This window comes from Equus caballus, chromosome 30 (assembly GCF_041296265.1).
Source record: "Equus caballus isolate H_3958 breed thoroughbred chromosome 30, TB-T2T, whole genome shotgun sequence".
In the NCBI taxonomy this organism is placed as follows: Eukaryota; Metazoa; Chordata; class Mammalia; order Perissodactyla; family Equidae; genus Equus; species Equus caballus.
In genome coordinates this window covers 15,909,588-16,153,380 of record NC_091713.1, presented here as the reverse complement: position 1 = coordinate 16,153,380, position 243,793 = coordinate 15,909,588, and the positions used below count along the sequence as shown (strand labels likewise).

Sequence of the window (243,793 nt, the reverse complement as noted above, 5' to 3'; positions counted from 1 at the left end):
TTACAAAATATGGCAGAATAGATAAGACATGTTCCCAGTGCAGCTTTGGAGAGGGAATGTGCCGGAATGCTGTTCTGGAAACATTTTCTCAAAGATAGGTATGCCTACGAGAGTGTTCCAAAATCTCATTTTTAACACTGATAGTTAATATTCATATCAAATAGTAAAAGCTGTTTATTTGCATTTTAGATGCATTCCAAATACCTTCCCATATTCCTCATTTCAGCCAGTTATAGATACCATCAATATAAAACACATTTTTATTTTTGTGTATCACCAAGAAAGAAAAAACTTCATTGATTGTACAACGCACCCTAATTTCAGAGATATCAAAATGAGAAAAAAATGTGCATCTTGGAATTGATACAATATTGCACTTAGAGGAATCTTATTTTCCTCAGGTTCTTGCCATAAGTTGGAGGACAGCACCTGACCCTCTCTGCAAGGCTGATGTGAGGCCAGCCTGCTCTGTAGCTGATGTCATAGGAGAAAAACCAGGAGAAAGGAAAGGAAGAGAGAAAGATAGATGCACTGTTTATATGGATGAGGAACCATATGGATGAATGTGTCTAGTCATCCCACCTCTGCTTCCCGGGTCTGCCAAACAATTGAGCTCAGTATTAACGGAAAGGGAGCTGGGGAGGCAGAAGGGAGGTGCCTTCTAGATCTGTTTTGTTCAAAAAGAGCGTTGCCTACACCTGTGGGCTGTGCCGCGGGATTGGTTCCGGAAGTAGAGCTGGATGAAGACTTTATGGGGAGGGCATTGGACCTGAGCTTGAAGGTAACAGCATCTCAGAACTGAACTTGCAGGAAGACATGAAAACCCGCAGCATGACCGGGTGGCGGGGCCGCCTCTTTAGTGCGAGCACACGGAGGGTGACAAAGCTGGAGAGAGACGTAGGCGGCAGACTTCGAGGTGGTACACCAATTGTTCCGGATTTTGGATCTTCTTAGGCTGGCAGTGGGCCACCATAAGGTTTTTGAGCTTGGGAAAAATTGATGTAAAACAACATTTCAAGGGGGAAGAAAAACAGCTTTTCAGAAAAAAAAGTCCCCAACTGAATTCCAAGAAGATAAGTTGGCAGTTCTGTGTATGGTGAACTCAGTGGGAAGAGGTAAAAGTTGAAAAGACTAATGAAAATAAAAACTAACATTTACTGAGTGCACTACTGACAGAAACAGGAAATGAAAAGAAAGAGCTGTTGGAGACAGCAGTAGTAGAGACCACCGACTTGAGGGATGAAGTTGAGGTAGAAGAATTAGCCATAAGTGGGTGGAGACCCAGAAACAAAGCCCGAGAGAAAGGATAGAGCGTCAGATTTGGGAATCGTTTCCATAGAGGGGAAGGTTCAGTCGAGGGATTCTGGAGTCCTGGGAAAAGATGAGATTTCGAGAGGAGGAACTTTAGGGCCCCACTCAAGAAACTGTTTTTTAAATTACAAAATATTTGAAATACACAGAGTAATACAGAGACAATATAATAAACACCCTGTACCTACCACCCAGATATTCAAATGTCACTCTTTCGATCTATTTGCTTCAGACTCTATTTTTACATTTTTTCCTAAAGAAAAAACAAACATTACAGGTACAGCTGAGGTCATCCCCATTCCCTTCTCTCCTTCCTGGAGATAAGCACTATTCTCCTATTGCTTTGTGGCCTAATTATTTCTGTATTCTTATGACATAGATAGAAAGAGTCAAAAGTACTACATTAGGTGTGTTAAATTGTTTATCTACGTGGCATAATAACATACATAGCCTTTTGCAATTTTATTTTTCAATTTATTTCATTCAATATTTATATTGTTTTGGAAATTCATTCTTAATTACATATGTATATATATGAAATAAATTCATTTTAACTTCTATGTAGTAGGCCACTATAGGAATATGTCATGGATTATTTCTCCAGTTTTAGCTATCAGAAACAACTCTGCAATGGACATCCAGGTATGTGTTCCAAGCACACGTTGTGCATTTGCCCAAGAGTTTCTGAGGGGTATATATTCAGACGTGGAATCCCGGTGGTAGGATAGACATGTTTCTAACAGATATTGTCAAATTGCTTTCTAAGTATATATTTTAAACTCTACATCTCCACCAGTACTTGATATCGCCAGACTTTCCAATTTTTGCTAATCTTACGGATATAAATTGGTATCTTGTTTTCTAATTTGCATTTTCCTGATCCCCAGTGAGTGTAGACATTGGCCATTCAAGTTTCTCTTTCGGGGAATGGAATTGCTTGTTCTAATCTATGCCCTTTTTTTTCCTCTGGAGTTGATTTTTTGTAAAGTGATTTATAGGAGGTCTTTATATTATTTTAGATAGGAATCCTTTGTTAGTTGCACGTGTTCTAAATATCTTCTCCCAGTCTATGGCTTGTCTTTTGACGCTATTCATAGTGTCTTTAATTTTTTTTATTATAAAAATATTCAACCAACCACAAAAGTTGAGAACAGTATAGCGAAACCACATTATCCATTGCCCAGACTCAACTATTAACAAGGTTTTGTCTTACTTGCTTTATCTCTGTCTTTTCTTTCTTATATTTCTAATAATGGATTTTAAAGCAAATCTCAGACTCTATGTCATTCTACTCCTGCATACTTCAGTAAGCATCTATACAACTATGGACATTTTCTTATGTAGTCATCATGCCATGATAACACCTATCAAAATTAACAATTATTCCTTCATATCACCTAATGTATGGTGATTTTGGATACATGGAAGTTTTTAATTGGGTCTCCATTTTTCTACTGCAAAACGTAGCTGTACTATTGCCTGGCCTGGATCACGATAGCTGTCCTTCCTCTGTGAGGACCACCCAAGGGTGATTCCATTTCTGACCCATCAACAGGTCCTTGAGGAAGTGGACAGTCCTGTCTCCACCTGGGGAAGACATGAGATGCTCGCTTCAGTCTGTACCTCTGGCAGCTGCTGACAAAGCCTGTGCCCACTTGAGTCACTATCTCTCTGACTCTTCTGTTAGAAAGTAGCCATCAACCTCAGAGAGGATGGTCTGCCTGCTGCTTCCCTGGGAGGCCAGGGCGAGTTCACACAGCAAACTCCTCATGTCCCTTAGGGAAGAGGGGAGCCAGAGACACTCGATTAGAGTCAGGATGGTTTGGGGGATGGGCTGGGGTTAATTCCTCTGCCGTGTTCTCAGAATGAGGAAAACAGATGTTTACTGGGGAAAAGAGAAGGCTTGAAGACAAATACAAGATAGGGCTTCTCAAATTTGTGTGTTCTATGAATCCCTCTACTCAGGGAAAACGAGTCTGTGGATTTCTCCCTATACTGCTTAACATGGTGAAAGACCCCGAGTCACTGGAATTAATGGGAAGACTGGAGCAGCTCCGGATAAGACACGAGTGAGGTAATGTCTGGTTTTTGTTAAATATCCCAAATAGATTACTCACTCTTGCTAGATAAAAGGTAAAGACACTGTCATGTTATAAACAAAAATCCTGCTGAAAACAGGGTCCCCGGTGGTCCCTGGACTGGGGACCCTCCGTGCTGTCTCCAAGACCAATGGCTCTGGGGTCACAGGTAAACCTGTCCCAACAAGGAAACCAGTCAGCTCTGTGACCTTGGAGAACTCCCTCTCACTAGGACCCCAGACCACCAATGAGAGCGGGGACGCTCGCATTAGAGGAAGCCAGGAAGAAGGTCCATGTGGAAGGTCCCTCTCTGTGTCTTCAGGAGAAGAGCCAGCCTGGCGTAGCCAGAGAGTCGGGCCCAAAAGGCTCCACTCAGCTCCTCTTACCCTCTGGGCCTTTGATTCCGTGCCTGGAGCAACTCCTTCCTTTAAAGCACTTTACAGTTTGCAAAGAACTTTCCCACGCCTTGTTTCAATTGATCCTCACAAGAACCTTGCAAGATAAGCAGATTATAGTGAGGCTCAGATTGATTAAGTGAACAGGCAGGGCCTCCAACCAGGAACGCGGACGCCAAGCTCATGGTTTGTTTCTCTCCACCCTCTAGAGGGTTGGATAAAGGTTCCTAGGCAGTTTTTATCTTGACCCTACAGTCTAGGTTTCAGAAGCCTGGGAGAGGCAGAGAAGGAGCCAGGGACTCACTTACTGGTTCCTGGGGTTCAGCCCTGGCACTCTTTCACATCAATGCACCCCCGCGCCACCCTCCAGCCAGGGCACCCTCTCTCTTGCCCTCATCCAAGGCCGTGGGCTGCAGTGCAGAGAACAGACCGGCTCGTGGAGCCCACAGCTGCCCAGTGCTGGCCTCGGTGGCAGAGCTTCTGTTCTGCAAAGAGACTAATGGAGTGCCAGGGAAGTGAACCGATCTCCCCAAGGATTCCTGCTCCAGCCAAGTCATCCCACGCTCTCTCTGGCTCTCTGCGGTAGGGTCCTTGAAATTTCATTTCACAACTTCCTGGCAGATAGCGGGGCAGCGGATGGCAATCCCGTTAGTGTTGGCCAGGCTCCCAAACAGGCCGAGTGCAGCTCGCTCAGCTGCAGACATCCTCCTCCCCCACACTGTTGCCAGGCCGGCTGGCCTGCAATCTTGGTGGCGAGCTCTGAAACCTTGCCAAAAAGTCTCTCTGGGACATGTGAAGGCAGCTCTTGATAGTGAGCAAACAGCAAGGCTGACGCTCTCCCTGCACTGCTACCCCCGAGTCTGGCCTCTCCCCTCAGTCAAAGGATGCGAACCCTCCTCACTCACCTCCATCGACGGGCTCGTGCTCTGTGCAGGGCCTGCTCCCAGAAGCCCTGAGACACTGACAGGCTCCCAGGAGCTGGAAGCTCAGCCCCTCCAAGGCCTGGAGGAACCCGGTCTGCGCTGCAGAATGTTCATGCTCAACCCATCAGATCACACCGTCAGTGAAACGTTCCCTCTAAGGAGCTCACTATGCTTCTTGGTGCTCTGAGGTCCTCCTTGTGAGAAAATCACCAGCCTCCTAAGGGGTCACAAGGCTTTAGTGATCAGGAACTAAATAGCAGAGAGATACGGTGAGTCACGTGGAGGCAAAACAGTAGCACAGCAGTACCTGCTGTTATTAAAGTCAGACCTGCTATGATGAAAGTCAGCCTTCTCCACCGTCTCTCAGCTTTCCGTGCTATTGGCCAGGGGGTGGGAGAAAGTAGAGAGAAAAATCACAATTACCCTGTGTGTTGTACTTTACCGTTTGCAATGTATTTTTTGAATATAAACACATTTTAAATATGTTATTTCTCTCAATTGTCAGAATAAAACTGTGTCTGGTTCATAGTAGATTCCAGTGTTGGTTTCTCTTCCTTTCTCCCCATTAGGTTGAAAGGGAAGATATTATGATCTCCACTTTACAAAGGAACAAACCAAGGCCGTAACACTCAAGATTCAAAACATATATTGCAGTGGACCCTACACTCAAATATAGCTTTCCCGGCTGCCATGTCCAGAGGACAAAATCCTGGGGTTTATACACGACCCCTTCCTTCCTCTTAAGTCCTTCACCCAACTAGTCCTGTGGACACTACAGCTTCTAAAATATCTCAAATGTGTACCATCCTCACTATTCCTGGCACAGTTCAAAGCACTGTGAATCTGCTAACTAATCTAATCCTCATAAAACACTAAGGTGATCATTATTCTCACTCTACAGACGAAGAAACTGATGCACGCAGCAGTTACATGATTCACCCAGTCACACGACTTGTAAGCGGCAGAGCAGGAATCCGAGCCCAGGCCCTTGACTTCTGTGTCCCATCAGCTCTCACTTTGTTGTCGGTGCCTGCCTATCTCAGACATTAGTCAGTAAGCCCTTGAAGGCAAGAACTGTCTTTTTATCCTCATTCCTGAGCCCTAAGCACCATGTCTAGTACACAGTGTATGCTCAATAACTATCTACTGAATAAAGGCACGGGTAACTGGAGGGGGGAGAAGCCAGAGGAAGGCCATGCTGTTTAAACCTCTCAGAGCTCAAACTGGTCAAGAATTTTTTCCTCTGCTTTTACTCAAGATATTAAACAGCCACGAAACAGATCATTGATTCCAACCTACTCCATCCTCTGATGGACTTTGAGCAACCAGCCCTCCCAAAGGCAGTCCTAGCTCCGAGGACCTGAGATAGAGCTCCCGGGTACCTGGCCTGAGGTGTGACTTCAGTCTCCCAGGTTCCCCACAAAAACTGGACATCTGACCCGCAGCTTCGAAGCTGATGTGCTGAGGTGGAATCGAACAGTGAGGACTTCCCAGAACATCTGAATCAGCTGCTCAGGTTGGGACAGAGCCAGAACATGCGCCCACAAAGGGTGGCAAGTTGCAAATTGAGGTCTAATAGGAGCCATCTGGTCTGGAGAAATGGCCAACGGGAGGGATGGGGGCCTGGAAACGGCCCAGAGAGCGTACTTATCTGGGGGTAAATGATGAGTCAGCTCTGCCCAGAAATGAAAGTGTTTAATGAAGTCCTTTGCAAGAGGCCCCACAGAATCTCTTCTTGGGGTAGCCAGAGTTGGGTAACGCCATCTAAAGGTTAGCCTTGGCTTCTGAGTTTTAAAATGCCTGGTCCCCAGGGTAGCATGGACGTGGGTGAGCATGGAGATGGGTGTGGCAAACCTCCACTGCTGTCTTGGGGGCAGCATGAGGTGCAGAAAACCATTTCACAGCCAGACAGATGCGCCAGGCAAGACGTGACAGAAGTGCTGGGCTGGCCGGGGGCCAGAATTGTCCCCTAGAATTGAGAGCTTAGCCTTCGTCCTGGAGGGCAACTTTCTTCTGTATCTTCTTCTCTCAGCTGTAGTCACTGTTGCCTGTAAAAAAGCAAAAAGCAAACCAATTACCAGGTCTAATTATCTCCCTTCAGCCTCCTCCTGGCAGCAGCTGCCGAGGCTCTTGCCAAAACGCCGCTTCACCAACACCCTGACACAGAAGCCCCAAGTCAGCGAGGGGGAGGCTCGGCTGGCCCCAGCAGCTGTGAGGCTTCCCAACACCCAGACAGGGCACAGGAGCGCCACGTCGGCAGCTTCCAAGCGGTTCTCTCCCATGAGCCCCCTTGGCCTCCACATCTGGACAGATGGCCACCTGGAATTGCACCAGAAAATGACACAATGGCAATCAACAGCCACTTGCCCTAACTGCCACCCCCATCCCAGGAAGTGAGGAGGCCTTTGAAGGCCTGTCTCTGCTTGTAGAGGGAGCTCCAAGGTCAGGGTGAGCTCCGCGGCCACATCTGTCTGGGCTTGCTTAGAGAGGAGCCAGGGCCTCCCAGAGGAGTGGAGCTGCGAGATGGGCTGGGGGCTCTCAAGGGGACACTGGGAAGCTCTCTGGGCACCCGCAATTCCTGCACTCCCAAAGTCGTTGTCCTACCCCTGTCTACGGGTGAGCCTCAGACCTATTGCTCTCTTCCTGCCTAGGACAAGAGGCCGCTCCCTCCTGAAGGAGGTCCCGAGCTGCCGAGGCTCTCTCTGGACTTGCACAATAGTGAGTCAGCTTCCAGATCCCCAGTAGCCTCAGGGGCCTGGACTCGAGTGAGCCAGGAGTGGGGGAAACCAGGCGGCCATCTCCTCTGCCTCCAACCTTGCAGCCCCAGGGGAAGAAGGACCAGGTGTGTCCGCCGGGCAGTTATGAAACCTGAGAAGCTGGAGTGGCTTTGGGCTGGTGCTTAGAGAACAGGCGGGTATTGTGGGGTTGGGCACAGAGGGGGTATAGAATACCCATCAGTTCACGCACAAACACGATCCCAGCCTGCGCAGAGGGAGGGAGGGCCTTCCAGGAGACTGCTGCTTTCAAACTGGAATGGAAAAAGGAAGGTCGCCCCTATGAGGGTGCTGGTGACCCACACCCAGAAGAAAGGAGGCCCTGGAGCCAAGATGGATGTTTCCCAGCCCTCACCCCTATCATATGACAGTTCCACAGACCTCAACTCACATGCCTGAGACAACATCTCTGGGATACAGAAATTCCATTGGTCAGTGATGAAAGAAGAATGTTTTCCTGAACAGTTTGGTGGGGGTTAGTTTCTCCAAGCGTCGTCATGCTGGTCATCAGCAAATATTTACTGAGCAGGACTGTCAGCATGGTCCTGTCTGAGGTATTTGGTTACAAGGGTCAGGGCCTGCCCTCCCGGCCCCATATCCTGAAGACAGACCAGAACAGGTCGCAAAGCTTAGCAGGAGCTTGAGCAACCAGACACGCCCAGCTGAGACACAGAACACCTTATCTTTGTCCTGAAAACAAAAGCTTTGCATGTTTTACTATTTTTCCCTTTCACAGTGCCTGGAAGGCTGGAGAAGGTGAGAAGGGGACAAGAGCAAAGGAGAGAAACTGGGTGAGAGCACAATGACGCATGGAGAGAGTGACAATGGAGCAAGAGGCTGGTAGAGCTGGGGGACCACGGCTCCCAGAGCTGACTGGGGAAGGAGACAGGGCAGGCACCTCATCAGTCATTCTTTCCCCACCTGTCCTGCCACATTCACCCAGTGCGTTCAGCTGTTTCAGCTTGGTAGGTCTCCCTTTCTCCCTTCACTTACTGCCATGAAGGCTGTGGTTATCAGTGTCCTGGTTCCTGCAGCCCCGGTGGCCACACGAAGCTCCGAGGCCAGTCCCCTCACCCTGTGGCCTCTAGAAGGAATAAAGTCAAGACCTTCCTCACCATGTTTCTAGTCATCACCACCCACTCCAATGCCCTCTGTCCCAGCCAGTCATTCTAGGCCTCTCTGCCACTAAGATCACCATATTCCAGGTACTCCAATCTCCCCAGGGAAAGGGCTGCATCTGCTCCCTAAATGCTTGTCTGTGTCTTTGCTCACGCCCTCACGTAGTATCCGAAAGCCCGACCATGCTGTCTGTCATACTCTGACCTTTATCTTCAAGATCCAGCTCCTCCGTGTGGCTTTTCCTGATTGCTGCCCCCAATTAACCTATCCCTTCTCTGCTCAGCAGAATTTTGTGGCTTGATCGTAAACACCGCTTATTATAGTTAGTCGTGCATGCAGACATTGCCTTCTTCGTGCTATGTCCGCTCCCCCTCCCCTCACAAAACCAGGTGAGTGCCAGGTAGACGCTCAGGATGTGCTGATTGACTTGTTGGACTGAAAAACAGAGGACACGACAGCTGTAATCAATCAGGAATCCACAGTCACCATTTCCCAGGCCACCGGGAGAGTTTCCACAGCAGAGCCTGCAGCTGAGCGGAGATGTCATCTGATTTATTAATTAACGCAAACGCCGTTCATCCAATGCTCTGGGGCATGGTTAAAAAAAATCCAGAACATTTAGAAAATGATAAAAATAACACTTATTAGCCTAGAAATAACTGACTTAGTCTCAGCCTTTTAGTCCCAGCATCGATCCCCTGTCGCCAGCCCCCAGCCCCTTGGTCTCCCCGACCCATGGGGTGTCCCCTTTTCCCACCTTCCCCACAGCGCTGCTTTGGTGATTACCAGAATTCCTGCCAGGGATTGCTAATTGGGTTAATGGAGTGACTGTGTAATTGTTCTCTCTCCCACCACACTGGCTGTTTTCCGACTACCTGCCTCTCATCTGTTCCAGGATCACTAATTTGCAACAACAACTTCCATTGTCGTCCACATCTGGGACTTTGGGGTTTTAAGTGAATCTCCCTAAGGCAGAGAACAGAAGATAGTGCTATTTTGGTTTGTCTCATCTACAAAGGGGCCATTCTCTGGGGTTTATGGGCAGCGTGGGGCTGCCTGGGTGAAGGGGAAATCTAAGCAGTGATGGGACCCAGGCCAGAGAGCAGCGTGCTCAGGAGGAGGGAGGGGAGCAGGAGGGGCTAAAATTCTGACCTTCTCTTCCCAGCTACTTGGGTTTGCATTTCATTTTAATCAGTTTCAGATGAAACTGACAAGCTTGGAGCCTTGGAATGGGTGCCCGCGCCTTTGGCCTCTGGTCTCTCTTAGAGTAGAACAAGGAGCTGCCGGGTTGGGCAGCGTCTGACCTGGCCTGACCCAGCTTCCCCCAGGAGGCAGCATTGAGGGTGGCATGTCCCATCTCCAAGGCTCAATCAGAGCCTGTTCTCTCTCAACACCCTTGGAAAAAAACAAGGCTTTTTTCCTCTCTTGTTTTTTGAGGTGTGTTTATTCTGCTTAAATCTGTTTCAACTTAAAGGGGTCATTACCTGCCCAAAGTATGGCAATGTCAGCATTCTTGAGGTGGGGTGCAACCAGGACAGGGAGAGACAGCCTCCCGCTCTGAGATGCTCCTGGGGGTGTCTTTGTCGTGGGGGTGGCATGAGGGTGCTAATGGGCTTTGATCTCCCAGCCCCCTTCAGTGTGGGTCTGGGAGGGGCTCTGTTTCTTAGGGTGACTTCTATCTCTGCCTTTGCCCCTCCCTCCCCACCTCCCCATCCCCTAGCCTCAAGGTCATCCTTATTGTCTCTAGGCAGCTCCAGGGCTTCTGATCACAGGATCCGGGAGTGCCCAGCGTGGGTCCCAGGGGGTCAGCTCAGGGCTGTTCCCACGGACACACCGGGAAGAACTGTTCTGGGCACTTCATACAGTCCCACCTAATATTGTATTGTCTTTACCTCCTGAGCTCCTGTCCCCCGCCCCCCAAACATCTGGGAGGACACAGCATGCTTAGACCTGCTCCCATCCCCAGTGTGCTGTGCCCTGTTGTGGTAGGTGCTCCATAAATGCTTATTTCTGCCTTCAGTTTTGATCTTTTGTAAACTTGCCTTACCCCTGCACCGTCCTCTGCTCTCGTTAGTGTGTATGCTGCCTGTGCACATCTTTGTTTTCACTGTAGCACTGTAGCGCATTGGTAGAGAGACTAGCTCAGAAGAGGTGCTCGATAAATAATTAATGAATTAACTTGGATGGGAAGTTCCTGCCAATCAAATAAGAGCCAGGCTTTCTCTGGAAGGAAGTGTTGAGACTGAGCAAAAGGTAACCAAATGCACCAACACCTTCCTCAGCTAAGCTAGGGGCGTGTGCTCCGTGGGGGACTGGAAAGGCTGGAGTTGGCCCTCAGGGACACGTCTCCATGTGACTATCTGCACACCACTGCCCTCCACTGGACGCCAGGCCAAAGCTGCCCCAGACCTGCATGTATGTCAGGATGCCCTCAAGTCTCCTTCCCTCCCTACTCTGGACCCAACTACTGGGCAGACCGGTTTCTTGGTTGGCTTCTCTCACCAGCTTTGTTTCACCCTGACTGCTTTGCATTGAATCCACGAAACCTGGGAAGGTAGGAGAGGAACAGCGGCTTCTTTGACTCCTGGCACATAGTGGGTTCCATCAATACTTAATGCATGAAAATCAATGTAAGGACACACAGCTCCTGGCACGTCAGCAGCACTGTGGACCATTATTATGATTATTAACATGAGAATCCATTTAAGAACTTACACCTGTTCTTGGTCTAGAATAGCTACGGCGCTGACCATTTTTACCAGACAACTAAGGAACACAAAGAGGGACAAAAAGCTTCAAGCAGAAGACTCCAGACACAGTTAGTCATTTCTCTATCTTAAAAACAACAACAACAACAACAACAAAACCTTCTTCCACTAAGGAAAGATAAAGGAAGGGGAGAGTAAACACATGTGCTTCCAAATCTTGTGGATTTTTTTTTGTCTGCAAAGATTACGTTTTCTGTCTTCAATTATAGGTATTTGTGAATTTGCCTTATTATCTCTGCCCCTGACCTCATTAGCTTATAAGCACTTGGCCCACTACAATGACTGGCCCTTAAAAGTTCTGCAACACATAATTATTGAATTCCTGGCAGTCAAATATAGTATGAGTGGCTAATAATTTGCCAATGCCAACAGTAAAATAAGTAAAAAAGGAGACATCGCACTTATTGCTTATAAATTGCTTCAATTTGCTGAGAAATTGTTTTCATCTCCCCAAATTGAATTCTGGGGTTAGCCCAGGGCCTGGCAGGCATTTGGATATATGAAGCTGAAGCTCAGGGAAGAAGTCTGGACTAAGCAGAAATCCAGGAGTCACACGGCATGGCGGTGGAAAGGAAAGTCTAGAGTATGGCCCAGGGAGAACTATAAAGGGTGAAACCAAAGGCTGGACCTCAAGACCCAAGCTGAAGGATCAGGGAGGGCAGAGCAGGCCAGGACAGAGTCAGAGCAGGAAAAGCCAGAGCGGTAGAAGGAGGAGCGAGGAAGAATGGGGTCAAAAAGCCAAGGGCCTGTGGAGTTTTAAGGACAAAGGGATGGCCAGTGGCCTCAAATGCAGCTGAATAATCTAGTCGAGAAAGGATGGAGAGCAGTCTGCTGGATTGGGCAATATGAAGGTGAGTAGTGACCTGTGAGAGCAGTTAGTGACCTTGTGAAAGCAACTTCAGCTGGGGGGTGGATTGAGTGGAAGACGCTGGTGGGAATGTAATCGAACGCGAGGCAAGGACAGGAAAACAGTTACAGGAGGCAACCAACCCAGGCAAAAGAACAAAGGCTTTTGGTTTTGACCTTGTACCCAGGCTCTGCTCCACCAGTCCAGCTTCGCCATTGCCACTAGGTACATTTTCTAAAGGTCAAAATTAATCATAGCACTTCCTGTTGTGATTAACATCTGCTGGCTTGCCGCTTGCTGGACAATGGAGAGCAAAGTCCAGTGCCGATCTCTTAAGTAAAATTTCTTTCTCAGACTTGGCTTCTTTATTACCTATAAACGAGAGTGGCACAGGTCCATAATCCCTTATCTGAAATCCTTGGGGCCACATGCGTTTTGGAACTCACAGCTTGTTGGATTCCAAAAGGTAATACGATGTGCATGCCATATATTTCATAATACCACCCGCAGAGGCTGGGCTCCACCCTGTAATCAAACACACCAAGTGGGACAAATGAAGACTACAAACAACTTTACTAAAGGTCAGGTCAAGTTTTCCACCAAAGGAGTTGCCAAGATACTTTTGTTTATCAGATCTTTCAGAATTGTGATAAGGGCTTGTGGACCACCCTGGCAGGGTTGTTTTAATGCTCAAATGAGATATTAAAAATGAAGCCAAAGGATAGCCACAAAGGGTGCAGAGGCCCTGCTTTTCTTGACTGGGAATGAAAGGCATTTTTCTTTTTCGGATGCTGTGCATGTGTGAGCAATTTATAAAGGGTACCCTCTGCCAGCCTTTGGGAAGCCACGTTTCCACGGCTGGAAAGAATAACCTTGTAGCTGGGGACATTTGAATGATCAAGGGTAGTTCCTCTAACTTCTTCCTCATCTTGATTTCTCTCTTTAAGGGCTGGGGCTGGGCTAGGCTCTGGGATGCTAGAACTCAGAGTGATGGGAACCCTTGCAATGGAAATCACTTCTTTACTGTCACCCTCCCTGCTAAGCTGTGATCTCTATGAGGCAGGGACGAGGTCTGTCTTGTTCACTGCTGGGTCTCCAATGCCTGGCACAGCTCATGGTGCTTGCCCACGGTAGGCACTCGATATATGTTTTGCTGAATTGAAATGATTTAATCTCTTAGGTTCCTCATTGTGACAGAAGGCAAAGATAGCATTGTCTTACTGTCCAATGTTTTCACCTTCAGGCAAAAACCCATCCTCCCAGAGGGTCATTCTTCCCAACTCCGCCCTCTCTGCCTCTCACTTCTGTTCTTTATGGCTCCCCAATCCCATTCTCATTAACTAAGGATTTGGGCCCCTGGCTCATAGCCTTCTCCTTCATCCTAGCCCCTTTCTTACTCATAACTGACTTTAATACTAATATGGACAACTCAGCCTCACCAGGAACGATTGCTTCTCCGAAATGTTAAACCCCCACATCTTATCTACCCGTAACTTCAGTTCCTCCTTCCTATTATAGTACCTCCACATTTCCTTGATATCTGACCCTTTAACCTCTCTCTTTTGACCCAATTTATTAGCCACCTATCTAGCCCAGATCCCAGGATTTCCCAGGCTGTTTCCCTGGGAAGCCTCAACAAAGACCTATCTGCTGATGACTCCTGGAGTTTGCGATGGAGATACCCAGCTAAGCTACCAAACATCTCCACCTGGACGTCCCAAAGACACTTCAAGTTCATCAAGTCCAGAACTGAATTCATTGTCTGCCCCAATCTCCCCCCAAGCTGTTCTTCGTCCTTTTCCCATGTATCAGTCAATGGCACCACTATCTCCACTGGTCTGGGAGAAATTCTACCCTTTCCTCTCCTCCACACCCCACGTCACTCGCCAAGTAAATCTCCATCTGGATCCCCTCTCCATTCCTAAGCCAGTGCCTTAATTCAGATCCACGGCTCTTATTCCTCTATTACTGCACAGCGTCTTAAGAGGTCTCCCTGCCCCCAGGCTTGCACCACTTCATTCAGTCTTGGTGCACAGCTAGAGCCCTAAAACGTGCAAATCTGCTTAAAGGCCTTCAACGGACAGGAAAAACTCATCTATAGCAGCAGAAAGCAGGTCAGTGATTGAGGGCAGGGTTGGGGTGGGGGAACTGAATATAAAAAAGCATGAGAGAACTTTCTGGAGATTAAGAAATGTTCTATATCTTGATTGTGGCATAGTGGGTATACCCCATGGGTATATATACACTTATACATTTGTCAAAATGCATCAACCTGTACATTTAAAGCTGGTGTGTTTCATTGTACATAAAATACACCTCAATAAGCTTAATTAAAAATACCCTTCTATGTCACCTCATTGCCTGGAGAACAAAGTTCAAATTTCTTATCCCGGCATCAGGGATGCTATGACTTCTTCTCTTGCTGCTTCTCTTCCCCTACTCCCCAGACGCCCGCCACATTAAATACACCACAGATCAAAAATGGCCTAGATGTCCTGCCCTCCTTGCCCACCTGTTGAACATCCATCATGTTTCTCGAGCTTCCGCTTGTGCCATCACTATTAGCATCCCCCCGACCCACAAGTGATCGTTCTTCCTTCGTGTTCCACTGACCCGACATAAATGTCTATGATATGTCTTCGGTTGCAGTCTTGAATTTATGTCTCCCCTCTCTTTCACTAGGTTGTGTGACTAAGCCCTGTTGTCTCCATTCTTGTATCTCCAGCACTTACCACTGAGCTGCTTCATCTTTATTGAAGGGACTGGGCTTTACCCTTGCAGTCCAGGCCGAAGGACAGCGGGACACAACGCCCCCTGCTCCTCCAGTCCTAGAGGTGGCGCTGTGGCAACCTCCATCTATCGTCCTGCTCTCGACTGCTCTGGGCCCGCTCCCAGAGCCCCACGCTCGGGGCTCCGCCCCCTCCTGGTAACATCCCTCCTTCCCATTGGGCGAAGGCGTTCCGGGCTGTCCAATGGGACGAGGCGTTGGTGCGAGGAGGCGCCACCATCTTTGGGCGGCTGGGGCTCTGTATCGGTTGGTGGCGGTGGGAGGTAGGTAGAGTGGTGCAGGGTCGTGACGCCTGCGGTTCCTGGCCGTGCCTCCCACTCCGTCCCGCCCGGTCCACCATGCCGCAGTACCAGACCTGGGAGGAGTTCAGTCGCGCGGCCGAGAAGCTCTACCTCGCCGACCCCATGAAGGTAAATCGCCGGCGAGGCCGCTGCCTCTGTCCCCAGCTCCGGTTCAGGATGTCTTCCCTTCCGTCCGCTCGGCCTCCGGAGCTTCTGCAGCACCCTGGCGGGGGCGGGGGAGCGATGCTGGGAGTGAGCAGAGACGGACCCCGCCGAGTTTGATTGTTTCTACTGTCTCGTCCCTGATTAACGGCGGGGAGGCTGTGAAATGGGCCAAATCAGGTTCATTTCTGCGTGCTAAGCAGCTCAGCAGTCTGCCGTCCCCCGCCCCCAATCCCTGAACTCCCCTAGCAGTTTTGGTTGGTTTACGTGTCTCTAAGGGCAGGGCTCCTCCCCCTGCAGCTTTGGCCTCCCGTCCCTTAGTCGTCTTGGTGCCCTTTACCCGTACTACCGGGGTAAAGGTATCTTAAAGTGTAAAATAAAACGGTGGTGGTTTTTTACCACCGTCGAGACGTTCTTGTAGGACCCCAATGTGGAGGCATCTGCACCACTTAGCATAGTGGTTCTTAATCTTTTGGAGGTCAGAGCCCTTTTGAGAATAAGAGAATGCCTGCACCCTTTTCTCAGAAAAATGCAATTAGATGTAAATGTTTGCAAGCAATTTTAGGGGGCCCGTGGATCCCTGGGATTCATTCATGGCCTCCACGGAAATTATCAGTGGATGCCAGAGGCTAGCTCATTATTAAAAAGCAAAGAAGTCCAAGTGATGGGAATTTAGCATTCAGGTCTTGATTTTTCTTCCTCTGGAATTTTTGCTTATTGTCATGTGTAAAAATTGTTTGCAGAAGCTCCTTGGTAATTTAAAATGCTGCTAGCTTTTTAGATCTAGATAAGCAACAAGAAGCTGTAAAACATTCTTAGTTCCATTCTTTACAGTAAAATTTGCATAATAATAAATGATGAGATGAGTTAGATGTTTTTGAGATTGAGTACTTTGTTGATGACATGATGTCTGGCTTCTCCATTTAGTTGACTTCCCTTGTTCATAGGGCCATTTTTTTCTTCCTTCAAGCAATGTACCAGGAGAACAATACAGGATTTTTGTCCAGAAGTACCCACAGTGTAAACTAAAAATATTTGAAAATGTTGTAAAGAATATATACATTCACTTCAAGAGTAATCATATTTTAAGAGCGTGGTGGTAATGGTAGGGAAAAGGAAAATAAAATGGTAATGAATAAAAGCATGTCTAGAACAGGCAGGAGAGGGAGAACCTTTCAGCTCTTTACCCAATTAGAAAATTCCAGTGGCCTAAAAACTTCTGCTTCCTCATGATAGTCTTCTGCTGGTTTTGGACTCTGATTTTTTGATAGGGAGGTGAGGGGATGAGTGAGGAAAGGAAGCTTTCCTAACAGTTTTATTGAGTGCCTTCTGTATGACAGACATTTTATGTATATTTACTTTTATAACTTATGCGAACAATTAAGACAACCCCTTAAGGTAGATGAATAAATAGTCTTAGGTACGTTAAATGATTGCCTGGTATCTAAGACATTAAGCTAAAATTTGAACCCAGGTCTGTAAAACCCAAGCCTGTGCTGTTCCTACCAGTCCATACTGCCTGCACTGAAAAAGAAGAGAAATTTTGTCAGAAGTCTTTGGAATCTGTTTCACAGAATTCTCGGTTTTCTCTCCCCTGTCCATTGACCCGTTGATTGTGCCCATCCCCTGTCTGCGTTTGCTGTAATTGAAGGTGATTTTACTGCTGAACCGTCTGTTAACCTCTTAGTTGGTCTGTCTGCCTTTTTAATCCTTCCGTTACTTCCCCCACTATACTCTAAAACATAAGAATTGACTTCTCTCAGTTTTCTGGTTCTTCACTGGTTGCTGGCTGAAGTCCAGGCTCCTGGTCCGCAGTCTGAGCCTCTCCAGTCTTTCTGGCCGTCTCCCACCGTTTCCACTGTTCTCAGCTCCAGTCTCACGAAGCTACGGAATTCACCATCTCTTCCTTCAGACTGCTTCTTCAGCCTTTCTCCTACCTTCTTCCTTCACAGAAAAAAATGTGTTTCCAATGCCACCTCCTTGAAGCCTTTTCACACTTCCCTTCCCCCAATGTAAATTACTCGTTTTCTCTTTTAGTATTTTACCTGTATATACCTTTATAGGACTTAATTCATGCTGTCTTGTGTTTTGGTTATTTTGGTTTGTGGAATTCAAAGTTCCTAAGAGAGCGGGAGCCTTGATTTCTTTTTCTCTCTTTGTGGCATCTGACATGGTGACTTAGGTGCCCCCTGAGTTACAAAATGGACCCTCTTATGGTACCATAGACTTTTTAACTCTCGTTTCTCCTAATGAAGCCAGTCAGTATTCTTTTAACTGAGAGCTAAAACTTTGCATAGTTGTCAAACTTAGTACATTTTAAAGTTTCGGTTTCTTTTTGTTTCTGGAGAACTAAATTTTTTTAACTATGTACAACTGAATTTAATAGCTTAATAACAGAGTTAGGTTGCCTCAAGATAATTAACCTAGTTGTTATTATTTCTATCTACTTAAGTGCTTGCTGAGTTCCCTTTCCTTCCTCACCAACACAAATCTCATAGGTTCGTGTGACTTTTTTTTGCAATCCCAGGAGCGCAGCGAGCATAGTGGGAGAAGCTGGCAGTTACAGCTCTGATAGCCCTTTGTATTTAGTTTTCAGAATTGTCTTGAGGCTTCTGGTGCTACATTGTGACCATTTGAAAATTATGTTCCTGTTTCTTCTGATGCTACATTGTAACCATTTTAAAATTATGTTCCTGTTTTGGCTTATAGATACTTAGCCCTTTTTAAAACAGCTAGCTCAACAAGATTTGTTTATATTAGTTAGCAAAAAGCTGACTCTGCTTCAATGTGCTATTTTCCTCTTCTTCTTCTTCTTCTTCTTCTTCTTCTTCTTCTTTTTGCTGAGGAAGACTCACCCTGAGCTAACATCTGTGCCAGTCTTCCTCTATTTTGTATGTGGATTCCCACCACAGCATGGCTGATGAGTGGTGTAGGTCCGGGCACGGGACGTGAACCCATGAACCTGGGCCGCTGAAGTGAAGCGTGCTGAACCCAACCACTATGCCACTGGGCCAGCCCCTGCGATACACTGTTTTGAATCCATCATTTTAGGAAATAAAAATAATGTTCCTGAAAGTTGTATACTCTATTGGGAGATGTCTTCTTTTACTGGAATATGCTAATATCTAAATCATTTTCTTGGCTACCTAACTCTAGAATACTGAACGACAATAAGTATTGTGTGGCATGGCAGTCAGTATAGGAGTTATTCTAGATTTGGAAAAGTTGGTGACGGAGACTTCTTTTCAAGACAGAATTCTGCTTTTATGTAATAATGCATCATGTTGTGCCATCATGATAAAGACGTGGTTTTGCTTCATAGTCTGAACTCACCTCCTGAGAGCCATGGAGAGTGGAGAGCCTGAACTGCGACTGCAGCACTGTTTCCTGAGGAATGGATTTGGACTTAACTAGCCATTTCGGCTATTTCCCCCCTTCTTTTCCTATCATTGCTCTGTGGCTAGGAGTGTGGGTACTGTAGGGGAGGAAAAACTTTCTCCTGTACCCTCTTAGGTTTAATGGCTGGGGCCCTGCAAATTAAACTGACAAAAGACAGATTAGCAAGAGGGGAAAAAAGCCATTATGCACATATGATTGCGAATTCATAAAGAAATGTGACTTGAGGAGGCTGTTAGAAGTTGGAGTCTATATACCATCTTAACAAAGGGTGATAAAGTGTGGAAAAGAGGCTGGACAAAGGAAAGGGGGTTTTGGGCTTCTGGGAGTGGGTAAGTTGTCGGAAGGTGACTAGGAAATGTGCTATAAATGAGAGTTGTTTATTAAGATTTGTTACACAGATAAGAGCACTTCTCTTACCTCTTGCCAGTGAGGGAGAGGGGAACACCTTTGTAATTGGGAATTTTATACCACCTTTAGAAAGGTTAATTTGTGTCCTACTTTTAGCCAGAAAAGGCAGAGAGCTAATTGCCTTCAGCTCAAACCCGTCCTTTTGCCAAAATGGCATGTTTTGAGGTGGGATGCTCTGATCCTCTTTCGTGTATATTCTTACTGTCGAGAAGCACCAAACCACTTAAAATTAAGTTTGGGGAATTTTCATTATATCTCTTCAGACTGGCTACAAGTGAAATAGCCAACTTTTTCAAAAGTCTTTAAAAAAATAAATTGTAGCAATAGGAATGAACAAAAATGCTGGTTTCTGCCTCATTTAAATAATGATAAGTTTATAGTAAAGGTGCCTTTAGATGTTTTGGCTGTTAATTCTGAAAGAATCCTTTTTAGCCCACCTGGACTAAATTATTTATGAGAAATGTCTCCTGACTTCACTGTTTCTAAATATGTATTTTTATTTCAGGCACGTGTGGTTCTCAAATATAGGCATTCTGATGGGAGTTTGTGTATTAAAGTAACAGATGATTTAGTTGTAAGTATACACTTTTATTTGTTGCATACTTTCAAATTTGTTTGAGTTAATCACTTGTTTGATTTGTTATTTACATAGAATTTATGCAGATCACCCATTAGGATGCTTATTTTGCATTTCATTCCAAAGTCAGGAACCTCATTCTAGAAGCTACTTTTATAGGCCCTTGGGGAAATAATTTAAGTTGCTTCTTTTACGCAGTATGTCTCGTGTGGTTTAAAAATTGCTGTATTCAGACCTTAAGCAAGAGGAATGTAGAGACGACAACTGGATGTAAGGGGTAGTGGTTTCTTTACAGGCGTGTGGAAAGTGAGTGATGGTGTTTGAGCACAGCTTGTAGGCTTTCTAGTTATGTCTCCCTCCCCGTCTGTTCACTCTTGTTGCTTCCTCACATCCCAGTCACTTCTTCACCTTCTGTCGTCTGGGCTCTACATGCAGTATTTCACTGAAACTGCTCTTTGTGAGAGCTCATCCACAGCCCCTTCATTTTGAACCAACAGTCTCATCAGTTCGTATCTTACTTCACCTCCATGCTGTTGTTTTTGTTTGTTTATTTGTTTTGCTTGAGGAAGATTGTTGCTGAGCTAACATCTGTGCTGGTCTTCCTCTATTTTGTGTGTGGGACACTGCCACAGCGTGGCTTGATGAGCCGTGTGTAGGTCCACACTTGGGATCCAAACCTGCAAACCCTGGACCTTCAAAGTGGAGTGTGTGTGTGAACTTAACCACTATGCCACCAGGGCTGTTTTTGATACAGGAAACCACTCTTGTGGAAATTATTGCTTTGGCATCTGTGGCTCCATTTTATCTTGCTTTTCTTTTTCTGTGTTTCTGTTTCATTTTTCTTTGCTTATTATTTCATTGATGTGCCCCTACAAATGTTGGTTTCTCCAGGATTCTCTCCTCGGTCGCCTTTTCACACCACTTCTTCTAGAGCAATCCATTCACTCATTAAGTCCAGTACTGCCCGTATCTATGTCTATTTCCAAATTTGTACATTGGGCTCATATTTTCTTCTTACTTCCTGACCATCTCTAAGTTGAGCATCTTTACCTCACTACTCAAAATTAGCCTGTCTAGAATGGAACTCATCCTCTCTTCTCAAACCGGCTCCTCCTGTTTCCCAGCTGCCATTGTACTGTCGTCTACCCGTGGATTGTGTTTGGCCCCATCCTTTCCTCTCTCTCGTGTCCACTGTACCTTCGTTTGAAAACCTTGGCTTTTGATTCTCTGATACGTTCCATGCACTTTCCCCATCGTTTGGGGGTTATTGAGTGAAGCTCCCTCGTCTCATTTCCTGTCGTGAACTCTCTGTCTTCACTGTTACTCTCTTAGATTTAGGATCTCGTTATCACTTGCCTGGACTATTGGAATAGCCCCCCAACTGTGTCCCTGCTTCCAGTTCACCCTTCAGTCGTCCTGTCCTGCTGCTGGACTGATTTCTAGAAATGCAAATTTGATTGTTACCACCCTGCTTCCAAACCCCTAGGGGCTCCTCGTCACTCATAATGTGAGCTTGCACGCTCACGTGCCCTCTGATCTCGGTCTCTTCTGTGTTGCTGAAGAGCGCTTTTGATCCGCCGTGCTGCCTGAGGCCTCCGCCTCGGCACGTTCTGTTCCCATCTCCGCAGTAGTGAACCCCGCCCCGCCCCCGCGTGGCGTGACCGCTGCTTATCTTTCAACATGCAGCTCACGGGCACCACTGCGGCTCTTGCTTTTCTTTTTGGCTCTTTTTGTGCTGTATCACATTAGGCTTCTTTATAGATTGTGAGCTTCAAGACGATAGAGTAGGTCAGTGATACTCTTACCTGTATTTCCAGGACTAATGTGGTGTCTTACCCAGCAGGTACTTAGTAAACATTTTTTAATAGGTTAATTCTTTTAAAAGTTTCATAGTTCAAAAATCACTTTTTGTCTTTGGTCATGTATTATATTTGTGTTCAAGGATTCATCGTGCGGTTGCATGAAGTTAGATTTCATGCAAAGATTACTGTGTCCTCTAAGAACCGATGAATTTGGTGAAGTAACTGAAAATGTGAAAAAGGAAGACTAAATTGAGCTGTGGTAGGCTAGTCCTAGAGTCAAGAGAGTTGAGTCCTAGCTTAGCCTTTTACTAGTGTTTTGGCCTTGGAAAAGTCCAGGCTAAAAGTGTGGACTTCTGGGCCTCACTCTCCTCATCCGTGAAGTGCCATACTGACAGCGTGCTTCCTTAGTTGGGTTGTGTTGTAAGCGAAACACGAGGGTGAAAGTATTAGAGCTCGCCGCTTAGTAGATGCAGTGAATGTACACTTGAATCTTGAGCATTCACACTGAGAAAAATTGTAATCGTGATCATCACGGAATGGATGAGTGTATTTGCTGAAGAAAATCTGGTATGTCCTGTTTTAAAAGTAGGAAAAAATGGAGAATTGATTTTAATACAAAAGGCTTTCTCTCCAAATGATGACTTTTTGCCCCTGGAATTGATTAAGCATGGTTAAGGATCCATGATAGACAGTATTGGAAAGGACTTCATTTATCATTGATGATTCCTATGAGGGGATCTAAATATGAAAAGTGCTTTTTGTTCTCTTTCTTAAGATTGCTGAGAATTAGTCCATATCTAAAAGGGACCAAAGATGCAATCAAACCCATCCTCCTAAATAGGAGATGAACAAATCAACTCCAACAGTAAAAATCTGTTTTCTGATGACTTGTTTAAAGAAGAGTTTGTATTCTTCCCTCACTGATTCATTTTAATAGCTAATAATTCCTTCAGCAAACTCAGTCTTAGACTTCATTTATTATTATCAGCATATGGCTTTGACTTTTTTATAATCCCACCTATGCATCATTTTTTCTAATGCTGTGACTGATTTGTAATATTGTCTTCTATGGACCTAAAATCTTTTTCTGTCATACTGTAGTGAGAAGGTATGTACCTTCTCCCACAGCACATATACTAAAATTGAAACGATGGAGATTATTGTGGCCTCATTACAAGATTGTTACACAAATGTGTACAATGTGTGGATAAAAAATTTCTTTAAGAGGTGATTTAAAGGCTGAATGAATTCAGATCAGTTGGGCATGATAAGGTCAAACTCCAAATTACTTAAGTTGGTGAATATTATTCATGATCATTAGTTCCTGTTGTTTAAAACTCATATGAACCTTTAAGATGGGTTAAAGAAAAATGGACTTATATTACAAAATGAGGAAAAAAGCTGCCAGCTTAAATGTGATATTTTTGAAGAATCTGGAACAAATGGTTTTATGACCAACCATAGGCAGATCTTAAGGTTCTATCTAATGAAGAATTTAACTTGTAGTAGGGAAGAATTTGGTTTGGTAAAAATTATAAATAACCTTCAGAAAATCAAAGTTGGACAGATTTATCTGGTTTAATTTAGATGGTGACCAGAATCCACCTAAATCCCTTGTAAGCAAGGGATTCTAGATTTTCTTTTTAAATTATCCTCCACCCCCCACCCCCACCCCCACCGTCGACACACAGTTTCACAAATAGAGAAAGGGATCCTAAGATTTCCATGGTTTTCCCAATATAACTCAATTAATTATGACCAGATCCCAGACAGAAATTACCTAATTCCAGGCCTTGAGTTCTTCTCATTAGGTCACAGCAGGATTTAACTGGTCATTTTTGAGAAACTTCTGATAGAGTTCGTTGAGTTTTTGTCCACAGCAGGGGCATTTAAAATACTATGAAATACCATACATAAGGAACGTAGTTGCTGGGGACTTAGAAACTTGAGTGTAGTTTTCTCAGTATGACCTCCAGAGAGAATAGAGCAGAACGATGGTAGCAGAGATCAAATTTTTACTGATCATACATTTGCTGCATTGTCAACAATCTTTACATAGTTAATGTGTACTTTTAAAATTTCTGACAGTGTTTGGTGTATAGAACAGACCAAGCTCAAGATGTAAAGAAGATTGAGAAATTCCACAGTCAACTAATGCGACTTATGGTAGCCAAGGAATCCCGCAGTGTTGCCATGGAAACGGACTGAATGGTTTGAAATGAAGATTGTCATGTTCTTAGGAAGTAAATATCTTTTGAATTTGAAAAAGTGTTGGGACAGAAAATACTTATGTAACAAAGTAGGCTATTCAGAAGCCAAGAGATCCTTTTTTGTACCTTGTTTTTGAATGTTTAGAGAGCTAGGAATGTAAATGCTTTCCATTAGAAAGCCTTTATTTATTTTTGGAAATTGAGCAAGAATTGCATCTATCTTGGAAACTTTTTGCAGATATTTGATGTTGGGCAAAATATATAATTATTTCTCTGGTAAATTTGTATCAGTACTTTGAAAATGAGATGTCAAAAAAAGCCTGTTCTTCCCTAAATTTAATCTGTCTTTAAAGGAACATTAAATGGAACCATTTTGCTGAATTGATATGTTTCTTTTGGAGCATAAAATTTGTGCTCTTGATGACCAACAAATATGAAATGTGGTACCTGGCATGAACTGCACAGCAGTGTATCTGACTGGATGGTGGCATAGTCTCAGTTGTATCTAAAAGTAATAATGAAAATAGGGATGCTTTACCTTAAACTTTGCAAATCTAAACTATATTTTTGAATATAAGTGATTTATAGCATCATTAGGTTGTTGAACAAAGACTTACTTTGAATCTAGTTTTCAGTGCTCAAAACCAACTGCAGTTACTTTAAATGCATGAACAGAATGATCACTGATGGACCGAAACCACCATATTACAGAAATATTTGCCACATAGTTCCCATCTCTAGTTTCTCGGAAGGGCTAAGGATTATTTGAGCTGTTAAATCTGCATACCTCTATGACACACCTGCTCATTCCTCTCTTTACTTAACCAAGGTGTTAAGCATTACTGACCGTCACAGCTTTTATGTTTTCCATTAAACCAGAAGTATGATGTTATTTGATATTTATCTTATATTCATAACCTGATTTTACCACCTAAATGTAATGTTCACATGTTGATTCCTACATTAAAGTGTTTTTTGTTAGGAATTTGTTGGGTTGCACAATGGTTTGCCATGAAAGGTTCCACTAGCCATATGAATTGCGGCATGTTTCAGAGAGGTCAGTAAATAAAATATTACATGTGTATATATTGTTTGTCTTGAATTTTTTAACTTCTCAAGAATTATTGATATAATTCTTCTTGAATTATACATTATATCTTGACTGGGATATACTGTATTCGTTTAGTCCAAAGTGAGCGTAATGATACTGTAAGTAAATTTTGTTTTTCATTTCTTGGTACTTTTTATTTCATGCCTTTCTCTGAGCTGTGCCTTGATGGCAAGGTTGTTTTCTTGATTAAGGAAAGAAACATCAAATAGTGTAGGGCTTTTTGGGTTTGAGTTTTTTCCCACAGAATTAGTGGGATCACTGGGAGGTTTTTTGGCCTTATCCTTTCTCATTTACACTTTTAACACTACTATATAAAGAAAACTAGGAAGGGAGAGACTGGTGTTTGGGTTCTTTGAGTCCTTGTAGCCTATAGCAGAGCGGTTAGGAGCACAGGTTCCAAAGCACACTGCCTGGCTTGCCATCTTGGCTCCACTGCTTCCTGACTCACTGGTCTCAGACAAGACGCTTCTCAGAACCTCCTTGTCTTCTCTGGAAATTGGGCGAACAGAAGTACTTGTAGGGCTTTATGAGGACTAAATGCGTAATCCATTTTAAGCCCTTAGCATGGTGCCTGTAACGTAGTGAAGCTCCATAAATCGTAGCAATTATTGCTATTATTGTTATGATTATTATTTTTCAGGGGAAAAGGTTTAAGTAGGCAGCTGTTAAGTTTTCTCATAATTTTAATTGAATGATTATTTACAGGTAATGTGTGCCTTTTCTCCTGAGCTGTGTCTTTTATTAAATGCCATTTTTGTCACTTGGGAAATAAAATAAGATTGCCAGCATGGAGGGTGTTCTTATGCAAGGGGAAACTGAAATCCTCAAATCTAACACTTGCGTTTACTTGTGTCTGCACAAAATAAAATTGAGAGAACCAGTTGTAGTAAAAGTATTGGCTCTCTTAAAGACCATATAAGTAATAAAACACCAAATCATAGTATATTCTGAAAATTGCAGTGCTGTATACTCTGATTTGTTCTTTAACCTGGAAGTATTTCTGGACCCTGTAGTCACACTTTCACGGATTACTTTTTAGCGAATGGTTTTGTGATGTATTTGCTGCTGCCTCGAGGGCGATCCACATGGAGTCACTGCAGTAACTGGGATTCCAGGGACGGTTACAGGCTCACGTCGTTTCACTTTGCTCTTCTCTTGTACAGGCCCGCACTCTGGAGCACAGATCCAGTAAATGCTGCTGTTAGCACACGTGCTCTCTGCTGGGAAGGGTGGGCTTCTCCCTTTCGGGGTTCCTCGCCTGCCAACTTTGTCTTTAAAAATGTGGAATCCCTTAGTCACAGCTTTGTCATTGATTAGAGGCAGTGTTGGCAGCATTTGATAGTTGGTATCTTTTATTACCCTTAGAAAAATGTAACATTAACAGCAATATGATGGGAATAGTCTTGAAAGTATTCTACAGCTAATTCAGAATGAGTGAAATGTGAAATTAATTGCCCAAGAACAGTAAGCGATCCTATCCTTTCTGCCTGCTAAAAATGGAACAGAAACCCAAATCCCTTGTCATAGTTATTGCACTCCTCTTGTTCCTCTTTTAGTAAATAATGCCTTATTGCAGTAATGGCAGTATCATACTATTTAGTGTTTCTCTTAAAAAACAGGAAAAATGTTCTAGTTTGACAGTTAAAATTTGTGATAATGTGAGGAGAAAGTCAAAATATTTCATTCCTCTCTCTTACATTAGAAGTGCTAATTGGGCTGGTTCCAGATAAGGAGGAGTAAGCACACTGCACCGTGGCTCTGCCACCGTGGCTCTCCCACCGGGGACAGCAGTGAAAAGAAGATGGCACGGGGGTGGGGAAGAAGACTAGAATTTGAAGTCCCACTGAAGCTGTGATGAGTCTGTCTTTTCCCCTCTGGTATCCCTCAGCCTGAACTCAACACATTGGAAACCTGGAAGTGAATACTGGGTGCAGACAGACAGTGCCAGAAGCCCTCTAGTTCCGGCCTAGGGAGTAGAAGGGTAACTTACAATACTCAGAATGTGGAAATCCTTTTGGTTTTTCTTTTCTGTGTTCTCTTACACGTCATCCTCCAAGCAACCCGTGGTGGTGACAGCATCAGCTGCTGGTGGTAGGAACCTATAGGAGCCAAAACTCAGGGAGATGACCCTTCCTCTCCAGTGCAATTGTGTTTCCAAAAGAGTAGAATCAACCCCTGTTTTTTTTTCTCTTTCTTCCACACTGCTTGGCCCTGGATGCAGACACAGTGGCAAAAGTACACAGGGTAACCAAAGCTTCAGCTTCTGGCCAGAGACCCAGTACAAGGAACCAGAAAGTACCAGGAGGTCATGGAGAGGAAGGACCTCAGAAAAGTGACCCCATAAAGTTTATGAACTCCTGGATCTACCCCCAGGCTGTACCTGTGTATGGATCTGATCCTTTTCGTTATACCAAAACATAGAGCAACACCCAAATCCAAGACTGACAGCTGGGAGGCATTCACATGGATTAAGTGCAAAAAGCACTGCAAAAATTTTGAAAGCTCAACTGACATCCTAGCCTTCCTTCTGCAGGCTATGATTCCAGTGTCAGTTCAGTTTTCAAAACCTTTGCCTGATGCTGTACACCTGATATTAAAATAATGTTATATGTTAATTCAACCGCAATTAAATGAAAAACCAACATTGCCTGCAACCTAACCAGATTGATTGCCTGCTGAAACAAACAAAAAAAACCCTCAATATTTCCCGTAGATTTAAACAAGACCCAGAGTTAAATAACAATATTCAGCATGTCAAGTATACAATCCAAAATTACCTGGCATACCACGAAGTCGGAAAAATCTCAGCTCTTAGGGAAGAAGACAGCAGATCCCGGCACTGAGACATCACAGATGTTGAAATATCTGACAAAGACATTAAAGCAGCTATTATAAAAATGCTCCAGCAAGTAATCATGAGCACTTAAAGCCAATGGAAAAAACAAATCTTAGCAAAGAAATAGAAGATTAAAAAAAGAACAAAATGGAAATTTCGGAAGAGAAAAAAACAGTAACCAAAATTTAAAATTCACTGACTAGTCTTTAACAGAGGAGTTAGTGAACTTGAAGATAAACCAAGAGAATTTATCTAATTTGAAGAACAGAGGAAAAAACTGGGAAAATAAAAGCAAAATGATGAGCAGAACTTCAGAGACCTACAAAAGGTCTAACGTTTGTGCCATCAAAATCCCAGAAGGAGAAGAGCAAGTGTGGTGCTGAAAGAAATATTAGAAGAAATATTGGCTAGAAACTTAACCAAATTTGATGAAAAACTTTACAGGTTCAAGAAGCTCAAAAAAATCCACACAATCATAATGAAACTGGACAGTGGTACTGAAAGCAACCAGTGAAAGACAACATGTTACATATAGGGAAACGATTTGAATGAATGGATTTCTCATCAGAAATGATGGAGGCCAGAAGGTAGTGGCACAACATTTCTAAAATGCTAAAAGGAAAGAACTGTCAACCCAGAATTCTGTAGCCGGTGAAAATATCCTTCATGAATGCAAGTGAAATAAAGCCATTGGATGAAGGAAAATGAAGAGAATTCGTTGCCAGTAGACCTTGTCTAAAAAGAATTGCCAAAGGAAGTTCTTCAGCCAGAAAGGAAATGACACCATAAGGAAAACTGAAATATTCAGGAATGAAGGAAAAGCAACAGAAATGGTAATTATCTGGGTTAAAAGAACAAACTATTCTCTTGAGTTCTTAAAATATGTTTGATGATAGAAATAAAATATAACATTAATGGTGTTTTCGTTGTATGTAGGTGTAATACATAAGACATCAATAACATAAGGGAGGAGGATAAAGGGACCATGTGATAATAAGGTTTCTACATTTCACTCAAACTAGTAAAATATTTATTCTAAGTATACTGAAAGGTAAATATGTATATGCTTATTCCTCAAACAACCGCTAAAAGAACTATGCAAAGAAATACCATAAAACACAATAGACAAAATGAAATACTAAAAAACATTTAAATAACAAGAAATGGCAAGAAAAGGGAATCAGGAAAAAAAAGAGGAAACAAACACAAAACAAATAATAAAATGGTAGACCTAGATGCAAACATATCAGTAGTTACGTTAAATGCAAATAGTCTAAGCACGCAGATTGTCAAATGAGGAGACATACAGAATAAAGTCTTGGAGGGTACAAAATGTGAAGCTCTCATGTCCTTAGGACAGGTTACCCTCCCAGCACATTCATGTATGATTACCAACCTGGGAAGCTCACCCAAGCTTTGGCTGTCCATTATGTTTTATTATGTAGGAATGGTTGAGTCATTGGTTATGTGCTAGAGCTCAATGTCCAGCGCCACTTCCCCTCCCCAGGGGATGTGCTGATAACACCTCGCCTAAATCCTCAACCCTGTAGTCATACGGTTGGTCTTTCTGGCATGGCCAGCCCTTATCTTGTCATCTCATGAGAATAAACTCAGATATGGTTCCAGGGGCCCCCCATGAATAACAAAGACTCTTCTGTCACTCAGGAAATTCCAAAGATTTAGAACTTAATTCCCAGGAACCAGGGACAAAGACCAGACAAATTCTTTGTTATGCAACAATTCTGTCAGTAATAGAACTAGTAAATAGAAAATTAGCAAGGATATAGAAGAACTGAAAAGCAACATGGACCAACTGGATCTAACGGGCATTTACAGAACATTCCATTCAACGGCAGAAAACATTTTTTAGTGCACTTGGGACATTCACTAACATCATACTGGAGACTCTAGCCAGTGCAATAAGGCAAGAAAAATTGGAAAGAACTAACTTTCTATATTTGTAGACAACTTGATTGCCTGCATAGAGAATTCTGTGGAATCTACAAAAAAGCTACCAAAACTAGTAAGTGAGTTTATCAAGATTGCAAGTTACAAAATCAATGTATATAATACATAAAATTTTATTTCTATATACTGGCAACAAACATGGAAATTAAAAAGACACATTTTTAATATCAAAAGGTATGCACTGAAAAAACATTGCTGAGAGAAATTAAAAAGACTTAAATAAATGAGTGGTATATCTTATTCATGGATCAGAAGAATCAATATTGTTAAGATGTCATTTTTCCCCAAATTGATCTATAGGTTCAATGCAGTCCTAATTAAAATCCCAGCAAGGTTTTTTGTAGAAATTCATATGCTCATTCTGAAATTCTTATGGAAAAGCAAAGAACCTAGAATAGCTAAAACATCTTTGCAAAAGAAGAATTAAAACGATTTTCTTTCTTTTTTTTAAAGATTTTACTTTTTTCCTTTTTCTCCCCAAAGCCGCCCCCCTCCCCGGTACATAGTTGTATATTTTTAGTTGTGGCTCCTTCTAGTTGTGGCATGTGGGACGCCGCCTCAGCATGGCTTGATGAGCAGTTCCATGTCTGCGCCCAGGATCCGAACCAGAGAAACCCTGGGCTGCCGAAGCAGGACGCACGAACTTAACCACTCGGCCATGGGACCGGTCCCTAAAACCATTTTCTATCATATCTTATTATAAAGCTGCAATTATTCAAGACAGCATCAAGATAAACAACTAGATCAGTGGAACAGAATAGAAAGTCTAGAAACAGACCCACACATATGTGGATAATTGATATTTTAAAAAGGTGCAAAGGCAAGTCAATGGAGAAAGGACAGTCTGTTCAACAAATGGTGCAGGAAAGATTAGATATCCATACGTTTAAAAAACGTAAACTTTGACTTCTACCTTGCACTATATACAAAAAATGGATTGAGATCTAAATATAAAACTTCTGGAAGAAAACAGGAGAAAATCTTTGTGACCTTGGTTAGGCAAAGATTTCTTAAGATACAACACCAAAAACACAGTCTATAAAAGAAAAAAAATTGTACTTCAAAATGCATCTGTTCTTCTAAAGACAGTTAAGGGAAGACAAGCCACATAGAAAAGATTATTTGCAAAGCGTATATCTGGTAAGTGATTTGTATCCATAACATAAAGAACTCCCAAAACTCAGTAAGAAAACAACCCTTCTCCCCCCAAAATACACAAAAATTTGAAGACACTTCACTAAAAAAGATGTACAGATGGCACAATAAGCACATAAAAAGATGTTCAATGTCATTAGTTGTAAAGGAAATGCTAATTAAAATCACGAGATACCACTACACATCTATTAGAATGGCTAAAATTGAAAAGGCTGACCATAGTAAGTGCTGTCAAGGATGTGGAGCAACCAGAAATCTCATATCCTGCTGGTGGGAATGTGAAATGGTACAACCTCTTTGGAAAATAGTTTCTTAAAAAGTTTTGCATACATCTACCATCCATACAAAGACTTGTACTTGTGTGTTCATAGCAGCTTTATTCATTAATAGCCAAAATCCAAAAACAACCCAAAAGTCCATCAACAGGTTTTTGAATAAAGAAATTGTGGTATGTCCTTACATAGCAGTACTTACTCAGCAATGAAAAGGAATGAACTGCTGATACACACAACAGGATGGATGAATCTCAAAATAATTATGCTGAATGTAAGAAGCCGGACATAAGAGTGCATCCTGAATGATTTAATTTACATAAAATTCTAGAAAATGCAAACTAATCTACAGTGACCACAGATCACCGTCTCCTTGGGGAGGAGAGGAGATGTGAATGGAAGGGAATACGATGGGACATGAGGAAACTTTTGGGGGTGATGGATATATTCACTTATCTTGATTAGGGTGACAGTTTCATGGGTGTACACATAACCAAAACTTATGAAATTGTATATTCTAAATATTTGTGGTTTGTCGTATGCCAATTATTCCTCAAAATGTTTTGAAAAAGAAAACAGGGAGAACCTACTACAAAAGCCACAGTCAGCTGACAGCCTCCAGTTGGCACACCTGTGAGATCTGCTGCAGGTGCACCCCAGCGCTACCCTCTTCTTAGGTTGCTTCCCAGGTGTCAGACCTGCGTCATGGCCTGAGGTCCCTACCTGCTCCTGCTCCCTTGCCCCTTCGCAGGCATTTCTGCCAATAAATCTCCACTTCTTCTTCCATCTTGGTGTGTGCTTTCTGGAGGACTTGAGTTGACACAGCATCTCCAAACTTGTGTTATCTGTTTGAATTCTAAATTTTTTGCTAACTCTCTGTTGGGTTGTCATTTCCTTAAGGGTTCTTGGGACCTTGGACAAGTTAGTTAACCTCAATGCCTCAGTTTCCTCAGATGTCAAATGACAATAATAGTAGTATTTACCTCATAGAGTTGTTAGGAAGATTAGATGAATTAACATTTATAAAGCACTTAGAACAGTGCCTGGCACATAGTAATTTCCATGTGTTCATTAAATTTAAAAAAGAGGAATCCTCTTCATATTCAGAAGATCCTTTGTTAACTAGGTTGCAAGCATTTTCACCCGTTCTGTCACTCGTATTTTATCTTTGTGTACGGATACTGTTTTGGTTCCTTGGAAACTTAATTTGTTTCCTATGGCTGCTATAAGAAATTACCACAAGTTTAGCAGCTTACAACTACACAAATGTCTTCTCTTACAGGGCCAGAAGTCCGAAATGCATCTTAAAGGGCTAGAGTCCAGGTGTCTGCAGGGTGCGTTCCTTCCGGAGGCTCTAGGGGAGAACCTGTTTCTTTGCCTTCCCCGCCTCCAGTCGCTGTTCGCATTCCTTGGCTCACGCTCTGCATTGCATCACCTTTTCTGCCCTTACTTCTGTCGTCAGATCTCCTTCTTCCTCCTTTGACCTTCTTGCCTCCCTCTTATAAGGACCCTTGTGATTACATTGTGTGACCACTCAGACAACCCAGCATAAGCTCCCCATCTTAATCATGTCTTCCAAGTCCCTTTTGCCATATAAGGTAACATTCACAGGTTCTGGGCATTAGCTCATGAATATCTTTGGGGGAGCCATTATTCAGCCTACCACAGATGCCCCGTGTCATACAGAAGTTTCAGATGTTGAGAACAGTCGCTTGCTCTCTTAGTCCCTTCCTCTATAGTGTTGGTCTGACATCAGTCTTCTTGATAGTCATGCACGTGCAACCCAGAGATGCAGGGAAGTTAAAGCCTGTGAGGTCACCCTTGACCAATAAGGGATGGGAACTGACACTCTCACTTTTTGTCCCCTGGGTGGACAGTTCTGAGACTCGTTTTGCAAAGCTTCTCAGAAGGTCCCACAGAACCAAACCACCACTTGCCCAGAGCATGGCCGATTGAAAACACACCCTTGCCTTACCTTTTCCTCCTTTACATTTCACCTCCCAGCCCTGACTCCTACCCTGGGGTGACTTCCCAAATAAGCTACTTATATGTAAGCCCTTGTCTCAGGCTCTGCTTTCAGGGGAACCTAGACTAAAAGAACGAAAAAGAGCTCTTGGAAATTAAGAACATGATAGCTGAAATGAAAAAGTAGAGGTATGAAAAGAAAACATTGCAGAGATAGCTCAGAAAGTAGAGCCGAAAAGAAAAAAGAGGTAGAAAAAAAGGAGAGAGAGGATAGGAAAAGCAGTTCAGAATTGGATAGTAGGAATTCCAGAAAAAAGAAAATGCAGTGGAAGAAGTCATCAATAAGATCATTTAAGAAATTTTTGCAAAATTAAAAGACATGAATTTCCAGACTGAAAGGGCCCTCTTAGTACCTTGTACAAAGGATGAAAGTAGACCAGACATCAAGACTGATGATCTCGGAATTTCAGAAAGTGGGGATAAAGAGAAGATCCTATAAGCTTCCAGAAGATCTTTAAAAAGATGTTTAAAAGGATCAGGCATCAGAATAGCTTTGAACTTCTCAGTGGCCATACAGGAAACTAGAAGATCATGGAGCAATGCCTTCAAAATTCCATCCTGGAATTTTTTATTTTTTATTCAGCCAAAACCATTAATTAATGGGGAGCATTGAATAACGACATTTTCGGACACATTTAGGTTAAGTTTACCATTTACAACCTCCCAATCTCAGTACTTTGAAACAAGTTTATTTTTTGCTCCAATTACAGGTGGCTGTGGCTCCACATCCCTGCTCCTGCTCCACTTCTTCCTTCCAGGGTCCACGACGAAAGAGCAGAACCTCACAACAGCTCTTAGAGCTTCTGCTCAGATGTCACATCATAGTCTATTGATCAAAGCAAGTGACCTGTCCAAGCCTGATGTCAGTGACCTGGGGAATTATATTCATCCACAGGGAGGCACTGGACATCACATAGCAAAGAGCAGGATATATAAGCAGTGAATCCCTGGGAACAATAATCTACTACATGATGTCTCAAAAATTTACCTCCCATATACCCTTTTGCAAGAAGCCCATCAGGAATGTGTTCTTCTAAAATGAGGGAGTGAACCAAGGAAGACGAAGAGGTGGGATTTAGGAAGGGGATACCTAACACAGGAGACAGCAGGACGGAGTCCCCAGGATGGTGAAGGGGAACTCAGTGACAGCTGTGCACCAGGGATGGAGAACAGACCAGGTCAGAGGCGGGTCATTAGGCTCCGCAGGCACTTTAAGAAAATGAAATTGAAGAAAATCTGATGTGAATGAATTTGCTATGAACGGTTTAGGTAATTAATAGAGAGGTTAGTGCTGAAGTTGTGGCTGGAAAATTAAGCAAATATTAAATATATTAATTCTAGGGAAAACAAACAGAAAAAGAAAATTAATCATAGTTACTACATTCAGCCCTGAATTACCTTCATAATAATGAAAACACTGAATATTGATATAACTCAAGTTATTTTGGGAATACGGGGAAGGGTGGAAGTCCAAGTAGTGAGGTCCATTGAAGAAAGAACTAATTTCTGTATCTGTTGAGGTCTTCAACAGATAGTGCCAAAGATGAGGTTTAAAAAAAAAACATAAATATAAATAGACCATTATAAAAATAATCAGCTACAAGGGTTAAGCCTGGTTTTTGCGCTTCAGGGAGAATGGGGCATGAGGGTGGCGCAGCAGAAGGACTAAAACTGTTGTCTTGAACACCTTGTAGAGACAGTTGACGCTTCCAACAATTGACTGTGATTAAAATACGGAGTTTAAATAACCATTGCCCCAAGGAGTGATGTCAGCAACATGGCAGAGTGAACTGTTCCTTTTGTCTCTCCCCCTTCAAACTCCAACTAAATGCACCTTCATTGATCAGCAGAGGACACCCACGCAGCACATCAAGATGCCTGAGAGACCTGTGCAGCTATACATCTGAAGGTGGATGGATTAACCCTGGGGAGGTGGTGGACATAGGTGAGCACTATCCGGCCCCCAGGCAGCCCAGTACCTGCATGTGACTGCTCTCCCGGCTGGAGTGCTCATAGCACTGCTGCGGCCCCAAGGGTGGGAGCATGTCTCAGTGTGAGTGTGGGAACAGGTGATGGCAGCCCTGAGCCCCCGTGTGATCACTTCCTCATCCAGTGGGAGAGTCCACAGGGCCATGGTCCACAGAAAGAGGCTCAGGCTCGGATCCAGTGGGGAGGGCCCACCCACCAAGCACAAAGCTGGTGCAACCTAGGAGCAGACAGCGGTGTATCTGTGAGCCTGGGTGAACAAGCTTCTGGCTGCCTCGAATGCACATAGTACCACTGCAGCCCCAAAGTGGGGAGTGTGACTCGGCAGGACTGTGGGAGCGGGCAGCAGCAGCCCTGAGCCCCTGTGTGATCCTCTCTGGTCCAGTGGTAGAGCCCATAGTCCCACCACAGACCCAGGGAGTGGCTCTGGCTTGGACCTAGTGGGGGACCCCGCCCACCAAGCACAACAGCTGGTGAGACCTACGAGAAGATAGCAGTAGATTTACGTGCCCAGGTGAACAAGCTTCCAGCTGCCACCCATAGTACCGCTGCAGCCCCGAATGCGGGAGCACATCTCAGTGGGACTGTGGGAGCAGGTGGCAACAGCCCTGAGCCCCCACGTGATTGCTTTCCCATTTGGTGGGAGACCCCACAGGGCCGCTGCGACCCCAAGGAGTGGCAGACTCAGACAGGCACAGCTGACAGGATTTGCAGTGGGCTCAGATTACACAGCCCCTACCCCCACCCCAGTGTCAGTAGATGGAACCTGTGATCAGATACTATCACTATGCAATGGCACAAATTCACTCCATCAAATGATATAAAGAAATATATTAGTACTCCAGACCAGCAGGAAAAAGACATACGCCCAGAAATCAGTCCTGAAGGCACAGAAATCTACAATCTAAGTGACAGAGAATTCAAAACAGCTATCATAAAAAAGTAGTGAGTTACAAGAGAATTCAGAAAGAGAGTTCAATGAAATCAACAAAATTAATGAACCGAGGTAATTCTTCACGAAAGAGATTGAAACTATAAAGAAAAACCAATGAGAAATGTTGGAGATGAAAAACACAATGGATGAGATAAATAAAAATCTAGAGTCCTTAAATAACAGAGCTGATATGATGGAGGATAGAATTAACATAGAGGATAGGAAGACAGAAATGCTTCAAACGGAAGAGGAGAGAGAACTAGGACTAAAGAGAAATGAAGAAATGCCCTGAGAAATATCCGACTCAATAGGAAATGCAGCATAAGAATTAGAGGTATGAGAGGGAGAAGTGGGAGAGAAAGGAGCAGAGAGCTTGTTCAAAGAAATAGTAGCTGAGAACTTCCCAAACCTGGAGAGGAGCTGGAATTAATGTATATGAAGCCAATACAACCCCTAATTATATCAATATAAAAAGACCTTCCCCAAGGCGTGTAGTGGGAAAGCTGGCAAAAGTCTATGACAAAGAAGAAACTTAAGGGCAGCAAGGCAGAAGAAAATAACCTACGAAGGAACCTCTGTCAGGCTTTCAGTGTATTACTCAGCAGAAATCTTACAAGCTAGGAGAGAGTGGAATGATATATTTAAAATTCTGAAAGACAAAAACATTCGATCAAGAATACTCTATCCAGTGAAAATATCCTTCAGATATGATGGAGAAATAAAAACTTTCCCAGATAAACAAAAGCTGAGGGAGTTCATCACAAGACACCCCCCTACAAGATTGGATCAAGAAGGCCCTCATAGCTGGGGAAAAAAAAAGAAGAAGAAGAAAGAGTTTACAAAGCCTTGAGCAAGGAGATAAATGGGCAGACAAAATCAGAAAGATGCTACTCTTTATCAGAACAACTTAGCAAACAATTATAACTCTAAAGATAAAGGGAAAGAAAACATTAAAAATAAATATAATCACTTAATTTTAACCACAAATTCACAACCCATAGCGGAATAAGTTGTGACGACAACAACAACTTAGAAGGGGAAGAGGAAAGGGATGAAACCTGCTTAGACTAAAGGAATAAGAGGCTATCAGAAAATGGACTATCTCATCTACGAGATCTTTTATACAAACCTCACAGTAACCACTAAACAAATATCAGAATAGAGACACAAATGATACATAAAGAGGAAACTGAGAAAACCATCACAGAGAGTCACCAAACTTAACTGGTAGTCTGAAATATAGGGGATGAGAAACAAGGAAAATACAAACAACTGGAAAACAAGTGATAAAATGGCAGCATTGAGCCCTCATATATCAATAATCACTCTCAATGTAAATGGACTGAATTCCCCAATCAAAAGACAGAGCGGCAGAATGGATTAAAAAAACAAGACCCAAGGGCTGGGCCAGTGGCCTATGGTTAGGTTCATATGCTCTGCTTCAGCAGCCTGGGGTTTGCTGGTTTGGATCCCGGGCGTGGACCTACACACTGCTTATCAAGCCATACTGTGGCAGACATGCCACATATAAAATAGAGGAAAATGGGCACAGATGTTATCTCAGAGCCAATCTTCCTCAGCAAAAAAGAGGAGGATTGGTGGTGGATGTTAGCTCAGGGTTAATATACCTCAAAAAAACAAAGAAAAAAAAACAAGACCCAAAAGTTTGCTGCCTCCAGGAAATACATCTCAGCTCTAAAGACAAACACAGGCTCAGAGTGAAGGGATGGAAGACATACTTCAAGCTACTGGCAAACTAAAGAAAACAGGTATTGCCATACTTGTATCAGACAAAGTAGACTTCAAGGTAAAAAAGACAATGAGAGACAAAGAGGGTCAGTATATAATGATAAAAGGGACATTCCACCAAGAGGACAAACACTTATAAATATATATGCACCCAACACACGAGCACCAAAATACATAAAGCAACTACTAACAGACCTAAAATGAGACATTAACAGCAACACAATAATAGTAGGGGACCTTAACACCCCACTGTCACCTATGGATAGATCAACCAGACAGAAAGTCAACAAGGAAATAGTGGAACTAAACAAAAAACTAGACCAGATGGACTTAATAGACATATATAGAACACTCCATCCAAAATCAGCAGAATGCACATTCTTCTCCAGTGCACATGGAACATTCTCAAAGATAGACAATATGTTGGGAAACAAGGCAAGCCTCAATAAATTTAAGAAGACTGAAATCATATTAAGCATCTTTGCCAACCATAATGCTATGAAACTAGAAATCAACTACAAGAGAAAATCTGGGAAAGTGACAAACTTGGAGACTAAACAACATGCTACTGAACAACCAATGGATCAATTAAGAAATTAAAGGAGAAATCAAAGAATATCTGGAGACAAATGAAAATGAGCATACACCATACGAACTCATATGAGATGCAGCAAAAGCAGTCGTGAGAGGGAAATTCAAAGCAATACAGGCCCACCTTAACAAACAAGAAAAATCTCAAATAAGCAATCTTAAACTACACCTAACTGAACTAGAAAAAGAAGAACAAACAATGCCCAAAATCAGTAGAAGGAGGGAAATAATAAAAATTAGAGCAGAAATAAACAAGATTAAAACAACAGCAACAACAAACAGTAGAAAGGATCAATGAAACTAAGAGCTGGTTCTTTGAGAAGATAGAAAAAACTGACAAATCTTTAGCTAGACTCACTAAGAAAAAAAGAAAGAAGCCTCAAATAAATAAAATTATAAATGAAAGAGGAGAAATTACAACAGACACTACAGAAATACAAAGGATTACAAGAAAATACTATGAAAAACTATATGCCAACAAACTGGACAATCTAGAAGAAATGGATAAATTCTTAGACTCCTTTAACCTCCCAAAACTGAACCAAGAAGAAATAGAGAATCTGAATAGGCCTATCACAAGTAAAGAGATTGAAACAGTAATCAAAAACTTCCCAAAAAACAAAAGTCGAGGACCAGATGACTTCTTTGGAGAATTCTACCAAACATTAAAAGACAATTTAGTACCTATCCTCCTCAAACTATTCCAAAAAATTGAAGAAGACAGAACAGTTCCTAACACATTTTACGAAGCCAACATCACTCTGATCCCAAAGCCGGACAAGGAAAACACAAAGAAGGAAAACTATAGACCAATATCGCTAATGAAGCTAGATGCAAAAATCCTCAACAAAATATTGGCAAACTGAATACAGCAGTACATTAAAAATATCATACACTGTGATCAAGTGGGATTCATACCAGAGACACAGGGATGGTTCAACATCCACAAATCAATCAATGTGATATGACACATTAACAAATGAGGAATAAAAGCCACATGATCATCTCAGTAGATGCAGAGAAAGCATTTGACAAGATCTAACATCCATTTATGATAAAAACTTTCAATAAAATGGGTATAGAAGGAAAGTACCTCAACATAATAAAGGCCATATATGACAAACCCACAGCCAACATCATACTCAACGGGGAAAAATTGAAAGCCATCCCTCTGAGAATAGGAACAAGACAGGGGTGCCCACTGTCACCACTGTTATTCAACACAGCACTGGAGGTTTTGGCCAGAGCAATTCAGCAGGAAAAAGAAATAAAAGGAATCCAAATTGGCAAGGAGGAAATGAAACTCTCGCTGTTTGCAGATGATATGATTTTATATATAGAAAACCCTAAAGGATCCATCAGAAAACTATTAGAAATAATCAACAGCTACAGCAAAGTTGCAGGGTACAAAATCAACTTACAAAAATCAGTTGCATTTCTTTTTCTTTCTTTCTTTTTTTTTTTTTTTAGGAAGATTAGCCCTGAGGTAACATCTGCCACCAATTCTCCTCTTTTTGCTGAGGAAGACTGGCCCTGAGCTAACATCCGTGCCCATCTTCCTCTATTTTATATGTGGGACACCTGCCACAGCATGGCTTGATAAGTGTTGTATAGGTCCATGCCTGGGATCCAAACTGGCAAACCCTGGGCCAGCTAAGCAGAGTGCATGAACTTAACCACTATATCATTGGGCCAGTCCCCTAGTTGCATTTCTATACTCTAATAACAAACTAATGAAAGAGAACTCAAGAATACCATCTCATTTACAATTGCAACAAAAAGAATAAAATATCTAGGAATAAATTTAACCCAGGAGACCTATACAATGAAAACTATAAGACATTATTGAAAGAAATTGATGATGATGTAAAGAAATGGAAAGATATTCCATGCACATGGATTGGAAGAATAAACATAGTTAAAATGTCCATACTGCCCAAAACAATCTACAGATTCAATGAAATCCCAATCAGAATCCCAATGACATTCTTCAGGGAAGTAGAACAAAGAATCTTAATTCATATGGGGCAGCAAAAGACCCTGAATAGCTAAAGCAATCCTGAGAAAAAAGAACAAAGCTGGAGGCATCACAATCCCTGACTTCAGAATATACTACAAAACTAATCAAAACAGCATGGTACTTGTACAAAAACAGACACATAGATCGATGGAACAGAATTGAAAGCCCAGAAATAAATTCACACATCTACGGACAGCTCATCTTTGACAAAGGAGCTAAGAACATACAATGGAGAAAGGATCTCTTCAATAAATGGTGTTGGGAAAACTGGACAGCCACATGGAAAATAATGAAAGTAGACCATTATCTTATACCAGATACAAAAATTAACTCAAAATGGATCAAAGACTTGAAGCTAAGATGTGAAACCATAAAATTCCTAGAAGAAAATTTAGGCAGTAGACTCTTTGACATCAGTCTTAGAAGGATCTTCTCAAATACCGTATCTACTCGGGCAAAGGAAACAAAAGGAAAAATAAACAACTGGGACTTCATCAGACTAAAGAGCTCCTGCCAGGCAAAGGAAACTAGAAACAAAACGAAAAGACAACCTACCAACTGGGAGAAAATATTTGCAAATCATATATCCGACAAGGGGTTAATCTCCAAAATACATAAAGAACTCACACAACTGAACAACAGCAAAAAAACAACCCGATCGAAAAATGGGCAGAGCAAAGGCTTAATATCCATAATATATAAAGAACTCTCACAACTCAACAACAAAAAATCAAACAACCCAATCAAAAAATGGGCTGGAGACATGAACAGACATTTCTCCAAAGAAGATATATGGATGGCCAATAGGCACATGAAAAGATGCTCATCATCGCTGATCATCAGGGAAATGCAAATCAAAACTACACTAAGATATCACCTTACACCCATTAGAATGACAAAAATATCTAAAACTAATAGTAACAAATGTTGGAGAGGGTGTGGAGAAAAAGGAACCCTCATACACTGCTGGTGGGAATGCAAACTGGTGCAGCCACTATGGAAAACAGTATGAAGATTCCTCAAAAAATTAGAAATAGAACTACCATACGATCCAGCCAGCCCACTACTGGGTATTTATCCAAAGAGCTTGAAGTCAGCAATCCCAAAAGTCCTATGCACCCCAATGTTCATTGCAGCATTATTTACAATAGCCAAGACATGGAAGCAACCTAAGTGCCCATCAACAGATGATTGGATAAAGAAGATGTGGTACATATATACAATGGAATACTACTCAGCTGCAAAACAGAACAAAATCATTCCATTTGCAATACCATGGATGGACCTTGAGGGAATTATGTTAAGTGAAATAAGCCAGCGAGAGAAGGACAATCTCTGTATGACTCCACTCTTATGAGGAATTTAAAAATGTGGACTAAGAACAGTTTAGTGGATACCAGGGGAAAGGTGGGGTGGGGGGTGGGCACAAAGGGTGAAGTGGTGCACCTACAACACGAATGACAAACATTAACGTACAACTGAAATTTCACAAGATTGTAACCTATCATTAACTCAATAAAAAAAATTTTAAAAAATGGGCAGAGGATATGAACAGATATTTTCCCAAAGAAGATATACAGATCGCCAACAGGCACATGAGATGTTCAACATCACTAATCATCAGGGAGATGCAAATCAAAACTACACTAAGATACCACCTTACACCCTTTGGAATGGCTATATTCACCAAGACAAAAAATAACAAATGTTGGAGAGGGTGTGGAGAAAAGGGAACACTCATACACTGCTGGTGGGAAGGCCAACTGGTGCAGCCACTATGGAAGACAGTATGGAGACTCCTCAAAAAACTAAAACTAGAAATACCAGCTATTCCACTGCTGAGTATTTATCCAAAGGACTTGAAATCAAGAATTCAAAGAGACTTATGAACCCCTGTGTTCACTGCAGCATTATTCGCAATAGCCAAGATGTGGAAGCAACCCAAGTGCCCATCGACTGATGATTGCATAGAGAAGATGTGGTATATATATACAATGGAATACTTCTCAGCCGTAAAAGCAGAGAAAATTGTCCCATTTGCAACAACATGGATGGACCTCGAGGGTGTTATGTTAATCGAAATAAGCCAGACAGAGAGAGACAAACACCATACAATTTCACTCATATGTGGAAGATCAACAAACACATGGATAAAGAGAACAGATTAGTGGTTACCACAGGCGAAGGGGTTGGGGTGGGCGTAACAGGTGAAGGGGCCCATCTGTATGGTGACTGACAAATCAGAATGTACAACTGAAATTTCACAATGTTTAAACTATTATGACCTCAATAAAAACAAGAAAACAATCCCCCAACTCCTGCAAAACAAGAACAAAGTGATTCTCATACTCAGGCGAGGCATAGTCATAATGCAGTGTCCCTCGCAGGCCCACAGGGGGCCCCAGACGGCCTTTACTGCTTTTGAACTTGGTGTTTACAGACAAGCTGCTGTTGCCCTTTGATCTGCGCCTGATTATGTTGCTGACCGTTGCCCTTGAAGTCCTGAGAATGTTATGTATTCAGAGATTTCAGGAAACTGGGGAGAAGTGGTTGGGGATTCAGTGTGAATTCATTTAAAAGAATTTCCAGGACTGGTGAGTAAAAATCCTTCCTCTCTGTGGACATGGGAAAGTGCTTAAAAATCCAACATTTTGCACCTTTTCTCTTCATTTGCATCTATTTATAAATATGAAATCTATATAAAATCTAAAATTAGTTTCTGTTTGTCATGACTCGGTGCATAGGATTTTGTCATTTCTGATACCTCCTAACAGATAACTTTGTAAATTGTCTTATCCATTATACAGGGGCAAGTTTCTAGAAACTGGGGATTATGCTTGTGTTTTATTTCTTGGTTGGTTTGTTGGTAGCACCATATGCTAACAAATGATTGGTAAGTATACTTGATTATAAAAATGACGAAAAGACACAGATATGAAACAATTCTGTGTGATTAGTATTCCTACAAAATGCTCTCTCTCTAGGACATTTTGTGAAACAGCCTTTTGGGATCCCCACCCCAACTCCTTTAATGTCCCAGTGGATTTATAATCTGTTAATGTTAAAGTAAATAACACTTTTGTAATGAGTAGTGGGTGATATGCCCTTTTGAGAATCTAACTGTAAGTAAATACATACCAGGTCTGGTGCAATCGATAATCTTTCTATTGGCATCTGGTAAAGGAATTTATTGGTAAGTGTGGGTTGCATCCAGAGAGCAGACTGTGCAGGGCAGGAGCCTGTAGTGAATAAGAGTGGAGGGAGGGGCTGGTCCAATGGTTCCGCGGTTAAGTGCGCATGTTCCACTTCAGTGGCCCGGGGTTCACCGGTTCGGATGCCGGGTGTGGACATGGCACTGCTTGGAAAGCCCATGCTGTGGCAGGTGTCCCACATATAAAGTAGAGGAATATGGGCATGGATGTTAGCTCAGGGCCAATCTTCCTCAGCAAAAAAAGGAGGATTGGCAGCAGTTAGCTCAGGGCTAATCTTCCTCAAAAAAAAAAAAAAAAGAAGAAGAAGAGTGGAGGGAAAGCTTGAGGTGGGAGCACAAAGAAACGGCAGTGGGATGGATCTGAGCCTGGCCTTTGGAAACGTGTAAGACATGCTTTAGAATCCAGAGGCAAACACAATGACATTGACATTTTTGAAGAGTCCAGGCCAGTTATTTTGTAGAATGTTACTTAGTTTGGGGTTTGTCTGATGTTTACTCATGACTAGATTCATATTATGCATTTCTGGCATAAAGGATGTTTCCTTCCTGGTGAGTCAGGAATTGATCTGCAATTTTTATCCAAAATTGTCCCCCCCCCCCCCACATTATTTTTCATTCTACCTGATGTACCTGGAGACTCTCCAGAAGTTTGTACAGAGAAACAGTCTTTGTTCTGATTTCTTTTAAATAGAATTCATTCTAAAGATCACATTATACCCATTCTTTTGCTCCTTAAACCTTTCAAGAGCTTTTGACCGAAAGCAGTGGAAAAAATTTGACTGTCTAAACTTTGCCCTGCAGAGTTGGACCCTGTAACTTATTCATTTATTGGCTGTGGATATGTAGGTTGTACTTTGAAATATCTTGCGCTATCTTAGATTTCATATTTAATGCTGGCTGGAGGATCTAACCAAGGAGGGGAAGGATACTAGGATGCATGAGTGAGCAGTGAGGTTACAGTGAGGTTATATTTTTTATATAAAAATAGCAGCTTTAGGGGCCGGCCCAGTGGGGTAGCAATTAAGTTTGCACACTTGGTGGCCAGGTTTCGTGGGTTTGAATCCCAGTCACCAGCCTACAAGCCACTCATCAGGCCATGCTGTGGCAGCATCCCACATACAAAACAGAGGAAGACTGACACGCATGTTAGCGCAGGGCCAATCTTCCTCACACACACACACAAACACACACAAACAAATCCCAAACTCAAACAGCTTTATTGAGATATAACTCACATACCGTAAAAACACACCCTGAAGTGTACAATTCAGTAGTTTTTAGTACATTCACAGAGTTGTGGCGATGCAACCATCACCAGTATCTAATTTTGGAATGTTTTCATTATCACTGCAGTTTTAAGAGTAACAAATTTAAATCCCCTGCTGAAATGGCCAGAGGCAGAGCTTCTGTTTGAAAGATCTGAGGGGTGGGGGGGCTCTCCCCGGCCGCTAGTTGTGAAGGAGCGCGGAGATGCCACAGACTGCAGGGGCCGCAGAGGGCTTCCCCGGAGGGTGCAGCGTTAAAGGGCAGGAGGCCTCCCCGCTGGCTGCAGGGCCGGTGACTGGAGCACTAAGGATGAAGGTCTGGGATTCACGCAGAAGTCACAGAGCCCCAGCACCCACTGGCCTGGGCCCTGAGCCCCTTCTGAACCCCAGCGGATTTACTAAAAAGCTACTCTCCGGGTGCTGGCAGCGCTGTAGTTCTCAGTCCTCATCATGATGACCTCTCTGAGTAGGTCCTACTTTCATCCAGGCTAGTGCTGCTGACTCTTTGTGTTGAAAGACAAATTTGTTTTTAAATTTCCCCATCCATCCGGGACCAATACATGTGGAAAATACAGTAACAGTGAATTGCTAGAAAGATGAAATACAGAAGACGTGCAAGCTTGGGTTTATTGTTTCTAGCTTCAGCTGACAACGTCCCTGTATCAGGTTGCTGTAAGGGTTCCTAGTCTCCTGGGCTCCGTCTCTGTGCTCGGTCTGCGGATGGCACTTTGAGCAGCTCTCCTCCAAAGCAGAGGCGGAGCCTTAGCGGGGCGAAGGGGCTTTGCCAGGCGCTCAGGTAACCGCGGCGGGGCGGGACTGAACCTGGACGGCCCGGGACCGCCCCGCTCGGAGCCTGGGCGGAGTCAGCGCCGGCGGCGATAGACGAGCTGGGCGGGAGTGTGCAGCCGGCAGCCGGAGGGACCGCGCCTGCCGCCGCCGGAGCCGGGAGCCGGGGAGCCGCCGATCGTAAGCGCCCGGGCGGCGGGGAGCGCGCTCCCAGGACGCCGAGGCGGATCGGGATCGCGGGCTGGGGCGCGGCGGCCGCGGCTGGGGGGCGTGCAGGGCAGCCGGGCGACCTGCAGACAGGCTCACGCTTCTGGGGCGCCCCACAGCTCCATCTCCACCCGAGGGACTGCGGATTCGGACCCCCATCGGGGCGCAGCGGGGGCCCCGGGAGGCTCTCCGGGAGCACACTGCTGCCGGGGCTGCGTCTCGTTCCCGCAGTGAATGCACTTGGCCCGGAGTCGTAAGACCCATCTCAGGGCTTTAGGATGAAGTGGGCTTTCCTGCCATCTCTGTCCGCTGCCCCCGTTTTTCCCTCTCTCGGCCCCTTGCCCTTCTCTCCTGCCTTCTCCGCTCGACGCACAGAAGAGGAAACCGGGCCTGGGGTTAATAGCTCACCGTGTGGGAGAAGCCGAGGAGTGTGATCAGGCCGAGGAAAAGCGCGGCGGGGACCCGAGCGTCAGGCAGCCGCCCTCCCTGGCAGGGGCGGATTCACCGGGAGGCGGTGGAACAGAAGCTTCTGGCCCCTCGCTTGCCCTGGCTCTTCTGAAGCCTTCCTGGTGGGTGGTGGGGGGGTGATGGTGGTGGAGTGGCTCTAGCAATGTTATAATCCTGATTTCGACTTATTTTTCTTAAAGCTGCGTGTCCCTCCCCCCCCCCCTCCCCCGCCATAAGCTTCAGGCTCCACAGAGCCTGCGTCTGCACCTGGCTCCTAGATGGGCACACATCGCCCTCCCTTCCCTGACGCCCCTCTCTGCCCTGGCAGCTCCGTGAGGGCTCTGCCCGTGGGGGTGGGCCGGGAGGTAGGGGGACCGTGCATTTGGTCCCTCAGCGCCCAGCACAGCGCCTTGGCCTGGATTTAGGAGCTGTCGTGGGAAATTGTTGAGGACGGTGGGAATCGTGCCTGTTTCCTTCTGCGCCACTCCACTCGGCAGCCTCCCCTGAATTCAGCACAACTGAAAATAAACATTTGCAGGAAGCCACGGTGCTCCAGAAAGTAGCATTGTCCTCTGGGGCTGGGCTTGCTTCTTTGAAGGAGTCGGGCTTCGGGGTCCCCTGGGGAACTTTCACCAGCCCCACCGGGTCTGACTTAGCGCCAGGCTCTGGGAGTGTTCAGCACACAGTTTTTCTTTCTCAAATTTCTGCACCGGGGAGGGCCATGTGAAGAAGTGTGGGTCGTGCTTAGGGACTGCCCTCTGTGGGAGCATGCCCTTCTGGGGGTTGCAGTTTTGTTATTATAAACAAAATAAACTTGTAAAATATAAAGTCTGTTAGAAGATGTGTGCCACGGAGAAAAGTAAAGCATGGAAGAGGGAAAGGGAGTGTCAGGTGACAGACGAAGGCCACACTGAGAGGTGACATTTGAATAATCCTGAGCAGTAAGGGAGGGGCAGGCTGCTGTCTGGGCTGACAGTTCCCCGGGCTGCGGGAAGAGCAGGTGCAGAGGCCCTGTGGCAGACGCATGACCGGCCTGGATGAGCTTTATGTCTGTTTGCTGAGTGTGGACCATGCTGCCACCAGCGTCCTTTGGTGTGAGCGACCTACTAGATAAACTGAACTGGCCCAGCCTGGGAGCGAGAGGACTCCAAACTTTCTGCTGCCTGCCCCCACCTCTCCGCCATCCCAGTTCCAGGAAAGGGAAGACTTCCATCAAAAATAACTGCTCAGCAAGGCAGCCAGGGTGAACCTCAGGACCATCTGCTCCAACCCACATGCTCTGTGCATGCTCCCACCTGCCTCCCAGCTGGGCCTTCAGCACTCTGGCTGGGACCAGGCAAGTGACCAATGAGGGCTCTTTGGGCAGAGGGACCTTTAGAGAAAGGAGGAGGTGGGGTACCACCCCCACTCTCCTCCTGTGGTGTCCTGATTCATGTCTGCTTCTAAATGCGGCAGCAAGCAGAGCTCCCAGGAAGCCCTGGGTCACCAGTGCACAGCCCCTCCAGTCCACGTTCGAGCCCATCATGTCCCAGGCCCGGGCCCCCAGTGCACAGGGCCCCTCCAATCCATGTCAGAGCCCAGCGTGCCCCAGGCCCAGTGAGTGCCCTCCTGGCACCTTAACTTCCCTTCCAGCATGTGAAGATGGGGTCTGCCCAGACTCCATTTCTCCATTCTTGAGCTGAGATACTCAAAGACATGGAACACAGCTGGGCTTACAAAATCCGGGAGGGCCGAGGGTGGGCTGGTCCCTGGGCTGGAGGGGGATGGAGAGAGCGGGCCTGTGGGGACTTGAGGGGCGTCTAGGGTCTGCTCAAAACTCTCCTCGGATAGGGCCCTAAATCCCATCACTGGTGACTCAGTCCTTTGGGAGGTGTACAATGATGTGGAAAGGTTCATGTCCCAGTTCTGCTGTGAATGTGTCCCCTCCGTGGACCCGATCCGTAAAATGAGCTTGGGCTCTCCAATCCGCAAGAGCCCTCGCAGCTCTGACATGGGCTGTTCTGTGGTCGAGAAGCCCAAAGGGAACATGTAGGTGGAGAGCGGTCGGTTTTGACGGGGCCTGGGTGGGCCCTGCAGCTTCTGCGGGGTGTGCTGAGGGCAGCTTCTGGGGGAATGAGGGCCCTGGCCCAGGGCGTGGGGAGCAGGGCCTCAGACAGGTAAGGGCAGAAGAGTCACTGCCCAGCCTTGCTGGCCTCTTGGGGTCCCCTGTGGGGTGCCTGGGGGTGCTTCTTGGCCTAAGCCGGGCAGTTTAGGAGTCTCCAGGGGGCCGTGTGGGGACGGTGGGCAGAGAGAAGGCCCCCAACAGTCCCTCCAAGAGGGAGCAAAGCTCTGCCAAGGCTCCAGCCGCTCCCTGCCCGGAGGAGGGAGGCGTGGCCGGCACTCCAGAAAGAGCGCCTCTGACCAAGGAAACAACTGTGCAATCCTCCCCTGGGTTATAAAATTAAACACACAGTTGTCCAAAGCAAGTTCAAACCAGAACGGCCTCTTCTGCCATCAAAGTTGACTTGCCTTGCCAGAAAAGGTCATAGTTCATCCTTTCTCACCAGAGAGCAGCTGTTTTCACTCTCTGAAGGCTAGCCTAGAGCCGCCCTCCCGGTGGGCTCGAAGACCTGGAGTGGAGTCTTCATGCCCGCAGGACCCCACTGTCTCTCTTTCCTTCTGTGGCCTGGCTGGTGCCCACTGTTCTCATAAGGAGCCAATTTAGTGCACGGTCCAGCCACTGCAAAGCCACACCTGTGAGGCTCTATGAGGCCTAAGCAAAAGTGCTTGCATTAGGGAAAAAAATATTCTTCTCTCTGAGGAATTCAAAGACTTTCCAGAAGATTCTGTAGCTAACCCACAACCGGGGACGACAGGCCTGGTCCTGAGTCAGGATCGAAGGAGTTTTTGCTTCCTTTAGTGTTTAGGAAGATTGATAAACAGACTGAATTAAAATGTCTTCTTGGCACTTACTGGCTGGGTTAACTCGAGCAAACCACTTAGCCTCTCTGAGCTGCTGCTACTGCTTCTTCTTTTTTGGTGAGGAAGATTGGCCCTGAGCTAACATCTATGCCCATCTTCTTCTATTTTGAATGTGGGACGCCAACACCGCATGGCTTGATGAGCGGTATGTAGGTCCACACCCCTGATTGGAACCCTGGGCTGCTGAAGTGGAGCATGTGAGCTTGACCGCTACGCCACTGGGCCAGCCCTTGAGCTCATTTTTAAATCTCTTTAAAACCCTTTGCTTCTCAGGGTTATTGTAGTACCTGAGAGGATGTGTTTAAGAGTCTTCCCACCCTCCTATCACAGCCCCAGCTTCTCTGGGCTTCCTCACGGAGCTCGTGGTGTCCAGACACACGCCCACGCCCTGGGAGGGTTCTGTGCATCCTCACCCTGGGCCCACCCGGCTGTCTCCGGCCGGCTGTAGCCTGTGCCATGAGCCTGAGAGGCTGCGGTCGGCCCAGGTGCCCCTGTGCAGCAGGGAGCCGCACAGTGCTCCTCAGAGAGGCCAGGCAGAGGCCCTCCCCCCTTCCTGAGGGGCCCCCCTCAGGTTGCCCCCGACACTCTGCCTGGGACTTGGCTTGCCCTGTCGGATGAGCCACCTTTGCTGCATGGCGTGGTGACTCTCCAGTTGTATTCCGACTCAGGCCTTTTAGAAAGTAGGAGAGGGGCCAGCCCAGTGGCGTGGGGGTTAGGTTTGCATGCTCCACCTTGGCGGCCCGGGGTTTGCAGGTTCGGATCCCAGATGTAGACATGTGCACCGCTCATCAAGCCAGGCTGTGGCGGCATCCCACATACAAAACAGGAAGATGGGCACTGATGTGAGCTCAGGGCCAGTCTTCCTCACACACACAAAGTAGGAGAAATCCTTTGGTCCCAGTGTCAAGCCCCATGATGGGCCCTGCAGAGACAAGGGCAGTTCAGAGAAGCCTCACTCTCTCACCAACTCTTTGGGGGAAAATGGATGTTCTTTCCTGGTTTGTTGCCTGCGGCAGGACCTGTGTGCTACAGCAAGTTGTCCCTGGGAGGTGGCAGGTGGGCACAGGTGGCGGCAGGCGCCCCTCCCTCAGGACCTGGGGAGACTGTTGAAATGGGGCAGGCTACCTTCAGAGTCGCCCTCAGGGCCTTTGATTGAACTCCAACGGTATTTTTTAGCCTTTTGTGACTTTCTGTTCATTTTTGCAACCTAGACATTGCCACAAGCAAACTCACTCCCACCAAGACACCAACAACCCGGGACGTTCCTCGGAACTCTGACCCACGTTGTTAGGGCTGCCTTGCACAGCACAGGGGCCACTGCCACTGTGTTCCAGAGCCGGCTCAGGTTACCCAGCGGTGGCCAGCTAACAGTGCTATCCTCTTACACGCTCCTGAGGAAGCTTCCAGATGGGGAGGGAGCACATGAGTGAGGAGCAGCAGACTTGGCAGGGGAGGGAGGCCGAGTGTGGCTGTGGTGGGAAGGAAATCGAATCCCTGTGTTAAGTGGCCCACTCCTTTGTCCCCTGAAATAGGAGTGCTCTACACACGAATGGAAAATGCCGAGTGCTGGAATTCCACAGAAGGGAGTGCTTTCCACTTGAGTTTCTTCTCTGGTGACTCAGCACCCAGGGAGAACTCATCGGCTCTTACTGAATTGGCAGAACGTGAGGTGGACCAGGACCTCCTCTGAAACTCCCCAGGCCTGAGCGCGAGCCCCCTGCGGGGTGGAGAGCGTGGTCCCACTTTGAGTTCTGGAACTCAGAGCCTGCATGGAAGGTTGTGGGAACGAGCTTGTGGTGGGCCCCAGCTCAGGGGCATTTAAAATCCGTGGAGGTCGTCAGCCCCTTTCTAAAGGTGCTCAGGGTTGGCCAGCCCCCCAACGTGGGCCTCCCCCTCACCCATCCAGATGCTGCACGGCAGGTCCTGTGGGCCCCTGGCTCAAGGCCATTCCCTCCCACACTTTCTGCTTTCCAGCCCTGCTGGCCTTCGGTGTCATGCTCCCTGCTGGAGCCCTCTGCTCCTCCTCTTCCGAGGAGCCCTCCTTAACTCCCCGTCTCGCTCAGGAAGCACTTCCTCAGGGAAGATGGCTCAGCTCCGGGCTCGGCTGCCGCTTGTGTGCTCAGGATTCACACAAAAAACGCCGCTGCCTGTGACAGCCGCTCTGTGTGCAGCCCCTTCATCCCAGCTACTTCGTACCTCCTCCCCGCCCGGTAAGGGAAGGACTTCATTCTCCCTGTCTTACGGATGGGGAGACTGAGGCCGGAGAAGTAGAGTCCCTGGCCTGAGGTCACGTGGCTGGCACGTGGCAGGGCCGGATTCAGAGCAGGCATTCAGGCGGGCTGGCTCCCGACTCCCTGAAGATGGGGTGGGGCTGGAGCCCAGTGGGAGGGGACAGGTGGGCAGCTCAGAGCACATAGGCCTTGAAGGCCACGCTAACCAGTGTTGCTGTGTCCCCAGGGCAGCAGGAAGCTCTCGAAGGGTTTTAACAGGGGGCATGACATGGTCAGCCTGGCATTTTCAAGAGACCACATCTTGAGGGGGCAAGCAGGTGTGGGGACTGGCAGGGGCTTGGCTGTCATCCGGGGAGAGCTCAGGACCGTGGGCGGGGTGTGGTCCGGGAGAAGGTGCAAGATGATCCCCGGAGGTGGAGCTGCCGGAATGTGCCGGATCGGATGTGGGTGAAATGAACGAGGGGGTTTCAAGGACGTCGCCCCAGTTTTTGACTTGGCATTCGGAAGGTGGGTAGTGCCAGCCACAGTGGGAGGGAACCCCAGAAGAAGACAACATCTCAGGGGACAAGTGAAGTTTCAGATGCCCCGGAGGAGGTTTCGAGATTTTCAGGAACAGTCAGGTTGCAGGTGGGTGTAGGGTCTGGAGCTCGGAGGAGGTCTGGGTTAGAGACACGACGTGTCTGTCATCTGATCAGAGGTGGCCACTAGAGCCACGTTTGCAGAAAGGATGGCCCAGTTCTCTGGCAGCTACTTTCTCTGACAGCCCAGCTGGTTTCACTTCCCCATTTCACATTTCTGCCAGCTCCCCGGCCCTCAGATGCCCATGGGTTTCTGGATTAACCTCGTCCTAGGGCCTTATGGCCAGTAGAAAGTCACGCAGCAGTTGTCCCAGCTGAGGCGGCTTGTTCCTGCAGCTCTGGTGTTGTGAGGGCATCTGACTCACTGTTGAAGTGGAATCACATGGTCTGGCACCCTTATGGGTTTTCAGATTTTTTAAAATGTATAATTATTTTGTTTTTGAGCAAACAGTATATGCATTTGGTAAAAAATGATTTTTTTTCAAGGTGCAAATGCTTATTCAGTGGAAGCATATTCCCTCCTTCCAGGCGGTCGCTGTTGCCAGTATCTGGGTGAACTCCCAGCACCAGTCTTTTCTTTCTTTCTTTTTTTTTTGGTGAGGAAGGTTGGCCCTGAGCTAACACCTGCTGTCAATCTTCCTCTTTTTGCTTGAGGAAGGTTGTTGCTGAGCTAACATCTGTGCTAATCTTCCTCTGTTTTATTGGGATGCAGCCACAGTGTGGCCTGATGAGTGGTGCCATGTCTGCACCTGGGATCTGAACCTGTGAACCCTGGGTTGCCAAGGCCGAGAGCCTGAACTTAACCACTACACCACCAGACCAGGCCCCCAGCATCAGTCTTCAACACAGACACGTGTGACCCTTGGTCCACACAAAAAGCACCTGATAATTCTACACACTTTTCTGCAGCCCGTCTTCTCACTTAACTGTATATCACAGAGATCTCTCTAGATCAGCATATGGATTTACCTCTTTTTTTTCACCTTCTATGTAGTATCCACTGTATGAATATGTCACAGCTTACTTCATCAGTTCCCAGTTGATGAATGTTCAGATTGCTTCCAATCTTCTACTTTTAACAACAACAAAAAAAGCTGCTGTGGCTGTTCTTGTCCATAGGACATTTTACAGAAATGTAAGTTCAGTATTTGGGGAGGTAAATTCCTGGAACTCAAATTGCTGGGTCGAAGGCCATCTGTAGTTTACATTTTGACAGTTATTATAAAATTGCTTTCCATCCAGTTTTTTTATTTAAATAAGTGGTCTGAATACTTGGAGCCCAGTGGGACAGCCTTTTCTGCCTGCAAGAGCGATGGCGCCATCCTTGACAATGTCCTTGAGGGGCCACACGCTGCACTGTACCTGCCCTTGATAACATTCCTTTTATGTGATTGGGACAGCAGGAAAATGTTTATCATATAAATGTCTCAGAGGTGGAGCATTCCGACAGCACAGAAAGTTCCGAAGACTGAGCATTTGTCCTTGAGAGTCTGTCCACTGGGGGACTTGACATATTTTCTTTTCCCCCTGACTTCCTCAATTAGTTAGGATTGCATTATGCTTTATATAATAGAAAACTCAAACTAACAGTGGCTTAAACAATATAGAAGTGTATTTCCCGGTCATACAGAGGAATTTGGGGAGTCAGTAGTCCAGGGCTGGGCTGGTGGCTCATGGTGAATCCAAGCTTCTTTCATCTTTCTCCATCATCATTCTAGCACTGACTTCCATCCTCAAGATCACTTTATGGTCCAAAATGGCTCCCTGAGTCCAGCCATCATGTCTGTGTCCCAGGAAGCCTGAAGAGAAAGGGGAAGGACAAAAGGTTCATGCTTCACAGCTAAGTCAGGGCTCCTTACATCGTCTTCCACATGCGTGCAGGGCCCATATACTCTACGTACGTTGTACACGGGGCAACCGTAGAGGATGCCATTCACATCGCCAACATTGTGGATTTGCATTTTTATTTACAAGCACTTTTCTAGCAGATGGCAATGAGGTGTGTTTTTCTGACAGTATTTTGAGGAATGGGTGTCTTTTCCTAATTCACGCAAAGGCACTGCCTGGGCCACAGATGGCTCTGCCTCAAATACACTTAACAACTCTTTGTCAGCACTGAACCACTCTGTCCTTCTGAGCTGCAAGGGGGACCAAGAAATGGAGTGTTTAGCTTGGCTTCTCCAACTAAAATAAAAATTCCATTGCCAAGAAAGAAGGGGAAAACATAGCTGGCACTCTGCCCCGCTCTCTCCATCTGATGGCGTGTTTGCTGGAGCGACCAGCTCTCTAAAGGAGTCGGGGTGGAGCATTGGGTATTGATTAACCTCCTGTCCGATCACCTGTTTATCACGCAAGCACGAAATGCTCGCATCCCCAAGCGTATTTCCTCACCTCGCTCCTCTCCGCGTGTAATTTACAGCGGGGTCGTCCGAATTGCAAACACGATTTGTAAGTCAAAATTCCTGGGTCGGCTTCATTGTGATGAAATAATTTATCAAAGAGATAAGATAGGGACTCCTTTCAGCTAACACAGAAAGAAATGAAATGACTGCACTTCGACATTCGTGATCGTCAGCTCTTCCACTGAACGTGGACGTCGATTCTTGTGTTTCCTCGCCTACGCCATGCACTTTTTTACTTCCATGCCTTTGTACATCCTCTCTTTTCTCCCTGGATTTGTCCCCATGCCACTGTTATTTTCTGCCTGGTAAACTCCTATTCATCCTTAAAAACCCTGCTCAGTGACCCCTTCTCTGTGAAACCTTTGAGGCAGACTTAACAACTCCTACTTTTGCACACTTCTCTTCCATCTGTGTACATATATTATTGTATCTGGCACTAGAAGGGTGTTGTTTATTCATCTGTTTGTCCATCCTACGACAGCAGGAACTCCTGCAGGTACAGGGCTGTCTGTGTCTTATTCCCTGTGCCTGCAAAGCACGTGACTCATAGTCACATGCAGCGTCTGCTGAACCACTGTCTGGTCCAAAAGCAAATTTATACTTGCTTTTCCAAGACACGAATCCAAATCTCTTATTTACTCCAAAAACAAATGACTTCTTGATACTTTCCAGACCAAATTCAAATTACAGAAAAAGAGTTCACTTGAGTTTTTACTATCAATCTTAAAATGAATCCTAAGTTTTAACACTTGTATTTTTGCCCCAAGCATAACAGAAACACTGCATTTGTTTAAATTATTAGATTGATGTTCCTTTTAACAGTCCCAGAGAACAAAGCACCTACCCTGTTTGACCTCCTATATTTAAAACTGTCCTTTGTGAGTCAGACCCAAGAAAACTAATAAATTGCTCCACTTGCGTCATTTTTCACTTTCAAATAGTTTACATTTAGTCAACCTTTTTTTTTGTGTGTGTGTGAGGAAGGTTGTTGCTGAGCTAACATCAGTGCCCATCTTCCTCTATTTTATGTGGGACGTCACCACAGTGTGGCTGGACAAGCGGTGCTAGGTCCGTACCTGGGATCCGGACCTGCGAACCCCAGGCCACCGAAGCAGAGGCATATGAACTTAACCAGCACACCCCAACCCCATCCCCTCCCTTCAGTCAATCTTTTAAGGATAAAGGTCATCATATTACTCAACTAATTTATTCAACTTGAACTCACTCTTGATTTTTTTTCAAGTTTCAAAAACGTGTGCCCAGAACTTGACCTCCCTCTAGAATTGGGGGAATTACGCTGTATATAATCTGGTTTCTTATCAGAGCAGTCAGTCGTAGAGTCTCAGGTTTCCCTGTAAGCATAGCCTCTTATAACTAAATGACCATTGTCCTCCAGTTATTGTGTTTAAAAAACAAAATCAGGCTTTGCAACAAAAACTACATTTTCCTCCCTGGGCAAGCTAATCTTTTTCTTAGGAAGGGTAGCACGGCTCTGAGACAAAGTGCTCTCATTCAGACAGCCTTCCCCTCCCCACCCAACTCTCCCAGGAGAGTATTTTGTCACTAGTTTGGAAAAGCGCATTCCAAAACAACAGCCTAATCGGATAAAATATATTTCTGGGACTTCTGGGGTAGATCCGTCGAGCTCTAATTCCAGGTGCTAGCAGGACAAAGCTGGCCCTCTCGTTTTGTGTTGTGTCACTTCTGAATTTTTCATAGTGACTCCTAAGCAGTGATGTTTTGAAGAGGTGAGAATATTTTCTACACCAGCAGGAGCCGACCACACAGAAGAGATAAATGGAGCTCTCTTTGGAAATATGAAGGCTTAGCAAAGGGAAGTCAACCCCTAATTTGGAAATGTAATTTTTCCGGACGAATAACAAAGAGGAGCTGACACAACCCCAAGGACCTGTTTTGCAAAACACTGATAGCCAAAGATGTACCTCGCCTTGTGCTTGCCTTCATCCTCCCAAGTCATGTCCTTGGTGAGGCATCCGGGAAGGACAGCAGATGGCCTTGGACCACAGGGGCTGCTTCCAGCCTGTTTGTGCACGTAGGCTGTGGCTGGGCCCTGGGGCGTGGGCTAAAAATCTAATAGGGACAGGGATTCCTCCGGGTTCTCTTCCAGCACAGAGATTCCGTGCAGTAATAGGGGATTTAAGTGAAGGGAAAGGAACAGACTTTGGTGGAGCACATGCTTTGAGCTGGCCAATCCTCACAGACAGCCTGCGGGGTCGGCGTTATTCTCCCCGTTTCACAGCCAAGGCCACAGACGCTCAGAGTGGTTTGGCACCCTGCCCAGAGCCCCTCAACTGGTAAATGGTGGAGCTGGGATTTGAACTACTGGAACGGGGAAGCAAGCTAGAAGCTCCCTTCTTGTAAACTCCGAGATGTTCCAGCTCCTACAGTCAGAGGTAGTCAGAGCTGCTGTCTGCGGGTCCCGTGGAATGGGAGTCCTCCAGGGAAGCCAGCCTGGCTCCTCAAATGCTGACAGCCCCGTGGGCCACCATGCTTCCCCAAACTCACTGAGTATTTGCATTGTACTCCGTGTTTGGTGGAACTGGGAGGCAACACGCTCCCTGGGCGCCCGCTGCCGAGGTCTGCCCGCGTCCAGGACTCAGGCTACGTGGCTGACTTCTGAATCAGCAGGCCTCCCTGAGTCGAGAAGCAGAGCCCAGGCGGGTTGTCACAGTTGAGGGGCAGCATCGGGCTAGGAGAGGGCCTGTGACGTGGCCACCCCGGGCTCATGATGGAGCACCTCCCCCGCAGGGACTGCTCAGTGCACCCCTGAACTGTGTCACTGCACCTGCCCAAGGCCTGCTCCCCAGGTCTCTCCTTTCTGGGGTACGTACGGACCAATCCCTTTTTGCACATTGTAATCACTGGGGAGCTCTGAAAAATATGAGTGCTTGGGCCCAGCTCCCGCCACCAACGGCAAACACCATTCTCACGTATCTCCTTAGAGTTTTGCTCGTCTTTGTCCTTTACGTAAACGGCATCGTGTGATATGTGCTCTTCTGGGGCTGGCCTCTTTGGCTCAGCGCTGGCTGTGGGATTCGTCCTCGTCTCTGTGCGTGGTTGCAGACGCTTTGTTTTCGTTGGATGGTGCTCCATCGTGTGAATGGACCACAATCTATGCACGGGCTTTTGGGTTGTTTCTGGTTTGGGGCCTTGGCAAAAAGTGCTGCCAGGAATGTTCTACTTTGTGACTTTTGGTAAACATGTGGACACATTTGGGTTGAGTCTATGCCCAGAACTGAACTGCTGAGTCATAGAGTTTGCAGTGTCCCATTCTAGTAGATTCTGTCAAATAGTTTTCCAGCTCAATCTTATGAAAGTCTCCTGTTACATTTGGATTTAACTAGCTTCTCCCTGGGACCATTAGCTCGGCTCCAGTGTTAATGGTACCCCCGACATACCTCCTACCTTAAAGGTTAACGTCTTACTTGAGTCCAGTGGCAGGACGGCGGCCCACCAGCCTCCCAGCTTCCGGAGTGTGGTTCCATGGACACTGAGCGCCTCCGGATGCAGAGCGCTGTGCTGGGCAGCCGGGGAGACAGAAGAAATGGAAGATTGCATTCGAGCCAGAGGAGGGGCAAGAAGGGGAAAGGGACAGTGACTCGGAAGCCACAGCAGCCTTCGCCAGCTTCTTGCAGAGCTCTCCAAAGTCCCCTTGCCTCAGCCATCCCACCACGTGCTGGGCAGCGAGCAGCCATCTGTGGGCTGGTGGAGGCCACGACAGCACAGGAAGACGCTCAGGACCCAGCTGGCCAACAACCCCTGGCGACCTTGAGCAGAATCATTTGCCCTCGCTGAGCCTCAGCCCCTTGTGTCGTGATGGGCTCGGCTATGACAGTATTCAGTTCTGTGGTTTATCAGCCACCTTTATAAAGAAGACCTGGTGGGATTTAGGGCTGAGAAGGACCTAATCTCTATCTGTGAGAAGCACACAGTTTCATCGTACGGAAAAATCCTCCCCAGGGAGCAAAGCCCAGGAGCAGAGGAGCTCTGGGGCCGGGTGCGGGCGCGGGCCGGGCATCCGGCTGCTACGTTAGAATCCCACCTCCCCACCTGCTGGCTGTTCCATCTTGCACAGCTTCCTCAATCTCAGTCTTCTCATCTGTCGAATGGGACTGTTGTGGGCAGTGAATGAGTTGAATGATACCAAGAGCTCAGAGCAGTGTCCGAGGAGGCCCTCCCTGTCGTTGCTCGTTCCCCTCAGGCCCTGAGCCCCCAGGGGGAGAAGGCGTGGGGACAGGAGTTGAGGGGAGGGTGGGAGCACGCGCCGCTCCGGGCCAGAGGAGAGACTCGGCTGGCTCCCGAAGAGAAAGAGCAGGGACTTGACAGGGGAGATGGAGGGTGTCCTAGGATTTGGAGAAGCTGCCTAGGGTGGCTTCAGGCTCCAGAGCGGGGCTGCCTCGCGTGTCTGGCTAAGAGTGTAGACTGTAGCTTGCAGGCGGTACGAAAAACAGGTTATGGAATTTCTCTGGTTCCCCTCCCAGGAACAGAGAGCTGGTAACACGTGAGAGGTGGCCTGCTGAGGCTTTCCCAGGCCTGGCTGGGCCCCGGTGCCCCTGGAGCTGCCGCGCTTGCTGCAGGTCTCTGATGGGATCTCGGACACGATGAATGCAGGGCAGTGGGTCCACCTTCCCCAGAGGGTCTTAACCAGGAGGGCAGCTCAGGTACCCGGCTTTCTGCATAGGACCACCCCACCAGTCTGCGGGCAGGGGGCTCAGGGGGCTCCGCTCCCCTGTCAGCTCGGAGACAGCGTTATCTCTCTGCCTTTCCTCTCGGTCCTATGGAAGGGCCACAGCCCCTCTCACCTTGGGCCCAAGTGTTCATTCAACAGCTGTTGGTGGGATCCCTGCACCTGCCACAGCTGGGCTGGGTGTTCACTAGGGTGCCTTGGAAAGCAAGATGCACAACCCAGGGCGGCCCAGTGGTGTAGTGGTTAAGTTCATGTGCTCTGCTTTGGCGGCCTGGGATTCGCAGGTTTGGATCCTGGGCATGGACCTACACACTGTTCATCAGGCCATGCTGTGGTGGCATCCCACACACAAAATGGAGGAAGATTGGCACAGATGTTAGCTCAGCAACAATCTTCCTCAAGCAAAAAGAGGAAGATCGGCAACAGATGTTAGCTCAGGGCCACTCTTCCTCACCAAAAAAGAAAAAAAAATAGCCCAGCCTTCTCAGAGTTTATAATCCAGTGCAGAGCAGGGGTTCTCAAGGTGTGGTCCCCAGACCAGCAACAGCAACAGCACCTAGGAACTTGTTAGAAATGCAAATTCTCCAGCCTCATGCCAGACTGCTTGAATCAGAAACTCCATTTGACTAGCTCCCCAGGTGACTCCAACCCATCCTAAAGATGAACCACTGATCGACAGTTGGGCTCTCAGCTGAGGGCAGTTTTCCCCGCAGGGAACATTTGGCCACGTCTGGGACATGTTTGGTTGTCAGACTGCAGGAGAGAGGTGCTACCGGCATCTAGTGGGTGGAGGCCAGGGATGCTGCTTAACGCCCCACGGTACACAGGACAGCCGTCATAGCAAAGCATCAGCGGGGCCAAAACGTCCAGTGTGCCGCGGTTGAGAAAGCTGCCTAGAGCTGCCCTGTAGAGGGCAGGGAGGGCACCGGTTCTTCACGCCCGTTACCCCAGATGTGTCACTCCCTGGCCACATGACCTGGGGCGAGTTGCTTCCCCACACCCCTGCCTCAGTTTCCCCAGCTATGAAGAGAAGGAGTTGGACTCAAGGCTGCTGAAGTCCTTTCCAGCTTGATGTTCAGTGGTTCCGACCCAGTGACAGGTTGGCCCCATGGAGGTGGGGCCGATGCAGCCTTTCTCTTGCTCCTCCCTGCCACCTGGCCGAGAGAGAGGCCCTGGGGAGGGGGACTCTGTCATCTGCCTGGTGCCACACCCGCCCCAACCCCAGCCGCTGCTGCCAGAGTGCAGCTGGCCTTGGGTTTCCTGGCGCACAGTCCATCTCCCTATTGTGGGCAACATTTGCTCCCGTGGCCCAACCCCAAGGAGCCGGCCCTGGGAGGAAAGGGAGCTGCCAGCTGGCTCCACACCGCTGCCTGCTGCCTCCAGGGGGTTGGGCTGGCAGAGTGGTACCCTCTCTCCTGAGCCTCCAGCCTCAGTTTCCCCATACTCTAAGGAGAGCAGGCGCCCTGGCAAAGGAAGTCCAGAGGCCTGAGGGCAGCTGCAGCACCTGGACCCCCTGGCCTGCTGGGGCCTGCCCTTCCTTGGCCTGCCAGCCCCCTGGGCAGCTCAGTTCTCACGCCCAGGCCAGGAGACTGGTATGGAGCCGAATGGCCAACTCCCTGGCCCACCACCTCCTCCCCCGTTGAACCACAGCTCCTCTAGGCCAGGAAGGGGAGGGTCTTGTTCCTCGTTATTTCATTTTTTTGGAAAAGATGTGCAAGCTTAGGAGACACACTGGGGCGGGTGGTCGCGGCCCCCATGAGCCGTGGTTCACTGTGCTCTGGGGGTCCCAGAGAGCAGGTATGAAGACTTGAGGCTGAAAACAGGTGTGGAGGGGAGGCGAGCTAGGGGAGGGGGCTGTGACACGCCCAGCGACAGGTGGAGAATGAATGCTTTGGCTACAAATTCTAATCCTCACAATTGCAGTGTGACTGGGGGAAGCCCTTGCCTGCTCTGATTCTTGCCTCAAATAGGTGAAAAGGAAAGTCAAGTTCAATGAATTCTGGCTCCTGAGTGGATGGATTTGCATGTATCCTGGTTTAGCACATCCCTGAAGAGCCACCTGCAGACAGTCAGTGCCTGTCGCAGCAGGCTAACCTTGAACACCTTACCTCGTATGCAATTAAGACCCATTGTTAGATAAAGGGAGGGAACTAGGTGAGAGATCAACACACTTCACTAAAGCCTGCTTTGTAATCTGAGATCAGTGGCTGCTCACCATCCTTGAACCAGGTACTGATATTCTTATCTTAATTAGGGTACGCATCAAAGGGCTTTATAATTTCTCTTTGAATCTGTTACTTTGCCCTGGGCGTGCCAGCATGGGCTGTCGCAATACGCCTTGTCCTGATTCTGTGGGTTTAGATGGGACCCTTGGACACTGATCGTTTCAACACACCGTCCCCGGGCCAGCCTGGCTCATTTTGCTGCTTGAAGTCCAGGAGAGATAACCACACTGCACACACATCAGATCTGCTGAGTCGGAATGACCCAGCGATTGTAAAAAGGCAGTGGGGATGGGGGGAACCTGCAGCGGGCCCCTTGGGTGTCGCTGTGTGCAGACCAGGATATAAAAGTTGGGCATTTAGATCCAAGGGAGGTGACAGCGGTGCTCACGGCCTCTCTGTGCTGGAGTCACGGAAGGAGGGCGCTTTGTAAAGCTCTGGTGGGAGGTTGAAGGGGTTCTCATTCTTTGTTGTTTATTACGATTGCAGCTCCCTGACAACATTGTGCAAAAATGTGTCTTATTTACTTCCACTGTGTACACTGATTGCACAAATATTGGCAGAATACAGTGCTGCGCCAGGCAGTATGCTGGGCACTGAGGTCAAGGCAATGACCAGGACAGACACAGACCTTGCCCTCCCGAGCTCCAGACTATTGTATGTGACCGCTTGCCAGGTGAACTTCATCCACCTGCTTCTGCTGCTGGGGGCAGCTCTGCTCTCTGCTTCTGCCTCCTCCCACACGCTCCCCACGTACCCTCCAGACCCGCTGTCCCTTGCCTTGTTTTAGCTATAGGAATGCTGGTTCCAGCCACCTACCTGATCAGCAGACACAGAGAGGGCCAGGCACTGTTGGTGCTTGGGGTTGGAAGATGGAAGCCAGGGCCTGTCTTTAGTCTGGGGATAGTGCCCACGCCCTCACCCCACGTGCCACATCTCGGCTGGGATAGCAGGGGCCTGCTCCCTAGCACAGCTTAGGCTATCAGTACACGTGGAGAGAATGAGACCTTGAACCACTTCAGATTTCACAACCCAAAGCGGGAGATGGAGGTTCAAGGTTGGACAGGCAGGGTGCGGTTCCCAGGAAGAATGCTGCAGTGGATTCTAAGTGCGCCAGTGACCTGAGAGATCGGCCAGGAAAGCTGTCACAGGAGTCTAAGCGTGGGTGACAAGGGCTCTGGGTCAGAAGAGGGGGTTGAATCTGAGCGGCATCAGTGATATCGAACCTGAAGTGAGTTCGCTCACCCGTTGTGCAGCAAGCCAATCTCTGATACCGGGTGTAGGGGAAGAAAGTGGGAATCTTAATGCACAGCGCTGAGCAAGGAGAACAAGTTGCTAACAGTGTCATCCCGAACTCCCCAAAAAGCTTCAAGCAAGGGTTTTTGTTTGGCGTTTTAGGTAGGGCAGGGGGAGCATGTGGCCTTGGGGGCTGAAGAGTCCTCTGCACAGGCGTGACCATCTGTTCTACATGTTGCTCATGGTGGATTTTCAGTCTTTGACGTCTAAAGTTTACAATCAGTCGTTTTAGCTTCTCAATGTTCCTGCAAGATGATTAGAGTCAGGCGGGGCTGTCACAAGCTCCTCTCTTATCAGCGGCCCTCCTGCTGTTCTGCAAGGCGAGCTCACAAACTTTGGTTACTTTGTTTCTCACGTTAACCCTGTGAGTGCGAGGCACAGTTTCACCCTAATCCCGGGAAATTCTAACTCCTTTATCCTTGGTTTCAATCTCTCTTGATCATTCCTCATTCTTGAGGGGTTTGGGGTGACGACAGATCTAGCTACTTCCTGCTGAATTGGGGCATAGGTTGTTTCATCTCATTGAACCAGTTTTTAATAAGGCAGTGATGCAGGTGGGCTCCCAAAGTTAGGCCTGTATCATGTAAGTAAGCAACCAGGTATTTAATAAGAAGTATTTTTAGAGAAAAAAAAAAAAAACAAGGTTAATGGTTGAGTAAAATATAAACCAGTTCCTGACCCCAGGGGGCAGTGAACCAAGAAGATTCAAGTCAGGGTCAAAAGCATCTTTTGCAGTTTGAATGTCTCTGATGGTGTCATCAGATTCTCAGGTATCTTTCTGAGTGGCTTACACAGCAGCCGGCATGAATCTTTCTTAAGTTTATATCAAGATGTTCAGCTTTAGTTTGCAGGGCTTCAGGAAAAACGGCAGGTTTAGTTTTCAAATTCTGAATGAAAATGGTGGAAAACATTAGTTTGGAGATTTGTTATCTCAGATATTTCAGGAGACTAGAAGAAGTTAGAATCTAGTGCAGTTTACGGGTAGAAAATAAACCTCAGAGACAATTGACAGAACTAAAATACAACATCCACAAATGTGTATTATAGTTTTTATTGAAACATAATTTTTCTCTCTAGAATTACCCTCATTTTTATCAAAGATAGCCAAATTAAGACCCACTGGTTTACAAAATAAGTCTAGTTTCGGTAAACGTGGCCCATTCATTTACATAAGTACAGCAAGAATAGCAATTGATCTTTTAATTAGTTCCTGCTTTGCCGGAAGATTTTATAAAGAATCTCAGATTGAACTTTAAAGGCCTCTCAAGGCCAGGAAAGTTAGACCAAGAACTTGTCATCAGACTTTGCCTGTAATACCTACAGATTTGAGTGAGTTCCTCTCTACGTGAGGTCCCCCAAAATATCCTGGGGTTCTTTGCTCCTGTCAGAGGGAGTGACATTTTTTACTCAACCATACCAGGTTACTGAGAACCCTGTGAGCAGGTACCTGGCCAATATTTTTAAGTGGCTTTATTCCAGAAAGTCAATGTTTAGTCCTCAAAAGCTGTCTTGTCATATTCGAGCCTGTATGTTACTCTCAAATGTGACATTCCAGTCAAAGCCTTGGTAATATAACCAGTGTTTCCAATTGTGTCCTGCTGTAAGAACAGATTCTTATTGAACTTATGCAAACAATTATATTCACATGAAAATAACCATACTCACACACTTACTAAGAGTTTTCAGATTCTGGAGGGATCAGGTAGGAGAAAAAAAAATAAATGCTTTAATTTTGTTTACAAATTGTTATAAGTCATAGTTTCTTAAGAGAAAAGAGAAAAAGATTTTCTTAAACCTGAAAAAGACAAAACATTAATCAGCAATATCTTAAACAAAAAAGTCATAAAAATTATAAACATCCTCATTAATTTAGTCTCATATAATTAATTCTTGATCTTGATCTTCTGTTAGCAGTTTTGTGAGGCCATAGGTTTTTCAGTAACAGTTCTATAATTTCTTACTCAGCTCAGTTTTATAGTCTGAAAGTTTATCAGAAACCTGTACTCTAGAGTAAGCACCAGAGTCCTTTTCATGGATTTTTTTTTTTAAAGATTGGCACCTGAGCTAACAACTGTTGCCAATCTTCTTTTTTTTTTCCTGCTTTTTTTCCTCCCCAAAGCCCCCCAGTACATAGTTGCATATTTTAGTTGTGGGTCCTTCTAGTTGTGGCATGTGGGACGCCGCCTCAGCGTGGCCTGATGAGCAGCGCCATGTCCGTACCCAGGATCTGAACTGGTGAAACCCTGGGCCGCCGAAGCGGAGCACATGAACTTAAGCACTCGGCCACGGGGCCGGCCCCTCATGAATGTTTTTAAAGATGAAACACATCCGCAAAAACATCAGAGTAAAAGAACAACTATCTATAAATAACAAAACATTCAAAAATGGCAATTGACAGACACCTGACCACTTCTATGACATATAACACTCTGAGATAATAACCAGAATTGTGATTGATAACCAAGACAGATCAGAATTTTAGGAATGTTATATAATTTTTTACAGTACTTATATTAATAACATTTACCTACACAATATAACCTGGGAAGATTTATCATCATTTATTTGACAATGCTTCCCATGTAATTTAATATACCAAGTAGGTCTAATTAGTCTATTCTCTCTCTTTGTAGAAAGACAGAATAAACTCTTTGAGAAGTCCCAGGGCCCATTGGAAATTCTCAAAGATTTTTTTTAAGTCAAAAGAAATACTTCACCCAGGATTCAAACTTTGGGAGAATTTGTCAAAAATATCAAAAGGGTTTAAAACACTTGGTCAAAAAGGAAACAATGCTTAGTTATTCATTCAATCAAGGTGATGACAGAAGATGTCAAGGGCAAACAGAGAGAGTTTAAACAGTTTTTTAAAAAAAAAAAACAGTAAAGAAACCTCAGTCTCTTTGAACATAAGAAGTTATTTTAACAAAACGTAGCTTTTCTGTCTTTTAGGTAGACTCACTGAAAAATAAAGAAAAACCTCTTATAACCTCCATATCAAGAGCAGACCAAAAGCTTAAGAACATTATCTTTTTAAGAGTGAGAAAGCCAAATTCTAATTTTGCACCAGCTTACGCTTGATGTTGAAACTCATTCATTTAATTGAATTCATTTAAATGTCAGCCAGCTTGACCATGCACAAAATTTCTCAGGGTTTTATTTCCACAAATCTTTTGTCACTTACTTTTAACATTCAAAATTTGTCCCATGTTTTCTTTTTTTGTTTTTTTCCCCAGTACTTTAGGACATATTTATCTTTTGTAACAAAACTAACAAAAATATCTCTATTTTTTTATCTTCTTTACTGAAAACATACATTTTACTTTCCTTGTATACAGAAACATGTATTTTCTCATAGAAAATTCCCCAGCATGCACAAAACATGTTTATCAATAAACCTAATCATCTTTCAGTTTTTCTGAGATAAGAAACCAAAGGCAGACAAATCTATGCTTAGTAATCAATTTCTAATATTTTATCTTATGTGGCAATGACCTAGATACTCAAATTTCTGTCATTTAATTTAGCAAAACTCTAAAGTTTTAAGTTGCCAAAAGATTTTGGAAGCTGTTTTTCAAGCATACAGACCATAAAACATAATTATTATACTCAAAAACTCCTATCCATTTTCATCTGTCTAAATCCTTTGTTCCCAACAATTAGGTTTAGATTTCTCAAAAAACTTCCCGTGACATTAAAACAGTTAGCCATTCATCTTAAGTTGTTTTAAGTACATACATCATAACACATAATTGTTGTTAAAAAGTACCCCCCAAAACTTTTCTTTTTTACATCTATTTAGTTTACCTCTTCTCAACAATTATATTTAGATTGCCTGCAGAAACTTCATGAGACGTCAAACAAAATCTGCTATTATTCTAAGTTATTACTTTTGCTGACACATTTTATAACAGAGACAACACGTCTGCATCATATCCGAGGCTGATAACTCTGAGGACATGTCTATTTTAAATTAAACCAGCACACTTAAATAAGCTCTCAGTTATCAAAGCTTAATTTTATCGTGTTAAACAACTTTGTCTCTTAGACGTTTCTGCGTGTTAATTAAAGACTGCATTCCATCATGAGAGATTTTGAATCCTCTCTTTTCAGCGTGACCCTTAAGGTGGACTCCTCTGAAACAGAGTTTCCCCAGAGAGATCGTTACAATTTTAAATTATCTCAAAAGTTTACTTATTTTTCTTGCTTAATTTTAGATCAGGAATTTCGGGGGAGTTGAAGTGGGGAAGCTCAGCAAGAGAGGAGAGACGAGCAGCAGATTCATCTTTAGCTACTGGCATGTTTAATTATTTATTTTCTTTTAAAGAGGCAGTAAAGCACTCCTGATTTTATTTAGAAGTCTCAAAAGATTAAAACAGGCTTCCCGGTAGTTATTTAACTTTGTAGCTGGCTTTTTCCAATTGTATATGTAAATACATCAGTTTGGGTAAACTGAAATTGCCCCATTTAAATATACCAATTTTTACAAAACTATATCTTAATTTTAAGTTTAATTCTAACATATTAGAATTTTATTAGCAAGTTTTGGTATTACAGTACTGTGTAGGGGAAGCATTTCCAGCCAGGTGTGACATCTATTTCCAAAAAAACATCCAGGCAGGGGCCGGCCCCATGGCCAAGGGGTTAAGTTCACACGCTCCGCTTTGGCAGCCCAGGGTTTCTCCAGTTCGGATCCTGGGCGCAAACATGGCACCACTCATCAGGCCACGCTGAGGCGGCATCCCACATGCCACAACTAGAAGGACCCACAACTAAAATATACAACTATGTACTGGGGGGCTTTGGGGAGAAGAAGAAGAAGAAAGAAAAGAAGATTGGCAACAGATGTTAGCTCAGGTGCCAACCTTTAAAAAAAAATCCGGGCAAAGTTGATATAATATTATGTATAAAACACTTGTTAAACACTTTAATCTTTATAGTCTTATTAACCTTGGTAGCCTAACTATTGCACCAAATAATTGTTGGTCAGCTTTCTTATTGTGATTTCTGTCTTCTGGCTTTTTAATTTTTTTTCAAACTGGGGTAAATAGAACAGGCCTATCTGATGTCCTTTAATGTTGGGGAGCCAATAAGGGGTCCCTTTAGCCCATCCAACCTTAGGCAGTGTTTTATTAAAACCTTTGTTTCAACTTTATTCATGTGTGTTCCATTGATCCCGTTTTCCCTTTTTTTTTTTTGAGGAAGATTAGCCCTGAGCTAACTGCTGCCAATCCTCCTCTTTTTGCTGAGGAAGACTGGCCCTGAGCTAACATCCGTGCCCATCTTCCTCCACTTTATATGTGGGACGCCGACCACAGCATGGCTTGCCAAGTGGTGCCATGTCTGCACCCAGGATCCGAACCGGCGAACCCTGGGCTGCCAAGAAGCAGAATGTGCACACTTAACCGCTGCGCCACCTGACTGCCCCCCGTTTTCCTTTTAATAACTAGTTAAAGATTTCCATCCTGTTGGGATGAGTCCTGTGACTCTTCCCTTTCTGATTTTTCTTTGTTAACTTAATGTTTTCATTAGCATCTGTAAGACCATGAGAAGGTGAGACCCCAAGTTTAAGTTCTTAAGAGTAGTCATTGTATTTTTCTTTTAATTTGGTCTTTTCATAGGTACCAATAAAACAGCTGTTTGTGATGAGAGCTCTCGAAAAATCTTCCAACTTAAAGATCCATTGTTGGGCCATTTTTTTCCCTTCTGGAGTCTAAAGATTATTGTGGCCATGTGGTGTGACTAAAGAAAATCATCCCTCTTTAGACATTGGTTTATAACTATAGGTCGACCAGTGAGTCAAACTTTTTCCCAAGGGGCTCTTAGGTGGAATAGATGTGGCACCTCTCTTGTTAACACTTTTAAAAGGACAGACAAACAAACAACAACCAGAGATCCAACAACCGTGCTTTCCCAGAAACCCTTGGCCAGCAAATGGAAGCCAGAACAAAGAAACCAAAACCAAAGTGCTTCCAGTCCCAGCTTAGTACGTGTCCTACACTCAGGGGGTGCCCAACAAATGAAGATCCGCCCCACAGATATTCCCAAATGAGCAAGGACAAGGGACCTCGGTGTGCATACTGGACGACTTACCCAATCTGGTTGAGCCATCTCGACCTTAAAACAAATGGAGCCCAGAGGGCTGCCAGGTTCCCATTATTTCTGGCTGGTCCTGTTGGAAAAGGTTAGCACATGGACAAAAACAAAAACTGCCATCTACTCACAAGAGACGTCTTCCTAAGCCCTGAACCTAGTTTCTTCCACCACCAAAGCAAAAGCACCAAGCGACGTCTGGCCAGCATCCAGTCGCTTGCGGCTGTCCCTGAGACAAGGGGCTCAGTCAGCTGCAGGACAGCTTCCAAGAGCAGCTTTTACCCAGAGGCCAGAGTGCCACAGGTGAGACGTGCACTTGGGACATTGTCCCATCTGGGTTGCCAAATTGGTATCAAACCTGAAGTGAGTTCGCTCACCTGTTGTGCAGCAAGCCAATCTCTGACTCCGGGTGTAGGGGAAGAAAGTAGGAATTTTGTCATTGCACAGTCCTGAGCAAGGAGAAAAGGCAGCTAACGCTATCATCCTGAACTCCCTGAAAAGCTCCAAGCAAGCGTTTTTGTTTGGGGTTTTAGGTAGGGGAGGGGGAGCATGTGGCCTTGGGGGCTGAAGAGTCCTCTGCACAGGCGTGACCATCTGTTCTACATGTTGCACATGGTGGATTTTCAGTCTTTGACGTCTAGAGTTTACAATCAGTCGTTTTAGCTTCTCAATGTTCCTGCAAGATGCTTAGTCAGGCCGGGGGCTGTCACAAGCTCCTCTCTTATCAGCGGCCCTCCTGCTGTTCTGCAAGGTGAGCTCAGAAACTTTGGTTATTTTGTTTCTCACGTTAACCCTGTGAGTGCGAGGCACAGTTTCACCCTAATCCCGGGAAATTTTCGCTCCTTTGTCCTTGGTTTCAGCAGGACTTGGTGAGGGACAGGTGTGAGGGGAGAATTAGAGATGGTTCCAGGGACTGAGTATGGGAGCTCAGAGGTCAGTGGGGTCACTGGCAGAAACAGGGCGTCAGATTTCCACCCCGCTGCAGGAAAGGGAGGGAGCCAACGCCAATGAAGGTCTGTCCAGAACCTTCATTAAGGACCACTATGGACGAATATTTCAAGAAATGGCCCCCAGTGGCCCAGTTCTCAGTTTAGAGGGGCAGCTCCTGCCAGGAGCAGACCTCAGGGCCTCAGCAAGCCCCCAGCAAGGCCCTGTGGCAAATAGAGGACACAGTAGGGTGGGTTTCCTGGCAGGGTCCTCCTCCTGCCTCAGTTTCCAAGACAGGGCTGGAGCCGGGGAGGGGCTCTACCGAGGCCTTGTCTGAGACACGATCATTTCCCCTCCACTTGGGTCCTAACTGCTCTGCGTCCAGCAGAAGCTCGGCTGGCTCTGGCACGAGCACCGTGTCTGCGCCCATGCACGTTTCCGTGAGCTGGAAGCTCCCGTGGGTTCCTTCTCTGGGAATGCGGAAGAAAACAATGCTGGGCCACGGTCTGCCTGGTATTGGTTTGCAGGAACTAAGCTCTTCTTTTTTCCCTTTCTGAGAAAAAAGACACAGGAATCAGGCAAATGGGGATTAAAACAGCTGAGTTTATACAAATTGTCATGGGCAACTCTATAGAGGCAGAATGTAGATTAGGGGTTGCTTAGGGCCTGGGGTGGGGCAGGGGGCAGTCGGGGGTGATAGCTAATGGGGATGGAGTTGCTCTTTGTGGCGATGAAAATGTTCTACAACTGTGGTTACGTGTGCACAAATCTGTGAATCTACTAAAAATCATCGGGTTGTACACTTTAAAGATTTTATTTTTCCTCTTTCTCCCCAAAGCCCCCCGGTAAATAGTTGCGTATTTTTAGTTGTGGGTCCTTCTAGTTGTGGCATATGGGACGCCAACCCAGCATGGCTTGGTGAGCGGTGCCATGTCCACGCCCAGGAGTCGAACCAGCAAAACCCTGAGCCGCCGAAGCGGAGCGCGCGAACTTAACCACTCGGCCACGGGGCCAGCCCAGGGGTTGTACACTTTAAATGGGTGGATTATGTGCTCTGTGAATCATGTGTCAATAAGGCTGTCAAACAAAATCCAGCTGAGATGTGTGGCCATGTTTGGGCTGCCTAAGACTCTTCCTCCCTCTCCCCACCCCACCCCCGCCCCGAATTGAACTTAACCTTCAAACCTGTCCCCTTGCCGCTTACATACATCCCGAGGACAGGCCCCTCTCAGAGAGAGACAGCGAGGGGCTGAGCCTCAGCCCCATTCCCTCTCCTGAGCCCACCACTCAGAGAAGTCGCTGCTCTCCGGTAGGGGTAGGGGGCCCAAGGGTGGGAGAGGCTTCTCAGAAGCTTCTGGAGCAGAAGGCCCCTCAGAGAAACTTGGGGCCTCAGGAATGCAGCCCCCAACACCAGGGTTATGCAGAAGCCAACCCGGCTTCATTTTTTCCCAATTTGATTAGTAGATTTCATAGCTCAGTAGGATAATGGGTGACTTTTGTCTCTTTTTCTATTGTTTTCCAATCTTTCTATACTATGCTTATGTTACTTTTTAGGGCAAAAGGACATAAAATCAGGGATTGGGTGGGAGAGAAATTGGAAGTTTGGCCTCTCTGGCGGGGGGTCGAGGTCTGGCTGGGTGGCCTCTGTTGCTAATGGGTTCTATCCACTCCACAGGAGTCATGTGGCTGGAAATTCTGCTCACCTCCGTGCTGGGCTTTGTTATCTACTGGTTCGTCTCCAGGGACAAGGAGGAAACTTTGCCGCTTGAAGATGGGTGGTGGGGGCCTGGGTCGAGGCCCACGGGCCGGGAGGATGAGAGCATCCGTCCTTTCAAGGTGGAAACGTCAGATGAGGAGATCAACGTAAGGCTCCTTTTTCTGAGCAGAGCTGAGAGACGGGAGGGCCAGGGAGCCCCTTCTGCGGTTTCCCTGTAACCAGGTTGGGCCTTAGGCTGGGGCTGGGGAGGGCCCAGGCCTTGGGAAGGGCCCCTCTTGGGAGGGTTTTTTTTATAGTCTGCTCTTCTTCCAGGTGCACCTGGGCAGGTGCAGTTGCCCCAGAGAGGGGTACCCAGCTCACCCGCTCTGCCCGTCGTCTCCCTTCTTCTCCTTCCCTCTTCTGTCTCCTTTCCCCTACCCAAGGCCGGGCAGTGACTAGGCAGAAGAGGGGGTGCCAGCTGGACCCAGTTACATGCATCAAAGGTCACAGAAAGCAGCTGTTTTGCCTCCTTTGTGCCCCGCCTGAGCTTGTAGGAGAAAGTGAGCAGGTTCTCGTCAGGGCCTGGGCGGAGATCCTAAGAGAAGGCAAGACCATGGCGACATAAAATGCCGAAGCACAGAAAACCTGTGGCGGGGCCAGTGTTGGTTAAGCACCTACTGTGTGTCAGCCACTCATGGTCACGCTCAGTCCCTGCAGGAGTCTTGTAGGCTGAAGACTATTGTTGCATCTTACACATGCACAAACTGAAGCTCAGAGAGGTAAAGCCGTTTGTCCAAGGTGACCGAGATGATAGGCAGAAGGGTTTGGACTCAGAGCTGTCTCATTCCAAAGCCACTGCCCCCTCCTCCGCACTGCGCTGGAGGCAGGAAGGATGTGACCATGACCATGACCGTGACCATGACCGTAACCATGATTGTGACTGGCGGGGTGGGCTGATCTGAGAGCCAGGCTTGAGCTGGGCCGGGAGGGTGGGAGGGAGCTGGGATGTCCCCACCCATTCTCGTTTTCATTCTGTGGGTATGTGAGTACCTACTGTGTGCAGGCACATAGCTGGGGGCTTGGAAGAAGAGAGAGTCAAATAGCTCAGAGTCCAATAGTTGAGAAAAGAAGTGTGCACAGAGAAAAGTTAACTAGAAGATTAATAGGGATAAATGCCATGAAAAGTGGTGAGAAAAAAGTCAGGAGAGTTCCGAGGAGGATGGGATTGAAAAAACAGAAACTAGGCTGCACCCCAGAGAAACCAGGCTGCTGCTCCCTTGGTGGGACTTGATAAGGCCTCGCCATTTATGACAGAGGCTGAGCCCTGAGGATAACTTCTTTCGTGGGTTCTTAGACTCGGGTCTAAGATTTCTAAAATCTGCTTGGGGGTGACTGAGGTGCCTGGGAGGAAACCCTGGGAACGGCAACACTTGAGATCTCTGTGCGTGGACTTGAACTTCCCCCAGCAAGGCTGGTCTCAGTGGCCTCACGCTCACCCATCAGACTTGCGCCGTCTCTCCTGGTCTCTAATTTTCATACCAACTGAGTTATAATGCATCATTGAGTCAATGGGGCGCATCCACCCGGCCACCTGTTTTTGCACAACCCCCATGCTATGAATAGTTTTTACATCTTTAAACGGTTGGAAAAAATCAAAATAAGAATAATTTCTCATGACGTGAAAATTATATGGCATTCAAATTTCGGTGTCCGTAAGTAAGGTTTTATTGGAAAACAGCCACGTCCATTAGTCCACATATTGTCCACGGCTGCTTCCACACTACATGGACAGAGTGGAGTAGTTGCAGCTCAAAAAGCTTAAAATATTTACTCTCTAACCCTTTACAAAAAGATTTGCCAGCCCCTGCTATATGTTCCCTGCTAAGGCTAGGAAACTTAAAGATGCGTATTGTGTATTGTTCATACATTTAAAAACTGAGAGATGAGAGGTAAACCTCGAGTCGAAAGTGAGGACACATATGTTGGGGTAAGAGCTGCTGTGGTGGGGAACAGGAGGTTTCTTCTGGGACAAGCCTGACACCCTGAGCGCGGCCTCCAGACCGACGCCCGCTCCCCTCCCGCTCTCCCATGAGGCTTGGCTTGGCCTCTTCTGTGGCACTGTGTCCTGTGGCTGTAGGGTGAGCTCTGTCTTCTGGAAACAGAGTTTCTCTTGTGCTCTGCCCCACCCACCCCGTCCCCTTGGGGTCCTGCGTTTTGCTCCAGGACTTACACCAGAGGATCGACAAGGCCCGTTTGACCCCGCCGTTGGAGGACAGCCGCTTCCACTACGGTTTCAACTCCAACTATCTGAAGCAAATCGTCTCCTACTGGCGGAATGAATTTGACTGGAAGAAACAGGTGGAGATTCTCAACAGATACCCCCACTTCAAGACCAAGATTGAAGGTACGTTTCCAAAACACCAGCCGGAGGGCATCGTACGTCCCAGGAACGGCCTTCTTAGACGCCCGACTTAGACGAAGCTGGGGAGACCCAGAACCCAGTTTTTGGTCACTGAAACGTATTTATAAGGTGTAACCTCACCAGGATGCAAAAATAATGCAAAATCCCACAAATCTATGGTCTTTAGAGCTAGACAGGAAATAATTGATAAACCAAAGAAATGCAGGATCCAGTCGAGTGGTGGAACAGTCTTTGAGAGATGGGAATGGCCTTGGTCAGCTCAGCCCCTCCTTGAGGTTTTGGAGTCCACCACATTGTGACTGTTAAAGGGTACTCAGCCTGCCAGTCGAGGTCCTAAGAAACGTTGTTCTGTCTCTGTATCTCTAGACCTCATGTCCCAACTAGATCATAGGTTGTCACACCACTTCACCTGGAAGAGAGGGTGTCTCTCAAAATTTTCTTGGGAAGGTAACCTCAAGATCACTTGGGATGAAGTGATAGTTTCCTTAGTGGAAAAGCATTTTTTAATCCCAGAAAGATTTAGAATCAAATTTAGAAATGTTTAAGAAAATCAAACTCATGCTGTTAATTTAAAATTTTTACTTATTTATTTTTAATTGTGTAAAATATACATAACCATTTTAGTCATTAAGTGAACGCTGTCAAGTGAATGCCACAGTTCAGGGGCATTAAGTACATTTACATTGCTATGCAACTGTCACTGTCATCCATCTTCAGAACTTTTCTTACTTTGCAAAACAGAAACTCTGTACCCAGTAAACAGTAACTCCCCATTTTCCTCTCTCCGTAGCCTCTGGAAACCACCATTCCGCTTTCTGTCTCTATGAATTTAAGTCTGAATTCTGTATCTGAGTAGCTCATGTGAGTGGAATCACACAAAATTTGTCCCTCTGGCTGGCTTGTTGCACTCAGCATAATGTCCTCAAGGTTCATCCATGTTGAAGCACATGTCAGAATTTCCTTCCTTTTTAAGGCTGAATAATAACCCTTTGTGTGTATTGAACCACGTTTTGTTTATCCGTTTCTCTGTCGATGGACGCTTGGGTTGCTTCCACTTTTTGGCTGTAGTGAATAATGCTGCTATGAGTATGGGTGTACAAACATCTGCTCATCTTCCTGCTTCGGTTATTTTGGGTATAGACCCACAAGCAGAATTGCTGGGTCAAATAGTAATTCTATGTTCAATTTTTTGAGGAACTGTCATAATGTTTTCCACAACAGCTGGACCATTTTAAATTCCCACCAGCAATGGGTGAGGCCCAGTTTCTCCCCATCTTTGTCAATACTTGTTATTTTCTGTTTTGGGGTTTTTTTTTAAGTTGTAGCCATCCTAAGGGGTGTGAGGTAGCATCTCACTGTGGTTTTGATTTGCATTTCTCTAATGATCAATGATGTTGAACATCTTTTCATGTGCTTTTTGGCCATTTGCATATCTTCTCTGGAGAAATGTCTATTCAAATCCCTTGTCCGTTTTTGAATCAAGTTGTTTGTTTTGTTGTTGTTGCTGAGTTTTAGGAGTTCTCCATATATTCTGGATATTAATCCCGTATTGGGTGTGTGATTTGCAAATATTTCCTCCTATTCTGTGTGTTGCCATACTATTAATTTTTTATGTTGAAGAAATGGTGCATGTTTGGAATTTTAAATAACGGTAATGTTTAAGAGAATTTGGCCTTTTCAAGCAACAGATAAAACTTTTGAGTTCTAATTTAAAATGTGTAATTAAGTAGCAGATTTAGATCTGTGATTTTATATGGAAATCTTCCTGAGTTTGTATGCAGTATTGGAAGATTTAAGCCTCACCATATTTATAAATTTAATTTATTAAAATTCTAAGAATTACTTAAAGTATGTGGAAGATGTATGGGTCGGTCAGATCAACTGAAGTTCTTAACAAGGAAATTAAAATGATACAATGTTTAAAGGGGTGTCATTGAGCAAGTAGAGAAATGCAACCACCTACGAATCCAAGCTCCCTGGAGAATGGCTGTCAGCATCTGCTAGCTTAAGAAATATATGGAATGATATTTGCAAGTTGAGCTCAAATGCTTGATGAAGAAGTAGATCTTGAAATCCGTGACTGCAATAAGTTGAAGAATCATTTTAAATATAAGCTGAGTGTTGCTGTGCCCTTTAGGGGACTTTGCTGTCTTTTGTCCTGAGCCCAACAGAATCTAAGCCGCTTCCTCCAAACCCGAGTGCACACAGTGCCTCGTGTGTCATTTCCAAAGACCGCCATCGGGCCCCCTGGTCGAGACTGCCCCGCGTCCATGGGTTGACTCGGATCCCTCTCTTGCCCCCGCTCTTTAGTGCCCATCCAGCAGATATTGACAGGGTACCCCTGTACCCAGGCACTCTGCTGGGGTTGGGGCCATGGAGTCAGAGAGGACAGGGTCTTTGCCTTCACAGCTTGCAGGCTGCTCAGGGGCAATTACAGACCACGGTGAGGGGTGCTCTGAGGGAGGAGGCTCTGGGAGCTTTGTGAGCCCCCCCATGCTGTCTCAGAGTGCGAAGGAAGGCTTCCTGGAGGAGGTGGCATCTAAACTGAGACTTAAAGGGTGGCTAGGAGTTTGCCAAGTGTGTGGGGAAAGTGGTCCAGGAGGAGGAGGGAACAGCCTGTTCAAAAACCCAGAGACAAAAGGGCTGTTTTAGAGGCTGCAAATGTGGGAAAGCCTACCCCACTGGACCATCTCCAAGGTTCCTCAGGACACCACAGCGTGTTGAGTGTTTACAACACAAACCCTCTCACAGGGTGCAAGTGCTCCAGAGGGAGCGATTTCCGGCCCTGGGTCCATCCCAGACAGCTGCCTGCTGTGACTGAACCCACTGCGCCTCAGTCACTTCCCCAGGCTGGCAGCGCCCTCGGCCCTGGTCCCTGCAGTGTGGAGCCCTCCTGCTGGGCCCACCTGCTCTCTGTCCAGCCCCCACAGTGCCAGCTGGCCGCCCCACCCCGGCCAGCGAGCCTTCAGCACTTCTCTTTTCCTGGCTCCCCAGGCTGGGGTCAGTCTAAGAGGGCATCCCTCCTTGCTCTCTCTCTGCTGCCATCCTCCTCCCTCATGTTTAGGCCTTTTCGGGGTCCTCTCTGCCCCTGCACTGACCCCTGTGCCCCTAGCTGCTCAAGCCTCAGCCTCTGAGCCCCAGTGTTCTGTCCTCGTCTCTACTGGCCTCATTATCGGGCTTCCCTGTTCCTGTCACTTCTCTGTTCTGTGATGAGCTTCACATGTCCGTCCTGGGCTGCCCACCACAGGGCGGTCTCTGTTCTCAGAGAGTCTGAGAGCAGGTGGCGGCCTCGGAGGCCTCGGTGGAAGCCCAGCCTGTCACCTCCAGAGAGGAGGAGGGCGTTGCCAGAGTCAGGGAGGTAGAGGGTCAGGGCCAGAACCTAGCTCTCCAGACCCCCAGCCTGTCTCTTTTTTCCTTCGCCCCCGGCCGCTGTCCCAGCTCGGGCGCTGGGCCGTGATCCCCCATCCCACACCCTCCCCTCACCGCCCTGCCAGGCCCAGTGCTGCCCTCTGAGCCCTGCTCTGCTCCTCGATTCTGACCCAGCAGCCTGGGCATGGGGCATCTGTGGGCCCCACAGACCTGTTGAGAAACCGGGAGAGCGTTTCCTCCTCAAAGGGAAGGGGGGCCTCTTAGGGCAAATTAGGAAGTATGGGCTTTTAACATTTTTCTTAATTTTTAAAATTCAAAAAGTACGGAAGGATACTCAGTGAAAAGAAAATCTCCCTGGGCCCTTCCCCCAGCCACCAGCTTTTGCTTCTCTCATATGCGCTTGCAGGATGGCCCGTGCACACGCGAGAATGTACGCATATGTGCGCTTTTTCCCTAATTTCAGCTCAAAGGATAATGGGATAGAGTTTGAATCAAAAATAACCTCACGTCACGCAGCGTGTTCCAAAGGAGGTAAGATCCCATACTAAAATAAACTTTAGAATGAGAATAAACTTAGCAACATAGAAGGACACGCAGGATATATTAAGTGAAAAAAAGAGGGTTCCAAAATAGAATGAATGTAGAGGTCTATTTTTGTTAAAAGAAAGTTGTGTTCTCTAAGTATTTAAAATAAAGTCTGAATTGTCGCAGCCAAGAGGAGCCTAAGGAGACACGACAACTAAGGTAATGTGGTCTCCCAGATGGGATCCTAGAACAGAAAAAGGACATTAGGTAGAAACTAAGGCAATCTGAGTCATATTCCACTGTATGTATATACCAATATTATTCAGCCTTAAAAGAGAAGGAAATCCTACAGTATGTGACAACATGGGTGAACCCTGAGGACAGTATGCTGAGTGAAATAAGCCAGTCACAGAAGGACAAATACTGCATGATTCCGCTTCTATGCGGTGTCTAAAATTGTCAGGCTCGTAAAGGCAGAGAGTAGAATGGGAGGTGGGGAAAATGGGGAGTCGCTGATAAACGGGCGTAAAGTTTCAGTTATGCAGGGTTAGGAAGTTTGGTCCGCTGTGTTACATTGTACCTACAGATAACAACAGTACTGTCGTGCACGTTTACACACTGTGAGGAGGGTAGATTCCATGTTCAATGTTCTTACTATCACAAAATAAAAAAATGAATAAAAACAAAAAAAAAGCCCTAAGGAAATCTGAATAACGTTCGGAGTTTAGTTAATAACAACGTTATCAGTACTGGTTCATCTATTGTAGCAAAATGTAACAAGTGTTCCATACCAACAGAAGGTGTTAATACCAGGGGAAATTGGGTCAGGGTGGATGGGAATGCCCTGTACTATTGTCACTATTTTTCTATAAATCTAAAACTATTTCAAAATATGAAATTTATTTTTTAAAAAAAGTCTGGAAGGACAACGCAGTGTTCTCTTCAGATGGTGAGATTATAGGTGACTTTTCCCCTTTGGTTTGTGTATTTTTTTCTGTTTTCTACCAGAACCTTAGCTAGACCGTGCTGTCAACGTCAGCCCTTGTGGCGGAGGGCTCCAGGTGTGACAGCCCCCTGGCTGGGTTGACCGTGCACACCAGGGGCTGTTGGGCCACTTCCTAGGGAGGGGCTCTCACAGGGACTCTGGAGGCCCCTGGGATCTATTCCGTTGCCCTTGCCTAGGATGGTACTCCAGGTGCCCAGCCCTCTACTTTAAAAAATTTCTCTATTGTCAAAAAATGATAAAGTACAGATGACACAAAAAGGAAGATGATTCACTTGAAATTCTGTAAAAAGAGAGAGCTACTTTTTACATTTTTGTAGTTTATCCTTCCAGACTTTGGAATCCATATACTCACAGTACGAATATATGCATATATGTGAGGCTTTACAGAAGTTGGACCATGCGGTGGCTATGACTTGATAATTCACTTTTACTGCTTAGCAGTATGTATGGAACTGTTTTCCATGTTGGATAAATACATATTTACACTGTCATTTTAAATGACTGTATTGTATTCCAGTATATGGTTAAACTATAATCTATGTAATTGTCTGTTGCTGGATATAAAGAGCTTTTCCCCTAATTTGTAAATTATTGAACAAGTGGTCATTGAGCCCCGCCGTGGGCCAAGGGCTGCTCTGGGCTCTGGGAACACAGCAGTGCTGGTGCTCCAGCAGCCCAGCGCTGGCTGCACGGGTTCATGTTCTGGGGTGAAAGGGGCGTAACGACAGGATCCCCCTCACAGGGTGGCTGTGAAGGCTGAGCAGGGCACCACGTGGCTGGAGCCCGGGGGGAAGCGCTCAACCAAGGTTGCTGTTATCACTGTGATCCACCCTCTGGGGGCCCTCTGAGCCCCGGAAGGGGCAGAGCCTGGCCTGAGACCCTGAGGGCCGTCTTGGGGACTGCACCCTCTGCCCTGCCCTGACTCTGCTCTGTCCCCCTAGGGCTGGACATCCACTTCATCCACGTGAAGCCCCCGCAGCTGCCCTCTGGCCGCACCCCAAAGCCCTTGCTGATGGTGCACGGCTGGCCCGGCTCCTTCTACGAGTTTTATAAGATCATCCCGTTCCTCACTGACCCCAAGAGCCACGGCCTGGGCGACGAGCATGTTTTTGAAGTCATCTGCCCTTGCATTCCTGGCTACGGCTTCTCAGAGGCGTCCTCCAAGAAGGGTACGGGGACTGCTGGGGGCCACGGAACACCCTGCCTCAGCCACCAGTCCCTCCTGGGAGGATGAGGGGGCCGCCGGTGGGGGCAGAGGAAAGTCCCAGGAAGGAGGGTCTGAAACTGGAGGGAGGAGAAGCAAGGAGGGCATTTATGTCACACCCGAAGGCCAGCATGTCCTCTCAGGACCGGAGGAGTGCGGTGGCGAGGGACCAGGCCGAGACACGACTCTCAGGGTCGAGGCCTCGACTGTCCAGTGCTGGCTCCGGGGCCTGGACGCTAGTGTTCCCCCAGGCTCATCACGCAGGGGCAGGTCCACCTCTGGGCCCTGCCGGTTCCAGGCTGACCAAGTCCCGCATGCCGTGTGGGCCCACAGAGGCCCCCCGGGGCTGGCCTTAGCCCGTCACCTGCCCTCGTAGCCTGGCTGTCCACTCACTCTCCCTCTCTACCAGGGCAGGCCCTGGGCACCCAGGATCCCTTCTCACCTCCTGTGAGCTGCTCTTAGCTCAGCCCGGGGCAGGGCGGGTATGAGGAATGTCACGGGATGCTGGGAGGACCCAGGGAGTGACTCCACGCTGTTCTCCTCCCCTCACAACCAGGCTTTAACACCGTGGCCACTGCCAGGATCTTCTATAAGCTGATGCTGCGGCTGGGCTTCCAGGAATTCTATGTTCAAGGAGGGGACTGGGGGGCCTTGATCTGCACCAACATAGCCCAGCTGGTGCCCAGGTGAGGATCCCTTTCAGGGGGGTGTGTGTGTGTGTGTGTGCGCACACAGCCTCTATGAGGCGGACATCTGTGCAGCGTGCAGGGTTATGCATGCCAGGCCCTGCCTGGGCATAGTTTCTGAGCCTTGGAGCACCCCCTTGCCAGGCAGGATGTTTGTGGGCCCAGGGGAGAGGAGGGAGGGGCCCCTGTCGTTCAGCTCCACCAGGGGCACTTCGACACGGATCCTCCCTCCATTCTGTGTCACGCACGGTTGGTGCCTGTGGGCCAGATGCCCAGGCAGAGAGCGCCTGTTAGAGGAAGGGAAGGTCAGAGAGTGGACCTTTCTGATGGACCAAGCCCTGGGAGAGCTGACTGGAACTTTCTAGAAACTCTGTATTTTCTTCCCAACCCGCTCCTCCACCTCAGGTGGCCCCTCCAGAGGGGCAGATGCTGAAGGGGGCTGGCTCTGTGCTCCTCGGCCCGGTGGCCCCTTCCTCCTCTGTCTCTTCCCTCCCCCTTTCCCTGATGCCAGCCCGGCCTCACCTCGCCCCTCTCTGCCCTCAGCCACGTGAAAGGCCTGCACTTGAACATGGCTTTCGTTTTAAGAAGTTTCTACACCCTGACCCTTCCCCTGGGACGGCATTTCGCGGGGCTTTTCGGCTACACCCACAAGGACGTGGAGCTGATGTACCCCTTCAAGGAGAAGATATTCTACAGCCTAATGAGGGAGAGCGGCTACATGCACATCCAGGCCACCAAGCCCGACACCGTGGGTGAGCACTGGGGCAGCCCGGCCCCCGGCCTTCCTCCCCAGGGGGTGAGGGCAGGGCGCTGCTCACAGCTGCAAACTCCTGTGAAGAACTCGGGCCCCTTCGACCCATAGACTGCATCTCGCCACGGAAGTGAGTTGACGCACGGTCGTCAAGTCCCCAAACAACTCCATTTCGTGGATTCAATACTCCTCATGGTTTGACGCTTGATTCCTCCATCCCTGAGCCTGCATCCTCCAGGAAGAAGCAGAAGGATGGAGAGCGATGGGGGAGGAGAAGCCTGGGGGCTTCCAGCTCTAGGACTGTGGGGGATGGAGAGAGGTGCCCCCGCGCCTGGGGAGAGCTCCCCATGACGGTGAGGGAGGACCCAGCAACCATTTCTGCCCCCAGGGCCCTGTTGAGGGATGATTACCTTAAAAAAAGATGAAAACACTTAAAAAGATACATTGATAAAAATACAGAGTCAACACATGTAGATTTTAACTCATTAATTAATAAAGGACCAGGTAAAACGTAAAACAGCACAAAGCAGTTCAAAGGCAATTAGGAACACTAAAATTAATTTGCTAATCGATGTGAAATTTGCCAAAATGCACAGACTAGTCATCAACTAAATCTGCACTGGACAGAATTTTTTCCTTTGAGCTTTTTTTTGAGATGTGACTGAGTGACGGCACTGTATATGTTTACGGCGTGTAGCATCGCGCCTGGAATTATGTATAACGTGAAAAGATTACCACAATAAGTTTAGTTTGCCTCCACCATCTCATATAAATATAAGAAAAAAAAGTATTTTTTTTCCCTGTGATGAGAAATTCTAAGATTTACTCTCTGGACAAAATTCATTTGCTTCTCTATGAACAAGAACCGTTTGCATTACTCTCAGTTTTCTACAATTTACAGAGTTGTCAAAGAGCTGGAGGACAAGAGCAGAGGGGACCCCAATAAATCAGATGACCCAGAAGGGTCCCCTAGGTAACTCCGAGTCCCACTCAGAGGACGCCCAGGAGTCGCTTTGCCCATTTCAGAGTCATTTATAAAGTTTTCATGATAGTCTCTCCTACACACGTTAGGAGCTCATGATAATAATCATACCGCTTTCTAAAACCAGATTTTTTTCTCTGATGATAAAAGTAATCTATGTTCAGTGTCAAAAAATTGAAACCCGCAAAAAGCACAAAGCGGAAAAGCCAGTCACCTGTGCCCTCTCGTCCGTCCCCACCGCCCCTCCCCCCGGCCTTCAAGAGACCTTGCGAACAGTTGGGTTGATGAATGTTCCTAAGTGGAATCTGTCCATATAACCAGCACTCACGTCAAGAAACAGAACATGACCCACCAGCCCAGAAGCCCCTGTGGCCTCTTCCAGGCACTACCCACCACCCCGCCCCGGGGTAACCACGCTCCTGAAGTCTGACAGACAGTGGCCCTGCCTGTTTTTGCACTTTGTATGAAATGGCATCCTACAGTAGGATTCTTTGGAGTCTGGCTCCTTTTGCTCAGTCTTGTCTTCGTGAGATTCATCCGTGCTGGCGTCCCAGCCATTTTTAATGCCTGCCCAGTATTTTAGCTTAGGGTGGGTCAGTATTTACTTATAACTGATCCCCTATTTTAGACTTCTAGGTGGTTTCTCATTTTTCATTAATCATAGCATATAAACAAAAAGCCCACCTTTTAAAACATGGCATTCAGATATAGTTCTCATTTGGGTCTAACAAAACCCAGAGTCACAGACCCTTCAGTTTGCAGGAAGCTGCCCCTATAGGGAATGAATCCCCATGAGGGAGTGGAGGTATTGTCCCTTCTATCGGGCCGAGGGTTAAGTAAGTGGGGCGCAGGAGTACCCTGAGAGCTGGGGCAGAGCTGTGCTCCGACTTGGGCTTCCTGCCACTCTGGGGGGCCCATGCCACCCCTCAGTCCTGACGCCCAGCTCCCTGGCCCCAGGCCTGAGTCGCTCCCTCGCTTCTTCCCACTCCAGGCTGCGCTCTCAATGACTCTCCCGTGGGACTGGCCGCCTATATTCTAGAGAAGTTTTCCACCTGGACCAAGTCGGAGTTCCGAGACCTGGAGGATGGAGGCCTGGAGAGGTGAGCCCCCACCCACCCCTGCTGTCGCCCCGTCCCGGCCGCACCTTCCTCACCATCACCCTCCTCTCCATCCTCATCTCTGGTGGCTTTATCTGGGTGGGACGGTCAGCAAGTTCCATGTGTTGTGGGATGACCCACAGATCCTTATCCTGTGACCTGTGTAGCCCTGATTTCTGGATAAGGAAGCTGAGGCACAGAGAGGCCTAGTGATTTGCTACAAGCCTCACAGCAGGGTCGTCCAGAACACGATGCAGAGCTGGAGGCTGTCTGTGCTCCAAACAGCTCTCCTGGGATCAAGGGGTCCAGAGGGCAGTGAGCGCCCTTTCACTGCCAAGAGGCGGTGCAGTCAGGACCCTGACCTCCTGAACCCCTGGTCCACAGGAGTGCACATGTGTGGAAGCCCATCCCAGAGGGTGGCTGCAGAAAGACTGGGGGGCGGGGCTGTCCCGCCTCCCGGGACCTTAGAGGCTGCAGCCTCCACAGCGTGTGACTCCCCGGTCCCTGCCTGACTCAGATTCATCAGGTTCAGCCCTGACCTACCTTCTCCAGGACCCAGGCCTCTCTGCATTCCTTCAGACATAGTGCTGGGGGTGGGGAATAGAGACTGAATGGGACCGGGTCCCGCCTCAGGGGTGGGACTTGTCTGGGCTGTGCCCCAGCCACAGCCCCTGGAACAGGGCCCGGAATACACTAAGTGCTCAAGAAATGTTTGTTGGATGAATGAACTCTAAAGACACATGCAAAGGACTGTGGGAGTGCAGAGAAAGAGGAGGGGAAATCACTGGGGGAATCTATCTGATCTGAGCCTTGAAGGATGAGTAGGAGTTTGCTGGGTGGAAAGGGTGGAAGAAGGGAAATTAGCCAGAGGGAAAAGCAGAAGCAATGGCAGCAGTGGTTAAAATGTAAGGTGTGCTTGGAAAAAGTGGGTTGTCTGGATGCTGGAGCAGGCACATGGGGCCAGACCGTGAACTTGTTCCCGCAGGCAGGTCCTCCAAGAGCCTCAGGAGCCCCCACCCTGGGATCTGTTTCTCCTCCCCACTGGGCAGGACCAGGCTCGATGGAGCGCCACCAGGAGCACCTTGGCGAGGGCCTGCCTGTGCTCCATGTGCACAGATACCTGGAGCCAGATGGGAGGCTCCCCGGCCTGCCCCCTGGGCCCCTCCAGAGCTCCTGCCCAGCTACAGGGAGCAGCAAAGCTCTGAGCAGGGCACAGGCACAGTCAGATCCGTGTTCGGGAAGATCACCAACTGCAGCAGGTGCAGACTGTCGCTGTGGTTTTCAAGCTGCACTCAGAGCCACGGGGGAGGGAGGAGCATTTGGCCAACTCGATGCAAGCCAGTTCACAAGGTTCAAGTGTTTGTGGTAACTATTCAGGTTTCATTTGTCATCAGAATTGCATTTAAACAGATGCTCATTTTATCTCTGTTCCTGCTCTGTGCTGCTATAGCTAGAGATCCGGATTTCAGAGAGGAGGGAGTAAGGACTAAGAGGAATATATTCGTAAATATGAAGATGTCACGTGATTATATTCTTCATCTCTGAGAAGCCTCTCTTCTTACAAATTCTTCAGGTTCCACTAGTTAATATTCATACTTCCTGTCTGCCCCTGCTTTGCCCCTCAGACCCCCTGTCTCTGTCCCCGTCTTGAGCTGCCCTAGTTGGGAGCAGGGCAGAGGGGGACTGAACATTCCTTAAAATGTGGTTCCGAGGACGAAAATAGAATTGACCAACTGCATCTAAATGGCTGAAGCAAACAAGTAAATTCAGGAAATTGGCCATTTCTGGTAAATTGGCTTCTGAAGAACCAGCTAAACTAACCACCCGAGAGCTGGGGAGCAGCAAATGGTCTCTAACCCAGGCAGCGGGGACAGGAGCAGGGCCTCCCCTCCTGTGAGGGGATGGGTGGGAAAGGGCGTGAGGACAGCTGGGGCTTGGTGGGGCCAGGAGAGGGAGGCGTCCACAGTGACGGAGGTTTCTAACAGCTGCCGGGGCTGGAGATGCCATTCACCAAGCAGGGAGGAGAGGTTGAGGAGGGGAGCCCCTGTGAGTGGGTGTGTGTGCATTTGGATGTGGAAGTGTCTGCACACAGTGTGTGCACGCATGTGAGTGTGCACATGTGCGAGTGCACTTGCATGGATGAGTGTGTGTGTGCACGTAGTGTCCGGGGGGGCTTGGCAGAGATGCAGAGCTCATTTTGTCTCAGACCTGCTGAGAGGGAGACGCTGGCAGGATGTGCAGGAGGAGAGGTCCACTTGGTGATTGGACTCACGGATCTGGAGCTCAGGTGTGGGGTCAAATCGGAGCTCCGTGCTCTTGGTGAATTAGCAGTTGGAACTGTGGGATAGATGTGCTCAGACAGGGTGTAGACAGAGCAGCATCAGGGCTGCTGGGAGAAGCCTGACTGGCTGCAGGAGGCCCCAAAGGGAGAGAGAGAGTCCGGGAGGACAGCCCAGTGAGAGGCCCCCCCATGAAGCCTGGGCAGGGCTGTCGCAGGCGGACGGTTTCAGTGTCCACAGGGAATGGAGCGGGGCGGGGGGGCGGGCAGCAGAGAGAGGACGGGCATGGAGTCGGGGGGCGGGGGGGGAAGGCCTGCAGTGACATTTGGCGCTTAGACTGTGGGCGGTGGAGGGAGGAGGGGACCCACAGAGCTGGACCCGAGCAGGCAGACGGGGGATGAAGGCCCAGGACCAGGAGGCACCTGGTGAAGCAGGGAAGGGCCTGGGGGGTAGCTGCTCAAGGACTTGCGTTTCCTCAGAGAGGAAGGCAGGGAAGGGGGAGGCTGTGGGTGGGCACATGGCCATCAGGACCCACCGAGGGTTGGGATGCTCCGAGGAGGTGGCAGCAGAGACTGGAGAGCATGGTTGTAAGGGACCTGTCAGCTGGGCTGGAGTCCCCTCGGGTCTGTGGACTGTTGGGTGGGTCCTGGGTGGCAGAGGCCACAGGGATGAGGGCAGTGAAGGGGTGAGTGATGTCATGGAAGCTAGAGGGTCTGGGGTGCGTGGGGTTACTCCGGGGAGCAGGGCTGAGAATGGAGGAAGGTGAGTCGGGGCGGGGGGCAGAGGGGAGAAGTGGAGGCCCAGGAGCTCATCCGGTGGGCAGCTGAAGTGGACGGATGGGGAGGCCATGGAGGGCTCCAGGGGGCTCTGGGTGCCGAGGGTGAGGGAGCTCAGCACCAGGAGAGGAGAGAGCCTGAGGGCGGGCAGGGCCAGGAGAACGTGGGGCTTTCCAGGGTCCGCAGACCACGTGCTCCAATGGTGAGGGCCAAAGGATTATTTCTTCCTGGACTGGGGGCCTGCCTGCTCAGCAGTGCCCAGGCTGGAGGAAAAAAGGGGTGTCCCACGCTGAGGGAAGAGGTCTCTGCAGGGTCCCAGAGCTCACTCCTGCGGTGACGCAGGTTTGGTGGGAGGCACGCTGACAAGCCAGAGATGGGAATAAAAATGCCCCAGGAGCCCCTAGTGCTGCCCTGCTGCTCCTGGTGCCTGGCCAGGGCCAGTCCAGGGGCTCCAAAGGCTGCTGGAGACAAGCGTCTGCCCAGGGCTGGGCAGGGGCAGGCCTGCCTGAGGATGCTCTGAGGACGGCCTGCACCGAGGGCCAGGAGTGGGCACCAGCTCTGAGCAGGGGCAGCAGCATCCTGCTCTCAGTCCTGCTGGACACTGGGCAGAGACCAGCCCAAAGCCCCTGGGTTCACCTGACCTCATCTGCTCCTTCCCACCTGGGCCGAACCTCTGGGGCCGGTGCGGGAGGGAGTCAGCTGACACCACCCAGGATGACGCGGACAGCCAGCGTTGCCTGCCTCGTATGTGGTCAGCACTGCATTACCTGTCGTCGTGGTGACTCTGGGACGAGCCTACCTGCATCACAGGGATAATACCCCGACCGCAGTGTGGTCTGGGGAGGGAAGCGAGACAGGCAGGCACCTGGCACATGCTCCCAGTCTGAAGGTGGCAGCTCTTGTTTCTCGTACAACTGCCTGTGGCACTGAGAGTGGCCTTCCACTTCTGCTTTCCCAGGAAGTTCTCCCTGGATGACCTGCTGACCAACATCATGCTCTACTGGACAACGGGCAGCATCACCTCCTCCCAGCGCTTCTACAAGGAGAACCTGGGACAGGGCTACATGGCCCACAAGCACGAGCGGTGAGCGCAGCTGGAGTGTGGCCTCTGAGGAGGGGCCTCTGAGGCCGGGGCAGGGTCCACCCAGTTTTGCACTCAAGGGAGGGCACTTGATGCGGGAGAGGTACAACCTTGCCTGCGGTGTGCACAGGGTGCAGAGAATGAGAACCCCATCTGAAGAAGGTCGAGGAGCTCGGAGAAATCCCTGTGCCTTGAGAACTGGCTCACGGAGGGACAGGGGGCACCTAGATGTCATTCAGGCCTCCCCCAGGGCCAGGGTGCTGGCCTGGTGTGGCACTGATGGTCTGGGACTTCCCCAGCACCCTTTCCAAACCCCATGTGGAGACCCTCAGACGACAGCAAAGGGAAAGGCGCAATAGAGGCTGTCCCACCCACTCTGGGCCTGTCCTCTATTGCTCCCCTGCCTGGGCTGCCCTTCCAGAAAAGAGGGCCCTTGGTGGCTGGGAATTGAGGGGGGTGGTTAAACCCGGGGGCTATCCTTCCCTTTATGTCTTCCCTCGGGTGGGGAGCTCACCCTCCCCCAGGCCCTGAACCCTCTGCGGCGGGGACGGGGAGGGGGCCGGCCGCAGCCTTACCCCTCTGTGGGATCTTTGTCCCACCCAGGATGAAGGTCTATGTGCCCACCGGCTTTGCTGCCTTCCCGTGTGAGCTGTTGCACGCCCCGGAAAACTGGGTGAAGTTCAAGTACCCGAAACTGATCTCGTATTCCTACATGCCCCGTGGGGGCCATTTCGCCGCCTTCGAGGAGCCACAGCTGCTGGCTCAGGACATCCGCAAGTTCGTCGGGCTGCTGGAGCGGCAGTGACGCCCGCGTGGCAGGTCCCTCGCCGACCCCTGCCGCTTCAGCTGGATGCCCCCATTCTCCCAGGGCCTGCTCCCCGAGGGAGTGGGGCTGCCAAGGGGGCGGCCTCCCAGTTTTCTCTCGGTGCAGAGGCCCTTTTTCTGAGAATGAGTTTGCTTCTGTTCCCTGCCCACGCTGGCACCCCGTGCTCACTGCCTGCACGCGCACTCGCCCACCCCACCCCCAACACACACGTGTTAAGCAACGTGGCTTTGACGATAAATGATTTTACTTCCAAAAGTGGCTGGAACCAAATGATGGGCGCGTGCCGCCACCCCACGTGGGGCTCCCCTTCCCGCGGAGCCAGCGGGTCTGCATCCGGCATGGGGAGGGGGGTCCCCCGCCCTCGCTGGGAAGGGTAGGACAGGCCCGCTGCGGCACCAGGAAGCCGCTTTACCGCCTCCCAGTGCCCGGGGCCGCTGGGAGCAGAGGCCGAGGCTGAGGACCACGAGGCGGGGTCTGCAGGGGGATGGAGGACTCGGCCGCACTGCCGCGCCGACCGCGCCGACTCGCGCCTCTGGCGCCCCCTGGGGGCTGTAGGGAAGCGGCTCTCGCGCAAGCGCCCAAAGCGGCTTCCCAGCCCCGGGAATCACAGGGGGACAGAGAAGGCAACCGGCTGCCTGTCCTTCCTTCCCAGCTTACAGCTCAAGGGTGGTGCGCGGCCCTGCGCCCAACCCAGACACCCCTTCTCCTCTCCCCTGCCGGCCCTTGGCTCCGAGGAGGCCCTGAGCCCTGCACCCCCGCCCCCACCACCTTGGAAGGAGCAGACAGATGGGGTTGAGGGATGTAGACTGCACCCCAAGCACTCGGCTCTGACGAGATGGGAGAGGCTGAATCTCACCAGTCTGGCTGAATGGGCACTTTATTAGTGGTCCTCATTGTCCCTGCCTGCTGCAGGGCGACCCTGACCCAGCCACAGCTTCACTGGCAACATGATACAAGAACACAGACCCATAGCGGGATGCGCAGGTGCATGTGCAGCTGCAGGAGCCTCTGCAGCCCAGCACTGGCCCATTCCCTTCCTGTCCCCACAGCTCACTCCTGAGACGGGGGCGGGGTGGATGGTTAATACCCAGAGGGAATGAGCCCCGGTGTCATCTGGCCCCGTCTCAGGCCCGGGACTGCTGTAGGCTCTTTGCTCATCAGGCGCTGTGTGTGCCCAGAAAGGGTAGGTGGGGTCTGGGCACTCAGAAGGGAGGTTTTCCACTTGTTACTTTCTCCCTGGTACCTGACACAGTCATCAGAGGTAATGGGTCTGGAGGGGCACAATTCCAACATGATCGTGGCTAAAAATCACGGGGGACATCACCCCAGCTCGAGCTCAACGCTGGTGCAGAAGGTGGACTGGAAATGAGCACAGCCTCAGGCGACGGAGCTGCATGGACTCCCTTCTCGGCTGCTGTGACCAGAAAAGACCACCACCAACAGCAGTCCCACCCTCCCCCATCAGCCAAGGGCCTGAGCCCCTTCCTGGTCCCATCTGTTCAGAGCTGTGCGGCTGAAAGCAGGTGGAAAGAAGTCCAGGTTGGCGTCGGAGTCGAGCTGCTTCCCCGCCTCTGTCTCCTCACCTCCCAGCTCCTGGAGCCTGGCCCATCCTGAAGCTCACCGCCCTCAGGCCTCCTGGAGGGCAGCCGCCACCTCGGCCGCAGGACTCTGGGCCAGGCCCTGCCCCGGGATGGTCGCACTGATGTTGTGGATGGCGCCATAGGTCTGCTGCTGCTGCGGGGACAAGGCTGTTCTCTCAGAGGCCAAGCTGTTCAGAATCCGGGGCACATAGGGCTGCAGGCAAATGGGGTGTCAGTGCTCAGGTGGGGTGGCCACCAGATTCCACCCTCCCCCACTGCCCTCCCCTTCCAGCAGGGGGACACGAACAATGCTCAGACAGGACACAAAGAAATAACATCAACTTAGAATGTCGGGACCCAAAATATGCCAACGGCAGGATTTCCGAGCAGCCAGAGCTAATCAGAGAACACAGTCACTTACCCAGTTCTCGGGATCACAGAAAAGGAAGCACACTGATTTCCCAGAGAAAACAAAACCTTCCTAGCACTGCATTCTAGATTCCTCGCTTTATATAGGACACAGGTCTATCCATCTGGGACAGGCTTAGCATGCTGTTGGTGGAACTTCCGGGAAGCTGAATGGACCCATGGAAGTTACGGTTCCTCCCAGTCCCAGGCTGCAGCTGCCGGGCAGGGCAGACAGGCTGCGGCTGAGGGATGTCCATCATCCACCTGTCCTGCTCGTCCCTTGTCTGGTGCGCACATCACACCCAGGAGCCTCTGGGTAATGAATCCTTCTGAGAACCCTCTCCTCTGGGGCTGGTCCAAGGACAGACACTGATAAGAGTGCCTGACACTGGAAAGAACGCTGCTGCTGAGATGGGCCGCTGTCCTGGCCCTGGGTCTGTCAGGAAGCCTGCGGTCACAGCCCTGGGGTCCCATGGCTCCGCTTTCCTTTCCCAGCCCCGCCCTAGGAGCAGGTGCTGGAGGCAGGAAAAAGGGAGGATCAGGAAGGAAAGGAGTCCTGGTGTCTTCCTAACACGGCGCCCTCCTCCAAGGCAGGGGCAAGGTTCATTTGTTGAATTCAAAGGGGAGTTGGTGGCACCCTCTTGGTGCCAGGCAGAGGCCCTCCCACAGGCAGGGGCTGGGGAAATCTCATGATGGAGCTTCATCAGGCCAGAGGGCCTGCCATACTGCTTCTCCGAAGGCCGGCCCTCACCAGGCACTAAGCAGGCAGAGCAGACCAGTGAGCAGGGCAGAGAAACCAAGGGGGATGGGCATGCATCATGGTAAAACTAATTATCTTCTCAGGGGCAGCTGTGGCTTCACATACATGAGGTAAAACATCGAGCGGGACTAGGGAATCCTTGTAAAATGACACGAATTCAGAAACTTGCCTGCCAGGTGATCAAGGGACTTCTACCTTAACAAGAATGATCAGAGCATGTCTGCAGGCCCATGTGTCGGACCCTGCAAGGGCTCGGCGCCCAGGTGAGAACCACAACTCACTGTGAAGGGTGCAGGCACATTGCCTTCTGCCTCGCTTCCTTTGTCACTTGCTGATTCTTCTGTCTGCAGATAACAGCAAAAACTTGCAATGACAAACAAAACTGATCTTCCTCAACTAACACCCTCCAAACAAACAGACTGTTCACACCCAGAATAATAGAACCAGCTGGCACCAGGCTCCCAGCGGCAGCCCCAGAGAGGATGGGGCGGCAGTGCCGGGAGGGGGGAAGGGGTGGGGGCGGAGCTACACATAGGGGCAACGGCCCACGCCTTCCCCGGGGATAAATAAAACCCGGGAGAAGGCTGTTGATGACATGCTGACATGAGAAAGGGTGGAGGAGCAGGGGAGGGTGAACCCACCGTCTCCTCCCAGGTCGCCCTGGGCAGCGGTGGGGGAGGGGCTTTACCTTGTAGTTCAGAGGGGTGAGGTGCTTAAAGCATCCAAAGCAGGTGTAGGCCAGGCAGACGAGGATGGTGAGCAGCACGACCAGGAGGTTGAACAGGGTGGGGGGGGCCATCGGACCTGGGGACAAAAGGATGCCAGCTTGGGGGGGGGGAGGGGCTGCCACTGGCCCTCACCCTGCTGAGGAAGAGGGGCCACCCTGGCGCAGGAGCCGTGTGTGACTGCTCCCTCAGGCAGGAAATAAAGAGAAGGAGTCCCCCCGCCCCCCTCCAGCAGCTGGGATGGCGTCTTCACAGCCAGGAGCACAGAGTGACCCATGAAGGGTGGCATTATCCCTGGCCAGATTTCAGGCCCTGGGACACCAAGTCAGTGGCTATTTGCCGACTTCCTTGCTGAGCCAGTTTCCTCCAGTCTCCAGTGTCCCCGGCCAGGTAGGATGGAGGCTCCCCCACCCGACCGGGGCCAAGTCACACATCTCTTCTGCCCTTTTCTTTTTCCTCGAGAGTGTCAGCTTTCCCTCCTGTGTGCCCCCACCCCCTCCACACTGTGAGGTGTGAGCACCTGAGCCCATCCACACCCCCAAAAGCAATCTGGACCAGCTTCCCATCTCCCCTGGTTCAGCCCCTTCATAGCTGATAAAGGGACTGTTTTCTCTCTAAGCCTGTCTGGGAAAATCGACCTGGCCTTCACCAGGGTTACACTTGAGCTTGGGCCAGCTCATAAACTGGGTTGTCAATCTGCACCCAATGTCAGTCCTCACCCTGAGTACCATGTTGTCATTGGACACCCAACCAGCCCTCATGCTGGTACCACCTTCTGATTGGATACTGAGTTGAAGCTATTACAGCAGTGAGGGATTTGAGTGACTGGCGTGGATGCTGGAATGTGAGGCAGCGGTCTGCCTCCTGCCCTCCCCGCCCCCCCAGGTCAGCAGGGCCCCTCACCGAGGCGCAGGAAGGAGAAGAAGAAGAGCCAGAAGAGGCACAGGATGGGGGCAGCCAAAGCCTGGTTCACGGCCGCAAAGTGGATCCTTTTCTCCAGCTTGGCTGGCAAGTAGGCGAAGTAGAGGTTGTGCCGGTCCACCATGTGCTTGAGCAGGATGTAGATGAGGCCTGCGGAGGCGGGGCTGTGAGCTGGGGACCCGGCTGGGTCTCAAGGGCCCCTCTGCCCCCTTCCTCCTGGGGGTGCTGTTTGTGCATGGAACTGGGGCTCGGGCTGCTCTTTGACCTCCTGAACCCGGAATTGGGCTAAATGCAGAAATGCCTATCCTGGCTGTTAATGTTCTCTCCTCTCCCTTCCCCTCCCCTCCCCTTCCTTTCCCTCCCCCCTCCACTTCCGCCTCCCCCTTCCTGGCCTCTTTCTGACCCCAAGGAGTCGAGGTATCTGTGATTCTGTCCCCATGGAACACTGAAATGCTAGGATCATTTTGGGGAAAGACGCTATCTTACACCCAGGGGTCTGGACCCCTCCCATGCTGAGCCCCCCATCCCTCAGTGCTCCCAGTCCCCTTGCCCTCTCCCCCACAAGGTGACCCCTGCGCTCATCCCAGTCAACAGATGCCCAATTGTCTGACTGCAGCGGCAGCACAGAACAGGGGTGCTGCCTTTTCTATTATGTCAGCTTCTTTTGAAAATCTTTTTGTTTTGAAAAAGTGATACTGTAGATTTTTAAAATAGTACAAGAGAATATACAAGGAAAAGTGAAACTTCCTCCTACCCCTAAACCTCAGATGTCACTATCAACAGTCTCTTGGGTGTTCTGTTTGCTTCCAGAGGTGTCCATTTTTCTGCCAGTTCCTGATTTTTTCTTTTACAGTCATGGGTCGGTTAACGACAGGAACACGTTCTGAGAAATGTGTTGTTAGCTGATTCCAGCTTCATGTGAGGACGGAAGTACATGCGTCATCATAGCATGTACTTACACAAACCTAGATGGTAGAGCCTCCTACACACCCAGGCTATGGTCAGCCAACCCATGGTACTAATCATATGGGCCCACCATCGTGCATGTGGTCCGTCCTTGACCAAAACGTCGCTATGGGGCACATGACTGTAGTTGCAAGCCTTTGGCTTTTAAAGTCAAACAGTCCGATTCATAGCCTGGCTCTACTCACTAACAGAATATTGAGTGCTTCATCTGTGAAAGGACACAGAAACAAGACCTGCCCTGTACGATTGCATAAGCATTAAGTGTGATGATCCGTGTGGAGTGCAATGGTGACCAGCCAGGGCGAGGGCACAAACTGAGCCTCGATCATTACTGCTGGCACTGTCTCAGTTGCTGCTGGAGAATCGACCAGGAATGAAGTAGTCAGCTGGCAGAGAGCCTCAGACCAGAAGTACTGAGAGAGGCCATCATTTGGAAGACTCGTGGAAGGAATTCATGAGAAGTGAAATTAAATTTGGTGTCCCGTGTGTCTCCTTGGCAGTTTGTGGTTCCTGTAGCTACATGAGGTCCTCTGTTGGTGGGTCTCCATAACGCCCTGGTGATGCCTGTCCCTGGGGGGCTTGGCAGAATCAGCCATCCTACCCACCCTGAGTCCAGCTCCAGGGCCACTCACCGAATGGTGCGATGATGGGGCAGGTGATGCTGTAGGCCATGATGACAGTGAAGATGCAGAGCATCCACGCATACATGGCTCCGAACTCGTACTGGAAGGCCTGGTTCTGGGAGGAGGTGGTGGTGAGGAGCTCACAAGCTTGTTCCACCCAAATCCCCCTCCATGCCCTCCAGATGGTAAGGGGAGAGCAGCGTGGAGAAGGACTGTGGAAATGGGAGACTCACAGCTACCCCCACTTCTTGAGGTCCTTTCTATCCCTCCACAAGCCTTCTCCAGCTTCCCTCAGCTCACACCCAGACCTCCCAAGGTACAGTAATTTATGTTTTCTTAGTGTTTGTCTTGTTCAAATCATGTCAACCCAACCAGCCCTTGAGCCTCTGGAGGGCAGAGAGGATGTGTCTGAGGAGAGACTGTAGAGTGATCCCCCCACAGACTTCGGCATCAGACCCAACATCAGCTCTGCCCCTTAAAGCCGTGTGTCCTGGGCCAAGCGCTTAACCTCCCAATGGCTTAGTCTGTGCATCTGCAAAGTAGGGTACCAGCAGCGCCCATCTCCTAGGGGTGCTGAGGATAAACGAAAGAGTGCATAGCTTCTCCAGCTTCCCACGCACGGTGCCCACAATGGCAAAGGAGAGTAAGAGAACCCACGCCACCCAGTTTAGGGAATCTCAGAACAAATGCCCGCAGCCCAAAATGCCTTTGACCTCTGCGGTAATCTTAAGAGTTTATGCAAATGACTGCCCCTGGAAAAGGCATTCGTGGACTTCAGTTGTACGGATGTGTGTGATCAGACTGGTTAAAGTGCAAAATTCCCAACTCTCCTCCAGCCTGTGAGTGTGAGTGGAGAATCGTGAAACCATGCCACACTCACGCAGGCTCTCCTACCTCGCCCCCTGCAGAGGCGGCCCTGCACCCCTGATGAGAAGCACGCAGCACGGTGCCTGGGGAAGTGCCGCGGTGGCAGCTCCAGAGGGAGGGGAGCCCTGCCCGCCCTGCCAGCCCGCACCTGCTTCACGTTCCTGCGGTCGGCGGCCGTCTTGGCCATGATCATGCGGAAGGTGTAGAGGATGAGGCCGGGCAGCCGCAGCAGCTCCATGCCGCCACCGATGAAGGCTGAGGCGATGACGTAGTTCACGAAGAAGGCGCCCTGGTCGGGCAGGAAGACGCACCTGGGGACCAGCGGGTGTGAGCTGAGAGCCCCGAGAGGCTCCTTCCCACGGGAGGAGAGGGCCCCTCGGCCGGGCAGAAGCAGCAAGTCCCTGAGATGATGCTCATCCTTCAGTTGGTACGTGTAGGCAGCACACACATGTGCCAGGCTCTGTTCTAGACCCTGAGAATAAAATAAGACCCTGCCCCCGCACTGCTGGAGCTCACATCCTAGCTAGGGACGCACACAATCCAGGGGATACACAGCACGCCAGGTGTCCTAGGTGCTGCAGCGGACAGGAAGCAGGGCGGGCAGTGCTCACTAGGCTGCACAGGGCGGTCAGAGAGGCCTTGCTGATGAAGTGACATTTGCCAGAGACATGGAGGAGGGCAAGAGAGAGTCATCTAGAAGCCTGGGGAGAAAGCATTCCAAGCAGAGGAAACAACAGATACAAGAACACGCCTGGCACGTCAGTGGAACAACGGGCGGGGCGGGGCGGGCAGGGGGGTGAGGTGGACAGGCGTGCAGGCCGCCCGGAGCAGCTCTGGCTGTGGGGAGGGAGCCACGGGCCAGGAGACCACACACGGCCACTGCTGACCTCATGTGCAGAACGAGGGCGGCTGTGGTGGGGGAGGTGAGCATGGTCGGATTCTAGATCCATCCTGGAGACAGAACTGTCAGGACGTGCTGATGGAGGGAAGAGAGGAGAAAGGGAGGACTCCAAGGTTTTGCCAGAGCAACTGGAAAACCAGAGTAACGGGTGGGGGAAATGTGTGGGAGCAGCAGATTTGGGGATAGAAGTCAGGAGTTTGGTTTGGGGCAGGTGAAGTCTGTGATGCCCAGCAGAACTCCAAGTGGGGCCACGGCAGACCACTGCATGTGGGAGTCTGCAGGTGCAGGCTGGAGCTATAATTCAGGGGTTGTCAGGTGGCATTAAAGCCATGGGTCTAGCTGAGGTCACCTGCAGAGGGGGAGTGGATCGAGGACTGACCGGAGCCCTCAGACAGCCTGTATTTAGAGCCCAAGGAGATGCAGAAGGAGCCGCCAAGGAGGCTGAGAAGGAGACGCGTGGGATGGGAGAGAGAGGAGGGGAGACCCAGAGCTGAGTGAAGACAGTGTTTCAAGGAGGAAGGCGCAATGAAGGTGTCAGATGTTGCCGATAGATCACATAAGACGAGGACTGGGAGCTGACCACTGGATCTGGCAACCTGGAAGTCACTGTCAACCTAGACAAGAGCTGGTTGGGGGTACCTGTGTCTGTCTGTGGCTACCAGCTCCCGAGTCATCAGCTTTCCAGCAAGAACCCATTTAAAATAATTCACTGAATCCTTCTAGGTGAGCATGGCCAGCCTTCCCTATAAACAGCCCGTTGGAAAAGTCAGTCCCGAGCAGGAGGGCCTATACTGGGACCTACAGTATACAGCAAGAAGGGCGGAGGTTGAATCCCAGCTCTCTCTTAACTAGCTGGACAACCTTGGGCAAGTTATTCCACATCTCTGGGCCTCAGTCTTCTCATCTGTAAAATGGAGAGAATCAGAGTATCTACCTCACGGCTTGTTGTAAAGGTCAAAGGAGAAAAGAATAAAGCATTTGGCACGGTGCCTTCCTTAATAACAGGTATTACTGTTAAGTGGGTGAAGGGGAGCAGAATACGCCACCACAAAATGTGCCACTTTGGGGGCTGGCCCCGTGGCCGAGTGGTTAAGTTCGCGCGCTCTGCTGCAGGCGGCCCAGTGTTTCGTTGGTTCGAATCCTGGGCGCGGACATGGCACTGCTCATCAGACCATGCTGAGGCAGCGTCTCACATGCCACAACTAGAAGGACCCACAATGAAGAATATACAACTATGTACCGGGGGGCTTTGGGGAGAAAAAGGAAAAAATAAAATCTTTAAAAAAAATAAAAAAAAAAAAATGTGCCACTTTGGCATATTGATTATTTTGAATTAAAGTTACTTAAGAAGCAGCTGGTACAGGAAGGACCCTCTGACCTGCCTTTGTCCCCAGAAGCAGGAGCTCTCCCATATGAATCACCCGCCCTGCTCCAGGAGGGCAGAAGGCATCCTCATCCCCAGAGACAGGGGGTTTAGGGCCCAGAATACTCTACAAACAAACCTCGTTACTTCTTCACTAATTTGCTATCCCAAGTCCGAACCCCTTTATCTTGTCAATTCTTTACAAATTTATTGTTTCTTTGTCTAAAAGGTCTAAGAGCTGCCTGCTCTGGTCACTTCAAGTCTCCTATTTTTAAGGGCTCCCATGCGTACGAAATTATATTTGTTTTTCTCCTGTTAATCTGTCTTACGTCAATTCAATTATTAGACCAGCCAAAGAACCTAGAAGGGAAGAAGGAAAAACTTTTCCTCCCCTGCGTGGGTGTGGTACAAGCTTAAAATACTAACGAGGACCCACATAGGCAAGAAATTTAACTCCATTCTCCTAGCAAAAACAATCCCGAGTGCAGACGGCCATTCTGGTGGCAATGTTTAAACCTCATTCTCCCTCCCCATCCCCCACACCACTGAGACCCAGCAACCCCTTCCCCCCCAGTGGCCCTGTTCTCAGTAAGTAAGTTTCAAAGAACGAGACTGCCACTGATTGAGTTGTGGCCTAAAAAATTAACCACATTTCTGCACACATAGCACAAAGTGGTCAGCTCCCGTGGGGCAGCCAAAGGCTCTGCCTGGTGCATCCCAGCCGGGAACGTGGTAGGGGTGGTGGGGAAGCCCCAGCCCTGTGGTCTCGGGGAGGAAGATGTCTGCTCTGAAACACAGACCACCCTCCCCCAGTGCAGCCCCAGCTGGCGCCTCCGTTGGGACATTTACCCGAGACCATGGCTCCGAAACTCAACGTGGCTGATACTTACTCCAACCTGACAGAGGCCTCTGAGAAAGTTTTGTCAAAGAGCCATCGGAAGAAAAAATCCAGACTGAAAGAAAAATGAATCCCGTAAGGGTTTATTTCCAACACTCCCTGTGATCACGAGACACGTTTTCATTTTTTCCTGCTCTGAAAAACAGGCCATATCTGAAAATCTACATTTGTTCTCTAAGATGCTACGTACTACAATGTAACTTATCAGGGGCTTTTTTAACAGAAACTTTCTTCCTGAGAAATAAAGCCAGGATTAGACCCTCCACCTAAGTAGAAAATCTGTGATAAGTTTTATTTTTAAGCTTTTTTCTAAGCAAGAAAGATCCATCTCCAGAAGAATCAGTGGGCCAGCGCACCTGCACTCCAAGTGGGCGTGACAGGCTTAAATATTGTTAGAGATTTGCACCCAGTCCCAAACCATTTCTATTTTCATGGGGACAGTGCTCTCCAGATGCAACCCTGATTCTGAAATGAGAGCAGGAGGCAGTGACGTGTACCTGGTGAGGCCGAGAGAGGGCAGAATCAGCACCATGAAGATCAAGAATATGTAGACCTTGGTCATCATGATCCGGTTTTCCCCAGACCTGCAGGAAGTCAGAGGTGAGCCCTCAAAGTCCCCCACATTCTCCAGGTGTCCCCAGTAAGGGCCCTGCTGTGTGCTCATTGCCCGTGGAGGGGAGCATCAGAGACATCCTTCTCAGGGGAGGGGCCTTGAGCTCCCAGGCACTCACTTGGTCCAGTGAGACTCCAGCAGTGTAGAGTAGTACACGATGGTCGGGAGCAGGGCTGAGAAGGACCACAGGAGGAGGGTTGGGAAGAACTGGCTGATGACTGGGTTCTAGAAAACAAGGTCCACAGCAGAGAGAGTTGGGGGAGTGTGGGCCACAGGAGCTTTGAGGCCATGGCCTGTTAACATGGTGGCTCAGTGAACTCCGGGGGTCAGGTTTTGGTCATCTTTGACCCCTAGAACTAACTCTATGTCTGGTACAGTGTAGATACTCCATAATATTGGATAAATAGACATCAACAGCACCTGATATTTGTAGAGCTCTTTAGAGCAAAGAAAGTAACTTCACATGCAACTGAACTCCACTCGTCTCACTGACCAGATAGACCACCTCCTCGGTTCCCTCGAGGAAACCAATGACGGATGTCAAGGGAAGACAGAACACTGACGGCCAGGGCTCTCCCCAGCTGGCCTGCCCTCTCAGCTCCACCTGGACTTACCAGGACTGCCTCGCGTTTGTTCCCAGTCCTGTCTATGCCCATTGTACTTGTTATCATAATTACATGGTTTGATTAACTGATTACTTTCCCTAATTAAACGTGCATCAAAATAGAGACAAAATTTCTTTAAAAACTAAGTTGGATACTTTCAAAAGACTTGATCAAGGCCAATTTCTTAAAAATACTTTTGAATTAGATGAGAGTGAATAGACTGTAAAAGACAGAATGAAATGGAACCCAGGAAACTCCATCCTTAGAACAGGTTGGCAAGTAGCTTCGAAATCTTGCTTTACTATAAGAAGCCACAACTGGAGGGAGTGACGTCAGGATCATGGTGGAGTGAGCTGTTCCCTTAGTCTCTCTCCGATAAGTTACAACCAAATGGATATTCATTAACCAACAGAAGATTCCCTACAAAGCACAATAGGATGTTTGAGAGATCCATGCAGCCATACATCTGAAAGTGGGGGTACTGGATCCCTAGGAAGCAATGGAAGGAGGTGAGCAGATCCCTCCCCCTCCCCACTGGCAGCGATCTAGGTCATAGGTCCTCATGCAACAGCTGGCATGCAGTTGTAGGAGGAGGCAAAGGAATGGGCCGGCCTGCAGGCGAACACTTTTGCTTTTGCAGTGGCAGCCCAGCCTGCAGGAACACTCTACACTGAGTGGTACAGCTCAGCCACCATGTGGGCACCCCCACCAAGCACAGCAGGCCAGGCAAACCGCCCGTGGGTGCCGAGCAGGCCTGTGCATGAAAGAAAGCACCCCTCCCCGCCGGCCTAGCACACCAGCTTGGCCTGTCTCTGGCCAAGGCAGTGGATCCACACCAGAGTGCCTGCACATGAGTGTGTGACCCACCAAGTGGCTGCGGCCAGCAGGCAAATGCAGACAAGCCCTGTCACACAACTTCCAGCAGACACAGCAGGTTCAGACAACACAGCTCCTGACCCCCGCAGCGGTGGCAGGTGGAATCCATGACCTGATACCACCACTAGGCAGCAGCAGAGGATCATTTGGTCAAACACCATCAAGAACTACATTAACACTCCAGAGCAGAAGGAAAATGACAAGTCTCTAGAAACCAATTTGAAGTCACAGAAATTTGCAATCTAAATAACAGAGCATTCAAAGTAGCAGACATAAAGAAACTCAATGACTTATAAGAAAACTCAGAAAGACAGTTCAATGAACTCATGAATAAAATTAATGAGCAGAAGAAATTCTTCACAAAAGAGATTGAAACTCTAAAAAAAAAAAACTAAACAGAAATTCTGGAGATGTAGAACACAATGAATGAGATTTGAAAAACAATCTAGAAACCTGAAAAAACAGAGCTGACATTATGGAGGACAGAATTAGTAATTTATAGGACGGAAATATAGAAATGCTTCAGGTGGAAGAGAGAAGCTAAGACTTACAAAAAAAATAAAGAAATTCTTTGAGAAATATCCAACTCAATTAGGAAATGCAACATAAGGATTATAGGTATTCCAGAGGAAGAAGAGAGAGATAAAGGAGCAGAGAGCTCGTTTCAAGAAATAATAGCTGAAAACATCTCAAACCTGGGGGAGAAAATGAACTTACAACTATATAAAACCAATAGAACTCCTAATTACATCAATGCAAAAAGACCTTCTCCAAGGCGTATAACAGCAAAACTGTCAAAAATCAATGACAAAGAAAAAAGATTAAGGGTAGCAAGGCAGTAGAGAATGATCTACAAAGGAACCTCCATCAGGTTTTCAGCAGATTTCTCAGCAGAAACCTTACAGGCTAGGAGAGAATGAAATGATACATTCAAAATACTGAAAGACAAACATCCAACCAAGAATATTCTATCCAGCAAAACTATCCCTCAGATACAATGGAGAAATAAAAACTTTCCCAGATAAACAAAAGCTGAGGGAGTTCATTGCCACTAACCTCCCTTAGAAGAAATGCTCAAGGATGCCCTCATGCCTGAAACAAAAAGGCAAAGGTTCACAAAGCCTTGAGCAAGAAGATACATAAATGGACAAAACCAGAAAATTGCAGCTCTCTATCAGAGCAGGGTAGCAAACAATTATAACATAAAAGATAAAGGGAAGGGAAGCATCAAAAATAAATGTAAACACTTCATTTTAATCATAAACTCACAATACAAAACAGAATAATTTGTGAAAACAATAACTTAGATGAGGAAGAGGTAAGGGATGGAACCTGCTTAGGCTAATGGAAGCTGCTTAGGCTCTTTCTTCTTAAAATGGACTATCATATCTATGAGATATTTTATAGAAGCCTCATGGTAACCACTAAACAAAAAATCAGAGTGGAGCCACAAATCATAAATAAAGAGAAAACCATCACACAAAACCTGAAATGCAAGGGCAGAGAAACAAGGGAAATATAGAACAACTGGAAAACAAGAGATAAAATGGAAGTATTAAGCCTTTATATCAATAATCACTTTAAATATAAACAGATTGAATTCTCCAATCAAAAGACACAGAGTAGCTAAATGGATTAAAGAACAAGACCCAACAATATGCTGTCTCCAGGAAACATATCTCAACTCTAATGACAAACACAGGCTTAGAGTGAAGGGATGGAAGACAATACTCCAAGCTAACGGCAACCAAAGAAAGCAGGTGTTGCCATACTTATATCAGACAAAGTAGACTTCAAGATAAAAAAGGCAGTGAGAGAAAAAGAAGGGTAGTATATAATGATTAAAGGGACACTCCACCAAGAGGACATAACACTTATAAATATATATATGCACCTAACACAGGAGCACCAAAGTATATAAAGCAACTACTAACAGACCTAAAAGGAGAAATTAACAGCAACACATTAATAGTAGGGACCTCAACACCCCATCTACATCAATGGATAGATCATTCAGACAGAAAGTCAACAAGGAAATAGTGGACTTAAATGAAAAACGAGACTAGATGCACTTAATAGACATATATAGAACATTCCATCCCAAAACAGCAGAACATACATTCTTCTCAAGAGCACATGAAACAGTCTCAAAGATATGCCCTATGCTGGGAAACAAGTCAAGCCTCAATAAATTTAAAAAGACTGAAATCATATCAAGCATCTTTTCCAATCATAATGCTATGAAACTAGAAATCAACTACAAGAAAAAAGCTGGAGAAGAGACAAACATGTGGAGACTGAACAACATGCTACTGAACAACCAATGGATCAATGAAGAAATCAAAGGAGAAATAAAAAAAAAAAGTGGAGAGAAATGAAAAAGAAAATACATCATACCAACTCTTATGGGATGCAGCAAAAGCAGTCCTAAGAGGGAAATTCATAGCAATACAGGCCCACCTCAACAAACAAGAAAAATCTCAAATAAGCAATCTTAAACTACACCTAACAGAACTATAAAAAGAAGAACAAAGCCTAAAGTCAGCAGAAGGAGGGTAATAATAAAAATTAGAGCAGAAATAAATGAAATGGAGACAAAAAAAAAGAAACAGTAAAAAGGATCATTGAAACTAAGTTGGTTCTTTGAGAAGATCAACTAAATTGACAAACCCCTAGCCAGACTCACCAAAAAAAAAAGAGAGAGAGAGAGAGAAGCCTCAAATAAATAAAATTAAGAAATGAAAGAGGAGAAATTACAATGGATACTACAGAAATACAAAGGATTATAAGAGAATACTATGAAAAAGTATATGTCAACAAATTGGACAACCCAGAAGAAATGAATAAATTCTTAGACTCATACAACCTCCCGAAACTGAATCAAGAAGAAATAGAGAATCTGAATAGACCAGTCACAAGTAAAAAGATTAAAACAGTAATCAAAAACCTCCAAAAAACAACAATCCAGGACCAGATGCCTCCTCTGGAGAATTCTACCAAACATTCAAAGAAGATTTAATACCTATCCCTCTCAAACTATTCAAAAAAATTGAAGAAGACAGAACATTTCCTAACTCATTCTGTGAGGTCAACATCACCCTGATCCCAAATCCAGACAAGGACAACACAAAGAAGGAAAATTACAGACCAATATCACTGATGAATATAGATGAAAAATCGTCAACAAAATATTGGCAAACCGAATACAGGAATACATTAAAAGGATCATACACCATGATCAAGTAGGATTTATACCAGGGATGCAGGGATGGTTCAACATTTGCAAATCAATCGATGTGATACAATACATTAATAAAATGAGGAATAAAAACCACATGATCATCTCAATAGACTCAGAGAAAACATTTCACAAGATCCAACATCCATTTATGATAAAAACTTCCAATAAAATGGGTATAGAAGGAAAGTACGTCAACATAATAAAGGCCATATACGACAAACCCACAGCCAAGATCATACTCAACAGAGAAAAACTGAAAGCCATCCCTCTGAGAACAGGAACAAGACAAGGGTTCCCACTCGCACCACTCTTATTCAACACAATACTGGAGGTTTTGGCCAGAGCAATTAGGCAAGAAAAGAAATAAAGAGGATCTAAATTGGAAAGGAAGAAGTGAAACTCTGTTTGCAGACAACATGATCCTATATATAGAAAACCCTAAAGAATCAACCAGAAAACTATTAGAAATAATTAACAACTATAGCAAAGTTGCAGGGTACAAAATCAACTTACAAAAATCACTTGCATTTCCATACACTAATAACGAACTAGCAGAAAGAGAACTCAAGAATACAATCCCATTTACAATCGCAACAAAAAGAATAAAACATCTAGGAATAAATTTAACCAAGGAGGTGAAAGACCTATACACTGAAAACTATAAGACATTGAGAGAAATCAAAGATGACATAAGGAATGGGAAGATATTCCATGCTCAGGGATTGGAAGAATAAATGTAGTTAAAATGTCCACATTACCTAAAGCAATCTACAAATTCAATGCAATCCCAATCAGAATCCCAATGACATTCTTCATGGAAATAGAACAAAGAATCCCAAAATTTATATGGAAAAACAAAAGACCCCAAATATCTAAAGCAATCCTGAGGAAAAAGAACAAAACTGGAGACATCACAATCCCTGACTTCAAAATATTCTAAAAAGCTATAAGTAATCAAAACAGCATGGTACTGGCACAAAAACAGATACACAGATCAGTGGAACAGAATTGAAAGCCCAGAAATAAAACCACACATCTACAGAAGCTAATCTTCAACAAATGAGCCAAGAATATACAAAGGAGAAAAAAAAGTTTCTTCAATAAATGGTATTAGAGAAACTGGACAGCCACATGTAGAAGAATGAAAGTAGACCATTATCTTACACCCTGCACAAAAGTTAACTCAAAATGGATTAAAGACTTGAATGTAAGACCTGAAACCATAAAACTCCTAGAAGAAAAATATAAGAAAAATTTTATATCATTCTTAGCAGCATCTTTTCGAATACCATGTCTACTCGGGCATGGGAAACAAAAGAAAAAATTTAAAAATGGGGATACATTGGACTAAAGAGCTTCTATAAAGCAAAGGAAATCATGAACAAAATGAAAAGACAACCCACCAAGAATGAGGAAATATTTGCAACTCATATATCCACCAAGGGATTAAATCCCAAAATATATAAAGAACTCACAGAGTTCAACAACAAAAAAACAAACAACCTGATCAAAAAATGGGCAGAGGATATGAACACGCATTTTTCCAAAGAAGATATACAGATGGCCAATAGGCACATGAAAAGATGTTCAATGTCACTAATTATTAGGGAAATGCAAATTGAAACTACAATGAGATATCATCTTATACCTATTAGAATGGCTATAATTACCAAGACAAAAAATAGCAAATGTTGGAGAGGATGTGGAGAAAAGAGAACCCTCATACACTGCTGGTAGGAATGCAAACTGGTGCAGCCACTATGGAAAACAGTATGGAGATTTTTCAAAAAATTAAAAATAGAAATACCATATGACCAGCAATCCCACTACTCGGTACTTATCCAAAGAACTTGGAATCAATAATTCAAAGAGACTTGTGCACCCCTATGTTCACTGCAGCATTATTCACAATAGCCAAGATGTGGAAGCAACCCAAGTGCTCATCCACTGATGATTGGATAAAGAAGATGTGGTATATCACAATGGAATACTACTCAGCCATAAAAAAAAGAGAAAATCATCCCATTTGCAACAACATGGATGGACGTTGAGGGTATTATGTTAAGCAAAATAAGCCAGAGAAAGACAAACATAACATGATTTCACTCATATGGGGAAGATAAACAAACACATGGACAAAGAGAACAGATCAGTGGTTACCAGAGGGAATTGGGGGTGGGGGTTGGGGGAAAGGGGTAAAGGGACACACATATATGGTGAAGGATAAAAATTAAACATTGGTAGTAAACACAATGCAGTCTATACAGAAACTGATAAATAATAATGTACACCTGAAATTACACAATGTGATAAACCATTACAACCTCAATAAAATAATTGGGAAAAAAAAAGAAACCACAACTGGAATCACAAACAATGAAATGAGGGGGTGGTTTAAGTAAAAGAGTCAACGGGAACTCTCATCAGCAGACCCACTCTCAAAAGAACAGGCATTGACCACATATCCAAAGACTGGCAAAGGAATGAACATCTCCACGCTTGAAATCTAAACAAAACTGCCTAAGGTATCCTATGTGTGTCTTATTATATACTGAGTCAGACAAGAGAGCTTCAACCACACGTTAGCTATTTGATCCACACCACAGCAGCCCGTGAGTACAGATGGCAGGTGTTTTAACTCCAGTTTTGGGATGAAAAGCCAGGGCTCAGAATCCATCAGCCAGGGAAGGAATGGCCGAGTGAGGAACAGGACCTCTGACCTCCAGTCCAGCATGCTTTCCCAGCATGCTTAACTGAATGACAAGTGGGGTTGGAAAAAAAGAAAAAGACTTAAGGTGATCTTTCAACAAAGCTAATTATGGGAAACCAATATCTCTTTAAGTAGATGCCAATTTAGGGCGTGTTTAGCTGTTCTCACCGATTCATCTAAGACTTTTAAAAATCATGATTCCCTATTTAGAATCAATGACTTTATAACAAGATTATCAGAAACTGAAATGTAAGAGGAATAATTAATTCATGATTCTGGACCCAAATCAACAAAGCTCTTTTCATTCTTTCCTGCCTGGTCCCCACGGCATCCATCACACACACGTATTGCTATGGCCATTGCTTAGAGACAATTCCACATTCTGCTTTCATCACAAGTCCCCCAGGTCCGCCACAAAGTCCATACAATTTCTTAATGGATGCTTAACATTCTATCAGACTGAATATACCCCATTCAACTTGAATAACCCCTACTGCTGAACATTTAGGCTGATTCCACTAAAAAATATATATATATACAAATCATTACTATAGAGACACTGTAATAAATGTGTTCATGCCCCCTCAGGGCTTAAAACACAGACACAAGCTGAGTGACATGACCTCCTGGTTCAGTGTCCCCCACATCCTTCGGGTCCCATTCCTCCCCCACCCACCAGCCCACCTGGGATAGGCCTTGCAGAATGGTCACTCACATTCAGTGCACGGATGGGTTTGGTGACATTGAACTTGTCCATGGTGGACAGGATGATGGAGGGCGTGGTCAGGAAAAAGAGCCCCACAAAGAGAGTGAAGTTGATGCCCAGCCACTGGACCCACCAGCGCAGGCCCTGGGTAGAGAGGTTCTTCCTGCAGAGGAGAGGACACAGGCCCTGGGGGCTTATCTCCCAGACCCTGGCCACCCACACGCCAACCCTACTCACAGCCTACGTGGGTCAGAAGGTCAAATTTAGGCAAGGTAAGAGACTAGCCTGAGCGCTCTGGCTGAGGGCTCATTTCGACCTCAGGGGTACAGGCAAGTGTTATGCACTGACCTTCAGCTATGGGAAGGTCAAATTTGGGGTCCCTGTGAGCTCAGAGCGAAAATCATTTACTCAGTGCTGACGTGGCTCCCCAGCTAGAGTTGGGGGACCAGAACCAACCAAAGGGATGCCATGCGCACCCAAGCTAACCAAACAAGCCTCTGACACAGCATTTCTTAGACATGTCTGGGATACTCTGTGACTAACGACACATTCTTCCCATCAGGGCCACAGGCTGGGGGTGCAAGGAGGAGGGAGACAGGGGACAAAGGCACAAAGACGCAGCTGGCACCTGCCCTGGCCTCTCACCCCATCTAGAGCAGACCCACAAACCAGTCCCACATTTAGACAGCCCTACGAACCCAGGAGCAGAACGGTCAGAGGCCAAACCAGAGCCCAGTGGAGGCAAGCCCCCAAAGCTCGCTCTGGGCGAGGACCTGAGGCTGGGCTGCACAGCCAGAGGGCTGGGCCTCCGCTGGGGCTGCCCTCACCCTGGACACCGAGCTTAAGGCTCGAGAAGGCCCTGTGGACACGGCTTAGCTCACCAGCGTGTCCCCAGGCTAGACAGGCCGCTGACACTTGACCTCAGGTGGCACTCTCCCATATGGTAGCCATGAGCCACATGTGGCTACTGAGCATTGAACTGGGGCTGCTCCAAATCCAGATGTGCTGGAAGTATATACTCCACACTGGATTTCAAAGACCATAAGTATGAAAAGGAGAATGTAAGACTTCTCAATTTTTAAAGAACAGAACACATGTTGAAATGATAATATTTTCAATATATAGGGAGAGATATTATTAAAATTAACTTTCACAGTTTTTTACTTGTTTAATGTGGCTACAAGGAATTCTAAAATTCCATGTGTAGCTCACATCATATACCTACTGGACACTGCCGATGCCAGGGAGCAACGCTGGAGTGACACGCCAGGGAGGACATGCACCCCCAGGTCACCCTCACCCCTGCCCAGAGAGGTGCAGGAGACCTGTGCAGCCCTCCCTGAGCGCCAGCTCACATCGCTGCTTCTAGGGGACCGGGCGGCCCCCACCAGTGCCCAGGCCTCTTTCCAGCGCTTACCAGCAGATGTCCTCGGGGTAAGAGGCGACGGTGACAGTCCACTTGGAGGGGTAGAGCTCTCTGCTGTAGGAGGACGGCTGGGGCTCCCCTTTGCACCGCAGGCCCTGACACTTGCAGGCATTGAAGTCTTTCAGGATGCTGCCGGGAAACACAGATATGCCAGGGCCCAGACCACGCGGGGGACCACGTACACACATGGGAGCCTCAGGGCAGAGGGCTGTGCTGCATGATTGTCCATTATCACTGACACTGTGAAAGCGATGCCCTGCTCGGCACACCACGTGGAGGGGTTTGTTTAATCCTCAGAACAACCCCCCCTGCAAGCCAGGGGTTCCTATTCCTATCTCACAGACAGGAACATCAGGCTCTCCGAGGCAGGTTTTGCGCCCCATCTGTGTGACTCCAGCATCCACGCTGTGTGCACTACCCCACACTCCACTCCTCCTCAGGGCCATCCCCCTCTGCCCCGCCCAGGAAGCTGGAGCATGGTCGGACCCTCTGCCAGTGGCCCCACCTTTCCGTCCCTCTCTTCTTCCCCAGGCCCCATAGCAGCACGAGACATGTGCTTGTTCCCATTGTGACTCCAAGATTTCCCTCCCAAGGACTCCCATCTCAACCCTCACCACTCTTTCCCCCTTTATCCTCTCATGAGGAACCCACCAGCCCCCCTGCTCCCGTCTCAGAACGCCCTTCCTCTTTCCACCGTCCTCCTCCCGGCCCCTCACTTCAGGGTCTGCAGGGCACAACCAGGAGCCTGTCCCCAGGGTACATGCTGTCAGAGCAGGCAAGGCAGGGAAAGGGGCATTTGCTGGGCCACCTCCTTTCCGCGCCACGCACCCAACCCCATCGCCTGCTGCTCCCAAGGCCAGGTGACACCAGATCCCAGGCATGAGGGCACTTTACGAGCTGGAGCCCAGGCCAAGGTGCACTGTGGGAATGAATGCCCAGGCCAGGCTCTCCGCAGCAGGGACAGCCCTGCGGTGCCCAGGGCTCTTCCCACATAGCTGTGCATGGGCAGGAGATGGGAAGCCCACCCAGAAGGATCGGTGGTCCCAGAGTTCACATCTGAAGGAGGACGCCATCCATCCCACCTGGCAGAAGGCTGGGACACAAAGGCAGTGGGACCCCCGGGGCAGCTGGTGACGGCCCAGCAGTGAGTAAGGCCACATCAACCCAACAGGGGCTCAGCCAGAATCACCCAGGCCCGGCTGTCACTCAACACAGGCTGGGCTCACAGAGGGAGGGAGTGTGATGGCTGCCTACCAGCCACACCCAGGGAAGGAGATAGAAATGCCAGACAAGTCCCAGAGATGCTAATTCAGCAGCACCATCTCTATCCAAGAGGGACAGCAAGTCATCTGAAGGGGACAGGGAGTCAGTCGAGAAGGTGCCTGGGACATGCCCACACTCACTAGGTGGCCATGGACTTCTCCTGGAAGGTGACAAAGGCCATTCCCAGGGGCTGGTCCCGGACCCTGCATTGCTCCTGTGTGATCCGCTCCGTCAGCCTGTCATTCATGCGCTTGTAGTAGGAGATGGCGTCCTCCTACCAGAGGACACATCCCCTGTGAGGACGTGGCCCTAGGCAGCTGTCAGGGGCACCCAGCACCCGCGCCCCTGGCCAGGAAGTGGGCCCTCACCCACTCACACCCGGGCACTTCACAGCAGCAGAACTGGCCGCAGAGCTTGGGGTTAATGAGGGTCCTCTGGCCTGTCTTCAGCTGCAGGTTCGTGTAATAGGTCAGGCTTTTCTCAGTCTTTTTTCTGCAGGAGGGGGACAAACTTCAGTCCTGTGGTACGGACCCCACACCCACCATCCACCATTGGTCACCACCAGAACCAGGAGTTCAGCTTTCTCAAGAAGAATGGGGCAGAGCCACCCACCTCCCTCCCCCGCCGGGGGCGCCAAGGCCAGCACAGAAGGAGGGTGGGCATCTCAGAGGGGAGGGGTCAGAAAGCTGCGGGCCGGCTTCCCCCATGCACGCCCACCCCCCAGCCCTCCCTTACCTCTCCTGGCACAGGTCCATCAGCTTGGCCACGTCATAGCACAGCTGGACCTCCACCACTTCACACGTGGGGTATGCGTCCCTGTGCCCAGCGTGGGCCGGAGGCAAAAGAAGGCCATTAGAAAAGAGACCCCTCGTAGGAGAGACACCCTAGTCTCCAAGGGTGGCAGAGCTATCACGCTGCTCATCTCTGTGCTGGTGGAAACCTCTTTTCTCTTTGTCTTTTACCAAAGGGGAAAATTTTGAAATTGAATACAAACAGACCTTTTTTAATAGCATGAAACTGAAACTGACAAGTTTATATCCACTTGGCTTTAAATCAGCTGGCACTTCTCCCGGGGAAAAATGAACACTGTTTGTTATCCCCTCTACCCACCCAAAGGAATAGATTCCTTGCCCGCTCTAGGTCCTACCTATCTTGGGCCATCACTGAAAGCCTATTCAGTTTGTGACGCTTTTGAAGGTCTTAGACATTTTAGGACTAGGGAGAGCAAAGGACCCCCAGCCTAGAAAATGTCTACGCACGTTCAGGCTCATAGTAAAACACTTATAAGTGTGCTCTATCTATTTTTGCTATTGGCCAGGTACTGTGACAGCATTAACTTACTTAATCCTCATCACAACCTGTGAGGTTTTGTCCCCATTTTACAGATGAGGAAAATAAGAGTCAGAGAGGTTAAATGACTTGTGGCTAAAGTCACACAGCTGGTGAGTATCTGAGCCAGGATGTAAATCCAGGCAGCCCCGCTCCAAGACCCATGGCAGTCCTGTCCCGAGCCCTTCCACGGCACCAGCAGAGCTGGCACAGGGCAGCCATTCAATGCTCATGTGGCAGGGCCAGGTCCCTCTCGGACCACACCAGGTGCCCAAGGGGAAGACGTAAGGCACTCACCTAAGGTGCCTGCCCCGGGGGACTGTGCCGATCCCGCCTGGAGGGTGCCCAGCTCCCGTTCCCATCCACAGCCCTGCTCACCGGAAGTGGCTCTCCACGGTCTCCTTCTGGGCATCTCTGGGGAGTCCTGTGATGAACAGCGTCCGCCTCACCTGCCAGAGCAACACACCAGGGAGAACAGACATGAGGGAAGCCAGCCTGCACGGGGGCCCAGGTTTTCCACCCCTTCAAGCTCCCAAAGGAGAACAAGGGGCACTAGGAAGGCTCAGGTGTTCTCCCGTAGCCTGGGAGAGCCCCGGAGCCTGTCAGTGACACAGCATCTCCTTCCAGGCTGTGCAAAGAACACATTTCCAAAGCAGTTCTATGAACCTCCTCTGCACAACAGGAGACGGAGCAAGAATCCAGAGAGGGGAAGTGACTCAAATGGGGTCACACAGCAGATCAATGCAGGACCCAGGCCTGGGACCAAGTAATAGAAGCTGTGGTTGCAAAGAGAGAGGGGGCTGCTCTCAATCTGAATGTCTTAAAAGTTACCTAGAATCAGTAACTACAAGCCCAAACCCACAAATCTAAGGGCTAGTTGGCAGAATGAGGGGAAAATATCTGAATCCTAAAACAATGTATCCGAAAATTAAAGAAAAAGAAGATAATGCCAACTCGGAGTGCAACTATGCAAACCAGATTCCAGAGGCCCCTCCTCAAGCTCCCTGCTGTGGCGGTCCTGCAGAATAAGCCTGGCTGCCATCCCTTCCAGCTCCCGCCTGAGACCCTCCCCAGCACAGCCCGCCCCCGCCTCACTCACCAGGTTCTCCTCTGTGTATCTGATGGACTGCGTGTGGCGCCGCATCAAGCCCACCGTGAGGAAGAGGTAAATCACAGCGAAGACGGTGTGCAGCCAAAGGAGGTCGTTGCTGAGGAGGGGGACAACACCTGTCGTCAGGGCTCGGTTCCCAGGCAGGGACTGAGGGTGCAAGGGCTGGGGCTTGGTTACCCTCACGGCACTGGGCCGAGGACGATGGCTTCATCACAACAGATGCCTCCAACAGAGGCCGTGTGGCCCACAGTGAACACCTTAGAGAGCTCCCCCGGCCCTGTCCTGACAACTGAACCCCAGACGCACAAGGCCCTCCCTGTTTCCTAAAACCCACCGCAGGACGGCGGCTGCCTGGGGCGTGTCCCTGCCCATAGGCAGCAACAAGCTTGCTGCTAAGGGACTTTCAGACATTAGCCTGCCCGCTTTGGACGACCTCTGGCTGACCCCGGGCTCCAGAATCTGCCTTCCCTTGCTCTCCCCCATCAGCACCCTGCCCCTCCAGCCCCACACTCACTCAGTCTGTAGGTTGGCTATCGTCGTCCTCCCAAAACTGTGAGGCTCTTTGTCTGCAGAGAAGCACAGATACTTAGTTCCAAAGCCACACGGGGGAGGTGGGAAGGGGGTATAACCAGCCTTGGCCTGTGGAGCTCTGAGGAGGAGAAGCAAGACATGGCCAGACCAGTCAGAGGACAACAACATCTGTCCAGTCTTTTCAGAGCTACGCCACCCATGGCCTCTTCCTTACTCCAAGATGCTCCCTGACACCTTCTTCTCAACCTACCATGGGGACAAAGTCAAATTTGAATTCATCTTGCTTGGAGATTCTTGCAGCATTCCTTGAGAAATCTAGAAACATCTTAAGCTGCTCCCAAAACCAAAGTTAGGAATCCCTGGGCATAAGAAGTAGACTCATGATGGCATTTTGGAAGCTGGATTGCTGCAGTTGCTTGGAAATATAATTCCAAGCTCTCATTTTCACCCTGAGCATCACAAACATCTTCTGTTCCACTAACCGTGACCTCCTGATTTGAGTTGGGGCAGGAAAGCATGAACCACTCTCTGAGAGGCCCTGATTTTATAGACCTTGGTTTCTTCCTCCTACTTAGATAGAACTGGAATTGATTTAGGGGCCCAGCTCGTGGCCCAGGTTTGGGGTGGATTCTTCTCCAGATCTTTAACCAGATGGAAAAGTCTTGAAAGTCACCCTGAGACCCTCACATCTGAATGTGTGCACGAATCCTGGGGTTCTGGTCACCACGATGAGCCCCTCCCCCTAAGGCCACAGCTCTGCCCGGACCCAACTCAGACATGGACGAGGGTTCAGTACCTAGCAAGTCTCCCGAGAGGTTGACGGGCAGGATGACGCACAGGGACAAGATGTTGACCGCCACCAGCAGGAAGATGATGTGTCTCTGGAAGGACAGGTAGTGGATGGCGTCCTCCCCACAGCGCTCCAGGATCTGGTCATCGCTGGCCAAGACACACACATGGGATCTCAGTGAGTAGTAGTAAGAGGCTGGGCCCTTGGGCCTTGCACAGATGGCCTCATTTAATCCTCAAGACCATCCTGTGAGGTCGGTCCTAATTTTATCTGCATTTTGTTTGTTTGTTTGTTTTTGCTGAGGAAGATTGGCCCTGAACTAACATCTGTGCCAATCTTTCTCTATTTTCTATGTGGGTCACCACCACAGCATGGCCACTGACAAGTGGTGTAGGTCCACGCCCAGGAACCAAACCTGGGCTGCCAAAGTGGAGTGTGCAGAACTTAACCACTAGGCCACAGGGATGGCCCATCCACATTTTTTACATATGAGGAAGCAGAGATACAGGAAAAGTGCATAATTTTTACAGTCACGTGGCTTGTAACAGCTGAGCTGTGATGAGAACTTCAGAGCCGCCCTCAGCCCCATAGTCCTGGGCAAGGGAACCTACGACCAGGCCATCTGATGTCTCCAGAAACACTTGTGCCCACAGTTGTGCATGGGCGAGGTGTGTAAATGCCATCACCCACAGCCCCTTCCTGCTTCTATGGACAAGAAAGCCACTGACAGCAGCTGCTGGGAATCTCCTCCTGAAGCAGGCTGGAGCGAGTCCAGGCCCGCGGCCCCATCTGTCCTCCCGTGTCCCCCTCAGGCATGCTGGGAGAGAGGGGAAGCCACTGCTTAAACGATCCAAGGCTGAGTCCATCCCACTGCCCCTGCCCTGTCCCTGCCACGGCCCCAGAGATAGCAGGTGACCGGCTCCGCCCTTTCCCACCCTCAAGGCTGTATTTGGAGGCTCCAGGTCATTTGGGGACCCAGAAAATTCCAGGCTCTGACAGTCAGACTTCTGTGCTACAGAGGGAGCAGGAGGGTCTCCTCTTGCCCACTGTCCTGATGGGTCCTGCTTCTAGAAGGCCGGGAAAGCACGACCCTGGGAAGAACTCAGGGAAGCAGGTGCTGCAGCAGAAAAAGGCAAATCAGAGAGGTGTGGAGCGTGGGCTTTGCAGTCTGACAGACAGAGCACAGTGGAAGCCAGCTCCGCCACCCCAGGGAGCGGGTCACGGGCGCACCTGAGGCTGGGACCTGAAGGAGGGCAGCTGCTGCCGCTGGGTCCCTGGAGACCTGGCAGGAGCACAAGAGGCAGTGAGGAGCAGGCCAGACGCTGTGTCCACACCTGAGGATGCTCTAGGACGCTCGCTAACCTGACTCCTCCTTACTATTACCTGGGGGACAAAGCTTTGCAATGAGCCACACTGCTTTCACTTGTACATAAACTACCTAATGACATACGCACTTACTAAACAAATGCTGACGAAGACGAAAACCCACAAATCATCAGTTTTCAGTACAGTTTTCCTTGGGAAACTCTTCTGACTTCCCTATCTCGCAGGGGAAAGGCAACTCAGAAGGAAATGGAGAGGCGTCTTTAAATGTCAGTTGTAACACTGGCTGTGAGCAGCTGTTAGAATATAATTGTAGCTTTAAAAAAGTCACAGAGCAGTCCATTCTGTGGCTAGAACAGAAGAGAAAAAGCACTGGGAGTTGAAACGGAAAAATATGCCTGATAGAGGATTACAATGACAAAGCAGAACACACAGCCACACCACACGACAGCCCCACTCAGTGAGAAATGAGTGTGCAGGCGGAGGGGACCGGATGGGGCCACAGGACAATGGAAACAGCAGGAAAGGGGAGAGGAGCGACTGCACTGTACATTTGCCACAGCCTCTGCTGGTTACCATGAAAAGAATGAGCCCGTTTCTGGTTTTGCCCCATCAGGTCCAGGCTGAGAGTGGGGTCCAGGCTGAGCCCAGGGGTGGGGGAGTGGCCTGAGCCCCAGCCAGCCATGGCCGTGGAGAGTGGCCACCAAGAGAAAACACGCCAGGGGCATCTTTCAGAGGCAGAGTGACGGGTGACTTATAATTTCTCCTTGTTGCTTCCATTCTGTATGTGACGGACTTTTTGCACAGTGCCTGTATCACTTCCACACAAGGAGGAGATGCGTCCTAGTGACATGATGTTGTGGGGGGCAGGGAAGGGTGGGGGTGGCAAATCCGCCTCTCCCACCATGGGCCCCTCCCTCCCTGAACCCCTCCTCCTGCCTCCTCCTGCTCCACACCAGAGTTCACTGGCTGCTTCTCCAGAAACTCTGTCTTCTACAATTTGCTCTCATATGTACTAATTCATTTGATTTTGGCAGAGGTGCTGTCCTCGGCCCCTTTCATAGTTAGGGAAACTGAGGCCCAGAGAGAGGGCCTTATTCAATGTCCTATAACAACCATATTTCATCAATTCTAAGATGTCCTTTTCATGTCTCAACCCCTCTGAAATGGGGCGCCCCCTACAATCATAGCTGATCACTGCGTAATAGGCAGCCTTTCTCATTCTCAGTGCTGTGTAAGATAACGTGTGTCTCACAATGATGGCTCCAGAGATTCAGCAGACACGGCAGCAGGTGGCAGAGCTGAGACTCAGGTGAGAGGAGACCAGTCACCTCTAACCACCAAGCATCTCTTTCAGGATTGCTCTCCACAGGCCCCAAGTTTTGTGAAAAAGGAAAACTTTTAACCAAATAGGCTGAATCTACCAACAATCACTATTTCTCTACTTTTCACTAATTCAAAGACATGTAAAGCTGCCTGGAAGAGCTTCCATCCAAATGCAAAGCAGGAGCTTTCATTAGCTTGTGGGGGCCGCCTGGCCCCGGGGTTCTCAGCGCCCCACAGCCCTGGCCTGAACTGAAAAGTATCTGAGAGACCCCAGCTCGGGACCAGGCTTCTTGGTTCCTCCCTCCTGATGGCCTAACACCCAAACAACCCACCCAACAACCCCCAGCTGCCCCGCCGAGCTCACCGCAGGCGGAAGATGGCCGTCAGCCAGGGGCAGCATGCCTGGAAGCAGAGAGAGCGGGTTAGCAGCCAATGTCTGTGTCTTTGGGAGTCAGACAGAGGCATCATCTTTGACATTAAATAACCATTAAACTCTTCTTAGAAGAAAACAGCACTTTTGTCCCAAATTCAGCAAGCGACCCCTTGTCTCAAACGTGACAGAGTCTGCACACTCCCAGTCCTTCATAATGCACACCCTGTGTCTGGAAATCTGACGAAAACCTCCCACGTTTTGACCGTTAGTGGAATTAGGCAGGAATTACACATTTCCCTTCCCACGCAGAGAAGGGATAGGGTGTCGGTAGGTTTCACCGTCCAGCGCATAGTCTTAAACTTAATACTCCCTAAAGCTGGACTGTTACCAGCTGGGAAAGACAAATATTCATTCCTTATTCATTCGACCATTACTCAGCACCCCCTGGGTGTCAAGCAGTGGGGAAGAGCGCTGGGTAAGACACGGTTCCTGCCCACATTCAGCTCATAAGCCAACGGGCAAGTCCACAGTGAACTGTCCCACAAAGCTCTGAGAATGGCAACAGACAAGCGCTGGGACCACAGGGCACTCGGCAGCCCACCGCCTGAGTCAAGTCCCAGGATCCTGGGTCATCCAGCTGCCATCTTCCCAGAGGCGTCTCCCAAGCTCACGTGCCTCTGTCGATGCAGAGAAGAGCTCTCACCGGCACCAGCCACTCAAAACCCAGGGGACCAGGTGAGCAGCTGAACAGAAGCACAGCTGCCCTCTCCCCCCCAAGCTCATTACAGCCAGTCACTGCCCCCCACCCCCGGGCCACAACCCTCAGATACCAACCAGCTCGCCTTCAAAGTCCAGTTCCCCTGAGGAGGAAGATGACAGCCTCTGGAATCTGGACTCACTAGAAACACAAAAGGAGAAAATGACAGAAAATCCTTTTTAAAAGTCTGAAAACTTATGCCCAGTATCTTGCTGCCTCTTAGAGCTCAGGAGCAGAGCTACCAGCCCTCCATGGCTGGGACAAACTTGGACTCACCCTGTGAGAGGTACAGACCGGGGCCTTGGCCACTCCTAGGAGTGGTAAGACAAGACTCTATGTTACATGGGATGAAGAACGTGGGGTCAGGGCATCATAGACCATCTGTGCCCACACTCTCAAACCTCAGCACCGCGACTGGTTGACCTAAAGTGATTTCAGAGTGTTGTCTGTTCACAATATACGTCCCAATACAGCAAATAGAATTTGGAATAAATACTGCATTTTATCAAATCTAACACACCACTGGTTGTAAAGAGTACAATTATTTTATGAACCACTAAGAAGGAAAAAACGCTGTCGATTAAACTATCACCACTATCGATAATAAGTGGCATCCCAATTTCAGAGAGGAGAAAATGTCAAAATGCGCATTTTGGAGTTGATGAACTATGGCATTTTAATGAGATCCCTTCTCCTGAGTAATCCATAAAAATGGCCCTTGCACTGGGAATGTGAGGTGTTCACAGTATGCTCATTTTTGCTTCTCTCTATTTTCTCACTTCTGGCTCCAACATCCCACTTCTAGTGATGTAATGATGATGACACAGCAAAACTTAATTCTCAAACCCTTCCTGGAGAACCGTCTCACTTGACCTTCATAGTAACCCTGGGGGAGGGGGACACAGCCCCAAGGAGTCTGGAACTTGACCAAGATCACTCAACCAGGGAGGCGGTGGGGTCTCCTGAGGTCCCGTGCTCTATTCTACTGTAGGACGTGGCCCCTCCTAGGGGTGGGTGTGCCACAAATGCATCAGATGTCCCAAAAGCTCCCCCCTGCAACTGATTAAGGCTCCAACACAATGGAAGCGAGAGGCCCCGCCCCCCCAAGCCCAAGGTTAATGCCCTCGGACTTCCTCAAAACAGCAGAGACCGTGGGGAAAGAAGGTGCATTTACAGACGCCCCTCGCCTCTCCCGCACAGACCTCACTTCCACCGGAGCAGCCTGTGGAGTGAGTAGAGCGTCTGCCTGGGGAACATCGGGGGAGGCTGTGGGCGGGGCAGCCTGGGCCCGTCCCGTGTCTTCCCCACTCCCTATTGCTGCATCCGACACAACATCCTGGGGTGGGCGACAGCCAGCTGGCACTGGAAATTTCAGTGGAGCAGATCTAGAATTCATTGTCCCCCTTCAGGTGACATGAGCAGAGAACTGTCAGAGCCCAGGGTGGAAGTGGAAGGACCTGAGGTCTGGCCGAGGGGGTCTCCGTTTGGCACAGACTCATCTGAAGCTGGCTGAGTTGGGGCCATCAGTGGGCACTGGCCTGGAAGGAGGACAGGAGCAGCTCACCTACAGCCCTACTGCCCTTCTCAATCCGCCTCAGCTCCTCCCCAGCCCCACGCTGATGAACTTCCAAGAAGATACACTGGAAAATACTCAAGGTGAGAAGAAAAACTGACATCTTCCTCAGCTGATGATGAAAGGCCTAAGTAGCTAAAGCAATTAGATTTCCTCCATATCCTGAAGCCAATGAGGTCCACGGCCAGGCCAAAGCCCCAGGAGAGAGCCGGGCATGAGGGTCTCAGTTCTCATGGGACAACGAAGGTAACGAGGCAGACCTCCTGGGTCTGCGGTGAAGAGCGGAGCCAACACAGTTCTAGTACAGGCCTGGCAGGTGCACTCAATGAACGCAATCTATATCAGCATCATGCGTGGGCCCTGCCTGGTGGGCTTCCTAGCCCCATCCCATCCCAGTCACACACACAGTCTCTTATTCGAAGTGATGTGTCTTTCTCACCTGTTTGCTTCTGACACTAAGGCAATACGGCCATAATCCCAGAATCTTCTTCTTATGATGGAGAACACCAACAGTAACAACTAAAAGGAGAAGAGAAACAAAGTGAAAGCAGGTTGGAGGACTTCTAACTAGAAGAGACAGCTGTCTTATGGGCAAAGCCCACCTGCTTAGACTCAGCAGAGCCATAAGGGCCTTGGAGGTCATCTGAGCCCAGAGAGGGTACTCAGCTACCCAAGGCCACACAGTTCAACAGCACGATGCTTTGCTCACCCCCTTTGCCAGCTCCCGTCCTCTGTGCCCAATTCATGAAGGCCAATGCCAAGCCTGCTCTGATGCCATCCTAGTCAAGCTCATCTGCCCTGTCCTTTGCTGTCATGGCAGCATCAGCAGCCATGGCCTTCCTCAGCTGATCTGCCTTCAGCAGCCCCTGAGCAGGAAGGCAAGGTCTGGCCTCACAGCCGCCCGGGGGACCAACGCCCGTCTTCACCTCACATAGAATTTCATTTAAATTACAGAACCAAGGTACAGAGGACCCCCAGGCTGAGCCAGAAGTGGTCAGATGTCTACTCGGAGTTTGGGTCTCCTGGAGGCAAGCCCTAAGGATGCCCAGCATGGAGCTGGCAGGGGACGATGCCCACTGAGGACCTGGCGCTCTGTCTGGCACAACCTCCGCTAGCTAGGGCCCTAGGTTGTCTCTCTAAACCTCTTCTAGCTCTAAAACTCCATAAATTGTCTCCTTCCTCCCTACACATCCATCTTGGCAGGCTCCTTCCTTCAAGGTTGAGGCAGGTAAAAAGAGATGTTTGAATCAGCATATCTCTGCCTGCCCAAGTCAGGAACTGGGCTTTCAAATGTGGGTTTTGCTTTCCAGGAGGGCATCGAGAGGTCCTGGACCCCAGAGAGGCTGAGTTCCTGTGGAATTTTCTGAGGGTGGATGGGGAAGTTGGTGACAAATTTTCAACAGTCCGTGGGTTGTGTTGTAGGATAAACATGAAGGCTGCTCAGCCAGGGCCTGCCCTCTCTCCCTGGCTGCTGCCTTCCAGGCTCCTGTGGTGTGGACATCTCCGCGAGTCCATGTGTTCCAGGCCCCTCTGGCTCTTATGTGCACCCCCACCACATCCTGCAATAAAAATCCCCCCCTCCAAAAAAACCTCACACTCCACTGGAGAGTGACTCTCTCCTTCCCCGACCCTGTGCCAGCCATATCCACCCCGCCCGCCTGGGGCCCCCGCCCCTCCTCAATCCGGACTCCTCACCTTGGCCCAAACTCTCCCCCACCAAAGACCCCAGATTACAGCTCCAGAGCCACCCTTCTCCATGAATCCCACCGACCCTCAAATCCATCACCACACTCCTGCCTACTGCCCCTCTCCACCAAGGCCGGGCTATGTGACAGTGTTCTCAACCTACAAATGGGTTTTAGCTTCAAGAGATGGTTACTTGACACTTCAAAAGCCCTTTTTCAAGAAAGCAACACGAGCAGCCTGCAGGTTCCCACATCAGCCCACGAAGGATCAACAATGTAGCCAGACCCCAGTGCAACAATTTAGACCATAATCCCAGGCAGGAAACTGCAAGGAGGAGGAATGAGAACTCCCTCCCCACATTCTATGAACATTTTTTGTGCTGGCAAACTTATGTTTGAGACCTGTGCCCTCTCAGGGACCGGGGCCCCATGCTACCCCAAGCCCCCTCCCGAGGCCCTACGCAAGCCTAGCCTCTGGCTCAAAGCAGCCCAACGGTGTCTTTTCCCTCCGCCCCCATCTTAGCCCATGTACTCAGATGGTCTCCACTGCATGTTAGGAGAAAGCAATGAGAGGGACCGACCATCCCATGGGCATTTATGAAAAGTAGGGGCGCCTTAGGCCCAATAAATTTCACCTGGCCATATTGAGTCAGCACAGGGAAGAAAAATGGCGTATTACACATGGGGGGGATCTTTGGGAACAAGGACGTCTACGTTACAGAAAGGCCACCTGTGAGCTCTGCTCTGACCAGGTCTGCCTTTCCCCAGTTTTCTCTACGTCTGATCCTCTAAAATGCCCAGGGACCCCCGTGGGGAGCAGGAGGTGACATTCGTAAAGTGGGAATTGCAGCTGCTCTGATTCTAAGCCAGTCTCCACCCATTCCCGTCTCTCGTCCGGGTGCGCTGACCCTTCCCGAGGGCCTGAAACACACAACAGGCCAATAACTGGGAATGAATCCAAGGAACAGCGACGTGTGTTCTGTCCACATGTTGCCTTATTTCATCTTCTCCAAAACTCTCCGAGGTGAGAATTGTTACCTCACTTTACAGGGCAGCAACCTGAGGCCCAAGAAGCTATGGAACACGCCCAAGGTCACAGAGCTGGCAAGTAGCAGAGTTGAAATTTAAGCCCAGGTACGTCTGGCTCCTCACCCGAGTTTCCCAGAAGGCCCTGGGGGGCGGCTTTACACAAATGAGTAAGGGGAGGGGGGGGACATGATTCATAAGGGGTCTCACCAGGAAGCAGCAGACGTCTATGAGCAGGACAGTGGGGATGCCACCGAAGTTGACCCCCTGGAGCACAGTGCTGTTTTTGGCTGAGTTGTAGCAGTAGGAGTCATTGGGCTGGTCCCCGATGCCCAGCCGCTCACGGATGGACACCTCCTTGGACGGCCACAGCTTCAGGAATGGGGAGTCCCTCATTGTGCCTGTCCTCCCTGGGGATCAGGAACAGGCAGGGGGTCAGGGCTCAAACACTCCCACGGTTTCCCCAGCCAGCGCTGGCAGAGCCAAAGGTGGCTGTCTCCTCCAGGGGCTGGTGGGGCGGAGGGAGCCAGCAGCAAGAATCGGGGAGAACAGCCAGGACACCGGACCCCGGCGTGCCTGGCAGTCTACAGAGAACAGCTCCATTGTGGGAACAGTCCCCAGGGTCAGATGGACGGGTAAATGGCTCATGCAGGACACAGCTGGCAGCCTCCCCATGGGGGTTGGCCCAGAAGACACAGAAGCACAGGGGGTGCTGTGGCTGTTGCTTCAGAGGCGCCGAGTTCCTGCACCTCCGGGACTGCTGCCGGGGAGGTATTCCCACGGGAGCCACTGGAGATCCGGAGTCCACGCAGGGGAGAAGGGCACAGGGAGTCAGAGGCAGAGCAGGGGACAACACAGGGACACCCAACAATGCAACAGCTGGTGACCCATTTGAGCCTCAGAGGAGACTCTGCTCCCGCTGTTCCTGGGATGGGACCTCAGGCTGGAACCTCAGAGGCAGGCCCCTTGGATACACTCAGAAACTGAGGCTCAGAGGCTAAGAACCTGCCCCAAGATTAAGGAGCTGGTTGGAGCAGAATCAGGTCTCAGACCCAGCATCCGACTCGCAGTTCTCTTTCTGCTGAGCCACACTCCCTCTCCAGCCAGCTGGCAAACACCCGTTAGTTCAGTGTGAGATTAAAGGCCAGGGAAGGGGAAGCCGGAGGAGAGGTGGGAAGAGAGAAGACAAGGGAAGCAAGGAAGGGGTGGTCCCGGGAGGGGAGGGTCCCCGGAGTACTCCCCCAGTTCCATCCCCTCACCCCTGAGCTAGTTCCTGGCTACCTTTGGTCTAAATGGAAGGCCCAGCATTTCCAGAGCAGACTTGGCTCCAGGCCGGTGGCTGACCTTTCCTTCCTGAGGCTCCTGGTGGCCTTGGTGAAGCTAATGGAAATCTCCAGTGTTTGTCCCCCAACACCGAAGGCCACAGAGTTGGTGCCCAATTTCCGGCCTCTTTCACACTGTCTGTGGCCAAAGAGCCAGGAGAGAAGCTCAGCATCGTCTTCCTTAAGCTCCCCAAATCTGCCGAAACTAGGTTCCCAGGGGACTCCTGCTGCTCTTTCTACCATTAGAGGGACAAAGATCTTGGGGACAAGAGGAAAAGGAATGGAGAACCCAAACAGATGTTTGGACTACCTGGCAATGCCGGGGTGTATACGTGTGTGGGGGGGGGGGGGGGCTGCTGATTCCCAATTCTGACCCCTGGCACTTCTGGGCTGGGGATGATCTTACAAACACATGACAAAGTGCAGGAATGGGGTGGGGGCAGGTCTGAGGGCATGGGAGGATTCCCCAGAAGGCCGAGGCACTTTCTCACCCCCACAAGAGGCTTGGCAATGGCTGAAGGGTGTGATGTCAGAGCCATAGAGTTGGTGGCTCCAAACAGAGTCACGAAAGTTACCTCTAGGAGACAGATGGTCTTGGCTTCCCTCCTTTAAACCCCACCCAATGGCCCCACTCCAACAGAACCGCCCAGCCCAAAGCTGCGAGGCAATGCCTGCCCCTCCTCCCTGTCCCCACACTTACCAGACACCATGGGAAGGAAGGACAGTGGACAAGTCCCTCGGAGAGGTCCTCAGTTGGAGCTGGCTCTGGCAAAGTCAGGGGCAGCCCTGGCCACTTCCCAGGCTGCCTCGGGCATGCCACTCATTTCCTATAGAGCTTCCCCAAGGCCAGGGTCGAGGGGCAGCAGCCTTTACAGACTTCCCTGAAGAAACATGGAGGGCCAGAGTCACATGGGAGCTGCCCGTGGCCAGCTCAAGGGTTCTGACCTGAACCCCCAGCACATTCCCCCTGCACTCACTCACACCTGCCCAGTGTCTCTCAGGGAGCCTATGGTTCTTCCCAATGGGCTCTCCCCAGCCCTGGCCCTCTTCTCCAACTCCTAGAACTGGTTCCTGGTCCACGCTCCTCTGTGCTGCCCGGTTCCTCTCTCTTCACCCAGCATCGCCTGGGGCTCTAGCCTCTCCCCGCCTCTCCAAAGGCTCCAGGCCCTGCTGGGGCCAGAACAGTGTCCCACCTCCCCCACCCCCAGAAGCGCCTGCAGCTGTGGGTTCCAGGTAAGACTCTGGGTGGAAGACCTCATCCGGCCTGGAAGGCTTCCAAGGGCCCCTAAGGGCTAGAAGCAGGAAAAAGGAACACAGCAGAAGAAGGAAGGCTTGAATAGTGGAGTGGAGAAAAACACATCCCTGCAAACACTCACAGAGAGAGCTCTGTCCCTGGAGAGGGAGGGGCCGCTGTGGTGGTGCTGCGGGGCGGGACAACCCTCGCAATGCTGCTTTATGAAGCTTTAGAAAAGCAGACGTCCCGTGGGAGGAAGGTCAGCCCCAGTCACACCTCTAAGTCACTTTCATCTTTCCAAACAGGCTCCCCTGGGTGGTTTCACAAAGTTTGATAAGAAGAACTCAGTGACGTCAGCCAGCAAATACGGCCAGCCCCAGCCCGGGATGGGGCCTCAGGGCTCCCAGAGGGTAGCCTGTCCCACCTGCCCCCCCAGGTAAGGGCACAGCTTCAGGCCTACAGTCTCTCAGCCCTTTCAGCTCAGTTGTAGTCTGTCCCTGCCTATTACACACGTAAAGTCCAGATTCTGCTGAAACATCACAGTCTCTCCAGCCCAACCCCTCCGCACCTGCCTAAAAAGGCCCGCTCTGGGAGGGCAGCCCTGCCAGGCTGAGGAGGACCAGCTGGCTCAGTGTGTGTGGGACTGATAGTGCTGGGCTGAGGCCAAACCCTGTGGCCACAGGAGCCCTGCCTGGCCCACAGTTTTGGCAACACTCAGTCATCCCACATTTGTGAGACACGCATATGTGAATGCCTAGCTCTTAGCCATGCCTTCCAGAGAGCTCTCTATTCATCGCCTCATTCCTAGCCAATACCTTGAGGCCAGGAAAGCCAAGAATAACTGCTGAGGCCCAGGAGCCAAGGGAGCAGCAGGTGACTCAGGCCCCCAACTTAAAGCCCGGCTCAAGTGCTCCCCAGAGTCTGGTTGTGGCCAGTGCGACAGAGAGCTGAATCCAACAGCTGGTCCCAAACTCGCCACCAACAAGCCAAGCACCAGCGCGAACCCACTGCCCACCTGAGCTGGCAGCAAGGACTGGCCCCGCAGCACACTTGACGATCTGTATGCCTCCCTTCCAGAAGTGCTAGCGGAACAAAGCAAGAAGTGTGTGAGCAGTCGGCTCTCGCAAGAAGGCCCCATACAAATTCAGGATATTTTTATCATCACAAATCTTCTCATTTTGTTACCATGATCACAAGACCACAAGGAGCTCCAGCCCTTCTGCCACAGGAGCTCCCTCTGATCTTCTAGATACAGAAGGCGGCTACGAAGTCAACACAAACTTCTTCCTCAAGCACCACCAAACAGGGCCCAGGAAAGTGGACCACTGTCTATCTTGCAGACATCAGTCCTGGCACGCCAAGGGCATGGGGTCGCCTCTGGCTGCAGGGTGGGGGCTGTGTGCCCCCCAGTCACCTGAGCAGGCTCTGGAGTCAGGGCTCCAGCACCATGTCCCTTAGACAAGATGCTGAAGCACTCCATGCCTTGGCTTCCTTCTCCGTAAAGCGGGACGACAATGCTGCTCATACAGGGCTGTTGGGAGTCACACACCTGCAACCACGCCCACAGAGCACTCAGCCCAGGGCCTAGCCCCAGTAGGCACTCAGGAGCTGTTTGCCTTTCTCCTAAGTCACCCCTCCAGCCAATGGGAAACACAACTGCATGCAGGACCCGTCTGATGTCTTTTCCTATTAGAGCCACGAGAGACCTTTGCCCCAGTGCTAAACAAACAACAAGGTGGGTGAAGGGAAAAGGAGGCCTCTGTTCACATTCCCCAAAAGGCAGGAGGAGACTCAGGACTCCGACAGGTGTCAGGGGAGCACAGAAGAGAGCAAGACAGTGGGGCCTGCAGAAGGGAGCAGGGGGAAATACGGGTTGCTTCTCCAGTCATGGATGATGCACAGTCTTTCCTCACCCCCCACCAGTGTCCAACTGCCCTGTAGGAGTCAGGGCCTCAGAAAGGCCCCAGGATTTCTCCCACAGGCCCCTGGCACCCACCAGGTCCGGATGGCGAGCGCAATCCACTGGCTTAACCTCACTTCCTCACTTCAGGGGCTGGGACACCGCACAGCTTCAGGGTGGGAGGAAGCCCGGAGGTCCTTTGGTCTACCACGCTGTCCACTGCTGCCCTTGAGGACACCCCAAAGTCTCAGGTAGCCGGTCTTATCAGGTACTGGAACCCAGGCGTTTTTGGTTTCTTAGCAGAGCTCTCCTCACCCTGCGTCCCCCCTCCCCCAAGCCTCCGGGCTCCCTCCTAGAACTGCACCAGGGCCATAGGAGCGGTCACTGAGGGACAGCCCCAAGTGTTTTTCTCCTCCCAGCGGCAGGGGGCTGGATGCCTGGCCCCTTCGCAGGCCTGCCTCGCTGATCGCCCGAGACGGAAGAGCCCCGTGGCTGCGTGCCTGGCTCGGATGGGAGGCCAGACCGCAACTGACAAATCCCCAAAGAGAGGGGTAGGGAAGAGGGAGGGATCAGCCCTAAAAGCGAAAAGCCGGACGTGGGAGCGGGACGTCCGAAAAAGCTGTCAAGGGGCCTGGAGAAGCGCGGGGCTGGAACGCGGGCGCGGGGTCTGCACGGCCCAGGGACTGACCCTGGCCTCCTACCCACCCTGCCCACCCCTGCTGGGGAGTGGGGGCCGCGTCCCGAAACCGGACACTTGACGTGGCACCCGTGCAGGTCCCGGGAAAGGCAGAGGGCGACGTTCCCCTCCTCAGCGCCCCTGGCCACCTTACCTGGGAGGAAGGCGCGCCCGGAACAGCCTGGGGAAGTTGTCTGACTCCACCCGCCCGGGCGGGGAGAGGCGCCCACCACTTAAAAGTTACAAAGTGAAACTCCGGCGCCTCCTGCACATGCGCAGAGCTGCGCCTATGGCTTGCCCATTTTGGAGCCTCGCCCGGCGCGGGTGTCCGCCCAGCCGCCGCCGCCCGCGCCCCAGCCGCCCGCCCTCGGCGACGCTCCGCCCCGGCCCTGCCCCAGGGCTGCTGCTCAGCCCGCGCAGCTCCATCCGGCCATCTGCTGGCGTCCAGGGGCCAAGGAGGGCGCCGCCGGGGCGAATTCCTCTCTCGGCCCCCGGCGCGCCCCCAGAACCCGGGCACCTCGGGGAGACCCGGGCCAAGCCCAGGGTGGTCGCGACTCGGGGACGCGCGCAAAGAGCATCTGCAAACGTTCGTGATCGTCCCTAGATGACACTGAATGTCCTCGACGGGCTCTGAGGCCCGCACAGGGCAGTGGAGGATGGGGTACTGAACCAGGTCAGCCCGCACCTTGGCCCCCTGGGGTCGCTGCGAAAGACCCGGCTCCCCGCGGCGCTCTGAGCAGCCGGGACCGTGAAAGCCCTGAGGGTCCTCCGTTTGGCTCCAGCTGGTCTGGGACCCCAAGACTGCTACTGTCAGGGGCGCGGATCTGGCCCAGCTCGCTGAGCGTGCCGTGTCTCCACGGCCGGGTACCAGGCTGTTTCCAATGAGCCAGTGGCCTCGGCAAGTGGACTGTAAGCTCGCCGAGGGCGCCTGGCTGTGCGCCGGGCAGGACGCAGGATGGGGGTCAGACAGGACCGTGCGCCCTGGGAAGCGGGAGAGCACCGCCTCCTGCCGCCGCCGCCAACTGCCCTCCAACGCGGGCCTGGGTTTCAGCTCCTGCGAAGCCAGGGCGTTGGACCAAAGCTTCCTCTCAGAGCCTTTCCAGCGCTAAAGCTCTCCAACTCCTGAGCAGCTCTTCGCTCCGCTCGGGCGCAGCTCTGCAGGTCCTCTGGCCTGGCTTCCGTCGCTGGGCTTTCTTCTTGTGTCGTAATGATAAAGGGATTCTCCTTGCCGCCCTGCCCACGGTTCCAGCACCAGCCTGCCGCTCTCTGCGAGTTGGGGGTTAGGAGGTGTCTTCTGCTTCTCTGACAGATCTTTTCTGTCCCGTCTGGCTTCCCCCTTCTCCCCACCCCCACCTCCCCTTAAACCCCAGCCAATAGTTATTTCCCAGAGTTGGCCCTTGGGCCCTGTGCTCAGCCCCTGTCGGTCCCACTGTGCCTGGCCATCTCTCCTCTCCTGCTGTTACCTCCTGCAGGGTCCTGGGTGTGGCCCACCAGACTCCCCCCTGGCTCAGACTGACTCTACTCTCTTTCCACCCCCCTTCCCCTACCGGCCTGTCCTCATTCCTTCCTGACTCATTAATGGCATCACCACCTGCCTGGTCTCTGCCATGGGGTCCAGCAAAGTGCAAGATTCCAACCCGGGTAATTAGAATGGTGGAACCACTCACATGGAGAAAAGTTGGATCCTTGATTTCAGACAGGGAATGGGATTTTAAATTTGATTGTCAGTAGGTTAAGTTTATTTCAGAATCAAGAGAAGGCCAAAATGGATGAGAGCGTGAGTCGAGATAACCATAGGCCCTCTTATGTGTCAGGCAGACACGGTTCCTTAAAACCCCAGAAAAAGTGTGGGAGTCAGGGTCGTCCCTATTTGATGGAGAAGGAAACGGAAGTTGAGAGGAGAAAGAATTTATAGCTAATGAGAGCTGTGCAGACTGGCAAGAAATCTAAGAGATCCATGCCCAGGCCTGGGTCGTACATTAAATAAAGTCACAGCTTAAAAAACACTGTAATCTTGGCATCCTACAATCTTACCCCCAACATTTCCACATTCGCTCCCTCCATCTGCCCCCAAAGCTAAAGAAGTGACCCTCATTCTTATAGTCCTGATGATGATTTTGATCACAGATCTTTCTTTATTTTGTAGCACATAGAATTGAAATAATGCCCCCTCACTGTGCCCAGCCAAGTAAAAATGTCAACATCAATGACAAAAAGATTTCTGCCTCATTTCTAAGAGGACAGGCACAGTAGGATCTAAATGCATTTCAGTTCTAGCTTCCTGTTTTACTTAGTTGAGACCTTGACCAAGTGTTTTTTAACTCTTTTCTTGGTTTTCTAACCAGGTTGACCTAAGCCCTGTAGAACTTTCTATTCACTTCGAATTTGCAGGCTTCGGGGTCAAATATAGAAATATAGATTAAAATGTGTTTTATTGGGGCTGGCCCAGTGGTGCAGTGGTTAAGTGCGCAGGTTCAGCTTCCGCGGCCTGTGGTTCACCAGTTCAGATCCCAAGTGCTGACATGGTACTGCTTGGCAAGCCATGCTGTGGCAGGCATCCCACACATAAAGTAGAGGAAGATGGGCACGGATGTTAGCTCAGGGCCAGTCTTCCTCAGCAAAAAGAGGAGGATTGTCAGCAGATGTTAGCTCAGGGCTAATCTTCCTCAAAAAAAAAAAAAAGTGTTTTATTTGTTTCTTGCAAAATGCTCATGGTATCTGAGATGGAAATGCACACCCCTTCTTGATCCTAAGTTTTAAGCCCAGAGTGGCAGTGGGATCTCTCATCATACCTCAGATCCACGAATAGGACAAGGAAACAAAGACAAACAGGTTTCTGCTCTTAGTTTCCTGAATCTACAAAGTGCATGCTTAGGATGTAGTGCAGTAAACCACATAGGGATAGAGAAGACTAGGGCTCCCCAGTGGCCAGGGATCTTGCTCCTGGGAGACAAGAATTAGGAGGTGAGCCGACTGGTCAGAGGAAGCAGATTCAGAGCCCAGTAGAGAGCCCATTTGCCCATGAGTGGTGCAGTCATCGCTATCTCTCCTGGTGCCCTGGAACACTTGTGATACACACGGAAGCCAAGTCCCTCAGTGGCTACACCCCCACCTACGGCTCCAGCTTCCTGGGCACGGGCGCCCCGTCCGAGGCGCAGCTGCACTTCTGCACCCTCATGTCGGGCAGGCTGACCACCTGGGCCCTGGGCCGGCCTCCCTCCTTGACGCTGACGATCACGGGCAGTGAGGTCGTCTCCGAGGCGATGCACTGCCGCGGCCCCAGAAACGGCCACTTGAAGCTCAGGGGCTCCGGGGGCTGCCGGCACGTGCCCACACACTCATAGGCCAGGAAGCCCGGGGGCTCCAGGACCCAGTTCTCGGCCCACTTCAGCCCCTCCAGGTCGATGTACATCTCCCGGCGGCAGCAGCGGGTGCCCTCGGTCACCGGCGCCTCAGGGTCACAGTCGCCCTGAGCTCTGTGGGGGCAAGGAGAGGCAGAGGCAGAGGTCAGCCGGGAGGCCCGGGGTCACAGGGCCCAGGGCGGGGCCTAGGGGGGCATCGGGGAGGGAGATTTATGACCCATCTCTCATGTTCAAATGCTGGCCATCAGTGATAAGGATGGATAACTAGAAGTAACCAGAAAATAAATGATAACTGATATTACTCCGGGGCGTCGAAGGAGAAATTGTATACGTTCCTTCATTGCCACAGCACGCCGAAACGTTGCCCATTTCCATACAAGTTTATTCCCTATCTGCCTCCCCCTCGGGGTCCGCCCCTTGCACCCGCAGCGCCTACCCGTAGCGGCCGAGGTCCAGGCTGTGCAGCTCCAGCTGCGGCTCGCCGCGCCCGCCGCCCGCCGGGCCCTGGGAGGCGAAGCGGACCAGCCTGTGCGCGCTGGCCGCCCGCGGGCCCGGCTGCTCCCGCTGCACCGACACCTGCAGCAGCAGCGGCTGCCGGGGCCGGCCCAGCTGCCGCCAGAAGTTCACGGCCTCCGTCACGTCGAAGGCCTTCCAGCCGCTCTCGTGGACGGACACCAGCCTGCGTGCGACACGGCGAAGGAGGCCGGCGCTCAGGGTGGGCCGGGGCGGCTCGGGGAGGCCCTGGGGAGCCTCTCCCCGTCCCGTGGGTGGGGACAGACGGGCCCCGCCCCCGCCTTTCCCCGCCCCTCCCGCGCTGGGCCCCGCCCCCTCTTCTGTCCCCTCCCCCCTCCCGCCCCCGCCAGCCGCCACCTCCCCACCTGGAGTCGATGAGGGAGGTGCGGTTGGAGCCGTCGTCGCGGACGTGCAGCCACTCGACGGTGACCCGGGCCCGGTGGCTGCGCGGGGAGAGCCGGCCGTGCGTGCGGAGCGCGGCCTCGGGGACCGGCTCCTGGAAGAGGCGCAGCACGGCCTGCAGCAGCTCGCGGTCGGGGGGCAGCCGCTGCTCCATGGCGAACACCAGCAGGTGCCTGGAGGCGTCGGACCCCAGGAGCCTGCCGGCCACCTCTGCGGACACAAGCGGGGTCAGGGGGCCTCTCCGGGTACCACGGGAGCTCTGAGGGTGGCAGGGCCCAGAGCCGGTGCACAGAATTCCCCCAGGGGAATCCACAGGGAGCATTTGGGGGCTGGGAAACTGGTGGGCCAGGACACAAAGGGAGCACTTCCCTTTTCTGAAAAAATTATGGGGCCAGGCCCAGTCTCCTAAACATCATTTGGGGCTGGGGCTTGTTCAGTGGCGCCTCCTCTTCAGCTGGCAGGGTCAGCTCTGGGACCCGGAGCAAAGGGCTGGGGCTTCAGGTGTGGAGCACAGAACGCAGGCTTCTCCAGGGGAAGGAGCAGGCCTGCGTGAGGGGGCCATGGAGAGTTGGAGTTGGAGAACCCAGCCAATGGGAGTCTGTGGTCACCAGCTGAACCTGGCTTTTCCTAAGGGGCAGAGGAAGAGCCCGGAATTGACTCTCATTTCCCTCTCTGCTGAGGGGGCTCAAGCCCTGTGTAATGTCCCCAACAGGAGCACGAGGGGCCAGGGGCCTGGAAACAACTAGTCAGCCCTGAGGTGAATGGTGGGGACATGTCCAGCCCCTTCCTTGGAGGCACCAGGCAGCTGACCCTAACACCTGAGGCTGCCTGCGCTCGCCTCTGCTGAGGTGTTCAGGACCATTCTCATCTTCCCAGGCACCCGGCTGGCTGGGGAGCAGGGTGGGTGTGAGTCTAGCTCTGGGCCCTGAAGAGGTGGACCCTGGCCCCAGGGAGGTGAGAGGGAACAAGGCCCCACATCCCTGGCAGGGTTCTTTTCAAACAATGAACTTTAAAGTTATGAAACCGCCTCCTACATCTCATTCAATGCCCACACCTCTGGGAAGCAGTCACAGCCAGTGTAACGTCATTTCCAGAGAAGCAAAGAGGCTCAGAGATGTGCCATGACTTGTCCAAGTGAGACCAACAGAAGTCCGAGCTGAGGACGGCCCGGAGGTCCTTTCTAGGCAGCTCTCTACTAAGGCCAGCCTCCGTGTCCACAGCACGAGCTTCTTGCCAGCCTGTCTTCTCCCCTCCGCTCTCCCCTTCCACTTTGCTCCCCTACCCTGTAGATTTCTATTCTGGTGGCACACGGTGGGGCCCTCAGTGCAGACAGGGGCCCAGGCCCAGCTGTCCTCACATCCATGGACCCTCCTCACTGCCCCACAGACCCTGGTCCCCCAGACAGACACTCCCAGTCTTAGCCGCCTCCCCAAGGACCAGGGTGCAGCAGGGAGGGCTCACCTCGGAAGTCCTGGCTGAACCTCTTCCCTCGGGAGTGGGCGCCGTGGCTGCGCTGCAGCAGGGCCACGTACTGGGCCCTCACGTGGGTGGGGATGACCAGCTGCCCCACGTCGCCCTGGTCCAGGGCAGGCATCTCACTGAGGTGCAGCTGCTGCAGCAGGCTGCCCAGGATCTGCTCCTCAGTCAGGGCCGCCCCGGGGCCGGTCAGGGGCAGCGCCCAGAGCGCCCAGCAGAGCCACACGGGCTGCATGGTGCTGTGCAGGAGGAGGAGGACAGAGCGGGTGTGTCCCCCGAGGAGGCTCCAGGAGGGTCCCAGCTGGGTGTGCTGGAAGCCAGGCTGGGCCAGCTTTATAGCCAGCCCTGGGCTGGGCCTGGGTGGTGGGAGGCAGGGAGGGAGGGAGGTCATACCCCTCCGGCCTCCTGGGAGCTCAGCAGCCAGACAGGTCCCTGAGCCCAAGGAGGGGGCTGTCTAGGAAGGACACAAAGGGCTGTCTGGACTGGGGACAGCTGGCTGTTGCTGTCCGTACAGTGGTCGTGAGCCTCCTTTTTGGCTTGGGGTGCCTGACCAGTTGAGTTAAAAAGCTTGTTTCCTGGAGAAGAGGAGATCTCATTCTCTGCTAGATGCCCGTCCTCCCAGTCACAGAGCCCACTGGAGTCCCTGGTGTGTGAGCTTGAGTCCCCTTCCTTGCTGGAACTAACTGCCCGCTCAGCACCAGGGCTCCCTGACTGAGGACCAGTCCAGCTGCAGGGATCAGCGACTGGGCCTGGTGCCTGAGGGCTCCTGAGATCCTAGATGGCCGTGGTCGGGAAACCCGATGTTCCCCACCATTGGTTCCATAGCACCAATGGGCTTTTGTCCAATAAGGAACCCCATCCTCTCCCTCTTCCTGGTGTTCATGGATTTAGAGATTAGAGTTGAAAGGACCATCCAGTCTACCCAGTTTTTGAGCCAAGAACACTAAGGCCCAGAGAGGTGACAAGGTGTCCCCAAGCTCACTCAGTTAGTGATGGTTGCCTGCATTGTCAGGTCTTCCCATTCCCAGCCCAAAGTTCCTTCTGCACCCCCAAGCTGTCTCCAGCCAGAGTCCTGCTCAACCGTCTGAAGCTAGCAGAGCGGACTCGGCCCAGGAGATGAGGGCTGGGCAGGGGTAAGCCCCCTGTTTCCTGGGGCTCCCCTGACATGAATGTGCATTTGCAGATGGTTGAGGAGTTTTACTGGGGAAATCAAACAATTGAGCAGTCAGCCGGAGGGGAGGGCTGCCAGATAAAATGCAAGACACAATTTGGGACATAGTTAGAGTTTTTCGTTGTTTATCTGAAATTCAGATTTCACCGGGAGTCCTATTTTTTATTTCCCCAATCTGGCAACCCTGGCCAGAGGCCAAAAGAAGAAAAGGCCTGTGGATTGGGAACGTTTTACAATGGGCTGATTAGCTGTTGGGAGGGAGGGCATCCCTGCCCTTTGTCATGCAGAGGAAGGAGCCGGTTCACCCCCCACCCCCCAACTTCCACCCCCACCTGTGTCTGGCCCTACTCTCCGCCAGGTCAGGTCTGGCTGGAGATGGTAAAGTGGCCCCTGCGCCAGCTCTTCCATCCTGAGGGAGCAAAGGGGCACAAGGGAATGGGGGTCAGTACCCCTGAGTCAGGACTCAATTTGGACCCGGCCCTGGGCTGAGAGCTGAGGGCACCATGGAGGGCACTGGGCCACTCTGGCTGCCTGGGTGTGAGAGACAAACCTGGCGCCCAGGTGGTCCTGGAGAGATGAATGATGGGCGCTGAGGCTGGAGGACAGGTGAGGAGCGGGGCCGTGTGCCCACCACCCTCCTGCCCCTAATATGCCAGGATTGGACCCCAACCAGAGGCCAGGCTGTCAGGTGAGAGCCATGGGGAAAAAAAGTGAGGGTGGAGATCATCCTGCAGCCTCCAAGAGTGGGGATGAGCTGGACCTGGGCCTGGGCTCAGAGCCAGAGGGAGCTGCGAGGTCAGTGAAGGCTGGAGCCCAGGAGCACGCCCACTTCTGGGTTATAGCACAGCATCTAGGGGGGCCCCCGCAGTGGCTCCTGTCCTCTTCCTGAACAGGGCAGGCACTGAGGTAATGTTCCAGGGATGCCCCGAAGCACAGGTGCCCTGGGCTGCCCCAACCCTGCACCCGTCAGCCTCCCTGAGCCGAGGCCGGATCCTTGTGGTGCCTTGGGGTCTCCAGACATGCCCCTGGGTGGGGAGTGGGCCCTCCCTCTTCTCCAAGAGCAGTAGGGGCGAGGGGGGCGGGAGGGGGGGGGTGCCAGCGACGCCCTGAGCAGGAGGAAGGACCCATGTTTCAGCTCATCCAGCTCGTTCCTGGCAAGAGCAAGTCTTGGGCTCGGTCCTTGCTGGGCGTCTCCACCAGCTGTGGCCTCAGGAGGGTTTTCTACCCTCTTCCACGTGAGTCTCCTCCTATAAAATGGAGATAATGTACTTTTTTGGCAGGAAACTTGTCAGTATTAATGGAGATGCAGCCAAGAGCCTCACACAGCCCCCGACACACTGTAGATGCCTCATAAACAGCAGGAGGCTTTCCCGCTGTTACTTATTTTTACAAAGTTCAACGTTTTAAAAATTTAACAATGTTTTTTTAAATATTAAGTTAACAATTATAACTTAATTATAATAAAGTTATCAAATTATTTTTATAATTAATACACATAGTACAAAAGTCAAAAGGTACAAACAGTTGTACTTGAAAAATGTCAGTCTCTCTTTTCTTCCTCCCCTGCCCGTTTCACCTCCTCACAGACAGTCTGTGCTTTACAAAGAAACACAGATATTTTTCCCAGCACCACACAAATCTTACTAATCTATCAACAGGACCTCTTTTCAAAATTTTAATTTATCATTGTAATGTTATCTTTTTAAGGGTACAGTGAAAATCTCTCCCACCCTGGCCCCCCACCATTTCCCTGCCACCCCCCCCCCCCACCCCCGCGCAGGCACCAGTGTTATCAGTCCAATTGATTTGAAGGGACTTGCTGTTTTGTCTGATACTTTAGCCACTTTGAAATCCGAATTTATCTCATCATCGCCGTCAGCCAGGTGGCAGTCAAGATACATTTGTGCACCAACCTTTTGATGACACTTGGTGTATTAGTCAGCTCGCACTGCCATAAGAAAATACCACAGACTCACAGCTTAAACAACAGACGTTTGTTTTCTCACAGTTCTGGCGGCTGAAGTCCGAGATCACAGTGTTGGCTGGTTAGTTTCTTCTGAGGCCTCTCTCCTTGGCTTGTGGACGGCCGCCTTCTCGCTGTCCTCACGTGGCCTTATCTGTGCACACGCATCCCTGGTGTCTCTCTGTGTAACCGAATTTCCTCCTCTTAGAAGGACATTAGTCGTATTGAATTAGAGCCCACCCTAACAGCCTCATTTTTTTTTTTTTGCAAGGAAAGATTCGCCCTGAGCTAACATCTGTTGCCAATCTTCCTCTTTTTTTTTTTCTCCCGAAAGCCCAGTACACAGTTGTATATGCTAGTTGTAAGTCCTTCTAGTTCTTCTATGTGGGCTGCCACCACAGTGTGGCTACTGACAGACCCCTGGTGTGGTTCCACACCCAGGAACCAAACCCAGGCCACTGAAGCAGAGTGCACCAAACTTTAACCATTAGACCAACAGGGCTGGCTCCTAACAGCCTCATTTTAACTTAATCACCTGTTTAAAGTCCCTGTCTCCAAATACGGTCACATTCTGAGGTACTTGGGGTTAATATTCTATGCAAATATGAGCAGATGCATTTTTTCCTTTCTTTTTTAACTCAAAATAACACACATATTGTCTTATACTTTTTTCCTTTCCCTTAACAATATATGTTGTAGAATCTTCTATATAGTACTGCTTCATTCTCTTATTTTGTTTTACTGCTACATACTTTCCTTGGTATGGATGGATCATACCACAGCATGGCTTTTGCCAAGCAGTGCCATGTCTGCACCCAGGATCCAAACCAGCGAACCCCAGGCTGCTGACAAGTGGAACATGTGAACTTAACCGCTGCACCACCAGGCCGGCCCCTCCATTTTTCTATTGAGTTTTTTTCTTATTGATTTGTAGACACTCTTTATATATTAGAGACATCACCCTTTCTCTGTTGCAAATGTTGCAAATATTTTCCCCTGGTTTGTTGTTTGTTTTTGATTTTGTTTATGCTGATGTTTTCTGTACTTTAATATTTTTATTATGAATTGTGAATTATGTTAAATTTATAGATTAATTTAGGAAGCATTGATGTCTCCTCATCCAAAGGCACAGTTTGTCTTTTCTTTATCCATTAAGTCTTTTTTTAAATTGTTGTTGTTCTTGCTTGCTTACATCTTATATATAACTTATTAAATCAATTACTGGGTAGTTTATATTTTTTGTTGTTATTAAAAATGGGATCTTTTATTCCATGGCACTGCTTAATTATCGTTTGTATCATTGAAGACTATTGATTTCTATATATCAACTTTGAACCCAGCCTCCATATGGAATAATCTCATCATTTTGCAGTAGTTCTTTTTTTTTTTTTTAAGATTTTATTTTTTTCCTTTTTCTCCCCAAAGCCCCCCAGTACATAGTTGTATATTCTTCGTTGCGGGTCCTTCTAGTTGTGGCATGTGGGACGCTGCCTCAGCGTGGCTTGATGAGCAGTGCCATGTCCGCACCCAGGATTTGAACCAACAAAACACTGGGCCGCCTGCAGCAGAGCGCGAGAACTTAATCACTCGGCCACAGGGCCAGCCCCTGCAGTAGTTCTTAGCTGATTCTCTTGCATTTTCTAAGCACAAGATCTTAATGTTTGCTAATAAGGATAATTCAATTCTTCTTTTCAAATTTTATTCACCTACTTCCTTCCTGTTGTCTTATTTCATTAGCTAGTGTCTCCAGAACAATGCTAAATAAAAGTGATGATCATCGCTATCATTGTCTTGTTTCTGGTTTAAGAAGACTTGTTTACTGTTTTCCCCTTAAGTATGAGCTTTACAGTTGAGATAAACACATTTTATCACGTTAAGGAGGTATCCATAATATGAGTTTTAAAAATCGAGAATGGATGTTGGACGAGATTGGTGCAGATCAGGAGCAGCAAGAATCTCCTATGTTGCTGGTGAGAGTGGAAAGTGCCACAACCACACTGGGGAATTTGGCGGTGTTAACTCCAGTTCAAGATACCATGTTACCCAAAGACCCGGAAATTCCATGCAGATGGACAGAAATGCGTGCACACGATGATTACAGCAGCATTGTTTATAAGAACCCAAACTGAAGCAACCTGCCAAAAGTACCTGCCAACAGTGTAATGGATAAACCAAATGTAGTATAGTCCTACAATGCAATATCCTTCAGCAAAGGAAATGAACCAAAACTATATACAACGTTGGTGACTATCACAGACTGAACACTGAGCAGAAGAAGCCAGATGCAAAAGATGTATGATGCCATTTATTTAAATTCAAAACCAGGCAAAACTGTAGTTTTTAGAGATGGATTTGCTGTCTTTCTTAGGAAAGAAAAAAAAAGTCCTTTGCTAATAATGATAATTTGGCTCCTTGTCTCTAATATTTACACCTCTGATTTCTTTCTATAGTTGCTCACTCTGAGTATTTGTAGTCAGCGCATACACATTTTTTAGGAAATACTTTCAGGCTAGCAATGATTTTGACATCAGTTTCCTTCTTTATACTTTATCCTATAATTCTATAATGTACGTACTGTACTACTATTCCCTTACCCTCCACGGTGACCTGAAAAGAAGAGTGACCCCAAGGGAGCCCCGAGCCACATGCCCATCTCCCATCCATGGCCTACTAACAGCCAAGCAGGCCCCAGTGGTGAGTGGGGCCCTGCTCCTCCCCTGGTGAGGCAGGCCTGGCTCCTGGACTGCGGGTGACACCAGTTCTCCCCTAGTGGAGAGCCTTGATCCTGAGCTCTCCCTCTGAGGCCCCAGACTCAGAGGATTTTCCCCCTGCACTTGGTGACAGGGTGGTTAGGGCCCCTCACCTGGCATCCAAGACCTTCTACTTAAAGTTCCAGCCTGCCCTCGTACTTAGCTCCCACTGCTCCAGTCAACTCCCCATGGAAAGCAGACTGTGAAGAAACAGCCCTGAATCATTCACTGGTGGGTCCCCGGGACCTCCCACAGCAGCGGCCATAAGTAGGGCTGGATAAATACGGAGTGGAAACGTGCCCCGCCCTTTCCTGCCTGCAAACATTTGCTACCATTCTCTGCCTGCAATTAAAGACTGGACATCTTCCTGCTGAAATCCCGCTGTCCCACGTGGAGCAGGACATGCTTCCACCAGGGGACACATCAGTGGTTCCACTGGATCAGAAGATGTGACGTCTACCTGGCAGTTTTAGGCTCCTTATGCATTGACCCACCAAGCGACAAAAAGCAGCTACAATCCTGGCTGGCGTGACTGATCCCAACCACCCAGAGAGATAGGTTATAGCCACAATGGTGGCAAGGAAGACATGTCTGAGATCCACGGCATTCTCCGGGGAGCCTCTTGGTACTTGCATCCCCAATAGCAAAGGTGATTTGAAAACCACAGCCACCAAAATAGGCCAATGACTGAGAACTCGGACCTTTGGGGAATGAGGGTTTGGGTCACTCCAGAACCCGGAACAGCTGAGTTCTGACTGAGGGCAAGGGAAATACGGAATGAGTGGGTGAAGAAGGAAACGGTAGACACCAACTATGACCAGATGACCACTTACAGAAATGGGTATTGTAGTGGCTTTGCATCGTTTCTCTATGCTTGTTACACACATGTGCTGACGTGTAAGCCAATCATTCTCTTCTCTTTCTTCCCTTTTTAAAAAATTTTACATACAAGTTATTGAAGGTTAACCATACAATTTAGTAGGAAATGGGATTTCCAGTGAGACTGTGACCATATTTGAGGAGCCATAAATACAGCCTGTGATGGATACACTAACTATTCGGACTTCTCATTTTGGAAAAGAGTGAATGGCTTCACTGGTAAGAAGGAAGGGTGGATCTTGTTAGGTAGAAACACAGAGTTGTGTTCTTGTCATCACGCAGTTCAGATGGGTGTGCAAGGATGCACATGGAAACTGAGTGGGCAACGGGCTGGACTGTGTAAGTCATCAATTTATTGCCTCTCAGCTCTGGAAGCGTCCTTCCATATACGCTGTGTGATAAACAAAGGAATCTCTTGAAGCATTTTCCTTGGAGGTGAGCATGATGTTAAGCTTCCTGGACAGAGGGCACTGGAGGGACATTGCAGAACAAGAGGGACATTGCAGAAGAATGTGGTTTCCTGTGGTTTCCAGTGCAGGCTGGAAGTTGGCGGCGTGGGTGTGAGGACGTCTGGTGGATCACTGATGCAGCCCAGAACACAGTCCCTCTGCGGCCTTGTAGCCTTGGCCTGGCAATAACCTTTCCGCAGCCCTCCTGACATGGAAACTGGAGACCCGGTGCAGTCCAGGTGCTCGGAAGGCCCTCCACCCACCCGCCCCCGACTTCCTCTGTAAGCCTCCGCACAGCTCACGTGCAGCTGCTGCCTGTGGCCCCGGAGGTCCTACACTGGGCTGCCGCTCCTTCTGCAAGTCCCTGCATGGCCCTGCACACTCTGAAGGCCTCCTGTCCTCACTCGGCCCCTAGCTCCCACTGCACACCCACACCACCAGCTGCTGGTTGCCTGCTCTCACTTGCACATCACCCTGGCGTGTATTGTTTGCTTGGCAGCACCAGACCGACTAGGCAGGCCAAACCTGCCAACTTCTCTGCCATCTGGTGGGCTGAGCCACACCGTCTCCAAGAGATCTGAGCTCTTTCTAGGTTTGTTCTTCCTTAGGGACCCTCCCTCAGCCCTGGGGCACCATACAGAGTTTCCTTATATATCAGAGACAATACTTCTTTATGTTAAACCTCTCTGTTTAACCTACTGTGTAGTTTCTTCCTCCTGATTGGACCCAGACTACTACAATCTCCTTTCACCCAACAATGGCTTTGCCTCTGAGCTATGTGGAGAAGAGAAAGAAAGCACCTGTCTTGAAGGAACTGGGGGCAGCTTGGAGCATTCAACCTACAGAAATACTTGCACATGGGGCCAAAGGCATACGTATAAAGAAGTTCATTATAGGATTATTTATGGAATAGCGAAAAATTAGAAAACACTGAACATCCATCAATGGGCAATTAGTTAAATTATGGGACATGATATTATAAAATAATATGCAGCATTTCTAATGATAGCAATTCAAATATGTTGGCATGGAAAGAATTTCAAAACACATTAACTGACAAAAATCACATAAAAATATCAATGTTGGGGCTGACCTGGCGGCATAGTAGTTAAGTGTGCATGCTCCACTTCGGCAGCCCGGGGTTCATGGGTTCAGATCCTGGGCGTGGACCTACACCACTCATCAGCCATGCTGTGGCAGCATCCGACATACAAAATAGAGGAAAATCGGCAACAGATGTTAGCTCAGGGCCAATCTTCCTCACCAAAAAAAGAAAGAAAGAAAGAAAATACCAATATATATCATTTGTATAACACAAAATAGAACTATATGCTTAAGTGTACACAGAAGCATAGAAAAGGATCTGAAAAGATGCATAGCAAACTGTTGCCAGTGATTAACCGTGGGAGGCAGAATTTCTAAAATCTTCCCCAGTGAGGTCCTATCCTAATCACCTGAACTTGGGAACGTGACGAGACATCACTTCTTCAATTATGTTATTTTATTATATGGTGCAGTTAGATTATCTTGGATTACCTGGATGAGCCCAATTAATTACATGAGCCCTTAAAAGCAGAGAGCTCTCTCTGGCAGGTAGCAGAAGAAGTCAGAGAGATTCAAAACCTAAGGGGCATTTGACACATCGTTGCTGGCGTAAAAATGGAGGGCGCCACATGAAGAGGAAGGAAGATACTCTGCTATGGATGGAATGTTTGTGTCCCCCCATATTCATATGTTGAAACCTTAGTCCCCACTGTGATGGTGTTTGGAGGCGGGGCCTTGGGAGGCGATCAGATCATGAGGGTGGAGCCCCCGTGATGGGATTAGTGCCCTTGTGAGAAGCAAGATGAGAGAGTTTGCTTCTCTCTCTGTCATGTGAGGACACAGCCAGAAGGCAGCTGCCTGCAAACCTGTAAGAGGGTCCTCACCAGAACCTGCCCATGCTGGCACCCTGATCTTGGACTTCCAGCCTCCAGAGCTGTGAGAAATAGATTTCTGTTGTTTGTCACCCACTCTGTGGTATCTGTTACAGCAGTCTGAGCTGACTAAGACGTACCCTTAAGGAGCCAAGAAACCTCCCAGCTGACAGCCAGCAAGGAAGGGAGACCATAGTCCTATAGCCACAAGGAACCGAATTCTGCCAACAGCCTGAATGAGCTTAGAAGCAGATTCTTGCCCAGAAACCACAGACAAGAGCCCAGGCCAGTGGCCACCTTGACTTCAGCCTTATGAGACCCTAAGCCCAGAATCCAGCTGAACCTGCTCAGACTTCTGACCTATAGAACCATGAGATTTTTTTTTTAAAGATTGGCGCTTAAGGTAACAACGGTTGCCAATCTTTTTGTTGTTGTTTATTCTTCTCCCCAAAGCCCCTCAGTACACAGTTGTATATCCTAGTTGTGAGTGCCTCTGGTTGAGCTATGTGGCATGCTGCCTCAGCATGGCTTAATGAGCGGTGCCGTGTCCATACCCAGGATCCAAACCGGGAAAACCCTGGGCCACCAAAGTGGAGCGCAAACTTAACCACGCGGCCACAGGGCCAGCCCCTGTGAGATTGTTTTTTTAAAGTGTTATCTTAAGCTGCTGAATGTGTGATGATTTGTTGTGATAGAAAACAGGAAACAGCACCACTGAGGAGAAAGGTGTGAGGGGAGAGGAGACTTCTCTTCCTGCTCTGTATACTTCTGTATGGTTGGAATTCTTTATGATGAGAATGTATTCATGTATTACTTGTTTAATTTTTTTTAAAGAATTAAAAAATAGGTACTGGCCTGGAAACAGGTCCATGATAAAGTAAATGGAAATGAAAAAGCAAATTTCAAAACAACAGGTATACTGTGATGTCACTTTTATTTTCAAATCTGTATTTGTACATAGCTCTCCATATAATCCCACCAGATTATATTCCCATCAGTGTGCTTCCTTTCCGGGGATGTTTGCTTCTTCAGCCTCCTCTCCCATCCCGGAGTAGCAAACAGGCTTTGCCCCCTGCTTGAGCGACGTATGAAGAAGAAAAAAAATAGAGCAGAGAAGGCAGACATGCAAAGGTGGTTGGCGCAGGTGGTGGCCAGGAAAGGCCAGATGGAGCAGGAGGGGTGGGTGGGATGGAGAGCATCCCCATCCCACGCGGACACAGGCCCTGGCTGAGCGAGACGCTGCACCCCCAGCACCCACCTGAACGGCTACAGTGGTGGGGGTGGCCTGCCCTCGTTTGGAAGCTTACTCGGGCTGGAAGGCTTTCTCGGAGGGGGCAGTGCAATGTGGGGGGATTATGGGGAGGGAGGTGAGCAGCCTAGGACACACTAGAGAGCAGAGGCAGGAGGAAGGGAGCCTCCTTTGGCCCTTTCTCTCCCTGGCAAGGGTTTTGCCTTCTCTCTGATCTTAAGTACCAGACAGGAAGAGGAGGGGGGGCAGGAGGGGCTGGAAGAGCAGAGCCCACCAGAGTCCTGGGGAGAGTGCAGTGGCTGTCCCTGACGTATCGCACCAACACTCTGCTGTCCCAGCTCCAGGGACCACCAACTCCTGCCTGAGGGACGGTGGCCGGCCCAGGGCTCCTGGCAGCAGGAGCATGTGGACCTCTGCAGGATGCAGTGGGGCCTCCACTGGCTCTTCCGCCCCGCTGGATTCAGGCCAGCCAGTGTTTGGGGAACTGCCCACCACCTCCAGGCTCTCGCAGTGCACCGAGACCACCAGCTCCCAGTGCCCATTCTCAGTTGCCATCCAGGAGGACAGCGGGACCCACATGGGCCTAAGTGAGTCCGGCGCATGGGTGGAGACCCGTGACCCAGATCGCTGGACCACCCACTTTCCAGGGCCCCTTGTCTTCCATTAGGGCTGGGGGGCAGCTTGGGCAGCTGGAGGGGATGGGGTGGGGTGGTACACCTGTCAGTGAACAGCATCTTGCTGGAGAAAACACGCAGGAGGGCTATTTCGTGCCTGAGCGTTGATTCCGCCCCATCTCAGGTCTGCGGTGGGCCGCTGATGGTGGGGCTGCCGCCTGCTGTTCTCCCCCAACAGCAGCAACAGGGCCTCACCTCCGCCCCATCCCACCCCTCCCAACCAGCAGCTGAGCCCAAACACGCCTTCCCCTTTTCACAGACAAGACTTTCCAGGATTCGGAAAATCACCATCAAAAAGTCACTGCTGGGGGGGACGGATGGTACACGGGCTGTTTTCTTTCTTTCTTTCTTTTTTGAGGGTGGACTTGTTAGCAGTATTAGTCCCTTATTTGCTCCCCGAATAAAAAATGTTCAAAAACAAAAACACCCACGTAAACCACTCTCTTTCTCCAAATCTTGCCCTGAAGAAGGACCTTCTAGAAGCCATCTGTCTCCATAAGCTCCTCTTCCTGTCTCCCTTTCTCTCTATCAATTAAGCAAATATTTATTGAGGATTTTGCCCTGGGGACACCCAAGGGGACAAAGAAGCAGCTGCCACAAATAGAAGCTCCAGTGCAGCCTGGGGACCCCAGGGGAGGGGTCTCTGCAGAGCTGTGTTGGGGAGCCCCAGAGTGCCCTAAATGCCCTGTTTTAGGTGGCTCCACAGGGTCCCCACCTCCCCCAAGGGAGGCTCTGGCCTTGGGGCATGCTGGGCTCCCTTCCCCTCCACCTCCCCGCTCTCCTTCTCTCTTCCTGGGAGGACGACACTGTGAACATGGCACAAAGGAGGCTCAGAGCAGTTGAAACCATTGCCCAAGGTCACAGATTGTTAATGAGAGCACTGAGGAGGCCAGTCCTGGCCGGATGACCTTGGACAAGTTCATCACCTGCCCGTGCCCTAGGTCCCTTGTCAGTAGGATGGGGGCGTTAATAATACCCCTCCCATAAGCTCCCAGTGAGGGGTAAGTGAGCACCGTTATGGGCACGGAGTGCATACCCAGCCACACCAGCCCTGTGAGAGGGCACCCTTCCTGCCCCTCTTTCCAGCATTCTGGCCTCTCCATGCCTCACCCAACAGACTAGCAGACAGCTGTCAGTGGGATGTTCATGACTCGCCTGAGGCCCCAGCTGGTGAGAGGCCCAGCAAGGACTGGGCCTGGAACTCTCTCTTGCCGGGAAGGGGCTGGACAGACTGAAACGTGGGTCCTTCCTCCTGCTCAGGGAGCCCCCCTGCTGCTCTGGGAGAACAGGGAGGGCCCACTCCCCACCCAGGGGCATGTCTGGAGACCCCAAGGCACGAATAGGCCCCCAGGCCTGGGGTCGGGGAGGTTGATGGGTGCAGAGTGGGGGCAGCCCGGGGCACCTAGGGCTGGGCTGCCGGGTGTCCCTGGAGCACCCACAGCAGTGTCTGCCCATGGCCAGGAAGGGGACAGGAGCCACCCTGGAGACCCCAGATGCTGGGCTCTCATCCAGAAGTGAACACGCTCCTGGGCTCCAGCCTTCATGGATCTCAGAGTCCCCTTTGGTTCTGAGCCAGGCCCAGGTCCAGCTCATCCCCACCCACGGAGCCCACGGGATGACCTCTGACCTCATGTTTTCTTGTAGCCCTCACCTGGCAGCCTGGACTCTGGTTGGGGTCAAATCCTGGCCTATAGGAGCCTGAGGATGGCCCTGGCTCCCAGCACCCGCCTGTCGCAGCCCCCATCACCCATCTCCCCACAATGTCCTCAACGACGGTGGAGTTCAGGGCCCAGAGCTTTCCCTCATTCTCCCCACGCCCCTGCCCTGCTCCTGTCCTCCAGGACAGCGGATCTGGCTTCGGGATGACTTCACCACCTCGAATCCGACTCCAACCTCGCAGAAGGCCAGACTCTCCCTCAGATCTGCGGGCCGGGGAAGCCGGCTCCTTGCTCTGCATGACAAAGGGCGGGGCCCTGACGGCTGATCAGCCCATCGTAAAATGTCTCCCAATCCACAGTGGCTTTCTTCTGGCTGATTGCCCAATTATTTTATTTCCCCGGCAAAACTCTTGAACCATGTGGAATCCACATTCGGGAGAGGACCTGAGTTTGCAGAGAGGTAGTAAGTCTGGGGGATGTGTCCTGTGTCTGCCTCTACTGATCCCCTTGCTGGGCCACACTCAATCATCCCCTTTATTAATGGTGTCTTCCCACCTCCCCGACCTCAGGCCGGAAGGGCCTCGGGGCCAACCTGTGTGCTGCTCACAGCCTGAGGTCATGGAAAGAACCTGCTTCTCTCTCTCCCTAAGTGACCTCGCCCAGTCTCACGGCTTCCTGTGCCATCCATTCACTCCTGACTCCAGGCTCACATCTCCAGCCCAACCTCTCCACTGGGCACCAGTGTATCCACCTGCCCCTCCAGCCTCTCTGTTGCCATCTCCGTAAATGGCTCCACCCTGCCCCAGCTAGGCCTCCAGACCTAGGGGACATTCTCCATTCCTCTCCACATCCTTCAGAATCAATCCCCAGCAAGTCCTGCTGGTCTCACCTGCAAAAGACACTTGCATCCATTCATGACCCTCCATCACTCCCCTGGGCAATGGCAAGGCCTCCCCCAGCTCCCATTCCCCACCCCCTGAGTCAATAGTAATCTCAGACAAACTTTAATCACATGTACTCTACTAATGTATTCTATTAATTAAAACCCTCCACAGATTAACTTACAATGGATCATAGATTTAAATGTAAAATGCAACACTATAAAACTCCCAGAAGATAATGTGGGAAAAAATCTAGATAACTTTGGGTTTGGCAATGACTGTTTAGATATGACACCAAAGGCTTGACTGATAAAAGAAATAACTGATAGGTTGGACTTCATTAAAATTAAAAACTTCTGCTCTGCAAAAGACTCTATCAGGAGAACAAGAAGACAAGCCACAGACTGGGAGAAAACAGTTGCAAAAGACACGTCTGATAAATAACTGTTAGCCAAAATATACAAAGAACTGTTGAAACTCAACAATAAGAAACTGAACGATCCGATTGAAAAATAGGCAAAAGACCTGAACAGACACCTCACCAAGAAGATATACAGATGGCAAATAAGCACATGAACAAATGCTCGACATCGTATATCATTAGGGAATTGCAAATTAAAACAATGACAACATATCACTACTTACCTGTTAGAATGGCCAAACCTGGAACGCTGACCACTCCAAGAGTGCAGCAACAGGAGCTCTCACCCATTGCTGGTGGGAACACAAACTCGTGCAGCCACTTTGTTGGACAGTTTGGTGGTTTCTTACAAAACTAAACATACTCTTCCCATATGATCCAGCAATTGTACTCCTTAGTATTTACCCAATGAAGTTGAAAATGTACGTCCACACAAGAACCTGCACACGGATCTTTATAGCAGCTTTATCCACAACTGCCCAAACTTGGAAGCACCACCTGTCCTTCAGTAGGTGGATGGATACACAAACTGTGGCACATCCAGACAATGGGGTGCTATTCAGCACTAAAAAGAAATGAGCTATAAGCCGTGAAAAGACATGGCGGAAACTTAAATGCACATTACCAAGTGAAAGAAGCCAATCTGAATCATACAATCATATTGTATGATTCCAACTCTACATATATCTGTGCATATATATATGTATCCATATATCCATACATATATACGTATATATATCCATACAGTATAATTCTTTTACATTCTGGAAAGAACAAAACTATGGAGACAATCAAAAGATCAGCGGTTGCCAAGGGCTGATGGGGATGAATGAATGGGGGAGCACAGAGGATTTTTATTTATTTTATTGTGGTTTTTTTTTTAAAAGATTTTATTTTTCCTTTTTCTCCCAAAGCCCCCCGGTACATAATTGTGTATTTTTAGTTGTGGGTCCTTCTAGTTGTGGCATGTGGGATGCTACCTCAGCATGGCTTGGTGAGTGTTGCCATGTCCGCGCCCAGGATTTGAACTGGCGAAACCCTGGACCACCAAAGCAGAGTGCGCGCACGAACTTAACCACTTGGCCACAGGGCCTGCTCCTGCACAGAGGATTTTTAGAGCAGTGAAAATACTCTGTGATAATATAATGGTGGATGTATGTCATTCCGTGTTTGTCTAACCCCATAGAAAATACAACACCAGAGTGAACCCTCATGTCAACCGTGGACTCTGGGTGACGATGCTGTGTCAATGTAGGTTCATCAGTTGTAACAAATACACCTTCTGGTGGGGGAGTTGGATAGACGAGGGGGCTGGGGGAGATTTCAATGAACTCTGCTTTCCACTCAGGTTTGCTATGAACCTAAACTGCTCTAAAAAATAAAGTCAATTAAAAAAATTAATAAATAAGTAACTTAATAAACCTCCAACGGCTTCTTACTACACTTTGGATAAAATTCAAATTTCTTATGATGCCGTTAAAGCCCAGGTTCACCTTCCCACCTCAGGGCCGACCACTCCTCACTTGCTCCCTGAGAGTCAGGCACACCAGCCTTCTTCCTGTCCTGGAACATGTGATGCTGGTCCCACCGCAGGGCCTTTGCACTAGCTGTTCCCTCTGCCTGCAAGGCTCTGCATCCAGACCTTTGCAGGGTTCGCTGATTCTTATTATCAGGACTTACATCAAATGTCACCTCCTCAGAAAGCCCTCTCTTGGCCACTCATAAACATCTGTATGCCCCTTCCTGCCTCCACCAGTTACTGTCTCTCTTATCATCCAGGATTATTTTCTTTATGGTACTTAGTGCTATCTAAAATTATCTTCTTCATCCATTTCTTTAACTGTTTGTTGACTGTGTCCCCATTAGAATGTGGATTCCATGGGCTCAGTGACCTTGTCCAGCCCATTTACTGCCGTGTCCCCCACCAAGAACAATGACCAGCACTCATGGTGGGTACTCCATCAATATTTGTTGAATGAACAAATTAATTAAAAGATGGGAGTTTTAGCTGTGCAAACTTTATGAACTTGTCTGGATCCCAATTTCTTTGTAAAATGAGGGAGATAAACCACATGTTCCTTCCAGCTCTAAACCACTAGAAGAGGGAAGAGGGTGGACCGGGCTTCCCCTGGACAAGCCGCTGGCATCAGTGTAAGATACAGCCAGGCTCCTGCCAAGGATGCTGTCCCCATGAGCAGGAAGGGTCGTCAGTGTCCCACCCACGGGCCACCTGCCTGGGAGCCTCCGTGCACCAGGCCCATGGCTGCCGGCAGGACTGTCCCCCGGGCAGCAGGCCTGGTGTTGACTGGGCAGTTTCTGCACCTGACCACAGCTCAGTTCCAGCAAGGCACGGGGCTCCGGGCCCACACCGTGGCCCGCTTTGGTCCTACACTGCAGGATTTCTCTTGGTGAAGAAGTGGGCTTGATTTCATCTCCTTCTTAGGAAAATAAGCTTTTCATTTAAGTGTTTGGTCTCCCCAGACCCAGGAGGGGGTCTGGCCACCCAGGAACTCCCAGAGGTCCTCGCTCCCCAGGACATCTCCTGACAGGAGGGGACCTGGCGCGTTTTGTGTGGGCCTCACCAGGTGCGGGGGTCAGCCCTCCCCGTGACAGCAGGTCCCTGCTGGAACCAGCCTGTGCTTCCAGCCCCAGAGAGCTCCCCGCGGGCCTCAGTGTTGGGGGGTTGGGGACAGGGCATGGCATGTAGAGCTGACCCAGGGAGACCCCTGGGGTAGGAGTCTGGAGACCAGAATTTGGCCAGCTCTGTCACCAGCTCATAATAAGGACACGTCCGCTCTCTGGGCCTGAGGGACAGAGGCCCTGCAATTTCAAAAGTAAGTATCTCTCCGGGGCTGGCCCCGTGGCCGAATGGTTAAGTTCCAGCGCTCCGCTGCAGGTGGCCCAGTGTTTCGTTGGTTCGAATCCTGGGCGCGGATATGGCACTGCTCATCAAACCACGCTGAGGCAGCGTCCCACATGCCACAACTAGAAGGACCCACAACGAAGAATATACAACTATGTACCAGGGGGCTTTGGGGAGAAAAAGGAAAAATAAAATCTTTAAAAAAAAAAAGAGTAAGTATCTCTCCCATGATTTGGAGCAAGAAAGCTGCACTGTGTGCAGAGAAAGGAGGAGGACTGAGTTACTGTGGGGGGAACTTCCCCACCCGAGGTCAAGGCCCCATCCTCCTGCACCGCCCTGGACCCCATGGCAGGGACCAGGCAGGTGGCAGTGCCATTAATTGAGGCAGGAAGGAATGAGGACAGTCAGGGCAGGTGGGAAGAGAGTGGACCATCAGTCTGAGGAACCAGGGGAGAGTCTGGTGGGCCACACCCAGGACCCTGCTGGAGGTAACAGCAGGAGAGGAGAGATGGCCAGGCACAGTGGGACCGACAGGGGCTGAGCACAGGGCCCAAGGGCCAACTCTGGGAAATAAGTAGTGGCTGGGGTTCAAGGGGAGGTGGGGGTGGGGAGAAGGAGGAAGCCAGACGGGACAGAAAAGAACTGTCAGAGAAGCAGGAGACATCCCCCGCCCCCCAACTCGCAGAGAGCGGCAGGTTGGTGCTGGAACCGTGGGCAGGGCGGCAAGGAGAATCCCTTTATCATTACGATACAAGAAGAAAGCCCAGCGACGGAAGCCAGGCCAGAGGACCCGCAGAGCTGCTCCTGTGCAGAGCGAAGAGCTGTTCAGGAGTTGAAGAGCTGTACCGCTGGAAACGGTCTGAGAGGAAACTTCGGTCCAACCCCTCATTTCACAGATGGGGAAACTGAGGCCTGACAAGGATGTCTTCCTTGTGGATGGCAGAGCCAGGCTGCAGTCAAGTGTCTCGGTCACAGGGTTCCCCACATCTCCAAGCTCCAGGTCGCATTGGGTCTGCCCCCCAACCCCACATGTCCTGTGTAGTGGGCCCCCAAGGCTTTCCTTCCAGAGAACGAAAATCAAGCTGCCTATTTCTGGCTTGGCCCAGGAGGCTCTGCTGCCTTGGCTCTGTAATTAAAAATGGACTAACATGCAAAGGGAGGGAGGGGGCTGGGCCCGGGGCTGCTGTGGGACCAGCCTCCCATTCCCTACACGGGGGTTCAGCTTCCTGCCCAGGGGCCCTGACAGCAGATGGAGGCTGGGGGGCGCTGGTTGGAGGCCCCACCTCGGAACAAAGTGCCAGGCTGCTGTGCCCGAGCGGAGAGCTTCTCCAGGGCCTGTGTGTGGGTCAGCGTTGACACAGGTAGGCCCCGGGCTGGCCTTCATGGCTTGAGCACCAACTCACAAGGGGTAGCGGACGTGGCTCAGGTCAGCGAGCTGTGTGATCTTGGGCAGCCCAGGGCCCTCTCTGGACAAGGAAGGACTTCACCTGTGTGATCTTCCTGTCCCTCTAGCGACTTGGGTTCTAGACCATGGCTGTCTCCCCAAGTTAGGAATCACCCAAGATGTGTCTTGATTTCATTCCGACTCCATTTTTACCGTTGGTGTTTTCCATAAGAAGATTCTGAGTTGTGTTCATTCAGGGTCAGCAGCAACTGAGTCAAACAAAAGCATCCTCTGGGGTGAACAGCGTGTGTGTGCGAGTGTGCGTGTGTGTGTGATCCCCCCACTGACTACAAGCTGACCAAGGGCAGCACGGAGGACTCAGTGCTCTGGGACTGCCCCACGGCCACAGAGCAGACTCATGGTGGTCCCAGCAAAGGTTTTGTTTGGATTTTAATGGGAAGGCCATGTCCTCTGGGCAGGTACCCGAGGCCCCCAGGATGTGTCTAACAACAGGGCCCGGGCTTTTCCATCTTACGGGCCAGGGTCCCTTGGTCTCCAGATGGGAGCAGCTCTAGGTAGATTCCAGACATGGGCAGCGTGGGCAAGGAAAAGGAACAAAATGGCCCCTTTGGAGATGGGGAGATGAGTTCACAGTGGTTCACAATGTGCGTTGGGCTGGTGTTCTGGGTCCTGTGGTCAGCGGCTCAGCGGTGCTCGGGACCACTTTTGTCCCAGGTGTGGACTGGGCCTGGGGCAGACCCTGTGCCCTGATGGGCCAGGACACGCCTGGAAGGAGTCTGCTGCCCTGTGGCCCGGATTTCCGGCAGGGCAGCCCAGCAGGGAAGTGGTCAGTGCAGCAGCGGAGGCCACTTCACCTCCTGAGCGTCCTCACGTTTCTCCGAGTTCTGAGTTCAGGAACACAGCCCTATTCACCCGATCCCCTCCCACCCCGACCACCCGGGGCCTCCATCACCTGCCAGCCTCGGGGCTCCTCGTCCACCCTCCTCCTGTGAGCTCCCCACTCCACTCCCAGGACTGCCTCTCCTGTCCTCCCAAGCTCTCTCTGGTCCTTCTGCCCCCAGCTCTTGAATCTTCATGATCCCCAGACTCTGCTTGTTATGGCGGAATTGTGGCCCCCAAATTCGTATGTTGAAGTCCTAACTCCCAGCACCTCAGAATGTGACCGTATTTGGAGCAGGGCCTTTAAAGAGGGGATGAAGGTAAAATGAGAGTGGGCCCTAATCCAGTATGGGTGGTGTCCTTATAAGAAGAGATCAGGACACAGACCCAGGAAGACCACGTGAGGACACAGCGAGAAGGCGCCGTCTGCAAGCTGGGGAGAGGCCTCGGAAGAAACCAGCCCTGCTGACACCTGGATCTTGGGCTCCCAGCCTCGAGAACTGTGAGAAGATGCGTGTCTGCTGGTTGAGCCCCGCAGTCTGTGGTACTTTGTCACAGTGGCCCCAGCAAGCTAATATTCTGCCCTCCTCACACAGCTGCCCACAGGCTCGCACTCTCCTCAGCTCTAATTAACGTGCCGCTTGCAAACCCACACCCCGTTCTCCGGCCTCTTCTGAGGCTGTCTCCACCTCACCCTCCCCTCACCCCCATGGCAGAGTGGGGTGAGCATGGGTTCTTGCCTCTGCTGCACGCGAGCCTCAGTTTCTTCATCTGTGAAAGTGGGAATCAGACACCCACCCAATGGGGTTGTTTGTGAGGACGCGCTCGCCCCGAGTTGACCCATCCTTGGCACTCAGCAAATGGCAGCCGTTATTTTTATGATTTCTCTCCAAACTGATCTCCTTCCAGCACGTCCTGGGTCAGTCCATGGAGTCACCCAGCTGGAGGTCTGGCCTGGCCTCCACACCGGCCTCCCCCCGCCGCCCCCATCTCCGGGGTCTGTGTTTGCTTCATCAGCTCAACAATCCTCACCCAGCAGCTGCTAAGCCACAGCTATTGTGCTCTGCTTGGCACACAAAGGGGCCACCGGTGCGCAGGAGGAGCTTGCCTCACCTGCTTCATCTTATCCATGAAGACACATTGATTTTTAAACAATCAATTACCATATAGGCGGATGTGTCGGGAGAAGCAGGGTGGGAGGGCTGGGGAGGGGTCCTTCAGCCTTGTGGCTTACCCTCTTCAACCAGATGGCTGCGAGACTCAAAATGCTGTTCTCCAAGGCTTCCAGAGTGTCCTTTCTTAAGCAGCACCAAGCTGATTCCTCCCACGCTGCACCTGCTTCCCATGAGCGTCTTCACGGTCCAGCCTCACCCGCCTGCCGGTCTGTCACCCAGTCACCCCTCCTCCTCAGCACACACTCTCTCCACTGTCACCACGTGAAAGACGTTCCAGCCCCGGGCATCCGCCCCACCACCACTCCTGGGCACAGGCAGTGCCCCTCACCCGGGGTGCCACTCCTGCACCCACCCTTCCCCCTCACCACCTCTTTCTACCTGGAGAACTCCCTTTGTCTTTCAAGACCCATCTCCAACATGACCTCCTCTGCCAAGTCTTCGCAATACCCCTCTGCCTGCTCTTTACGGCCCCCAGCAGAGCACGTATCGCCTTGTTGTACGGAGGTGGCAGCAATTTCACGTCTGCTTCCCCCCCCCGGATCAGGAACCCCATTAGGGGAGGGAGAGATCAGGGCTGGTTTTATTGCTGCTCCAGTGTCTGGCACACAGTGGCGCTCCATATGTGCGGACTGAACCGTTAAACGCCAGAGTCGGATTGAGCCAGATGCCCCATCCCACTTAATCCTCACACAGCTGAGGAAGTCCAAGGTTACAAGAAGGCCAGCTTCTCCGTCTGCGCTCCCTGTCCCCGTGACCCCCACGGCCCCTGGGGGCTTCTCTTTCCCCGGGCCTCCATCTCCCAGGGCTGGCCCCAAATGCCTCAGGATGCTGACCCCCTGACTCCATGACATCGAGGGTCCTCGTACATGAGTGAATAAGGTCTGAATAAATACATATTGACGGGTAGTCGTGCAGGTATTCTCTGGCCTCCTCCTTTCCACGCTGTCTCCTTGGATACCTGGAAATGCTGGCTGCAGACCCCAGCCAGCTCGATTCAATTTAACAAGCACTTGTCAAGGTCGCAGGGCAGTGCCTGCCAGGGGCCCCCATGCTGGCTGAGGGTCGGAGTCTCTGATTCCGAGGTTTGGGGTGGGAGATAAGGACCTGCCACATTTAGAAGCAGAAAAGACAAGGAGAAGGCATTGCCAGTGGAGGAAATGGGATGAGCAAAGCCAGTGGCGGGCACACAGGTAAGGGGCCATCTGGGGTCCAGATGGAGGGAGCATTTTGGAGAGTCGAGGGTAAGAAGATTGGAAACAGAACTCGATAAATGTAGTTTCCTCTCCAATTCCCTTAATTTAAAAAGGCAGGCGATCAATCGATTTGAGAGGTAGGTCTGGGCCAGTGGTGCCTGGAGAACAGGGACCTCGGGCCCCCCCAGACCAGAGCCTGGCTCCGGCTCCCCCAGGCCTGTCTTTGGGACCCATCCTCCTGATTAACTTCTCTGAGCCTCAGATTCCTGCATAATCACCATAGGCTCACCTCCTACCAGACACCAAGCCCAGCCCTTTGGCTCATTTAATCCCGTCTCCACCCTCTGAGGTGGGGATTGTTATAGTCCTCGCCTGTAGATAAGTTCCTGGAAGGAAACTTGCCCAAGGTCACAGGACTTGTAAGTGATCTGACTCTCGGGGCCTCTCCTTGAGCAATACGGGTGTGTGTTGATTCAGATGACCAACAAGAGCCCGGACACAAGGGCACTCGATAAGGCTGGTGTCCCTCAGCCTGGGATGCCCAGGGGAGGCCGTAGGGGTGTGGACAGCCAGGAGGTCATCTGAATGGACCTGCTGTCCTGCCTTTCCCACCACGGATGACGATGCTGAGGGGCAGAGGGGAGGAGCCAAGTGCCTCCCTCTCAAACCAGCACTCAGCTGCTTTGTGAAGACATGGAATCACCTGCCACAGCTGGCACGGGACACGGGGCTGGGTTGGGTGTCTCTGATCGGGTTTCTCCCCAGCACAGGCACTCTAGGTTTTGTCGCCAGCAGTCGGGCAGCCCAGGGCGCTCAGCGGTTAGCGCCTGGCGCCCTCTAGTGGCACAGGGGAGCCTTCCCTCTGCCCCTGGGCAGCCAGAACAAGCTTTCCTGTGGGCTTGTCATGAAGGGGCATTTTAAGGAGCCACCTGCTTTCCCTGAGAGCTCGTCTGTGAGACGAGTCGGGGAACTGGAAAGAGAACTTGAATTCCGAAGACTGGGATTCTGCCCCCAGCTCCCCAGTTGCCTTAGATAAGCGTCTTAGGTTCTTCATTAGCAAGATAGGGATGCCCACACCCTCCCCACCTGCCTCCCGGGATTGGATGTGATGGGTGACAGCACCTTGTCAGCTCAAAAGCTCTACTAAAGAGCAAAGTATTGTGTTCATGAGAAAATAACTAACAGCGTAAGTCCAGGATGCTCAGGACCAATGCAGGGCTGGAGTGGGGGAAGGAGGTGGGGCAGAGGAGCCCAGGAGAAGGGGAGGCATGCTTGGTGGAGGCGGTGGATAGAGCAAGACCATGGAGGCCGTGGGCTTCAGCAGAGACGGACGTCCTATTAGGGGAAAAGGGCGCCTTCTGGGGAGACGCGGGTAATGGTATTGGAAAAGGAAGTTCGTGAACGCTCATTTCTTGTTCCGTCCTCTTAATTCAAAAGGCAAGTAGGAAGGACCGTTACATTTGCCTCTATAAAACAGAAAAAATTAAAATGTCCACTTTTCTGGGTGTGTCTCCCAGTAGCTTGGTACCCTCAGAACATGGTCCCTCCTCACAACTCAGGCTGTAGAGAGGCCACTCCTGACCCCACTCTGTGCTCCGGGTCTCCTTCCCAGGCGCCTGCCAGGGAGCCCTGCAGCATTATCTCCTGCCTACAGCCCAGTTTTCCGGTCCAGTTGGAGCAGTGAGGGTGGCACTGCCCACCCGGGGCAGGACACTTCAGCGCTTCAGGAAACGGGTCTGGGCTGTAGGCACCCAGGTCCTTCCCCTCACTGGCTGTGTTCCTACGTCTCCAAGCCTCAGTGTTCTCACCAGTAAAATGGGGAAATAACTACATCATAATTACTGAATTAGGGATTAAATGAGCTTATATATCTTGCACATGAGATGTGGCGCCTGGCACTTAGGAAGAAAACACGTGTTAGTTTATTAAGGTAGTGTCTATGCTTTAGGTCATGTATGACAGATTGCTTGACGAGGAATATCAGGGGGCTTCCCAGCTCTGGAAAGAGGAGAACTTACAGCGCCTGGGAAGCAGAAAGGGGAAGGGCTGGCACCCAATCAATAGGAAAATCTCTGACGTTTGACCAAGTCCCTCGTGGCTGCGCCAGCCCGCCGGGTGCATTTTCAGTCGTCTTTATTTTCAAGGAAGAGAGAGTATTTATCCAATCCGTCCTTAAATTGAGAACTGTTATGAAATTGATTTCCATCCCAACCCCTTTTTATGGAAACATTCCTGAGGGCATGCCTCAGAGGGAACGGGAAGCTGTGTGAAAGGGCAGACGCCTCTGAGGCGCCCACATGCTGCACAAGCTCTCGGGCAGCCCTGGGGCACTAAGAGAGGTGCCCGAGACAGAGGCCAGGACGGAAATTCACTAAGTCTTCCCCACATCCCTGCCAACCAAGCAGAAACACAGCAGTTCAGAGGAGCTCAGTAAATGCTTGCTGATTGAATAACAGAAAGTCAGAACCTAACCAACAGTGGATCACCAGGTCCAAAGACAGACTGGGAGCCGCACAGGGCTTTCACCCCAGTACACCAGACACCTCCTTAGGCACAGAGCAAGAAAGAGCCCAACCTGACATTTAAGCAGAAGAGTTGTCGTTCATTCATTCAGCTGTGTTTACTGGGTGTCACGCACTAGGACCAGCAGAATGACGTTACTACCCAGCCCGTGCCCCCCAGGAGCGTCCAAGCTGGCAAGGGAGACAGAGAGGGAAGCAGGGGATCAGCACACGACGTGACATGTCAGTGGGGAGCAGGCCCAGGTTCCACAGGAGCCCAGAGCCGGGCCCCAGCCCATCTTGGGGGCTAGAGGCACAGAAGGGGGGCTTCGGTGGAGAGAAGAGACTGGGGCACCGGGGACCTGCCTGTCTCCCTTTGCCAAGGAAGCCGCCCTCCTGCGTGGAGTGATCCTGGACACAGCTCGAGCCCGGCCCTGACTGCCCACCTGGGGCCATGCGTCCTGCTGGGCTCTGCCCCGCTGCTCCTGAAGGTTTTCAAAATGTATTTTGCAACTAAGTTACTCCCTCCTGTGATTCCTAAACCAACACTGTACGAAAAGGTTATAATGAAACGTCGTACACCTGCCCCGGTCCCATCTACTGCACTCCCCGTCCCCTCCCACACGTACCCCTTGTCTTGGTTTCCTGTGTATCCTTCCAGAGTTTCCTTATCCAATTGTGCATTTCCCTCCTTTCTTTCATTAAGGTAGCATCCTATCCACACTGGCTTGGACCTTGAAAAGAGGTGCATTTCGTTTTCAAAATGCTACTGATTTCACACAGTCACCGCATCCACTTCTGCCGATGTGCTGGTTTATTGCTAAAAGTGAAGCACACGTCAAGGCTTTTAAGTCTTTTGATTCGATGCGCAGATAGCCCTGTCTACACCACCTGGCACAGTGAGAGGAGCGCAGCCAGCCTCCCCAGGGTCCCTCCCGAGAGTGTTGCTTAGTAACAGTCACACAGGGACAACAAAGCCAGTCATGTTTGTGGTCCCTGCCAGTGGGGAGCAGTGAAACGTTTCTTAATCTTTTAACAACACAGATCACGCCTGCTTACGGCAATCAAGCGTCTAAAGGAAAAGAAACGAAGAAATCAAACAAGAAGTCGGCCTCTAGCCCACTTCCCCAAAGTAACTATTGTGAGCAGTGGGGGCAGAGAGGTTTGCCCCCATTTTGTAGAAGAGGAAAATTGAGGATAAAGAAGCGTTTGGGGGGTCCTGAGGGAATCCGGTTGTGAGATGGGGCTGCAGGCCTGCTCTAGGCCCGTCCCAAGGGGAGAGGAGGGAAGGAGCTGGGTCGGGGGTGGGGGAGGTGGTTAGTGCTCAGCCCTACTCTCTTCCCCCCTCCGTGCTGCCTTTTTCTCTGCCTTCCCGCAATTTCCACATCTCCTCTCTGTGTCCACATCTGTCCTCCGCCCTTGGGCAACTCAGAACACGGAGAGTCTCACCGACGAGGGCGCACCCAGGCCTCACAGGGCGCTTAGCACAGAGGACGGGCCAGCACACGCTTCCAGAACAGGCTGCACTGACCTTGAACACCAGCTCTTCCTCCTGAAAGGCTTACAGAGGGCATTCGGGTGCTTTCCTGTGGCTCAGGACACAAACTCTAGGACCTCTGACCAGGGCCTGACACACTGGGGCCCCCTTGACCACCTCAGGCCGTGGCCAGCCCCTGGCTCTGCCTGCCTGCAGCTCCAGCCCAGGGGCTGGTCCGCCCTGTGAGAAAGCGGGCAGCTGGGAAGGGCAGGCCCGTGGTCCCAGGGAGAGCCAGCCAGAACTGTCTCTCAAGGGATGGCCCTGCTCTCCCTCTCCCTGGAGGACTGGGGCTGCAGCCACCTCCAGTTGAGTCTGGCCCTGACCACACTGTCAAAGCTAAGAAGCAAAGGGCAGGGGTCCTCGGCAGGTGGGGGCTCACGTGGGCCGGGCTGACTCCACACGCCAAGGCCTAAACCGAGGCCAGGCAGGTAGAGGTCCTCAGTGAACGTATGTTGGTGGATTTAGGCTTGGCAAGGGGTGGCCTTGCAGTGGGGAGGAGAGGAGGCGAGGGGACAGCTTGCCAGCAAGCCTAGTGCAGACAGGACAGGATTTGGTACAGGATGTGGATTTGAGCCCTGGTACTACCGGCTAATGAAAACTTGGGCGGCTGATTTCCGTTTTTTTAAATCTTTATGAACTGTAATTTACACATCATAAAACCCACCCAAGTGTACAATTCAATGACTGTGTATGTACAGAGTTGTGCAACCATCCCCACAATCTTACTTTAAATCATTCCCATCGCTCCAATCAGAAACCACTCCCATTCCTACGCCAGGCCTAGGCAACCACTGTCTCTGTCTCCGTCGATTTGCATTTTCTGGCATTTCATACAAATGGAATCAAAATTTGTAGCCTTTTGTGACTGGCTCCTTTCACTTGTCTTCGAGGCTCCTCATGCTGTAGCATGTCAGTGCTTCCTTTTCATTGCTGAGTAATGTTCCACTGTGTCGGTGTAACACAGTTTGTTTATCCATTCACCAGTAGTTGGACCCTTGGGTTGTTTCCACTTCTTGACTATGATGAACAACACTGCCATGAACGCTGACGTGCAAGATTCACGTGGACATGTTTCTCTTTCTCTTGGGTAGCCACCTAGGAGTGGAACTGCCGGGTCATAGGGTAACTCCGTTTAACCTTTTGAGGAACTGCCAGACCGTTTTCGGAAGTGGCTGCACCATTTTACATTCCCACCAGCAATTCATGAGGGTTCTAAGGTTCTAACTTCTCCACATCCTTGCCAACATTTATGTTTGCGTTTTTCTTCTGATGAGGAAGATTCTCCCTGAGCTAACATCTGTGCCAATCTTCCTTTTTTTTGGGTGGGTTGCCACCTCAGCATGGCTAAGTGGTGTACGTCTGTGCCCAGGATCTGAACCTGCGAACGCGGGCTGCCAAAGTGGAGTGCGCCAAACTTAACCACACCACAGAGCCAGCCACCAATATCTCTCTCTTTTTTACTAAATAGTCACTAGTGGGTGGAAATGGTATCTTCTTGGGTTGATTTGCAGTTCCCTACTATCTAACGATGATGAGTATCTTTTCACACACTCATTTGCCATTTATATATCTTCTTTGGTGAAATGTCTACCCAAATATTTTTGGGCAACTTATTTATCCTCTTTGGGCTTCATCTTACTCTTAATTATACCCAGCTCCTAAGGCCGTGACATTTTATGTAAAGTTTGTAAAGTGCTTGCCATACAATGAGGGCTTAAAAATGACAGCTCTTAGTATTGCTGAACTTGTCACTTTGGCCCATAGGCATGTGCCTTCCCCACGTGCCCCTGGGTTTGACGTTGGACCAGGGCTGCCCTGACTCGGGGGAAAGAGAGGCTCTCTTCCCTCCTCTGTGGGAGGGTGAAGGGTGAGCACCACTTGCAGGAGGGGTCCACAGTGTTCTAGATGTTCTGTTGAGCAATTCCACAGGGTCTTGTTTCACACCTACCAGAACCTTCTGATGAAGCATGACCTCCGTGTTTATGGATGGGAATGAAACCTTGAGATCAGAGATGTTCCGTAACCTCTCCAAGGCTGCCGAGTTGAAAGAGGAAGAAACTAAGATTTGAACTCGGAGCTGATGCTGATGCCAATGCCACGGGTGGCGAGCTCCAGAGAACAAGCGCGAGGCACACCAGCCTGCAGGGGGAAACCGCGGCCCCAGTCTGGCTGTGTGGACGGCACACCCAGCCTTGGATTCTGGGAGGCAGGAGAGCCAGTGGCTAAAATGGACAGCCCCACCACTGACCAGCCGCTTAGCTGGGGTAAGAAGTCACTTAACCCCTCTAGGCCTCAGCATCTTTTATAAAGTGAGCAAGAGAAGAGATCCTCCCTCAAAGGGCGGCTGGGGGAGCCAATGCTTAGCCAGGTGCCTGCCCCCCTACAAAGTCGGCAGCTTCCTCATTCGTGCCTGGGCTGCTGCCCCACCCTCCACCCAGGCCACCTGGCTCTTCTCCACCATGAGCCTTGCTCATCCTAGAACACAATCTCCTGACTCTACCCCGGGGGCTGGGTTGGAGCTGAGTGTCATTACAGCTCCCAGGGCCTGCTCCCTTATTTTCTCTCATACCTCCTTCATGCCCTTAGACGATGCTCCCCACAGAAGCAGGGAGCACCTGGTAACGGCCTCAAGTCTCTAGAACGATGACTAAGATTAAGCCTAAGAAAAGCAGGGCAATCGAAAATAAAACTTTATTAAAGTAGCTACACTTGGCAGCACTGAATAGCACTTTTTCAATGGTGCACCTATGAAGCAAGAGTTAAATATAAGCATTGTCTGATTTCGTGCATTTCTAATTGTGACAACTCTAAGACACTCACCTTCAATGCAAAGAAAAAAACCCTTGTCATGTTTTTGTACCTCTCGCCTCTCTGACTTGGTGTCAACTGATCCTGCCTTGGGCTCCAGTTGGTCCTCCCTACCGAGCTGGGGCTCTGCCTGGAGTGCCAGCCTCTCTCCTGCAACAGTGGCAGGTGTGCAGCTGCAGCTGGCTTCTGGCATCAACCGCCCCTTCAGAGCAGCTTCAACGCAGGACGGAGGGGAAACTAGTGCTGCTAGGTCTGAACAGATTAAAGGGGGTTTCCTAACAAGGATCTGAAACCTTGGAATCTGAGCCTGCCCTCTCCCTGCACGGCCCCTCTGCCAAGGGCCCTGGTCACAGAGAGGACGGCAGAGGCTGCCTTAGTCCTTCCTGTCTCCTGGGGCTGGGCTTCTCGTGAGCAGCTTCCCCGAGCTGGAGGGGGTCAGCATGGACACCGTGGGGGACTCGAGCTTCACTCTGTCCAGGAGGGTCTTCTTGAGCGCGGCTGGGGAGATCTTCTCTTGGTCGGCCATGGACTGCAGCTCTCTGCAGACAAAGCCCCAGAGGGGAGGAAGGAGGAAGGCAATCAACTTGGAGCCAGAACTTCCCGGTCCACAGAGTCCCCAACCCTTGTTGACTTGATCCCACTAAAAATTAGAACCCCCCACCAAATACTCCCCCAAGCCTCTGAGAAGCGCTATTTAACTAAGGGCGGGCTACTGCACAGATGAAGAGCTGCAGCGGTATCTGTGATTATACGGGGAGAGAGGAGAATCACAGGGTCTGGAGTCGTGGACTTGAAGTCAAATCCCGCCTCCATCACCTATTAGCTGCGACCTTGGGAAAACCATCGGAGCCTCAACGTCCTCGTCTATAAATCAAAGCTAATCCCCGCCATCAGCACTGTGGTGAGAATTAAACAAAGTGAGGCCCGTAAACCCTTAGCTAAACAAAGTCTAACAAATCATGGTTACTAACAGAGCACGGACTCCTACACTGCTAATGGGACCACGGACAGCAGGTTCTGCAAGACGGTGCCCAGCCCACACCAGTGGCCGTCTCGGAGTGGAGGGCCTGGGGTGGAGGAGAGTGACCCACCGTGTTCGGACGCAGGACGCCTCAACCGCATTGATGAGCAGGGAGCGGAAGCCCCCACTCTCCAGGAAGTGCAGGGCGTGGATGGTGGCCCCCCCGGGGGAGCAGACGTTGTCCTTGAGCTGGCCTGGATGCTGCTCCGAGTCCAGCAGCATCTTGGCAGCCCCCTATTCCAGGGAGTATTGAAGGAGAGACCTGCTGGGGCACCGTGGGACAGGCTTCTCCACGCCCACTGCTCTTCCCCGATCCCTGTCCCAGCATCCCAGCCAACCCCTGCCCGGACCCTGGTGACCCACAAGAACCCCCATCCCAGACCCTGCTCCAGGACATGCAGGGGGAAGGTACTAACCAGCAAGGCCTGGGCCCCCAGTCGGACCGCCAGGCGCCGCGGCAAGCCCATCTTCACCCCACCATCAGCCAACGCATCCAGGGCCATGAACGCCTGTGGAGACGCTCACTGAGTCCCAGGGCCACAGGCACTCAAGGGCGCCTCCCAGGGTCTGCTTTTCCTGATGACTGGAACTAGCTCCAGAGGTCAGCCTCCTCCACCAGCCAGTCACACCTAAGAGTTGGGCGACACCCCAGCCCAAGCCTGCCTGCCAGCCCGTCTTGCTCCTCTGGGTCCCCAGAAGGCTGAGCAAGTATATGAGGGCCTTACGTAGGCAGGGCCACTGCCGCTGAGCCCCGTGACGGCGTCAATGAGGTCTTCCTCCACCTCCGTGCAGAAGCCCACGCTGCTCATGAGCTGCTCCAGGAGCTGCCCATCCTCCACCAGGGCGTGGGTGCCTGTGGCGTACACCGTGGCGCCCTCCCGCACGACCACAGGCGTGTTGGTCATGCAGCGAATCACCTTGGGGGCCGGCTGGAACGCCAGTAGCTTCTGGGGCAAGGAAGAGGGCCGAGTGGGTTGCCAGGCACAATTCCCACTAGCACCCCCCATCCCCTCACACAGGACATGAGGGCTGAGACAGGTACCTTCTCCACAGAGCTGATGGTGACACCAGCCGCACAGGAGACCACGATGTGCCTGGCCTGGACGTCAGCCCCAATCTCGTCCAGGATGAAGGGGATAATGTGTGGCTTCACGGCCAGGAACAGGACGTCGCTGTGCCTCACTGTCTCCTTGTTGCTTCGGGTCAGGTTCACGCCCATCTTCTGCAGGAGGAGACTACCCAGCTCACAGCGCCGGGCAGCCTCAGGAGGTCCAGCCCTCACAAGGAGCAGCTGAACTGCCAAGTTCATTCTGCCAGCTGCAGCCCAGAATTCCCTGCCCCGTCCCCTCAGTGTCTGCCCCTACCCTCATTGGCATGGTTTTCCAATGTTGCTACTGAGCAAGTGAGCACAGATGCTGGGCATGGACAAGCTTCTCCATGGCAACCAGGAAATGGTTTTCCCCCAGCCCCACCAATCCTCTGGCACCCAAGGCACCCCTCTGCCAGGTAAGAAGGTTCCATGGCTGGAACACGGCAAAGATAAAAATGAAATGGTAGTGCCTGATGATCAGAGGCAGAGCTGGGTCAGGCCCTTTGCCAACCCCAGACCCTTGCTCATAGGACAGCATGGTCTCCGTGTGGTCCAGGCGTGGGCTGGAGGCCACCCATCCCTCTAGGACTTCAAACTAAGCTCCAGTGCTAGGCACACCAGCCACCCTAGGCACAGACACTGCCTGTCACCTGCCTCATTAGACATTCTCTCCTACACTGCCCAGGTTTGGGGTAAAGACTTGGGATATTCTTTTATTAAGAGAGAGAACAACTAACTCATCACGATCTTTCTCAACACACTCATTCATGCCTCAGAATAACTCAGCAAACTGGGCACTGTGTTCTCCATTTTATGAATGAGGACGCTGAGGCTCAGAGTAAGCTGAGTACCTTAAGGTCACACAGCTAGTCGATGAAGAAAACCAAGTATTTACTGGGCACCTACAGATGCTTTCCACACATAAACACCTCAAGCAATTTTCTAACCGCCCCAGCGTCTGGATTTGAAGCCGAGTCCGCCTGCCTCGGTGCTCCCACCACTCCGAGCTGCCCCAGGCAAGGTGAGGATCGCGATGCCCCCGGCGGGGAGGTCGGCGCAAGCCACCAGCTCAGGGGCTCAGCTCAGCAAGCCACCCTCCTGCTGGGCCTCCACCCGCTTCCGCACCCACCTCTCCCCACCTACCCTGAGCGCGGACACCGTGGGCAGGTCCATTTCCGGGGAGCTGGCTATGATCTTGTGAGCCGACAGGATGCCTGCAGAACACAGAGCTTTTCAGCCGGGGCTCCCGGCACACCCGGTGCCCACGCTTTCCGTGGGAAAGCAGGATCAAGCCGGCGACGCTCCAACAGGCCCGGTCTCTCCTCCCGCTGCATCCCTTACGCAGACGGAAGACTGGCTGCTTAACAGGAGCCTCACCTCCCCCCGCAAGTCGCAAATCCCCCTTCTTCACGCGTTCGTGCACGCGCAGGTCCCGGGCCGAGGGAGCGCCGCCCGCCCGCAGCGCTCACCTGCGGCCGTGAAGCCCCGCGCCAGGGCGCAGGCCAGCTGGCCGGCGCCGATGAAGCCCACGCTCATGGCCCGGCTCCGCGTTTTCCCAGCGCGGCCCGGAGGTGCCCCGGAGGAAGGCAGGAGAGGGCGCGGCGCAGCGGGCGGAGCACCCCGGGCCCGGATCCAAGGAGTAGCCGGACGCGGGGCGTGGCCGGCGGCTTCCGCCTGGGTCCCGCGACCCCTCCTCACTCACTCGCTCACTCGCGGACGGCGCCGCAGGGCCCCACGTGGGCCCGCCCCTTCAGAGCTGCCAATCTGCGGCCGGGAGCTCGGGGCGGACCAATCCGCGGCCGAGCCTGGCCGTGCGCCCGCCTCCTGCGCACGGGATTGGCGGGCGGAACTTCGGACGCGGCGCGCGGACGCCTGGATTTCCGCCAGCTTGCGCCCACGCGGAGCTGAACTGGGTTCCCCATCCTCCCCGGAGGATGTAACTCGCTGTGCAGACTCCATTCGGCTCAGGGCAGGGACTGGACCAGGTGTGTCTAATATTCTTCTAGCGCTGGCCATCAGCTGCCTGTGGGCAAGAGGAAGCCTCCAGGTCGCAGATTTGAGTGGTTGAATGTGACCCCCCCTGGCGGGGGCCCAGACAGGAGCGTGGAGACCCGTGCGCCCCGGGATTCGCGGGGCTGGAGCTGGTAGTCCTGGATTCCTCCCTCTTCCGCCCGGCCCCGCGGGGAGGCGGCGGGGGCAGCACCGTTTATTCACTTGATCGTGCGTGGTTCACGAGAGTTGGTCCCTTTAGAGTGCAAAGAGGATCGGTTTAGGAAAATGATCAGCTCCTTAGGTCCTGGCTAGAGGATAAGGAAGTCTGTGACTCCTCTTCTCCACCCTACCCCATCCCACTTGCTTTAAAAAGCTCCACGAATGCGATGTTTCCTTTTTCATCAGTAGTAAATGTAAGTACTAGGGGGAACAGGTGACGGGGGAAAGTACAGAGGAAGGAGGTGGCGTCCCTAGAGGATTCAGAAGAGCTAGAGAGACCCTTAGTTTCCCTCCACCTCTCTGCCGGTTTTTCCAGAGCCCTCTCCGTAGAATCCACACTCCCCACCCCAGCAGGGGGCCGCTTTCTGCAGTTTTCCTCAGTTGATCACACACCGCAGCTAGTCCCGGGTCCCCAGTTTATGCACCCTTAAAAGTGAGGACCAAATATTTACTATTAAGGAAAGCAATATTTCTGTAACGTTCTCTGATTAGAAAAGTAATACGTGCATATTGAGAAAAATTGGGGAAATACAAAAAAATTAAAAGTAAGAAATCACCTGTAGTCATGCTTCCTTAGGATAGTTTCTTGCAAACATTTTGGTGTGTTTCCTTGTATTATTGTATTTCCTTGTATTATTGTATTTCTGTGCGTACATAGGTTTTCCATCACTAGAAATAAGTGATATATGTATGGTTTTGGAATTTCTATACTAGATCTATAGTGAGAATTTTCTAATGTCACTGAAAAGTTATTTAAAACAAGATTTTAGTGATTGCTTGGCATTCCATTGTCTGGATGCAGTGTCCCAATTTAACCATTCTCCGAGAGATCAACATGAGGTTTATTAATTCACTCAATATATATTTGTTGAGCCAGGTTCTGGGGATACAGCCGTAAGCAAAACAGACGGAAGTCCCTATCCTCACAAAACATATCAATTTTTAAAAGTATTATTCATGCTACTGTGGTAAAATCTTTGCCTAACTGATTATTTCCTTAGTGTGGATTCCTACCAGCAAGATTTCGGGGTTCAGCGCGTAGAGGCTCCGGGTGGTGGCCGTGTTGCAGCCTAGCCTAGTGGTCACCAGCATGGGCTCTGGTACCAGAAACACGACAGGTCAAACCGAGTGACAGAAAAGGGGGACTTTTGACATAGCCCTTGGGAAAGGTGCCGGGGAGCATACTACCCAGAAGGAGCCCCTACATCATGGGAACCACGGGGACGGGAGCTAGACTCAGTGCTGCCAGCATCCTGCCTCTTTTCCTTGTCACTCATCTCTCCTTGCCTCCACGTGGCCGTGTTCTTTCTTGCTGCAAAGGAGTCTTTGTCAGGCAGTGGGGAGATGGGAGCCACATTCCTCCGCAGCTTCCCGGTGCTGCCTGTTCCTCTGAGGGACACTCGGGCTCCCCATGGTACACTTGGGAAGCTACAGGGCCCCTTGGCTCCCTGGCTCTGGCCTGCAGTCCAGGACGTTGTACCAAGGCCAAATGTGTGTGTGTTGGGTTGGGGCAGGGTGTGGGGAACTGGTGTCACTCCTGTCACCCCCGTACACATCCATCCTTTCCTGGTGGTCTTGCTACCTCCTGCCTCAGCTTCCGGGAGTAGAGATGAAATAGGAGAACTATGAGGCGCTAGGCAAGGAGGCCATGTTGTTGACCCCCAGTGCTGGCTGGATCCCCAGCCAGGGCAGGCCACTTAGGAGAAGGCCTCCTCACCAAGCTTGGATGTGTGGGCCACTGACCAGAAACTGGGTATTTTTTGTGGTACTTTGAGATCTGTTATTTTTTCATCTCTGAAGTTTAAAGTGTATAAGTACAAAGTTGTTTATATGTATTTTCATTGTAGGCAATCCCATTTCATTTTCTTGTAATGACCATGCTGAGTCTAAAGGCCCATTTCGTTGGTGAAGTGGCCGCAGCGTGGCTCCCCTGGTGATTATGTCTCATGCTTGTGAAGTTTCTTTGGGTGCAAGCGTTGGATGGATGAGATGAGATGAGATGGGGAGAGAGAAGACCCGTCCTCCCCGCCCGGCCACTTAGGACATACCCTCAAGGAGGGCCCCAACCTGGTACTGCTGTCCTGCCGTGGACATAGCCTCTCCTTGTCTGTCTTACTCCATCTGAACAGAGAGGCCCAGAAGGAAAACAGGGCAGTTTGCTAAGCCTCCAGGACTGCCCACTTTCACCCCTCTCCTCCGATCCTCTCACCCACCAGCAGATGGGCTCAGCTGCTCCTGCCCTTCCTCCCTCTCTCCCTGCCCCTTCCTGTCCCCTCGTCCCCTCCAGCTGTTGCAGACGAAGTGGATAATGCTTCGTTTCTGCCTTCGCTTGTCCAGGTTCTTCACTCTCAGAGTCTGTCTCTACACAGCAGGCTTGTCTCTTCTAAGGATGGGGATGATCCAGGGAATGAGGGAGAAGCCTGACCTGCTCCCAGCCAGTCAAATGGCAAGTCCGCTTGGTCCCCAATCCCTCCTGATTTAGGAAGCTCTCCAGGGAGGTGCATTTTGCATGCATTTTTGCTTTTGTTGTTGTTATTACACCAATAATCTTTGTTTATTGTGGAAAAACTAAAAATTAGATCAAATGGGGAAATGAGCATTGCCTTTAATCGCACCCCTAGAGAGAACCAACGTGACGCTTTTGGAATATAGCTTGGCACTTTTTTTTCCTATGCAGTAAGGCACGTCTGAAACTTGATTTTTCAAACAAGTATGTACTTGGGACCTACCCAGTGGCGTAGTGGTTAAGTTCATGTGCTCAGTGTTGGCAGCCTGGGGTTTGTGGGTTCAGATATCAGGCACAGACCTACACACTGCTCATCAAGCCATGCTGTGGCGGCGTCCCACATACAAAATAGAGGAAGATTGGCACAGATTGGCACAGCTCAGGGATAGTCTTCCTAACAAAAAACCACAAGTATGTACTCATGTTGAATGTAAACAGGTCAGGTTGTGTGTAAACAGGAGCTATGCAAGAAACAAAATGGTTTTGTTTTATGATGGTGGGATTATGGGTGGTTTTCCGTTCATTCAAAATTATCTTTAATGCTGTTACTTCATCTTTTGAGTGAGAAAATTGTAATTACAGCTCACTTCTGATGGGATCTGGTTTACTATCTGTATTAATTTTCTATTGCTGCCATGACAATTCACCACAAATTTAGCAGCTTAAAACAAATGTGTCATCTCAACTTTGTAGATCAGAAGTCTGAGTGGGCCCAGCTGGGTTCTCTGCTCTGGGTCCCACAGGCCAAATCAAGGTGTCGGCTCATCTGGGTTCTTATCTGGAGACCCTAGGGGAGAATCAGCCTCTGGCCTCATTCAGATTGTTGGCAGAATTCGGTTCCATGTGGCCGTAGGACTGAGCTTCCCTTTCCTTGCTAGCTGTCAGCCAGGAGTCATTCTCAGCTTCTAGAAACCGCTCACTCCTTGGCTCATGGCCCCCTTCATCTTCAAACTGGCGATGGCAGGTCGAGTGCTTCTCGTGCTTCAGATCTCTGACCTCCGCTTCCGCCTCATCTCTCCTGCCTCCAGCCAGAGAACCTTCTCGGCTTTCGTAGCATTAGATTGGGCGCACCTGGATAATTCAAGGTACTCTCCCTATTTTAAGGTACATGACCTTAATTATATCTGCAAAGTCCCCTTTGCTATGTAACATAACATAGTCACAGGTTCCAAGGACTGGGGAGAACATTCTGTCCGCCACACTGTCGCCCTGTGCTAGTGAGCATATCCTTACATTTTGAAATGAAGCCAGTCCCCTGGAATTTTTAGCTCACATGGGATGATGTGAGCAGACCCATCCTTGCCACTGGTGGCGTGTGACTGGCTGGGAGTCCACAGATCTCTTGGAGCCACAGATATGTCGTGGAATAGCTGGTGGAATTCTTTAGATGGTATTGATATCCTTGTGGAAAAAGCAACGATGCCCTGGTACTCGCAACATCCCAAGTAGGAAGGCTTCATTCTGATGTCTCTTGGAGGTGATCTCAATATTCTTGCCACGTCCTCAAATCCTGGCTGTCTCTAGACTAACTCCATTTTCCCCTCCACTGTTCAGTTGCTATTAATTAGCTTTGTAGGTAAAAACAGAGTCCATGAACTTCAGTAGTCAAGCATAGGAAACCCAGCATCTGGGACAGGTAAATATAGGGGAATTGCCAGATGTGGCAGCTTCCAAGGGACATGTTAATATCACCTGTGTCTCCAGCAGAGCACACTCCCCAGGGTGGAGTGGGAAGGAGTTCTATAACCCATCCCATGGGGTAGAGACTCAACACATTTGCACTGCCTCTGCCTTGATTTCTCCATCTGGAAAGTGGGAATAATAATACCTACCTCACGGAATAGTTGCACGAATGAAGTGATATAATGTATATGACATTACCTAGCACAGCTCCCTGGTTCATAGTGAATGTTCAGTAAATGTCAGCTTGCTTACCACACCATTGTCACCCCCGCCTGGTCCCCATCCCCACCACTGCAAGGAAAAATGCTTTCTAAAGAGGTGCAATATGTGAGTGACTGTTTACAGTACTATTTTTGGAATGAGAATTGGGGGGATAGAAATATTATAAATGAAAGCTGAATCTAAACTTAGTTATTGCGATCTTCGGCACCCCCTAGAGGTTGGGGGTCCTGGATCACCCCCTTTCTTCAGATCATTATGTTGCTCTCACTCCCCATTATTGCTGCCTTCTCTCTTAGGTAAAGGATGCTAGAAATTAAAGAGATTATTAACAGTAGAAATTAAATACAGAGACACTGGGTGAAACATCACTTTTATTTCAGCAGATTATCTACATTCAATTTCTTTTTCTAAATTAAAAAAGAAAATGTAAGTACATGTGGGTTCTGGTGATAAGTTCTCTAAAACAGTGGGAGAAATAACCTGAATTAGCAAAGGCTATGCTCGCTCTCCCAAGAAGTGGGTGAGGTCAGGGCTGTCTAATCACCAGGGCAATGAAGTCTTAGAGCAATCCCAACTCCTCCTTTCTAAGGGGAAACAGTGGCCCTAAGGCATCGGCATTTGCTTGAGGTCACAGCTGGTGGCCCTGTAAGATCCAGAAGCCAGGTGTCCTGTTTCCCTGTCCACTGCCTCTAGCCTGAAGCCCTTATCGCCCCTCCCAGCACCTCTCAGGGAATGGGGAACCAGGTATGTTTACAAAAATCAAGAATGGCTCAACCTTTGGGGGGATGGGGTTCTTTTTAGACATCCTCCTCATTTAGGGGAAACAGAGGGATTTTTTGGTTTTCTTTTAATTCATCAGGTAATAGGGTAAATCATTTTGTTCTCCAAGTTTTCATCATAGGGTGTGTTGTCCCATACTCAGTTGAGAATTAGCCAGAGAACAGAAGTTCCCAGCGGACAGTCTGTCCATGCTCAGCTGCATCCTTTAGCAAGGAGCCTGGAATTTCCTTCCAGAGCTCAGCAATCCGAGTTGCGTTGGTTACTCATGTAAGTGCTTAGGGTGGGTGATAGACAGGAGGACAAGAAATGGAAGAACACAAGGAAAGGTAAAAAGGGGCACTCAGAGCAGGGGTAACTTGCTAAGAAGAAAATTAAGACCTAGATTAAGATCTGCTTTGGTGCACGTGTCTAGTCAGAGGCCCCAGTGGCTACACCCCCACCTACGGCTCCAGCTTCCTGGGCACGGGCGCCCCGTCCGAGGCGCAGCTGCACTTCTGCACCCTCATGTCGGGCAGGCTGACCACCTGGGCCCTGGGCCGGCCTCCCTCCTTGACGCTGACGATCACGGGCAGTGAGGTCGTCTCCGAGGCGATGCACTGCCGCGGCCCCAGAAACGGCCACTTGAAGCTCAGGGGCTCCGGGGGCTGCCGGCACGTGCCCACACACTCATAGGCCAGGAAGCCCGGGGGCTCCAGGACCCAGTTCTCGGCCCACTTCAGCCCCTCCAGGTCGATGTACATCTCCCGGCGGCAGCAGCGGGTGCCCTCGGTCACCGGCGCCTCAGGGTCACAGTCGCCCTGAGCTCTGTGGGGGCAAGGAGAGGCAGAGGCAGAGGTCAGCCGGGAGGCCCGGGGTCACAGGGCCCAGGGCGGGGCCTAGGGGGGCATCGGGGAGGGAGATTTATGACCCATCTCTCATGTTCAAATGCTGGCCATCAGTGATAAGGATGGATAACTAGAAGTAACCAGAAAATAAATGATAACTGATATTACTCCGGGGCGTCGAAGGAGAAATTGTATACGTTCCTTCATTGCCACAGCACGCCGAAACGTTGCCCATTTCCATACAAGTTTATTCCCTATCTGCCTCCCCCTCGGGGTCCGCCCCTTGCACCCGCAGCGCCTACCCGTAGCGGCCGAGGTCCAGGCTGTGCAGCTCCAGCTGCGGCTCGCCGCGCCCGCCGCCCGCCGGGCCCTGGGAGGCGAAGCGGACCAGCCTGTGCGCGCTGGCCGCCCGCGGGCCCGGCTGCTCCCGCTGCACCGACACCTGCAGCAGCAGCGGCTGCCGGGGCCGGCCCAGCTGCCGCCAGAAGTTCACGGCCTCCGTCACGTCGAAGGCCTTCCAGCCGCTCTCGTGGACGGACACCAGCCTGCGTGCGACACGGCGAAGGAGGCCGGCGCTCAGGGTGGGCCGGGGCGGCTCGGGGAGGCCCTGGGGAGCCTCTCCCCGTCCCGTGGGTGGGGACAGACGGGCCCCGCCCCCGCCTTTCCCCGCCCCTCCCGCGCTGGGCCCCGCCCCCTCTTCTGTCCCCTCCCCCCTCCCGCCCCCGCCAGCCGCCACCTCCCCACCTGGAGTCGATGAGGGAGGTGCGGTTGGAGCCGTCGTCGCGGACGTGCAGCCACTCGACGGTGACCCGGGCCCGGTGGCTGCGCGGGGAGAGCCGGCCGTGCGTGCGGAGCGCGGCCTCGGGGACCGGCTCCTGGAAGAGGCGCAGCACGGCCTGCAGCAGCTCGCGGTCGGGGGGCAGCCGCTGCTCCATGGCGAACACCAGCAGGTGCCTGGAGGCGTCGGACCCCAGGAGCCTGCCGGCCACCTCTGCGGACACGAGCGGGGTCAGGGGGCCTCTCCGGGCACCACGGGAGCTCTGAGGGTGGCAGGGCCACTGATAGGGTGGCCAGATGGGGCGCTACCAGCTCTATTCTGACTCTCTGCGGAAAGCCCGGTTACCTGAAAATCCCCCCTGGGTCTAGGGCCTCGTTTAGAACACTCTCCACCCGGCGGGAAGGGCCCACACTGGGACCCTAAGTTGGCAGGCTACCTCAGCTGAGATGCTAAGGACCAGAACCCTCACCTGGGGTCACCTGGCCTTGGGTCTAGCTCTAGGCACTAAGGAGGTGAGCCCCAGGCCCAGGGAGGTGAGAGGAGGAATAGGACTCAGGCCAGCTGCATCCCTGACAGCTGGATAACCCGATGTTGTACTTGAGTATATTTCCGTTACTCCAACACGTTTCTGTCCACACTTTCATATTCCTGGACTGGGAGATGGGTCTGACATAGTCACCAATATTCCAGGGCAGCAGACAGATTCGGAGATGGTTTTCAAGCCATTTGCTCAAGGTCAGGCACTAGTGGTGGCAGCGTGAAAGTGGTACCCAAGACGCCCTGACTCCTCCCCGGAACACTGAAGCCGAGCCAGGGTCCTTCTCCACCTGCCTCTTCTCTGAGGCCTCGGCTTTGACAGGGAGTCCAGCCTGTTGGGGCCCTCAGTGCAAACAGAGGCCCAGGCCCAGCTGTCCTCACATCCATGGACCCTCCTCACTGCCCCACGGACCCTGGTCCCCCAGACAGACACTCCCAGTCTTAGCTGCCTCCCCAAGGACCAGGAGGCAGGGAGGGAGGGCTCACCTCGGAAGTTCTGGCTGAACCTCTTCCCTCGGGAGTGGGTGCCGTGGCTGTGCTGCAGCAGGGCCACGTACTGGGCCCTCACGTGGGTGGGGATGACCAGCTGCCCCATGTCGCCCTGGTCCAGGGCAGGCACCTCGCTGAGGTGCAGCTGCTGCAGCAGGCTGCCCAGGATCTGCTCCTCGGTCAGGGCCGCCCCGGGGCCGGTCAGGGGCAGCGCCCAGAGTGCCCAGCAGAGCCACATGGGCTGCATGGTGCTGCGCAGGAGGAGGAGGACAGAGTGGGTGTGTCCCCCGAGGAGGCTCCAGGAGGGTCCCGGCTGGGTGTGCTGGGAGCCAGGCTGGGCCAGCTTTATAGCCAGCCCTGGGCTGGGCCTGGGTGGTGGGAGGCAGGGAGGGAGGGAGGTCACACCCCTCCGGCCTCCTGGGAGCTCAGCAGCCAGACAGGTCCCTGAGCCCAAGGAGGGGGCTGTCTAGGAAGGACACAAAGGGCTGTCTGGATGGCCCTGGGGTCTCTGACCACTGCTGTCTGGCAGCTCAATCATGATTTTAGTGTGTGATGAATTTCTCTGGCCCTACCCTAGTCCTGTTCTTTGACAGAGTGCACCTATTCTATGCAGAGACTCCCATTAGCCAGCTGTTTAAATCTCTTTAAGTCTCTCCTGGAGGTTAGTCTGGGTCCAGGTGTGTCCATCAGGAGGAAGGGGGAAAGCTCTGCATCCTGCCTGCTCTGGGCAGGCCCTATTCCCGTCCTTCCTCAGAAGCCCCTTGAGTCACCTCTCTCCGTTCTTCAGTCCCTGCAAGTCCTCTCCGGCTCCTCTCCACAGCCCCTCATGGGACGCTGTCCTCCCCCGTGCTGTCAGGACAGGAGAGCTGGCAGCTCAGCGCTCTTTGACAGTCACAGGAAAAGCAATTCTGCAGGCGTCTTTGCAATCACACTGGCACAGGGGAGAGCCCTTCGGGCAGCTGCATCGTTCCAGGGAGCGCTGCCCGCAGGGGCCCTGGCTCCCACCACCAGCGCTCATTTTGAGCCCAGGTCGCGCCCAGGCACGGAGTAAGGGGCAGGAACCTGGAAGGCAGAGGGCAGAGCTGCCCAGAGTCGTGTGCTGTCCTAAGCTGCAGATGCTGGGCACATTGGGGTGGGAGCCCCCCAAAGCCTCCTCAGACACACATTTGGGAGTGGCTGGATGCAGATATGGGGCCTGCGGCTTGCTGGCTGCTTGACCTGCGAACAAGGTCCTTAGCTGCTCAGTGCCTTAGTTTCCTCACGGGAAGGAATGGGTGATAATACTGTTGTGCACCATGTAATGACGTTTTGGTCAACATCGGATCACATATCCGATGGTGGTCCCACAGGATTAGTACCACACAGCCTAGGCGTTAAGCGACGTGTGGCTGTAATCAGGTGGGCATCTAGGGCTAGCATGGAGAGTAAGTGCACTAACCCATGTGAGACGGGTGGCCCAGCCTGGCGCATGGTAAGCCCTCTATTAGGGTCTGCCATGTTTATTATCTGCCCCCTCATTGCGGTCTCAGAGAGTGGCTTCTTCGGTACCAAGAAAAGCAGTCATTTCTTGAGTGCTCACTGTGTGTCGGGCGCTAGTCTAAGCTCTGAACGTGTGTTCACCACAGCCGCAGGAGGCGGGGGTCAGGGTCAGCCTGCCCCCGGGATGCACCACTGGGACACGCCCCATGAGGGACCTGCCAGTGCTCACTGAGCCAGTGGAGGGCTGAGAGGGTCCACTCGGGCATCTGGCCCCTCTGGCGCTTCCTGGCCAGGGGGTTCGTGGATGTGCAGGAGGAAGTTCTTCCCAAATGCAACAAACTCACTTCCTCCGGCTGTCACGGGGGAGGTAAGCAACGATGGTGGAGGAGGACGAGGGCTGCGGTTAGGGGCTCAAGGGTCCCGGTGGGCGGGGAGCACCCCTGCTTCCCCTTCCCAGCATGGGGGCACTCTGGCCTCCTCTGTGGGTGTGCTTTGTCACTGTAGGTCTCTCGTGCCATCCCCTGCCTCTGTGCTCCTCACACATCCCAGGCAGAGCAAGAGAGAACCTTCTGGTGCTCAAGGGTGGAATTTCCCCTGGATGAGAGCCCAGGGACATCTTGCACAAATTGCCACCGTGTGCACATGCATATACATACAGTACACAGACATCTGCGTCTGCATATACCCGTGCATGTGTATGTGCACAGAGGGGTTTCAGTAGTAAGGGGGGGCTTAGAATTTGAGGAAGGGGAGGCATAGTAATAACACTGATAATCATAATGGCTGATAATGCCTATGGGCTGCACCCTGCTCTGAGCACTTTACATACTTTGACTATCCTCGCAACAACTTGCCATTACTGTTCCCATTTTATAGATGAAGAAACTGAGGCATAAAACAGCCACCTGACTTGCCCAAGGTCATACAGCAGGTAGGCACCAGAGCTAGGATTGTTGGCAGGGGCGGAAACAGGGATTCTGTCAACTCCGTAGGCAGGAGGAGGTAAGAGGAGCTGCAGAAATCCCGACCCCTGACCCAGGGCAGGAGGGTCTTGGGGTGGCAGAACCATGGCCTCTGCTGCTTCTCTGCTCCCTTTCCTTTCCCCTCCCATCTCTGTTTCCACGGAATTGGTGTCATTCACAAGGAGAAACTCAAATCCCATCTTGGAGCTCGCATCTCACAGAGTTTGACTGTCCCCTGAGATGGAAGGCGCCAACCCTGGGGGGGCCCAAACAGGCCTTCCTGCTCGCGCTGTGACAAGTGTAGACTGCTTCAAAAGAATAGCTCTTGCTTTTCTTTGCAAGTGATTAGCAGGGAAAGGACTTACTCCATGCAAACATTTGGGCCTCAAGTTAGGCCAAAAGGTGCAGAAATGTCACGTTTACAGGCGACCCGGGACCTGTGGCCCTTAGTCCCTGGAAACTGTTCTGAGCTGGTGTCCCATAAATATGCAGTAGTCCACCACCCTTGCCGCTGCTGGAGAGGAAGCCCTGTGGCTTATCACTGGCCAGGGTGGTGCCAAGGATGTAACACCCAGGCTGCCCTTGCCTGCCACGGCCCCCTCCCCAGGCCCCCAATGTTGAGACCCCCCCGAGAGCTCCCTGGGGCTGGAAGCTCACAGTGAGGCCTTGTGGGCCTGTGCTGGTTTCAGCAGGGACCTGCTGTCACAGGGCCGAGGGGGGCCAGGCCCCTGCTGCTGCTCCCTGACCAGTGCATGCCCACACGAGGCTCTCTCCCACCCAGGAGATGCCTGAGGACCTCGGGGAGTCCCCAGGTGGTCAGGAGTCCCCTTTTGCACCTGGGGTAACAGACCAGTTAGATTGAAACTTCATTTTCCATAGAAGAAAGTAGAATGGAAGGACCCTCGTCTGATGGGTTCCCTGCCTCCTGTGGGCCTCCCAGTGCACAGCCGACTCGAGAGCCGAGTCCTCAGTGGAAACTCGGACAGTCAACGTCCAGCATTTCTGACTGAGGACCGGTCCCGCCTGCAGGGATGGGCTTCTGGGGCCTGGTGCTCAGGGAGCTCCTGAGGGCCCCTGGGAGCCTGGGCAGGGTGTCCACGGTTGGGAAACTGAGAAGCCTTCCCAAGCTTGGGACCTCCCTTAAGTGGACAGAGCCTGGGATCATTTGGCATCCCAGAGGTTTGTCCCCAAGGTGCCTTGTCCTGCTCCTTCCCCCTGCCACTTTGTAGCCTCAGAGAGCTTAGAGCAGAAGTGGACTATCCAGGCCATTCTCCTGCCCGCCCGGTGTTTAGAGCTAAGAACGCTGAGGCTCAGAGAGGTGACAGCGTCCACAAGATCACTCAGTCAATGATGGATGCCTGTGTAAAACCAGGTCTTCCGATTTCCACCCTCAAACTGTGTCCAGGGCGCGGTCCTGCCCAACCCGCTGAGGCCGTCAGGGTGCATCCATCGTCAGGGTGCGTCCGTCGCTCCAGGCGACCCAGGGACTCAGTCAATCCAGGGTCAGGTCTGGGCTGGATGGGAGGCGGGAGAAGCAGACAGAGAGAGGGCAAATCCCCAGACCCCTGTGGCTTCCCAGACCCAGGCTCCTGGTCCTGAATGTGGATTCCAGACGACTGGAGAGCTTTGCTGGGGAAATAAAATAATTGGGCGATTAGCCGGAGGCTGAAAGAAGAAGGCAACTGTGGATTGGGAGACTTTACAAGGGATCGCTGGTGGCCAGGAGGGGCTGCTGCCCTTTGTCATGCAGAGTGGGGAGCCAGGCCTCTCCTCCGACTGTGGATCTGGGTGGAGAGTCTGGTCGGGCAGTCTGTGGGGTCAGGCTGGGCTTGAAAAGCGGGAAAACTGTAAAACAGCCTCTTCTGACCTGGGAGGGACGACCACTTGTGTAGCTGTCTAAATAGGCCTCTCTCCCGAGACTTTCTAAGATGAAGAAGCCCACACTCTTCACATCTGTTTTGTGGGCATGCATGTGCACTGGGGCTGCGGAGACTTACAATCAGTCTTCTCCAACCCAGATGGCCTTCGCATAAGCCAACCTTCCGGCTCTGTCTGTCCTCTCTGGACAGGATTCCGTGGTCTCTACAGCCACTCTCCCTGACCTCATGTTACCTGGCCTTCGGCCCTTCCACACAGCTTGGCCATTACAGAGCCACAATGCAAGCTGCTCCCAAGATTTGGGGGTGGCGCCCCCATTCCTCCCCTCCCCTCAGCCCCAGACAGCTTTTCCACAATCCAGTTTCCGGTGCCTCCCCCCTTCCACCAGGTCTGGGTTGTTCCATGCGAGTCCCTGGGGCGGTGACTTCTGCCCAGCACCACCTGAGGAGCTCACGTTGCTACAGATTCCTGGAGCCCAGCCACGGCCTCCGGAGCGGACTCTGCCGGGCGCGGCGAGGGAACCTGAATGTTAAGGCTTTTCCACACACTAGGTTTAAGGAGGGCGAGAATGGTGGGAGCGAAATGGCAGGCCTGTGAGGGAAGAGACATCTCGTCATTCCATTAAGGCTCTACGCAACCTGGCCTGTTCCAGATGATTCCTCCACTTCCTGGTTGCCTGTGATGAAAATGACTAGAAAAAAATGGAAAAGAAATTTTTCCTGAGGTCTTTTCTGGACTTCCCCTGAAAGTTTGAGAGTAAGAACAAGTAAACAGAAAGATATTTTCCTCTCTCTAAATACTCCAAACATAATCATGTTGTATGCAAATTAAGTTTAATATTTAAATACTCCAAAGTTAACATGATGTAGGTCAATCCATCTACCAGATTGTAATAGTCATTTTCCTCTAATTTCCGTTTCTTCGCCACCACCGCCCTCTCCTGCAAAAAACCCTTTTGCGTCTTTCCCCACAGATTCAATACTGCTGAGTATTTTCACATTCAGGAACGGTGACATAGGAGGCAGGAGACCAGGGTGCAAATTCTGAACCATGCTTCTCTGCCTGGGTGGCCCCTAACCTGTCACTTCTGTGGCCACGCGGAGCCACGTGGAGCACAGACAGAGGATGCTCCTCGAGCTTTCCCACCCTCATGTCCTGCCCTGTCACCCGCTGCCCTCCACTGGGCATCCTGGCCTCTCACAGAACAGCCCCTGGATGGTCATCTATGGGCTCATTTTTCATCTCTTCTTTACCTTTGAAATGTTCTCATCTCACAAGTCTCAAGGTAAATTTCGCTTCCTTCCTGAAAATCCTTCCTTGTTCTGACCGCCCCTGTCTCTCCCTGCCCAGTCCATCCCTAGGTCCTCTGGATGCCCTTGGTCCCTCATGAGAACAGTTGGCTGACACTCCCTCTGGCATCCTGGAGAGACGTGCTCAGGTGCAGCTCTCCAAGAGAGCACCAGCTCCGAACAGACAGACACCATCCTGTAATCAAGCCTAGCGTGGTACCCAGCAAGTAATTGCTGCTCAAACAGCATCTGCTGAAAGAAATAGGGGCGTGGGGGAGCAAGGAAAAGAAAAGATGGATGGATGAGCCCCTTTTTGCTAAAAAATTTGAAGTGGGAAATTAGAGATCTAAGATCTTAGTCCAAATTAAGCCCAGTATTCATTCTAGAAGCTAGGAACCAACACATACAACTTTCAAGTTGACAAACACTTACACTTGGCAGATGGACAGACAGGGAGAAATATCTCCTATGCTGACGCCAAAGCCCTGGCCAGCTTCCCCAAAGCAACGCTGTGTCTCAGATGCATTTCCAGGACATCCGACCCTGCACAGGCCCAGGCGTGTGATAATATCGATGTATGGTAACGTGTTCGCTTGTTTTCACCTGACAACACGTCCTCGGCCGCCTTCCCACCCTCGGAGACACAGCCAGGAGTTGTCAGGACCAGAGCTGGGCCCCAGTTCTACTGACCTCCCATGATTCTCTTTCTTTAGGATCACCTTGATCGAGATGGAAAATTCTTAAAGGCCTGGCTCGGATCATGTTTTCTAGGCTGTAGCTACTGAGTTCATCAATGTGGGGCCAGAGTTCTAACCAATCCGGGGAGAGTGTTAGTGGAGGGCGGCGGTATGAGAATGAGGGTCCTTCCCCTGTTCTCTCACCTCCAGAGCAGGGCTGATAAAGCGAGGAGGAAGGATTCTCACATTCTGACAGGTAATTGGAAAGGTGGGCTGAGTAAACGAAATACATAACAATGAGCAGGAGTCACGGGGGTATCCGTAGGATTAGCCTGTCCTGCTGGGACAGACTCTGTCCCCAGAAACTTCAGCACTTTATCAACAGCTCAGCGCGGCAGCTATCACGGAAAAAGGAAACAAGCTTTGCCATCCGCTCTGGTGAGAAGCTGCTGGCGTCTTGTACCCCCTTCCTGTACCCCCTTAGGGAATGTGACACTCCAGCCACCACACAGCCCCGACACCTCCTGGAAACACTTGTTGCTTCCTCTGCAATGCAACTCGAAGCTGCCCTTTGAGCATTTGTCCTGTCACTTGGTCTTGGGGCTCCGAGAGGCTCCTGGTGGGAGCTGATGAATTTTCTAAAGAGCCTTTTGGGGGTGTGTTTGTGTGTGTGTGTGTGTGCGCGTGCACGTGTGTGTGTGTGATTAAAGACATGAGACATCGATGGTACAAAATCAAACAGCAAAGAAGGGTTTATAAGGCAAAGCAATAGTCTTCTACTTGGTCCTTCCCCACTCTTCAGACATCACTGATACTTTAACTCCCAAACCTTAAACAGTATGCTTAGGCCTCTTTTCTTTGATTTCGTAACTTAAACAATGTCTGTTCACTACCCACTATGAGAAACACACATTTCGTTCCTTTCCCCACTCACTTGCGTTCCATCCTCCTCTCAGATTTTTAATTGAATTCGTTGGTAATTTTACCTCTTTTTGTCGCTTGTGCAAATTTAAACAATATACTAAAACCTCTCTTTTTTGCTCCTCGAGCTTCAGAAATATTGAGTTTTGGTGTCTCAATGTTTCACCCCATAAAATGAGACTGTGCAATAGCCCTGGGCGGTCACCTCCTCTCCCGCTCTCATCGCCAGCCTCTGCCAGTCACACCTTAACTTCGGAGCTGTCGAGCTTGGTAACCTTTACATTCTGTTCAGTCCTTCGTAAGTTGATTTTAAATGCTGGAAACCAATAAATAACATTTATGCCACCATTATTATATAAATGTTATTTATTGTAGGGCCAAAAAGGATGCTAAATTACATTTATTTTGCTATGGGTCCAAAATACACCCTGGGCCACTCAAAGAAAAGTGTTTTTGGCATCAAAGACAGATGGGTCCTCTTTTCTCATACTCCATCAATTACCCCCAGTCTACCTCATTTTCATTTGCTTCACATTTGGGCCATGCTTTTCTTGTTCAGTCTTTCATTTTTCTTAGAGTTGCTGATTACTTTTCTTACTTCTTGTTAACAAAAGAATAATGTGCCTTCACCAGATCTTCAAAATTATTCAGCTTTCCTCCGTCTGTCTGTTGCAGAGGATCCAATTTTTTTTCTGGAGGCATCTTCCCTTCTTCAAGAGACCCCCACTCTGTTGCTCAGACTTGGACAAGGCTCTTCTCACGGCCTGCGACACAGTTGTCACTGACACTTCCCTTCATTGCTATCTTGGGTCAGACCCACCATTTTCTGGACTCCTCATTTTCCTCTTTCTCAGTTTTCTCCATCCTTTTGCTGGAATACATCTTCAAGTAACTTTCTCAGAAAGAGAGCTTGAATTCTGAAAATGTCTTGACTTTTTCCTTTTGCTTGATTGGCTGGGTTTAGAATTCTAGTTTCAAAAATCATTTTCCCTTAGAATTTTTAAGGCATTGTTCCATTGACTTTTAGTGATCAGGGCAGTTAGGGTTGCTAATGAAAAGTTAGGTGCCATTCTAACCATCTATTATTATGATCGTTATTAATGTTTGTTTTCTCTGGAAGCTTTTGTATCTTCTTTTTTATCCCTGGTATCCTGTAATTTCACAAAGTAGTGCTTTGAACCAAATCTTTTCTTTCATTCATCCACCTTAGCATTTGTAAGCCTTTGCTTTTTTAATTTCAAAATTTTTAATTAAGAAAGTATAAATAGGGGCCAGCCCCATGGCCAAGTGGTTAAGTTCACACACTCTGCTTCAGTGGCGCAGGGTTTTGCGCACTGCTCGTCAGGCCATGTTGAGGCAGCGTCCCACATGTCACAACTAGAGGGACCCACAACTAAAGTATACAACTGTGCACTGGGGGGATTTGGGGAGAAAAAGGAGAAAAAAAATAAGTTAAAAAGTATAAATAAATTTTCATTTATTTATTATTTATTTAAAAGATTTATTTATTTATCATATCATATCATTTATTTATGTAAAAGATTTAAATAATACTGAAAAAACAAAAGCTTTCTTATTTTAATACCCTTCACCCTCCCTTCCACCCTGCAAACTCTTCCAAGGTTACTAACCACTGCTTTTTGCAAGGTGGTGAGTATCCCTTCAAACATATTTCCATGAATTAATATGCATATAGAAATATACATTTTGCATTCTTTTTTCTTGTTTACATGGTTGGGGTCAAACTGCACATAAAGTCTCACAACTTGTTTTTCTAATTTCTTTTTCATTTCGTTATGGATTTCATTTTTTAAATTTATTTTTATTTTTTTGTTGAGATGTAATTAACATATAGCATTGTGTAAGTTTGAGGCGTACAACGTGTTGGTTTGATACATTTATATATTGCAATATGATGACCACAGCAGAGTTACCTAACACCTTTATCACATCACATAATTATCATTTGTTTTTTTGTGTTGAGAACGATTAAGATCTAGTCTCTTGGCAACTTTGAAGTTCATGACACAGTATTGTTGACTATAATCGCTATGCTGTGCAGTAGCTGTTCAGAACTTATTTACCTGCTAGTTGCAAGTTTGTGCCCTTAAACGACATCTCCCCATTTTCCCCACTCCCCAGCCCCTGCTGACCACCATTCTACTCTCTGTTTTTACACGTTCGGCTTTTTCAGATTCCACATATAAGTGAGGTCTTAACAGTATTTGTCTTTCTCTAACTTATTTCACTCAGCATGATGTCCTCAAGGCCCATCCATGTTGTCGCAAATGGCAGGATTTCCTTCTTTCTCATGGCTGAATGCTATCTCATTGTATGTGTATATATATGCTACATACACCACACCTTCTTTGTCCATTTGTCTGTTGACAGATACTTAGGTTGTTTCCATATTTGAAATATTGTGAAAATGCTGCAATGAACATGGGAGCGCAGATATCTCTTCTCTTTTTCTCATGTAACAATATGTTTTGGGGATATTTCCATATTGGCCCACTTGGATCTACTACATTCTTTTCACTACTGAATGGTGTTTCAAAGTATAGAAACATTCCCCCCATGGACTTGTAGATTTTTTCCATATTACAATCAATGCTGCAATGCAAATCCTTGAGCATTCCTCTTTGTGCACCTGTGTATGGGGATTTCTCTAAAATAGATCCTGAGAACTGGGTAGAGGATGTGCCTGTTTTACAGTTTTGTCAGATTCTGCCAAATTGCCCTCCAAGAACTCTCTACCAATTTACAGACCCACCCAACTGTGTCTGAGAGAATTTGTTTCCTCATATCCTCACCCTCTCCTACATTTTGCTAATCTGACTTGGGGTGGGAGTGAGAGAGAATCTGGCTGTATTGCCTTTATTTTGCATTCCCCTGATTATCAGTAAGATTAAACAGCTTTTCCCATGTTTATGGGCCATTTAGATTTCCTCTGCTTGTTTTTCTACTGTGTGGTTTGTCTTTTTCTTGTTGATTTGCAGCAGCTTTTTATATATTCTGGATACAGATCCTTTCTTCATTATATACATGGTGAATATATTCTCCCAATCATGGCTGGGATGTTCCCTTTTTATGGTGTCTTTTCATGTTACAGTGCTTAGTACTTTGTTGAAGTCAAATTTATTAATCTTTTCCTTTTTGCATCTTATTTAAGAAGGCCTTCTTTACTCCAAGATCTGTGAGCCCTTTTCATCCAAAGTTCTTTAGGAAATCTCTTCCTCTTCTGTCTTTTCTCAATAAAATTTCATCCTTCCAACTCTCCCCATCCCCTCTCCATGGTCTCTGTTCTCTACATCTAGAACCGATGGAAACTTTCTTTTATTGGTTTATTTATTTGTTTACTTATTTATTTATTTACATTGTCTCTGCCCTTGGCTTCACATTCTGAAATATTCATAGTCAGTGATCTTTCTGTTGCTGTTTTTTAAAAATAATTTTTAATTAAAAAATTTTTAATTTAATAAAAATCAAAATTTAAAAAATTTTGAATAAAATTTTTATTTTAGGATGGATTTATATTTACAGAAAAATTGCAAAGGTAATACAGACAGTTCCCACATATCCCACACCAGTTCCCCTATGAACATCTCCCATTATATGGTAGCTTTGTTATAATCAATGAGCCAATATTGATATATTATTACTAACTAACATCCATGCTTTATTCAGATCACCTTAGTTTTTACCTAACATCCATTTTTTGTTCCAGGATACCATTCAGGATACTACATTACATTTAATTATCTTGATGCCTCTTGGCTGTGACAGTTGGGTGTGTTTTCTTATAGTTTAGATTTTTTAAAATTTGTTTTATTTTATTTTTTCCTTCTTCTCCCCAAAGCCCCCCAGTACATAGTTGTACGTTTTAGTTGTGGGTCCTTCTGATTGTGCTATGTAGGACGCCACCTCAGCATGGCCTGATGAGTGGTGCCATGTCCACGCCCAGGATCCAAACTGGCAAAACCCTGGGCCACCAAATCCAGCACGTGAATTTAACCACTAGGCTGGGGGAATGGCCCCTAGTTGGTTTTTTAATTTCAAATCATATCATTTCCAAAGTCTTTTTCTTGGTCTAAAATCATTTTGAGAATACCAGTTATAATTTTAAGCATTTTCTGTTCCCAAATAATATTTCTTTGCTCTAGAGTCACTCCTTCAAAGGACACCAGCCTCAGCAACCACGTGTTACTCTGGAGAAAGTAGGGCTGGGGGTCTCCACTACCAGAACTGGTTCCGGGGCAAACACCTGAGGCCACCTCTCGCCACTGTGAATTTAGGTCAGCGCGTTTCTCATACGGGGCGGGTGCCTTGCAGCCTCAGTGGCAGGGGGAGGCTGACGGGGAACTGTGAGCAGAAGGGGCATCCTGGGCATCCCGCAGGCCCCTTCTCCAAGGGCAGCTTCTAGGCTCCCCCGGGGGCGCTGACCACAAACAGTGCAGCCCCTTCACTCTTTCCTGAGGAAGTCCCCTCCAAGCAAAGGAGGGGGCTCCCTATCCCAGAGCCTGGAGAAGCCTCTGAGGTGCGCAAATTGAGGGGCTGGGACGGTGAGGCTCAACACTTTGCCGAAAAGCCTGCAGAAAGAGGGCAACCAGCGGGCCCGCGGAAGCCCGTGGAGGGAGTGGAGCTTGCGCGTGAGACGGGGACTGAAAACCGGCTGTGCTGTTTGCAAATAAAGAACAGGACAGTGCACCCGCATCCTGCAACCCCCATGCCGGCCACCTGCAGCCAGACGGCCTCTCAGAGGGAAACGTTCTTATCGCTATATGTTAATTTTGCCTGTTACTGAGTTTGATATGAACGAAATTAGACCTTTTTTTTTTAAGCCTGCGGAGTCCTTGCAAGAAGGAAGGCTCCAGCTGGCGTGGATGGGATGACCTTTGCAAGGCAGTCTGGGGACAGGACCATGACGCAAATGCCCTGGGCTGGTCTCACGCTGCTGAGGATTGCTTGGGTTGTCCCAGAATGAGGAGCCGTCTGTCTGGCCAGCCGCAGCCCTCAGGCCCACCACGGCTTGGTTTATAAGCGCCTGTCAGGGAGCCAAGGGGGTCCTGGCTGAGCCCAGAGGATGCCGTGTCGCTGAGGTCCCAAGCCCACATGGCCTCAGGTTCTTCTGCCAGAGGCTCTGCAGTTGAGGTTCCTGAAGAGGTTGACACCCACTCCTTGACCCCAAACCGAGAGCCCCCTGAGCTGCCTCTGCCCGAGGAGGGCAGCGAGCTACGCAATGGAGGAATCAGCGCCCTGTATCCAAAGGCAGGCAGAGAGACTGGCCTGGCTCCAGGCCTTGGACCCTCAAGCAGCCAGCTCTGCCCCACCTCACTCGCCCCAGCTGACCCGCTCACGCCCAGCAGAGGTTTGTGACTCTGGGGAATCCCAATCAGTGCCCCCAGGTCTTGAATCCTGAGGGTTCCTGGGATGCCCGATTCATTCCAGGCCCAGGAAGGTTCAGGTGCTCTTTGGTTCAGCTGCATCCGGAGATGGGAATGAGTGGGGACGGGCGGTCTGGTGCCCTCACAATAGAGGCAGCTGGGACAAGCAAGGGGGGCGCAGAGTACAGGGGGAGCAGCAGGCCTGGGGACCTCTGCTGCTCATGTCTGGCCAGCTCCCCCTCCCGGGCACTGAGGAGCAGGGAGCGAGGGCGGGGCAGGTCAGGGCTGAAACTCTTGGGGGGGGTCACGGTTAGGAGCGCGGGGGGAGGGGGGGGCGGGGGGGCAGGGCTGGGCCCAGGGCTGCCCCGTGTCCCTGGGTGAGGGGCCCAGCCCGGAGCAGTGGGGGAGGGGTCTCTGGTGGCCTCCTGTCGCAGCCCAAGCCCCACAGCCCAGGAGTCTGCCCCATGGGGCAAGGGGTACAGCCATGGAGCTGGGGCAAATCCCTCACACAGGAATCTGGATCTGCGCCTCGTTTCCCTTTCCACGCTCAGATGCACCTTCCCCACGTCACCTCCCTGCTTCCCTCTTTGCTGTTCCACTAACGGTGCCCAAGCCAACTTTTCTTCATTTCCTCAGAAAGCTCTTCAGCATGTCGACTGGGTGGCACTCACTGCTGAGCCCTGGGAATTTAAAGATCCCAGTCCCCACTTTGACCTCCAGGAACTCAGGTTTGGGGGCCAAGACAGATCCTCAGCAGATGGTCTCACAAAAGCTGCCAGCAGCAACCACAGGTGCTACAGGAAATGAGGCACCCTGGGAGGCTCCCTGGAGGAGGTGGTGCAGGCCCAGGCTTGCGTCTTGAAGGATGAGTAGATTGCACACAGAAGAGGAAGGAGAGGAGAATGGTGGATGAGGGCCAGCATGGTTAAGTTCAGAGACGGGACAGCAGCCAGAGACGGCTAGAAAGTGGGGAGAGGGGAAGGTTGAGAGAGGTTAGAGGTACAGGGGCAGACTAACAGTTCCCATTGTATTCTGAAGGCAGCGGGCTCTCCGGGAGAGCTGTGCTCCTAAAAGCTCACTCTGCAGCCTTAGGGGAATGGAGGCAGGGAGGCCAGAGGCAGAGGCCATTGTGGTGACCTAGAAGAAAAACAGTGGGGACCTGAACCATGGCAGAAGCAAATGCGATGAAGCCATGAGCAGTCCAAGATGTTGGGTCTCCGGTGACTGAGGATGGAATTGATGTGAGGTGACTCCCAGCTTTCCGGACCGGGCGTCTGTAAGAGGACAGGGTCCAGGTCTCCCCAGGAGAGACTTCGGGTTCTGTCTGGGTCTTGAGGAGCCGTGGGAAACCTGGGAGGAGAAGACATGGGTGGAAACTCTGGTGGAGGAGCCATAGCCCTGGGCACATCAGGGCAGATGCCATCCCAGGGAAGATAACATAGAAGGAGGAGGACCCTCATGCGGCCCTGTGGAGAGGCCCACCAAAATCTCCTCAAAGACGGAGAGGTTGCTGTGTAACTAACAATCTCAAGTCTTAGTGGCTAAAACACCAGGCATTTCTTATCTCTCGGTTTTGGGGTCAGGAAGCCCGGAGCAGCTTGGCTGGACGGTTCTGGTTCAGGGTTTCCCATCCTGAGGTTACAGTTCAGATGGCAGTCAGGGGCCGGCCCCGTGCCACAGCAGCTGTGTGTGCATGTTCCGCTTCGGCCGCCTGGGGTTCGCCAGTTCGGATCCTGGGTGTGGACATGGCACCGCTTGGCACGCCATGCTGTGGTAGGCGTCCCACATATAAAGCAGAGGAAGATGGGCACCGATGTTAGGGCCAGTCTTCCTCAGCAAAAAGAGGAGGATTGGCAGCAGATATTAGCTCAGGGTTAATCTTCCTCAAAAAAAAAAGAAAAAAAAGATGTCAGTCAGGGCTGCAGCCGACCGAAGGTGTCACTGGGGCTGCAGATCCACCCGCAGGCCGGCTCACTCACGAGGCTGTGGGCTGGACCAGGCACCTCTGCCCACAGCCTCAGGAGGCAGCTGGAGAACCTCAACTTCTGTCCAAAAGAGGAGGTCAGGGCTCAAAATAGAAACCTGGGAACTCTCCAAACAGAAGTAATATGTAATGTCACAAAAGATATGTCTGAGAGAGACTGGTTCTGCTTTTCTTTTTAAATGTAATATTTTGCTCATCAAAGATTCGGGGGCGTTAATTTTTATTTTTTAAAAATATTGAATTAAGGTAGTAGTTGGTTACAGAATTTTTTAGAGCCTTCTTAAATTTTGCATCCAAGGTGAGTAGCTCAGAGGCCCCGGCCTGTGCCAGCCCTGGAGGGAGCAGAGGGCCCGGCGGGGACGGGAGAGTGACAGGGAAGAGAGGGGGAAGAGTCAAGAGAGGAGTTTCAACGAGGATGCGGCACATAGGGACCCTGCTTCCCTGGCCCCTCACTCCTTCCTCTGCCTTGGCCACGTCGCCATGGTTGCTCCATAGTTGGGGCAAGGTGGGAAGCAAGCTTGGACCTCCCTGGAGTCCAGCCTCAGCCAGTGTGAGGGTTTCCAGGCCAACCCTAGTGGCCACTGCCCTGGGAAGAGGCTGCCCCAAGGCTGCAGCCGCGTCGCCAGGCAGAGCCCCTTCAGGAAAACCACTCGTGACAGGGGGAGTCAACCCCGGAACCCTGAATGGGGTCACCTTTCCTCAGAAGGACCCAGGATGGAGCAGATCAGGAACGCTGTGGCTTCGTGATCCGGTCCAGAGGCTCAGAACCTGTAGGTGCCAGCTACCTGGGGCTCCTTGCCGTCTTGTACATTCTGTTTCTACCCTCAAAACAATGGGGGCCTTTGAGAAGGGAAACTGAGACCAAAATGCACTAATTTCATCCAAAGTCATGCTGCCTGACTATCAGGGACCCCAGTAGGATTTGAACCCAGGCCCCCTGACCAGTCCAGGCTGCACCCTCAGCGCCTCAATCTCCTGGGCAAACAATCTCCTAATCCCTGTAAATGGGCTGCTTCTGGGCAGCCGGCCAATCCCGTCCACAGGTCCTTCATTCAATCAGCACTCGCTGACTGAGTGCCTGTCAATCACCACACACCTGGGAGCTGGGGAAACAGAGACGGGGCCACCCGTAGGGACTCACCCTTCGTAAACAGAGAGCTACACAGGGTCATCAGTGTGGCTGGGCCACACCAATGCTAATGCCCGTGTGGCTTCTCACTGGCTTCCCGAGGAGGAGACGATTGCAGATTTTCCTTCCTTTGGGGCTGGGGACCCCAGCGCCTGCTCGCGGCCAATGTCATGTGTTGGTCAAGTCCACAGAGTCCTGAGCCACACGGCCCGGGCGGGAGCCAGCTGCACCACTCCACGAGTCTGAGGGCCTTGGGCTGCCCTCCGTGCCTGACTGAGTCTCACGTCTACAGCATGAGGAGAACGACAACAGGGCCTTGTTCGCAGGGCTGTTGAAATCAGTTCCTGTTTATGAAGCACTTAATCAGCTCCCAGAACACGGCAAGCACGATGTAAGCACTTTAAAAAAATAAAAGAAGGGATCCAAGAGGCCATTCATCAGCAAGAAGGTGATTATTCAGGCACCAAATTAGCCAAGACCTCTTTTGAAAAGTGAATAGTCAGTTTGCTGCGAGAGCGGTGAAATGGCTGTTAGGTGTGTTTACAGGTGCCATCTTTTTCGGCAGTAATTTGGTAACATGTATCAAGGACCCTAAAAATATTCCTTGCCTTGTCCTTGGAAGCCTCCTTCTGCGAATTTGTGAATAATCTGATCTGATAATTTGATGTCAACGCTATTGATGTACCAACACTTCATACAGCATTTTACACAATTTCAAAAAAATTAAGAAAATGCAAATGTCCAACAAGAGAAGGATCCAATGATGGTGCATACACAAAATAAATTGTTAAATAGTCATTAAAAGCCATGTTTGGAAGAATTTTAAATGGCACGAAGAAAGCTCTGTGCCACGTCAAATACAAAAGGATACACACCATCATTTATAACGTATGATTCCAGGCAATGTACACGGAAGAAAAAAAATAAATTTATCAATGCGTTAACAATCGTTATTATTGAGCTGAAGAAATCTGGGTGATTTTTAGTGTCATCTTTATATTCTTTCTGTCTTTTTCAGAATTTCTGAAAGCTGTTTTTTGATAATCAGAAAAATGAGATTTTCATTTTCCCCTGCTTTGTTTTTAATGCACAAACTCTGGAGTTAAGACAGACAAATTCAGCCGATCACCGACCTGCTTAGAACCTTGGGCAAGTTATTGAACCACTGACACTCAGCTTGATCAACCACAAAATGGGAGAAAGAATATGTAGTTCTTGAAGTTTTGGGATGAGAAAATGGAGAATTGTGCCAGCACCTGGTGGTTCCTCAGAAACAACGTGTGGTCCTGGGCACCACCCACCCCCACACTTGATGCCAGAGGGGACGCCGCTGTGAAAGAGTCCCATCCTCCCTCGGGTGTCAGAATAGACCTTTGGGGAGTTTATAGGTTGGCTTTGCTGCCCTTACAATTTTGAAAAACATTCAGAAGGAAGTGCTTCTTGGCTGCTTAAGCTGTATTCATTAACCCACACTTTCAAAGAAATTTCTTCTGAGCATTCAAATGAAAGAGCGTTCGTAAACTGGCTTTGCAGACTAAAGTCAAGAGCTGTTCAAGGGTAGTGGATTGTTATTAGTAAGAATTGTGTGGCACACTGGAATATTTCTCAGCCACAAAAAAGAAGAAAATCATGCCATTTGCGATGATGTGGATGGAGCTGAAGGCCATTATACTAAACAAAACAGACAAGACACAGAAAGAGAACTACTGTGTAATCTCACTTAGATGTGGAATCTAAAATCGTCAAACCCGTAGAAGCAGAGGGAAGGCTAGTGGTTGCCGGGGGATTGGGGGTGGTGGCGAAAGTGGGATGATGATGGCCAAAGGATACGAAGCTTCAGTTGTACAAGACGAATGAGTTCTGGAGATCTAAGGGACAGCATGGTGACTATAGTTAATGAAACTGTATACCTGAAACCTGCTGAGGGTATATCTTACACTAAATCTTCTCAACCCCACAAGCAAATGGTTAAATACGTAGAGGTGACAGATATGTTAATTAGCTGGATTGTGGTGATCATTTCGCAATTTAGATGTACATCAAAACATCGGCTTGTACACCCTAAATATATACAATTTTTATATGTCAATGATATCTCAGTAAAGCTGTTTTTTTAAAAAAGAGAACTGTCTGAGGTCTGTTGGGGTCCCCACCGCCTCGAAATGTGGTGGGGGGAGGAAAGAAGAGGAAAATGGACCACGGCTTGGGGTGGGTTTCCTGACAGTACAACAGTACAAGGAATGTTCAAAACTAGCTTTCCAGTGCAGCCATGGGTACGATAGCTAGAAAATGGCTCCTCAGTCTTGTTTTAAGCTGTCTTTCCTTACAGTTTTAATTATGTTTCATACTTATTGTTTCATTTCTTCTGGATTGTCATGTTGAAAGGATAATTTTAGACATCAGTTGTAGAAAGCTCTGCTTCAGTGGCCCGTGGTTCATGGGTTCAGATCCCAGGTGCTGACCTATACCACTTGTCAGCCACCCTGAGGTGGCATCCCACATACAAAATAGAGGAAGATTGGCAGAGATGTTAGCTCAGGGCTAATCTTCCTCAAGTAAAAAAAGAGGAAGATTGGCAATGGATGTTAGCTCAGAACGAATCATTGCCAGAAAAAAAAAGAGTGAAAATTCCAGCTAGAGAGCAGGAGAAGATATTCTCAGTTCATATGTTTGACGAAGGACTTGTATTCGGAACATATAAAGACTTCCTAAAAGTCAATAAGAAAAGGACAATAAGAAAAGAACAGACAATCCAACAGCAAAATGTGCAAAAGACTGGAACAGGCACCTCACCGAAGAGGATATCCACATGGCCGAAAACATAGGAAAATATGCTCAACTTCATTAGTCACCAAGTAAATGCAAGTTAAAACACAGTGCAGGGGCTGGCCCCATGGCCGAGTGGTTGAGTTCATGTGCTCCGCTTCGGTGGCCCAGGGTTTCACCGGTCTGGATGCTGGGCGCGGACATGGCACCACTCATCAGGCCACACTGAGGCGGCATCCCACATGCCACAACTGGAAGGACTCACAACTAAAAAAAATATACACCGCTATGTACTGGGGTCTTTGGGGAGAAAAAGGAAAATAAAATCTTTAAAAAAAACACAGCGCAATCCCACCACACTCCCTCTGTAATGAAAAAGACAAAAAGTACCGGGTGTCGGCATTTCTCCCAGTGTCTCCTGAAGCTGAATATACATAGGCTATGATCTGCACAGGCACACACCCAACAGAAATGTGTTCACGTGTTCATCGAAAGCAAGTACAGTTGGCCTCGAATCTGCAGGTTCTGCATCCCTGGATTCAGCCAAAGGCCTGCGATGGCTGTGTCTGTACTGACCACGTACAGACTTTTTTTCTTGTCATTATTCCCTAAACTATACAGTATGACAACTATTTTACATAGCATTTACATTGTATTTGGTATTATAAGTAATCTAGAGATGATTTAAAGTGTATGGGAGGACATGCGTAGGTGATATGCAAATACTAGGCCATTGTATATGAGGGACTTGAGTATCCGCAGAGTTTGGCATCCGTGGGGGTCCTGGAGCCAATCTCCCGTGGGTGCGGGGGGACAACTATATTAGAATGTTCATAGCAGCACTATTGGAAATACCTTCAAACTGGGAACTATGCAAATGTCCGTCAATGTTAGAATGGGTAAACTGTCGCACAACAGAATAAGACAAAGCAATGAACACAAATGGGCAACAACTACCCAAAACAATACGCCGAATCCCACACACATACACACAAACGAGAACTCACTTCATATTCCATTTCCATAAGTCAGGATAGTGGCTACCGTGGAGCAGTGGTACCCAGAAGGAGGCAGAAAGGGGCTTTGGGGATGCTGGTGATGTTCGGATTCTTGATCTGGATGCTGCTTGTAGTTTGTTTATAAAAAATTCACATTGTACATTATGACTTATTCACTGTTCTATATGTACGTTATATTCAATAATATGCTTAGTTTAAGACACCATTAATGAAAAGGCAAGATGACAGTAGGAGGGGATATTTACAACATGTAAAAAATATGCAAGCTCCTCGCCTGCATGCTATATTAAGTAGGGGCTTTTCTTTTTGGATCTCTCCATCTTTCTCTACGTATTTTTATCTGTTTCTATAGATAGGTATAATTTGAAAATAAATTGCTTTTTAAATTTATTGGATAGATTTTACCTCATTACAAACTGTTAAATGCAGATGAGTGGAACTTTTGCTATTTCTCTGGGAAAAAAATTTTAAATTATTTATATTGGCCTTGGTTTCTTGTTTCCTGTGGTTAAAAGATTTGATATATTTGTTTTTAAAGATCTTTATTTTTATCCCCTATTCTTAGTTTCTCTCTCTCCCTACATCTTCACCACATTGCTAGGAAGTAAGGAGAAGAGGACGCTGTCAGCCTTGCCTCTCGTGATGAGATGTGAGGAGGAAGGGAGACCTGCACTCCAGCTAAATGATCAGGAGGGTACAGACACAGGCAGAGAGGGAGAAAACCAGGATTCCTAACAATCTAGTTCAGCTCCTTCCAAGGCCATACGCCACCTTCAAATATGAGTATTTTTGGAAATGAGCCTTTAAGACCAGTGAGCAAGTGATAACCAATCACGCAGGTGGCCCCCTCCTGCCCCGCCCCCAGCCTAACAGCGCCCATTCACCCAGGCACTAGTTAACACATGTTTGCTGAGCCCCTCAGGCAGCGACCCAGACACCCAGGCCTCTGGCTTGTGAAGCTCCCATTCCAGTGAGAGGAGACAGACGATAAACAAGCCACCAGAGAAGCCAGATTATGTGAAGGAAGTAAAATAAACAGATTGATGAGAGAGAGAGTGGCTGGGGAGGCCCCAGTAAGGAGGCGACATCTGGGATGAGATTGAACCAGCACGAGAGGGAGTGCAGAAGATGGTTCCAGGCAGAGGGAGCAGCAAGAGGGCGGCTAAGACAGGGCTTGGCATGTTCCAGATCAGGAAGCGGCCATATGTTGAGAGCACAGAGGGCGAGGGGCAGGGGCTGGAGGAGGGGGTCCCGGGCCATGGTAAGGCTCTGACTCAGAGAGCCATGGGAGGCCACTGAGGAGTTTTAAGTGAAAAAAGTGACATGATCTGATTTGCATTTTAGAAAATAATTCTAATGGATAAACAAAATGTGGTAGATACACACAACAGAATATTATTCGGCCTTAAAAAAGACAGAAATTGTGACACATGCTACGACATGGATGAATCTTGAGGTCATTGTGCTAAGTGAGATCAGCCAGTCACAAAAGGATGAATTCTGTATGATTCCACTTATACGAGGTACCTGGAACAGGCAAATTCACGGAGACAGAAAGTAGATTAGGGGGCCGGCCTGTGGCCAATGGTTAAGTTCGCACGCTCTGCTTCGGCGGCCCAGGGTTTCGCCAGTTCGGATCCTGGGCGCGGACATGGCACCGCTCATCAGGCCATGCTGAGGTGGCATCCCACATGCCACAACTAGAAGGACCCACAACTAAAAATACACAGTTATGTACCAGGAGGCTTTGGGGATAAAAAGGAAAAATAAAATCTTGGGGGGAAAAAAAAAAGAAAAGAAAGTAGAATAGAGGTTGCCAGGGGCTGGGGGAAGGGGGAGTTAGTGTCTAATGGGGACAGAGTCTCGGTTTGGAAGATGAAAAGGTTTTGCAGATGGATGGTGGTGATGGTTGCTCAATAAGGTGAATGTACTTAACACCACTGAATGGTACACTTAAAAATGGTTAAAACAGTAAATTTCCTGTACATTTTACAACAAAATAAAAACTTTTTAAAGATAATTCTGCCTGCTGTGTAGGAGATGGACAGCAGTGGGCTGTGGCTCAAGAGAGGAAGCAGAGGGACCCTCGAAGGGCCAGTACTCAGCCTGTTGGAGCTTGGGGGAGAAGCGGGCAGAGCTGCGGTCCAGGGCCTTCAGGATTCGGCCGTGGGTCGGATTAGGGGGAAGCGGAGGGAGAGGTCAATACGTCTGTGACATAATGGCAAATGACAAAAACAGAATACGAGATGGAGTCCCCAGAAAGCATTGCAAAATGAGTTGTGCCAGCTTGGGATTAAATATGCTTTGATTTCCAGTATTGTCTCAAAACTATTGTATTAAAGACAACGTTGTATCATTCTTTCAACAACAAGATTTTAAGACCCACAGGCAAGGCCCCTGCGAGTCCCCCAGCCTAGTCCGCTCCACGGGGCAGGACGCCCAGCAGCAGCCCCCCGCCCATGGCGGCTCCCATTCCCGGGGTGGGGGGGGTCCAGTCCCCCAGGAGCCATGATGGGTGCTGTAGGGAATGTCTCGTTGAATCCTGGAGACCCCCTCGAGAGGCAGGGACTGCAGTCCCTACTTTACAAATACGGGACGTGAGGCCCCCAGGTGGACTGAGTCGTGGATCCACAGCTGGCAGAACGGGCCCCGCCATCAGCCGAGTGCCGTTCTCTCTCCCCAGGGGACACAGGTGGATTCTGAGCACAAGGTGGGAGAACACGAAGTCACCTCCCAAGAAAGAAGGAACTGCTCTTGGCCCCCAGGGGATGGGAGGAGGCTCAGGAAGGAGCCTCATCTCCAAACCCCCAGGCCCAACAGAGGCAGAGAGGGATGCAGAGGTCTGGAAGGCTGGGCTTGCTGGCACCTTGTCCTCTGGGTCCTCGTGTCCGCTGGCTGAGAGCTCAGGCCACTGCGGGTGTTGCGTGGAGAAGCTGTGCTGGGCTCCCCTGGGTGGTGCTCCAGGGCCCAGCTGTGGAGCGTGCCCCTGCTGATCAGGCTGGACTCCGGGAAGTCAGTGGGTGAGGAGGCCCAGGGCAGATGGGAAGAGCGTGGGCTCAGAGCCGGAAGTCCTCAGCTTCAGCTCCACTCTGCCCTGCACAGCCCCATGCCCCCGGGGCTGGCTATTTACTATTGTAAGCCTTATTTCCTGTCTGCAAAATGCGGATGATAGCAATATTTACTTTGAAGGGTTGTTGTGAGGAGCAAATTAGATAAGGTATTTGAACAGTGTTTTCACTCCGATTGTCTGTTTACCTGGGGAGACCTGGGAGGGTCTGATGGAGGTTATGGGGGCAAAGGGCGGCAGCTGAGCTTCCCCACCCCAGCCCTGGGCACTACCACCTGCAGAAAAGGTTTTCATGAGTCACTGTGTGGCCTGCAAATGCTGCTGCTTGTTAAGAACCCCCTCACTTTATAGCCATGTTTGGTCTAGGTTGGGAGAGTATCTTTTAAAACCCCAGGGCCCAAGTCACCTTCCCAGCGACCCTGCCTCACTCTGCCAGATGGAATGAGTCCTCTCTCTTCATGCCACTTCCCCTATGCATATGCTTCCTTATTGCACAGGCTGTGTTTAAAACTACTGTTACTGCACTATAGACACCCACTTCGGCCGCTAGATGCGAGCTCTCTCTGTGAGAAAGGATCCCAGGGCCCAATGGGGATTTGTGGAATAAAATTGAACCAAACCACAGGGACATATTTCAGCAAAGGAAGCATAACATGTTTCTTTATTATAAAAGTAATATATATACACACACACACACACACATATATACAATGGAATATTATTCAGCCATAAAAAAGAATGAAATCTTGCCATTTGGGACAAGATAGATGGACCTTGAGGGCATTATGCTAAATGAAATGTCAGACAAAGACAAATACCATATGATCCTACTTATATGTGGAATCTAAAGAAAAAACAAGTTCTTAGACACAGAAAACAGATTCATGGTTGCCAAAAAAAAGTAACCTGAAAAAAAAATAAGAAAAAAATAAAAATAAAGAAGAAAAAAGCAAAAAAAAAGTAACCTGATCATGGAATATTTAGGGAATATAGGAGATTGGGAAGTGGGAAAATAATCCATTCTCACATCCCCCAATGATAATTTTAGGAAACATTAACCTGTATTTGTTTCCAGTCATTTTCTTCTAGGTACAGTCTGTGTTTTTACATTATGATTTTGCAATCTCTACATGAAATTTTTATATTTGGCCTCTTTCACATTACAACAGTTACAATACTTTATTTTTATATCTCAGCATCCTTTTTCACCCTTTTTTCCCACTTAGTTCTGGATTATCCATTTTTCCAAAAATCATGTTTCCAAAATAGCTATATAAAGAAGTAATGCCTAGAAGCTTTCCAAATTGTTTCATCGATAAACCCTATTTTTTGAAATAGAATCCTATGTAGAACGCCAATATACGTACAAAGATAACAATGACATTTTACTGAAATAAATTTCCCTAAGTCAAGGACCTGGTATCTGCTTACGGTACTGTCAGTCAAGAAGCACACAGGCTACTGAGACAAGACAAAATAGGAGCCTGGAGCCACCGAAGACCGGTGTTACAGCCTCTGAGGAGCAGCAGAAACACAGCACCCTGGACCCTGGGCGCTGGCATCTCCACAGAGAAGGGGACAGACGAGTCAGCTTCGCCGCCTCTCCTGGTGGTGCCTACTCAGGGTTCCTGGCAGTGCCAGGAGCCTCCCCGATTCCCCCAGGTGAGTGGAGTGGAGGAAGGGACGCCGCTGAGACACCCCATCAGCCTGGACACTCACTTGGGGGACCGACTTTAAACAAAAGCAGTCGCCTTTGCCTCCTTTTCCAGGGCAGAGGCTGGGATTCTGCCCTCCCACCCGGAGCCTGATTTCTCTCCGCCTTCTCTCTGCAGTTCCTTTCACTCCATCTGTGGCCGAACCTTCCTGCCCCTTTCTCCAGAGACAAGAGAGAAGGAAGAGAAGGCAGCGTGTTTCCTTATATCTGTGTTTTTCTAGAAGCCAGCTCCGGGCAGAGGCCCCTTTGGGCCGGCTGGTCCAGGCCCTGTGCAGAGCAGGAGTGACGAGTGGGCTGAAGCATGGCATCAGTGCATACACTTCCCACTAAAGTGACATACATACATCAGAGCTGTACCAAACACAGCTATATTCCAAAAAGAAAAAAAAATTTATAACACCAAAATAAAGCCATTGTTGAATATGCCAGGATACTCAAATTCCTCCAGCAGAAAACAACAGCAAATGATCAGGAAAGAGATGTTTGTTAAGGAAGAAGGAGTCATTTTACGGGATACTCAGCAAGCCTGTAAATGATTCATGCACGTCTCACAGAGCGAAAGCTGTAGTTGCATACGAGAATTCAAGAATCAGAAAGGGCAGAGCTGGGCAACCCCAGGCCAGCAGCGCCTGACCGTCGTCCGCCGCGTATTCTGCGGGCCGGCGATCCGGGGCCTTTCGCCAGCCGTCCCTCCTCCCAGCCGACTTCTGCGCGGTCTCCCCTCCCGCCCGCTCTGCTCCCATTTGTTAGCGCCCAGCACCCTCTACCGGCAGCGGAAAGCATCTCTCTTTCTCACGGAAGTTGGTAGCGTTTTTGATGACTGGCAGGTGGTGAGCAACACAATGCCACTGCCATTTGCACCTGCGCTCCAATTGCTGTCAGATTTTATTTTGGTAAAATATTGTTCCAATCATTTTCCTCAAACAGCTTCAAGGCACCCCCGGTCTACAAACAAAGGTTTCAAATGCACCCCCTGGGCTATGCCAGATGATGCTTTGATGGATGGCAAATACATTTGGAATTCTATTTGTTTAGTGTTCTATAAAATAGATCACATTAGTACAGGAGTGCATTCATTCATTCAATAAACATTTGTTGAGCACCTTCTATGTACGAGGCACTAACTAAACAGACCAAAATCTCTGCCCTGATGGAGCTTTGTCTCTGTGGGGGAGAGGGACGTTTAATAAGTAAAATAAGTAGGATGAAAATTGGTAGTATGAAAAGAGTAGGCGGGAAAGAAAGATAGGGATGTGTATGGGGGAGGGGGAGTGGCATCTCAAACTCGAGTGAGACGTGAGGGAGCCCACCCTGTGGACATCTGGAGAAAGACTGTTCCAGGCAGAGGGACAGCCAGCGCACAGCTCGGGGAGCGGAGTGTCTCTGGTGTGTTTGGTTTGTTCAAGGAACAGCGAGGAGCCATCTTGGCTGAGGTGGAGTGAGGCAGAGAGCAGATGAGGTCAGGGAGGGGAGGCGGGTGCAGACTGGGAAGGGCCCACAGGCCATTGTAAATGCCTCAGAGGGAGAGGGGACCCAAATGGGAGGCTCTAAACAGAGGAATGACACCGTCTGGGGTGCACACCCCCAAATGGCTTACATTCGGGGCACAAATTCATAAAGCGTGCACAATTAATAAAGTTTGGAAACTACAAGCCAGCGGGATAAACTCCCTAATAAGGCCAGTGTGTCCTTTCACTGAGACCCACGGTTGGAGGTGGTAACACGTGAGCTGTCTTGAAAGATGAGCAGAACTTCCACAGGCAGGGACATGACATGCCTTCCAAGATAGACTGTCATTCCTGTGCTAAACCACAAGGGTAGCAAGCGATCTACTCGGTCAGCTTGGAGGTATCCAACCTGGGGTCCTTCTCAGTGTGGGAGACCCATTTTTGCTGAGTATGTGTCTCCATTCTTAATTCCCTACTACCGCTGACTCCTTACCTGAATCAGACGTATCCCCAGAAACAGGTCGATAGGCAGGTGGCTAATGACAATGGCCTGTGACACAGTGCCACCTGGACTCCACAATACCCTTTCTCGTATTCTAGTTTAGACACACAAGCAGTGCCATGAAGGTTAACAGTCTGTACCTTCCCGATTTTGATCAGAGGCAGCCTAAAATTGTTAACACCTGGTATCGTTACTGGACTTTCTGGGGGGCACTTTTAAACTTGAAAATCCATTAGCAGGAGCTGGTTCAAGACATTAATCTGAGCACATATGTTTAACTCCCTCCTGCAAACTCCCATTAAAGTGGCCAAAGGAATGTAATAAGGAAGCTCTGTATTAGCACCAGAAACCGAGGAAGGAGAAAGGATGCTACCTCCAAGTCAACACATGAGCCAGTGAAGTGGACCCACGGCAGGGGCACATTAACATCCCCACGCCTGGACCAGGACAAACTACAGCCACATATAAGGATGGCAAGATGGTCAGTCTCTGTTCATTGCGAACCTCCTTACTTCCAGCCTTTAACGCTGCAAGAAAGGGGCAATTTCAGAATTATGCCAGTCAAGGTCCACTTGCCTATGGGGAGCAGAGCAAGAGCTGCTCATGCTTCCATGCTAAATGAAGCAGGGCACAGCTCACTGGCCCCCTGAAGGGGATAACCACACCAGTTACGAAGAGGGCACTGACCTGGCCAACGTGATGCTGCCACAACAGAAAAGAAATTCTCTGGGCATGGCTGCCCAAGTCTCCCACAAGTGAAAGACTCTCTACTCTAACATAAACCTCCACTAAATCCAAGCTTTTCCTCTCCCACTTTGAGTGTGCTAAGATTTGCACAGGTATGCACATAATTTGAATAAAACTATTTTCAACTACCCAAACTAGAAAAATAATCCTAAGCAACAGAAAAACATACCATGGCAGCCATGAGCATATACCCTCAGATCCCCTGCTGTGGGGAGCATGATTGACTGATGGCCCCACAGGCCGCCCCTCTGGATCCACCAGGTTCACACCCAGGCCACAGTTTCAGGGCACTCCTCTGAGCCAAGGAGCACAGTGGGGGTACTAAGGCAGGCCTACTCCAGCAACATGCTGCATTCCAACAGATGACTTTGGCTTGAGAACTTTCCTTTGACATGATCAAACCTTCCTTGAACTGCACCGCAGTTCCAGACTCTTCCTACCCGATCCTCCTTTCTTCCCTCTCCTTCCATGGGGGTCAAACCTGCATCTGAAGACTCTTCCTCTCTTCTCCTGCACTGGCCCCCAATAAGTCTCTTGCCCATCCAATCCCATCCTAGAAGACCTAAACTCACGTACAGGTGGACACACACAGAAAATGAGTAATTGTAAAGAAATCAATTTGAGGGATAAGAGGAAACAGAGACGCAGGAGAAGATATATGATGTCCTTAAAGCATACGCACACTGAGTTTCAAGAGAACACATCCATGAAACAGTAGCAAGCAAGCATGAAGAGGGACTACGCTGAGGGAAAGATCTTCTAAGGGAAAGACCTACCTGTTGAATTGACAAGCACAAGAGGAGTGGTAAACAGCAGGTTGGATACGACAGAAAATCAGGTTCCATGGGAACAAAGCAGAAAACAGAAGCAGTAATCAAATAACAGGGAAATAATGGTCCCAAATAAAAAGGCTAGTCTTCAGACCACAAAATGGTCACCCAATACTAAGAAATATAAAGGAAGAGACCACACCTAGAAGTAACCTGCTGACAGTTTTACATGTGAAGGATAAAGAAAAAATATAGACGTGTCTAATGAGAAAAACTCACATTGCATAGAATAAAAAAGAAATCCAAAATCAGGCATAAAGCTGCTCTTCTACAATACTATAGGCCAGAAGACAAGAGCAAATACCTATTGTTTTGAAAGGAAAAGACTGTAAGCCAAGAATTTGATACCCAGTCAAGGTATTGCATATGCAAAGGCAACAGAAAAACATTGCCAGATATGTGAGGGTTCGCAAAGTGCACCACACATACACTCTTTATTTAAAAAGGAACAAGGAAAAAATTACTCTAAGAATACCAGCAGAAGACAAAAATAATTAAACAATTCGCCAGACCATGTAACAAAATGATACTTGGGCCCAAATAAAAATTATAGACATTACAAAAAAGGGAAGGGAAAGGAGTTCAGATAGTGAAAAAAATAAATGATAGCAATCATTGGGAATCAGGAAAACAAAGAGTGATGTCCCCATAAGCTTTTTTGTAGCATCATGAAACAAGGTAAATGTTCCAAAATATGCTTGAAAGAAGATAATAATAAAGAAAAAATACACTTCTCTTCTTGCAACTTCAGCATTTACTTTTTCTATAGACATTAAAATTTGCACCATTCTCACAAAGATTATGCCACATGTTGAGCATATGGACTTCACTCACTTGCAAACTCCCACCTGCCCAGTTGGAATCTATGGCTGGCAAGTTGCAGCATAATTTGGGACCACAGAGAATGTTTTTGCTTTCTCCAAGTTGGAATTTAAGCCCTGTGAGCTCTTTGAATAGTCACTTGATTTCTTAAATAACTACTTGCTGTCCAGTTTTCCCCAAGGTGTTTCATTGAATAGCTGTCCCCTGGGTAACAACCATACTTCTGTGTAAACGCAGAATCCCTGCTAATTCGGTGAAGGGGCTCATGGCGGCGCCTTGCTCCCTTTCAGGAACACTGAAAAATCAGATAAAATCAACAGCTAAAGGAGTATCTAAGAAATGCTGTGCAGAGTTTAGCCCTGTCCATCTATACCTCATGTAGTCTTCACAACCCTACCATTATTCCTTGTAGAGCTGAAGACTGATTCCAGGAGAGAATAAACAATTTGTTCCAAGACACAGGGCTAGTGAAGTGGTATGAACTAGGAGCAGATCTGTCTCCAGAATCCAAGTGCTCGATCACTCCACTAAAATGCTCATTTCCCCCAAAATAAAGGCACTTACACACAAAAATGTGCATGTAATTTCTCTTGTAGTTTTATAGGCCACTTAACTGAGTCGTTAAGAACCCAAGAATTAGTATGTGTGTATGAACAATTTCACCCGGTTAAAATTACCCCTTCATACCTCAAAATATCTGCATCTCCTGGGGAGTAATGTCAGCATCGTGGCAGAACGAGCTCTGCCCTTAGACCATCCCCCATAAGATACAACAAAAAGGACATTCATAACCAACAGAAGACATTCACACAACACAAAAGACATCTGAGAGACCCATGCAGACATACGTCTGAAGGTGGAGATGCTGGACCCTCTCAGAGGAAGTGGAAGGAGGTAAGGGGATCTCCTCTCCCTCCCAAACAGCAGCGATCTGGGGTATGGGACCATGAGGGGCTCTGAGAGGAGAGGGGGGAGGGACAGCTCTCCATGGGAACACCTTCACCCTCCAAGTTCCCTCACAGCCTGTGGGGACACCCCACACAGAGGGGGCTAAGATATTCTGGGGGTGTCTTCATCAAGCCAGCACCTCAGGACAGCAGAGAGTGAGGGCAGAGCAAGAACACCCCTGATATCATGTGGGTGAAAGAAAGTGCCCCTACCCCCACCCAGCACTCCACGTCAGCTGGTCAGCCAGAGCACCCATGCAAATGATAGAGAAGCAGTAGCCATGAGTGAGAAAGCCAGGGTTGCAGCAGGCTCAGGATACACAGCTGTTGACTCCCACCCAGTGGTGACAGGTGGAAGCTGTGACAAGATACTATCACTATGCGGAGGCACAAATCCATGCCATCAAACAGTATAATACTCCAGATCAGAAGGAAAGTGACAAGCACCCAGAAATCAATCCCGAAGACACAGAAATTTATAAATTAGCAGAGAATTCAAAACAGCTATCATAAAAAAACTCAACAAGTTACAAGAAAATACAGATCAACAGTTCAATGAAATCAGGAACTTTTTCACAAAACAGATTGAAACTATACAGAAAAACCAATCAGAAATGTTGGAGATGAAAAACACAATGGATGAGATGAAGAAAAATCTGGACTCCCTGCACAACAGAGCTGATATTGTGGAGCACAGAATCAGCAGTCTAGAGGACAGAAATATAGAAATGCTTCAGATGGAGGAGGAGAGAGCTCTGAGACTAAAAGAAATTCTCCAAGAAATATCCAACTCAATTAGAAAATGCAACATAAGAATTACAGGTATTCCAGAGAGAGAAGAGGAGAATGGAGCAGTAAGCTTGTTCAAAGAAATAATAGCTGAGGACTTCCCAAACCTGGCGAAGGAGCTGGAAATAAAGTGAAAGAAGGTAATAGATTTCCCAATTCTATCAATGTAAAAAGACCTTCTCCAAGGCGTATAGTAGTAAAGCTGGCAAAAGTCAATGACAATGAAAAAATATTAAGGGCAGCAAGGCAGAAGAAAATAATCTATGAAGGAACCCCTATCAGGCTTTCAGTGGATTTCTCAGCAGAAACCTTATAGGCTAGGAGAGAGTGGAAGGATATATTCAAAATTCTGAAAGACAAAATCTTTCAGCCAAGAATATCCAGCAAAAATATCCTTCAGAGATGATGGAGAAACAAAAACATTCCCAGATAAACAAAAGCTAAGGGAGTTCATTGCCACAAGATTCCCCCACCCCTACAAGAAATGCTCACGGTGGCCCTCATACCTAAAAAAAAAGAAAAGAAAAGAAAGAGTTTATGAAGCCTTGAGCGAGGAGATAAATAGGTAGACAAAATCAGAAAATTCCAGTTCTCTATCAGAACAGGTTAGCAAACAATTATAACATTAAAAATAAAGGGAAGGAAAACATCAAAAATAAATAAAAGCTCATCATTTTAACCACAAACTCACAACACGGAATAAGTTGTGACAATAAGAACCTAGAAGGGGAAGAGGAAAAGGAGGAATTGGCTTATCTAAGGAAATAAGAGGCTATCAGAAAATGGACTATCTCATCTACAAGATTTTTTATACAAACCTCATGGTAAGCACTAAACAAATAATCAGAACAGAGGCACAAATGATAAATAAAGAGAAAACTAAGAAAACCATCATAGAGAACTACCAAACTGAATTGGCAGTCCGAAATACATAGGACGAGAAACAAGGGAAATGCAGAACCAGAAAACAAGTGCTAAAATGGCATTATTAAGCTCTCATATAGCAATAATCACTCTAAATGTAAATAGATCGAACTCCCCAATCAAAAGACACAGAGTGGCTGGATGGATTAAAAAACAAGGCCTGACAATACACTGCCTCCAGGAAACACATCTAAGCTCTAAAGACAAACACAGGCTCAGAGTGAAGGGATGGAAAACAATACTCCAAGCTAATGGCAATCAAAGAAAGCAGGTGTTGCCATGCTTGTGTCAGACAAAGTAGACTTCAAGACAAAACAGGTAATGAGAGACAAAGAGGGTCAGTACATAACGATAAAAGTGACACTCCACCAAGGCAACATAACACTTATAAATACATATGCACCTAATATAGGAGCACCAAAGTACATAAAGCAACTACTAACAAATCTAAAAGTAGATATTAGCAACAACACAGTAATAATAGGGGATCTTAACACCCTACTTACACCAATGGATAGATCAGCCAGACAGAAAGTCAACAAGGAAATAGTGGATTTAAACAAAAAACCAGACCAGGTGGACTTAATAGTTATATATAGAACACTCCATCCAAAAACAACAGAATGCACATTCTTCTCAAGTGCACATGGAACATTCTCAAGGAGAGACCATAGGCTTGGAAACAATGCAAACCTCAATAAATTTAAGAAGACTGAAATCATATCAAGTGCCATGAAACTAGAAATCCATTACAAGGAAAAAGCTGGGAAAGTGACAAACATGTAGAGACTAAACAACAAGCTACAGAACAACCAACGGATCAGTGAAGAAATTAAAGGAGAAATCACAAAATATATGGAGATAAATGAGAATGAAAATATAACATACCAATTCATATGGGATGCAGCAAAAGTGGCCGTAAGAGGGAAATTCACAGCAATTCAGGTCCACATTAACAAACAAGAAAAACCTCAAATAAGCAATCTTAAACTATACCTAACAGAATTAGAAAAAGAACAAAAAAGCCCAAAGTCAGCAGGAGGGAAATAATAAAAATTAGAGCAGAAATAAATGAAATTGAAACAAAAAAAAACAGTAGAAAAGATCAATGAAACAAAAAGTTGGTTCTTTGAGAAGATAAAGAAAACTGACAAACCCTTAGCCAGACTCACTAGGAAAAAAGGAGAACAGGCTCAAATAAATGAAATTAAAAATGACACAGGAGAAATTACAACAGATGCTACAGAAATACAAAGGATTCTAAGAGAATACTGTGAAAAACTATATGCCAACAAATTGGACAATCTAGAAGAAATGGATAAATTCTTAGACTCATACAGCCTCCCAAAACTGAGTAAAGAAGAAATAGAGAATATGAATAGACCAATCACAAGTAAACAGATTGAAACAGTAATCAAAAACCTCCCCCAAAATGAAAGTCCAGGACCAGATGGCTTCTCTGGAGAATTCTACCAAACATTTAAAGAAGATTTAATACCTATCCTTCTCAAACTTTATTCCAAAAAATTGATGAAGGCCAAACACTTCCTAACACATTCTACAAGGCCAACATCACCCTGATACCAAAGCCAGACAAGGACAATATAAATCACAGGCCAATATCACTGATGAACACAGATGCAAAAATCCTCAACAAAATATTAGTAAACTGAATGCAGCAATACATTAAAAAGATCATACACTATGATCATGAGATATATACCAGGGATGCAGGGACGGTTCAATATCTGCAAATCAATGTGATACGCCACATTACAAAATGAGCAATAAAAACCACATGATCATCTCAACAGATGCAGAGAAAGCATTTGACAGGATCCAACATCCATTTATGATAAAAACTCTCAATAAAATGGGTATAGAAGGAAAGTACCTCAACATAATATAGGCCAGATATGACAGACCCACAGCCAAGATCATACTCAACAGAGAAAAACTGAAAGCCATCCCTCTGAGAACAGGAGGAAGACAAGGGTACCTACTATCACCATTCTTATTCAACATAGTCCTGGAGGTTTTGGCCAGAGCAATTAGGGAAGAAAAAAATAAACAAAAGGAGTCCAAAAAAGGCAATGAAAAAGTGAAACTCTCGCTGTTTACAGACAACATGACGTCATATATATATAACCCTAAAGAATCCATCAGAAAACTATTAGAAATAATCAACAACTACAGCAAAGTTGCAGAGTACAAAATCAAGTTACAAACATCAGTTGCATTTCTATACTCTAATAACAAACAAACAGAAAGACAAGAATACAATCCCATTTACAACTGCAACAAAAAGAATAAAATGTCTAGGAATAAATTTAAACAAGAATGTGAAAGACCTATACAATGAAAACTATAAGACATTATTGAAAGAAATTGACGAATTAAAGAAATGGAAAGACATTCCATGTACATGGATTGGAAGAATAAACATAGTTAAAATGTCCATAATACCTAAAGCAATCTACAGATTCAATGCAATCCCAATCAGAATCCCAATGACATTCTTCACAGAAATAGAACAAAGAATCCTAAAATTCATATGGGGCAACAAGAAACCCTGAATAGCTCAAGCAATCTGGAGAAAAAAGAACAAAACTGGAGGCATCACAATCCTAGACTTCAAAATATACTACAAAGCTATGGTACTGGTACAAAGACACGCAGATCAATGGAACAGAATTGAGCCAAGAAATAAAACCACACATCTACAGACAGCTAATCTTCAACAATGGAGCCAAGAACAAACAATGGACAAAGGAAAGTCTCTTCAATAAATGGTGTTGGGAAAACTGGACACCCACATGCAAAAGAACGAAAGTAGACGATTATCTTTCGCCATACACAAAAATTAACTGAAAATGGATTAAAGACTTGAAGGTAAGACCTGAAATCATAAACTCCTGGAAGAAAATATACGCAATACATTCTTTGACATCAGTCTTAGACGGATCTTTTCTTTGTTTTTTTTAAAGATTGGCACGTGAGCTAACAACTGTTGCCAACCTTTTTTTTCCCCCCCTGCTTGTTTTTCCCAAAATCCCCCTAGTACATAGTTGTATATTTTAGTTGTATGTCCTTCTAGTTGTGGCAGGTGGGATGCCGCCTCAACGTGGCCTAATGAGCTGTGCCATGTTTGTGCCCAGGATCCGAACCCTGGGCTGCCGAGGTGGAGCACACAAACTTAACCACTTGGCCATGGGGCTGGCCCCAGAAGGATCTTTTCTAATACCATGTCTACTAGGACAAGGGAAACAAAAGAAAAAATAAACAAGTGGGACTTCATCAGACTAAAGAGCTTCTGCAAGGCAAAGGAAATCAGAAACAAAATGAAAAGACAACCCACCAACTGCAAGAAAATATTTGCAAATCATATACCCGAGAAGGAGTTAATCTCCAAAATACATAAAGAATTCACACAACTCAACAACAAAAACACCACCTGATCAAAAAATGGGCACAGGATATGAACAGACATTTTTCCGAAGAAGATATATAGATGGCCAACAGGCACATGAAAAGATGGTCATCATCACTGATTATTAGGGAGATATAAATCAAAACTACAATGAGATATCACCTAACACTTGTTAGAATGGCTATATTCACCAAGACAAAAATACAACAAATGCTGGAGAGGTTGTGGAGAAAAGGGAACCCTCGTACTCTGCTGGTAGGAATGCAAATTGGTGCAGCCACTATGGAAAACAGTGTGGAGATTTCTCAAAAATTAAAAATAGAAATACCATATGACCCAGCCATGCCACTACTGGGTATTTATCCAAAGAACTTGAATCAAATCAAAAATTCAGAGAGACTTATGCACCCCTGTGTTCACTGCAGCATTATTCACAATACCAAGAAGTGGAAGAAACCCAAGTGCCCATCAACTGATGAGTGTATAAAGATATGGTGTATATATACACAAAGGAATACCGCTCAGCCATAAAAAAAGGCAAAATCATCCCATTCACAACAACATGGATGGACCAGGAGGGTATTATGTTAAGTAAATAAGCCAGATAGAGAAAGACACTGTATGATTTCACTCATACGTGGACGATAAACGAACACATGAACAAAGAGAACAGTTTAGTGGTTACCAGAGGCGAAGGAGGTAGGGGGTGGGCAAAAGCGCTGAAGGGAGAGGCACATTTATATGGTGACTGACAAACAGGAATGTACAACTGAAATTTCATAAACTATCATGACCTCAATGAAAAAATAAATGTATATATGCATCTCTTGTAATTTAGTTTATATATAGATAGATAGAGATACACACACATTTTTAATGCAATACTAGAGGTTCTGCTTCTGATATGACTGAGCAGCTTCTTTTGGACCAAGCTTCCTGTAGTTAAGTCATAAACTCTGGACAAAATACATTGAACAACTGTCTGAACGCACTGGAGAAGGACCAGAAGCAGGCAGACACTTCAAGGGAACAGGATACTTGGGAGAAGGGAAGAGTATGGGGAAGTCTCCCCCTTTTACAGTTTTTAGCCCCTACTCTGTACGATGCCAGGTGGCTAGAACTCTGATGGAAAAATGCAGTCTTGCTGGCTTGAGGAACCAGAAAACAAGAGTGAAGGAAGAGGTCCTGGAAGGGAGAGCCAGAGCAGGATAAGCCAAAAATTCTGTGTCTGTAAACTCTGCCTCCTGAACCACATAAGCACATGGCAACTCCAAGCAGTAAGTAAGATTCAAGGGTGTTGCCCATCTGGAAAAACACAGTGTTTAGAGTTTGAGTCTAGCCATGTTAAGTGCTTGCTAAAAAGAAACAAAAAAAAGAGCAACACTCCTGAAGACATATACCAGAATCCAGAATCTCCATAACATCATTCACCATGTCCGAGATACAACCCAGAACTATCGACATGTGAAGAATCAGGAGAATGAGATCCATTCTCAAGAGAATCAACAAAGATGGACCCTGAGCTGATCCAAGTGTCAGAGCGAGCAGACAAGGATTCCACGGCAGCTATTATAACTATGCTCAAGGACATAAAGGAAATTATGCTTGTAATATAGAAAATTTCAGCAGAGAAATAGAAACTTAAAAAAAAACCTATAAAATAGAAAGTCTAGAATGGAAAAATACAAAATCAAATAATTTTTTATATCGGCTTAGTAGAATGGAAGTCACAAAATCCATGAACTGGAAGCTATATCATAGAAATTATATAATCTAAAGAATTATATAAAGAGAGAAATGTTTGAGGGAAAAAAACAGACCGAGGGACTTCAGGGACTATACTTAAGAGGTTTACCAAATTCGTAATCCAAGTCCTAGAAGGAGACAAGAGAAGACATTGGGCAAGAAAAAGATCTGAAGGAATAATGGCTGAAATTTTCCCAAACTTGATTAATGGTATAAATTTACAGATCTAAGAAGTTCAGGAAACCCCAAGCAGGATAAAGACACAGAAAATCATAACCAGGCATACCTGAAAGCAGCCAAAGAAAAAGACACAACATATAAAGTGGACCAGTCATTGCACAGGCCACTGACTTGTCATCAGCAGCAGTGGAGGCCAGAAGACAGTGGGAAAAGATCTTTAACATGATGAAGAAAACCCAACACAAAAATAGAATTTGTTGCCAGCAGACTCATGCTAAAAAAATGTTAAAGAATATTCTTCAGGCCAAAGGGAAACGATACCAGATCTTCAAGTAGGAATGAAGAGCATCAGAAATGGTAAATATGTGAATAAGCCTGACTTTTTCCTCTCAATTTAAAAAAATATATATGATTAAAGCAGAAATTATAACATATTACAGGACTTAAAATGTATATAGATTTCATAAAGGTGACAGCTAGACCATAAAAGACAGGAATGGACATATATAGTTGCAAGATTTCTACATTTTATGTGAAGTGGTATGACATTAACTCTAGGTAAACTGAAAGACTGAAAACATACGTTGTAACTCCTAGAGCATCCACTAAAACAACTATGCAAAGAGAGTACAGCTACAAAGCCAATAAATTAACATGCAATTCCAAAATAATCAACTAATCCAAACAGAAAAACAGTAACTGACAGACCTAAAACTATGTATTGCAATAATTACATTTAATGTTAATAAACACTCATTAAAACATGGAGACTGTCAGAATAAAAATGTAAGATCCAAGCACATGTTGTCTATAAGAAACCCACTTTAAGTAAAAAGACACAGAGAGGTAGAAAGTAAATGACTAGAAAAAGGTATCCTCTGCAAACATAAGCATAAGGCGGCTGGAGTGGCTGTAATTCACACCAGATAAAGTGGACTTAGAAACAAAAAGCAGCAGCAGAGATAAAGAGGGAAAGTTCATAAGGATGAAATGGTCAATTCAATAGGAGGACGTAACATAACCCAATAACAGAGATTCAAAATATGAAGCAAAACTTGATAGAATTAAAGAAACACACAACTCCACAATCCTAACTGGAGATTTTAACACCTCTCTTTCAGCACTTGACAGAAATAAACAAAAAAAATCAGTAAAGACGTAGAAGAGCTAGACGATATCAACTATCTAACCTAATTGATATTACAGAACAAATTCACCCAACAATTCAGAATATTTATTCTTTTCAACTGCATGCGGAACCTTCAACCAGACAGACCATATAGTGGGCCATAATACAAGTTTCGATAAAATTAAAAGGATCAAAATCATAAAGAGGATATTGCCTGACCTCAACAGAACTAAAGTAGAAATCCAGTAACAATAAGATACTCAGCAAAAGCCAAACGTTTGCTAATTAGACAACGTACTTCTAGATAATCCATGGGTCAAAGAAGCATTTACAAGGAAATCAGAAAATATTTAGAATCGAATGATAATGAAAATAGAACATTAAAAATTTTGAGATGCAACTAAAGCAGTGCTTAAAGAAAAATTCTGAGCTTTAAATATTTATATTAGGAAAAAAAAGTCTAAAATCAATGGCCTAAGGCTTACCTTAAGAAGCTAAAGAAAAAAGAAAAAAGTAAATCCAAGTTAAGTAGAAGAAAGGAAATAAAGAGCAGAAATCAATGAAATTAAAAAGAGTTGAGAAAAATTAATAAAGCCAAAAATTGATTCTTTGAAAATCAGATCAACAAAATTGATAAACCCCTAGCTAGACTGATCAGGACAAGGAGGAAACAGAAACGATCAGTATCAGAATGAAAAAGTTACCACCACAGCGCCTACAGACGTTAAAAGGATACGGAAGGACTATTTTTGTTTTTTAAAGATTTTATTTTTTTCCTTTTTCTCCCCAAAGCCCCCCGGTACATAGTGGTATATTCATCATTGTGGGTCCCTCTAGTTGTGGCATGTGGGACGCTGCCTCAGCGTGGTTTGATGAGCAGTGCCATGTCCATGCCCAGGATTCAAACCAACACAACACTGGGCCACGTGCAGCAGAGCGCATGAAATTAACCACCTGGCCACGGGGCCAGCCCCACGGAAGGACTATTAGGAATAACTTTGTGTCCACAAATCTGACAACTTGGGTCAAATGTATAAATTCTTTGAAAATATAACTCAACTAAATGACACAAGATGAAAACAAAAATCTGAATAGCCCTATGTTTATCAAAGAAATTAGACTTGGTACAAAAAAACCTTCCCACAAAGAAAACTTCAGGCCCACATGGTTTCACACATTAATTCTATAAATATAATAATGAAAAAGAGGATAGTTAGAATTGGGTTATTAAAAAGTCAGCTTTAATATCGACAGGAATCATGGCCGAGAGTCAACATGATGCAGGTTCTAAGCGCTGGACTAGAAAGAAATAGGAAATCCGTTCCAATGACGTTCATCTCTTCTTCCCTTTCGCAGGCTTGGCGAACAAGGCGGGGTCTATCTGCTCCCTGGCCAGTCCCCTGACGGAGAAGAGGCGGGCGGCGCGCTCCTGGAGAGTGCCCCCACACTTCAGCCCCAGCGCCATCAGCTCGCACTTGAGCCTCTCCAAGCCCAGCGACTCCACTTCCGCAACAGAGCTGAACGCCAGTAAATCCACAGTCTCCAGACCAACACCCTGAGGGAAGAAAGGAAGCATTTAAAACAGGCTCCTTCCTCTGAATAAAGACTCTTCAACTGTCAACTACATTCTGTTTTTCAAGGAATTTTCATTTTAAATTGTCGTATCTTGCTATTGAATTTTAATAATCATCTAAATGTTATTCCACATGCATTCTCAATATACATTGTTAATAAACAATTTTTCATCTATATATTTGAAACAAGTATTTGGAACAGTAACAGAAGTTATAGGATTCTCAAACAGATTAATACTATTTTCTTTCTTTTTTGATTTTTCCAGTAAAAATTCAAACAGTAAGATATACCCAGCCTATGCCCACACTATCAGCACAGAAAAGAGCAGCACCCTATCACGCTTAATTTTAATGAGATTCACATGCCTGTGAATCTTTTAATTCTGTAATCTTAATACTTTCCATTCCAATCAAATAATTACGACTGATGGTAAGAGTCCTCATGCATGTAACTCAGCAAACTCCAAAGCCGTTCAACAGACTCACAACTCTTCTATAGACCAAGTGACCTGAAGACAAAAATCCAATGCTTCTGATGACGAACGCTCTGCAAAAACGGAGATACTCACATCCAGGGATTTTCACAAGATATATTCAAAGAGCAATAATTTTCTCATAGAAAGTTATTTTCTTAAATAGTAAAGAGCTGTAGGAACAGACACTTGATCTTTCTAGTTATCCTTATTTTTCTTTTTTTAAAGCCATTTTATTGGATTTCTGAAGTGAATCTTGGTTTCACTGTTTATGGCCAAATCCATGTCTCCGGAGACTCACACGTGGCCGCAGCCGGTTGTCACAAATACAGCAGCTCCTGCTACCTCACCAGGAACAAAATTCCCATGGCTAAAGGCTCAAAGACTGAAAGTCAAATCGGGTTTTATTCACAAAACACTCCTTTACTCATTTTCCCAAGACTTCAGTGAGGATGAAGGCCCTAATATACACGAGTAAGGTAAGAGTTCCCTGCTTACAACTCCAGAGACGGCGTGATGGTCAGTTTAAAGCCCTCAGCATGAAAATCCCACCAGCCTCCCTCGAAAGGGCCATCATTGCCTCTGTGCCTATGTCCTGGGGGTGGAAGGTGCTGGTTAAACAAATCATGACAGGCTTTGTGTTTGTCAAAGGAAACCAAGCAGTTCAGGTTTCACCTGTTGTAAAGAGCAAGTCAAGACCTTAGATCAAAGCGCAAACACTGCAGCTCTCGGCTGCAAGCTAGTCCACTGAAGCCGGCGAAGGAGCGACTACCCGAGGAACGGATGCACAACGAAAATAAACCCTTAAAAGGCTGAAGGGAGGACTTCAGATTAATGACAAATTAAAAAGGAGCTGCTCCCCGTCCACAGGAAAGACTCCACATGCAGCTGACAATTCAAACAGTATCTCACATGAGAAAGAATAAGTAACTAGAGGTTTAGTGATGGGAAAATGAGCACACTTCATCAAATCTAAAATGCCATCCATCACAATATGCATTATTGTACGTATTATTAAGAAATAGGGGTCAGCGTGGTGGTGCAGTGGTTAGGCTCACACATTCCACTTCGGCAGCCCAGGGTTTGCCAGTTTGGATCCCAGGCGCAGCCCTACGCACCATTTATCAATCCACACTGTAGCAGGCATCCCACATAAAATAGAGGAAGATGGGTACAGATGTTAGCTCAGGACCAATCTTCCTCAGCAAAAAGAGGAGGATTGGGGGCAGACATTAGCTCAAGGCTAATCTTCCTCAAAAAAAAAAAAGAATAAACCAATACCAATTAAGCTATGTGATATACACGCAAATTCAGAGATAGTAAAACGTGATAAACATGTATCTCAGAATTGATGAAACAGGAAACCAAGGACACCCCCTAGTGGCAAATTAATATAAACTCTAGAGCTGAAAAAAAAAAAAAAGGAAGGCTCTCTCTCCGGGACAGGGCAAGCTTCAGTATCACCTGTATTTCTGATTATTAAACAAGCCTTTCCACTAAGCAGCCGACGGGAAAAAGCACATTTTCATTTTAATGACTTATTGTGGAGATTAAACTGATTTGGCTCTGGACATCGACCCCAAAATTCTACTTACGGTGCTTCCTGCCTGGCTTCTCCCCAGCTCGGCCATGGGAACGTTCTCCCTCTCTCCTCCCGGGGAAACCTGGGCAGCTCTTCCCTCATCAGTCCTTTCTTTTGTCTCTTCCTCCTTATTCAGTCCAGCCCCAACTGCTTCCTTTCCGATGGCTCCTTGACTCCCTGACTCCTTTTCCTCCTGGGTTTCCTCTGTTTCTGCAGCCATCTTCCTTTCCACATCCTCCTTCGCAGATGTCTCCCCCAGCTCAGGACAGGAGTCTTCTGAAACACCGTTCCCAAAGTCACTCGCCGGGGTCCGTGCTTTTTCTGGCAAGGTAGAGTCTGTACTCAATACTCTCGCCCCCTGAGAACTACTTGGAAATTCGGCTGCCATCTCAGCACCATCACTGCCATTTTTTGGAACATGGCAGCTCGTTCCTGAAGTCCCAGGTGCTTCTTCACTGTCATCATCTGAGCTCTCAGAGCTGGACCCCTCCACAGTCTCTAGTCCTTCCATGCCCAACCTGTCGGAAGCAACAGAAAGGTTAACACCATTATACCTTCCACTCAAAATAAAAAAAGAGTTAGTTTGTCCAGGGAACAGACCGTCTAACTAAAAGCATCTGCTAGCTTGAGATGGAGAGTAGATAAGTTTCAGAAAAAGATATTCCAGAGGTATAAAGAGAAGGGAAAAAAAAATTCAATGAGACTGGAACCAGCCATCCCAAAGATCCAAGAAGATCTCTCTTTTAAACTTGTGCATCTCTTAAAACAAAACTCACTTTGCTTAAAGCTGTTTTCCTTTGTTATATGAACTTTAACTGTTGGAAATTAGATAAAATAATAAAGTTAAAAGAAAATCCTATATTTTATTCATAATTGCCCAAAAGAAACTACCCAAATGTCTATCAACTGGAGAATGGATAAATAAATTGTGGCACAGCCTTACCATCAATAATACTTGGTGATAAAAAGGAATGAACTACTGACACATATAACACCATCGAGACATTTCAAAAGCACTATGCTAAGTGAAACGAGCCTCTATAAAAGGCTCCACGACATTCTGGAAAAGACAAAACCATAGGAACAAACAGCGCACCAGTGATCAGTGGTTGCCAGGGGTGGAAGAGGGGAAGGGATTAACTGCAAAGAGGCACATGGGAAGTTTTTAGGGAGATAAAAATATTCTATATCTTGACTTTGGTGGTAGTTACATGACTATATTTTTCAAAACTCACAGAACTGTTCAATCAAAAAGGGTGAATTGTACTGTATACAAATTATACCTCAATAAATCTGACTTAAAAAGAACCACACAATACTGCTACCTTTTCTCTCAGGAACAGCTAATTCTTATTTCAGAAAGAAAACAAAACATTCTATGCTGGACTGACAGTGACATGAACTTTGGTTAGTAAAAATCTTTCTGTCCTCAAAGGGGAGTCGAACAAGGAAGCGAGATCCACTTGGACTTATCATTTTCTAGAACTTGGCCCAAGGGAACTGGGCTGGTCCCCAGAGGCCAGCTGGGAAGAGTGGGAGAGCTCTGAGAAGAATGGAGAAGAAAAAATATTGTGTGCTTTTCACCCACAAGTGCAAAGTGTGAAGAGAGGTCTGGCAAAGTGACCGGAGACCTCAGCGAGGACTGTGAGAAACCAGAGAGAACACAGAACACCTGGAAAGTACAGCCATGGCTTCCACACGGAATTTTTGAAAGTTAACTCTCAAGAACAAACAGCAATTCAGGCCCAAAGCTGTTTTTATGTGGTGTTTCACTGTAGATTCTATTAATGGCACTCAGAGCAGAAACCTTTACTAGTGTGTACAATGTGACTATCACTGAATCTGATGACTGAAGCTCTCTGGGAAATCTGGGTACCCATCAAACGTTACCTAGGAAGGTGTTTACCCAGACAGACAGGAAGGAAACATAACACCTCAGTCCTCACAGATGGATTTGGAATGAAAATGAAACATACTCACCAGAAGCATTTCTTTTTCCCGGCCCTGGCTCCTCCGTCTGCTCCTGATGTGTTAGGCCGTTTCCGACTATCCCCAATTTCTGCCGATACCATCTTGCTGGAGGCGGCCTGCATACCTAACCAGAAATGTGAACAACTGGGTTTCAACCATCAGGACCAAGTGTAATTATGGGCTTGTTATTTGCATACATTTGTCTTTCCTGTTACATGAAAACCATTTTGATAGAAAAGATTCCTTCTTATTCACTTGAACCTAAATAGCCCTAGCATAATGCTTTGGATGCTAAAAAAATACACTGATGACATTCTCATTAAAAACCATTTTTTAAAAATGACCTGAAACTAGAAGCAAATATGCTAATAGCTAGACAGCTCCTGAAGACTTAGCTTATCCCATGAAGCTCAAACAGTGTTCTCACCTGGGGCCCACGGGCCCACAAAAGTCAGGAGTCAAGTATGTCAAATGTTGCATACGTATATGTTCTTTTGTTTTCTGGGGTGTGAGATACACTGTCTTCATTATTGAGGGGGGAGGTTCCACAGCTTTCACCAGATTCTCAGGGGGCAGTAACCCAAAAAGCTTTAAGAACTGCTCTTTGCACACAGTGTGGAACGGTCCAGAACAGCTGGCTGCAGGGGTGCCTGCTGCCCACACTAAGGAGCCCTCATTCTCACCTTTGAGGACAGAATCCTCCAGGCGTTCGGCCATCTCGTGGCACTGCTGCTGGTAGTCAGGGCTGCTGAAGCAGTGCCGGGGCTCTGTGAGCTTCCGCTGCAGCCGCTCCAGGCGCCTCTGCTCCTTTTCAGCCTCCCGCTCGGCTTGCTGTTTGACCCATTCAGCCATTCTGGGGAAGGGAGAGACACACACGCAAGTGAACGGCTGTATCACACATACGCTTTTAGAACTGTAAAAAGCCCGCTAGGAGCCGGCCTGGTGGCACAGTGGTTAAGTTTGCACGCTCTGCTTCAGTGGCCCGGGGTTCCCAGGTTCAGATCCCAGGCACAGACCTAGCACTGCTTGTCAGGCCAAGCTGTGGTGGCATCCCACATAAAGTAAAGGAAGATTGGCACAGATCTTAGCCCAGTGACAATATTCCTCAAGCAAAAAGAGGAAGATTAAGAACATATGTTAGCTCAGGGCCAAGCTTCCTCACACAGACACAGAGACACAAAAAACCCTCCCAAATAATGCTCTCCTGTTCACATTGTGATATTCCCTCAGAAAGATGTGCCACACTTACTACCAGCATACTGTAACGGACTTAACTAAAACCCAAAGATAATTATTAAATTACAGAAAAGGTTAAATCTGATAACAGTAAATCAGAGCATGAATATTTCAAGTTTACATTTCCGATACGCAGAGCATGTGTATAACCACTGTTGGTATGAAAGTATGTTTCTCTCTTCAAAAAAAACAAAAACCAGCGGGCATCTTACGCTTTTTCATGATTGACATCTCGTAGTCTCCTTCCACTGAGATCCCGGCAAGCTTCTCGATTAGTTGTCTTCTCAATCTGAGCACCAAGAGCTCGGAGCATAGAGCCAAAACCTGAGCAAATATATTTGGAGAAAGCAGGTTAAAAAGCGTTCAAGGGGACTGGCCTGGTGGCATAGTGGTTGGGTTCGTGCACTCCACTTTGGCAGCCTGGGGTTCTCAGGTTGGAATCCCAGGCGTGGACCTACACACTGTTCACCAAGCCATGCTGTGGCAGCATCCTACATACAAAAAATAGAGGGAGATTGCCACAGGTGTTAGCTCAGGGAAAATCTTCCTCAACTCAACAGCAAAAGACATTAGCTTAGGGCCAATCTTGCTCATCCAAAAAAAAAAAAAAAGTGTTCAAGGATGGATAAATGCCAGATTTGTGAAAATAGTATTACATCATAAGATTAAAGGTGATTTCTGCTTTCTTTCTTTTTAAAGGAAATAGACATCAAGATTCTAACCCAGACAGCAAAGGCAAAAGTATTGATAAACTTGCTTCAACCTTGTGCCTTTTGCCCTTCCTCTTATATTTCTGAAATACTGTACCTGTACCATTGGGATCTTTTAGAGGGCTTTACCCAGTGCCAGACATCCCAAGATTCCAAGATTAATAAGTAAAATTATATGATGAGATTTTGCAGTGAGTTTAAAAAGAAAGGCAATTTTAAGCTGTCACTGGCTGATATGACAAACTTCATTCTTATTGACACAATTTCAAACAGCAGGATGATTAAAATGTGAGATGTCAGCTCTCTGAAAACCAAACAAATCACTGTCGATTTTGAGAAAGCTTAGGGATTACATGTTAGTGTATCAGGAGAAAGATCAAGAACTGCTCACACAATCACCCCTTGGCCTCGCGGAGAATGGGTTCCAGGACTCCCTGGCAGATATGGATACCAAAATACCCCGATGCTCAAGCCCCTTATATAAAACAGCAGAGCACTGTACATAACCTACACCCACCCTCCCGTACACTTTAAATCATCTCTAGATTAGTTATAACACCCAACACAATGAAAATGCTACGTAAATATCGGTTAGGGTATAACGACAAGAAAAAACATCTGTGCGTATTCAGTGCAGATGCAACCATCATAGGCCTTTCGCTCCGCGGTGGGTTGAATCCAAGGATGTGGAACCCACAGACACTGAGGGCCAACTGTATTCAGTTTTTACTCTTAGTTTCTTTTCCCTCTTAGATGTATCAGTATACCCAGGACCTTAATCTACCCCAATCTGTAAATAGCTGGATTTCATGAAATGACTTTAGATCTCCCTTGGAACTACAATAACTAGACAAAATCTTGACAAAAGCAGGAGATTTGATTGTTTTAACACTCTTTCTTCAGCAAATTGGACAGACTAATGCCCACCTCTCTTAATCTAATCTTCTCCAAAGTTTTAGAGCCCAAGTTGCCTAAGAGCCATCTGGCCGGAGAAGGCGAGAATTGTATCAGACAATACCTTTTCCCAAAAAGAATAAAGGAGAAAATATTCAAAGTCAGGTAAGTAAATAAAGGACTTCATAAGGCGAAACGAGGCTGGCATAGTGCAGAGACCAAGCAGTTTGTTAAAGTGATACATGCGGCTCGAGACCGTGGATGCGTTACAACTAAGCAGTCACCACTCGCGTCCTACCTCCTTTTCCACCACAGAGCCTGGGTTCCAAACTATAAACAGCTCCACGCTGCACCGTGTCACTGGAGTTAACAAGCGATCCATTGCACTTCACAAAGAAGCAGTCCACAGGGACACCCTAGAGACAAATTTGGGGTTTTTTAAAATGCCATCTATGAGACAATACAAGTTTCTTAGAGGAATGGACCTAGCTTATCATCTTTTTATTACTCTAGCTATAAGCAAATAGTGCGTATTCAATTAATATGTTTAACTGAAAATGAAAACTACCAAAAGAAAGTCATTTCATATGACGTATTCTTGGTACAATTTTTTCCTAATACCTAGTCACAATATATAGAAGAACTTTTCGTCTTTTGTGTGAAAATAAAAACTGCTTCTTTCTCCTTCTCTAATAAGAGATTGGAGTCAAGGTAGAAAACTATACATGGCTGAGATCCAGTAAGTCTGGCGGTCCCATTTCCTCTGATTTTTTAAAACAGGTAACAAGCTAAACATCAAGAGTGGCCCCCAAGTTTAGAAGTTACAATATACATCCTGAAAAGTGTAGGTAGGGATAAGAATGGGGGAAGGGAGGAACCAACAGTATGGTTTTTAACACACCTACATAAGCCTTAACAGTTTTAGGACCAGCTGGCAGCCGGCGCTTCTCTCTTCTGCTAGCCTTCTCCTGAGTTACTGGCCAATCATTGCAGAAGCCTAAGTATTCCCACACCCACTCCTTATATTTCAAAAAAAAGAAAGAAAGAAAAATCTCAGAGTGAGTGATGAAAAGAAAATACAAAAACTGTAAGTCTTTCAAAACAAGTTTCTGATACTATAAGACAACAGAGGAGTATTCTCCCAAGTTATATGGAAATTAGGAGGTACATGATTAAATTTACAGTATCAAGAATGAAGAAATCTAAACACCGATAGGAAGGAAAAATGCACTGCTGTTAGCTTCCTGAAGTGGAAACAATGAACTTTCATTCTGAACCACATCACACAGCTACTCCAGTGGGAACCATTCATTCACCCAACAAATATTAATTAAGTGCCTACTATGTGCCAGGTCCTTTTCAGGTGTTGGGATACTACAGAGAATACTACAGTGAATACACATCCTGCCCCAGGGAGCTTACACTCTAGCAGGAAAGACAGACAACGAACAAATTATATATTATGTCAAGTGGCGATGAGCAGGGTAGAGGGGACAGAATGTGTGGATGAGGGTGGCGGTAACCTATTTTATACACAGTTAGTCAAGGAAAGCTTCTCTGATCAAGAGACATTCGAGCAGGGAATTAAAGAAAGTGAGAGAACAAGCCACACGGCTATCTAGGGAAACAGCATTCCAGATGGAGGCAACAAACGCAAAGACGCACAGCAGGCATGAGCTTAGAGCATGCAAGGAACAGCACCATGCCAAGAGGCTGGAATGAAGTATGCAGAAGGGGAGTGACAGGGCCTTAAAAACCCCTGTAAGGACTTTGGATTTTGATTTGAATAAAACTATTGCAAGATCGTGTGAACAAACTGAGATCTGAGCTATGCCCTTTAAGGATCTCTCTAGCTGTAAATTGAAAATAAGACTATAGATGCAGAGAAATCAGTGAGAAGCTATCGTGACAACCCAGGTGAGAAAGGAAGGCTATTTGTACCAGGGCGGTCGTGGCAGAGGCGATGAGAAACGTGGGATTCTGAGGACACTCTGAAGGCAGAGGTGACAGGACTTGCTAATGCTCTGGATGAGGGGAGTGAGAGCAAGAGAGGAAAAAGATGATTTAAAACATTTGGTTTGACCAGTGGGAAAACACTGGAAAATGCAGGGGAGAGAGAACTAATGCTAAAATAAGTCCTCCAGCAGGTGAGACAGGATGGGATACTGTGCAAAGTGGAAGAAAATTATTTGTAAAATAATGAGGACTGTTCATCCACGGTAACAGAACACAAGGCTGAATATACGGCAGGTGCGTAGAGGCACTGGTGTGAGGACAAGGAAATTCTCTCCTTACTGCTTGTACTTTCTCAGTGAACACAAAGCATGGTCCTTGGGATGGAAGAAGTATTGGAGTTTTAAAGAGAGAAGATGTGAAAGAGCAACTCCGGAGAGTGAGAGAGTGATGAACTAAGCATGCTCCCCAGCCCTTCCCACAGCACGGTACACATAAAAAATGTGGGTGACGCTTGGGAAAACGAGCAAAGCTACTGAGGCACCCCCCGACTGTGTCCAGGGGCCAGAGGGCTATGTGGATCAATATTCTCAGCAGTCCTGCAAGGAGACTGCCAGAAGAAACCTGCTCTGCATTAGGAAAATACAGTAGAAGTGCCCAGCAGTGCTACAGTTGGTATTTGTGAATTTAGAGTGAAAGTGATTTGTGTGATTAGTTTCCCTACCACAGTCACCACCCAGGCGATGGACAGACTAGGTGGAGTTGGATTTAAGTGGACTGGAGTCTCCCCAGGCAAACATGGTAGCAGGAGAGAGGAGCAAGGGGGCTCAGGCCACACGAAATGATGCGATTAACATGAAGGCCTATTCTCATCTGTAAAACACTGTCTACTTTAAAGAGTTGTAAAGATTAAATGAGATATGCAATACACCTCGCATTTGTTTAATGTTTATAAATTAAAAGCTACTTTAGTTTCTTTTAATATTTTATATGTCTAAGAGGCACAGTATTTCTAAAATTCTAAATAACTTTAAGAGATATTAATGTGTAGGCAGAAAGATTATACACATTACTTTGTTTCCAAACAGAAGTGCTTATGAAACAAGACAAATGATCGACAAAATTGCATTTTCTGATTAAGATTGTCAATTAATAATCACTAGTAGAAAATAAGAACAAAGAAAATCTGGAGTCAATTTAACTGTCTCTAACCACTTGTGTATTATAATGCATTTCAAGCAAAAGTATTACGTGTGCCTTAGCCCAGTCGGCGGTCTAAGGCCACCAGAGACAAACCTGCAGTTAGCAAAGTCAAATTTACTGACTCTGCATCAAGGGGGGGCTGCACACCAGAGGAATCATGGGGTGTGTCACCACCAACAACAAAAAAGAGTTACTATAGGATTTGGGGCAAGGGAGGAGTTTAGGTGAAATTTAAATGAAACAATGTTTTGAGAGGCTCAAAACAAAGCAGGGCTGTGTGTAAAAGGGACAACATCAGTTCTAGACCGTGAAGTAGATCCAGGCGCCTATTTCATTGGAAACTACAAAGTTAAGATAAATGTGGAATGTTGTGTTCAGAAACCCCTAATCTAAAGCTCTGCACCTGGGCTGGAAATCAAGCGTGATTCTCTAGATCAAAGTGACTTCAATTCTCGAGGCAAGAGTGGGATGCTTCATTCATACCAACAGAATTTCAAACAACAAAGTTGCTTATAGTCTGTAATTTTCGAGATCAAGGTTTCTCAGTGATAAGAAAGCAGGAGACTTTCAAGGGAGTCATCATGACATTTCACCACTACACTACGGCCTTTCCTCTACTCACTTGGCAGCTGGCTTTATCTGTGTCTGTTATCTCAGCCTGATGAATAGTAGGGCACATTTCTACTTTCTCAGCAGGAGCTAACACTAACTTTATCATGTGCCAGCACAGTTTTGTTTTAAAAACCTTAGGTGTGCACTTGAGCTATTTTTATTTGTTCCAGCATCTCATCAAACGCCCTTTCATAAGTTCTGTGTTTGTCTTCACATTTGTAACAGTCATGCTTCCTGAGTACCTGAGTGAATTCATTCATTTATATTTCTTCCTCCCTATTTAAAATTATTTTTTCCAATACTCCTTATAATTAAGATCCTATTTTTTTCTGGGCTCACTTTGGATCAATTATCAGTATGTTTGAAAACTGTACTCATGAGATGTTATTTTCAGAGATATTAAAATCCAAATATTTTGGAAAATATTCCCCCATTCAGTGGTCAAAAACAGTTCTGACAGTTTTTCCACTGGATTGCAGTGTAGGAAGAAAAATGGGGAAGCTGAAAAACCACATTATTTGCAAACACACGTTGCTTCTTCACAGAATCCCTCCAAGTAAGGATTTGATTTTGACTGCAGTGTTAACATATGTTAAGCCTATAAATAACAAGCAGAGGAAACACCCTAGAAAAGCACGGATGAGGTGTGGTTATAAAGAAAAACGGAGATTTTAGTCAAGTGCCAAAATTGAAATTACATTCAGGGAGACAACCGAAATCTTGAGATAACTGAACAGGTTTAATATCTCACAGTTGGTGAAAAGCTTGCTTGCTTGATAATTAAGTAAACCATACATGTAACTTTACAAGTGCATGGCAGGTTTTCAAAAATACGCATGGACAAATGAGACCATCGAATGATGAGGGAAGACATCTAAATGGCAGGCCCCAAGAACCATGCCCTCGATAGCACATGTGTGCGAGCGCTTGGCCCCGACCAGTGACCAGATGAATCCATTTCCCTCCCAAGCATCCTTTGGCCTGGGTTGGATACGACATACTTGTCTAGGTTGGAGCTAACGAGGCTGTGCGATCAGTGGACAAAATGTACGTCACATAACCATAGAAGCAATGTAAAGAAAATGTAAGGAAATCGGGCTTAAAAGTCATCTGGTCCAAGTGCCTCATTTACGGATGAAGACAGAATACCACAGTGTTTCCTGCTAGTCCAGATTCAGGGCGGCACTAAGCGCCTGTGAGCGCAGGGTTTTTTCCCCCTTCCGTAAGGAAACATAACAAAAACCACCACAAAACAAAAGCAAAGGAAGGCCTCGGCAGCAGTCTGAAGCACCTTAAAACTGAAGAACCCTCAGCCTCAAAAACTGAAAACCCCAAAGAGAGCGCCCGCGACCGACCGTCTCCGCACCCAATCCTGCCCCGTCCGCCTCTAGCCCCTTCCTTCCAGGAACCGCGAACCTCACCAGATCTTGGCAATGTCGGTGGATAAAATCTCGGACGGAGCACGGCGCCGAGCCCCACCGCACCGCCTTGCACCCGAAGCCGGGGCCGCGAACCCACACCAGCGCTGCCGTCTCCGCCATTTCTCCTGGTCCCCGAATCTCGACCCGCCCTGTGGCTACGAGCCACACCAGCCCGACGCCTGTTGATGACGTGTCCCTCGCGTTCCAGCGCCCCGCCCCTCCCGTCTCCGCTCGCCCCGCCCCTCCCCTGGGGCCAGTCACGTGAGCCAGGCCGCCGAGCCGCGCCGGCGGGGGCAGAGAAACAGGAAGGGCCTGGCGGAGGCAGATAAGACGGCGGAGCGGCGGGGCGAGGCGTTGCTAGGGGGGTTGCTAGGGCGGGGCTCGAGGGACTCCTATAAAAGGCCGGCGCGGGCGGGGGTGTGGAACGTCCTGGCTGGGAGCGATAAGACGGCGGCTAAGCACCGCCCCCTGCCCCGGGCTTTGGCCCTTTTCCTTGCATCTGTGTGGTTATTTTTGGGTCGCGAGGAGTGGTGGCCTGAGAAGGCGCTGCTCCCTGGGGGCGCGAGGGAAGAGGCAGTCCCGGAAGCGGTTCTGGGGGGCTGCTTCCTCTGCCCTGGGGAGCTCCCCCAGCCCTGGGGGCAAGGGAAACGCCCTCGGGAGGTCTCTAAACAACGGCCCTGGGGGGTTTTCCTCCCCCCGGCTTGCCAAGCCTTCTCTTCCTTTGCAGAAACTGCCAAGCTCTCGGTTTCTGCCAGCCACGCTCCGTTTATTCTTATTTCCGCCTGTTTGCGCTCTGCGTTATCTCCACTTCAGCTCTGTTTTCCAAATATTTCCCAACAAGTGGGCCCTTGTGAAAGGCAGCGGCGGGAGTGACGCTTATAGTCCTGCTGCTTGAAGAAGCCCTGCGTAACTTCGATTCTGCACCATGGAAACGCGCTCTTACCGATTTGAATAGCATCCCTTTAAGGCTCTGGGAATCTGAAGGAGTCCCTTAATATTTAATATGCTGAGATTATGGTATTTCTAAAATCCTGAACGGTTTAAAAGCCACTAGTGTGAAGAAAGGATGGTTATCGAGAGAGATCTGTGCCTACTAAACACAAATGTATCGGCGCACAGAATCGAATCCTCTGCTGTTCAGATACTTGGCAAATGAAACTCATGGCTGAAGGGAAAGCAACAGAAAATTCAGAAATCATTTCACTGTGGCAGTATGAACAAAAATAGAATTTCAAGGCCTGTGAAGTTATAGATTCTAACTCTTTATTTCACTTACACAGGAGAGAAATGAGAGAGAAAGGGCCTCCATGGAGATTCCGGTAGATAAAGAAAAATTACCCAAAATAGTAAAGATGTTGTACCTAGAGAGCAGTGTTTTGCGAAAGGGGGTGTCACGGTGACCTTGGGGTCAGTAGCTGTCTCACCAAGTTTACATAAGCAGTCCAAACTCCGGAAACCTTGAGTCTTTCTATAATCTCCCTCCCAGGTCTCCATCGCCAGGGTCCCTGAGCAAGTGACTTCAGAGACCTGAGCCCTAAGCCTCTTCTTTGTTAATTCAGGATTTCTTCTTTCTGGGGATCAAAAATGGCTATTTCCAAGGTCTGGGATCTTCCTCTCCTACGAGTAAGCAGATAAAGGAGCAGTTTAGGTTTACATAACATGTTGCTTCAGGGCAATGATTTGCATAGGGTGTGGGTTAGTCCTTTCTGATAAAGTCCACATTTATTACTCCATTATATCTAGTCCTTCCAAAACCCGAATTCTGAATGAAATTGTTCACTTTTTACTCCTTTGTTGCATTTAAACCCCTATTATTTAAAAAATCCCAAGTATTGACTAGGCATTTGTCATTTAAAATATGAAATAGCGGGGCCGGCCGTGTGGCCAAGTGGTTAGGGTCGCGTGCTCTGCTTCGGTGGCCCAGGGTTTCACTGGTTTGGATCCTGGGCGCAGACATGGCGCCACTCATCAAGCTATGCTGAGGCAGCGTCCCACATGCCACAGCTAGAAGGACCTACAACTAAAATATACAACTATGTATGGGGGGGCTTTGGGAGAAAAAGGAAAAATTTAAAAAAAAAAAAGAACTATTGTTATTAACTTTTCCAAGACACAAATTTCCTGAGCAATATCTAATCTGTTGTTAAACCCTCACAATGATCACGTAGCACCATGACAAAAACAAAGTAGACATTAAATAAATATTAGTTGGATACTTGATGAATTACTAACGTAGTAAATCTAATTATTCCCAATATACATCTGAAAAAAAGTATTTTGCACTAATATAACACTTTCTCTCCTAAGGATGCAGAAGTCAAGTGGATTGATCATTATTAAATTTATTTAAATAATGAGGAAATTGAGATATCTAAAGTTAGGGCCATGGCCAAGAACGCAGTGCACATCAATGGAAAAATCTAGAAATACAGATGATGATTAGGTGGGTGGCTGAGAGTATGTGGTGGTGTCCAGTAGATGATGTTATGTAGTCAGGCTGGTCAATGGTTATGGAAAAATAGAGACACTACTGCCACCTTCCCCACCTCATGGTGTTAGGTAAGGAAGGGACAGGAAGACACATGTCGGGTTGTGACAACTAAGTGGTGAGTGGGTGGGGACCAGTTCCTCTACTATCAAAATAGTGCAGCCGTGCTCCTAGGACCATATTTGGTGTTCTCGCTTTGTTCCTGCCCTCTTCTCCTGAAGAGTGACTCTAGCTATACATTTGCTTTTTGAGGACTAGTTCAGCCACCTCGAGAAGGACACTGTAAGAGCATCCTGAGGCGATGTGGAATAATTGTTCACTGCCAGGAAATGACAGCACTAGACAATGTTTGTGTGGCAACCCATGACAGGGGCTCCATTGAGCCAAAATGTCATGCTGGTCTGCAAGAACAGGAAGCAGAGCTGTACGCTCTGGCAATTTTCATAAATAGACAGCAAGGCTCCCGAAACTAGTGAATTCGTGGACTGTATCCATGTGTGACATGCAAGTGGTGCTTCTGTGTTTTCAGCCATGTCCATGCTCAGAGGAGACGAAAGGAGGCTGTTAGTGCCGTCTTTATGACAAAAGACAACAGTCCAGGCTGACTCCTCCCATGCCACAAAACTGCTATAAACTCCCAAATTGGCAAGTGTTGGCTTATAGATGGCACCAACCCCAGGAACGATGAGGTCAGCTCCTGGGATGGAAAAACAGCTTCTGGGTAAGTGCTCTGTAGTCCGCCCTGGGTGGTGGATGGTGTGGGAGGTGGAACCTAAAGCAAGAACCCAAGATGTTTGGCTGCCAGGAAAGGCTCCACCCTCCTTCCTTTATTGAACAGAAGAAAACAGGACACGTCAAGGGCGAGGTGGAACTGAGAGGTAGAAGAGGTTTGTATTTAGCCCTGCTGCCAGGAAGGAACATGAAAGGGCAGAAGACAAGGGGCAGAGCAGAGATCAAAAGCAGAACCCACAGTCAGTGGGGACCCACAGTCGGAAGCCCACCTCTTTGTAGTATCAGCAAGAAGAAAGGCTCTTCATTCAGGGTGGGCTGACATCAATAAATCTATCATCCCTGATTGCCCTAAATATTACCTTGTTTGCAGTATCACGATAACGCTAGTTTCCAAAGGCTTCTTGGTTATAATCATTCTTACATCGCTATCAGATAATGTTGATACATTGAACAATTTTAGTTCCTGTCCTGCTGTTCACTGCATTATAAAGCAAAACTGGCATAGCACCCATTTTCCAGAAATGTAGTATCTCAGCACTGGAATTTTTTCAGCACTGAAATTTAATTTCTCTCCAGTCAATAAAAATCTGTAATAAATTTTTATGAATTCTGCATAGCCAAGACTTTCAAAGGGGATTTTCCTGCTGGAGAAGTGGTAGGTCTTTGGGGGGATTTTTTCTTTCATTAGTTGGCATTAGAGTATGTCCACTGTATTAGGCAGGGTCCCTCCAGAGAAATAGAGCCAATAGATGTAGATAAAGACATAGATAGAGAGATTGACTTAGAAAGAGTTGGCTCACACCTCATGCAACTATGGAGGTGGACAAGTGTCAAGATCTGCAGGGTGAGTCAGCAAGCTGAAGACTGAAAACCGAAGATGGCTGATTTTGTGGTTCTAGCTTGAAGGCCAGTAGGCTCAAGACCCAGAAATTCGCCTTGCTGGAAGGGGGGTCAGCCTTTTTGTTCTATTCAGGTCTTCAGTAGACTGGAGGAGGCCCACCCACATTATGGGGGGCAGTCTGCTTTACTCAGTCTACCGATTCAGATGTCAATCTCATCCAGAAACACCCTCCCAGACACACCCAGAATAATGTTTAACCAAATACCCAGGTCCCCGTGGCCCAGTCAAGTTGACACATCAAATGAACCATCACATCCACTAACTGGGCTTATCTTTGATAAAGAAATAACCTTCACCATTTTACTTAATTTTACTTTGGCAACTGAAGGGGAAACATTATTTGGTGAATAGACTTATTAAAACTCAGATGCTTCTTACTCGCCAGAGTTTTTGCTGTGTGAACCCAGGAAACTCATGTGACTGCGAGACACATCTGCTTCTGCATGTGTGACGGCTACGCTACAATTGTCAGAAGTCATCTTTGACCACAGGGTGTGGTCAAAGTTCGTAATTGTGAAATTCTCTGAGGTTTTTTGAACCTTTTGAAAAGTGTTGTACCTTATCAATTAAAATGTCAGGAGTCGTTAGACAACTGAATTAGGATGCTAGTTTAAATAAATTAACTAAATTTATTTTAATAAGTCAGCTGTCTGGCTAACTCATCTACCTAAAACGTGGTTTTAAAAAATGAAAAATAGAAATAACCCAAAGGGCTCTACACAGCTAAAGTCTGTGCATTTTTCTCATAGAACCCTTAGACTCTTCTTCTCCTTTTTTTTTTTTTTTTTTTTTTGCTGAAGAGTATTTGCCCTGAGCTAACATCTACTGCCAATCTTCCTCTCTTTGTATATGCGCTGCCACCACAGCATGGCCATTGACTGAATGGTGTAGGTCCACATCCGGGAACCAAACCTGGGCTGCGGAAGCGGAGCACACCCAAATTAACCACTAGGCCACCGGGGCTGGCCCTAGATTCATCTTATTTTAAAAAGGATTCTAGCAAGTGTGGTGGCCTGCTTAACAGCCTACAGAAAATTAGTAAATTGAAGTGAAGTAAAGTCTACGAAGTGGAAAGACACGAAGAATGAAAAGCAGAACGAGGGCTGCAAGAGGCTGGAGTGGGGACAAGAATGTGAAGTAACAGTTGCCGCCAGAGTCATGTAAAAAGACAAAACAAAACTAACACTGCTGTTGGGGAAGATTTTGTATGGGGTCAAACAATGTGACACAACACCATAGACCCTAAACACATTCCTGCACCACAGTGGAGGGAGAGCATTGTCCTGACTCCTGAAGGAAGGGCTCAGGGATGTTCAGTGTGCCCTGGTGACGATGACAAGGCAGGAGGATGCACTTTAGGAAAAGTCCACCAAAAAGGGCAGATTTCTGAACATTCATAAATATGTGGGTTAAACCCTAACAATTAAGAAAACTGAACTATCCAGAACAGCATGCTTCCCGAAAGTTCCAGATAGTGAAAGTCTTAGCTGTTTAGGCGCTCCCCACAAATAACTTTTGTTCTTCAAGGTGTTTCAAATGGAGGGTCGGACGGACTGCTTGTGTCCAAGTAAACAATTTCCTCCTCGTTACTGTGACATGACATTGTTTTCGACACATAACTTCTCTTTTAATTACCCAGAGCCTTGAAAGACAGGCAATCTGTGCCGCCCTGGATAAGAAAATAAGGATGAAAATGACACAAAAATTCTCTCATTTTCCATAAATTAGTAGAGGGCTTTCCTCTGAATATTTACTAGACGTCTACAATCCATGTATCTGGGCTATAGAAAGGGTTCATAAAGGATGTGAAATGCATATTTACCCTGTAATGTCTGTTGCAATCCTCTGGACATTGGTGTAAAGACAGGAGTAACGTGCATTACGTGCTGCTACTAGGAGATGCAAAAACTTCATACACAGTCTCCAAATGATATTCATATTAAATTAAAGCAGTGTTTCCCAAAGTGTGTTCCATGAAACCCTAGGTCACCACAATGCACTATTATAAAAGAATTCCATATTCAGAGCCAATCCTGATGGGCTAGCAGTTAAAGTTTGGTGCACACCACTTCGGGAGCCCAGGTTCAGTTCCCAAGCGCAGAACCACACCACTTGTCTGTCAGTAGCCATGCCGTGGTGGTGGCTCACATACAAGAACTAGTAGAGGGGCTGGCCCCGTGGCTGAGCGGTTAAGTTCACGCGCTCTGCTGCAGGTGGCCCAGTGTTTCATTGGTTCGAATCCTGGGCGAGGACATGGCGCTGCTCATCAAACCACGCTGAGGCAGCATCCCACATGCCACAACTAGAAGGACCCACAACGAAGAATATACAACTATGTACCCAGGGGCTTTGGGGAGAAAAAGGAAAAAATAAAATCTTTGGGAAAAAAAAGAACTAGTAGAATTTACAACTATGTACTGGGGCTTTGGGAGGGAAAAAAGGAACAGAAAGGAGGAAGATTGGCAATAGATGTTAGCTTAGGGCAAATCTTCTCCTGGAAAAAAAAAAAAGAATTCCATTTTCAAATAAATTAGGGAACACTCCCATACTATATGCTCCCTCGTAGAGATTCACAAAGTTCATTAACATGATAAAAGCCCTGAGACATTCTGTTATCTTTGTTTAATCCAATATTTCACAAACTTATTTGACTATGGAACTCCTTTTCAAGTTACCCCTATATGCACACACTAGGAGCAGTATTCACAAAAGGCTGAGGTCGAAGTCTGGTTAACTGTGGGGTCTCTTTTTTTCTTCCAGTTTTATTGAGATATTATTGACATAAAGCACTGTAGAATTTAAGGTGTACAGCATAATGAATTGACTCACATATATTGTGAAATGATTACCACAATCAGTTTAGTTAACATCCGTCATCTCATAGATACAAAAAAAAAGAAAAAAAATGCTTTTTTCCCTTGTGAAGAGAACTCTTAGGATTTACTCTCGTAACGGCTTTCATTAACACCACACAGCAGTGTTAACTGTAGTCATTATGTTGTACATTACACCCCAAGTACTTATTTATCTTCTAACTGGAAGTTCGCATATTTGACCACCTTCCTTCCCCACACCCTGCCTCTGATAACCACAAATCTGATCTCTTTTTCTGTGAGTTTTTTTTTTTTTCAGATTCCACATATTGGCGAGATCATACGGTATTTGTCTTCCTCTGCTGACCTACTTCGCTTAGCACAATGCCTGTGAGGTCTATCCATATGGTTGCAAATGGTAGGATTTCTTTCTTTTTATGGCTGAATAATATTCCATTGTGTATACATACCACAACTTCTTTATCCATTCATCCATCAATGGGCACTTAGGTTGCTTCCATGTCCTGGCCATTGTGAATAATGCTGCAGTGAACATAGAGGTGCAGATATCTCTTCAACAGAGTGTTTTCGTTTCCTCTGGATATATTCTCAGAAGGGGAATTGCTCGACCGTATGATAGTTCTATTTTTAATTTTTTGAGGACCTTCCATACTGTTTTCCATAGTGGTTGCACCAATTTATATTCCCACCAACTGTGCACAAGGGTTCCCTTTCCTCCACATCCTCGCCAATACTTGCTATCCCTCGTTTTTTTATAATAGCCATCCTAACAGGTGTGAGCTGATATCTCATTGCGGTTTTGATCTGCATTTCCCTGATGACTAGTGATGTTGAACACCTTTTCAGGTACCTGTTGGCCATGCATATATTTTCTTTGGAAAAATGTCTGTTCAGGTCCTTTGCCCATTTTTAATTGGATTATTCAGGGTCTTTTGCTGTTGAGTTGTAGGAGTTCTTTATATAATTTGGATATTAACCTATGGGGTTTCTAAATACAAACCAGAGATGCTGACCACAAAGGCACTGCCTCCAATTCCTCAGGGTGTTATGGAGCTCAGTTCATTTTAATTTGTAAAAACGAACACATTTTTCTCCACAGGCCATCAAAATCCACTTTACCTGAAATATTTTTTCTTGTTGTTTGGACCCGGGCTGGTGAGCTAAGTCTTCCTTCTTGCTGCCTCTTGGAGGAGAAGGTAATAACCGAACACAGTGACATTACTTGTCGTCTTCACACTCATGTGCAGAGTCGATAAACACAAAAGAATCTACTGTGTCGGGATGAGCTTCTGTGTCATCGTAGCTCAGCTGGAGATTTAGAGACCTGCAGTGGGAGTGGGTTGTTCGATTCAACTTAACAACCATTCATTTCTTACCTCCTAAGTGCAGAAAAAGAGAGATGAGAGACAGGCGACTGGACAGAGAGATACCAAGACAAGAAAGGGAAGGGGCGGCTCTCCAGATGCTCTAAAACCATAATAAATAAAAAATCATTCTTAAATCATCTCAAACCAACAAACGCTGTCATTGGCACGCACACACACACACTACACCCTATAGGCACGTAGGGGAGAGAGAGAGATAGGCAAATATTTGGGGTTTTGAATGGGTATGCGTTGATAGGCTGATGGAGTGCGCACGTGCGCACACACACACGCACTTTATAGAAAGGCCCAGAGGAGGGGAGCAGAGGGTTCAGAGAATGGCCAGAAGTCTGATGTAAGAGCCTGCATAGCCAAGGGAAAGGGTGGAAGCTGTAGAAGATAATGGCTGGAGAGGTAAATAGGGCTTTTAACACCAGGCTGAGAAGTCCAGACCTCAATCTGTAAGGAAGGAGAGAGCACAGCAGGTTTTGAACAGAGAAGAGACAGGATCAGATCTGTACTTTAAAAAATAACCCTGGAGAGAGATTGGAGGCACAAACAACAACAATAGCCTCCCTTGACTGAGTAGCTATCCCTATATTGCAAGTATGGAAACAGACTCAGAAAGGTTAAGTGGTTTCACCTAGGTCACACAGCAGTTAGGTGTCAGAGCCAAGATTTCCACTCGGATCTGACTGAATCTACAGTATAAAGACCTACTCTTCAGTCCTGTCTACAATTAGGCTACTGTCAAGGTCCAGAGGGAATGAAGGCCTGTACACAGTGGCAGCAAAAAGAAGAGATGGGGCAGGAGACACTGAGGAAGCAGAATGGATAGATGGTTCCCTGTCTACTCATAGTGACCTGGGGTCCTCATAGAGAAATCTCAGTCTGGAAGAGCGAAGATCACGGAGGAAGAAACAAGAAGACATTTGGTGAATCCTGGGTGTCTTATTCCTGCCAGAAAACCTGAAGCTCACTGTGGAGTACCAAGCAGCAAGAACTCATTCCCGTTGTGTCTTTAGCGACAACATACTTCTTGCCAGATTCCTTTTCTTCACCTTCCCCTTTATATATCTGGGTTTCACATGCAGCCTGTCCATGTCTGTGTTATGAATTCATAATGATAGTCTCTGGTTATCTGCATGAATCTGGAAAATGCTTGTGTGTTTGCATCATTGATCTGTGTAAATAGAAAAGCCCAGTGAAAAGGGCTGGATGCTGTTATGATATTCGTGGATAGGTCTGAGCCTGTCATTACTCTCCTTTGTGTGACTATTGTGATGTTGGATATCTACCTTGTTTGTGCATCAGAATTGTTGTTTGCTGTCCAGGACGCAAGAGGGTCTACGTTATCATTTTGACACTGTCCAGGACTCATTTTAGGCTAAGAGTGGCTTCTTGGAAATACCATTCCCTTTTCTTTGAAATTTCAACCCCCACGGGATGTAAGAAAGAGATATGGGATTCCTCCATCAGAGATTTCCAACCATTCCAATTCTACTGGCTTCTTTCTCAAAGCCTGGATATATGTTTATGTTTCACGTCTTAAACTTCAAAATCCTCCTCCACGCTGTGCCCTCTGACACTCCCACTCTCGGTCCCCTCCCTCCTGGCCAGGTTCTTCAGAGGGTTCTCTGTGCTGCCCCGCCCCGCCCTCACCGTGGCTCCTCGGCACACCATGATGGGCGTCTTCCTCATCTCTCTCCTGTTGGGATGTCCCTGTGTATCTCAAGGTCAATCGTGTTTCCCCTCAACTTGCTTTATCTTTCATATTTCCTAACTCAGTGACCGGTACTACCATCTAGCTACCCGGGCCTCAGTCTGTAAAACTGAGAGTCATTGCACATCCCTGTGCTTTGTCATTCTCCCAAATCTAATCAATGGCCAAATCCTTCACTTCATTTGGGCCCCAAAAATGCCTCTCTCCCAGCCCTTCCCCCACCACTGCTAAGGCCTCGTTTCAGCCATCATGGTCTCTGGCCTGAGTGAGCCCCCTGCCAGCATCCTCAAACCCCTCCACCCACATCCCACCCTGCTGCCAGAGTGATCTCCCCGAAACCAAATTTAATGATGTCACCTCCTGCCCAGAACTCTTCAATGGCACCTCGTAGCTTCTAGGCAAAAGTTCAAACGCCCAAACTGGCCGTTGCCTGATGCTGCAACTTAATCTGCTCTAGTCTCCCCCACTGGACTCTATGCTTCAACCATGCTGGCTGCTTACATTTCTCCGTATTGACTTCATTATTCACACCTTCATGTCTTTGTTCAAATTGGTCTTTCAAGCTTCTCCTATGCCCACCTTTCTTCAATGTCCCGTGCCCTCCCTGGTGCGGTGGACCATCCCTTTCTTTGCTCCCTACAGGACCCCGGGACAATTCTAACACAGCACCAGCAACTCTCATTGCCCCACCATCTCCGTGTCTTCCTGTGACAGACTGTAGGCTCCTTAAGGACAGGGACTCCGTTTCATTTATTTTCATATTTCTAGCTTCTAGCACCATGTCTGCTGGACAGTCGGTGCTCAGTAAGTATTTGAGGAAGGAATGTTTATTAGTTTTCATTAGCTTCATTGGAAACAATTTTTTGTAGCTTAAAATTTGGATTTGGGGGAGGGCATAATGTCCCGTTCGTTTTACTACAGCAGACTTTATCCTTTGTTTCCCGTCACTGTTTCCCGTCTGTAAAGGCTCTGATGTTCACAGTGCAAGTAGGAGCGAGGGGGCAATCAGGAAGCCAGAGGAACACCTGGCTAAGGTGAACCAGGCCGAGGGAACAGGGCCATGTGGCTCCAATGAGACCATTACAATTTGCAGGAAACAATGGTTCTCTTTAAGGCTACGGAGCCAGCTGAGATTTGATTTATACTCAAATCTAATCACGAATTATAAAAGGTTTATTATGGGGGTAGAGTAAAAAGCAGCAGAGTAATCTGTAGTCCTGGTGATTGTTTGCATAAAATCTATAGGCAAACAAGTGTTCTTACTTTCAATATAGTCCAATTTATCAGTTTTCCCTTTTTAGTTAAACGCTTTCGTGTCTTATTTAAGAAGTCTTTTCCAACTTGAAAGTCTAAAAGATTCACCTGTATTTTCTAATTAGAGTTTTTACGTTCTGGTTTTGATGGTTAAGATCTTAATCCACTTGGCATTGACTTCTACTTAGAGTCTGAGGTGGAGATTCAACTTCCTCCTTTTTCACACGGATAATAATTTTATCCAGCTCCGCTTATGGACTAGTCTCTCCTTTCCCCACTAGTCTTAACTGCCGCCTCTGACGTACGGCAAACTTTCCTACCATCCCACTCTATTCCCTTGGTCATCTGTCTGTCCCCGCAGCAGTGCCGCACTGCTTTAATTACTGTAGCTTCTCAGCAGTTTTATCGTCTAGGGGGTAGAGATCAGGAAGCTCCTTGCTGATCTTTTATAAGCATCCTACCTCCTGTTCACAGTAACAAACACCCCAAAACAACCCAAATGCCCATCAGAAGGAGAGTAGATGGAGAAGCTGTGTTTTACTCTCACCTGGATGTGAGTCAGCAGTGACGACAAATGAAATACAGCTACGGGTGACACTATGGCTGAGCCTTAGCAATATATTAAGTGAAAAAAGTAAATTTCAAAAGATTGCAGACATCATGAGACCCTCTTCATATAGTTAAAAGTGACTGGAATAAAAACATACTTTTTAAGAATACATAGAGATGAAATAAAATGATATAAAAAGAAAAGCAAGTGGATGAGAACGCAGGGTTCAGGGCGACGGGTTCCCTTAGGCGGGGGAAGGCAGCTGAGTGTCTACTGGGGGTGAGTGTCTGGGAGCTTGTTACAGATTTAAAATAACTGAATAAATAAAAGAGAAACGTGGTTGAAGAATGAGGATGTGTTTAATCCAATTCTGAGGCTAAAAAGATGAAATAAAAGAAAAGATATAGAAATGGGCCTTGAGAAGGCACACTGAGTTCTAAGTGCCCTGAGGCCGGTGGTTTTGTTGCAGCAGTTCAGTGCAATCCAGAAAGCTGCTCAGAAACTGCCTGGCAAAGATATAAAGACTAGCAGACCGGTGGGATGAAAACAAATGATACGGCTGTTTATTCACGTGTTCTTTTATTTAATCTGCATAGTTTGAGTACTGTGATAGGCAATAAAGGGTTTACTGCCCCGCATCCTTTCTCTACCACTTCCTCCTCCAACATCCCCAGATTTGTCTTCTGCGTTCCCACTGTGGAGCAGCTGGCAGTTCAGGGAGAGGTGCACACTCCCTCCTTCCAGGGCAGGCTCCAACTGATTGGGGTAATCCCATCCCCTTGCCTCAGTTATCCCTTATGCATAGAGGGATAAATACTTGATGTGAACTGGCCTGATCAGAGTAAAGTTAAAGACTTCCGTTTGCTGGTTGGAGAAATGCATTCTCCCCCTGGATTTGGACTGGGTGTGTAGCCCAACTTGTTGCTACTGCCTATACGGAGAACAGCAATGACAGCTCAGAAACCAGAGCTGAGGGAATCCCAGGAAACAGAGCCTGCACCCTGATCGAACCACACATGAAGCCTGAACTTCCTCAGGAATTTTCAGTTTCATGAGCAATAAGTCCTTTTACTCCAGAAGTCAACCTGAATTGGGTTTTTGGGTCCTTGTGGCAGGAAAACATCCTAACATCGACATGCTCAGTCTAGGAGGCCTCTCAGGAGGCTCTTCAGAGGGATACAGAAATGAAAACGAAAAATAAGTAATCTGAGGTCCTTTGTACATTATGAAACCTGAGAGGGAAATGTGATGAATAAAATATAAAAACAGTGCTGCTGCGTGGCCGAGGGGCCGGCGGATGGAGAGGTTCTCTAGGGAGGGGTGGCATAGGAGGTGGACTCTGGGGAATGAGGAGGCACAGGCGGTGTCTGTGACTGGGGGTGCTGGGCACAGGGCAGGTTCCAAAGAGCAGATGGCAGAAGGGGAGATGCAGATGCACGAAGGGTCAGGATGGGTTTGGGGACTGAGTTGTATTCAGTGCTCACTACATACCAGGCACTTAGGTGGATTATCTCTTTTAAGCCTTGCTAAGTGAATATTATTATTATTGATTTTTTTTTTCTGTAGAAACGCTGGGGCACAAAAAGGGTAAATAATTTTCCCAAGTTCAAACAGCAAATTAATGCAGAAGCCGGGCAGTCAGATTCCCACCCCTAACCATCAGGCGATACTGCCTCCCCAAGGGTTTCAATAAACAGTTACCTTGCCTCCACACACTGTCCGTGTCAAATGACTTCACTAGGCATCCAGCGGCAGGGTTACAGAGTCCAGGTAATGGCTGTTTCCTCAAGAAATCCCAGTTGAATTTGCAGAAGGCAGAAAGATAAATAGGAAAATGTCATTCACACGTAATCAATAAACACACATCGCTGTGAATAGTCTTCATATTATGCCCTGCTCTGAAAGGGCTCCTAGCCCATCGGGCACACCCTGCCTCACCATGTATTCTGATAACAGCCCAGGGAAGGTGATTCAGGACGCTTGTCCTTGCTTTGCAAGGCCCCAGGCCCTCAGCAATTCTGACCCTGAGTGGACTGCCCGACCAGGTGTCTCCCAGGCTGGCAGGCGGGACTCCTGAGCACACCAGCAGATTCCTTCCCTGTCGTCGGGCAGCGACCCAGCTGCCATCTGGCTGACTGCGGCTCGGCCAGGCTGCTTCGGACTGCACAGGGGAGCCCCTGCCTGGCAGCCTCCTGGGCTGAGAGCCTGGCACTGGCGGGAGGGCCGTTCTCCCAGCAGACTCTCAGCTCCGTCATGAGATGAGAGACAGGTAGACAGAGAATATTCTTCTAGGCCCCCGTCAGCACTCTTTTAGTGGAGTGGGCAAAATAAGGTAATTTCTCATTTTCACGTGAAGAAATTGAGTTGCGAAGGAAGGACAAAAATGGCTATTTATGTGAATATTAAGTACACTCAAGCTTCCCTCCCCACCCAGCTTCCTCCCTCTGTAAATGTATGCTTTTCCAATAGAACAGTGGTCCTCAAACTTAGCGCCATCCGGACGAGCGGTTAAAACAGACTGTGGGCTCCATCCCCAGAGTTCCTGATTCTGCAGGTCTGGGGTGAGGCCTGAGAACTGGCATTTACGACAAGTTCCCAGGTGATGCTGCGGCCGTCAGATGGTGGGGGGCCGCACTCGGAGAACGCATTCCAGACCACAGCACTATAGTTGTGACAAATCCTTTGATCCCGCTACCTTGAAGCATTCTGAAAGAAGACAGACATTAGGACATCTGGAGTTCAACTATATGACCTCTAAGGTCTCTTCCAGAATCAGATCCTATGACGAAGACACACAGTCGGCAAGTGACCGTGGGATTTGTATTCCAAAGGCAATAAAGCGCAGGAAGCGTTTTCCTATGCAAGTCAATGGTCAATCATTGATGCTTATTTACATTTGCCCAAGAGAGAAACCTCCTCCTTTCACGGAAGCGTATCCTGAACTGAGCTCGAGGGCATTAGAGGCCCAGAGTCAGGGCCTCCTCCGCTGCTTGTCGGTTTGTTTTCCTAAAGTCTGAGTCAGGAATCAAGGGCCGCCCACATAGACGTCCCTGCACAGGGACAAATGCCAACAATGCACCTTCGAGGCCAGAGCAGGGAGCCACCGTGCCCCCTGAGATTTGGATCAATGATGACAGGTCCAGGTTCAAAACTTACACCTTCTAATTTCAGGTCTGGAGTGGAATCTTTTTGTGCGATTTTTGTTGTCGTTGTTGTTTTAATTCAATCGCAGGCTTCCTTGCACAGCAGTCATAGCAATCTGAGGGCTAACGTGCATTAGTCTAACCGAAGTTGCCCTCTGCCAACCAGGAAATGGTTTGACCCAATCTTGCTGCTCAGAAGGGAATTAGCATCTGGTGTGGAATATAACCCCGGCTCTTTGTACGTTGGCTTTTTCATTCCTGGAAATACAAGCCAGGAGTGGCTTTATGATCACACCAGGTATAAGCCTGTCTTGTCAAGCTTGACTGGGCTATTCATTTTTTTTTTTCTTTCCTGCTGGCAGGTGAGAACATTTGACTTTTTCTAACACATCTGAGGCATGCTCTAACAGCATCTCGTGATTTGCTGCTTAATTATAACTGTACCCGTGTCTGCCTGGGCCTGTAAAAGTATCAGGGCTTTTTTCTTTCCCTCTAACATAGGCAGTCATAGCTATGGATTCAGAGAAGACATTTTTTATGGTTAATGAATTACTTCCAAAGTGATACCAAGCCAGGTCAACCAAAACACGGACGCAGGAATAAAGCAAAGAGCAAAGAGAGAGGAAAGTTGTTATCAAGGAAAATGGAGGCTGGAGAAAACCCGAGTTTAGATGTTGATGCAACCCTCACTAGCTTGAGTCACAGATTTTCAACTGATAATCAAGAGACCTCTTGAGCTATTCTATCACAGAGATCAATAATGCTTCCCGAAGAGCAGAACTCAGGCCAAAATCTGTATACTTGGACCAAAAAAATGCCTTTGAGCTGCAACCACTTGAACACGGAGGTTCTAACCCAGGGAGCTGAGAGCCCGTGAGGGAGACTAGCCAAGTCCCCTTCAGGAGGGAAACAGGGCCGCTCTGGAGTCCCACCGCTCCCGCCGGAGGATGCAAAGAAACATCTCCGTTTCAGTTTTGCTCAGGAAGCCAAGAGGCTGTGATGACAGGGTTTTCAATACCTCCAGCCTTATTTCAAAGTTCCTTTGCCTTGAAAATCCCAGGAGGTGTTGGGAAGTCACCTCTTAGCCATCGCCAGAGGAATAGCCCTCGACTCTGTTCCCGGTCTGAGAAAACCTGAGGGGTGCTACGAAACGCGGTACGAGGCTTGAAAGAGTCCCAGGAATCATCATCCTCATTCTGGACTCTCTTCAGGCCCACTTCATCTGAAGATTTCAAAGACCTGCGTACACATTAATTATTCTCATAGCCCTACGTGGAGGTAAATAGATATTAGGATTCTATTAGCCCTCACTGACACTTCTTCTGCATCTACAGACTGCAAGTTCCAGCCCATTATTTACTTTAGAGAAAAAGTAACCTCCCCCACCAATCTGTAGGGAAAAGGAACTTGCCTATTAAGTGCATAGTTCTGGGCCAAAGTCTGTGGATGCACAAAGAAGTTCTGTGTGAACCACAGCCCATGCCCCCTAGGACTTTAAAGTCTATAGAAGAGATAAGATGTGTGCATATAATGAATAATAGTATAAAAATTATTACAATGTAAAGTGAGAGGTTTTCAGTGGGAGAGATCACCGTGTACGCTGGTAGCCCAGGAGAGCTTCATGGAGGAGGAGGGCTTTGGACTGGACCTTGGGTCCTTGGTGGGTGAGTGCATGGTGTGTGTGTGTGTGAGTGCGTGTGTACATTTCAGGAGTGGATGATAGCACGGGCAAAGGTACTGAGATAGGAATGTGACAGATTTGTTTAGAAGTCAAGTAGCCTGATGTTGCAGGAGTCAGAGGAATAGTGAAAGACAGGATTGGAAAGCTAAGTGGATTGAGACCAAACAGTGAAAAGCCTTAATTCCAAATTCTTAAGATTTTGACTCTCAACATATTCTAGAATAAATTAAGTAGGGTCAGAAACTGGTCCATGTGAATGGTTAAAGCTCGTGCTTGACATGAAATAAAGGAATGGAATTAGTTGCAGAAAAAAATGAAGCAGGATGGTTTCAAAGAGATGATTTAGCTAGAGTGGTGGTTCTCAAAGTGTGGTCCACGGACCACCAGCATCAGCATCAAAGGGGAGCTTGTTCGAAATGCAAACTCTTGGCTCCCTGTGAAGATCTATTGAATCAGAAACTCTAGGGTGGGACCCAGCAATGTAAGTTTTTTTTTTTTTTTTTTCCTTTTTCTCCCCAAAGCCCCCAGTACATAGTTGTATATTCTTAGTTGTGGGTTCTTCTGGTTGTGGCATGTGGGGTGCCGCCTCAGCGTGGCTTGATGAGTGGTGCCATGTCTGCCCCCAGGATTCGAACCGACGAAACACTGGGCTGCCTGCTGCGGAGCGCGTGAACTTAACCACTCGGCCACGGGGCCGGCCCCCCCAGCAATGTAAGTTTTAACCAGCCTTCCAGGTGACTCTATCAGACTCAAGTTTGAGAACTCCTGAGCTAGAGAAACAATCCTATTAAGCAGATAGACTCAAATATAGCAGAATTCTCTCCATTTGATTCATGCTCTGCATACGCAAAAAACAAACAGTTAAACCGGTTATTGGGATCAGTCTTTTTAAGAAACTTTTTATTAGGTAAAAATGTTAAACTTACACAAAAGTAAAGAGAATAGAACCACAAACCTTCCAATACGCGTCACGCAGATTTAACAGTTAGCAAGATTTTGCTGCACTATCTCTTTCTTTTTCTGAGTTGTTTTTTGAAGCCTAGCTAACATCTGTGTCCATCTTCCTCTACTTTCTATGTGGGACGCTTGCCACAGCACGGCTTGCCAAGCAGTGTGTAGGTCCACATCTGGGATCCAAACCGGTGAACCCCAGGTCACCGAAGCGGAACATGTGAACTTAACTGCTGCACCACTGGGCCGGCCCCAATACATATTTCAGTATGCTTCTCCTAAAAATATACATAATGTTCTTGCATGACTATAATGTCAATATCACACCGAACGGAAAGAAGAGTATTCCCTTGGTATCTTCTCATACTCAGACTATAATCTGATTTCTCTCATGGTTGAAATAGAGTCTATTTAATTCTATTGTACCTGGCTATTTTCTATGTTATACCACCTACAACAATAAAATTTAGAGGGATACTGACTAAGAGGGAAAACATTTGAGACATTTTTCTTTGTAAAATATCTCTAAAAAAGGATATTCCTTTTAGGTATGGATAAGTTTGTAAATATTTGAGGGAAGTTTCTTATTATCTGTAGATTGGACAATATTACCTGTGAGATGAGTTTCCATTTTGGGTGATGTGACATCATGCTAGTTGTCAGAAAATGTAATTAACTAGGACGAGTCTTGGTTGGTATAAGTACAGCTTCCTGCCATACGTCGTTATCTGCCCCGCGCTCTGTAGAGTCAGCATGAAGTCTTACTGAAATGTCTGGTGTTTCCTGACTCTGCTTTGGAAATTCCTGTGCTGTACGAATATTAAAAATACTATAGTACAATATTCTCAGTACTTTCAAAACATTCTTAGTTCTGTTAGTGTCTAGAGTCAGAAATAATAATAATTGTGCATATTTGTATAGTGCTTTTAAGCACTTTACCTATATTAACTCATTTAACTTTTTTTTAAAAAGCCATTAAGAAAGTGCTTAAATGATGCCAAAACAGCAGGACAAAAAGAAACAAATGAAATCGGAAGATAGCTGCCCAAATGTTTCGGTGCTGGGAAATGGAATCTTTAAGTTTAATTCTCTCAACAAGTCATTTTTTCTGATTTTTTTATACATATATTCTGTTATATATGACCTGTCATTTATAAAATGACAGAAACCTTGATAGTCATCAAGTAACAAATTTCATTAGTATATGCTCAAGACAGGCGCATACTGTGTGTGTACTTTACGCTCTTACAGCTATAATTTGAATTGCATGCTGCAGCAAAATACAAAGTAAACTTGGGTCAAAATTGAATTATACCACCCCTTAAAATTTGATACAGACTATGCATTTTAATTAGTTCATTTTCTTTCTGAACCTTTTTTTTGGAGTAGGAGAGTTCTATCCCTCTGTCTTGTTCTCATCGCCTCTTCTTCTGCCTGCTTCCTCTGGCTTCTCCCTAGGCCATTTCACAAATGTGTCACTTCTTGGCATTTTATTTAGACTGATTTGCAAGGTTGGAACACTGTAAACAAGTTGGTAAAATGTCGAGCGGAGTAGATCGTATTGAAGATAAGAATGATTCCAGAAA

General features: G+C 48.5%; 7 protein-coding genes and 3 long non-coding RNA genes across 25 annotated transcripts; 3 read left to right on the top strand and 7 right to left on the bottom strand.

Moving 5' to 3' along the window:
* Window positions 1-1,763: 1,763 nt before the first annotated feature.
* On the bottom strand, window positions 1,764-15,146 carry LOC106782891 (uncharacterized). Its single transcript, XR_011434318.1, has 3 exons — window positions 14,948-15,146; window positions 6,090-6,755; window positions 1,764-5,083 (listed from the first exon to the last, which is right to left on the bottom strand). It is a non-coding gene; the product is annotated as an uncharacterized lncRNA (long non-coding RNA).
* SRP9 (signal recognition particle 9) lies at window positions 15,144-24,926 on the top strand. Its single transcript, XM_003364548.5, has 3 exons — window positions 15,144-15,413; window positions 19,759-19,827; window positions 23,721-24,926. Exons 1-3 carry the CDS (start codon window positions 15,342-15,344, stop codon window positions 23,838-23,840), a joined length of 261 nt encoding a protein of 86 aa, XP_003364596.1. The 5' UTR covers window positions 15,144-15,341; the 3' UTR covers window positions 23,841-24,926.
* A 17,970-nt stretch (window positions 24,927-42,896) lies between these two features.
* On the top strand, window positions 42,897-88,775 carry EPHX1 (epoxide hydrolase 1). 7 transcript variants are annotated; one of them, XM_070256082.1, is made up of 9 exons: window positions 42,897-43,083; window positions 71,496-71,683; window positions 73,740-73,920; window positions 79,780-80,007; window positions 80,599-80,728; window positions 81,272-81,480; window positions 83,453-83,561; window positions 87,572-87,697; window positions 88,298-88,775. In XM_070256082.1, exons 2-9 carry the CDS (start codon window positions 71,501-71,503, stop codon window positions 88,497-88,499), a joined length of 1,368 nt encoding a protein of 455 aa, XP_070112183.1. In that variant the 5' UTR covers window positions 42,897-43,083; window positions 71,496-71,500; the 3' UTR covers window positions 88,500-88,775. The 7 variants fall into 7 exon arrangements, with proteins under 7 accessions (XP_070112183.1, XP_023488305.1, XP_070112184.1 ...); XM_023632537.2 differs by lacking the exon at window positions 42,897-43,083 and adding an exon at window positions 45,540-45,931; XM_070256083.1 differs by lacking the exon at window positions 42,897-43,083 and adding an exon at window positions 45,918-46,527.
* LOC138921614 (uncharacterized) lies at window positions 53,770-62,458 on the bottom strand. Its single transcript, XR_011434319.1, has 3 exons — window positions 62,327-62,458; window positions 58,024-58,117; window positions 53,770-53,974 (listed from the first exon to the last, which is right to left on the bottom strand). It is a non-coding gene; the product is annotated as an uncharacterized lncRNA (long non-coding RNA).
* Window positions 88,776-89,379: 604 nt separating the features above from the next.
* TMEM63A (transmembrane protein 63A) lies at window positions 89,380-127,300 on the bottom strand. Of its 9 annotated transcripts, none has more exons than XM_070256076.1 (26): window positions 127,083-127,250; window positions 125,368-125,434; window positions 124,495-124,663; window positions 123,819-123,999; window positions 122,007-122,206; window positions 119,525-119,604; window positions 117,590-117,653; window positions 116,747-116,784; window positions 113,740-113,882; window positions 112,927-112,978; window positions 112,401-112,509; window positions 111,680-111,750; window positions 110,708-110,788; window positions 110,341-110,464; window positions 110,113-110,246; window positions 108,701-108,838; window positions 107,293-107,446; window positions 99,264-99,370; window positions 99,030-99,116; window positions 98,525-98,587; window positions 95,519-95,681; window positions 94,513-94,618; window positions 92,897-93,064; window positions 91,957-92,072; window positions 91,550-91,612; window positions 89,380-90,314 (listed from the first exon to the last, which is right to left on the bottom strand). In XM_070256076.1, exons 4-26 carry the CDS (start codon window positions 123,826-123,828, stop codon window positions 90,147-90,149), a joined length of 2,439 nt encoding a protein of 812 aa, XP_070112177.1. In that variant the 5' UTR covers window positions 123,829-123,999; window positions 124,495-124,663; window positions 125,368-125,434; window positions 127,083-127,250; the 3' UTR covers window positions 89,380-90,146. The 9 variants fall into 9 exon arrangements, with proteins under 9 accessions (XP_070112177.1, XP_070112182.1, XP_023488303.1 ...); XM_070256081.1 differs by lacking the exon at window positions 124,495-124,663 and adding an exon at window positions 115,192-115,406 and having other exon boundaries at window positions 127,083-127,201; XM_023632535.2 differs by lacking the exon at window positions 124,495-124,663 and having other exon boundaries at window positions 127,083-127,300.
* A 1,737-nt stretch (window positions 127,301-129,037) lies between these two features.
* LOC100147245 (left-right determination factor 1) lies at window positions 129,038-133,075 on the bottom strand. Its single transcript, XM_023632534.2, has 4 exons — window positions 132,667-133,075; window positions 131,169-131,415; window positions 130,727-130,969; window positions 129,038-130,404 (listed from the first exon to the last, which is right to left on the bottom strand). The coding sequence occupies exons 1-4, from the start codon at window positions 133,070-133,072 to the stop codon at window positions 130,041-130,043; spliced, it is 1,260 nt and encodes a 419-aa protein (XP_023488302.2). The 5' UTR covers window positions 133,073-133,075; the 3' UTR covers window positions 129,038-130,040.
* A 27,842-nt stretch (window positions 133,076-160,917) lies between these two features.
* Window positions 160,918-164,994, bottom strand: PYCR2 (pyrroline-5-carboxylate reductase 2). 2 transcript variants are annotated; one of them, XM_001489137.5, is made up of 7 exons: window positions 164,634-164,994; window positions 164,308-164,378; window positions 163,117-163,296; window positions 162,800-163,021; window positions 162,491-162,583; window positions 162,145-162,308; window positions 160,918-161,592 (listed from the first exon to the last, which is right to left on the bottom strand). In XM_001489137.5, exons 1-7 carry the CDS (start codon window positions 164,698-164,700, stop codon window positions 161,427-161,429), a joined length of 963 nt encoding a protein of 320 aa, XP_001489187.1. In that variant the 5' UTR covers window positions 164,701-164,994; the 3' UTR covers window positions 160,918-161,426. The 2 variants fall into 2 exon arrangements, with proteins under 2 accessions (XP_001489187.1, XP_070112168.1); XM_070256067.1 differs by having other exon boundaries at window positions 164,542-164,902.
* A 5,145-nt stretch (window positions 164,995-170,139) lies between these two features.
* On the bottom strand, window positions 170,140-173,456 carry LEFTY2 (left-right determination factor 2). The gene is made up of 5 exons (XM_023632562.2): window positions 173,192-173,456; window positions 172,353-172,381; window positions 172,135-172,250; window positions 171,693-171,935; window positions 170,140-171,370 (listed from the first exon to the last, which is right to left on the bottom strand). Exons 1-5 carry the CDS (start codon window positions 173,439-173,441, stop codon window positions 171,007-171,009), a joined length of 1,002 nt encoding a protein of 333 aa, XP_023488330.2. The 5' UTR covers window positions 173,442-173,456; the 3' UTR covers window positions 170,140-171,006.
* A 38,247-nt stretch (window positions 173,457-211,703) lies between these two features.
* On the bottom strand, window positions 211,704-224,876 carry SDE2 (SDE2 telomere maintenance homolog). Its single transcript, XM_001489187.6, has 7 exons — window positions 224,587-224,876; window positions 219,696-219,813; window positions 218,006-218,117; window positions 217,241-217,410; window positions 216,567-216,681; window positions 214,600-215,104; window positions 211,704-212,512 (listed from the first exon to the last, which is right to left on the bottom strand). The coding sequence occupies exons 1-7, from the start codon at window positions 224,704-224,706 to the stop codon at window positions 212,291-212,293; spliced, it is 1,362 nt and encodes a 453-aa protein (XP_001489237.2). The 5' UTR covers window positions 224,707-224,876; the 3' UTR covers window positions 211,704-212,290.
* Window positions 224,877-227,548: 2,672 nt separating this feature from the next.
* Window positions 227,549-233,045, top strand: LOC138921608 (uncharacterized). Its single transcript, XR_011434310.1, has 3 exons — window positions 227,549-227,795; window positions 231,840-231,938; window positions 232,641-233,045. It is a non-coding gene; the product is annotated as an uncharacterized lncRNA (long non-coding RNA).
* Window positions 233,046-243,793: the final 10,748 nt, after the last annotated feature.

Bases quoted from the DNA above. Each gene is read 5' to 3' on its own strand.
- SRP9 (XM_003364548.5), top strand. From the start codon at position 15,342: ATGCCGCAGTACCAGACCTGGGAGGAGTTCAGTCGCGCGGCCGAGAAG. The intron at 15,414-19,758 runs GTAAATCGCCGG...TTTTTATTTCAG, and splicing joins ACCTCGCCGACCCCATGAAG to GCACGTGTGGTTCTCAAATA. The intron at 19,828-23,720 runs GTAAGTATACAC...AATTTCTGACAG, and splicing joins AAGTAACAGATGATTTAGTT to TGTTTGGTGTATAGAACAGA.
- EPHX1 (XM_070256082.1), top strand. From the start codon at position 71,501: ATGTGGCTGGAAATTCTGCTCACCTCCGTGCTGGGCTTTGTTATCTAC. The intron at 73,921-79,779 runs GTACGTTTCCAA...CTGTCCCCCTAG, and splicing joins CTTCAAGACCAAGATTGAAG to GGCTGGACATCCACTTCATC. The intron at 80,729-81,271 runs GTGAGGATCCCT...CTCTGCCCTCAG, and splicing joins ATAGCCCAGCTGGTGCCCAG to CCACGTGAAAGGCCTGCACT.
- TMEM63A (XM_023632535.2), bottom strand. The intron at 111,751-112,400 runs GTGAGTGAGGCG...TTGCTCTGGCAG, and splicing joins GATACACAGAGGAGAACCTG to GTGAGGCGGACGCTGTTCAT. The intron at 94,619-95,518 runs GTGCGGGCTGGC...ACCTCCTCCCAG, and splicing joins ACCGCAGGAACGTGAAGCAG to AACCAGGCCTTCCAGTACGA.
- LOC100147245 (XM_023632534.2), bottom strand. From the start codon at position 133,072: ATGACCTCCCTCCCTCCCTGCCTCCCACCACCCAGGCCCAGCCCAGGG. The intron at 131,416-132,666 runs GTGAGCCCTCCC...TTGTGTCCGCAG, and splicing joins GTTCAGCCAGGACTTCCGAG to AGGTGGCCGGCAGGCTCCTG. The intron at 130,970-131,168 runs GTGGGGAGGTGG...TGTCGCACGCAG, and splicing joins ACCTCCCTCATCGACTCCAG to GCTGGTGTCCGTCCACGAGA.
- PYCR2 (XM_001489137.5), bottom strand. From the start codon at position 164,700: ATGAGCGTGGGCTTCATCGGCGCCGGCCAGCTGGCCTGCGCCCTGGCG. The intron at 162,584-162,799 runs GTAAGGCCCTCA...GCGTCTCCACAG, and splicing joins GCGGCAGTGGCCCTGCCTAC to GCGTTCATGGCCCTGGATGC. The intron at 161,593-162,144 runs GTGGGTCACTCT...CTTTGTCTGCAG, and splicing joins GCGTCCTGCGTCCGAACACG to AGAGCTGCAGTCCATGGCCG.
- LEFTY2 (XM_023632562.2), bottom strand. From the start codon at position 173,441: ATGCAGCCCATGTGGCTCTGCTGGGCACTCTGGGCGCTGCCCCTGACC. The intron at 171,936-172,134 runs GTGGGGAGGTGG...TGTCGCACGCAG, and splicing joins ACCTCCCTCATCGACTCCAG to GCTGGTGTCCGTCCACGAGA. The intron at 171,371-171,692 runs GTAGGCGCTGCG...TTGCCCCCACAG, and splicing joins CTGGACCTCGGCCGCTACGG to AGCTCAGGGCGACTGTGACC.
- SDE2 (XM_001489187.6), bottom strand. From the start codon at position 224,706: ATGGCGGAGACGGCAGCGCTGGTGTGGGTTCGCGGCCCCGGCTTCGGG. The intron at 217,411-218,005 runs GTAAGATGCCCG...TCCCTTCCCCAG, and splicing joins GATGTCAATCATGAAAAAGC to AATGGCTGAATGGGTCAAAC. The intron at 215,105-216,566 runs GTGAGTATGTTT...TGCTTCCGACAG, and splicing joins GGGAAAAAGAAATGCTTCTG to GTTGGGCATGGAAGGACTAG.